Source organism: Gallinula chloropus, assembly GCF_964237585.1.
Source record: "Gallinula chloropus genome assembly, chromosome: 16".
NCBI lineage: Eukaryota > Metazoa > Chordata > Aves > Gruiformes > Rallidae > Gallinula > Gallinula chloropus.
In genome coordinates, this window is record NC_140101.1 from 12,751,149 (window position 1) to 13,039,506 (window position 288,358).

General features: G+C 48.0%; 2 protein-coding genes across 3 annotated transcripts; one reads left to right on the forward strand and one right to left on the reverse strand.

Moving 5' to 3' along the window:
• The first annotated feature begins 73,769 nt into the window (after positions 1–73,769).
• EIF2S2 (eukaryotic translation initiation factor 2 subunit beta) lies at positions 73,770–86,201 on the forward strand. Its single transcript, XM_084271690.1, has 9 exons — positions 73,770–73,936; positions 78,186–78,366; positions 79,284–79,387; positions 80,698–80,833; positions 81,153–81,253; positions 81,635–81,783; positions 82,744–82,800; positions 83,764–83,849; positions 84,583–86,201. The coding sequence occupies exons 1-9, from the start codon at positions 73,922–73,924 to the stop codon at positions 84,756–84,758; spliced, it is 1,005 nt and encodes a 334-aa protein (XP_084127816.1). The 5' UTR covers positions 73,770–73,921; the 3' UTR covers positions 84,759–86,201.
• A 7,704-nt stretch (positions 86,202–93,905) lies between these two features.
• Positions 93,906–228,708, reverse strand: RALY (RALY heterogeneous nuclear ribonucleoprotein). Of its 2 annotated transcripts, none has more exons than XM_084271771.1 (10): positions 228,618–228,708; positions 174,110–174,200; positions 113,640–113,904; positions 108,846–108,918; positions 102,325–102,372; positions 101,890–102,050; positions 101,210–101,323; positions 100,103–100,248; positions 95,980–96,028; positions 93,906–95,741 (listed from the first exon to the last, which is right to left on the reverse strand). In XM_084271771.1, exons 3-9 carry the CDS (start codon positions 113,893–113,895, stop codon positions 95,984–95,986), a joined length of 843 nt encoding a protein of 280 aa, XP_084127897.1. In that variant the 5' UTR covers positions 113,896–113,904; positions 174,110–174,200; positions 228,618–228,708; the 3' UTR covers positions 93,906–95,741; positions 95,980–95,983. The 2 variants fall into 2 exon arrangements, with proteins under 2 accessions (XP_084127897.1, XP_084127896.1); XM_084271770.1 differs by having other exon boundaries at positions 100,103–100,278.
• Positions 228,709–288,358: the final 59,650 nt, after the last annotated feature.

Below are 288,358 nucleotides of genomic sequence, written 5' to 3' on the forward strand. Positions count from 1 at the left end.
GTTGGCTCCATCAGAGATTGCTGCAGTTGATGGGGACCACAGCACTGCGAGGTGGATGAAATAGTTGCATTTTTGAAAGGGACAGTGTGTGAAGCACTGGAAAATAGTTGTGTAACTGTAAATTATTATGGGCAGAGAGGGCTACGCACCCCAGGGACCTCTCCTGCAGCTTGTAGCATGTTCTCTTCCCATTGTGGAAAATAAGATGCAGTGCCTACAGCTCTTTTCTCTTTACATACCAATCTCCTTTGCTTTACCCAGGGAGATATTTTTTTTAAACTTTCCAATCAGTAATTCTGTTTACATCAATTTTCTCTCAATAATAAAATGACCCATTTCCTTAGTCTATGAACTGCTCTTCCACTACTACAGCCTAAGTGGCTAAGAAACATATTTCTTTTTTTTTTTAATACCCCCTGTTGCATCAGTTTTAAAGCCCTGGGATAATTTCATAATGTCAGGGTGCTGAGGTCAACCCAGCAGCCCTGGGCAGTGTCCCCATGGCTGCTGGGGCCCAAGGGCTGGGTTGGAGATACTTGTGACAGATCTGTCCTACCTCTTTCCCCACCTGAGGTGCTGTGGAGATGTGGGAATGGTGGAGACTCTGAAGACAGAAGTAGAAGCAAGAGTGATATAGCTTGGGGGAGCCCCACTCCAGCGTGTCCGTGAGGCTGGTGGGTTTTGTGCATGGCTGTGGTGGTGCTTGCAGAGTGTGGCCTGAACGTGCTGGCACAGTGCTGATACACTGAAGGAATCACCTTTTACCTCTGCAGAACATCAAATAGATGTGTCTCCCAGAAGGAGCAAGCACAAAGTGCTTTCCTGAGGCATTTCCACATGTCTATTCTCTATTTGTCATCGACCTCTTCTGAAAACCAAAAAGTGTTCCCACAGGGGCCCTTTGAATGTGATGTGCTTCTCTGGGCTTCCTGGTTATTCCTGGGGTTCTAGGTCTTATTTAGAAATTGTGTCATCTGTAAAATAAAATCTCATTTAATCGAAAAGTTTTAAGTAGGAGAAATGTAGGCTCAGTTCCTTTTGTGACTATGGAAAGCATGTTAGCCATTGCCAAGAAATTATGATGCTTATATGGCTGGTGGCATGTCCTCCCTTAGTGCTTGGTTGGAAACTGGGAAGAACAAAAGTCTCACACGAGGCTTGTACGTGCCAGTTTGGGTGCTCACACCAGTCTGCAAGGAAGCACGTGGTTTCCCTCTCTGTAAATGAATAGAAACCATAAAATTACTATGAAAGATTTCATCCAAGGATGGGTTCTCAGTTTTGCTGAGTGGATGAGTTAAAGCTACTGTTCTCTTTATGTTTAGGACTGGGTGGCTGTATTCCTGTCTGGAATGCCCTTGACAGAAATCTGGGAGTAATGCATAGGGAGTAGAGAGCTTTGAGTGGGAAAAGGCAGGTTTGCATGGCACAGATCTTCCCCGCGTGTCAGGAGGTCCCAGCGGAGATGCTGCTCCCGCTCCATCTGTGCTGCCTGATGCCTGGGACATGTTGGTCCTGCCAGTGCTCCACCACAAACCCATCTGTGAACAATAAGACACCATTTTCTTCTTGCTGTCCATAAATGGTCCATGCACAGCCATTTCCCTTGCTGCAGGCAGTCCCACTGGAAATACTGCTGCTGCACTGAGTGGACTGCCAGCTCTAGGAAATCCACGGCACTTTCCTAATATCTCCAACCCATTTTCCCTTTTTTTTTCCTCACCTGAACTCAAATTGCAGTAGAAAAACAAGGTATGCATCCCCACAGATCTGGAAAAAATAGATAACTGAGCAAAATTTTCACTGGATCTGGTATTTTCACCAAAAGCTCTGATTTTATCTAGGTGGAGTTTTAGAGCAAAAACTTGTGCAAAGTATTTTCAGCTGAAATGCTATCTGCATTTTGACCCTGCACTGTGATTTACCTGCATAGGGTTTGATAGACTGAGTTAATTTTGGTCATCCCTTCCTGCTCAGAGAATATTTTCTGCTCTTCCTATTATATCATTTATGTTTAGTATTATATTGTATTCAAACATTTTGCTAAACATTGAAGCAGAAAAAAAAAGCAACAGAAAAGCCTAAATAACTTCTTAGAAACAGAACTTGTATCATAGAGTTCTTTTTTCTTACTTTTTGTCCTTATGAAAATTTTCCCATTTCTTGTGAAAATCACTAGTAATCAAGAAGACACGATGGCAGTGCTGAAGAGAAATACCTTTTTATTTTTGTTAGAACTTGTTTCATCTTCATAGTATCTGTGTTTGAGTGTGAATATGGAAGTCCAAAAGAGATTGATTTCCCCTATAAAGCAGTTGCAGGTGGAGTATATGAAGGAAGTGCTGCTTTAAAATGGGAAAAAATATAATTTCTGTTTATTTTTGATTTTTGGTTAGCTTACAAACATGACCTCACATGGGACACATGCAGCTTTGTTAATGTCTGATTAAATACAGATGAGACACATATAGAAGATTATGTATAGCCCAGCTAATATTCCTCACAGGTAAGGGATTTGCTCAATAGTTGAGTTTCTTTGTTCTCCTTTGCTGTCTGCTTGTTTCACATATAGACTGTTGGGTGTCCCACAGCCCCTAAGCCTCCTGCATAGGAAATTTCATCTCCTGCCTCGATAGCATGGTTTGATGCTCTGCATTGTGCTTACCCTTGCCAAGTCATGCTGTAAACTCGTTGGTGAGAAGTTTATAATTCTGGAGACATGAGATCAACCTCAGAATTTCCAGGTGTATTTCCCTTGCTTTGAACACAGCGCCCACAGCTGAGTCGCAGGTAGTAAGTACCTGCTTTATGGGGAGCTTTTAAAGCAGTATTTAGTACTCAGAAGCTGAAGTCCTTATGGGTAAATTCATGTAGCTAAATGTAGATGTCAACAGCTAAGCTAGTCAGTCCATGATTCTTCTACCGTTGAAAGACAGAAAACTTAGAGTATTTTTTCCTAAAAGGAACATCTGATATAGGTTGGGTGACTCACACCATGGAAATGTCTGTTTTTCTCCACTGGATAAAACTGCATTTACAGTTGTCTAGACTGGTATGCAAATAAAACATAATATTGCACAGACTACTTGCAGTGAATAATTCAGGCAATTCAGCTAATGCAGAAAGCTTTGTTTCAGCAGAAAACATTTTGGAAAGCTTGTGTAAATGTATGTTCATTATTGAAGCAGCAAAGACTAAGACTAACATGAATTTTCTGTTAGACAGATGTTGAGCAGTAAGTAGTATTATAATATCTCCTTCTTTAAGACAATGTCCAGCAAATGATTCATAGTGTACGTGGGTATCTGTACTTATAGTCTTTCTGTGAGAATTATGAGATTTATAATAACTCAAAATTTGGCTGTCTGACAATGTAAACAGTGAATGAAGAGCAGAAAACCTTTAAAGATAGAGTCTCCAGACAGAGGACTACTAGGTTTGTTGGAACACATTAGTAAGCACTCAGAAAGTGGGATTTCCATGTTAATTTCTCGATGCTGTGGTCTCTCTAGGATCCAGAACAATGTTTGCCTTATTTTTTTTTAATTCTTGAAATGAAAACAATAGTCATGTCTTTGGACCAAGTTTTGAAAGGCTTAATTGATCCAGGTTTATTAAAGATCTAAGTGTTTGAAATTTACAGTGGAAGGAAAATACTATCACCGTTTTAAGCTCTCTATCCGTAGCAGCATCTGGCCTTGATATCCGCTTAGATCTAGGATGGATGGATTCTGGTATTTGAAACCCTGCTTTAGAAAGGTCACATTCCCCTCCAGATGTTACATAAAGTTCTTCTTTCACTTGACTTATAGATGGGAGATGGCATCTCCCTGTAACTTGTCAGTTTGAAATGGTGCAGTCTTTGAGTCTGAGGGGAGGGTGTCACGGCAAAAAGTCTGGTGAGTCCTTGAGAAATAATTCTTAAGCTAAGAATGCTCTTTGGTTTTGTATTTTGTTTCTTTGCAAAGTCAATGCTTTATTGTTTTTCTCTTAATAACTGACATATTTTTTTTCTTGTTTATCCTTCCTTAAGGGCTTGATTTCATTAAATGTTGCAGTGCTTTGTCTAGGTTGCCTCTCTTGCCCCATGCGGGTCTGAGTTTTCTTAAGGGTGGGCAAATTAACTAAAGCAAATACCAACTTACCATAAAAGGCATATGGAGCCTGGTACCATTTTTCTCTTCAGACTAAAGATCACTTCATTATTTTTATCTTCTTTAGAAGGAGCAGCTCTAGAGGCTGACTAGAAAGACATACAGGTCATGGGCATTGCTTTTCTTTTGAGAGCAACTCCACTGCTTGAACTGCACGTAGAGCTCCTAGGTAGGTAAATTCTCACTGTCTGGAAACTCAGAATAATCAGAAATGCAGTCTGAGCAAGCAAATTATAATATTCGTTGTCTGGCAGATAGAGACAGCTTAGCCCAGATGGTATGACCGTAAGTACAGGAGGCAAACTGGGCAGATTTGGGTCATTACATGTGGAGCAGAGAACCAAGACATCCAAATGTAGAGTTGTAGTGCAAGATCTGAGCAGGAGGTGGCGGACAGAAGCAGAAATTATCACACCAGCAGCTGGGTGAGAAATGGGAGAGAAGTCCAGGATGGACAATAATCCTCAGTGTTTGAAGTATTATCTGTTCCTGGTCGTGTTTTAAATCCATGACAAAAGGGAGAATAAACAGGGTTGGATCTTCATCTGCAGTCAGTAATGTCTCTTCTACGCAGAAGTAGGTGATGTATTTTTTCTGAATAGAGTCTTAATAAAACAAACCTCACTTTGATTCATGGTTGCAAAGCAGTTACAGTTGATTATTACTAGACTAGAGGTCTTTCTAGCTTATTGTTCTCCTTTCTAATTACAATTATAATTATTTCTGCTCAGTCAGCCATCCAAATTAACAAATCAGTCCTCTAGTGACAGATAGCACTGAAGACAGCATTTGTTTTCACCAGGAAAATAATGGAAGAGTCTGCAGTGGTTTTGAGAAATATTTTTCCTGGAAAAAATGCTGTGGTGTTTTTTTTCTTTTAAGTGAGACATTTTACAGAAATACAGAAATTATGATAAAATTTCTTTTTGAAGAACAAGAGTTTAATTAAATTGAAGTGGTCTATTTTTTAACTTTGCTCAGATAAAACACTGCTTTTGCATTTCAATATGGCATTTAATTTCAAATTGTACATTTCAATTTTGTCCAACCAAAGGATTTTTTTTCTTACAGAACAGTATTTCTGTGAGATGGGAAAATTGGTTCCTCCCTAGCTACAAAAACTTTTTCTTGGATATCCTATTATTGGGTGTCATGATGAATAAAACTTGTGTCGTGTTTAAGATATGTTGGGTTGTAATAGTTAGATCTAAGGCTGGACTGAGCTGGCCTTAGCTTTTAGCTTGGCTCATTTCAGTGTATTGAATTCATTTAGTGCTTTAAAACACCCAACTTCCAACCCCCCACTTTTACCCTCTCAGACTAATATTTGACTCCTTTTCCCATGGTACTACAATTACTTTAGAAATCTGCAAACTACAATTTGGGATATATTTGGTTTTTGTCAGCATGCTCAGGATGCACTAAATTGTTCTGCATTTGCCTTTTATGGGACTAGACTTATGAGCTGCAGTAATTGACCTTCTGCACATCCACCTGAGAATACACTGATTTTATTCTGCTCGCCTTGGGCTCTGGGGACCAAAATCTTCTCTCTTCTGCTTCCACCCGCCCCCCCCCCCCCCCATGTTGGTGACAGAGCCTACCATCTCCTTTATAGAGTCTCACTGGGTACTATGTCAAAAACGAAATTGGAGTCCTTGCTACCAGTCTCTTTTACTGGTAAATTCCAGGCCAAAATGTGACCCGTGCTTCATTACTGCTTCTGCAATGGTCTTGGAAGCCCAAAGGCTTCAGTGTATATATGATCTTCAGACCATTGTTTCCTCACATCAAGTAGACTCCACAGCCTTGTACTGACAAGCAAATACCTACTCAGTGATCACATATGCTGTTCCCAGTCTTGTTTTCCAAAGTCTTTAGTAGTTCAGCAGAAGAAACCGCTGTAGGAGACTGCTGTTTGTTTTCTAAGGGCAGTGTGTGTTGTTCTGGCCCTTCAGGATTAGGGTTAGTATTTGAATGCCTCATCCTCCAGTTCTGTGAGCACTTCTGGTCTTGAGAAGGATCTACCTCCTTCTGCTTTTGGCCAGACCTGAAGCAAAAACTTGCCCAGCACATTTAATCAGGGAGGTAGAGAGCCTGTGTGTCTCCTCTGCGTCCTGCTGGTGAGGAGTGCATGCCCTTTCTTTTTTTGTGTACATAGAGGGCTGTCACATGAATGTGCAGTTCTGATGTCCAGATTAGGGCCAAGCCTGTAGGTTCAGCCATTAATAAAAGACTGGTATGGAGCCATGAGATTTGTAGACTGTGTAAAATCTGTGTATCTCTTGAGGTCTTGAAAGGACTGCTGTGATAACAAGCTGTGATAAGTGCTTTGATAACCTTGGCAGTGCTGGGTTAACAGTTGGAATTCATGATCTTAAAGGCCTTTTCCAAGCAAAGTGATTCAATGATTCTATAACAAAGAGCATTATTGTGATAAATGAGGGAATGAGAAAACACCAAGTGTCAGATGTACTGTCTGCACTGTTCCAGTGTCAGATCTAGTCCTTTGAAAGGTCTCATTGGATCTTTCTTTGAAGCTAGGAGGAATGCCTTGATTATACACCACAGCTTGCAAGCCACTTGCAAGCTCAGGGTCTCAGGGAGAGCAAGGTCCCCATTTACTCTGTCCTGAGTGGCACTGTGACTCGGACCAAGCACAAAACCAGGAAAGCAATGGAGGAAAACCTCCAGCTATTGAAGGCTCAGAATAAAAAGTGTCTCTGTGCTGATCATGCTGGCAGTGATGGCTGTGGTACCAACTTCGTGTGTTCCTTCAGGAGTTCATTTGAAAAGGTAACCCTCTGGAACTAGACTGCGGTTCAATGTGTTGTAGAGATGGGTGCATTTGATTTAAATTTGTAACTTATGGTTTGCTCAGCTGAAGTTGGTTTCAAGGTGGGGTTTTTTGTTTGTTGGTTGGTTTGGGTTGTTTTGGTTGTTGATTGGGGTGTTTTTCCTCTAGAATAATCTTATCGTCTTTAACAAGTTTAGCTGCTGGTTGATTCAGTTGTACCTGACAGACTAAGGGTGCCTCAACTTTAATGAAAATAAATACTCTAAAAAAGCAAAGATAAAGACAAATACTCAAAACCAGCGGAAGGTACTTAAATGTCTGGATATATGACTTGTTTCGTAGCTTGGGGTCTGATATTGTCAATTGACAAGAGAGAGCCTTTGCTGTAGATCTTAACTGACATCCCTTTGAAGAGCTGGTCCACAATTTGTAGTTATTCTGTACAGTTTCAGTCCTGCTTCACTCCCTCTTTTCAACTGTGTCATAATAGCAGATATTTAAGTCTTTAACATAACTTCATACCATAACTCTACTTCCCAACCCTTAGTGTGGAAGCAGCCCCAGCTTTAGAGGGTTCATGGGATGCTCCCAGCTGCTTACAGGTATTTCTATTCTTTTCTCAAAAATCAGCCAATAGTTGAGCAGGCAGAAAACACTATTATATTGAAAATGCTTGAATGCATCTGCAGGTTTGTAGGCTTGAACCCATTTTAATACATTTCAGGTGCAGACTAGAACTGAACTTCTGAAACTGTACTGAAGATTGGATGCATTTCTTCCACTGGTTACCTTCAGCTGATGGAGAGTGTATGCTGATCACTTGCTGAGCTAGCACTGCAGAAAGTTAGGAAAAAACATTAAACAATCTGCATACACTTGACAGGGAATAATTGGAGGGTAATAACTTGGAACACTCCTAAAATGAGTTGACAGAAAATGCATGTATTCTTGCTCAAAGTCCTGTTTCTGATGGCTTTGTTTGTTTCTCAGTGAACTGAATCAGACTCACATGCCCCACAACCTTGTTTGTGTAATTTGATTTCGTCTTGATCTGTGGTGTTTAGAATAAAAAAATGTGTTTTTCAGAACTATGTAGCATAAAGGGGTGTAAAGGTCGTCTGGCTCAGAGTTCCACAAACAGGTTTCAGTAATGTCTAGTGCACCAAGAATGGGGGGTTGTGAACACCACTCAGCCTTGGATTGCCTTGAGGCCCCATCTTCCAGAGGCAACTCATGGGGAGCTGTGTAGATAGCTCAAACTTGAGTTGTCCTATAAACCAAGACTAAGCAGGGCAGTGCTGCATAATTCAAACCTGGACTGAGCCTTGAATTCCTTCAACAAAAAATATGAGTCCCAGTCAAGCCTAGCAGTAAGATAAAGGCAAACCAGAGGGTCCCGATTTGGCTTCAATGGGCCCAGGCAGCTATAAGATATGCAACAGACAGGGCACACTGCTAATGACAAACATGGAAGGTGGTATTGTCCACTCTACATAGTATTGCCCACTGCCACGTAGGTCAAAGAAATAAAACCAAACCAAAACAAACCCCTCAGATTCGGGCTGAGAGGGGAGAGCCGCTTCTCCAACTCTGAGAGGAGACCTTTCCCCCTTGACCAGGATGCTGGCTGAGGTGACGTATGGAGAACCCTTGCCTGGAGAGATGGATAAGTGAATATTTGGTATGCTTTAAGTTTGTAGTCTCAGGTGATTGACTAACACCCATGTAGTATTTAGTGCACTTGTGAGTTGTGAGAATGTGTTCCATGAATCTGCTGTGGTTGTGACATTGAACCTTGTGAATTGCCTGCGGGTGATAATAGCCAGGACTGTTGCAGGCTGTAAGACTGTGTTTCCTGGCTCTGCTGTGTTGGCAGCTGTGCATCTTGTGATTCTCTTGTGGTTATGATAAGTGCAGTTGTACTTCTAAACTGCAGTAATGCATTTCTGCTTTGTATCCATGCAACCTGCAATAGTGACGTACTGAATCTGCACGTGGGGTTTAAATAAATTATTATTTTTAAAAATTAAATAATAAAATGTAATAATTTTAATAATAAAAAAATATTATTTTTTAACCCCCACATGCAGATTCAGTACCTCACTATTGCAGGATTTATAATAATAATTTATTTAAAACCCTGCAGTCATAGAATCATAGAATTGTAGGGGTTGGAAAGGACCTCGAGAGATCATCGGGTCCAACCCCCCTGCCAAAGCAGCTCCCTAGGACATATCACTCAGATAGGCGCCCAGACGGGTCTTGAATATCCCCAGTGAAGGAGACTCCACCACCTCCCTGGGCAGCCTGTCCCAAGGCTCCCTCACCCTCACTGGGAAAAAGTTTTTCCGCATGTTGGTGTGGAACTTCCTGTGCTCCAACTTGCAGCCATTGCCCCTTGTCCTGTCCCCACAGACCACTGAAAAGGGGCTGGCTGATTCCCCCTGCATCCCCTGCTTCAGATAATTATGAACTTTAATTAGGTCCCCCCTTAGTCTTCTTTTCTCCAGGCTGAACAGTCCCAACTTACTCAGCCTTTTCTCATAGGGGAGATGCTCCAGGCCCTTAATCATCTTCGTAGCCTTCGAGTGTTTTTCCATCACAAGGTGGTGACAGTTGAGTGTTCAGCTTATTGGTAGGAGCTTCACAAATCTTCAATGGAGTCAGTTTTTACTGTGCAGGTTTCATACTAAGGAGAGAGGAGCTAATTCCTTTACTGTGGTCAGCTCTATTGTTCTGAAATGGCTATGGCTAAATCATGGTTCCAATTGGCTGAATCATGACTCTTGCTAGAGCACTGTGTACTAAATCATTTGCTTATTTGAATAAAGGATGCTTTTATGACATCTTTTAAAAATCTTTTAGATGGGTTCAGCTCTATATATTTTTCAGTCTTTCGTAATTGTCTTACAAAATAATGCTGGGAACACTAGTGATGAATGCAGTGTATGGAGAAACATGGTATTGCCAAAGAAGGTGTCACCAAATAAAAGATGATACCAGAAAGACAGAATGAGTTTTGGAATGGCTAAGTAACTTGTAATTCTGGGGATGGGGGTTGCATATTTAAACTATAAATGTCATGCATTCAGGGAGGAATATAACAATTATTTACTATGCCTGCCATTCTGTGGGAAGTGCTGAAACAGAAATACAGGTGGTATGTGGGGATCAGTGGCTTTTCTGCTTTCTTGGCATATTCCTTTATTTGTGGCAAAATATCCCACTAGCAAATTTTTTTCTTCCTTTTAGTTCTTTTCTTAGGTTAGATTTCAACACAAAGCCACCATAACCTGGTAAGGCTACTGCAAGAAGCAACTTCATCTTTATTCTATCCCCATGCAGCTTATTCCCCTTCATTGTGCCACTTGCTCATGACAGTCTTACCCGGCTGCACCAGTGCTTGTGCCAGAGCAAGGGAGGGCTGGCAGAGCAGAGGCAGAGTAGAGCTTGGGTGGGAAAAACTTATTCTTGTGGAAGTGTTCTTGTGTGTGGCTTCAAGTAATAGTGGGATTCCAGCCTCATGTTATTACATGAGAGAGAAAATATGGAGCAGGAGGTATCTGAGAAGTATGACGAGAAAAAGAGAAAATGGGGGAAAGGAAGGAGGAGAAGAAAAGGAATTATAAAGGGAACTCCTTTGTGGGGAAGGTAGTTGAAGTCATTTACCTTGTTGGACAACATTAGGACTTGCCTGTGCATGGGGTAGTTCAGGGGAAACCCTCAGCCCTCCGTTGGTAAGAGTGAGGACTAAAGATGCAGGTAGGAGCTTTGGTGGTTTGAGGAGAAGAAGGGAGTCACTGCATGTGGAGGCACTTTTGGGGCAGAAGACTAATTTGAGACTAAATTGATTTTCTAGTCTTGTTCTTCAGAGAGTGAGTGAGGATCTACTAATGACACCGTGGAGTTTACTAGGGTTGGGGTTAGAGCTGGTGTTGAAGTGAGTCACCATTTCAATTAATTTGTTCAGATAAAAAAAATTCATAGAGATACAGTGCCCCTTTCAACAAGAGTGCAGTTTTGCTAGCAAAATAGGAGATGTTCATGTATCCTAAAACAGTGTTTAATTTAGCAGGAAGGGCAGTTGTACATCAACAAAGATATCAGGTTGGGCACTGCCATCTTCATGTTGCACTTTCCACAAACATATTCTACTGTAGCAGTTAGTAAGGAATCCAATTCCTTGCTATTTAAATATGGACAGGCAGGACTCTATCTGGGTGCTCTGGGCTTTGGGCTGGGCATATGGGACGCCAACATCCAAGTCCAGGCTCAAAAACTGTTTATTTGTAAGATGAGCAGCCTGAATCTGCCTTTGTGCTGCAGTGGAACAGTCACCGTGTTGCTCTGCGCCGTGGTGCTGGGAGCTCCCTGTGGTGTAAAGTCTGTTTTGAATCGGGTAGAGTGAAGATGTGTGTATGGCTGTTTCCCCCCTCAGATGTGAGAGCAGGGGTCCTCTAAAGATCACAGAGTCACAGAATCGTAGGGGTGGGAAGGGACCTCAAGAGATCGAGTTCAACCCCCTGCCAAAGCAGGTTCCCTAGGACAGGTGGAACAGGTCAGCATCCAGATAGATCTTGAATATCTCCAGAGATGGAGACTCCATCACAGAAACTTTAATGGGATATTTGCTGTTTTCTGCAAAATACTAACCCTTAGGTGTCAAACCACCAACAGCTTGAGACCTGTTTTTTCGAATAACAGAAACTTCCAATTTGGTAAACCTGTAATATTTTGTGTGAAGTTTATTTCTTATATAATTTTTTTCCAGGGTCAAAATAAAGCTCCATATAGTGCATTTACTTGCTTTTTTCAGATAAGATAATATCTTATTTGGCAGTTTAGTTTCTTTCAAGATGCTTAGATATTCTGCATATGTTCTAATAACACATTGTGTCTTCCAATGAACCTTTTCTGACCCCTTTGAAAAAGATTAGGGAAGAATTTAGTTAATATATTAAAGTGATTTATTAGAGTCTGCATTCACTTAAGTATTAGTTGATATAAAACTAATCTAGATCAGAAGTCCTCTTTGACATCATTGCTAAGCAAGTTACCACAATAATCACAGTGTATGTAAAATCAGGAAAAATTTTGGCTTTGAGGGTTATTTGATATGGCTCAAATCAGGACTCTATTAGTGTGTCACATTTTTATAGCACTTGGCACTAAAATTATCATCTGCTTTCAAAGTTTTATGGGAGTTTCTCAATTTAATAGATTCTAGAATTTCAGGAAAGCAGAACTTCAAGGAAACAGTGCTCTTTTAACAGTTAAAAAATCAGCATGCATTGATACATGATAATCAGCAGTTCGTAAAGTAGGCGTTAATGAAAGCCTGATTGCAGAAGTAATGCACAAATAGTTTGGGTGAATCGCTGTATGAAATACATCTATTGTGTTTGCAGACCCTTATGCACTGAACACATGAAAGACAGTGAGAATAAACTAATGACCAGAAAGTAAAAAATCACAACTCCATGTTCTAATGGGAAACCATTCTGTGTTACCCTCTTCCTGATTTGGAGGGAAAACACTGAAAAGTTTCATTTTGTGTCTTGTGAATCCTTAATATCATAGTTTTGTGTCTGTGGGCTGAGAAGGCTGTGATTGATTTCAATTCCACTGAGCATCCATCCAGGTCTTGCTGAGAGCTCGAGCAAAAATTAAATTAAAAAAAAACTTCCAGGATGGGTAGCTAGAAGCCCACCTCTTCATCTTCCCTGAAAAGAGCTTAGCTGGCAGGTTGGGAGGTAAAGGAGAAGAACACAGATGTTTTTCCTATAGAAAACTTTGGGTTTATTGAAGGTGTATTTTTCTTCTTCCTTCCTGCAAATCAGTGTGAGTGAACTTTCTCATCACCTCTGGCTGTGCCTGCCTTCTCTGGTTCTCTTGCAAGTAGGTGGGAGTTGTGTTTCTTGTGTTATTATTTCTGTAGTGGTATTAGGTATATATATTATTTTGAATTCCTCTGCTGCGAGCTGACCTGTAGATTGCACTGTGCATTTCAAATTTACACTTTAGTAGCAATGAGATTCTGTTCTGTTTAACAAGCCTGTGGAGTCTCTGATAGTCACAGAGAAATTTCAGTCACTGAATTAATAATTTCAGTGTGACTATCAGAAATTAATCCAACCATGTTAGTATGCAATAGGTCACAATACTCCTGTGGTCTGGTGACATCAGGTAGAAATAAGAGTGAATGCCCTGGGCAGATAACCCTTTCTGCTCCTGCAGACTTTGGCTATTTAAAGGCATCAGCAGTGGTGCATATGCTCACTGAGTTTTGCAGCTTTGCTCTCTGTCTGATGCTCAAACTTGTCTGGAGACTCTAGACAACGTTACTGACATGCAGGTCTCAGTATAACTTGCTAGTGTAACCTTATGCAGGGAGGGAAAGCAGCTTGCAGGTTCCTCTTCTGGCTTAAGTGTATTGACACACCAAGAACACAGTTCTTTTTCAGAAACAAGACCTTTATTTTAGACAAGGAAAGGGAAGAAAAGGAAAGGGAAGGGAGAGGTCAGTCATGCTAAGCAGTGAGGTTGTCAGCGTAGACCCGAGCAAGATGACTAAGCAGTGCAGGCTGCATAATGCTTCAATTCAAAGCAGCAGAGCTTAAAGAAAGCCCCCCAAAGTAAAGTTAGAGCAGCATCCTAATTAATTATATGTTTCTATACTAGTGCATTTGTTCTATGGACCTCTCTTTAAGTTCTCTGTCTAGGTGAAGCATGCTGGAAAAAGGTCCAGGATTCTGATAAAAATGTTTTCAGTTTGTTTTGGTCATAGTTGTTCTGATTATGAAATTTAATTTAGATTCATGTTGTCCAAGACTTCATTCCTTTAAAATTGCTGAGGTTTGTAACTTTGATGTCAAGGAGACCAACCTGTACCAAAGACCCTTGGAGGAAAGAAGAGAAATAAATTCTCTCTTGTCCAGCCCTGCGTAAAGTGAAGCCTGCAGAGCTCCGCAGGGGCACGTGCACAGTGCAGCACTGCCCTCAGGCATGTGTACAGACCAGGATGGAGGGTTGCCCTGTCCTGCCTACCTCCTCATGAGGCAGGTGCCTTCTGCCATCCCCTTTGTGCTTGAAAAAGTATCATGATCTTGTGATCCAAAGAGGATGAAGTTTCCAAGAGCTGTCCTGGCTTTCTCCCTATTTGCCCTGTATATTCCCTCCTACTTCAAAGCAAACTGGACATATTCAGGCCGAGTGTAATAAAGAATTTGGGAAGTGGGAAGCATAACCAAAATGCATAAGGATAGCTGTCAGGTAGTGAGAGCAGAAACCTGCTGCCCCGCTCTGATCTCTTGAACAAACTTCACTGAGACCTCTAGAGAACGAGCAGCACTTGGTGCAGGGGGAAGCACATCCTCACAAAGCTTGGAAATGTGGAGTTCACAGGAGGTAACTCTCAGAATGATGCTTGGAAAGAGATGAAAATGTCCAGAGGGGGATAGGGGCCAAAGAAGACCTGAGCTCTGGTGTGGGATTCAAGTTGGTGTGGATTTAAGGGCAAAAAGAGAGAACTAGAAGTTAGGCTCTGGTAAATTTTTAGAAGGTACCATTTTATAAGCTAAGGGATTCCACGATGGTGTGTGTAAAAGCCAGCGTGTAGTTTAATGACAGGGTCCAGTTGGTAACGCTTCTTTTTTAAAGGGTCTGCAAACTGATTATGATTTCCTCAGTTGAGTCAGGTAAGTGTTTTGCTGGACACATGTTTTGGTGCAATGCATGTGTCTGTTAGATATTTAAAACATTATTTTAGAAGGAAACATGCCTGTGACTTACCATCTCTCTGACTGTACGAAACCAAATCTTTTAGATCCCAAAACAAATGCAGTGACATCAAAAGTGAATATCTGGAGATATTTTCCTGTGTTTAATTCAAAGAAGCTGTCCATGGGGACTCTGGTAGTCGTACCTCTCTGCAGGGACTGGAACCCCAGATGAGCAGACTCTCAGTATTGGCAGAATTTTCTTTTCCTTGTTTGCATAAACACAACGTTCATTATATGAAATAATGACTCGTTTTTAAGCCTAAACTTTCAGAATTACCATTTTGCAAAAACGACAGTTGAAAAGGTTGCAGTATTTTCCCAAATATAGAACCTCTCTCCGAATATTTAAGAACAGTAAACATTGTCATTTACAAATAACAGCAAATTAACTCTATCACAGCTCTTCTGTAAAATATTTCTCATGCAGATTTGTCTGAGAAATAACAACATGCATAAAAGGAAAAAAATGTTTCATAACATACAAAACAAAACCATTGTTTTCTGAGAAAATTCTTGCTGAATTCAAGGTGTTAGACTAACATTAATTTCAGAAATAATAGGAATAGTGTTTGTGTGGAGAGGAATAAATAAACTAAAATAAATACCTAAAATAAAGCAAGACTTGTTATTAATCAAATTTTGAAATAAATTATTTTTCATGGAGACTGGATTATATGTGGGATGAAGATAGTCACATACAGAGAATAAAATTATTCCAGTATTCCTTAGCTGAGCTTGCGTTCATGTAACATTCTTCTACTGGTTTGTGTGCTTATTCAGTGAAAGAGAAGGGGTTTTTGAACATGCATTTTTAAACTTGACCATTGATTGCAATCTTAGGGTGAAAATTTAACCTCTCAGTTTTGTAGTAAAATTCCACAATGTCCCAGGACGTAAATAAGGGATTGTGAAGCATGAATCTAAGGAGAAAGAAATTTTGATTCTCTGCTTCTTCTCAAAGATAGAAACACACAAAGCTGAAAAAGAAATAAAGAAGTTCTTTGAACTTCAAAAATATTGCTTAAATAGATTTCTGCTGAAGGCAAAATGTTTACAGACTATAGCATGAAAAGAAACATCTGCTTGTGGATGGCAGCTGAGAACTGAACATGTACCACAGTAGGGCAACATCTGGAAGTGACACAGTGCAGGGTTTCCCTGTGGAAAAAAAGAGATGTTATATTATCTGTGCAAGGAATGTATCATTGGAAATCTGTATTCCATAGTGTGACAGCTGGGAAACCAGTGTTGCTTTTGTTGTCCCATCTTCACTGGCACATGTGTATGTAAATAAGCAAACCCTGAAAGCTTTTGATGTTTTCCAGTAGCTTCTCCACTGCAAATTCTCAATTAATGGGGATGAGCAAAATTCATGTAATTCATGAAGCCTTCTATCTTAAAAACAAAACAGCAGAAAGAGTCTTATTAGTGTGTGTGTGTGTCTGTCTGTCTGTTTGTCTTGGGTTTTGAGAAGTATAGATGAATGAGGTTCATCAAACAGATTGAAAACACTGGCACCTGAAATGCTGGGGCTTGCATCAGCAGCACGGACTCTGTGAGCCATGCTGCAGCAGATGGGCACTCTCTGCTCAAGACTAACAAAGAGCTGTCATTAACCTGCCATTGGAAGAGCTGTTCCTCTTCCTAAAGCCAAGTTATACAGGTACTAAGCTTCAGTTCAGGTCTGTGTGAAGCTAATTTCACTTTGACTCCAGCAGTGCAGAGGGAGTGAGTAGCAAATATCTTAGTCACCTAGAGCAGTGAGAGGTATGGGAACAGAGTATGGTTTAGGAATGGGAGCAGAGAGATGCCCTGTCTGACTTTCTCACTCCAGCCCATGTTTGTTACTCTCTCAAGAAAATCAGATTTGATTTCAGAAAGAGAATTTAGCTATCAGTAAGTGCTGACTGTTCCTTAGTCCCAGCTTCACAGATGCTCTGCTGCCACCAGCCCAGTTGTTGTTTGTCAGGATAAAGTGGTTTAAACCACAGTGTGGTGGGGATCTTTGGGCTGGTTTGTTTTTATGAGGTTGGGTGTGTTTTCTTTCCTCTCTTAAGTCGGAGTATGAAATATATTTTTTCTGGAATAAGAATAGTCATTTACATAAATATGCTTGCTGGGAGGAAAATGGTTCTCTGCTCCACATAGATACCCCTCTGGTGCTGACTGGTATGTGCATTTATTTCACTGGTTGGATTGGGGTTTTAACAGAAAGAAAAAAAAAAAGGATTCTAATTGAATTTTTTCATGTAAATCAAGTGTAATGTAAAGAAGATACCATACCTGCAAACAAACACAGCTGCTCAATACAGTGTACAGCTCATTTGTATCTAAGAGAGTGGGTCTGGTGGCTCCTTTCCAAAAAGATATGCCCCTATTTTTTGTTTTTACTTGGTAGTCCAGTTTCAACCTGCAGTCAGGTATCATCCTGCTTCTGCAAAACTGGAAAAGCTTTTACTCTTCCCTAAGTTTTTCTTTTGGATTGTAGGGAAGTTGGGTCTTGATTTTTGAAGCTTGTTTATTGCTGTAGGGATAGCACTGAGCTCATAAAGGCGGAGGCACACGTTGGGGTGCTCTCGCAGGGTTAGGCTCACCCACCTTCTCTGAGGGATGTAGTTATGAGCATTAGGTTCATGGCACCTGTCATTTGTAGCATCTTAAGTAGTTTTGCAGAAACCTTTCACATTGTTTGAACATGTAAGTAGGTAAAAGAAAGTCAGGGGTGAGAATTCAATCATCTAGCTAAAAAATTAAAGGGAAAACTTTAGGTCTGGAAGCAGGATGTCTAGAATTATTTCATGTGCTTTTGACTGTAAAATCTTGTGTGATGTGATCTGTGCATAAGGTTTAGTTCTGAATGAACCCTTTTTCAAATATACTAAATATTTCATCATTCAGGAGGTCTCCCTGTTGCAGCAGAGATTACATCCAGCTGTATGGAAATCAGTCCCTGACTTCTGTGTTCTGGCTGTACTTTTGACCTGATGATTTCTGTTTTCTCTCAGTCTTATCTGTACTAATATAGAGAGACAAGAAAATCTGCCCTGATATCCGACTTTTGGCACTAAAATGTCCATAGTTTCAAGATTAAAGCCAGACAACTCGGGGTGATGGTGAGGGAAAAGCTGTGGTTACTGCTATGGAGAGAGGAAAAGTTACAGGAATAAGAACATACATCTGTAGTGATGATCTTAATGTAATTATCCATCTGCAAAGGCCAATACTCTAAGAGAAAAGCAGCTCAAATATAACATTGAAATCGTAGGTTTTTGAGTGTTGTTTCAGCAGCAAAGATATTTTTGAAACAGCTCTTACTCCTGAAGGCTCTGAAATCCACATCACAGTAATTTGAAGGTGATGGTCATCAGTCTCTTCTCCAAAGTAACAAGCAATAGGACAAGAGGAAATGGTGTCAAGTTGTGCCAGGGGAGGTTTAGATTAAGTATTAGGAAAGATTTCTTCCCCTAAAGTGTTGTCAAACATTGGCACAGGTTGCCCAGGGCAGTGGTTGAGTCACCAGTCCTGGAGGGATTTAAAGGTGCAGATGTGGTGCTTAGGGACAAGGTTTAGTTTTTGGACTTGGCAGTGCTGGGTTAGCAGCTGGACTTGATTTGAAAGGTCTTTTCCAAACTAAGTTGTTCTGTGATTCTATGAAGGCAAATGAGCATCTTAACAGAAGTCATTAAGAAAGTAAAACCTCTATTTTGTCTGGGAGTGATATGAAGTGCAGGCAGGGCAGGCATGGGCTGTGGTGGATTGCCATCCAAGGGAGATTCTGAAGTGGATATATGTGATCTGGATCTACCACAGGCCAAGGTATAATGCTGCAAGATGATTGTTTTAAAGTGGTGCTCTCTAACTGCCTCTCTGAAATGCTGCAGGGGTGGAGTGCCACATCGAACCTGCTGCTAGAAATCCAGGGGCTCCCACACAAGCTTGCAATGCTGAGAGTAATTCAGCTACCCAATTTGAGGACTGTGAAGTCTGTAAGTGCAATAGTCTCTTTGTCATAATTGTGCCAATAGTTGTGTGTGTGTATCTGCATAACTGTTAATCAGTTATGGTTGTAGCGTTCCTTGGGTCTATGAAGTCAAAGGCTCATAAAGGAAAGCAATTGCAAGTGAAAGGTTTGTGTAAGTGTGATGTAGCATTGATTTATTTTATTTCACTTCTGGCTAGGAAGGTGCATGATTTTAATTTTTAAAAAATATTTATTTAACAAAAAAAACCGGGAGGGGGGATGCACAAAGTTTACCTTTTCCTCATGAAAATCGAAAATGTGAACTTTGTTCTGTCACAGGTAATAAAATGTTCCACTTGACTTGACCCTGATGTTCATAAATGTTTTGTTTCAAGTACTCTAGGAGAAGCAAGGGAAGAAAAACTTTCTTCATTAACTTGCTGGGGCAGGAATAGAAGGAGGAAGGGACAGTGATTGTATTCACTCTCATGCAAAAAGGGAGCCCAAGCAGAATTTTGTCATTACAAGGCAATTTTTTTAAAAAGAACTACCCAGACTAGGTTATTTTAGGATATGTTCTTGAATTTAAAGATAATTTAAATTTATAGAGAATAGGTGTTTTCGTTAAGGCATCTATCACACTTTGATTCAGAGTGCTTCCTGAAAAGAAAACCTGCAGGAAAGCCAATGTTGAGGCTGTTGCTGTGGCTGTTACTGCTGCCTTGCTAAAAATAAATAAATTTTAAAAACCTCACTTTGCTGGCTTATTCCAGGCACTTTAAACAGCTCTTTTTGGCTACTACCTTACCAGTATTATGATACTACATGGGGATCATTATTTCCAGTTATCCCATGTTAAAATATTTTTGTATGTGTTTATGACTCTTCAGGCTCGTTAAAAATAAATAAATAAGCCTGCAATTGTCATTACTTTCCACTCCCAATCTTAAGACACTTTTCTCTTGTGTGTTTACAAGCACATCTTTTTCTATTCTGATATAGCTCTGTATTCTTTTTCATTCTGCTTTAAAGACCAAGGATGGAGTTGTTATATCATGCAGTAATATAAAGAGATTTATGTTACGATTTCTGTAATGAGGAATTTTGAAGCACAGAGTTTCCAAGAACTTGGCTTTTCACTGGCAATGAGGAAAAGAAAAAGACTGTGTCAATGATGCATAGATCAGAAAACGCTACCTTGATAAAGTCAAAGTGTTTTGCAGAAATATATTACTTGCAATGAACTGCCTCCAAGTTACTGACAGGTTTGGATGGCTTCTTGCCTGCTTTTTTGATGACTTCTTACCCTGGCTTTGAGCTCTTTATGGAATAGTGACCCTAAATGTCTGGCTGTTTTCCCGTTGTTGGGGGTTTTGTGGAGATTTTTCCTCCCCCTCCAAAAGGAGGCTTTCAGGAAAAATGCCTTTTTCCTCGAATTCATCCTTCTCTCTGTGTAGAAAACAACTTCCCAGTGTGAAGTGGTGCAGTACTCTATTCTTAGCAGGTGTCAATAGCAGCTCAGATGTATTTCAAATTAATCGCTGCAACTAACATGCTTAAGCTAACAAAAGCTGGCAAGGAAGAAGATGGGTTTGACTTTGAACTTCAGATTCAAGTAACTATTTCTTGTGATACGGCTCATCAGATCTCAAATGCCACATTAGAATCACAGAATCACAGAATCTCCCGATCTGGAGGGACCCACAAGGACCATCGAGTCCCACTCCTGGCTCCACACCAGCCCAGCCCAGTCAGAGATGGCACTGAGCACATCATCCTGATGCTTCTTGCCCTCAGCCCAGCTGGGGCTGTGACCCCTTCTCTGAGGAGCCTGTGGCAGCACCCGACCCCCCTCTCAGCACAGAACCTCTTCCTGACACCCAGCCTAAACCTCCCCTGGTGCAGCTTCACGCCGTTCCCTGGGGTTCTGTCCCTGGTCCCCAAAGAGAGGAGAGAGATCGGCGCTGCCCCTTCGCTCCCCTCATCAGGAAGCCACAGACCCCATGAGGTCTCCCCTCAGCCTCCTCTTCTCCAGGCTGAACAAACCCAGGGACTTCAGCCTCTCCTCCTAAGCCTTCCCCTCCAGACCCTTCTCCATCCTCAGTGCCTCCTCTGGACACTCTCCAATAGTTTTGTGTCCCTCTTGTCCTGTGGCACCCAAACCTGCCCCCAAATCTCAAGGTGAGGCGGTCCCAGTGCGGGGCAGAGCAGGACAATCCCCTCCCTGGACCAGCTGGCCATGCTGTGCTGGATGCACCCCAGGATGTGGTTGGCTTCCTGGCTGCCCGGGCACACTGCTGCCTCTCTTCTTGACCTCAGACAAGCTTTTATTACTTAATTGTATTGTTTGGCCTGAAGATCAGGCATTGAAATCTAACCTCTGTTAAATAGGGAGTGGAAGATACTTGAGCTCAGAGAAGAAGCAGAGGAGAAGAGACAATCCCAACCGCATTCTTTCTTGGTTAACAGTCAGAAAAAGTAGTGAATAAATACTGGGAAAAGAAAGGGAAAAAAATCCACCTTGAACAAAAGGAAGAAAATAATCTCAGGGCTTCTGCTTCAGGAGCTGAGATTGGTCTTTCTTCTCAAGCTCCTTGCATTTATCTTTTGAGATTCTCCTCCAAGAATCAGAGCTGGGATGGGAATTCCTGATAACTGCATTTCTTTCTCAGTGTCTGCTGCTCTGATGTGCCTTCAGACATTAAGGGACACTGAGCAAAGTGTTGTTGACCTATTGATTCTTTAGGTTGCATTCAGTTTATTCACTCTTCTAGTACCATTTAGGTTTTTGTAATTAAGGACTAATCTATCTCTGCATGTTGTTTCCCAGGGCAGGGTTCAACATAGTTTCAGTCAAGGTCATACATGTTTATCCTCACAGTAAGCACAGAGGAGAAGTCATGGTTAAACCATCTCTTCTCACTTTCTTGCTGCTTCTCAAGCTGTCCAGTGAAATACCCGAATATGCTTTTTCATGTTATCCCTCTACCTAATCCTTAGGGCAGGTGTATGTAAATTAGTAGCTCATCTCTACATCACTTGTAATGTCTGCAAACAGACTATTTAAACATGCTTTAAATATTTTAATCTTGAAGCAATACCACAATAAGTAATAATAAGTTACCATAATTCTGAATAATAAGTTACCATAATTCTGAAACTGAATAGGCTATTGGTAGAGCTGTGTATGATGTGAATGTTATTCATGGTCATGTCGAATTTAAATCCAAGGAAGTTTTGCTGTTGCTTGTTGCTTGTTCCCTGGAAACAATTGTAATTAAATAAAAATTCCTCTTATATATTTTTCCCTTATTTCTTTCAACACTTGCGTTAAAAGCTTGTCTAACTCTTTCAATCTGTCCCTAAGTTCTTGGAAGAGTGATGTATTCTTCTGCATATTGCTGTGTTTTGTTTTATTTATGGAATCTTTCCATGTTATTTTCATTTGCTTTAGAATCACAGAATCATTTAGATTGAAAAAGACCTTTAGGATCATCCAGTCCGACTGTTAACCTAACACTGCCAAGTTCAACCACGAAACCATGTCTCCAAGCACCACATCTGCACGTCTTAAATCTCTCCAGGGCTGGTGACTCCACCACTTCCTTGGACAGTCTGCTCCAGTGCTTGACAACCCTTTCAGTGACAACAATCTGAACTTCCTCTGCTACAACTTGAGCCCATTTCCTATCATCCTTTAGTTCCTTACTTCAGAGAAGAGACCAACCGTCACCTGATTACACCCTCTTTCCAGGGTGAGATTGGGTCTTCCCTCAGCCTCCTCTTCCCCAGTCTAACCCCCTCAGTTCCCTCAGCCACTCCCCATCAGACTTGTGCTCCAGACCCTTCCCCACTTCACTGCCCTTCTCTGGATATGCTCCAGCACCTCCAGTCAGCAGCCAGATGCAGCCCCACTCACTACAAGCCTTTGGGCTCTGCCCTTCAGCCAGTTCTCCATTTAAGGCACCATGAACCTGCTCATCCCACAGTCAGACAACTTGTCCAAAGGATGCTGTGAAGGACAATCTCAAAACTTTTACTAAAATCCAGAAAAAGCTACATCCACTGCCTTGCCTTCACACATTGGGTTAAACAGGACTTTCCCTTGTGAACCCATTGGCTATGCCTGGTTATTGAATTATTCTTTAAATGCCTAGTATTGTTTTCTCCATAATTTTTCTAGGACTGAGGTTAGACCAACAGGTCTATAGTTTCCTGTGTCTTCCCTCACTCCCTTGTAAAATGGAATAATGCTGGCTAGCTTCCAGTCAGCAGGGACCTCTCTGGACTCCCAAGAACTCTGTTAGATCAAGAGAGGTCCTGCTGTGACATCTGCCAGTACATGCAGTACTCTGACCTGAATTCATCAGGCCCCCTGGACTTGTAAAAGTTCACCTGATACAGCTCATTCCTGACAATTTCAGTGGCCACAAATGAAAAGTCACTGTTCCCACCACTTGTGGTCTTCTGACTCAGGGAATGGGAAGCCAAGTTCTATCAGTATTATTAAATAGTGAGGGGGGTGTGGGGGGAAAGCATTGCATGTCTCCACTTTTCCTTCACTTCCATTAGCCAGATGACCATCTTCATCAAGTACTCCCTTGGCTGTACTCACCAGGCATTTCTGTTCTGCACATGATGTTTCAGTCGTGAGAACTTCTGCACGACAGAGCAAAGCGAGTGTGTGCTGCCCAGGAGGCCTTTTCCCCTGAATCTAGCTCTCCCTCCTGAGCAGCTCACAGTAACAAGTGTTGGGGGGGTTCTTCTGAGAGGCTCTTTTGTGTCTTGCACATGCATGGACCTGATACAAAGGGATTTATGTGACTTTGATTATCCTTTGTTCCAGAAATAGAGGGTTCTGATTTGAGGAATGGCTGTGGATTTGTAAGTTTTAAAGTTCTCTGAATGAAGTGTTTATCCACTCTCTCTTGCATTTTACTTTTTTGTTGTGGGTTTTTTTTTTTTTTTTTCTTATAATGTGGGTACTGTTCCTTTTGAGTGAAGGAGCAACCCCATTTCTACTTTGGAGAGTCCAACTCTTTCCTGACTCTCTGATTAGCAGAGATTTTTGCCTTTTGTGAGGGTCACAGCTTGTGGATTTTCCATATACTTGTCAGCTTGGGAACATCCTGAGCAGCAATACATGAAACATCTACGTTGGTCTTAAGCTACCATGTGTTAAATCAACGAAGAAATCCTCACCAGCAGGTGAGATCTGGAACAGTAACTTTACCTGGCAGGAACTTTTCACATGTAAATCAGAGGGTCTATTGCACCAGTGTGATTGTTAGCTTTGTCTTGATGTTTCCTTGAAAATTCTAGATCCTCTGCCCTTGAAAAGGAGAATGTAAAAATAAAATAGGTTCGGAGTCCACTCCAAGAAACTGTTTTAAAGAGCACAGCACTCCATAACTTGATAAACGCTGCTGCAACAAGCCCAGTTCAAATCTGTAACCAGCTTTAGCTGGTGCACAAGAAGACAGAGGTGGTGTGAGGAGGGACATTGCCTGCTGTGGAGTTCACCCCTTTGTAGGCACGTTGGCAGTCTCTGAAATGAGCTAGCATGTGCCCTTCCTGGGGCGTGTTAAGCTGTAGTGGCAGAAGGAAGGAGTAACACAACTGTTTTATTCTGGTGTGGGAATATCAGACTGACTGCTTTGGTGGCTGTACATCCTCTGGTAGAGGAGGAGTTTAGAATAACAAGCAACTGGGGAGAAAACAGTAAGAGTGGATATGTTGGAGGAAATAATGCCACTATGGCTTTTCACTCACTGCCCATGACAGGCTCAGGGGAGGGTTAGGGAAAAGTACACTCTGCAAGCAATGGATTCTCACTCTGTGAGAATCAAAATGTCATTGGTTATTTGCCAGCTGAACTTCTACATGAGCAAAATGTGATCAAGCGATGTTCTTTCTCCAGACTGGTCCTGGTTTTCTATCCTACTCTAAGTCCCCTCTGAGGAACACCACAGCTACAGACTGAGTGCTGGTACAGAGTAACTGAAGGACCATATCTCACAACCCTGGACCCAAATTTTAAGAAGGTAAAATGCTTTTGTATACAGGTGGAATGTGGTTTACAGCACTTTCCCCATCTTGAGAGCAAGCCTAGCTGACATGTTGCTATATGCAGAACTTCTTACAATTCTCCTGGCGGTACATGCAACCTTTGTGACAATGGGATCATGTGAAGAGCTCCTGGTAAGCTGAGTAGCCACTGTGACTCTGCTGTCTCCTCTTCTTTCCTCTCACTGAACTCCTGCCTGAGGTTTCTTTTCCAGAGCACCCTTGGATAACCCTTGTCCTTTGCTCCTACCTGCATCCCTTCACTGTTGCTGCACTGCTGGTCATGCTGTTTGTTTGTGCACAGCTTTCTAAGGCCAATTTGGCTGGATCTTACTAAGATGCATCTTGTCTTGTGTCAATTCTTTCTCCTCTGTCCCTTTCCACCTATCCCAGTTTACTCATTTAAAAATAAGACAAACCAAACCCCAACATATATGGCCAGTCTTAGAATTCTCCATTTCTACTGCTCTTGATTCTAATGCCATTATTGGTAATTTTAAACTTATTTAGTATGCTGGGTTTGTATGGTTGCAGTCCTCAGAACACTGACTGTATTACAGTGGCACTATTGCATTAATCACAATCTCTTATAGGTGTGTAATATACTTCTACTAGATTGCAAAATTCTTCACAAAGAGAAGGCAGCACCATGAGAAATGGGGAAAAGGAGACAGAGAGTGGTGAGGTGACACAGATGTGGAAATACAGTGATAGAAACAGGTGAGATCTGCTGATTCCCAACCATTTTCTGTGCAGTAACATGTTTGAACTATGAGTCTCATGAACAGAAACTCTGTAAAACTAAGTATAACTAGTTAGTATGAATCTTGAAGTTGCCTGAATGTTCTGGTTTTCCTCTAGAAGAGAATATTGGTTTCAATCTGTTTGTGTGAGATAGAAATGTCTGAGAAGCAAGAAAACAAGTAATTCTGACTCCGTTTATCTTGGAATCCAGTGTGATTGTGAGATTTTCCTTTTGACATGTATGGTTGCTGTGCTGGGTGACTGTAACAATGCTGCAGTTTGAAACAGACAGGAAAGCCAAAAATGCATCAATATATCTAAAGAATGGCTACAATTTGCAGCTGTGTAGTCTTTCTGCTGGCCAATTTCAAATTAAAAGGAATGAAGACTCTGCATGGCACAGTCCCCTCCATGCAAGTACAAAACTGAACGAATCCATCTGTTTCTAGGAGATCTTTTGCTCTAAACCTCAGAATACAGCAAGGACCAGAGTATGGACTTACTGTTGGGTTTCAGCTGAAAGTAGGCAGGATCAAATAAATCATCTGGAGTAAGGATGGAAATGTAGAATACTGCTGTAATTTTAGATATATGTTCTTATTTCAACCTTTTTAAAAATTATTATTATTTTTGTATGGTTTTAAGTAGCTCAGGGAAAGATTTTAATTTATTTCTCTTTCCCTTGGGCAAGGAGAAATACAAAGAAATTTACTGAACTTCAGTGCCATTCTATAACCTCTCCAGTGCCTCCAGGGCTAGCAGTCAGAAATGCAGTGATAAAAAACTTAATTAATTTAGACTGTCTATGTATATAGACATTTTCAGTAACTAATTGCACAGGTGGGTGATCAGAAATCTATATGGCAGTGACAGAACAGAATAGTCCATTTTAACTACAAATCAGGATCCTAGTGGCAGTCCAGTTTCTATTTAAAACAAAAATAAAATTGAGTTCCATTCTCATTGGGTTTGACAGGAAAAAATATTCCTCCAGCTCACAAATTGTGTTTGTCAGCATGTTTTTAAGAACCTGAGAATTTCCATGGTGTTTACTCACCTCACCTGAAATGTAACTGCCTCTGTGATGAAATCACAAATCTCTTACTACTCTGGTAGTCTGGAGGCTCTTGCAGGAATGGTGGGCACCACAATTTCCTCCTCTAATTGTTTTAACAAAGGAAATGTAGCAGCTCCTTGCATCTGTATCTTCTGAGTCGATGCAGTGTGGTAAGTGGAACCAATCTGATCTTTCAAATTTGATTAGTGCTAATTTAGACATTTCATTTCTACTGTGTAGAAGCATGTGCTGCTTTTAAATGTATTTTCTTTGTACCTTCAGAAAGGGAAAGAAATTCATCGAGGAAATGAGATTATGACCGACTTGCTACAAAGAAAGAGAAGGCTTCTGGAATAAATTTTCTGGGAAAGCAGATACTTCCTTAATGTATGTGTTTGATAGAAATAGTATTAAGTGTTGAAAAAAAAGGGTATGTGTTCAGGAAACTTCCTTCCTAAATATGCTCATCAGGCTGTCAATCTACCTCAATTAAATAACAGATTGTTATTGAAAAGATTCTTTAAGAAAAACCTGCTGAATTAAATTAGATCATCTTTACTGGTGGAGAGGTGGAGAACAGAGCCTTGGCTTTACTCACTACTTTCTCTGTCCCATTTCCCTGTTTCTATTCACCCATTACTTATGTCAAGAGACCTTAGATACAGTGTACTTATTTCATCCACTTTGTCTAACTTAATTCTCAAATATCAGTTGTGAAATTGCTTCATTTATGCACTGATTGCTCTTTTTGAGTATTTTGGAATCTCCTTAACCACAAACTTGAAAGTAAATGCTGTAACAAAATCCTTTCTGAAGGAGGTGAGACAGGTCTTTCTGAATTTGACAGTTCTGTTGACTCACGGGCTGTTTACTGTTCCTTTATAGAGAACAAGACTTTTGAAAGACTAAACATTCAAGGTTAGGGACATTTTGGTTACTGAGAACCTGAAAATATGCTCCCCTAAAAACTGAAAAAACAGGAAGCGGATGAGGTGTCTAAGTCATTACTTTAATCATACATATGATATGTGCTTTGGGTTCTGCAACACGTGAACAAGCCCATTCTGTCATTTCCTTTTCTGCCCAGGCTTGGTCTTGTGACTTTAATGTTCCTTTTATACAGGTTTTCCTTCATCTTACTTGTGGAGTCAAAATCCACACTGTTTCCATACTTCAGTCATAACATTTACTGGATATATTATTATCAAGACTGGAGGTATGTGGACCTGGAAAGCAGCTTCGAAGCAACCAGAGGTGCAATGAGTTCTCAGCACCCCTGCACAAGGACTGTGCTTGCCCACCTCTGAGCAGACAGAGTTGACAACAAATCACCTTTCAAAAAAAGTGCCACCACCAACTGGAAAGAGCTGGGTGCCTGCAGAGCCCAGGCTGCTCCTGGAGCAGGAGGCAGGGCTGACACGCTGCCCACAGGCAGCAGCTGTCCAGTTCAGCACCGTTTCGACACGCCTGTCACCAGGGCAGTTGCCCTAAGGCATCACTAGGGTGGTACAAAAAATATAGGGGTATAAGGCATCAATAAGAGGATGGATTTTAAAATAATTTCCTAAGGAAAAAAACCCAGTGTGTTTAGTCCTAATGGTTCTGGAGATGCAAGGATAGGATTTAATGCAGACTGCTAATGCAAGCAGTTACTCGTTTGCTCAAGAATTCAGTTACTTGATGGTTAGACTTGATGATCTGATGATTGGACTTGATGATCTTATAGATCTTTTCCAACCTTAAATATTCTCTGATTCTCTGACATGGCCACAGTGATGATCTACAGACAGGTCACGGAATGTCAGTGAAGAACACAACGCCTTATCCCTTAATGGATTTAATCTTATTTTTGGGAAGAGTTAGGAAAGAGGGACAAATGCACAAAGAAAATGTTCTTCCTGGCCTCGAAGCCAGCATACCACATCCTTGAGTTTGGATTGGTGAGGTGTGAGTTTGGAGTGGTTGGGAGCATTCATCCCTGTGCAAAGCACTGCAACTTCAGCAGCTGTGAGTCTGCTGTAGCAGAAAACAGATCATATCCTCTTAAATAAAAAGGTGTGCAAATATCTGATGTAGTTGCTGTCTGTAGGTAGATAAAACTGGTAGTGACTATTTCAACTAAATCTTCTGGAAGAAAGTGCTAATAATGAAAGTATTTGAGCTTTTAAATTAATGGTTTCCCCCTTTGTGTCTTAAGAATTAACAAACCCATTTTCCATCAAGAAAGGAGAGAAACTCAACAACTTTGTTATTCAAAGTGATATGGGCTGGAACAGGTTTTAAGGTAACTGGAAAAATGATGTATGATGTCCTGACTGGGGATTGATGTCACTACCCAAGGAGGCACTCCTCTGTCGTGGTGGGGAATGAAAAAGCTGGCAGGTGACAGCTGGTCTGGCAAGGTGGGTACATCTCTAAAAGAACTAGTAAGAGGAAAATCATAAAAGTTTTGTTGACAATAACACTGAGTCTTGAAACTAATAGTGCTGGTACCACTACTGAAGTGTAGATCCTAAATACAAAATTACTGTGCTTCACTAGGTCAAGCAAACATGGTACTGCTGAACCCAAGCGTTATGTACCTGAAATTGCAGGTGTTACCCTTTAAACTCCTGTCTATGTACTCAAACAAGTCATGGGTTCATTGCTGTGCTGTTAGCATTTCCACTGCATTAGGCCAGTATTGGCTCAACAGCTTCTACATGGCTTGGGACTACACAATTGTATTGCTTTATTAATTTACTGAATTCAGTTCTGTTTAGTGAAGCAAACTAAGCACTTGTGCTTGAAAGTCTGTATTAAGATGTGACCTCCATTACGTGCCATGGATCTGCAGAACTCTGTTCTACTCCTGTGGAGTGGAAGTCTGTTTACTGTCAAAACAAATGCTGGATGCAGGGCGTCATACCAAACACTACATCAACAGAGACTTCAGCACAGCAAGAGCGTTATGGAAATAGTTGGCTATAAAACCCCCTTTTGTTCTTAGAATTAAAACGTGATGGACATAGGATAGAAACGTCTGCATTTGGTAAGACTTTGTAGTCGTAACAATTTAAAGTAACCGTGAAATATACTGAAGAGAGACAGTGTTGCTACTGTGCCAAGACTTTCTGGAAGAGAGTACCTTAGTCCTCTTTGTGAGGACATGCAGGGGGGTGAGCAGAGTCCTGTCTGTGAGTTTAAGATTTTGAAGCTGCACCAATACCGCAAATCTCTTTTTGTCTTGACTTACAGACAATCATTAGCAAGTGCTGCCTGAGGACAGAGTTGGTAGTGTTTCTTACATTGAACAGATTTTTGTCTATCAAAAACTATAGCATATGACACTTCACCAGCATTATTTTAATAATAACCAACCTACAATAGACTGATGTCTGGACCGTGTTAGGATTTTTGGAACATTTCTAAATTTGGGAGAATCTAGAGGTTGTGTCCTGCTCAGACTGAACCTGAAATGTATGTAAACACAGTGTCAACCTGACATCTATCTATTTCCTGGAAGGTGATGTCTCCAACAGCCCCAGACCATGCTGTAACTACAGCAACAGGCAGAGCTCAAAGATTAGAGCAAATTTTCTTTTCAGCTGTACCTTGGGTGCAGGATCAATACTTTAGGATTGTCAGGGGAAAAGCACTGTATGTTCATGCATCCAAACAGAATAATCTCTGTTGCAAATGGCCTGAACGTTTGCACTGTTCTATATTACAGTTTTATTTACATTTATTACCATCAGTTATGTTGGCCAATGCCCTGGCACACAAAATATCAGTTTACCCAAGACACACCGTAGGGAAGGCTATAGCAGGGCATGAAAGACGCTTACAAAGAAGCCCTGAAAAAATTGTGATGGGACTACAGAAAAGTGAAGAACTGACTTCTGGAGCTTCAGAGATAAACAGGGCACAGATAAAACCAAAAAAAAAAAGACTCTGCCCAGTAAGAACATTCATTTTTAAAGGACATGAAGCACAGAGCAGGAGCTGAACATTTCATGGCTGACTACAGCTCTTGCTTGGTGCTATCTCTGCTGGTCATGCCAGAAGATGATGAGTGCACAATTCCTTGTGCATTCTACAACTCGATCTACTGCAGCTAATGGGAACAATTTTCAGGGGGTCTACTTGTAGGTATGTGACGTACATACAACACTTGATTCAAATATTCACACCCTACTGTCATGGCACAGACTGGTATTTCTAGGTACAGTAAACACTTGTATGGGGAATATGTGACTAATGTTTTTGTCACAGCAATTTGCTATTCTTCCAGACTAGAAAGACAGTATTTCCATACAAGACATTCTGGACCTAAGGACATTAGATGAAAGCCTTTTCTTAATAACTGCCATAATGGGTCAAACTGGATTGCCATCAAGTAAAGAAAATAAATTATTTTCTACATTGGAACTCAATAATGTTCTGTGCCAAGGAGATCAACAACTCATTTACATATTTTGAGTATCTTTTACTAAATCAGTTGTCTGAAAATGGAGTTGAATTCAATGGATATTCCACAGTAATTTTCTCTGTTGTTGGCTGTTTTTTTGATAATCATTGTGATAACTACTCTGGAAAATGCTCATGGCATCATCAAGGATTCAGGCTTCACCTTCCATGTCTGTTTCTTCTCATTGTTGAAATTTTATTGATCAAGCTGTGTTGCAAGACCTCCTGATGCTTTATGCATGGCTATTTGAAATAACTGTGTCAACAAACGTCATCTTAAATAACCTAGAGAAGGACTAGATGTCACTTGGTATCTAGGAGCATCCTGTAAGCCCCTTTGGACTTCTCTTTTTCCTTTCTGAAAAGCGACCATTCCTTCCCACCCTTTAAGCATCTAACAGTACAAAACTAGCATCACTTTTTTACTTAAGTCTTGTCCCATATCACCTTAGTTTAAGTGCCTTCATAATGGCACTCTTGAAACATACATTAAAAAACTTGATATATCAGCAGCTGGTCTTTATCTCTGCCTCAACATTTTTAGGTTTCTGGACCAAGATGTCTCTCTGCAAACCTATGTTGGCTTTTAACTGAATATTTTATCTATTTAAGGCTGTCATAATTCAGTTTAGAGCATTACTGTGATGGGATTTTTTGCTCCATAATCATATCCTCTTCATTTTTCTCTGCAGGAAGCCTGAGCTAAGTCACATATACAGCCTGCTGCAATATACTGGCTCTTCAGAACTGACAGTCTGACCAGCTGCTATGCACAGCTTGGGGCAAAATCCAGAGCTGCATCTTCTCTACTCTTTTGCTGCCTATTAGAGTCAACACGCAGCTGTTTATGATATCTAAAAATGGTGCTTCTGCATGATGTCTCACTCTGTGCACGAGAGGTAGGTGACATCAGTTCTTATGGTGAATGGGAAGAGAGAAATCTGGAGTCCCATCCTTAGGAAATGGGACTGTGGCTTTTTTTCACTGAAAGGTTTGTTTTTAAAAATGCTCAGAATTGGTTTGTCATGAGCTGTGAAACAGTTTGTCGTGTTACATTGACCCTTTTTTTTTTGTTTTGTCTCACTAACAAAAAATTGGGGGTGATTTCTTTTGTGCTGCCTAAGGATGCCTCTCACTGCGTTTGTTTTCCATGCTTAACAGTCAGATTATATGCAAAATAGACAGTATTCTTCACTGCATCTAGAAGGAATACCAGCTTCTTAGCAGCTCATGGCCTATTTAGACCAATCTCTTCTTTGCAGTGACTGGCTTGTTACATACTAGAGGTATGTAGGGAAAAAAATCAAGGTTGCAGACACACTAGCAAAACTTCATGTGTATTGAGATTATGTGTTGCATCTCCATATGCCCTTCTCCTGGTGCAATACATATACATTTCCAGGAAAAAGAAGCTCTAATGGTAAACTGCAACTGCTCTGCACTTTGCTGTTTGGCACATTTCTGTACCTGGGCTTGTTAAAGCAAGCAGCACTAGCACAGACCTAGCTATGGATCTGAGCCATCAGCTAAAATCTGTTTGTGATTCTGAATCTTTGCCTAGACCACAGAATTCAGTTAGAACAGAAAAGGGACTCACAAACAGGTCTGGTTAGCATGAAATAGATAATCAGATCTTTTCCCTGGCTTGGTTGGAGGTAATTGAAATTACCATGGTTGATCCTTAGTTTCATAACTGTCAATCTGGATCAACTTAATTAAGGTAAAAGATGTCAGTCTGCAGATGTCAATCTAACCTAAGGGCCAGGAGCTGTTAATATGATTTTACTATTCAGTGCAGATAATGTATCAGCATTTACTACTGAGAGGACTTCTTGTAGAAAAGCAAAGCACGTGAGGTGCTCAGGGTGTGGATGGAACTTTTTGAATTTCTCTGCTGGGCTAAACTGGGGAGAACCAGAGCAACAAGTGACAATGTGCATGAAGATTACAGGAAACCTCTAAAGGTCATGTGCAAGAAAATTAAGCCGAGATCTGCTAATGTAACTGTCTGGGGGCTCTTCAAACACCACAGATGTCAATGTGCTCAATATCTGCTTTGAAATTGGCTGAGAGCAAAGTTGGGGACCAGTGCAGATATATTGAACTATATCTCTTGGCTACCTGTTCTTTGTTATGCATAACATTCCTGTCATACCACTGGTCACAGGAATTAGTCTTGGGTGCTTTATTCGTAGACAAAACTTGGATTATATTAGGCCCCATGATAGCTCTGAAGTTGCCTTTCCTTGCCAACAGGAGACACAAGGCAGACCCTGTAACTTCAGTTACCATCAGGAGCAAGGCTTTGAAACCAGCCTTGTTACAAACCCTTATTGCAAGAATGCTTATTTAAAATTACAGGGAAATTATATTGCAGTAGATTTGAGATAAATTTGTAATTCCTGTTTAACATCAAAACAGAAAACTAAAACCTTTGAGTGTGTTTGAAAAGGTTCCTAGAATCCTGTGAAATATAAATTTCACTTGTCTCTGCCAAAGAAGGGGAAACAAAATCAACAAGCGATAGGGCAAATCACAAAAGGAATTTTAGCTAAAAGAATGCATCTAGGCATTCATTTCTATTGCCTAAACTCCTCAGGACTTTTATTTAAGGTACACACACTGTGAAAGAGTGAGTGCATTTCATTAAGGAAGTGTTGAAAGGCAACATTTTCTTGTAGCAGCATGATATTTTGACTTTGCCATTTTCTTTTTGCCAAGTCTAACAGTGAATTTTGTCTCAATGGAATATAGATTTCAGTGAATTTGAATAATTTGTGAAAAATCTTGCCACAATGTTCCCCTCTAGTTCCACCCCAGAAGGTTTTAGAATAGAAAGTTTTCATGTCATATTAAAATGGAAGCATATTTATAAATTTCCACTGGGTTTGCAGATTCTTAGCTCTCACAATTATTTCCCTTAATAAATTTATTTTTTTTTGTCTTTCATTTTCACAGTAGGCACAGTTTTCAAACTTATTTGGCAGTTCCAAAAAAAAAAAAAAAAAAGAGAGAAAAATCATCTTTCTCCTGTTTTCAATTAATACCATAATGGATACTTGGGTAAAATAGTACTAAAATAGTGTCCAGTATTGATTTGAATAGTGTTTCCTCATTGAGCTTGGAGTTTTACTGGCACAGCCCACTGCCCTAAAACCACGACAGAAACCCAACCCTAAGGCCAAACGTTTGCTCAGACTGATGGGCTGGGGGACGGGGACAGGGATGGGGGAAGGTGGGGGGGCAGAGGGGAGTCAGGATGGGCTTCTGCCTACAATCAGACTGGAAAGGCGTTTGATTTTGGTTGTAAGGCAGACAAGCCTAGATCCTGAAAATATTATTTTACTTGTTTAAACAATGAAATAATGAAAGTATTATTTACACAATTTAAAAATTATAATATAGATTACATAATCATAATTATTACTAATTGTCTAAAGGCTGTATAACATATTAGTGAAGCCGATTATCCCATCTGGAGCGTGTAAAGTCAAGCACAAGTTTTTGCACTTGGATTGCTGGAGCTGTGCTCCCACATGGAAAACACCGTCGAGAAGTCCTTCACACCACAAACCCACCAGGGAGGATTCTCCATGTTTCACTGAGAAGTCAAGTGAGTTTTGGGTTTCAGTCTCTTAGAAAAGGGGATTTATAGTTTCCAAATACGATAACAAGCCGCTACTCTACGCAGGCAGTCAAAATATAAACCCGTGACTGTAACAAAGATGACTATGGTACAGGTGTAAGGTTTTAATTTTCAGGTTATTAAAACCCCCAATGTTTATTTAAGGTCCTTTCCAAATTAGATATGCTAGAAATTCCCATTTTTGACAGGGAAGTGAGAATTCCATTGCTGCCAGTACGTAATTCTGTGTCAGAGACTGACGAGGTCTGCAACGTGGATAAAATCTGGAAGTCTATGAATCTAGACTGTTTAAAAAGTGTTCTATTTCTTTTTGGTCTAGGAGCTGAAACAGCTTTCTCTATCAGCAAGGGCTTTTTTCCTTCAGCTTCATGGAAAATCTAGAAAAGCCAAGGTGCTCATCAGGCAAGCACCGTTTTAACAGAGTTCTTTTGTTGCTGGGTGCATTATTCATTATTTTATTTCTTTCATGATCCAATTTAATGTTTCAAACTTTGACTAGATTAAAAAAAAAGAAACCCAAGAAAAATCACAAGAATTACAAGGTACTTTCAGTCACATAATACTTTGCTTTTATGCACAGAAAATGTAGAAGGAGTGTAAGACATCTGCTGCTGCCACGCTGAGAAAAAACACACACTTTAACTGTAGCCTGCACTGCTTTAGAATGAAGAACGTTGAAATGTGCTGTGTGAAACCAATGTCATATATTGAAGGGAAATACAACATTTGAAATTCTAAGCTAATCACATAAAACTTGCTTTCATTTTCCAAAATGCAAAACAAGAATAAGAAAAAAAAAAATCTGTTAAGTATATGGGAGTCAGGAAAAAAAAACTCTATTCTTATTCAGAGACTTGAAAACAACTCTGTAGCCTTCCCCTGAAATAGAAAATCACACACTTTAATTCTTTTTTAAAAGCTTTCAGAAAAAAATTTAAATCAGAACAAAGTGGTAGAGTAGGTTCAACATTGTTTGCCATTTTAATAGCTCAAAACTTTCTGTAAATAGATAGCTAGTGTGTATCTGCCACTGTTCATTAAGAACTTTATGCATTAAGATTGCTATAAATATACATTTAAATTCAAATTTATATATATATATTTTATTTGTGGATTTTAAGACTTTTAAGGATAAAGAGATTCATAATGACAACCTGCCTTAAGATGGTATTTGTTGAGTTTGAATTTTTTACAGTTATATTCTGGAATTAGACCCTTTGATCACTAAATAACATCAGCACAGAACTGCATGCCATTGCAATGCAAGAAGTAGAAATGGAATAGGTAGGCTTTGCATCAGACATCCCTGGCATTTATAGAAAAATACAGTTACCAAAACACTCATAAGACACATTTGGTGTCTTTTTCCCCAAAACATCTGTGGTTATGGACACGTACTTTTGTCTCCAAAGTCATCACGCAGGGATTTCTGAAGAGCACACAATGTCATTGCTCCAGTTATCTTCCCAGGAGAAGCAAAACATTTATTAGCAGAGGGTTTGAAGGAAGTTCAGCTTGTAAAGCCTAGTAACTTTTTAAAATGAGCTGTATTATAGCTTGACACATTCTTAATTCACACTAATTGAGAAAATAAGGAAAAAAGCAAGCAAAAGAAAAGCAAACCATGGAAACAGTTTTTTTAAATTAGAGCTCCAAAGAGGAGCTTTTTGTGCTTCGGGGTTGCTTTGACACAGCTAATATCAATCAGTGGTTTGTATTACAGCTAGACTTTATTACCATCTAAATATAACATGAAACAGATAAAACTGGTGCTCCATATATATTGTGTACTGGAAACACTTGAATCTCGGTGGTCACTGAGATAAAACAGTATATGGTGATTCTGTCAAACCACTTCCCTTAGCATCCTAACAAAACTGTAGTTCAAGAGTGACTGTAAAAATCAGTAGAAAACCACTTTTTTCCTTTTTTCCTCTACTTTGTTAGTTTAAGCAATTCCATAACTCCAAGAATCTTGAAAATTATCTCATTGACTTCTAAAGATGTAAAAAAATTAGTGAATATTTTTTACCTCTTTGGAACGCAAGGAGCTAATTAAAGTTTTACTATCCAATTTAAAAAATTCTCACTAGAGAATTTAAATTAAAATTTTAATATATATATATATTATTTGTGGATTTTAAAACTTTTAAGGATAAAGAGATCCATAATCACAACCTTCCTGAAGATGGTACTTGCTGAGTTTGAATTTTTAAAAATATCTGCTGGAATTAGACCCATTCAAATTCACTAGAGAATTTTTTAATCGAATAATAAAACCTTAATTGAGAATGATTCAAAGGTTAAAAAAAGGTACCACAAAGAAAGGAAATAAACTACAAAAAAGCAGCATTTCTTTTAAATTAAAAGCTATTGAGCATTAGTGCACCATCGGTCTGAGTTTTGTGTAGCTTTGTATGCATATCAGAGAGATTTATTTCTCCTCTGACTTATGTTACTGATAACAATCCGTATGTTACTGATAACAGTCACACACATATTTGACATATTAATAATCTAAACCAACTTGTGCTACTTGGAAAATAGTTCCTACAAAATATAAATCCTTTGCACACAGGAAATGTACCATTGAGGTCTGTAGGTACATACCTCCATATCTGAAGATCAGGACTTTTAAATAGACTTTTTAAAAAAATTTGCAATATTCTTTATTTACAAAGTGATTCCCAGGTATTGCAAGGAAAAACCCTTCATGTTTTCAGCTCTGATTTAAGATATAAAATGATTTCTAGCACCTTTCTTTATAGATGTGTCTGTACTATAAAGCCTGCCTTTTTCCATCTGAAAAGAAGCTTGTGGCAGTAAGTGAATGACAGATAGCATCAGCAACTCGTTTGAAAGATCAGTTAGCCATCATAATAGCCAGTTTTAACTTACAATGTAGCCTTCAGAAACATGACACACACGACTCAGGTATCTACTAATTGCACAGTAACCACGAGCCTCCCCGAAAGCCTTGTGTACTTCTGCAGTTGAAATGGAAAACATAAAACCCAGCATAAACCAATTTCCTGAATAACTAAGAGATGACATCTTCCTCTACAACATGTAGTGTCACTAAAGGAGTTTGAGAGAAAGAGGAACTGGATAGGAAAGGGATAAGATTTGTTACACGCTCAAGGTGGTGAGCTCTGTCCTACCTGATCAGAGAGCAGCTCAAATCTTTCATCCCAAGGGCTCCGATTTCTCTCTAGTGCAACTGGAATAGACATTTCCTTTAAGATATAGCTTCTCAGGCAAGAAGAAACAAAACACACACGTGTGTACATAAAAGGAGGTTAAAAAACCAAAAAATCAACCCCAAAATAGTCAATAAAGGACAAAAACATACTGCCTCCACCAAAACTCCGTGAGTTTTCCCATCCCCTGTCTAGGAAGCTTTTATTGCTACCTTCAAAATGGGACTCATCTGAAAAGGAAACACACCAGTATATAATCATCTTAAAATTTTTCCTTCTCCAGATGTAGCCATTGATTGCAGTGTAGTTTAGGATCTCTTTCCTGGTTCTAATTTGTGGTGAAATTCATAGACCATCTTGATTCATTTCCAGTCCCTTGAAAATGAAGGTACAGACTGTCCTGGTTTCAGCTGGGATAGAGTTAATTCTCTTCCTAGTAGCTGGTATAGTGCTGTGTTTTGGATTTAGGATGTGAATAATGTTAATAACACATGGATGCTTTATTTGTTGCTGGGCAATGTTTACATGGACTTACAGGTTATTTTATTTGAAAAGCAATCTTTTTCCCAAACAGAAACTACTTACCTGAAATACTCCTAACTACCTGCATATCAATTAATGTAATAATGTGAATGCCAGCAGTCTTTGGGGTGGGAATGTAGCCATTGCTGACTTTTCTGGAGGCAGCACAAAGCCTTGAGGGCTGGATTAATACAGACATGCAACCCATGGCACTGCTCCTAGGGCATTGCAGCAAACTGCCCTCCTTGGCTTCAGTGGATACCAACAGGATGAGGCTGGGGGTGTTGGCCAGCCCGCTGCAGCATGACTAGCACATACATGTGTGCAGTATTTTGATATATACATTTATAATACTTCATTTGGGGGTGGTGGTTGACAGCTGGCTGAAGATGAGCCAGCAGTGTGCCCAGGTGGCCAAGGTGGCCAATGGCATCCTGGCCTGTATCAGCAATGGTGTGGCCAGCAGGACCAGGGCAGTGACCATCCCCTGTCCTGGGCACTGGTGAGGCTGCAACTGGAGTGCTGGGTTCAGGTTTGGGCCCCTCACTCCAGGAGGGACATTGAGGTGCTGGAGCGGGTCCAGAGAAGGGCCATGGAGTGGAGAAGTGTCTGGAGCACCCTTGGTCCTCCAAAACAAGATGTTTGCACTCCAATTGCAAGTTAAAGGTGGAGACTTGGGTATGAAAGGCCTGCCAGGAGCCTTTGCTTCCCACTCACCTGCCAATCTGACAGGTCATGCTTGACATGCTTTCCTTCTGTCAGTCCCATACATCACAAATCATCACAAGGCCCATCGTGTAAGCTGGGCCTTGCAACTCTTGCAGTCAGTTTGACAATCACCGCTGAGCAATCACTGTTGGCTCTGCTCCTACAAAACAGTGCTCTACTCCAGCATGTCTCTCCTACCACTGAGTAGGTTGGGCCAGCCTCTGTTTTTTACTGCCTGATGTTCAGGTTGTGCCCAGAGGTGTCTGAGTGGAGTTCTGAGATCATGGGAACTGGGTGGGCTCAAACTGTGGTGGGAGACTGCAGGAGAACTGTTCCCAAAGAAGAGGGCTTCAACTGCACATCCTCACCCACACCAGTAAGTAAGAAATGTCCCTGGGATATTTTGACTTCAAAACATGATCTGGACTTGTTTGGCAGCACCTATTATCATGTGCCAAAATGACACCAGGCTCCATTTAAGACTTTAACAACTGAGTCACTCTTAAGGCCTGGAGACATCCCAGTGCAGGGTTTTTATATCCTGGCTTGTCTTGTGATAACTCCTGAAGAAGCCTCTTTCAGAGGATGGTTAGAAAAAAGACCATATATTATATCTGATAAAATGCTTTAGAGTACAAACAAAACGTAACAGTTGGAGGAAGTGTATAGGAAGTGAGTCTGCACGAAGAAGACAACTGAACAGGAAATCCCTGTGATCATCTTGACTAATGAGAGGTCTCTTGCTCACTGAAGATGAGCAATGGCTGTTGCTCTCAGGATTCTCTCTCTCTAGAGGAAGATCCATTCTCATTTCTTGCATGTTCTTGAACTAGATAGGATCATTGCTGCTGTGCACAGTGCTGAGACTCTACACCTCCCTGGTCAGAAGTTTCTTCCCTTTGGAAGCCAATGTGAAAAATAACAGAAATAATGATTTCTGCTCTCTGCTCAATCAATATTAAAATGTTTTTTCATAAAATGGAAGAGGTTCAAACATTTCTGTATGAGAGCAGAATGACAGAACACAAACACCATTAACAAAACTACATCAGAAGTTCCAGACTTCTCCCTGTGAGCATAATATCCTCTGTGAGGCCATAGCTGTTAGCATCTGCTGAAATGTTACAGACCTGGAAATCTGTAAAATATATAAGCTGGCAATATGTTCATTATATCCTCAGAAGTACTTGCCAAAAGCTTATTTCAGATCCATACCAAGTCTGTTTCAAGCATTTTTAAAAATAATTCACCTTTTGAGCATAGCCCACGTAAAAATTTCCTCTACAATTTTTCAGTGCCATATTGATTCAGATACATGTTGCAGTTCTAGCCTTTCAATTTAATTCTCATTTTATTCATATTTTATTCCCCATCCATTCCTTGGTTACCTTATCATAGAGATTTTGTTTGTGTTTGTTCAAGTGGGTGTTTTCCTTTGCCAGATGTCTGATGGATAGGTATGGCACTTTCATCTTTGTTTCCTTCAGGAAGATATCTGGAGCTTCTGCACTTGCACTCAGCACATTCTGCAATCAATAGTCCTTCTGCTGGGATTGCCTCCCTGGACTTGTCTTGGACCACCAAGATATGAACTTCCTCTGATTTTCATTAATGAGCAGGTTTGTCCAGTGGCTGACATAAGTTCTGTATTTCTGGAAAGCAGCTTTCTTTAGGAATCACTTTTTTTTAAAAGGAATTACCTTTTTCTTTCTCAAACATTTCTTGTGTTATGCTTCTGTTAATCAGCAAACTTCATTTGCAAGTTCACAATATTGTACAAAACAATATGTATTTTCTTTCATCTTTTGTGAGGTTGTATTATGGCATAAGCAACATCCAGTTTCACCAGTTATAGGAATTCCAGATGACTTAATTACAAAAACAACCCAGGGAGCATGTCATTGATAAAGCATGTGGAAATGCAATTGTTAAATACCGTCTTGGGAAGTTTTCTAGGAGCAGTGGAAATAGCTGGCTTTATTAACCGATAGAAAGAGAAGAATTAGTTTGCTTAAACCCATAAGGATGTAGTTATCTAGCCTTTCCTCCCTCCTTCATCATTGTTTCCTAGCAAAATGGATCCCATTTTACACAAAAGCCCACCTAAAAGTACCTTCTGGTCCTCCCCACCTTGAGAACAGCTGGGTATTGTTAGAGCCCTGAGTCCTTAAAGGGTTTAATGGTCCTAACCAGGCTCACCTGGGGCTTCCACTCACAGGCCCTGCACAAGGATGCTGGTGCCCTTTTGAAGCTCAAGCACTCCTGCCTTGAGGTGTGCTGGTTTCCTGGATTGATATCAGATGTATGTTGTAGGCAGCTGGTCTCCTGGATGGATTCCCTAGGAGGTAGGTCCTATTTTCTGGATTTGTTTTAGGGATGTGTTGTGGTACTGTTTACTTTTGCTCCTTGCTGGTGTCCCTGGATGGACCCTAGCCCTGGTACTTTGCTCTCCTTGTCCTGAACTGTTGATGGATCCTGTTAGCCATTACCAGCCCTGGCTACCCCATTAAGCCATGCAGGACTGTGCCTTGCTGGTGAGGGCATGGCAGGCACTGGGGCCACCCGTGGTTTCTGTCTCTTCCTCCTCCCGGAGAAGCCCCTTTTTTATTGTTCCTTGATATATCCTGTAGCAAAATCCTCATTTCTGAGTTCCAGTTAATCACTGTGGGCTCCCATGGTCTTACAAGCTGTCTTCTGGCTTGTGTTGAGTGGAGCACGAGCCCATAATAGCTGTATTGGGATAGGAAATAGAAAAGCAAGGATAATATAGATGTGTTAAGAATGGTCACTCGCTCTAGCCTTGTCAGAGAGTTGTTGTGACAGGGAGCTAAATTGCAGCATGGCAGCCATAGCAGAAGACAGCTCAGATGTTTTGCATTTCAGTTGTTCTGAAGCACTTTCTCCCTAAGGCATGTTGGTTCATCTTCACTTCATGCTGCTACTGTAAGTGGAGCAGGGATTCAAACTCAGTGTCTCCTCAAATCTTATAGCAGAGTTCAGAAGTAGAATTTGCTCAGACTGTCACATGAACATCGTGCCTCTGTGTGTCTGTGTGCAGTGCACACTGGCAGTGTTTGCCTGAAGTAAAACTTAGGAAGATTTTTTTTCCAAATAATGAATGATATCTTTGATTACGTCAGCAGAAAGAGGTGAAGGGAAGAAAGGAATGATCTTAAAGAAAGATGGAATGGATATTGGATGTGGCTGGAGAACTGAATGGGTACTTTGAGTTTCTGGTGTTGTTGATAAGCAAAGGCATGTATGATAGAGGGATTAAAGAATGGAAAAGGTTTAAAAGCCCTACCTACAACAAAACCCCAAAAATCAGAAGAAATCACAGCTAAATGGTAATAGAAGAAATACTCAGACCCAGAGTAACCAGTAGAATCGCAGGCAAGCCAGAAAGCATCCTAAATAGAGGCAATAAATTCTCCAGGCAGATAATGGTTGATTAGTCTGACTTAAAAATTATGAAGGTAAAGAATTGTGAAAATTGAAGACAAGTAGAATAAAATTCAGTCTCAATATTAAAAAATTGAAATCTGAACTCTTTTGACAGGGAAATGATTGATTAAGCTCAGTTCTACCCAGTTACATTTATAGTCTGAGAACATTCTCTTGCTATGATATGTAGGAGTTGTTTGCCATGTAATTAGGAGTGCACACGTTCTTCAGCTCAGCTCTTTCAGCTAGAATATAATTTAAATTTTGATGTGTTCTACAACTCAAACCAAATTTAGAGGAAATCAATGTAATATTTAATTAAATTAAGATGGTATTCAACACGTTGCCTGTCTACTAGTGACAGAAGCAGCAGATGCCTCAGATTCATTTTCAGTGACCAGGAAAGCAATATTCATAGCATAGAATGGCATCCTGTGGGAGAGTTGCAGCAGGAGCAGTGGTAGCTTTCTGATACTATGAACGTGAATTAGCAGCCTCAAAGCCTCTCTGATGGCTGTGGTGCCCCTCAAAGAGCATGCAACATTTGGAAGTTGCTAATATTTGCTATCCTGCGTGCCAGGAACTCAAAACCATATTAGAGCTGATGTCTTCGTGAAGCTTTGCATTCCCACTGCAATGTAAGGGAGGACAGCATAAAGTCTCTTTTTTTAAATGTTTATTATTTTCCTCAGTTTGGCAAATCTTAAAAGCAATAGAGGTTTTCTGGGAGAAAGCCAATGAGAATCTGTCTCTACTTAACTCATTGCAAATGTTATTTTAAATAACCTTGACTGTACACAAACAACTCCTTTGTGTGCAATGCAAATCCCAGATTGTCAGTTCTCATCTTTGGCCTTTCAGTGGTGTAGCTGAAAAAAAGCAGAGGGCTCATATGACAGGGTCTGTCTCCTTTACTAGGAAATCTTGTGAAAACATGAGACTCGTCCAGATTGTTTTTTAATCTTCTGCATTTTGGAGATTGTGAGCGTGCCAACACAGTAGTGCTGTTTTCTTTTCAAAACTCATCTGGTCCTACTTTGTTTTGCTTATACTGTGGGGTGTGTAGGAGAAATTTAGAGTTTCAGTTAAGGAAGAAGGCTTAAATGACCTGTGGTTGCCTGTGAATGCTTGTAGTTGATGCAGGAATGAGTAAGGTGCCTGATGCACACAAGTCAATCGCAAGCTCTGCCTGAAGGATACTTTTCTATGGTCTGTATGACTGGAAGGTTTGGTAAGATTATGTGCCCAAGTTGCAGTCTAAAGTTATTAAAAAGAGAGAATAGCTAATGAAAAATTCCTATGTTGACTTCCAGCTGCTGCAGAATGAGGAGTTAAATATCTTAATACTGAGGAAGAATGGTGAAAGCAATATAAAAGCATTTAGTAGAAGAGAACCTGAGTTTGATTCCTACTTAGTTCCTTCTAGTTTGCTTTTCTGAATCAGAGTGCTAATGGAGGGAAATGTACTCATCAGAAACTGTTACCTAATAGAATTTTATTGAATCTCCTGAATGATGTTTGAAAAAAAAAAAATTCTGTGTTTTACTTCAGCATAACAACAACACTTTAAGGTTGTTCAATTTATTATTTTTTTAATTGTTGCTTTGGAGTGTTCCTACCTGTGCTCTTGGCAGCAGGATGAGTGGAAGGGCAGTCAACATGCCTGGGGGCGGGGGGGAGGGGAGCAGCCCTACCTCAGAACTAACGTAACTTTTCTTGGTTCTCACTTGAAATATCTTTGTAACTGGAGCAAAATGTCAGTTTATGACAAACTATTGAACTGCCTGGGCAGTAATAGCAAGGTGAGCAGGTTTCCAGAGTGTTTCATAACTGAGGCTGTGTCTGTATTAAACAGGAAAAAATGGGATAAAGTACAGAAAGCATCTTCTGGAAAAGGTGGCAAGTCTTTCCTACTTTAGTAGGGCTAGGATTTCATTCTGACCCTGACTTTGTGCATATATCTAATTGCCTCTTGCTGTAGCATAAAAGCATGCTAACCTTAAAAAACACACCAAATGCCTTGTATAATTAAAGCCTTGTGCATTCACTCTGTTTTTCCAAGCAGCAGAAGAGCATTGCCCATTGCCCTTGTACTCTGTTCTCCAAGGGTTCAAGACACCACAAACAGGCAGGGAAATCAGAACTGGCTGGTCTTCAGACACAGCCCTCCTCTGTGCCTCTGCCTGTTCTAGCTGTGATACTCAGTTGAACAGAGAGTTCTCTTTTTACATGTGTCTGTTTCCAGGGTCATAATGCCATAATGCTTTTGGTACCATCTCAGATTGATGAGCTACAGCGCCTTGTGCTCTTGTTGTGTCACAGAGCTGGACAGCTCTGAACTACACGCAACTAGGAATGTGGCCTGGACATTTCCCCAGTCTCTGCCAAAAGTAAAAGGCAAGACTTCTGCCAAAAGAAAAAAGGCGTGACAGGGTCTAGATGTACCCACACTTTTACTAAAGCCAAATACAAAACAGGTTCAGAGCTCAGTTCTATGTGCTGTCCAAATGATTTCTTCCTCATTGGCTAGACCTTTGCTTTGCTTGACTAATTTCCTGATGGGAATGAAGCCACCCACCCACTCTGGAAAATCAGCTCTTGGGAGCAAGACCCTTAGCCATATGAAACATCTCAGCTGATATAAACAACCTTGGCATCCTGACAAGGATGGCTTTTTGACTTGAGTGCTGGAACAGAAAACCTACTCTTGGGTCATAACTTTGCATCAAGACTACAAAAGATGATGGGTATATTGGGGTGTGTGACAATGGAGGGGGAAATGAAGTTGAGAAAACCAATGTGCTTCACCCATCCTTGTATTGTTGTCTCCAGGGAATATTCAGGGAATGTGTTCCCACTGGGGACTGGCAGGACAGCAAGTGGCAACTTGAATGGACGTGGTGAGGGAGTGCTTAAATCCAGTGGTATAGTCCAGCATGGCAGCCTGGGGCTTCTTGGCAGAGTGTTGTATTTTCTTCTCAAACTGGGTGTTCTTCAGCGGTGGATGGTCTGATGTGTCCCTTGGGTTACACTGACATTTCCCTAGGCATTGGGGTTAGCTCTGCCTGGAAGCTCCATGCAGCTCAACCAGCCCTCCTGCAAAGACAAAAGCTGAAGGAAACAGAAGCATGTCACGAATCAGATTTGCTTGGTAACCTGTGCCCCCTAATGAATAAATCTGACTTATAAAAACCAAGCAAAACCGCATGTCTGAAAAGAAAGCAGGCAGGCTGTACCTAAAGAATGGGCAACTGGGAAGCAGCAATGAGACAAAGGCTATATAGTTAGGTGCTAGAGCACCTAAACAGGAAGCAATAGGCAGTGTCCTAGAGCCTTCAGTTCAGTTAGCAAGGTGACTTACGTAATGCTTGTGAATGGCCTCTAGAATTGCATCAGATACAAAAGTTGTATTATGTTTGCCAAAGGGAACACTTTTCTCTGCATGGTTTGGACTTCTAGAGGCTGCAGAAGCCTGGATTGTCCTGAACAGTAGAAGAGCAGCTCTACACAGAGCTGACTGCTACTGGAAACTGGTGCACAGCACCTGCATTTGTCAGTAACAAGTCTTGTACTTGTGTGCTCTGAGTCTCTCCCTGGAGAAGCTGCTCTCAGCTGCCTGCACAGGGAGCCTGCCCTTGGCATGGTGCAAGCGTCTATGGTGGAATACTGCTGTTGCATCTATGATAGTTGACTGTCAGGTAGGCTGAAGTACAGTGAATTCTTACCTCCTTTGTCTCCTTTTTTGAGAACTTAAAAAAAACCCCATCCACCAAACAAGAACAAAAGAACAAACAATAACAAAAGAACAAACAAACCCAACAAACTCATAGGGTGTAGCTGTTTTAGAACAGCATGGCATGGAGCCACTCGGTATCTGTATGTTCAGAGGACTAGTCCTACTGATTATTTTAGATCCATGCAGGTCTGTTAGTGCTAATATTGTCTGCCCTGTTCTTAGAAAGAAGCTGTTTCAACTATAAGGTGCAAATGACGTTTTTGTAAGGCTGACTTTGAACTAGGGAGGCCTGAGAGCTCCAGCTGTAAGTGTAGACACAGCTATTTCCAGTTGCATGCCAGATGGGGACAAAAGGATACCAGAGGTTGACCTGCTATCTTGAAACCTCAAGATTATTTGCACCAGCTGCATTCACCAGTCGTGGATTTAGGTGTCCCTGCTTAGGATTTGTATCCACCATAGAAGAAAATGTTGGCTTTCACTGAGTGGATATAGCCCACCTTGGGCTGGAACTGGTATGAAATTAGGCCCTGCTTTTGTTATAATTCATGCTGTACTTGCTGATTCTTGGTTGTTCCATACATTCAGCCACAGTGTATTGTGGAATGACTTGGCTGGCCTTTCTCAGCTGCTGTGGGAATGTATTCTTAATTCCCATCTTGGTTAAATTAATTGCCAGCAATGTGGCCTGTCAGGTGTTGCACATACTGCAGTACAGAGAAAGGGGAGAGATTCAGGTTATGAGGCAGAGTGGAAAAAGTGCTGACAGTAGTATGGCTTGCTGGTGGGGCAAGGCTGAATGCATGTGTGGCAGAGGTGAGAATTCAGATTTCAGTTGTTGGGTGCTGGTTCTGGAGTGCTGAGTGCAGAGATTGCATGATAATGCAAATATAGCATGGCCAGCGTGTCTTCTCTTGTGGCTTCAGAAGTCTTGTGTCCTGGTTTTGGGGATAAGCCACAACATCTCACTGGGAAACACAACCTGTATGGGGTTCTACCTTAGATCTTCAGCAATACTGGTGGCTAAGCCTGGACAGGCAAACTTCTTGGGGCTGGGATGGTGATGCAATTACATGCTAATGTTTGAGAGAATTGTGGTGTTTTAAGTGGGGAAGGTTGCTGTTATTCTGGGGGCTTGTCAAAGGACTCCTGAAATGTATGGGGGTTTTCAGAGGCTCATCTAAGCCGAGGACTTCCATCCTCTGCTGAAGCACACAAACGTGTACAAGGGATCTTGATATTAAAACATGCCTGACAGCCTGCATTTCTATATGATGTTGACAAGAGCACATCTGGTAATGTTTTGTGAATTTTTCCATTGTTTTGAACACTGTTCCCCAATTCTCTGGTCCAAGAAGCTCTCCCTAAAGCTGGAAGCAGGGGCGGAAAAAAGGTTAATGTTGTACTGGGTGATTACAGAATGGCAATGGAAAGAGTATTTGGCTGTCATGAAGTCCTGTGCATATGCAGTCAAATTCATGATCCTTGGAATAGAAGGTGGAAGAACATGATGAGGGGGAAAACCACCTAGTAAGCCTTCAAGACCTTGAGGGATGGAGAGCTATGGCTTCAGGGAGGCAAAGGGAAGAGAATGCAACATAAACTTACCACTTCTTAAAAAGCAGTATTAAAGACAGAAACTAAAAATAGTTCAATGCCCAGGCAAGTGTAGTAAGAAGTCTGATTTGCAGTCCTCTGCCTCAGAGGAAGGGATATTAGGACAACTTACAAAAGACATTCTGAAAGACTAGCATGGCTATACACAGAGAAAATTGGAAAGACCGAAGTGTGTTATAGCTAATAAGGGACAAAACCTGCAACAAGAAAATATGTCCAAGAACATTGCAATTAAGACCAAGTCCAAGGAAGAATGCTGATTTCTGTCTTAAAAGAAAAATGCTAAATTGAAGAGTTAGTGACTGTATTGCTTCAGTTCTCAGTGTTCTCCGTGAACATGCCCAGTTGTAATTAGGCATCTTACAATATAACGATGTTCAACATTGTGGACTAGGATATGAAATGAATAGACCAGAGGAAACTTAACCCCATTCAAGATTTCACATCAGGTGGGCATGATGGCTTTGAGAAGATGGGTGTGACCAGCCACTAACCAGCCCTAGTTCTCAATGAGTGGGGAGAGGATAGCCAGGGGAGTCATGTTTATACCAGTTTTCCCCAAAATGTTGCCAAACAAGCTGCTGGCAAGATAAAGTCTTGTGGCCATGGCTAAGCAGCACTCGCGTGCCTTGACTTAGTAAAACTTCACATATGTGGCACCCCATGATTATGGAGAAACATGTCCTGAATGAAGCTTTTGTGACAGCTGTAAAACTGCTGAAAAAGCACGGAAGCTCTGTCAACAACCCCTGTCAAAGGGGAAAGATGCCTGGAGGCAACCTAATGTGGAGCAGCAATAATAAATTTTCAAAATATGGATGAGGGAAATGATGGCCATGTAACATTTCTGCAGGAAAAATTAGTCAGCAGAGCCCACAGATGCTGTGGGTTCAGATGCAGCTTATGAGCCATCGTGGTGGCTGTTCACATGCTGTCTCTGAGCACACGGTGTCATGCTCCACCAGAAAGAGCGAGCAGCTTCCACGCAGTGCTCGGGGCTTTGCTGTAGTGGTATGTCCAATGCTGGACACCAAAAGGAGAAAAGCCAGATGTATGGCAGGGTGCAGGAGAGACTTGTAAGTTGTTTTAAAAATGGGGAACTGGAAGCTAAAGAGCTGCTCTCCTGTCTTTGGGGAGCATTTGAGTGAATGAATCCTGGCTCGCTGATTATTATTGGGATACTATAAAAGCAGAAAGTGGAAGAACAATCAGAAGTGTGAATATACAACCTGAAGCCAGTATTTTCAAACATGTCAAATTGCCAGATATTCAGCTTTCCAGAGAAGAGGCAAGTTATGCTGTGCTGATCCCAAACCAATTAAAAGCTTTGTCTCAGCAGTTAAGTCCTTTAAACAAAAATGAATGTCTTGTATCTTCTGTTAGATGATGAGGCAGCTTAACTGAGCGAGCCAAGGCAATGCTATTGCTTCTGACCTAGAGTCATAAAAACTGAACTAAAGGCAGCTCCTATGGTAGCAAGTAGCTAGTGTGCTGTGTGAGCTTCAAAAGCAAGAGCAAAAATAGAAGAAAGAAAAGAATAGTCTATAGAAGAACAAGTTCAACAAAGCACAGAAAAATATTTGGGGTTGTTTGTGGTCTTTTAAAGTAAGAGCTGGAGAGGCTCCAAATTATAACTAGGCTGCATTTAAACCAGCTTGAGTAGATGGCCTGATCCCAGGAATGTGTCTGTGTGTACAACCCTAAGGCGAGTACATATGGGAACAGCAGCTCTGGAGTAGGGATGCCCATCATCTGCTTTACCTGTGCCTGTGGACTAGAGCAGGTACCCTGCAGGTACAGTGAATTTTCAAGGTGACAGGGCAATAGAGAGCCCAGGATGCTGCTGGGTACTGGTGGTCGATCAGCATAGTGCTGGCTGCCAGCCTCCAATAAGTGGGGGTACAAGAACTATTAAGCTTGAATCTGTTACTGGATCCATAGCCCAAAGAGATGGGTCCTCTTGAAGGGCATACTGGCTTCAGGAGAAGAACTGGGACAGTTTGTGCACAGCCTAGTGCTAATGGCCTAACAGAAGTGCAAGAGTGAGACCTTCTGCCTTTTTTGTGAGACAAGGAATTGATACTGGATTTAGCAAATCAACATCCTCTGTCACTGAGAAAGTCAAAATACCTTTGGCCACAGCAGAAATTTGGGAGCCCACCCACAGCAGCGTATTAGCACAAGCAGTATTTGTACAATGCCACGTGCCTGTAGGGATCCCATTTGGCATGTCCTGAAAGCAGATGGCAAGCCTCATCAGCTGAAAGCTCTTTATTTGCTTATTAATAATTTCAACTTGATATCTAATGTAGGAATTTGTATCAGCAATATTTTTATTAGCATTTTGTAGAACTAAATGCACCAAACAACACCAGATACAGCCGAAAGGAAATGCTGGTGGCCCTGACTGTCATAGCAGCCAGGGCAAAGTGGTTCAGGGTAACAAACTTAGCAGATGCATTCCTTGCCCTACTGTTAAGTGATGGTACAAGTTTGTCTTTGTAATCAAAGGACAGCAGTAGTGCCTTATTGAAGTTCCCCAAGGGTTTTGCAGTACTCAGCTATATTATCCTGGCATCATCTAAATGCAGGAAAGAAATATCCTAAGCCAATAACACTTACCACGTGTAGATGTAGTGTTTAATGGTCACCTAAGCAGAAGTTAAAAAGTGAATTAAACATGTGCTAGCTGTAGGTATGGAAAAAGCATTCAGAGAAGCTGGGAAAAGGCCTACCTGCTACAGAGTGAAATAAAATGTCTGGGAGCAGGTCTGGGTGGGAAAGCTGTCTCTGCTGGGGCTCTTCAGGAGCATGCTCACCGCTTCAGGCAGCAATGGTGCCTGAGGTTGGTCTGTCCTGCACAAACCTTTGAACTTCCAAACTTGGAGTTCTTTGCAGAAAAATCCCCACTGGTGCTTCAGCAATGACTGTGATGCCTCCTCCCAGCTGAGAGGCAGCACTGGCCGTGCTGGTGCAGACAGTGCTCATGCTGACATGGTAAATATGGGTGTAAGGATCTTGTGTCAGCAGGAACAATGTGAATGAGGTTAGTTATTGGCTCTACAGGCATACTTGTTGGGAAGGGCAGTGTTAGCAGAAATAATTTATTGTGGATGTGCTTTGCTCTGTTTGTTAACCCCCTCCCCTCATAGAAGGATGAAATTCAAGACTCTTGCCCTCGACCCTTGCAGCACGAATAAGAAGGATGGGGGAGTATCCATGTGTAGGTTATTGTGTCATACCTTAAGTTTTTAGTATGTTTCCTCTTCTGCTATTTGTCAGTTTCTCCTTTTTAAAAAAATTAATGAAACCTCCAAATCCCAACAAAACCACAGTCCCAGGCTGGCAAATAAAAGGCCTGCCTGCTTCCAGGCACAGTTCAAGCTGTTGTCATTCACTCCTATCTCAGAAGGCCTCCCCTCACCTTGCCCGACCCCCCCCGCCAACCTTCCTCCTCAGGGTAACTGATCCTTGTTTTGTTTGTTAGCTGCAAAATTAAAATTGCATTGGTGGAAAGGAATTGAGAATATGAAATTTAAGCTTTCACTTTTAAACTGCACAGTAAGATCCTCAAAAGAACAAATAGTCCTGCCAGTCTTGGGAGTCACCTGAGAAAGACCTAAAGTCATTGTTACAAAACAGGGCAGCTAAACTACATTAGACCCTGCTTAGACCTTAATTTAAATGGCTTAAATTCAGTTTAGCTTGATGAATTCCTACAGGCTGAACTATAAAGATATGTACATAACTTTCTTATTTCCTTCCTCTTTTCAACTTCAAATACATAGAATTAGAGACACATTTGCTAGATTTAAAAAAAAAAAAAAATTGTCTTTCTGTCCTCAGGCAAGAAATTCTTAGATAGAATCTCAAGAAAAGCTGGCAAAAATTTTCCCCAGCTAGTATCTTGTTTCTGATCTAAGCAAAACTGTTAAAGACAGAGCATGTAAGTCATATTGGGCAGACCCATAACTTCTGGGGCTGCAGCACCTTATGGAGTCCTTGAGCAATGACCTGTGGTTCCTCTCCTGCCACCCACTAATGCTGCCCCAGGGCATCCTGACACTGTCTTGCCTATCAAAGTCTGTTCTTAGTCTAAATCTGTGTTAAAATGTGAGGAGGAAGGGGGTCATTTTTATTACAGTCCTTTAGGCAGAGCGGGCAGTTTCTGAGGAGATTTGAATCTGCCTTGGTGCTGTCCTGGATGAAGCACATGGGAAGCAGAACCACTGTTGAACTACAGTGCTGAAACACTTCTATTAAACCTTAATGAGCAAAGAGTGAGCTGGTCCAGTTTTAGATGTTGCTTTTTTAGGTTTGTAATAGGACCACAAATCAGGCAGGAAGTAATTTAAATTGGAAACAGAAACGTCATTTTCATTCACATCTCTCTCATATGAAGTGGCTGAGGCAGAGAAGGACCAGATGGCAGGCTTTGAAAATTAGGTGTGGAGATGGGAAAACCAGCAGGGGACTAGGGGAGAAGAGAAACCTCTGCAGCTGGAGTTCTTTTCCTCTGTCTTTGTTTCTCAGGTCCCAAAAATTTTCTTTCTCTCTTCCCCTTCCTGGCCAAGAATGCATTAGATTCCCTAATCTGCTGGGCTTTATGTTCATTACAAAAAAATGTACCTGATCTTTCCCTGTTTTCTCTCTCCTCCCTCTCCTTCCATTTCCCTTTGTTTCTGCTTCCATTCCCACCCACTAGTTCTCTTGTCTGTTTTTCTTTTCTGTGCAGATATGGATCTCAAAAATCTATACCCACACAGTGTATCAGTACAGCTTGTTGTAGGCTCTGCCTTCCCCAGAGCTTCTTGTGATTCATTGTGAGACAACAATCTGAATGACTGGGGTCATTTGCTCTAGATGACTTAGCAAGATGAGTTATTTTTAGATATGGTTGTTGTGATTGCTGAACGTTTTGCTGTTGTCCCATTCTGTACTACAGGTATAGATGTGTTTCAAGGTGCTGTGTTTCAGCAAATAAAAATGAGCTGTATGGCTGGTCAGTTCATATTGATGTTTTGACCCCTTCCAGTATCTTACCCCACACACTGCAGGAACAAAAATGCAAATGTTCTGGGTTCAGCCTTATTCACTTGGTTCAGCCTTATTCAATCCATGCCAATTGCATTTAAAACAAAAAAAATAACTAGGAGGGATATTACATCATAAAACATTTTATAAACGTGATGGTAAGGTTGCTACATCCTTTGTAGGTAATGTGCAAAGTATATAATATGCTGACTTAGCTCCTTGCTTAAGGTATAAACCCACTTTCTTCATTCTTTTGGAATGCAAAATGTAAAGGTTGCAATGTGGACAAACACATTTGCTTTTAGGAATGAGCAGGCAGTTGACAGCAAACATCTCCCATGTTATGTTTGGGGTCAGCTTGGATGGTTTGTTGTTGTAGAGTAAGTTAGTTGAAACTTAGAGCTAGCAGCTTACACATTAATAGCTTGAGTAGACAAAGGCTGTAGATTGTTGTGTATGTTCTATGATTTGGTATGTTGTCCCAGTCACATGACAACATGGCAAATACCTAACTATAAAATTGGCCAAAACTCACCTGAGAGGATGTGATATTGGGTAAGATAATGACCACTTGGTGACTGATTAACACCTAAACAGCAAACAAATCAAACCAATAAAAAGCAAGACCCCAGGCCCTAATTACTATTGGCCTGAACTATCAAGTGAGGGGAAGGGAACTTAGATTGTAAGGGTCTAATTACTCAGAGATTGCTTTGTTTGGGGTCCCTCTGTGGAGGCACCCAGCTTCAGCTGTAGTGCTATAAATCAAAAACACTTCCATAAAGGAGTCTCTCTTTCAGCTTATGCAGAAACCTGGCATGAGACCCTGTTGTGCTGGCTGGTGTGTGGGATTTTGGTAACTGGCGACCCAGATGGAACTCCAGACAGCCACCAGTAGCCGCTGGACTCTATTCTCCACATCTCATTGGCAGCATTGGGTGAGTTCACCTGGGAACTTTGGAGATAGGAGGTGCCAAGTGTTAAAATGCAGCTCTTAAATCCTCAGCACTGGTGCATGCAAGATTTCCACTCTCTTATTCCAGATACTGTTGTGGAGGCTGGCCTGTGGGATTTCCCCAACGCTGTGTAGCTGCTGGGTTTGTTTCATGCTGCTTTTATACATCATCCGTTTTGCTTTGAAGAACCTGACTGGACCTGAGCGCGCCCAGTGAAGCACACAGCTAAAACACCTCTGTTTTTGAAACCTCTAGCCTATGCTTTAACACTTGTGCAACTGTGAAGTGAGTCACCCAGGAGATTCTACAGACAGTATGGTGCTGCCCTGGGCTAACGACTCACCCAGTTCTGGGACCCGTCACCCAGTCAGAGAAGCTTCATGCTGACAGTGAGAGGGCTTGGTTCATGGAACGGGAGAGCTCAGTCCCCTTCTGTCTTTATGTCCTCTTTCTGGCAAATGTGAATCATCTTGTTAGTCTTGAGTAATGCTTTTCCTGATCCTGTTAAGCTCTTGACTGCAGTTTTATTACACCACTATGAATTTCAAGTTTATTTCATAGAGGTAATAAAATGCTCTTTATCAATTTCAAACCCATTGCCTTTCGCTTTCTTGTGTTTTCCCTTGCTCTTCCATTCAACAGATACCCACAATTGTGCCTATTGTTGTGAAAACTTGGGTAAGTCTCTCATATTTTCACCTTTTCTTTTACTTAGTTTCATACTAGAATTCACTAATTGACTGTATCTGTATCTTTACAGTTTATGTAACAAACATTTGAAAGACATTTCAACACTAAGTAGTTCTGCAAGCTGCTATTTTCATCTTTGTCATGATTTTTTGGACTAAATGTTTACATTTTCTTTGAACACAAAGAATGTATTTTTAGTCAAATATTTTTTTGGCTCCATTTCCCTGAAATCTTAGTAAATAAAGCTTTGTTTAGGATTGTATTGAAGGAAATAGCATGGCTGAAATTGCAGAGAATAGAATGCAATTAAAGGAGGAATGAAAATTGAAGCTGCTTAACTTTGGCTCAACTTGAAAATCAAGTTTCCTATTATGGATCATTCTGTCAATAAATCAGAATTCTTTCATTGTTATAGAAACCTCATGCAGACTTTTCCATACCCTTATAAAGTCTATCCACTAGAATAAAAGATGTCACTGTCTGAAGAACCATTTGCTTTTGAAATCTTTCATTACAAAGCCATGAAATATTTCTTCAAATCCAAAAGAATGATTCAAGCATAGTTTTGATCATTAAAGAAAAATTGTCCAGAAACAAGAGTTTTCTTTGATTTTTTTTTATTTTTTTTTTTTTAACAGAGAAGACACTGAAACTTTATAGCTCCTAATGGCACATGAAACTCTGGGAAGGGCAGATGCTTTCTGTTATAAAATGTGATCAGTGATACTATTTCATTTGCTTACGTGAATGTTGGGAGAGAATATCTATTGCACTGTTGATTCACATTTGTTTCTTTCCTCCTTGATAGTTAGAAACATTTGATTGAATTGTTTTCAGCCTGGAGTGTCAGACGGTGGTTTCTTAGCCCTTTCCTTTGGAGGGCTATTGGCAAGCATGCAAGAAGCAGCACAGAGCAATTAGTAGGATAAAATAAGGTAAAACTCCCAGAATGGAGTTTTGCATGGGCTTACAGATGCGATAAATTACATCAAACACCTTCAAGAGAGAAGGGCTGTCTGCCCACCAACTCCTTGTGTTCTCCAAAATGCTGTTATTTCTGTTTCCGGCTTCCTCTTGCTATATTTAGTTTCCTTAGGCATGTTACTTTCTTTCTCCAAGATCTCTCTTCTGAAGTCTTGCTTTTGAAGGTCACATTTTTGGCAAGGAAAACCAATGCTGTTTGTCCAGGGCAGGCATGTTGTCTTGTTCTATTCTCTACTCTGTAAGGAGGAGGTGTCACCCTCATCCCTGTCCTTTAACACAATGCTAGGGCATCTCTGTGGGGTCGGATGTACTTGATTTTTCTTCAGTCATGCAGATTATCATAACCATTATTTATATAATTTCCAATTATGCAGAAGTTATTGGAGAAGCAGGAATGTTCAAAGAACAAACCATGAAGCAAAAAGATACAAATGAAGGAACATGGTAAAGGAAGTCAGGAATATGAAAAATGGCTGAGGAAGGCACCACCTAAATGCAGTAGAAAAACTCCTTGTTGAGTGAGAAGAGATATTTTTCCTAAATTGTGCCATCTTTTTATATTTTCAAGTCCTGATAGCATCGAAGCATCACACAGTTCTCTGCTATCACGAGAAAGGTTTCTATTTTCCCTACCACCAAAGCAATGGCAAGATTTCCTATTCTGCTGGGGAATAGAGAAGAAATCTCCTAAAGCTAGGTAGGGCACAGTGCTTGATTCTCAAACACAGAATAGAGTTATTAATACTATTTTTTCTAATCCATTTTTTCACAGTGAGGGTGAGGGAGCCCTGGGACAGGCTGCCCAGGGGTTGTGGAGTCTCCTTCTCTGGAGATATTCCAGCCCTGTCTGGACACCGACCTGTGTGACCTGTCCTAGGGACCCTGCTTTGGCAAGGGGGGTTGGACTTGATCTCTGGAGGTCCCTTCCAACCCCCACAACTCTTTGATTCTGTGAATTGTAGTGGTCCTCTTTATGAAGATACAGGTTTAATTGGGCTATAATAGAATTACAAAAATGAGTAAGTTCTAAAAGTTGTGCGTTACTTTGTTAAATTAAATGCTTATGACAGCAGAGATCCTATGATAAATAAGATGCTTTTTTCCACAGGGGACACAGTCTGCCTGGGAGAGGTGAGGTGGCCACATCAACCTGAGAAATATTTGCTAGAGAGCAAAGCTCATTAGGCAAAAAAGGTGAGTTCTGCTTCTTGGTCCATTTTGGCTTTCTCCTTTCGAGCTTAAAATCTGCACAGGCCCCCAAGAGTGGAATAGTTTCATCTCTTTTCCTTTAGGAAGTGCAAACACTGAAGCTGATTGTAGCAGACTACCAGGAAAGGATGGTTTCTGAGTCTGCTGGTCTGCAGCCAGGCAAGAGACCAGCCTGACTGCCTCCATGGAGGACACATACTATGATGACTGACTCAACTGTTGAACTACTCTGACTAATCTATAAGGCACCAACTACTCTTAGCTCACTTGTTAAGTGGGTAAATAATATAATCCCTTTAAATCTCAAAAAGCTGCTTTTGGTTCCCCTTTACTGTCCTGCAGACCAGAAGCCTCATGGGAAAGGAGAGATTGAGAGATCAACCCGCTCAGGCTTTGGTTTTGATTTGCTTTGAGGTTAAGATTAAAGCTGACATCCTGTGACAGTTTCTTTGCTTAGTGAGTGTTGAAAGGTATTGTTCTGCACTCAGATGCCTTTCTGGAAAAAGTATTGCTATTGTTTGTTTTGCTGCCTTAATTGTCCCTTGGTAAAAATCAAACCAGAGAAAAAGTGGTGCTGAGGATTGTATTGGGTTTGGGTAATGGAGGGGCTACAGGGGTGGCTTCTGTGAGAAGCTACCCCATGTCTGCAAAGGCCAGTGCCAGCCAGCTCTGACACAGACACAGCACAGGCCAAGGCTGAGCCCATCAGCCATGGTGCTAATGCCACTGAGAGAATGTGATTAAGGGGGCAGAAAAACTGCTACATGACAGCAGCTGAAGACAGGAGCGAATATGTGAGAGGAACAGCTCTGCAGACACCAAGACCAGTGAAGAAGGAGCCAGGTGCTAGAGCACAGATTCCCCTCCAGCCATGAAGAAGACCATGGTGAGGCAGGCTGCCTCCCTGCAGCCCATGGAGGTTAATGGTGGATCAAGTATCCACCTGCAGCATGTGGAGGACCTCATGCCAGAGCAGTGTGGTGCTGATGTGGTCCTGTTATTGATAGAAATACTGCTCTGGAAATAGTCCAAGTCTCTGCCTGTTGGATAGTGTCAGAAGTCCCAGAATATTCACAGAGTTGTAGGGGTTGGAAGGGACCTCCAGAGATCATCAAGTCCAACCCCATATGGACAGTGTAAATTATCTCCAATTTTTCTTAAACAGTTATGGCTTTTTCTTTCTCTAAGGGCTCTGAGTTGCACATAAGCCTCATTAAAATTACGTAATGCATGTACTGAAGATATAGTAAAGAGTTATTTTGTGAGGCCGATGATAACAAAAGGAAGTAAAAACTGTTCCTCTGGAAAAAAGAGTACTGATTTCATTATCACATGATGAATACCACTTGCTGGGAATTCTCAGATCTCCTGTACCACCACACTGAGATGCAATTTTTCATACTGAGGTTTAAAAGTTAATATAGGTGGCAAGTGTGTGGGAAGGAATTACGTTTTTAAGAGAATGTGGTATCGGTTTAAATTGTAGAAAGCATTTGTTTTCTGCTGCAAGTTCTCCAGGAAAGCACGTGATGAGGATGTTATTCCTATTTTCAGTTCAGGTTTCTTGCAACAAGATGTCTTCAATTATCTCTGTAAAAGAGGATTTTCATTTTCTTATGTTAGAAGACTTTGGTTTAGGTTCTCTGGGAAGGATCTTTCTGTTGTTGCCTGTTCAGAAAGGCGCTCTTGATCTAGATTTTTCTTGGCTTCAGTTACAAAAGCATGGCAGTCACCTGAGCTCTTCCTTTTGATGGCACCTTGGTGGGTCACAGGGCTGTACCCAGGCTGGGCAGAGTGAATTAGTGCACTGGGAGGCCTGAGGGCTGTTGGCTTTGCAGAAACCAAGCCTGTTGCTCTGCTATGTTAATCTGAGCTCTGGCCAATGCCCGCCACGTGCCCATCGCTTTGGGTGCGATGCAACTGCTGCGCTCCAGGACTTACACCCGTGGGTCAGACCTGAGCAGAACATGTGGCTGAAGGCACAGAAGGCATCCCCAAGGAGAAAACAGTCAGAATGACTCTACAGCTTTGCTCTTGCATTGCTCAGGGCAGGAAGCATGTTCCTATGTGTTTGCAGAGACCATGCTGTGAAAAAGCCACGCATATGAGTGAATCAAGCTAATTAATTACCCCATGGGTCGCTGCAGTCTTGGGTACTTGTTGAGTGGCGTGGTGGGCACCTTGCATCCAGGGTCAACCCACCACAGGCTTGTGCATCTCTGCAGATGGGGAAACAAACTCCACATCATGTTTTAAAAGCGTGAGAGGTGTAGGGGAAAGGCAGGAGTCAGAGACAAAAGAAACACACTTCTCAGAAATTACCAGTGATCTGATGAGCTAAACGTGACTTTTGTGGGTGGGCTGTGTTTATCACTGTCACTGGTTACTAATCCTTCCTGCTTAACTGTGGTTTGGTTTGTTCACTGCTGTGACAATAAGAGAATTTGGTTGTGAAACAGAGAAGAGCCTATTTCTTCTAAAAATATGGAGTGACAGCAACAGACAGTGAACTGAATTTTCTCCCCTCCTGGCAAGTTAAGGAACTTTGGGACAGCAGACTGCCTGCTGCAAGAGACTTGAGTGAATTTATTGCTGAACTCTTTCAACAAATCAGAGATTCCCAGCTCCTCCTGTACAGAATGGACACTGGGAGATCCTCTCCCTCTCGGATACCTCTTACAAAAAGACTCCCTGCTGTGTGCTTGCTCTGCTGCGTTGTCTGTTATCTTCTGCTCTGTGTCTGAGCCCTGCGGTGTTAACCTCATCTGCTTGAACTGTGGCATCTTAGGAAATCATGGGGGTTGTGTCCTGAAGCGGGGCAGGACTCACTCTGGGTTGGAGGCTCTAAGGGAGTGTCTGCAAGCAGCAGGGAAGTGTCAAACATCAGGATCTCGGGGCTCTCCAGCCTGTGGTTTGGGAGCAATGTGTAATCCAGAGCAGGACAAAAGCCACAAAACCTGCTTCAGTGGTGGTGAAGCTGTGGAGTGTGTGTTCTGAAAGGCAAGGGAGCTGAGGGGAAATGGTCTGAGACGCTGTAGTGCAGGGGGTTCCCAATGCTTGGCAAGCTTTTCAGGGGAAAGGGGAATGTGGAAAGTGATTTTATTCCTCCTCCAGTGCTGCAGGCAAAGATGCTCACAGGTCAGGGAGAAAACAGCTAAAACAGTAACACGGACACATCTGCTGGAACTCCTGAAGGCCAGGCTCTCCCCCAAGGGCTTTGCAGAAAGGGTTTCACCACAAACAGCCTCTCTGCAAAGCCAAAACCTGTCCCTTCAACAGGGGATGTTTCAAGCCAGCCTCCTGGACTGATGTTGCTTGTATCAAAAATAGTGTGGCCAGTAGGTCTGGGGAGGGGATTGTGCCCCCGTACTCAGCACTGGTGAGGCTGCACCTTGAGTACTGTGTCCAGTTCTGGGCTCCTCACCATAAGAAGGACATTGAGGTCCTGGAGTGAGTCCAGAGAAGGGCAACCAGGCTGGGGAAGGGACTGGAGGGAAAATCTTATGAGGAGCAGCTAAGGGAGCTGGGGGTGTTCAGCCTGGAGAAGAGGAAGCTGAGGGGAGACCTTATCACCACCTACAACTACCTGTGAAAGGAGGTTATAGTGAGGTGGACGATGGTCTCTTTGGCCAAGTGACAGGAGATGGGACAAGGGGAAATGGCACAAAGCTGTGCCAGGGCAGGGTCAGATCAGATGTTAGGAGAAAAATATTCACTGAAAGAGTTGTCAGGGCCTGGAACAGGCTGCCCAGGGAAGGGGTTGAGTCGCCGACCCTGGATGTGTTTAAAAAAAGGGTAGATCAGGTACTTAGGGATATGGTTTAGCTTAGGATGGGAATGGTTGGACTTGATGATCTTGAAGGTCTTTTCTAACCTGGTGATTCTGTGATTAATTTCACAGATCTCAAACAAACGACCTCTCTCTGAAGGGCTTTGGTCTTGGCCACGACTGCTGTGCTGTAGCCTGGGCAATCCACAGAAAGAGCTTACAGAGTGTGTGAGGAGTATGGAGGCTGCAGAGTGCCTGCTGGCACTGCAAACCTCACAGCCTCTTAGAGCATGTTCCACTAGCTAAAACACCTGATTGTGATGGAGATGGGTGAGCCTTCCTGATGCTCAAATTCTTATACTAACACCCAACTGAAGGTTAAAATCAATTGTGGGGAGTGGAAAATACAACAAAATGAGTGTGCTAGTGTGGCGTGCAACAAAGCAGTTGGGTGTGAGTCAGCTTCATAAAGCTCCAAGCATGTTTCAGCTGCTCTGTCTGTGCCTTCAGATGACAACAGATCAAGATCAGGGTGTTCAGAGAAAAGAATGTGTTTTTCTCTCCTGAAACTTGGGCTCCTGATTTTTGTTTTCTTTCTCACTTAGCTAAGCACAAACAGAAGCATTCAATACCCAGGCAGATGCTTACTTGTTCAGAATTGCATGGCTTTTTTTCCCATGAAAGAAACACTTGTGGGAAACCTCAAACTACTCTTTAGGAGTCGAGGGGTTTCCAGACAGCTGCAGTGTGAAGACTGCTGTGCTACTGACAGCTGCAGGAAAAGGGGTGCCTGATTCCCCTTTCCACCTAACGTGTTTCTTTTCAGGACCTGCATCTTTATGTTCGCACCCCGACAGAGCTGGAAACTAATTTGTATTTAGCTTTGTGTTTGCAGTTCAAAGACAAAAACCATTAGATGGGTGGTCAGAAACCCTAGGCTATTGAAAGCTTTTAGCCTTTCCCTTCACAGGGTACCCCATAGCTGCTAAGAATACTATCTCCTCCTCTTGGTCAGTTCCCACAAGCATGTTGCTAATTATTTTTTTTAATTTTTAAAAATATTTAAGTGGTCTCATTTGTGCCGTCTAAAATGTTTTTTCTTGGTGACTGGTAATCTATTTTCTGTTTGGCTTATTGCTGTAATACAGAGTATTTTCTCAGCAACTCAATTAGGCTTCCTTTGCTGGAAGGGGATATTAGTTTCTGCAGTTAAATAGAATTAGTTTTGGACTTACATACATACCACATAATATAGATGAGTGGAAGGGAACAGTGATGCTTGCTCTGTATGGATTTGGGCATCCTTGAAATGCTGAGCTGGGAAATAATTTTGGTCTCTCCCTTCTGTAAAACCACCAGCCCCTGAACTGACTGCACAGAACCTGCTGCTGTGAGGGCAGGTGGAGATGAGCCAGGTGCGAGGTTGCCTTCAGCATTCCCTATTCCAGCAAGGATCGTACCTACAATTAGTGCTACCAGGATCAGAGAATCGTTAAGGTTGGTAAAGACCTCCAAGACCACCTAGTCCAACCGTCCCCTTACCACCTATATTGCTCACTAAGCCATGTCCCTCAGTACCTCATCTGACCTCTCCTTGAACACCCCAAGGGACAGTGACTCCACCACCTCCCTGGGCAGCCTGTTCTGATGCCCAAACACTCCTTCTGAGAAGAAATTTCTCTGACTTTCTAACCTGAACCTCCCCTGGTGCAACTTGCAGCCATTCCCTCTTGTCCTGTGGCTGGTTATCTGTGAGAAGAGGCTGACCCCAGCTCACCACAACCTCCTCTCAGGTAGCTGGAGTGAGCAATAAGGTCTCCCCTGAGCCTCTGCTTCTCCAGACTAAACAGTCCCAGTTCCCTCAGATGTTCCTTATCAGATTTGTGTTCCAGAGCCTTCTCCAGCTTTCTTGCCCTTCTCTGGACACACTCCAGGGTCACAATGTCCTTCTTGTAGTGAGGGGTCCAAAACCGCACGCAGTACTAGAGGATGACACAATTACAGCTGCAGGAGTGGCCCACCACGTGATGGTTGGAGATCCACTACTCCCCAGTCCAGCCAAATCCACATGTGTTTAAGCAGCCTGAACACTCACTCCCCAGGGGGAAGCTCAGCTACTTCACAGACATGCGTGGTGCTGAAATTTGGTTCTGCCAGATGTGTGCTAAGCAAAGCAAACAGCCACAGTTGTCCATTCTGAGAGTGTTCTTGGAAAGCTTTCTTTGCTTGGATGGAAAAGTATCAGCTCACATATAAATCCTGAGATATTCAGCTCCCTGTTCATCTTCCCTATGAGGAAAGGCTGAGTGAGCTGGGGCTGTTCAGCCAGGCTTGAGAAAAGACTGAGAGGGGATCTGATCAATATTTATCAATATCTCAAGTGTGGGACACAGGGGACATGGGCAGCTTCTTCTCAGTGTCTGTGGGGACAGGACAAGGGGCGATGGCCTCAAGTTGGACCACAGGGAGTTCCACACCAATATGGGGAAAAACTTCTTCCCAGTGAGGGTGAGGGAGCCCCGGGATAGGCTGCCCAGGGGGTGTGGAGTCCCCTTCTCTGGAGAGATTCCAGACCCATCTGGATGCCGACCTGTGCAATATGAGCTGGGGAGCTGCTTTGGCAGGGGGTTGGACCCGATGATCTCTGGAGGTCCCTTCCAACCCCTATGATTCTGTGGATCTCCCGCAGACTTTTGTCTCTCTGGTGATAATAGGCAGTGAAGTCACTGTCGGTTCCCACAGATCAGTGCATTGTTAAAACACTTGGTTTAGCAAGTCTGCCATGTCTGGATCAAATCAAGAGTTATTTCTCTTACACCAGATTTTAACCATGGCTGTGCCCTGCACACTTGAGCTGTGAACAATCTCTGTGCGTTTCTTCCCATGCTGCTTGGAAGAAACAGAAACAGTGTTCTGGTACCAACACGCTTTCTAATTTCTTTAGTATCTTGAAGACAGGTTGGCCTGAATTTAGGGCTCTTAAGGCAATTTCATGTAGCTAACAATCTAAAAATGTTACTGGTTTTTTTTTTTAAGGAAAGCCGTGTCTCGAAGACACATTCATCCTGTTTCACTGCATAGTTGAATCATCTGGCTGTTCTACAAAGCTATTCTCACATTTTCAACACCTTTTCTCCCTCAGAGAAATTCTGAATTCTTGGACAACTCAGAAAAAGCTGCTCTTTTGTCAGAGTTTGTTCTCCAGGAAGGCTGACCACTTCGCTGCAGGGGCTGTACCGCACCAGCAGGTCCTACAGCAAGAAGCACAACCTACACACATGCTAGGAACAGGCTCTCTTCCAACACGTTCATAACTCCTACAGACAGAAGAGGTGGTAAGGAAAAAGCACAGAAACAAAGTCCTGAGCTACTGACAATACTCAAGTGTCTGAAATTGGGTGCTTAATATCTTCCTAAAATGAAATGTCAGTGGTCCTGAAATCCTTCAAACCTTGCTTAAGCCAGGTTTCCACCAGTCAACTTCCCCATGTCACACATATTGCTGCAACAGGTATACACATGACTGCAGAGGGTCCCAGCACTTGCTGAGACAGAGGGAATGAGAGAGATGGCCAGTAGTAAAAGCATTTTTCATGGAGATCTGAGTACAATCACCTCTGCTTGGGTGGTTTCAGTGATGTACCCAATGCTTACTGAAGACATGGGTGATGAGAGTTCAACTCTGTACACTGGAGACATGAAATAGAGACTGTTTTCCTTCCCACAGCCTGAGTGCTCTGGCTCTATATCTGTGGGAGACAGAGCTGCTGCCTTCTGGTTGTATCATGTTGGCTGGGTTGCAAGGCTCCTGCTCTGCTTGTGCACTGTGTTGGAAGAATGTTCATGTAACTAGGGGCTGAGGGTCCCACCACATCCAGCCTGAGGTCATTTTCTTCATGTTGCAGTTGGAGACCTGGCAAGTTGGGATATGAGACCCGGAAAGCCACGTGCTGCTTCCTCTTCTGCAAGGTGTCTGGAGGCCTTTAAAGTTGGCATTAATGCCACTGACACCTCAGAGCCCAAGTGTTTCCTCCTGGCTCTGTTTCTAAAGGCCAAAGAGCAACGTGAGGAAAGATTTAGATCCTGGAACTGAAATGCCAGTTGTGCAGCCCCATCAAAAAGCACTGATGTCATCTGTCCTTGTGTCACATGGGCACCAGCAGCCTGGCAGTGGCAGCATTATTGCTTCCAGGACCAGGTAAGTTATAACGTGAAGAAAAGAGTCTGTATTACTCTCTGTTGAGGTGGTAGATGCTGTGTGCAGTCACGCATGGAGTCCTAAGTGTCTGTTTTTATGGTCTGTGACAGTGACTGCCAAAGCAAAGCACTGGGATCTATAAAAACACGTGACTGATGAAGCCACGTTACCCAAATCAGCTCCTTTGTAATTTACTGAGTGGCTCTGATCCCCACTGTGGATTTGCTGCCATCATTCAACAGAGGCATTTGCTTTCAGATGAATGCCTGTCAGCCTTCCAGATAAACGGGTCTTTATCGATCGAATGGTCCTTCTCACCTTGTGAAGGAGGGGTATGTGCAGCTTCCTTCTGTTACATTACATTTGAAAATAAGATCAAGGAATTAAATATTATTTTGAACTTTTCAATTCTTAAATATTTCGCAGAATCTAATCAGATCCATACCACCAAACTGATGGAAATTAAATGCAAATTAAGGCCAGCAACTAAACTTCAGGATATTGGAGGCAACAGCAACTTTCTAACCTTTCTGTTAGCAATTCCATGGTATGCCTGGAATAGCACTTTGGTTTTGTGTGTGTGTGTACTGAGAATCAGAGAACAATGGAAACCACGGCCCCTCCATTTTCCAGCCATGCCTATGCAGAAATCCCATTTCAGAATGTGGATGAGTTGCACGGTGTAACTTAACCCAGATGACCACTCCAGTGTTTGAAAACCTCTCCTAGCTTGTACAATAATGTGCTAATTTTAAAAAAGATAAACCAGCACTTTTACTAATCCCTCCAATTTCTCTGCCCCTGCACACTTCTGTTTGTACTGCTCATGCTGGTACCAGTTACCTCATCTGACTGGTGCATTTGTCCCGGCAAAACTTCTGCTGTGGGTGCAGTTATCATGGCAAGACCACACATTTAACAGAGTACCTTCGGTCGGTGTGAGAGGGTGGATTGCTGGAAATGGGCTTTTAGAACTCACTCAACATTTGTCTTTTGCTTTATGAGAGATTTGTTGTGACTGAGCTTAAGTCAATCACAAATTTAGGAATAGAAAGATAAGATGGGCCTTAAGTGAAATACATGCATTCACAAGATCTGTGCCTATGTGACAGTTTAGAAATGGATCTAATTGCTTTTGATTTTTCCCAAGACTTGGTTTGAATTCCTGAACTGAGATGCAATTTGGTTCTGTCAACGCTTAAAAAAACCTGTGTTGATTCATATTGTCATTATCACTAATAGGTACGTGTCAACTTCCAGTTGAGGGGCTATGATGAGAAAATAATCTCAAGCATATGCTCCTGTGTATCCATTTTCTCCATTATTTGCAGGATCAAAACCTGTTACAGAAGGTGGCATTTCCGTCAAATCTGGAGAAGGTTGTTTATGGCCATGGATCATTCCTAGACAGATCTCTGACATTTTTATCTACATGCAACTTTTTGAGATACAGACATGGAGCAGAGTAGTTTCTGGCAACTAAATCAGGACTTCCTCCTGGCTTAAATGGAGGCAATTAAAATCTTGCACACACGCAGCGGTGTCCTTGATCAAACCCACTGACAGTTCTTCCTGAGTGAGATGCTGCTCAAGAATAGCAATGGTGTTTTAAATGCTTTGGAACTCAATTAACCTTTAAGTGCAGGAAAGCCTTAGATGAAAAGAGTGACACCTCTGCAAATGTGACTCTCTTGCCAGGGGTTCTGCACCTCTGTAAAGGAATAAAAGGCTGATGGAGACAGGTAATGTTGATGCAATTTTGCTCATGAAAAAAAAATAGGCTCCAAGTCCTCTGTTCCTATATGTACAGGAGGAATTGAACATGAACTGTGTTCTTGGTTTTCAGGACCAAGCCTTGCTTCACCTGATCCTTCTCAACCATATTTAGAGCTGTTTAGAGGCTTCTTTAATGGCCAAAAGTGTTTCCTTCTTTCTTCTCTTTTTTTTCCCCCCCAACTATATATATATATATAGTACTTAGCAAAACCTCTGTCTGTGTATTACTTCATTCCCAAATGCACTTGTCTGTGTTTTTTGTCATGCAAAGCAACAGGTGGGATGGCAACAGCCCGTGCTTTCCAGGGAGCTCCGAGACAGGCCTTAGACTACAGGTACTCCAGCGACCAAGTCAGGTAAGCAGAAATCCGACTAGAAAAGCCACGTTACAAGGGTGATGGTTCCCAACCTGAGGATTTCTCACACACTGAACAAAAGGTTTACCTTAAAGGATGCTCTCTGCAGTTACCCAGGCAGAATGTTTAGAACACTAAGCTGTGACACAGGAGAGTTAGGCTCTCTACATCCACGGGTTTCAGTGGATTTTGAGCACCCGTTTTTTTTAAGTGCTGGTTGAAAACGTCTGCAAACACCATCTTCAGAATAGCAAAGGCTTGGAGACAGGCAGGAGACGAACCGAGTCCTGCCTTGCCCGCCTCTACAATAGCGGATGATGTGTTTAAATTCCCTTTGCAAGCAGTGTGCAAGCGGTTTTGTGTGTAGACCTCTGCCGGAGGTGTTCCTGGCAGCTTCGAACTGGGAGCTGGCTCATCCGCCAGTGATCTGGAAAAATGCTCTGAGCTCTACCCTGAGCCGCCCTGCTCCCCTCTTGCCCACTCTCCTGGGAGAGGCGCAGGACGAAGGGAGTGGGGCTCCTGGGTGACACCGCAGCATCCTGCTGCCCAGGGGCTGCAGCTGGCACCATCAAACGAGCCACTGGACCCGCCAGAGGCTCCCAGGCTGGTTCAGACCCGTGGGCCCCGGCTGGAAGCGCAGCGGGCGGGTGATGGCCGCTCTCAGGGCGCACTACGTGCGGCCCTTTCGCCGGGTCGCGCCCGGTCGCCTTTGCACCGGCGCCCCCTGGCGGCGGAGGGCGGGCGGGTCCCCTCAGGGCCGGGGGCGCCGGGCCGTGTGCCGGCAGCGCGCAGACGCGGGCACACGCCTGGCTCTTCCGCGGGGATAAAAGGTGAAGGGGCTCGGGGGGAACGTGCGCGCCGCCAGCGACTCTCCACACCCGCTCGCACCGGTAGGGAACGGGCTCTTCCAGCGCCTGCCCGTGCCGAGCGAGGGGCGCCCAGCAGGAGCCTCCCGCGCAGACGCCGTGCGGGGCGCAGCCCTGCTGCGGGGACTGGCGGGGGGACGGGCTGGCAGCCGCACGGCGCTCCCCCCGCCCCGCAGGAGATGCGTTTTGTGGGACAAGGGCTGGGGCTTGGGCTCCGATTCCTTCAGGGAGGAAAGGAAGGGAGGTGGCGGAGTCGCTGCCCCCGGGGGTGTTCACAGGACAGGGAGGCGTGTCGCTGTGGGAGATGGTTTAGTGGTTACAGTGGTCTAGAGCCGGTGGTTGGACTTGATGGTCTTGCAAGTCCTTTCCAACCTCGATGATGCTCTGATTCAGAGCACCCAGCCTTGCCTATCTCGTGATAAATCTCCATTCAACCCATCGTTTTATTAATCTCCTCAGATCATTGCAGAGCTTGATTTCTCGGCTCACACAAGCAGGGAGCAGCTGTCTGAAAAGCTCAGCCCCACACAGAGAGAAGGCTGATGCCTCCTGGACATTCAGCTCTCCATGTGCAGGAGGATTTCCCAGTCCTCGGGCATGAAGCAGAGGAAAGAAAACAACCCGTTGTATTTCCTGACTCAGAGGTCATTTGGGACTGGATGTTAGAAAAGGTTCAGAGAATAAGCCAGTCCAGGAAGAACATGTTGCAAGTGGGAGTGATGATCACCTTGCTCTCTATTACTCTTCCCTGCAGAGACAGCCCATCACCCCAAGGAACACCACCATGGAGGACTGGCAAACCACCTGTCAGGTGCGAGAAGGTCCTGTGTACCGGGGTTAGACCCTGCTGAGGAACAGGGCCTTTTCCTCAGTAAACACACCCAATAACCATGAGGCTACAGTCTGTAGGACCAAGACCCTTCGGGACTATACTTGGGAGGAACGTGAGGAGACATTTCTTAGAGGGTGATGGCCATCAGTGCCTGCGAGGTGATTGCTCCAGGCAGAAGAGGGAGTCAGTCTGTGCGGTGGGCCTGGGAGCGTGGCTCTTGGGAAAGAGATGTCATACGGAACTGTAGAGTGGCAGGCTTTGGAAAATACTCTCTGGTCATGAGAAGACGTGGAGTTCTCCTCCAGACCTGAGAAAGCATTTGGACAGAAATGCTTTGTGTACAGAAAACAAAAGAAAACGGGAATTAAAAGGTTTTGAGAGGAAAAAGCAAGGCAAGGATGGAGTGGCAGGAGGACTGTAGCTTGACTACCTCCTGGATTCCCGAGAGCAGGCACAGTGTGTTCCTGCAATTAGAACTGTGCTGGAGATAATTAACTGTAACCAGTTTGCCAGCCTTCTACTTATTGCTCTGCAAAGTCTGCCAGTTACCATAAAGTTCAACTTTGGACAATAACTTTCACCTTTTTCTGTGTGTGCTGCTTGTGTCTCTGCTCTTCTCAAGCAGCCCAAAAGTGACTATTCAATTAAAACCCACTTCTTAAAATTTTGCCAAGATGTTCAAGCCTCTGACTTTGTGTGCAACTGCAGTCCAGTGTAATAGGCCCTTAATTGTTTTAAGTTGTTTGAGAATGATTTAACTCATGGCTCCCGTTGGCAACAAAGCAGGATCGTTTTTGGAGAGGAAAATTGATTTTAATATGGTTAATTATGGCCCATTCCACTTCCTCATAAACAATTTAACAGTGCTCTGGAAGTTATTTTCCATTTTTCTTTCAAAATGCTGGTGAATAATCTGGCTCAAAAGCAAGCAAACATAGAACCCATTTCATTATAATTATTTAATAACTGAGATAAAGAAAAAGAAAAGGAACAGCAGAGGGTCGGGGAAGAAGATAAGGGCAGTGAGTGTGGCACACCAGCAGCAGAAGCATGGCTGTGCCTTACTGACACAGTGACAAAGAGGAGTAAGGATGGATGTGGGAGTTGAAGTGACTGAAGATTTTGCATACTGAGTGGATAAAAGCATGGTGAAAGACAGAAAGGAGAGAACTTGCACTCGGCCTGAACGATGCCAGACTGTGGGCTGGGAGAAGCCTCAGAAATAGGTATTCTGACCAAGTGCTGGATCCTTTGGGAAGGTCTTTCACCACTGTGTGAAGGCACCGATTAAAATGCAAAGAGGGCTTTTCAAAAACGTGTTAGAGGAGCAAGCCCACAGGAAGGGTTTGAGATCCCCACCTCCCCTTTCACCTGTTCCCTTTCTGTACAGCCAGAACCATACCTATACGGGTATCCTGGGCTCCATCAGGAGAGAGGTGGCAGCAGGGACAGGGAGGGGATTGTCCCTCTCTACTCTGCGCTCGATTCCTGTGTCCAGATCTGGGGCCCCAATACAAGAAAGATGGGGAACTATTGGAGAGGGTTCAGAGGAGCCACAAAGATGATTAGAGGGCTGGAGCAGCTCCCCTACGGAGAGAGGCTGAGGGAGCTGGGCTGGTTCAGCCTAGAGAAGAGAAGGCTGTGGGGGGACCTCACTGCAGCCTTCCAGTCCCTGAAGGGAGCAGAGAAACAGGAGGGGAATCAGCTTTTTAAAAGGGTAGAGAATGGCAGGACAAGGGGGAATGGAGTGAACAGAGTGGAAGTGAAGTTCACCCTGTATAGGAAGATTTTTTGGCCACCACCTGACAGTGTCAGCATGAAATTCCTCCTTTTGCTCCCCAGGAAACCACATAAGCACATCTCAGTTTAGGTGTGTAATAGTGACTTAAAAGAGATGTCTGATGTCATCAGATCTTATGGCTTCAGGATCCCAGGGAGCTTTAGGGCAGGGCTCAGGATTCAGTAAGGCAAATGCACAAGGTCTTCTCCTGGCTGGCTGGGCACTACTCCAAGGGAAGCCATGCTCATAGCCTCCCCAAGCCTATTTCACCCCATTTTTCCTGTGCCATCCCCCCAGTTCAGAGTTGCATTTGGAGTTTTTTCATCCCAGCCTTTCAGACTAAAACTTGGGCAACTGGATATTATTTCCAGTGCACTCAATTTCTGAGCTTTAAGTATCTAAATCTTGGCAAAGTTAGATTTCTACTTGACAGGCTGCTTCATGTGTCTCTTTCTTAATATGTCATAACTGCTGCTCATCAATGAACTAAAGAAAAAAAACCCCAAACCCCACAACCTTTTTATCCATGTGTTTCTGCAAACTCTTTAACCCAGACTATGCTTCATTACCAAAAATCATGTAGGATTTTTTTCCCCAAGGATCAGATCAAAGACACTAGTTCCAGCTGTTCGTAGCAAACTGTTGTAATTGGTACCAACTAATTAACAAGTAATGTAGCAGCACTCTTAAGTTTCTGGAACTTATTTTAGTCACAGGGAAAGCAAAGAAGAAAATAGAACAGGGAACTCCTACATCCTGAATAGCCTGTCAGCGGAGGAGGTGAACAAATCAATATAAGGTGATCTCCCAGGCATGCCTTTGATGTTGCAGTGTCTGCAGCCAAGAACTTCAAAGACAGAGTTTTGGTTTCTATCTGGAGATCAGGTCATAACTCCAGCCCAGCCCTTCTAGCAACTCCCATTAGCTTTTCCTCTGCCATGGCCTAAATGCTGCATTGTGCATGTGCACAACATTGTGTTGTGTGTTCTCCATCAGGCAGCCTGACCGGAGGAAACCTCAGGAGTTCTGAGCAGCGAATATCTCAGGGTATTTGTCACCAGGAACACTTGGTGCCCCAGCATTACTGACAAAGAAAATGGAGAATCTTATTCTAAAGTGTCCTGACCGACACGGTATGGATGAGACATCGGAGGGAATTACGCTGCTCTGTTTGGTACTGCTGAGGCAGCCGAGGAAAGTGCTGTGCCCAGTCTTGGGTGCTGCACTGAAGAAATAGGTACATGAGTAGGTGAGGTGCAGAAGACAGCAAGGAAAAGGATGAGAGAACCAAAAAAGCATCATGTTGTGATAAAGGTTGGAGGGGCTGGATTTGCGTGTTCTGAAAGCGATGATTGTGGGGGTGAGACAAGAAAGGGCACACCCCTTCCAAAGGCCCACGAGTTGTTACACAAAGAACAGAGAATTTCTGCATCCTCAGGGGACATTACAACAGATATTGGATTAAGTCACAGCAGGGAGATGAAATTTTTTTTGTCAGCCACTTCACAGAATCACAGACCATTAGGGGTTGGAAGGGACCTTGAGAGATCATCTAGTCTAACTCCCCTGCCAGAGCAGGGTCACCCAGACTAAATCACACAGGGAACACTTGAACAGGCTGCAGAATCTCTGTCCATGGTGTTTTTTTAAGAACAGCTTAGACAAATGTAATTGGGGTGATATAAAAGTATTGTGTCCCCCTCTCAGGAGAGGAGGTTGGTCCAGGTGAGGGCTGGGAAGTGAGGAGGGTGTTGGGCTGTGGGTAGGCCAGTGCAGGCACAGTCAGGAGCAACCCACACCCTCTGCCTTCAGGTCAAAGTGTTTCACTGTGATCACTGTGATGTGATGGGGATGTTGAAGTGAACGGCCTGCAATGAAATAAGGAAGAAGGGCTTGGTGGGAGACCATCTTCAGTGTTACAGCAACACAGAGTGTGTCTGCTCAGCTCATCAAGAGCATTAAACAGCAGCTGCCTGCAGTACCTGGAAGTCCCTGTGACATAATGGCAAGTGACAGGCACACAAATTCTGCAAATACATGTGGGACTTGTGGCAGTATTAAGGCAAGAAAGGGTATTTTGAAGTTGGATTTCGGAGGTTGGAAGGAAAAATGTTTTAACCATACTGGGAAAAGCTAAAACTGATTCCGTCCTGGTGCTTACTGTCCCCAACCTGATGGGGACACAGGGTGTGCTGGCTGTCCTCATTTTCAACTGGGACAAGCAGCAAAGGTAGAGGAGAGGGAGGCCAAGGGTAGAAAAGATAGGCTGTCTTTTCTTGTAGGTGATTAAAAAGTTAAATGATACAGTGTGCGTAATCTCCTGCTGGCGTAAGAAGAGTAGTACAGGCTTACATCCCATAGTGGGACTGCAAAAATGGAAACAGTCTAGGAATAGCAAAACGTAAAACACCCTGTGGCACTGTTTGGGCTGAGAGCTGTGTCTGCTTTAACACTCCATCTTGCATGAAACGGGGTGGTTGGGACGCAGAATTTTAATGTGTGATTCTGTTGTGCATTGGTGCCATGTTCTTTTATGAGGGAAACAGAATGAGGAAGGACTAAGTCTTTGGAGCACCTGACATAGGAGGAGAAGCTGAGAGCCTGGCTTGTTAAATCTATGAAACAAAGGGCTCAGGGGATCTTACCGATGTGTACAGAGGGGGTAAGCAAGACAGAGCCAGACCCTTCTGGGTGAAGGACATGGGGCAGCAGTCACAGGCTGTAATACAAGGAAATTCTACTTAAACATAAAAGAAAACCTTTCTATTGTGAAGATCGTGGAACGGGCTGCCCAGAGAGGTTGTGGAGTCCCCATCCTTGGAGGTACAAAGTCCTGAGCAACCCACTCTAGCAGACTGTGTGAGCAAGCGGGTTGGACCCCATGCTCTCCAGGCCTTTCCTGCACCAGGCAGCTGCCCTGGGGCAGGGGACAAGGGCTGCTTTCCCAGGCCTACCTCCGGAGCAGTACGGCGTTTCTCCCCCCCTCCCCTGAGCCTCGGCCCCACCATCGCCTGCGATGGATTCCGCCTACTCACATCCCGCCTGTGCGAGCTCCAACTAAACCCGGGACGGAAACGCAACTCCCCTGGTGCCCACAGCCCCGGGAAGAGGCGCCCTGGGCCCCTCGGGGCACACGGCCGGCTCGAGGGGTCCCGCCGCCGCTCCCCCCGCCTCACGCCAGCAGCACCTTCTACCCGACTCCCGCACAGGCCCTTCCGCGGACGGAGGCGCCCGCTGGAGCCGCCTGGGGCCTCCGGAATGCCAAGGGGACGCCACCCCGAGTGACGGGCCCACAGAGCAGCGCGGGAAGAGGCCTGGCGAGGCCGGGCCACACCTGCCTCCGGGCTCAACGGCGCAGGCGCGGCTCCGGGAACGACAACTCCCGCGAGGCGCCGCGGCGGGACGCGCATGCGCGGCGGGACCGCGCAGGCGCAGGGGAGCGCGGCGGCGCGGGGGAGGGGAGCGCTGATGCAAGAGGCGAGCGCGGCGGTCCCGGGTCCCGGCTGAGCGCGTCCCTGAGCACCCGCCTGCTCCGCCCGCCTCCCGTTCCGCGCCCGCCTCCCGCTCCGTTCCGTGCCCGGCCGCAGCCATGTCGGGCGACGAGGTGAGACCCGGCGGCCGCCGCCCTCGGGGAAGCCGGGTTCGAGGCCTGCGCCGGGGCCGCCGCCATGTGGGAGACCGGGCCCGAGGCCTGCGCCGGGCAGCGGGCGCGGCCTCCGCCCTGGGCCGGAGCCGGCGCCTTGGGGCTCGGGCGGGCGGTGGCGCGGGGGTCTTGCTGCCCCGCCGGGCGGCACCGGCCGCTGCCGCACTCGCCCTGAGCCCGGGGAGGCCCACGGCCGCCTCTCGGACCGGTGGGCGGAGGCCTGACCGGGCGCTGGCGCCTTTCCTCGGAGCCTTCCCGGCCTGTGAGCGCCGCGGGGTCCCGCCTGGCCCGGGGCTGCGGTCTGGCTCCGCGTACGGCGGGAAGGCCTCGAACTCGGCTGGAGCTACCCGAGCTCTGCTGACGCCCGTCTCTGGCAGGGGGAGGGCCGGGGAGGAAGGCGAATTTCCCCATCGCCCCCTTCTCCATCATGTCTCGTGCTTTCGTTTAGCCAGTTTACTTACTGAAGCTCCGGAATGAGGCAGAGGTATCTTGTTTTGTAGCCTTGAGACCTGGGGTATATCTTAACAAATGAGAACTTTGCTTAGGTACACATCAGGGGGAAGTCATACATCTGCCTTGGGTAAATTCTTTTGGTGGTGTAGATGCCAGGTATTGGCATCTCTAGTATCCTTATTTCAGTCGCTCTCTTGGGGAAAAGGAAAGTGCTACCTGTATGAGGTTATAAGCACCTTGGTGGATGACTCCCATAGCCCATGGGAAACTGCACTGCCTCTATCCAGACTTCTGGTCTTGTGTCTTTTTCTGGTAGTGTTTAAAATACCTGTGTGCCTGGTTTCCTTCTGAGCAAGTGGTTGCTGTGGCCTTGGAGACAGGCAAGTCATAGTGTCCTATGTAATAAAGGAGAACTAATGTAATTACTAATTATTTTAATGGAAGCCAAGACGGACTTATTTGGTTACTTTATCATCCAGAATGAGTGTACTGGATTTTTATGCCTAATTGTGTCCTTGGAACTGCAGTTCTGCTGCCTAGGTTGTACTCTGGCTCAGAAATGAGGACCCAGAAATCCTTGCATCAGGTGTGCTCAGTCTCAGGTGATCACAGGGCCATAGAGTGGTTCATCTGGAGCTTTCCAGTGTGTATTTAGTTCAGGTGTCAGTAAAATGACTTTCCTTACATACCATGCTTGTTCTTACAAGTGATACCAGGAATATCCTGGGTAGTCAAGTTGCATCTCTGGATTGCTTTATGTAGCAGATTGACAGAGAATAAAAATGGTAGCAGCTATCACTGCTGAGCTGTCACTGTTAGAGCTCCTGGCCAGTGTATTTGTGTGTGAGTGAGTGCACATGCCTTCCAGAACTCCTGCATACCTGGCTGTTTGGAGCCAAATAGCTTGTTGCTGATTTCCATTTGGTGAAACTTCTTAAAGCCAATAGTCCTGTAAAGTTAAGAAGACTCTGGAAGGCCAGTTTGCACTTTAAACTGGTATGGATGTTACTGTAGCTTAACATTTTCAGAGCTGTATACAAAATGTAGCAGCTGTCTGAGCGCTGCCCGGAATGTGGCACAGCAGAGGCAATGCAGGTCCTGTTTGCAAGGGCAAGCAGGCCATTATCTATTTCTTCATTAAAAATCCTACTGTATATGTAATCCTACTAGATATCCAAGAGTTCTGCTGGCCCTGTAGTTTTATGAAGCTTCAGGAAATAATAGAGAATTCAGCCAGAGGGTTTAGGTGCAGATTGGTCTCAATAATTTTGCACTTCATTGTAAACATCAACTCAGTTCAGGTGTCCTTACACTAAATTAACTTTATCAGTTGCTATGCACTTTCTGGTTGTGTATGTTTATTCAGACTAATGAGCCACTGCCACAGCAGTTTAAGTAGTGCTGGCTTCTGTCTTGAGAGTTGTGTTTGGACTAAGAAGCTTTGATTTACTTTTAATTCCCTTGCTCATTTCCTGTAAATTGGGATTTTGACTGTGTAGGCATTTGAAATAAGGAGTAGGTATATGGAGCTGGACGTGAGAATGAACTGTGATCAACAAAAGAGAACCCCCTGCATGGGAATTTGGCTCTGAAAGGAGAAACAGGATGGAGATTTCTAACAGTTTCTACACAGGAAAAGCATATTTGTGCTGGGGGCTGTGGTCCCTTCAGTAGAGGGCCTGCAACTTTGTAGAGTCCTTCAGTGCTTAAAGGGTATAACAATGCTCTGAGTAATCAAACATACTGAATAGAGGAAAGGAATGAAGAAACTCCTGAAATGTCTAGCTCAGAAAGGCAAAATGCAGATCGGCATGGTTATCAGGCTGGTGAGCTTATATCGTGATTTATTTGTTCAAGTGTTTGTGCCAAGTCCATGAACAAAATATTTCAGGCACTCTGAAGTTAGTTTTCTGAGAGCACTCAGCATGTTATGACTAGGCCTCAGGTTTGCAGAAGCTTGGTGTGACCTGCCTGGATGGAGTGGACCTTCAGCAGTGCCTTGGTCAGGGCCAGCTGTGTTGTATTTCCAGCAGTAAAACAACCTCCTGCATCCAGAAGTTGTCCTTGTGTGTTAACTTCAGTTTAGTGTGGTGGTGGTAGTGAAGACACGTTCTGTGTCCTGAAGACACAAGACGTGCTTCTTGGCTGTTGGGTGTGAGAGATGTCTTTTTACTTGCAGAGAGCAATGTGGAGAGGATGGGCTGGTTCCTTCTTAGAAATTATTACACCCAATCTAAGTGATCTTACATTTGCTTAATCACTTGAGAAGAAATAAAACTCCCCAGAGTCTTGCAGAGCTTCCTCATCGGACTGAGTCGTGATCTCGAACGCGCTGTCCCCGTGCTTGTTCCTGAAGCTCTTGCCGATGCAGGCAGCTTTCCTCCTGCTTCAGCAGACTCAGGAGGTTGCAAGAGGAAGCCAGCAGACAGCATAACTGGTTGTGCACATTCTTTGGTTGCTGTGCATTGCAGGAGTATGATTCATACATGCGTGTGTCTCCATGAGGAGGAAGCCCTCTGGCAGAACTTTGGAAGTCGTTCTAGCGTAGTGTGTGCAGTTGAAGAGACTCACCAGCCATTTGAAAGCCTTGAGCTTCAGTGTCCCATGTATGTGGACACTTTTTTCCTGACACTTGCTTCAAACACTGCCTTTAATTAGAGGCTTTGTGAAACTTGTAAGTTCCAGAAATTCAGAAGAAATTTTGAAGTGGCATTTTCCTAGTGAGGGTATTGCTGATGCTGAATTTTAACTCTGTGTGAGAACATGCTCCCATTGCTAGATAAGAAAACCAGAGGAACGAGTCTTGTTGTCTAAAGTTGTTGTATTAAATGTATATTGTGGGGTGAGATGTATGTAACAAGCTGATCAGCAGCTATGATGCCAAACTTGCATCTTAAGTGAAAAAAGTAAGAAGCATTCCTATGTTGGAAAGCAAGAGCTTGTGTATTATTTCAGGTCTGCAGGTGAAGAATAGGTTAAAAGTGAGTCAGGGGTCGTGCCTTCCTTACAGTTTGACTAGGTGAATTAAGCTGTTTCTCTGGCTAAAGAACTCATTAACAACTTTTAATCACTTGGTCTTTCAGGTTCATTTCTCATCTGTGGGAGAAAAGGACAAAACCTTTGCTACTTCAGTGTTGAGAGCTGTATCAGGAGGCCCTTCCAGGTTTCTCACTAGTCCAGAGCATTCTTGTCAAGAGAATCTTGCCCTTTAATATCTGTGGAAGTTAATGCATCTCACAAACAGCAGTACAAAGCATAACTGACCTGTAATCAGGCTCTGTGGTATAGGTGTGATTAATGTTTTTCTGATAATGAGTGATAAAGTGATGGCCTCACATAGATTTACTTCAAAGTCTGAGTCTGTGATGATGGTTAAAATGGAGAAGTAGCTGGTAGCTAGTCTGTTAGAGGTTCACAGCCTTAATATATTTTCATAGGAACTAATACATAGATGGCAGGAAATCTGGACTATTGTAGGAAAAATAGCAGAAACTCAGCTTTTAAGCAGCATTCTAGTGCAATTGGTCATGTCAGTTATGCCTTGGGACAAGATCTGTGATGTTTTTAAGGAAGCCTATGTAATCACTCTTTAGAGTCAGCCAACTTGTATTACATTCTGAGAGATCTAGAAAAATCCCTGGTTGAGATTGATGGCAAAGAACAGTTTGGGTAACCATTCAGAGAAACTTAAAGGTGTGACAAATATTCAGTGGTAGGTGATTATTATGCTGCTAAGGAACTCTTGATTTTTTTACAGATGATTTTCGATCCCACTATGAGCAAGAAGAAGAAGAAAAAGAAGAAGCCCTTTATGTTGGATGAGGAAGGAGGGGATACACAAGCAGAAGAGACTCAGCAGTCAGAAACAAAAGAAGTTGAACCAGAGCCAACAGAAGACAAAGATGTTGAAGCAGATGAAGAAGACACCAGGAAGAAAGGTAAAGCGAATCCCTGTAGATAAACTCCCACCAGTAGCCCCTCTGTATTTTGAGACTACAAGCCCCATTTCAAGAATTTGGCATTGCAGGGTGTAGTGCAGGGGGCCCTGGTTTTAGAGGCTTTGAGTAATACCCTGCTGCCTGTTTGCCTTCTGTTTGAAATCTTGTTCACAAACATGCAGCAAGCTACCAGTGGCTTATGCAAATTCCTCTTTCCTGACTCAGAGTCTTTTGTGTGAGGCAATGAAAAGAGAATCCCTAAAACAGTTAGCAAGAAGTTTTACATTTTCCATATGCAGTTCTTGAAATAATTCCAAAATTATGGCTGGTTTTCATTTGAACAATTAAGCAATAGTGTGAATAGCAAATATTGTTAAAAGGGTTTCTAGTTTTTGGGCAACTGTGGGTGTGATAACTAGAGTGTTCTTTGGAATCTTTCAGGAAATAAGCCTGCAGTTGAATATATAACCTTACTTTTTAAGTTGAGGCCCATGTCGTTTCAAGATGACCTGATTCACAGAATGCTGTTAACTTAAATCCAGCTTGTTGATAGAGTTGGCTCCTGTATTTGACCAAAGAAAGTATATCTTCCTCCCTTCAGTTTTCTTTTGCTTCTTCCCAAGCATCTCTACTATAATGACAGAAGTGGCTAGTTCCTCCTGTACAGCAGAAAGAAAGATTAAGGACTTTTAAAAAAAAAAAAAGAAAGAAAGAAAAAAAGAAAATGCAGCTAGAACATGCAGAAACTGTAAAATAGTACTGAGGTATTTGAGGTAGAGGAGAATGATCTCTTCAAAATCTGAAGGATATTTGTAGGGGCATCAGATCATTGCTTCTATCTTTGAAGGTGTGGATGTAGTCTAGAAAACTGTACTGCTCTGTAGTTACACTTCTTTTGGCAATCCTTTGGTTTTTAGATACAACAGATGACCTGGATGACTTAAACTTCTTCAATCAAAAGAAAAAGAAGAAAAAAACAAAAAAGATATTTGATATAGATGAAGCAGAAGAAGGTGTAAAGGTTTGTTTCTGTAACTCTGGCAGATAACTTCCTTGCTGTGTTTCCTGGGGATTGGCAGTCTGAGGAGTTCCTTCGAGTCTGTTGCTGTGTCCTAGTGCAGTTAAGAATGAAAGCTGAGCTGTGTTGTCTCTTTCATACATATAGTAGGTTCTGCTGAACGTGCTTGTCCCAAAAAGCAGGGCTTTTTGCCCAGAAGTGAAAAAATCTGATCTGCACAATGAGCAAGAAATTCTGTAGTAAAGGGTGACAGAAGTAAATGAATGTCAGAAGCCCCACAGAGAATAGTCCTCTAAAGGCCAGCCCTTCAAATGGTATAAATCTGTAAAGAAATCTGGTTTTACTCTGGTGTTTTCTTTAGAAAGGATTGGGGTTTTGTTAGTTTCTTTTAAAATTTATTATTTTATTCCAAGCTGTGTTTCTGTATCATGTCAGTGTAACTTGTACGGCCAGGAAGCAAGAGGACAGAGAAATGTTGTGTCCTGTGTAAATCTCCTTAGGTTCTGCCTTTAGGGGAAGAAAATGGCCCTCTGATCTACCCCTGGCAGGGAAAATGCTTGCTGTGTGTTCTCCACATGTGCAGAATTGTGATAACAAATTGGACTGGCTAGGGGTAGCTCAGCTTTGCCTTACCTTACTGTCTGGTATGTAGGGTGTTCCGTTTCTTTGTGCCCTAAAATGACTGATGCCTTTAGTTGAATGTAGAAGGCCCTTTTCTTGACCAGACAGAAGATAAAACTCCAGCCCTACTTCCTGGGAGAAGTGCTTTTCATGAGTCTATCTCAGCCTGTCTTTATGAAGATGAGTCTTCTTTTTGAAGACAGGCTGAGAGAGTTGGGCTTGTTCATCTTGGAGAAGACTCTGGGGGCACCTTATATTGGCCTTCCAGTACCTGAACAATGCCTTTAAGAAAGCTGGGGAAAAACTGTTTCCAAGGGCAATAGGACAAGGGGTGATGGTTTTAAACTAGGAAAGGGGAGATTTAGGTTGAATATTAGGAAATAATTCTTCAATATGAGGGTGGTGGATCACTGGCACAGGTTGCCCAGAGAGGTGGTGGAGGTCCCATCCCTGGAGCCATTCAAGGTCAGGCTTGATGGGGCTCTGAGCAACCTGATCTAGTGAAGATGTCCCTGCTCACTGCAGGGGGTTGGACTAGAGATGACCTTTGAAGGTCCCTTCCAGCCTAACACATTCTATGATTCTGTGATTCAATATACTTTTCATAGTGTGCTACTAGTATTATTTCCAATTCTGTGCAATGGAGATTCTTGTTTAATACTGTAAACTGTGGTCTTTTTATTTCTTTGCAGGACTTGAAAATTGAAGGAGATGTGCCAGAGGCAGTAGAACCTGAAGATGACCTTGATATCATGCTGGGCAATAAAAAGAAGAAAAAGAAGAATGTGAAGTTTCCAGATGAAGATGAGATAATGGAGAAGGATGAAGGTAAAAGTATAGGGTAGCTCAGTGAGATGTTGAAAGCAAAATGTAGTCCATGTTGTAGGTGAATAAGTTCTGTTCAAGTGTCTGTCTTGTTTTGAAAACCATTTTCTTAAAATTATTGCTATACTATTTATCAGAAAAGTGTTCTATAAGAGCACAAAGTTTGTCAGAAGTGTTGGTGTTCCTTACAGGCAGACAAACACAGAAGACTCATGTCCACATCTTTGTTCTGTTTTCTTTGATGTACCTTTTAGAAGCGGAATAAGTATGAGGTTAGAGAATGTTTATTTTCTTAATGAATTGCAAACAACTTTCTTTACAGCTTTTGAAGATGAAGATAGCAAAAAAGATGATGGAATTTCTTTTAGCCTTCAGTCAGGACCTGCGTGGGCAGGCTCAGAAAGGGACTACACATATGATGAGGTAATAATGTTCAAAAGGCTTCCTAAGAAGTATTTTCCATGTTGATGTGCATGGGTAGAGCAGGGCCTTATGCTTCCTTCTGACTGAAAATTAAAGGACTTGTAGTCAGAAGCTCCTGAACAGAGAATTAACAAAGCATGTCAATCACAGTTAATTTTCATACAAATAGGCTGAGGCACTTGCAGGTTATGAAGTGTCAATCCCTTGGGGAAACAGCTTCTGTATTTTGCATTTATCAGAACATTTAAGTGTGTGTTCAAAAGCATGTGGGGAAAATGCTGGTGGGCAAAGGCAGTGAGTGCTGTTTCAGGTTTTTAGAAGTGATGTCCTTCCTTTGAGAAACACAGGAGCTCACTGATGTGAATCCTTCTGTCTTTGCAGCTGCTCAACAGAGTATTTAACATCATGCGGGAAAAAAACCCTGATATGGTGGCTGGAGAGAAACGGAAATTTGTCATGAAGCCTCCCCAGGTTGTAAGAGTAGGGACCAAGAAAACATCTTTTGTCAACTTTACAGATATCTGCAAATTGTAAGTTTTTCTCTGGAGATTTCCCAGGAATAGCTGCTGAGTGCACTCTTCTGTGCTGTTGGTCTCTGTGTTGAATGTGTGTGTGCTGACAAAATTGAGTGGCAAACCAGAAGAGTTTACTTCCAGATTAGGAAGCTTATTTCCTCTGCTCATTCCCTCTGCATTTCTCTGTGAGCAGACATTTATGAAGAGGATATATTGAGATAATATCTTACTTTATACTTAAACTATGACAATGGTAGGCTTGCTACATGGGCCTCATGGACTGAAAGTAAACCTATTGCTTTTGTGGGTTCACAGGCTTCTATGAGTCTGTCATGGTGTCACCAGTGATACTTACTTGCAAGTCTTGGGCTGGGGGTGTGGTGTGAGGAAAGTTCTTTCTAATTTGAGCAGAGTACAGATACTATTCCCTTGGTAAGTGGTATGGAGTGCAGTAATTTTTTTCTGCTGTTTTCTGCAGTGCTGTCTATGTCTTAATTATTTCATGTGAAGGCAGTGCTGTTCTTTGTGGGCACTTCTGGGAATGCATATCTGATGTGTTTCATAAGTGGGCCAGATGAAATAGTGCTGAGGATCTGGATAGTGTATTAAAGCAAACTTTTAATGGTAGCTAGTAGTGGGCTGCTTTGGGTTTGTTTTTTGGTTGTTTTTTTTTTTTTTTTTTTAGGGAATGGCAGGGGAATGAGAGAATAAGAATGGAAAATCTCAAATAGAAAACATATTTTCAGTAGTTACTGTAATTGTGGGTTTGGTTGGGGGGGTGGGGTGGAGTATTTTTGTGGACAGAGGCTTTCTTGTGTCCTTGGTCATTGTCTGCCTGTAATCTTTGGTGGAGACTCTCTGGCACTGCCTCCTTTGAAACTTGGTAATTGAAGCTTGTTTTAGCCTGCTGGTCCTGTATAAATATCACATTTCCCTGAAAGGGAAAGGTTAAACATACCCTTATTTTATTTTTAGATTACATCGTCAGCCAAAACACCTCCTGGCATTTTTGTTGGCAGAATTGGGTACAAGGTAAGGCTGTGTGTGTGTGCTCATGTGTGTGGGAAGCAATGGCAGTACAGCTGACACTGATAAAAAATAAAATCCTTGGGTTGGGGTTTGTATATGTGTGTCTGAAGATCATTTCTTCCCTGCACCAAAGTTCTGTGCTGGGTGATTGAGGAGATACTGTCTTAGGGAAGAGGTCTAGAGGCAAACTGAGTCCCTGGGAAATGTCTGGTTAAGGGGTTGAATTCCCTATTTGGGACCTTTCTCAGAGATGCTCTGGTAGCAGAGCTGTTTGCTACAGTCGGTGAGGATGGCTCTGTGGCTCGTGTCAACCTGTGGCTGGGGAAGGGAGAAGGCCTGATGGCTGCCTGTAGCCATCACTCTGTCCAGTGGGGCAGGTAGATCCACCTGTCTTACATGCCTCCTGTCAAAGATCTCATGCTGTGTTGGTATACTTTCTGGTTGTCCTTTTCTCTGCTGTAGACTGCAGTGTTGTTACATACACAGAGAATCAAGTAGTCTAATTGCAATATGTGTTGCAATCAAGATGCCTGTTTGACTGGACTTCTGGAGTCTCCTCAGCTCCAGATGACTTAAACTTAGAAATGTGGAAAAAACATTCAACTTGCTACATCAGAATGGCTAGAAAAGGATCTTATTACTAATATTACACCTTCCTAGGGAGTTGTCTCAGTCACCTCTGTGAGATAAGCAGGTGCTAGCTAATTCTCAGTTCTGTGAAATTCTTATGATGATGTAGCTTAAGTGTGGGGCTGATCTGATCTCTGCTGGAGCTTGCTGCTACTGCAGTGATGGTCCTGCTTGGGCAGAACTTCCTGGAGGCTTTAAGTGCCTTCAGAATTTTGCCCTTTTCCCCACAAAGTAATTCTGGCTTATTCTTACCTTGCTGCTTCATGTTCCTGACTTGTTTCAACACTTGACATCTTCTGCAAATCAAATCCTTAATCAGTTTTTCTTTTAAATTAGTGGCTCAATAGATGGTAACAACCAGCTTGTAATCAAAGGACGATTCCAGCAAAAACAGATAGAAAATGTCTTGAGAAGATATATCAGTAAGTATAGCTCCCTCTTCCACTACAGAGTTCTCTGAGCCCTGTTGATGACCAGTGGCCTGTGTGTGGGTGAGGGGGGGTGTGTGTGTGTGTGTGCTGTGGAGAGTCTGTGCTAAGAAGCTACAGCTGTGCTGCAGCTTTATAATGGGGTAATGCAAATACAGGTGGTTCCTCTGGGGTTGTGAGAACATAGGTTGTACTCTGTCCTGGCACTAGAACACACCAAGGTAAACAGTAAGAGCACTTGAGAATCTTTCGTTTTCAGCTGATACTCACTCCTTGGCTTTGAGAACTATGACAATTCTCAGTAATTATTAATTCTAAAGCCTGTTTTACATGTTAAATACAGTGTGTGTGTCACTGGTCAAAGGATTCATGGGTTACATGTGGCAAACAGTGTGTCAGTGCCATGTTTATACAAGAGCTGCTGAGACCTGGCAGTGCTCTTTCAGCAGAGGAAGTTGGGAAACAGCAGTGGGAAATGTGAACCCACTGTTGTTATTGCTAAAATATCAATGTTGGTGCCTAATGTACCACATGAACTCAAGTCTGAATTAACCTGGGGACTGGGGGGGGTCTTCTGGGTTTCCTCAACCTCTGCTTTTTGTAGGAAGCCACTTTTATGTTGAGATGCATTTGAGCAGCTTTTCAGAGAACTAAAGGCTGTAGCAGTGGTGTCTTGCCTGCTGATCATGCATTGTCTTTTAACTGCAACTTCATTCCTTCCCTGCAGAGGAGTATGTCACCTGTCACACGTGTCGGTCACCAGACACGATCCTACAGAAGGACACCAGGTTATATTTCTTGCAGTGTGAGACCTGCCACTCCCGCTGCTCCGTCGCCAGCATCAAAACCGGTTTCCAGGCTGTCACAGGCAAGAGAGCACAGCTCCGTGCCAAAGCTAATTAGTTTGCTAATCAACACTGGATTTTGCAAAGTGTTCTGGGGAGATGTGACTGGACAGGTTTACGATCGGGATGGAGTTACCGTTGTATTAAAACAAGATTGTAAAAACTACAAGAAATTTGGCTTTTTGATTGATTGGTCTGTGAAATCCTTGCAAGATGCAGGTCCTCAAGCTGTTCACATACATTTGCTCATTGATTATATTTTACCAACTGTAAGGAAGGTGATGGCAAAGGAGGTGCTTTTTAATCCGTTCAGACTTCTGTAAAACACGAGATAAATTAAAGATCCTATAACAGTGAGTGTCTTCCATTTGGATTTTTCCTTCAGTTTCCTCTTTATAAACAATTCATGGGAATGGTTGGTGTGTAGTTCTGCTGATCATGTCACTGAACTATGTCCAAGACCCAGAATAAAGGTGAGGATAAAAGTTATTTTGCTTTTACATAACAAGCTCCTTTTTAGCTAGGCTATTGTTAAACAGAGGAACCAGTCACACAGTCATGGGGATGACCCACCAACGTGAGAACTGCTCGTGCTCTTACCACATGAATATGGGGACATATTTTGCACAGAGTGACATTGGGACGTGTTGATAACTGCTCAGTTAGGCAGAATGTAGCTCTGAGATTGTTCAGATGCCATATTGATGCTGAATTTAACATAGAATTGATTACTGTAAGCTTTCATAGTGTCATAGTACTAAATTTTGCAATTTCTAATAGAGAAATATTTATATTTCTAAAGTCCTGCACTCTTCACCACTTTAAAAAGAATAACTAAATGCAGAAAAAAATACTTAACATCATTATATGGTGGCTGCAACACACTGTCTTATATGAATCTTGAATTTACAGAAGATACTGCCAAGTATTTGAGTTCCAAATTAACACATTATGCTTCCTGATTTTAACATGCACTTCTCCCTGCTAGCAGTCAGTATTGGTGATCCCTAGGGGAGATGCACAGTGCTGTCCTAAAGAGGTTTTCTGGTGCTGTGGCAGTTTTGTTACAGCAGCCAAGGACAAGGTGCAACAGGGGAGTGAAGTCCCTCTCCAGTACTTGAGGAGGCTGGTCTTCATTTACTGGCCAAAATGGCACAGGGTCATTATTGAGTATAGTAGCTCAGGACCCTGGGCACCCAGCCCTGTGGGTAAGCAGAGTAGCCTCCTCCCCAGAGTAAACAGTGGTTGTTCTGAATTCATCAAATACCAGAAACTGAAGGGTTTCTACCAAGTTTTAATCTTTGTATGTATGTTAATACAAAACACAGTCTTGCTGGGAAGTCACTTACTTGCTATTTGAAAAATTGACAGCACTGTAAGGCAAAAATCAAGGGTTTATGGTTGGTTTCTTAAAAGCATTTTGAACTTCAAGTGAGCTATAACAAGTGTTGGATGTATCTTTAAGTGAATAAAGCCAGGATCAGTGCCTCTTGTAACATGATTGTTGTATGCTTGTTTGTTTTTTCCCCCCCTTAGCAAATAGGCATTCTCCTGTTGGAAGTAACACTTTTTGGAGAGGTGCTGGCTGCCTTTTTGTTTTGGTGATGTCCTGTTGGGACATGCTGAAATAGCTGGAGAGCAATGACACTTTCTGGTTTTTAAGAGCTTGCTTTTTCCTGGGTCAGATACCTATAGTGTGGGTGTTTGAGCCTTGAGCTGGTGCTGCATTTTAGAGTGCTAAATACAAAGCCTGGCTTCAGTGTATTTGGATCAAAAGCGTATTTATTCAAAAGAGTAAATAATTGTTCCAACCCATCATCTGTGAGCTCTCCTGGCTCACAGCTCTATAGGTACATTATATAGATGTATTTTGAAGGCATTGATTTTGGTGACTAACACTTGAGTGAAACATCTTGAGCTGTAGACTCCTAATTTACCTGTGGAGTAACCACTGACACATGGAAAGTGTGTCTAGGAGCAGACACCAGTTGATTTTCTAAAATTTAGTTTCAAAACCCAGACATCTTCAGTGTGCATTCCCCAAGTCTACCACAAGTGCATGAACACAGGTGCCTCTTGCTGCTTGTAAAGCCACTGAAAGTTTGAAGTGCAGTTCAGAGGCAGGAGAGTGGAGTTGGGAGCTGAGTGTGAGTGAGCAGCTTAGGGATGGTGTTTGGCACACACCAAGGCAGCAGCTTGTCCCTTGTATCTGGTGGCAGGCAGAGCTGGGTTTTGCCATGCTTGGGTGGTTTGGGGGTTTTGGTTTGGTTTGGTTTTTTTCTCTCCCTCCAGGCACAAGCTCTTCCCTGCACAGCCTGTTTCTGGCCCCTGGCAGGGGCAGGACACAGGGGTCTGGATGGACTGTGCTGTAACTCTGGATGATGAGTCTGGGTTCACTTTATCCTGCTTCTGAGCTGTCCTGGTAGCTGTGGTCTCTCTCCAGCTGCTAAGCTCACTGTTCCCTAGAAATGTGAAGGACTCAAATGATGGAGAAATGGGTGGTTTGGGGTCCTTGGAAGAAAACTGCCAGGAACATCCACTTAGAGGTAGTTGGGTGTTTTGATGAGCCTGTCCTGTTGAAAGCCTTTCCTGGGCTTTTCCAGCAGTGAAGAGGGGGCCCCACAGCTAAAGTCTGCAGATGTTTGTATTCCCATATTATTCCTGGGGATCAGCTGGGGTTAGGTTGGACCTAAGTTACCTTACCTAAGTTACAGCTTGCTCTAGGCCCAGGTGTCTGCCAGCCTTGGAGAAACTCTTCTTGAATTTGGGCTAATGGATAAAAGGAGTTTGGATAAACAGTGAAGTGCTGTGGTAGAGAACAGAGTGCAGCTCTGTGTGTTTTCTCCCTTAGAGCTCCCTCAAATGCAGAGAGCTGATGAAGAAAGGTTGCTCTGATCCTGATCAGTTACTTAAATAACCTCATGCCAGGAGGAGGGAAAAGGCTTTTGAAGGAAGATGCTCCTTGAAAGTTGTGAAAGCATAAACTGAAGCAGGTTCAGGGGCTCTTGCTGATCTTCAACACGTGCTGTCTTGCCTCTAAAAGCTTTAAGGGGCCTCACCTGGCTCTGGCCCCTTGGTGAAGAAATCCAGTGTTTCCTCTGTAGTCACTGATGAAAATGGGGAGGTGCCTCCAGAGGCCATTCAGCTGGTCTCTTAGTTTTTAGCAAGAGCTTAGGGAGAATGTGCTCTTACAGGTAAGACATGGCTACATATTCACACAGGTATCATATACACACACCCTGCATATTCTGTAGGTAAGAATATGGCTGAACCTGTGCTGTTAGTCTGTGTCACAAGCCCAAGGGAGCTGCCCAAGGGAGATGCTGCAAGCAGAGAGGAGAGGCCGGAATCAGGTGATGGGGTGCTTGGGCATGTGTGGATATGAAGGGGATCTTCTGAGCAGTGAGGAGGAGGCCAAGCTGGGGCACAGGGTGAAGATTAGGAGTGAATGTCCTAGCTGCGCTGTACCCCTCCTCCCTGGGTGGCTCAGGACTGCCCAGAAGGAAACTCCAAGCAAACACAGGGAATGTTTGCACCATTATGGCTCTGAGCACCCCCTGCCTGGACTGAACTCCCTCTGTAGCCCCAGCCCCCCCGGGGTTGCAGCGGTCCCACTGATGCCATTTTACCAGTGATGGAGCTGCCCTCATCCCTGGGTGGCAGAGAGCAGTTTTGCTGTGAGGAAATACGCAGGTCACAGAGCTAAGAGTAAGCTCAATGCACAGAAGCAACAAAGGGTGAGTGTGTGGAGAGAAAAGCCAGCGCCATGTGATCAGAAAGGTACCAGCCTGTGCGTGGGGAGGCACGGCTGCGGGGTCAGCAGGCTTGCGCCTGGTGTGCAGGACTGCTGCTGTTAAAGGGGATCCTGGCTATTGGATTTGCCTTTTGAAGTTGGACAGCAGTGCCCACTGTGCCACGCTCTGACTGCAGTGCCTGCTGTGTCCCACTGACTGCAGTGTCCGCTGTATCCCACTCTGACTCCAGTGCCTGCTGTGTCCCACTGACCGCAGTGCCCGTTGTGCCATGCTCTGACTGCAGTGCCCACTGTGCCCAGCACACTCTGCAGTGCCCACTGTGTCCCACTCTGACTGCAGTGCCCACTGTGCCCAGCACACTCTGACTGCAGTGCCCACTGTGTCCCACTCTGACTGCAGTGCCCACTGTGCCCAGCACACTCTGACTGCAGTGCCCACTGTGTCCCACTCTGACTGCAGTGCCCACTGTGCCCAGCACACTCTGACTGCAGTGCCCACTGTGCCCTACTCTGGCTGCAGTGCCCGCTGTGCCCAGCACGCTCTGCCCCATGCACACTGGCTGCTTTCTGGAAGAGTGTGACCCTCACAGTGGGTCTTGCACGTCCACAGCCTGATGGGTCAAAATGGTGTTTAGAAGGAGCCAAGAAACTGGAGGAGAGGGAGGGGTGAGTGCTGTGGGGAGCAGAGCTGGTAGGGAGGAGGCGGAGGGAGGAACTGATGCAGCGACAGCCTGTCCCTCTGTGTTCCCACCGAGTGCTCCACCGAGCCAGCGCTACAGCCAGTCCTCATCTTCTGAAGTGCAGGGGGGACTCAGCTGTATATTATCTCTTCTCACTGGTGCTGTCTGTACGTTTTATATCACCACATATGAATTAGGGTCCAAGCAGGGTTTTTCCATCTCTAAGTTGTGTCTCTCTCTGCACATCCTCTTCCCAGTCACGTTCTGTTTCTTTGCTGGCTCAGGTTGATTTGATCCCTGTTATGTGTTTGCAGTTTTCCAAGGCAGACATGCTCCGTGCCCAACCAGTGGTGATGGGTAGCAAAGGTGCTAAGTTGGATATCTAACTGCACATCCCCATCCTGTTAGGATCATTCCAGGCTTGGGTGGATGCAGGATTCTGTCATGTGTCTGGTTTGGTGGCTGGATGGGCAGGGAGCCTGCTACTCCTTCCCCAGTGCAATTATTTGTTCTTTGATATGAAAAGAGTGGAGATCTGCCTTGGATTGTAAAATGATCTCACAGTAAGAAATATACTGTGGGAAATGATCTCTACTATGGGCTTGTACAAAGATAGTATCTTAGTGACTGTTTTCAAGAGGTGGTGAGGAGCAGTTGCAAATGCAGCACTTGATGTTTCTGTGTCTTTATTTTAAATTTTGTGTCCTTATTTTAAACGGGTGCAGTGACAGATTGTGATCTGGGTGATGGAAAGCGTTGCATTGTGTCATACAGGAACAGAAAAGCTGTGCTTGTGTGTTGCCTGTTGGTGCACCACCATACACCCATTGTCTTCCTTGGCTTCTCTCTTCCCTGCCCAACCAGCCCAGTCAGGATGGGTGGGTGAGTGTTGTTCTGTCCCAGTGCAAAATCATTCTTCAAATGCATTATTAGGTTTTCTGCAGACAGGACCTATTCCCAAAGAACTGTTGGTTTTGATTCCTTTAGGACCAGATTTCTCAAAAGCTTTTTGTTGCCCAGCTCCAAATGTCAACGTCCACAGCTGCAACACATCTCTCAGAGGAGCTCAACAGGCAGTTTGGAAAGCCAGACCTGGAGTGAATGAGAGAAGCCAAATACATCTGCTGTCCTTATTTTTGTTATTAAGTTTCTAAAGCATTTGACTCTTAGTGTTGGCCTTGCAGTGTCAGCATTGTTGTCTCAGACATGGTTTGGGCCACTTTCCCACCAGTGTCCCTGTCCTGGTGAAGGCAGCACCACTCTGATCCCTGTGCTTCTGCCAGCAGCACTGTACTGGCCAGGGCTGAGCTCCACGATGTGGGGAACGCTCCCAGTGTTGCACGGAAAGAAACTCTGAAGGTGGAGAGAGTTCTTTGTTGTGAGAACTAGGTCCCATGTGCAGGTATCTGACAGGTAATGGTGAAGATGGAGCAAGGGTGCACTGTTCAATCAACTTTTTGGGAGAAGAGAACAAGACCAGGAGAAGCATCTGGTGAAAGACCAGCCAGTTGCATGCCCCAGAGATGCAGCCGTTGTTGACCTGCCCCCATCCCATGCCCTCCATTTGCCTCTGGGCAGGAAGAAATGCCACCCAGCCTGAATTTCCCAGGGATGCAGGGCCTCTCTTTGCCATATCCTTGGGATCTCTGCTCTGCGAGGGGATGCCAGTCCATGGCTGTTTGGTTGGATCCAGGTTGCTTCCTCCAGTGCCAGACAAGTGCAAGTGTGAGTGGCCATGACTGGTAAGATTTAAAGCCAGGCTGTTTGGTAATAGTCTGAGAGCAAATGGCTATGAGTAAAACTGATAGGAATTGCATTTCCCTTCAGTGTAATCCCTGGATACCTTCTGAGTTGCTGTGCTGGTTCTTCCTAGGGTGTCCCACGTGTCTGTGGTCAGTGCAGGAAGGGCTGCTCGGGCCCCTCTGCCAGCCACCTGCAGATAGGAATACACAGTTGCATTTCGAATACGAATCCTACAATCTTTAGGGTTGGAAAAGACCTCTAAGATCATCAAGTCCAACTGTCTGTCCAACTCCACCATGTCAACTGAAAGTCCTTTGGGCACTGGATTGCCCCTGTCCCGGGCTTGGGTTTGTTTCCCTGGCAGAGGATGGACAGACCCCACTGGGAGCCCTTTCCTTTCTTGACCACATCTCCAAATGTTTCCACAATCTTTTGGAGAAGAAGAAAAACATGGAATTAAAACTCCTGCAGATAATGAGAAGACAATGTCGGAGGGATATGACAACTCACAGAGGCAGCAACTGGCTTTTACAAAGTCCCCAAAGAATGAGTCCCGGCGCAGCGGCAGCAGCCGAAGTATTTCCAGAGCTCTGCATGGACTCTGTGACACTCATTAAAGTTAATAGGATTTATTAAAGTCAGTGGGGACTCTTGTAGCATCTCCTGACCCAAACTGAATTCAAGCTTATGTGTGTTTTGGCCTGAGACTCTTTCCATGTGCAGAAGCACGACAAAGGAGGCTTTGGGCCTGGCATAACCCTGCTCTGTTGCTCTGACGCCTCCCGAGCGCAGCATGTAACACAGCTGGGCACCAGAACATCGTCTGCTGCCCATCCAGAGCAGCGGGTTTGAGCCCAAAGCATCAGCAGCCCCACGTGTTTCGTGCTTCCTTAGCAGAGGTGCAGCCCAGGCAGGGTAGCTCCAGACCTCTGGCTCTGTTTCCAACAACTGTGCTGCTGTCACCACTGAATGCAGATGAGGTGGCAACAGAGCAGAGAAGGTCAGAAGCCAAGTGAGGTCCAGGGCACTTGGTAAGGAGCCTTTGTGGCTGGTGGGGAAAGGCTTTAAGAAAAGCGGTTTTGTTTTCCAGCCCATGAGATGGGGGCTGCATGGATGTTCAGTTGTCGCCCAGTTTATGCTGGTTGATTTTCTTTAGATTATGTAAATGCCCATTAACTGTTGCCCTGAGGGAAATGCTGGGGAGAACAGAGTGGCCAAACCCTCTTCTTGCCACATCCCAGCAGGGCAGAGCCAAGTCCCGAAAACAACGCTATGGTGACACTGGATCATGGAGAAGGAGGTTGGGTGCATGGAGGGTGGGGACCCCTTTATGTTCATTCAAGAGCTAATGAGATCTGATGGATCTTTCTGTGTCATAGATATTGAGTGCCCTGGGGAGGACCACACATCTTCCCACTAACTAGGGCAAGCCCAGTAACGGGGCTTCTGCTCTTCACTGCGGTCTGTTCCCATGACACCAGAGCGTGCTTGGGACTGGATGAGGATGGGTGGGTCATGGTTCAAGTGCTGAGTTGTGCTCTGAGCACGCAGCACCCCACACCGTAGCTCTTGTATGTGTTTACCCTTGAAAGGTGACTTTCTCCACAGCTCTGCTGCTGTGCCTCGTGCCCCTGCAGTAGGCATCTACCTCTCCCCACGCCCTCTCTCTCTCTCTCCATCTCTTGGACAGTGGTGCTCAGTGTGGTGACAACACTCTGTCTCTGCTCCTCTCTGGATGGACCCAGTGAAACCAGCAGGAAGCTTTGCAGCTGCTTTATTGGCTGAAAGGGGCAGTGTGAGGTGTGCGTTCCCTTTCCCACCCCCACTGCTCTGCCCTCACCTTTCTTTGTGCACAGGTTTTTTGGACAGCCATGTACACAACTCCATGAACATTAAAATCCCAAGCTCATGTTGTTGGGGCCCTATCTACAGCCAATAGCAAAGTTAATTGCCATACGGGGGCCTGCATAAGAGCTCCTAAAGTCCCTCACGCTTCCCCCAAAACAATTAACAAAATCTAAGTTATTTGCTAGGAGACCTTGACCATGCTCCAATGGCCTGAATCTGAAAAGCTGCACCATGCTGCAGTTACCCAGTCCCACCCTGGTGCCAGGCTCAGCATTTGGCCAGTGAGGGATGAGCTTGGGATGGAGCAGGGAAGTGCTCTGACCTCCTTCAAGGTACTGAGCCACAGTCACTCTCAGAGCCCAGGTACACAGCTCAGCAGCCCTCAGCTTCAACTGGTTCTGATTTTCTTGACAGCCAGAAGTTTTATTATTCCCCCACCTTCCCTCCTCCTTCCCAGCCACAAAGATACCCATCCATTAGTCTAAGCATGCTGCTTTCCTCACCTTGAAGCGAACTGGTGATGGACAGATGGATGTTCAAACATCTGCAGACTCACCATGCATGTGAAGGGATACAGGAGGCAGCTTTCCCCTCCAGTGCTGGGTGATGGCTCAGCAACCAGCTCTGTGGGACTGGAAACTTAAGGCAGGCAACATGTGGTAGCAGCACGTGGTCGCTGGTGCACTCCAGGCACAGCTCAGGTGCCAAACGTGCCATGGCTTGGGTGGTTACTCCATTGAGTATGTGCACAGTGACTGCAATGGTGTGAGCTTTGCTCTGCTGAGGAGGGACTGAGGAGGTGGCCAGAAGACAAAGTGCGTAAGGAGTATTTACTGGCACCAGTGACTTGTGCAAGCTGGCACAGCAGCCTCATTTTTCCAGTCTGCTATGAGATGGACCCAGTGCAAAGTTCAGAGATGAGAGGTCTGCATTTCTCCCCCGCTCTCCTGTACCAAATGAGTTTCCAGTCCCAGGGCCCTGGGGAAGCCCCAGGTGCTTTGCTCAGCCCAGTGGGATACACTTTGTGTAAGGGAAAGCTAATGCTGTGGGCAGAGCTGAAGCTTAGAAAGGGAAAGACGACCTACTTGTCTGAAACAGAGAGGGGAAAAAGTGTGTGTGTATATCTCTGTGTCTGACAGAGAGATGAGAGCGAAAGCAAATTAGATTTTTCTTCCTTTTATTATACAGGATTGTATGTACAAGGTCACCTTTCTCCCAAACATCAGCATCACAGTTCATAGCAAAAACTGCAGCTCATCTCTCAAAGCCTAGAGAACAGCTCTACAGCGGCTCAGTACAACACAGTGGGTACATTGTACAGGAACCGGGACAGGTCGGGGAAAGCACGGTTATCCCTTTAATCCCTCATGAATTAGTCGAAACTAAGAAATGCAAATAAAACATTGTGCTTCAAGAGCCATGCTTGCTCTGGGATGGCCCTCAGGGGAGGGGATCGTGGCCCCCGGCACCTGTTTTCCCCTAACCCTTCACAGAGGGATGCCGTAGGTGAGGTCTGGCTCTGAGCACGGGGGCAGAAAGCAGAGTGCCCTTGGGGAGCACTGGGTACGACCTGGGAAGCCACGCGTTTCGTGGGAGGGTTTGACCAAGGAGAAGCTGTGGACACCGGTCCGGATTCAAAGCACTAAAGAGTGTGTGTGTGTGTGTGTTTTGGAGGAGAATAGGGGCAGGATGCATCTGATCTGAATAAAGTGCTGCATGAGGTCCAGTCCCGTCTACCCCTGAACTCAGAAAAACTGGAACAAGCCGACGACGGAGGAACGAACGGGAAGAGAAAGGCTGAGAGACCCCTTGGGTGTTGTGACGTACGGGGGGGCGGGTCCCAGGACAAGCTGCGTGCTGGCTGCTGCAGCTCTCTGTTCCAGGACATGGCATGGGTCAACAGCAGCTTGAACGTGGGTAGGCAGGGGAGGTGCTTGCACGCCCACATGCATCGTGCTCGGGGTATTTGCCAGGATCAGTCTCGTCACGCTGAGGCGAGGTGTCGCTGCGCAGCCCCGTCGGGCTGGTGATGGGGCACAGTGGGCAGCAGGAGCTGCGGTGTGGCTCTCCTGGTCTGCTGGGTTGGTGTGAAGACCCAGCCAGGCTGGGGCAAGAGGAGATAGGAGCACTCTGGGGAAAGGACTGATGGAGGTGGATTGCATCCCTCAGGCACTGGGCTGGAGGAGGTGGGTTGCATCCCTTCCAGGGAGCAGCTGGCCCAAGAAAAGGGTCTCATCCACCTATGCTCACACCCCCTCACTCTGCAGAGTCTCGCTCGGCCTGTACATAGTGTCTTCCCAGTGGAGAACAAGGGAGGCCACCTTTGAAGATGACTGCTTTGTTTCTTCTGCTTGGGATCACTTGCTTTCCTGCAGGCAACTTCCTCGCCCCTTCCTCCCGTCACGCAGCTGAAGAGCACAGCATGTGCACCAGCCCTGACTCCGTTCCACTGGGACGTGACAGTGTCCCTGCGACACACCATGGGGCAGGAGAGACTCAGCAGGAGGTGACCATTCTGGGAGCTCAGCTCACCCCACACCTTCTTCCTCAACATGACCTGTGGCGTGGGAACACACATTGTCCAAGCTGCAACAGTACTTCTCCCCCAGTCAGCAAATGCTCTCACCCAGCATGGGAAACGCCGTCTGTACCGGCTGAGGGCTCAGTTCTCCCTCCTCTCCTACAAAAAGCTCCAGAACATCTGACTCGCTGGGTGACACAACCGTTCTCGTTATCCAGTCAGTGATGGTTAAAGATTGTGCAGGGTCTGGTCCTGCCTCTGATGGCTGCAGAGCTCTGAATCCATTGCCCGGGGTAGTGGGGATTCACTGGGATGATGAGTTGTCTTTGTCTTTGCTTTACAGATGGATGGAAGATGTTGGGCCGTGTTTCTCCTTTTGAATGCCAGGTAGAGATGACAGCAGCACTTCCATTCAGCTTGTCTTGCTCAACGTGCCAAGACAGGGTTTAGCCTCGTGCTTTCCTCCCGTGGTTGCTCACTGCTGTTCTGGAGGGGCTGCAAGGAGAGCAGGGAGAGAAAAGGTACATCATGTTCCTTAAACCTTGTGGATTCGTGATTTGGGAAAGGGTGTGGGGAGGCTACCAGTGACCCATCTGAGCAGCCAGGCTCAGTGCTCAGGAAACACAGAGGATCAGTGGAAAAGAGCATCTTGTGAAGCGGCATCCCCACCCCAACATGTGTGACAGGAGTTTTTGCCCAGAATCAGCCTCTGAAAGCAGCATGTGAGCTGTACCTGGTTACTGTAATCTGGCATCCTCCACGTCTGTGTAATGGCTGTTCTCCTGCAGGGAAAGGGAGCCAGAAACAGTAAATCACCACATGTCCCTCCTGCCCTGTCCCCTCTGTGGCGCCTCACATGCGGTGACCAGCTGGTTCCAGGGTGTGGGAGAGCTCTGGTGCTGCGAGCAGCGTCAGGTCGCTCAGTGCACTGGAGGAGCTACAAAGCACCCCTTGGGGGGGACACTGGGTGCTGTGTCTGGGGTGTGTGTGGGGGAACAGTCCCAAGCAAACCCAAAAATTTCCTTAGGCTCCTTTGTCTGGAAGGGCTCTGCCAAACAGGCCTGGGGGGTGCAACACCCTCTAACATGCTGAAGCTTGGCTCCTGCTGAACCTCAGAAAGACTGGGATGAAAGTAAGCCCCATCCCTTGTGCAAAGGCAGGTGTCTGATCTGGGCTCCACCAGAGCCTGCACGTCCCAGGGAAGGTCCTGAGCCTGTGGCATGAGTTACCATGCTGGGGCTGGAGGCTTGATGCCAGGTTAAGTCCATGCTCAGCACTTCCACAAAGTTTAGCACATCTGCTTCCACAGCTCACGCCTTAATCTGGGACTTGGAAACAGCCTGCACGAGGCAACAGGCATCCCAGTGTTACTGAACTGCCCAGCGATGCCAGCCAGGGTGTGTCAGTCTGCTATGGCAAATCGCACATGATGTAACGACCCCCTGTCAAGCACAGAAACTGCTCTGGGTTGGCAGCAGAATGGAAATGCTCACAGCATTCAGCACTCCAAGGGCCACAGTGCCAGCAGCTGAACCACTCCCTGTGGTTTCCAAAGCACTGTCTCCCCTCCTGGAGCCACCCTGCAGTGCAGCACCCTTAAAAGACTCGTGCTCAGCAGCAGGGTTTTGTCTCCTGCATGGGCTCAGTTTTGTGGTGAGCATTTCAGAGGTGGGAATGGATGCAGGAGATGCGAGCAGAGGGGATGCTAGGTGACCTGAATGGAGAGGTGAGGGAGCCCAGACCCACAGGGTTTTTGCAGGGACCCTTCAGGACAGAAGCCCCAGGACTGCATGTGTGAGGAAGGACAGTGGGAGCCTTTGCGCAAAGGAGCTGTGGATGGAGATTCCCAAAAGAGGGAAGTCTGGAGGCTTATGACTTCTGGCAGAAGAACAAAGGCTCCTTCTCCGCAATTACAGCTCAGAGAGCACCCTGGGAACAGGCTCATCAGGAAAGCCAGATGAGGTGGCATGTGGTCTGGGCAAAGGAATTGCCCATATGCACGTTGAGCAGGCAATGAGTCAGCTGAAAGCTTGTGGGTGAGGATCAAAGGACAGACCAATGCGGGTGACATCATGACATGTGTCTGCTACAGGCCACCTGATACAAAGCACTGCAATGAAACAAAGAAAAACCAAACCCAAATGGTTTGATGGAGACTGGGCTGGTAAGCAACTAAAACTGCATGAACACAGCAGAAACTCTGCATACAAATCATCCACTTCATGAGTGATTGTCTGCACGGTCAGGACCTGCTGAGCATCCCCCCCCAGCAGCTGGCTGGGCTGGGGGATCCCTCCGTGAGTTACCCCCAGGGCTGGGGGATCCCTTGCCTGACACCAGGCATCCGCTCCCTGTGATGTGGCATTTTTTGCATGCAGGTAACACTTCAGATACACACACTAAACTCACATGGTAACCTTTGTGTCCCATAATAACTTTAAATACAGAAAATAGCAGAGAACTGGCAGCCAATCCGACTGTACCTGGTATTTCACATACTGAATTTAACTGATCAGAACTCAATGAACTAGCTCCTAGATGGATCCTACTGACCTCTGACTCTTCTCCTGTGACACCACTGACCCTCAGAGCCAAAGGCAGTTTTTAGGGACTGATGTGGGCACCATGTCCATGGGCAGTGGGCGGTAAGGGCTACGCTAACGTGCATAAGCCAAAGCGATGTGGGTTAAATCAGTCACTCCCTGGGAGCTGGAAGGGCTTCAAAGCTGTAAAGTGTTGTGAGGTCAGGAGCAGAATATAAAGGACAGCTTCTGTGAGTCACCTTGCAGTGCTTAAGAGAACATCCCTGCAGATGAGCGGCGCACATCAACCTGCCTCATGCTGAGCACATGTGAGCCCATCTGATGTTGGCAGGAAAACATTTCTGATCTCAGTGCCACCTGAGGACCAGAGAGTTACAGAAAACAGAGGTGGAAGGGAGCTGGAACAGTCATCTTGTTCACCTACGCTTAATGACCACCAGCTCTTCTGAGATCACTGCCTGCAGATGGCTGCCCACTCTGTTTTCCTATCCCACACACAGCAGGGAACCCCATGTGTTTTTGTTGACAGGCTGTGTGCTGCTTTATCATCATTAGCATCAGCAAGTGTCCCCCTAATTTCTGCCATCTCTTTTCCCTGATGCAATTCAAACCTGACCTTCCATGGCCTAACTGACACAGAGCTGGAGGCCACCTTCTGCCTGTCTTCTCTATAGCACCTTGTGTCTCCCCTTAATCACCTCTTCTTAGGTTTAGCAGGAGCCTCAGACTTCAGCTACGAGGCCCCAGAAATTGAAACAGCTGAAAGAGTTGTACTCTGCCCTGGTCAGGCCCCACCCTGGAGTGTTGTGTCCAGTTCTGGGGTCCCTGGTATAAAAAAGACAGTGATCTCCTTGGAGAGTCCAGGGGAGGCTACAAAGATGATTAAGGGCCTGGAGCATCTCCCCTACAAGGAAAGGCTGAGTGAGCTGGGGCTGTTCAGCCTGGAGAAAATAAGACTGAGAGGGGATCTGATCAGTGTTTATCAATATCTAAGTGTGGGACACAGGGGGACATGGCCAGCCTCTTCTCAGTGTCTGTGGGGACAGGACAAGGGGCAATGGCTGCAAGTTGGAGCACAGGGAGTTCCATACCAATATGCAGAAGAACTTCTTCCCAGTGAGGGTAAACAGAGCCCTGGGACAGGCTGCCCAGGCAGGTGTGGAGTCTTCTTTGGAGATATTCCAGCCCCATCTGGATGCCAACCTGTGTGACCTGTCCTAGGGACCCTGCTTCGGCAGGGGGTTGGACTCAATGGGCTCTGGAGGGCCCTTCCAACGCCTACGATTCTGTGAAAGACCCTGTCCAGATTCCTCATCCCTCAGGACTAGTGGCACAGAGCAGAAGAGTACAACAAGCTGGGAAGTGTTTTGCTCTAGAGGAGCTTTTTGGCCATAGGAAGCGTGCTGTACGTGGGCAGTGGGATGCAGCCACCCCAGCAGTGATGGAGTGAGGAAGAAGAAAGGGATGCTGAGCTTTACCCTCATATCTGCTGCTGAAGGTGCTGGGGTGGACAAGGAGCAGAACTGTTGCAGGGGGGGGACAGTACAGTTTCGGAGGCTGCCCCAACATGCTCCAAGCCTGTGTGCCAGCCAGCCTGGCTTCCCGGGCTGTGCTCCTGTGCAAGAGGCAGCAAGCAGGGTTGTTGTCCTTCCACCCCGGGACCCTGTTACCCTTCGCCTGGAGCTTATCCTGTTCTCAGAGGAGTCTTAACTTGGGGTAACCAGCAGTGTCACCAGCAGTAATGCAGTGCCCTGTGTTGCCCTTACTGTGAGAGTGCCCAAGAACAGGGCTCCCGCATTCTAGGCACAACATTTGCTCACTGGTTTTACCAGCTGTGTCCTTATTCAGGGTGGGACCAGCCCCAGTGGGGCTGATGTGTGTGTGACACCCGGCCAGCCAGGCTCCAGCACCGCGCTTGTGGCCTGCTCAGGCCTTGTCCCGAGGCCCGTGCCACCTGGGGCCTGTGCTTAGGGAAGCACAGTCATGGTAAGACACAGCCCGTCTCTGCCACATGCTGCAGGGTATCTGGGGATTACTTGGCAGTCTTCACCGTTAATTAATTGTGAAATCAAGGATACATGTGGTCCAAATTTCAAGAGCCAACCGTGTTTCTTTGGTGTCTCCACATACATGGGGGGGTCAGTGCTTTTGCAAGCAGCAGGACAGTGGCAAAGAACGAGCTGTGAACAACTGTGGGATTTAAATGCAGCAATTTCTTTGGAGGAAGGAAAGGCTATTTTTCTGGGGATCTAGTAACGTCCAGTAAAACTGTGCTCCATTACTGAACTGCTTTGGCTGGGGGGACTCTCTTACCAGTTCATCTTCACACTCATCCCGTGCGAGACCCTCTTCCTCACCCTCGTCCCCGTTCAGCGGCTCCTCTGTGTTGGCCTCTGCCTCTGATGCGGTGTCTTCCTGCGAGACTTCGCTTTTGTTGCCATCCACCTTCTTCCGTACATCTGCGGGAGCGAGAGCCGGGCCGTCAGGGGCTGGAGGAGGCAATGTTTGGAGCCCGATGACACTAACCCAGTGGGACCCCAAATTCAGCTGGTAGGTAAATCATGGATCTGGTTGTTGGGTTGGGGTTTTTTTTCTGGAATGGGAAGCTGCCTGAAAGCAACCCTGGAAAGTGCTGAGCAGGTCACCACTGCATTTCTCTGGAGGGAGTGTGGGAGGCAGATAAAGTAATAGAATAATTGAACAGAAAAACAAATAAAAAAAAAAAAGACAAGCTGTATCACAGAAGAAGAAAAGAGTCTCATAATCTCAAAAGCCAATTCCATAGCTGAGTTATAATTCCACAGTCTGTGACTTCTGCTAATGGACCTTTTGAGTGAGTCCAGAGGAGGCCACGAGGATGATCCGAGCACCTCTGCTACAAAGACCGGCTGAGAGAGTTGGGTTTGTTCAGCCTGGAGAAAAGAAGGCTCCGGGCAGACCTCAGGGCCCCTTCCCATCCCTAGAGGGACCTACAGGAAAGCTGGGAAGGGCTGTTTGTAAGGACATGGATCTCTGGGACAAGGGGTGATGGGTTTAAACTACAGCAGGGCAGGTTTAGATTAGGCATGAGGAAGAAGTTCTTCACTCTGAGATCCTGGCACAGGTTGCCTAGAGAGGTGGTGGAAGACCCATTCCTGGAGACATTCAAGGTCAGACTTGATGGGGCTCTCAGCGACCTGATCTAGTTAAAGGTGTCCCTGCTCACTGCAGGGAGTTGAACTAGATGGGTTTGCACATCCCTTCCAACCCAACACATCCTGCAATTCTGTTCTATGAGGAATTTCAGCAATTTTGGTATGTGATGTTGGCCTGTGACACTCAGGAGTCAGAGCCCAGTGGTTTCAAGGCCAGCTCTGCAGCGTGCATCCCTGCACTCTGTTCTCAGCCCAGTCAAGAGGCATCCACACACACCCCACTGACCTGCAGACAGCTTCTGTTCCTCAGCAATCTGCTCCAGTCGGCCCAGGAGGGCATCAATGTTGGATTTGATCTGTGTCAGCTCTGTTTTGATTGTTTGCAGCTCGCTGCACTTCACTTGGAGGAAGGAACGGGAAAAAAGAAAAGATACTTAGTGCCCTGCAGAGAACCCGAGGCCCTGGCCTCACCCCTCTGCCTGGCCCAAGTCACCTTGGTAAAAAAACAACTCGAAACGTACTGCTCATGTCCCTGGGGTCAACATGTGGCGATGCTCTCGCCCCACTGCAGAAGGAGCCATGGTGAATGGCACGCAGGGCATCCTGTGCTGGTAGGAGGGGCTTGGTTACAGCAAGCTGCCCATTACAGCATCCGTAGGGAAAGCTGGGGGGGCTGTGGGTGGTCATAGTCACCCAAAAAAGCCTGTGTGTCTGTTGTCCAGGTACGTTGTGGAGGCTGACAGCAGGTTTGGGCAGGCTGAGGTTGTACTTGAGCCTTCCCTGCTGTGTTTGCAGCCTGCAGGATGCCGACAGGCCCTGGGGATGCCGACAGGCCCTGGGTTGGGCTGCTGTTTATGGGTGAGTTGGTTTTATAAGGGTTTTTTTTTCCCTGGGAGCACCTGGCCCTGTGGATGGGAGGTCCACACGTCTCCACACCGTCCCACTGCACCCCCTGCACAGACTCACACTTCAACTTGGCCGAACTGTTGGCGATGGCGGCCGATCTGGCGAAGAGCTTGACGGGGAGCGTCGCCTTCACGCGCCGGACGAGGGGGATGGTGACCCGTGGCCGCTTCACAGGAACCACCCTGGGCACCGGAGAGACTCGGCCCCGGTACTCAAAGAGCCTGGAGCAGAGAGGAATGGTGGGGGTGGCTGAGCAGCCCTGCAGCACCCCCAACCCTGCAGCACCCCCAGCCCTGCCGTGCTGGTGATTGGGTGCCACAACGGGAGCCCAAGCAGCACGGGTGGTGAGCTGGGGTGCAGCCAGGCCAGTGGAGCCCCATGCACTGAGCTGGGAGGGACTGTACTGCACCACCCATCGCTCCCCACAGCAGGAGCTGCGCTGCAGGGAAGGTCTTACCCCATGGAAACCCCTTTGGCTGATGCTCCACTGCTCACCTGTCGTAGAAGTCGTCTCTGTAATAGTCGTAGTCGAAGTCATAGCCGCTGCAAAGACAGAGTCAGGACGCACGTGTTAACAGTGCTGGGGGGGTTCTTACTCTTTATTGTCACTGTCCCTGCCTGCTGAGCCTCCCATGTTCATTCCTTATGCCCCCTCCACAGGGCCGCCTGCCCTTCCGCCCAGCTGCATGTTCACGATCATTCTCCTGGCTGCACGTGGCTGTGGGGATGGGGCTGAGCCCTGCAGGAAGGGCTGGAGGGGCTGAACACACTGGACAGGGTGATATTGGCAGCAGGGTGTTACCCTGGTTGGCTCAAGGTGGAGAAGGATGATGTGCAGGTGGCTTAAAACCTAAACTGGAATGGGGAGAAATGTCTGCAGACACCTGGTGGGGATGTCCCCTTTGAAAGCGATGTCTGAATCTGGGAGCGGGGACCAGCCCTCCGTCCCCAGCCATGAGGAGAAGTTCAAAGCTGTGTCTGTAAAGCTGATGTCTGTCTGTCCTGCCTTTCAGACAGCCGGGCTGTGCCTGTGTCAGGAGGGTGCTGTCTGCCACCACCCTCCTACCAGGGTTCTATTCTTACCTTATGTAATTGCTGGGGGAGAAGCCAGGAGAAGGGGATATGTATTAACCTAACGTCTTTGCTATCAAAGATGTCCAAAGCTCTCCTGCCAGCCAGTCCCTGTGCATGCCTGGCTTGCTTTGGCTGGAACCCGGAGTTGGAGCATTTCCCACTCCCTACAGACCCAGTAACACACATTCTCTCTTGCTGCAGCTGGTTTCTCACAGCACAACACAGTGAGTGATTACAGCCCTTCGGAGACAAGACCCCCTCTGGTGCTGACCAATGCCCAGCACACCCTGAGAGGTGGGGAGAACTGCCCAAGCTGAACACAGCAACTGGGTCCCCTTGTGTGCTGCTGGCCAAGTTAATGCTAGTTAAAGTGGGACTTAGGCTGACATTCCCTCCTTTCTGCTCTGAACAAGGAGAATGGAGATTGCAGCCCTTGAGAGCAGAGCCTGTCCTGCACTGTGAAACCATTCCAAGCAGCTCATAAACAAAGGGAAGTTCTAGTGAGATGGGGAGAGGGAAGGGCTCAGTCAGAAGGAACCAGGGCTTGGGGAGAGGGAAGCATGAGTGCTCATGAGTGTAGCTGGGAGCAAAGTGGCTGTCCTGCCTATGCTGGCACTGGGCTTCCCACCCAATGGCTCACTTCAGGAACTGACTGGTTTCTTTATTTTTTTTCCCCATGCTCCTTGGATGCTCCTTGGGTTCCTCTGAAGCCCGTGGCAAGCGTGGCAGACTCAGCCTATGCCTCAGGAGGGACCCACAGTCCCCACTGGATGGTTGGAGACACCAGGGTTCCTTTGGGACCAGAGACATTTGGTGCTTGGATGCCAAGACATCATTTTCATCTCCTGCCTCCTTTGGGGTTTGCTGGTGAGGAGGTGCTTTATAAAGCTGGACCTTATTTCTGAGCAGCTACTGACCACAGCACCAGCAGCTGGTGAGGACCCAGGGCCTGCTGAGTGTGACTGTGGAGGTGTTCTCCTCACAGACCCCCTGCGTTCCACGATTCAAACCAGCCTCCTTGCTGACAGCCTCACCGAACTCCCAGATCGATGGGACATCATTTCAGCCTCAGTGTCCTCCCCTTCTGACCCAACTTGTAGACAACATTCTTGTCAACAGCTTTCTGCCTTCAGCACCAGGCTGCCTGCACTGTCCCCCAAGATGCTTTCCTGAATTGAAAGGCAAAGGCAATCCCTGCTGTGCCAGCTCTCGCTGCAGTATAACCAGCCTGCTTGTATGGCTGAGGAGGTGGGACAGGGAAATGTATTTTCATGGAGATTTTCATGACTGGTAACTTGATTTTAGTTCTGACCTGGGATGTAACCTGGAAACACAGAAGATCTCCAATAGCTGCCCTCAGCCCACCCACCTGCTCTGATCAGTGAGGATGTTTGAGTCCTGTTCCCTCTGAAGCCAGTAAACCCAGAATACAATCAGAATAGGAAGCAATTTGAAAGGAAAATCAAACTAGGCTGCTTCTATGCTCTCGGACTCCCCCTCTTAATTTTTCCTCCCCTTTGTTTTCCTTAGATGCAGCTTCGATGAAATTGCTGTGGTTTTGTAGCATTCATCAATCCCAACAGGCTCTGGTGACCCGTGCTGGCTACTGCCAGCAATGCCCTGGGGCCAATGTTCTCTGCAGTCCCAGGCAAGGGAGGTCAGCGGCATCTCCCTGTGGCTCCAGGACTCCAAATGGGATGAACCAGTGTCTGTTCATGGCAAAAACTCCCTCCATGGGCTGTTGCTCTTTCTGGGAAGCTCATTGTGGCTTGGAGACCATGGAGCAGCTTCAGACCATTTGCTTGTAAACAGCACAAAGCGTGGGGGCATTTGGCAAAGCTTTGAAACACCCCCACTCCTCTCTTCTGGCCCTAGTCACACTCCTGCTCCGAGCCAGCTTTTCTTCCAAGCCTTCACTCCCTGGTGGGAAGCCCGTTGGTAAAGCTGTCGACACCATGGGCTCCACACACAGCCAGGTCCCTGGAGAGATGGGGATGGAGAGGAGCTGCCAGCTCTGTCCTGAGCAAAGCCAGGAGTGAAGGAGTCTAGGAGTGAAGCCCTGAACAGGGTCGCACCCTTCATCTCCACCACCAACCCTGCCCTGGGGTGCTTGGGCACCTCCCTCACTCCAGGGCTCTGCTAAAGCACCAAGAGGGTGAAGCCTGGCCTCAAGCATTGAGCAGAAGGCAAGTCTGCCAACAGGAACGCAGGAAAACAGCTACTCAAAAGCCAGTGCTACAGCACATGTGATGTGTCTGGACATCTGCATGTAGGATAAAGCTTCCTGAGGCTGATGGATCATTTTTCAATGACCTGGCAGGGCTCCCTTTGTGTACAGGAGTAATTTTTGCCATTTTTTCAATTAGTTGGTGACATCTCCTCCTTCAGAAACCCAGCAGGACAGGCGGTGAGAGGTGGCAGAGGGCTGTAAGGCTGTGTGGAGTGACACAGCGCTTCCCCCTCCCGATGCATTTCTTCTGCTTCGCTTTTCCTCAGTCATTAAATAACTCTTATTAATGACTCACAAAGGGTCAAACCCCAAATATTTATAATTGAAAGGCAATCATTTGCATGTGCTGCCTTTACATGATGTGTGTGGTGCCATTTCTAAGCATGTACCTGAGCAGCAAATGCAGATTTGAGTGGCTGTGCTGGTAATTCCTGGCTCACAGCCCTGCACCAATAGTCACAAGTGACACGTGGTGTTCAGCTCATGTCCTTCTAATGGCTGCACAGCCTTAATTATTCCAGCAGAAGTAACACCCTCTGGGAAGCTACTTGGAAAAACAGTGAGCTTTCAAGATCTTGTGCATCTGGTATGAGATTCCTTCCTCCTGCAGATAGAAGCTGGGAGAGATACGTGGGAAGGGAGCCTGGCATTTCTGAGATGCTTTGGCTGCAGAGAGGCCACTGTAGGATGCCACATGTGCATCCTTATTGCCAGTGTTTGGTCTGCTGGGTTTGGGTACCACAGCTCACCTCCTCCTCTGCCCTGTGCCTGTTTCTCAGTCCAGTCTGTGAGGATTTGCTGGGGTGTCACTGCTCCCAGCACTGCTGCTGAGGATCAGGAGGAGTGGTTCTGCTTGGAGGGGGGCTGATACCAGCTCTCTGCAGGGGCTGCAATGGGTAGAACGAGGGATGGGAATGCCAGCTGAGCTGGAAGGACATTGTCCACCTGCATCTCTAGACTGTGAAACTAAGTCAGCAGCCATTTGTTTCTGTCACCATTTCAGAGACAGTTCCTTGACCCTGAGCTGCCAGACACTGGGTTGCTCTTGTGGATTTTGTTTAGGTTGTCCTCACTGTCCTGGCTATGATCAACATGGGCATCAGCATTACAGGGAAGGGCAGAGATTGGTGCCTCCAAAGGTCAAGTGCAGCAGTGACAGACCTGCTGCCCTGGGGCAGAGCCACCTTCCCAGCCCATCACAACAAGCAGCTACCTCACAACACAGCAGGATCACTGGAACTGACCAGGAGATGCCCCAAGTGCCCAAGGAACTCCTGTCCACACATTTGCTCTGCAGGCACAAAAAGTACTGCCAGAAGGCAAAACATTTTGAGACAGGTGTGAAAATCTGGGGGGATGGGTCAAAATACCAATTCATTTTCCAGCTGTCTTCCCCAACTCATTTGCAGTACCTGCAGGCACGACTGGTGGCCAGGGTACCAGGCAGAAGCACCCAAGGGACTTCCCACGTCCAAAGGGATGCTCTGGCAAAAGCCAGTGGGAGGGAGGGAGGCCAGAGAATGAGGGACAGCAGTGATGCCAGCCGGGTTTTACAGACACTGAAGGTCCCTCTTGTGGAGAGACCTCAGAAGAGCTGCGATGGCATGAACCCCAGTGTGCGTTTTACCTGCTGGAGGTAGATGAGAGGTTACAGCCCAAAGGGTTTCTATTCAACACCCAGATACTCCCCTGGGCTGGTGGATCCAGTGAGACTGTCAAGGCTGTTGCTTCCTCTATGTCCAAAATGAGATTTGCCTTCCCCTTCCCTTCCCCTTGACCCTCTCACACAGAGTTGGAGCGAGGCAAAGTAAAACCCACCCTGTGAAACAGCTCTCCTGTGTTTAATACAGCATTTCTATAAATTACAGTGCTGTGATTCCTGAAGTCTAACATTTAGAGAGATTTATGATGCTTGGGGAAGCTATACCCAGGGCTCACCACAGCCCTGGATTCCCTGCTTTCTCTGAGATACCGTAATTCCTGCTGGTCCAGATGGCAAAGTTTAAATCTGTCACCAGTCTGGGATGAAATACTGCTGCAGCTCACGGCAGTGGAGTGTTCTCCAGCTCACATTTTAGCATATCCATATTCGTAGGAGGAAGCAAACATCTCTCATTCACTCTCTCTTCATCTACATGGCAGCCTGGAAGTCTGAACCCCTGGTCATTTCCAAAGGAATGGAGTAGTGGGCAAGGCATGGATGAGGAGAGAGTGAAATGCTCTTTATTGCAAGACTCAATTAGGGTTAGAGCCACCAGCACCACCTAAGTACTGTATGTGCAGCTAAAGAGATCTGTGTCATCTCTGTTTCCATACATCGGTGTGGGTAATGCACAGAGTCCAGTTCTCAGCTGGTGGCCCCTGTGAATCCAGAGGGCCAAGTTCTGGTGAAGGGGCAAAGTGTCCCAAAATTCCCTGGTGAAGGCTGCAAAGGAAGCGCTCAGCTGAGAGACTTGGGCAAAATGTCCACGGATGCCTTGGGAGTGAGGGTGGGAGGGTTGCTGAAGCTCTGCTGGGTTTGCTGATGCCAGGAGAGCGCTGCCACCACTGAGGTTTGCCACTTCGTACCACACTGGGGTAGGACTGCAGGCCTGGGTCTGAATCATAGGGCTCTTTCATGTCTCTTCACCCCTCTTATCAGCTTTTCATTGGGTTTGGGGTTTTTTTTTGTAGAAAGATCTGCAGTTCTGCTGTGATGTCCTTTTTTTATCACACCCACCTATAACCCCAATATTGACCATAGTCTTTTCTTCCCAACACCACACCTTCTACATCCTCATTCTGCCCCAGCCTCCATACCAGGAGACTGACATGAAAATAATGAGAATTTATAAATAAAACACACTTTGGGATCTTGTTATTTGTTTGGGGGTTCTTGAAACCTGCAGGGTAGTCTCCAAACACCTTTTCAAGTTTTCCCCTCTGCAACCTCAGGAGCAAGATCTTAATGAGTTTCTCCCACATTCCCAGGACTCCAGACTCTGGGGCTTAAATTAAAATCTTCACTTCTGGTGAAAATCTTTCAATGGAGTCTCTACAGCTGGCAACAACGACATCTGTAACATCTTACATCTCCCACAGACCTACTCCATGTCCCTTCTGTTCCCTTGATCCCTCAGTCACTGCTCTGCCCACAAGCTCCCTTGGGCCTCTCCTCCTCGGTTCACCACCAAGGGCTTCCCACTTTCTGCCTTTCTTCTCTCCCTCTCCCCATTATTTTTCTCTTACCCTTTTCTCCAGTGTTTTTCCCCTAAATTATCCCTGTTCCCTATTCTCCCCCAGCACATGCCACTGTGCCCCACTCCTGCTCCCTAGCTGGAGGAATGGGGGCTGGAGGGGAGCGCTCTTCTTGTTACACCTTGGTCAAGACCTCTGCTGTGGTTAAAGCAAGTTACTGCCTGCTTCTCTCCATCTCCAGGTCCAACACCACTCACAGGTAGGACCATGCCCGGGCAGAGTCCCACAGTGGCACAGGCACTGGCCAACCTTGGGTCTGCTGCTGACACCTCTTGCTGGCGCTCCTTCGTGCAGCCCAGCACTGAGGGGCATTGAGAAGGCCAAGGAGTCCATGGGAGGAGAAGATCTGAATGCTCAGCAGGGTCCCAGGGCTGCCTGGGGTAGGGGCTGGGGAGCTCGGTGCAGTAGCCTCAGATGGAAGGCAAACACCAGCCCTGAGACCTCATCACAGGGAGGTGGTGAGATGCAGACCTACCTGTACAACGCAGAGGCTGCTCTCTTCAGCCCTTTAGGTCTGTTGGGTTTAGGTTCCCCGGCCATGTTGATATCTGCAATGAACAGACACACAGCTGTGACACGGCAGATCCACCCTCACCGACAGCCATACCCGGCCGTGGAGCCAGGAGCAGCCCTGCCATCACCAGAAGCTAACCCCTCCCTGCCTCCCACCGCATTTCCACCTGCTTTCAGCACGTCTGGGGCCCCTCTGGACCTCCAGAAGAAGGCAAAGACATTTTTGCAATTGGCAAGCCTCTTCTTTTACAAAGCCACTAACCACTTTGGAGTCAGGTCCCTGCATGTGATCTAACCCCCACCCCCAGAGGCAGGAGAGGCTCCTCAGGAGAACTCGGTGCTGTTATGGTGGGGCACAGACAGCACATACACCCTCTGTGTGTTCCCACCTGCTAACAACTTGCTCCTTTCTCCTTCTCCAGTGATGATGAACATGAGGCACGAGCCAGCCAGGCACCACCACGGACCAGGCTGCGTTAGAAGCTGCACAGGGGGCAGGCACACACCTGCAGCCACCCCAGCAGATCTTGGAGGAGCATCATCTACCAGGGCAGGTAAGAATGAGCTCTTCTGTCCTTGGCCTTGGTACCAAATGTGGTTTTGATGTGAGAATAAAATGATACAGCCAATTTCATGGAGGCTGCTGAGAACCTGGCAATCTAACTCTGAGTGTGGCCCCAGAACTCTAGGAGGTGAGCTACTGGGAGCACAAGGCTTCACCTCCTCTTTGTTTCTTGGCCCAGGAGTGAGAGAATTTCCCTGCTGGCTTCTACAATCAGCCCTAAACTTCTTCTGTTCCTCTGGTCCTTTCTGTCTATGCAGGGGTCAGTCCTCTGGGTATGCCAGATCTAAGCCAAACAAGACAGGATTGCCTTACGTAGACCACAAGCATGCACTGGTTGCACAGGGCTGGACATGGGCTGCCCCACAGGACTGGGACAGGCCTGTGTGCTGAGATGGTGGCACGAGTTACACAGGTAGACTTGAAGGATCTTCATCTGGGGCTCAGGGTTCATGGGTGTGTGGCTGTGAACTGGGGCATTTAAGTTCTCACCTCTCCAGGACCTGCAAGATGTGCCATGAAACTCAGCAGGTTTAAGCTTACTAGTTATGGGCTTTTTCATGCTGCATGAAGGGACTTTATGGAGAAATGGGGACAGGCTCATCCTGCTCACCATCAAAATAAAGATCTTGCAAAGTGATCCAAATTGAGCTCTCTGCTGACTTCATTATTAACCAAGAAAATCATCTTCAGGAGCTCAAGAAAGCTGCAGCACTGCTGAAAGGCCCTGAGCAGGAGGAGTACAGGCAGCACACAGCTCCAGAGGAGCACAGACATGATCCCACTGCCAAAATGTCTTGCTGTGCCATTCCTCAGGCTGCCTTTTAGGGTTTAGCAAGAGGCATGATTCCTACTAGAGCTGGAGCTTGGCTTGTTTAGAAGCTTGTGTAACGAGTGCAGTATTACAGCTGCTCATCCACTACACTGAATGTTCTCTGGAGGCACGTTCAGACCAGAGCCTGTGTGTTCTTTGTTGCCTTTCACCCTCCATCCTCCCATATGCAGCTGCAAAGGGGATGCAGAAGTCTGTTGAGCCTGAATGTGAGCCAGGATGTGTGCAGTTGTTGGACAGGTGGGTGGACATGATGCCAGTGTAAACATCATGTGTGCCTTTCTGAGCCTGCTGAGCCATGCAAGGCTTCTGGCAATGCTCTCTGCTGTAAAGGGTAAGAGGCACGAGTGCTTCCTCGGTGCATCCCAGAACACACCCCTGCTCAGCGCCAGTTCCCTTGCTGTGAACCCTTTTTGCTGTCAGGGCACATCCTGCTGGCTGGCAGTCAGCCTTCTTGGGAAATGGAGAGCTAATGACAGCATCATGCTGATTAACACCCTTCAAGGGAGATGCAATGAAAGCCCAACGGTGGATAATGAGAACAATTAGCTCCACTTGCTGGATGCACTGCTAGAAACAGCGCTGCAGAACCTTCACCAGTGCATGCACACAGACCAGGACATTCATACATTCAACCTAGAGCGGTGATGGACAGTCAGATCCCTCAGGATTCCCTTGACTGTGAACGTGGAGAGACAAGAGCTCAGCATACACAGCTTCTGCATCTCATTCCCATTCTTGTTCCTTCCTCCACATCGCTGAATCCGTGTGCCCACCTCACAGCAGCGTCTCTCCCTCCTGCTCACACCCAGGCCCCTTTGCCTGCACTATGGGTGCTGTGCTGTGTCTAGCCATGGTGTCATGGTGTGGATCCAGCTCCCAGCGCAGAGCTCCCTCCCTGGCATGGTTACTGCCCCCTGCAATAACTGGGGTGCCTGGGAGCCTCTGGAGAAAGCACAGAGGTTGCCAGGAGGTCCCTGGCAGAGCAGTCCATGGATTGTGGGGGAGATAGGAGGCACCACGCCCGCTCAGGCAAGCGAGGCACACATGGCTGTGCTGCTTTCCAGTGACATTCCTCAAACGTGGGTGCAGATTCTCTTTCCCACCTGCAGAGCTGCTGGCAGGGACAGGCAGCTTCACTCCGACTGCGCCGGGCAGGGCTGCTGCAAACCTCAGTACAGCGAGCGCTTCATGCACAGGGGCAGCTCCGGGGTGGGACAGGGACACTGTCCTGCTGAGTGACCTCCTGGCTACAAGGTACGCTGGGTACAAGCTGCTGTCCCTCAGCAGGCTGGGGGTACCTTGCCCCTACCCCGGGCCCTGCCTTGAGCCATAGGGGTGGCAATTGCCCATCAGCTGCGGCCACGCCAGACCCCGTCACTGCCTGCAGCTCTGCCCCCGATGGCGTGGCTGCACCCCGCTGAACTTACCAGCTGCAGCTGCCAGGGCAGAAAGCAGCCTGTGTCCTGCTGCTATCCGGGGAGGGAGGTTTTATCACCCCTCAGAGGACCCCTCTAGTCCCTGGCCCATGCACAGATGTGGGGACAGTCTCTTCAGTAATGTGTCTGCCATGTCCCCTGCCTGTCCCACCCTGTCCTGCCCCACTCCACGCTGCTATCATCTCCTCTTTTTTGGGAGGATGACTTTCTACTGTGTTTTGCACAGAGACATTTTCTAACCACATTGTTCAGCTTTTCTTCTCTGCTGGAGTCTCCTGGAAGACAAACACCCTCATGTTCATACTGGTCCATGAACAGCAAAGGAAAGTCTGCTGAGCTCTCCTGTGGTAGGACTGGCCCATGAAGGGAAGGCAGATGAGAGACGTGAATTTGCACCTTGCTCAGTATGAGCATGGGACTCCCAGCTATGATACAGTGTTGTTGTCTTCCTGGCATGCCAGACCACTGAGACCAGCACTGGGAGGAGAGAAAGAGGTTCCTTTTTCAAGGGGAAATGGCACAAAGCTGTGCCAGGGCAGGGTCAGATCAGATGTCAGGAAAGCATTTTCACTGAAAGAGTTGTCAGGGCCTGGAACAGGCTGCCCAGGGAGGGGGTTGAGTCACCGACCCTGGATGTGCTTAAAAAAAGGGTTGATGAGGTACTTAGGGATATGGTTTAGCATAGGATGGGAATGGTTGGACTTGATGGTCTTCAAAGGTCTCTTCCAACCTTGTGATTCTGTGATTCCTATGATGGCAAACCTCTCTTCAGCTAAGTGGCTACATGTTGCCTGTCTCTCAGCTGCATCTCCTGTATCCTACATCTGTGCTCCCCAAGGCCCTTTTCATTCTACCTACGGCCTCTGCACACATGGGCAATGCTTGGGTGGCAGCATCCCTGGCACACGGTGCTTCACCTCGGTCTGCAGCTCTGCTCTACAGACCATAACAGAAGTGAAAAGAAGTTTCTGGTATTTGAATAAATCTCAGGTGGAAACAGCACACTGCCTGAAAGATCTGATCTAGCACACAACTTCTTATTTCAGGCTGCTGGGCCAGAAGCAGGGTGTGAATGGGCTGCAAATCACTTTCCTGGGTGCCCAGTGACCACCACCTGTAACAGGCTTGGAAATAACAATTTTTCATTAAAAATACTGTCTCCAGTTCCAATTCTCAGCTTAGATCTGGTGACAAGAGCTTCTCAGCATGTGGCACTTCAGAGCAATCTGAAAAATAAGGATGCAGCTGGGAGCAGCTGGGGGGTTTTGTTTGTTATTTCTTATCACACAGCAGTGCAGATGAGAGACTTTCCTGTATCTAGGGGGGAAGTTGTCTCATTTAGCATCAGCTGGCTGAAGTTAGTCTGAGCTAGTCCAAGTTAGACTGTCACCTCTCTTGGCAGACAAAGGGTAAGGCCTGCTCCACAGAGAGAACTGGGCAATGGCTTTTCCCACCCTTTTCTTCCCCAGCCGAGTGGGACACAGATGTGGGATGATTCAGAACTGGGTTTTAGTTTTTACAATCACAGCCCATGACATGAGTTTTTTGGGCTGCACTGTCACAAGACTGAGCGTGCTAATATGCCTGAGCACCTCCTTCCTGACCACATGAGACCTGGCTGCCTTCAGCCCCTACCTGAGCTGTGCTGCAGGACTGCTAGTCTCCAGTTCTGCCACAGCCATGGCTGTGCTGGGCTGTGGACCCAGCAGAGCTGACTTCCCAGCATGGCCACAGACCTTCCTTGTCACTATGGACCTGATCATCACTGGGTTGTGCCTGACCCTTGCACATTGGACCTGACCCTAATCTGCAGATCAACACCCCAGTGTGACCTTGGGACGGGCTGTTCTTTGACTCCCCCCCCAGGGAGCGATCCACCTGTGTTGCACCCAGACACCCGTAACAGCTGAAGAAACAACTTACCCAGGGTCTGGCCAGCGAGCACACGGCCGTTCTCGCCCAGCACGGCGGCGCGCGCGTGCCGCTCGTTGGAGTACTGGACGAAGGCGTAGCCCTTGTGCACCGAGCAGCCCACCACTCGCCCGTACTTGGAGAAGATGGTCTCCACATCCGACTTCTTCACCACGGCTGTGTTGAGGTTGCCGATGAAGACTCTGGAGTTGATGGACTTGGGGTCATTCTTGTTCGTGATGTTGCTGGTCTGCACCTTCAGTGACATCTTGGACGCCTGAAGGAACAAATGGGGAATTGGGAAAAGGTGCCAAGGAACTGCCAGAGGGGTGGGGGATAAGTCTCCCAGCAAGTCTGGAGAGAGGGAACCAACTCCCCAACTTCACCTAGTCACAGCAGGGGGAATCCCACCTCCAGAGACCCCATGTGCTGGGGAGGTGACTCCCAGACCTCGCAAAACTCTGGCTGGAAACCCATTTACCAGCCCTGGTACCACCCTGTGTGTGAGCTGGCTGCTTTTAGGAGACAAAACAAGATTTAAATACATTTTACCTCTGAGTAAGAGCTTTCATGCTGTTACACAAAAGCTTTCAGCTCTCCATACTTCATCACAATCCAAGGGGCTGCTTTTTTCAGAGCAGATGGCATCCAGCACCTTTGCTCAAGCCCACCTTTCTGGACTGGTCCCCGCTGAGCACCCCTCAGCACAGGCCAGCTCTCACCATCAGCTCTCAACATCCCCACAGATCTGCACCTGGAAGAGAAGGTGAGGCTCTTCTGGATGCAAATGAAGCTGTGGAAGTGGTGAAGCAGCCCAGCCCATGTGCTCCTGTCTGTGTATTTCCACACCGGGCTTTGAGCTGAATCCTGAGCTAACAGGAGGTGTCACTGTTAGCTTGGGAATCACTAAGGCATCAGCCACAGCAGCTGGAAGCCACTCCAGCAAGCTTCCCAGAGCTAAAAGGAGTGATCCTCCAAGTTTCCTCTCTGGGGTATTTCATGAGCAGCGCTGAGAACTGGCTCCACCTCTGAGGAATAAGAGGACCAAGGGACAGGGCTGGAAATTGTGTGGAATTAAAGCTCCTCTGGCTGCCTCTCAGGCTGCCTGCTCACATTTCTGCAGCAAACCCTACAGCTGTCCAGGGACACCAGTTTGATTTTCCTCTTCCAGCAACAGAGGGGATGCTCTGGGATTGCTATTTCACTGCATACACAGAGTGTGGCTTCACTGGGAAGAGTCAGCTCAGAGCAGTGGATGGTGGCTTATGAGGCACTGCTCTCCCCCAGGCCCTTCCAGCAGCACCCACAGGTATTCCCAGCACGTGGGGCGATGCCACTGCAGCGGCCACCAGCCCAGGTGGCCACTGAGCCTTCTGCCTGGCACAGGGGGACGCACTGCTACCACAGGTCCGTGGCGTCCCCAGCATCTGCCTTGGCATTGGGCAGAGCTGAAGTACCGCCTGGCTCTGGGGCTCTGGGCTCAAAGCCCGGGTTTGTCTGAGCAGCCTGGCCCAAGAGGACATGGTGGCAGCTGCCTGGGTGCAGCTCCTGTGGACCTGGTCACCTTGATCCCTGAGCCCTGGCAGGATCCGCATGCCCACAGCCCAGACTGCCTGAGGGTCTGATGCTTCACTGAGCCCCAAGACCGAGTTCATCATTCCTCCACCCCTCCCTAGACAGGCAGAGGCCTGGAAAAAAGCTGCAGCATTTCCTGACATGCTCTTTGGAGTTGCACCCAAGATTTTCAAAGAACCCAAGTACTCCTTCTTCCCTGTCTTCTCCCAAACAGAGCATCCACACAGGACACGTAACCTCTGATTGCTCCTACCTCCCCCTAAACCTCTTAGAGGGATAACTTCATTATACCTATCTGACCCCTTTGGCATATGAGCCCCATTTTGGCTTCTTGGGTGAGGGATGTTCTTCTGATGGAGGCTGCTCAGCTACCAGCCCCTCAGGACCCCTGGGGTGGGGCTGCTTCTTTCTGTTAGTCGCATTTTGCCTGAGAGCACTCCCACCCACACAGCCACATCAGCTCTGTGTTGCCAGGACATGAAACATCAGTCCTGCATGGAGGTGAAGAGCCAACAGAGCCATGTCCAGCCCCACAAACAGATGGTGCCTGCAGCCTGACCTGGGGACACACAAGGTGTTTTAACCACTGATCCCAGGCAATGAGCTCTGATCAGACAAGCTGTGATGCCCAGACCTCTGCTGCCTTAATGTTCAGAGCACAAAGGACTGGACACTCCATTTCTTTCATCATCTAAAGCCAGACCCTACAGAGCACTGGAGATACATGGCAAGGCTGATGCTCTGTGTAGAGGGGAGGATGCAATGGCACAATAAATCTCATCTGGCTCAAACCCCTGTGACTCTATTAACCCACCATCCAGGCTGGAAACAATCTCTCTGATAAAGCCAATCAAAGAAAAAAATAGTTGGGACTTTGAGTCTGGCTGGTTGTATTTTCTCTCTCACCCTCTGGATTAAAAGAGCAAGAGAATTCTATTATTTTAAAAACAATTCCTGGCAGACATGGTGTTCCTAGAAACACTGGGGGAAAATAACCAAAGGACAGGACTTTCAAAGACAGCCAAGTGAGTTAAATCCTTGCATCTCTGGCCAGTGGTGCCCACCCTCTTCAGGTTGCTCAAAGTTCCAACCCATATTTAACACGTCTTTACCACTATCTATTTTAATATATTTTTGCAGTGCAGTCTGGAAGATGTTCACTGAGGAAACTGTCCCCATTCCTGGTGCAGAAGTGGAGAAAAAGAGGAAGAGCCAAGACTATTTCCAGCCCATGGAGTCACTCTGGTAACCCAGCTTGAGCCTCAAGGACTCAGTTCTCAGAAACCACGAGTATCTGCAGAATGCCTGGCTGGGGGCTGCTCCAGGATGACCAGTCCCCAGGAAATCTCCCTCCTAAACCCCCCAGGATCAGCTGAGGCTGTGTGGGATCTTCAGAGAGTCTGCACACAAGTAGGGCACCTGTATCCAGGTAGCCCTGGATGGTCTTGCTACCCCTTGTGACCCCACGGCTTCCCCTGCCCTGGGCCTCCAGCAGTGTTGCAGGACAGAGACTTCAGCATGTGGCTTTACATTCAGTGACTCCTGGAGTTTCTAGTTCCTGGTGCCCAGAATTTTTATTTCAGAGCAAATCTGCCCTGGCACCTCTCCTGTTCACACCAGATCTCACTACATGGACATCCCTGGATGCTCCATGCTGCTTCCCCTCTAGATGATGCACTTCCACTTTTCCACCCTTGCTTATCTGCCAGAATTGATGCAAGTCTCCAACCCATTTTGCTACCTAGGGTCCTCACTTCCCCCATCCCAAACCCTCAGAGGATCTCCTCTATCAACTGGCCTCCAGGCAGAGCATGAGCCTTTTGAGCCCCAGCCTGCACCACTCTTGGAGGTCAACCATCTAGACTGAGCAGTTTAGATGCCAGGATGACACAGGAAATCACGTCAAAAGCCTTCCTAAAATCAAAGCTCACATCACTCATCACCTCATCCACAGCCTCCACCACAAAGAGCAAGCAGGTTTGTCAAATTTGGCCATACCATTTCCAGGTCTGTCCTGGCCACAGGCAGGAGGAATGCTCCCTTCCTCTACATAAATACAGACTAGAAATAAAATACACCCCTGGCTTTGTTTTCCCACCCCATCTCTGAAGAGTTTTACTGCTGCTACCCCAAGCCCCAGCTGAGGGAATCACCAGGTCACTGTTTGCCCAAACCCTCCCAAGATCTAACGAGCCCAGCAGTGTCCTTTTTTCAATTGAACCTCTGACCAGCTGGCTGCAGCTGCAAACACAAATTACATCAGGCACTGAGCTCCTTAAGCCTCTGTAGGAGGGATGTGGGTTAAGCTGCCTCTGTGCATGGGAATAGAAGGAGGATTTAGGTAGGATGGGGGTGTGTGGTGGCATAAAACATGTGTTTTCCCCCAAATCTAGTGGGCTGACTCCTCTCAGTGGGTGCAACCTGAGAGAGCTCTGCTGCTGTCAATGGGTCCTCCACTCTGTGTGTGTGCTTTGCAAACAGAAATGCTGGATGAAGATGAGGTATTTCTCAGGTGAGCACTAGGGCACCAGATGGATCATCAGCTGGAGAAGGACATCTATCTCCTAAGGCACCTCCTTGACCTTGGCCACCATGGAGGTGGAGATGTGGAGGGGAACCTGCACCTCTCCCTGGTCCCTGCTCCCCCAAACCCACATTGCACCCTCCTTGTCTGGCTCCTGTGACCTTCCTCCACAGTCCCTGCAGCAGAGTGTGCTTGTGCCCTGCCCTGTCTCCTCTCCTCCCCACCCAGGGTGCTTGTTGGTCCTCCCAGCCTGATAAAGCTACAGCTGTAAGAGCTGGAGGTGGCAGAACTCACTTTCCCCACCCACTGCAAGGGCCAGCGGTGGAGGAGGGAGCTCAGCTCATACCTCCCTCAGCAGAGCCTGGCCCTTGCTCCCTGCTGCAAGCCCCAGCAGCTCTGCACACCAGGGACTCTGCAGGTCTGTGCAGGAGATGGGCTGGTGGTGGCTGACAAGAGATGGGACAGGGCCAGCAGGTGGCAAACTAAAGGTCAGGCAAAGTGATGGCCACAGAGCTGGGAAAGACTTGGGAAGAAGTCAATGAGGACCTGACCTTTCCATGCATGGAATGATGGGAGGGAAGGGAAGGGAAGGGAAGGGAAGGGAAGGGAAGGGAAGGGAAGGGAAGGGAAGGGAAGGGAAGGGAAGGGAAGGGAAGGGAAGGGAAGGGAAGGGAAGGGAAGGGAAGGGAAGGGAAGGGAAGGGAAGGGAAGGGAAGGGATGCTCTCCCAGTGCCATCTGCCCACTGACTGCTGTCCCTGCCCCAGAAGCAGCAGGGCTTTGGCAGAGAGCATTGTCCAAGGCTGGGGAGCTGGAACTCTGGGCTTCTAGCTCAGCATCGCTCTAACATTTCAGGCACCATCAGTGATGTCCTTCATTTAACAAGCAGCCTGTGTGGGTCCCAGCAGCTTATAAAAGAGTCAGCACTGGGTGTTAAAAACCCCTGTGCAAAGTGCTCTTCTGCTGACCCCACACAAGCCCAGCATCCCCTGGAGAGAAGAGCCTCCCTGGCTTCCATGTCCCATTCATTAAGGGTTTCTTCTTGCACACAATACTCATTTTGCATCATTTATTGGCCCCTCACTGCAACAACTGGAAAGGACATTTTAATCACTGAATATGAGTATTTTGTGCTCCACCTAGTTGAACTCCAGCAGAGCACTTTGCAGTGTGCCCAGACTGAGTCCAGCACAGCATCAGCCCAGTGTCCCCTGAAGCAACACAGCCCCCATCACTGCAGTGCTACGAAGTGCAGGGTCTTCTCAAGCCACCATCTCCTTGATATGAGACAGAGCAGAGCAACTCCCTGATAGGTCTGGTTAGAAAAATATACACAGCAGAGACATATATTACTGGCTATACGTTAATATTCTAATAACTACTGCTGCCTTCAGCAGTGGCATTTTCATACCTACTGTTTTACCTTTCATCCCCCAACCCCATGTGGCAGCAAGACAGGCTTGAGTTGGAAAAGGGAACAAAACAAAATGCAACTAGAAATGACATGAGGACAGGGACAAATGTATAAAGGGGTGCTTCATCTGTAGGGGAGGGAACACCAAAAGATTGGTATGAATATCCATGTTTTCTGCAAGGGAAACTGAGGCATAGACAGGTGAGGTGGAGGGGTGTGTGCCACTGATCTCATCAAAGCTTACAGGAACACAGTAACAACACCTCATGCTCCCAAATGCTTCCTTCTCCCTCCCTCCCTTTCCTTCCTTCCTTTCCTTCCTCCCTCCCTGCCTTCCTTCCTCCCTCTCTCCCTTCCTTCCTCCCTCCCTCTCTCCCTTCCCTCCCTCCCTCCCTGGTGATGAGGACAGCCTGAGGCTTCACAAAGCTCCTAGGTGCGAGCAGAGGCTGTGCGTGCCTGCCCGTGCCCACAGTCCCAGCCCTGTGCCATCTGGAGGTGCATGGACGTGCCCCCCCAAAAAGTCCTCTTCCCACCAGCGCTTCCCCTCCCCTCCTAGGACAGCAGGGCTGGACACACCGCCCCAGCCCCGGCTGCCACCAACAGCCAGGACTCCCTTACACATATTGATATTCAATGCAGTAACAGCCCAAGGCCAGAGCTGGTTTCCTTGATAAGCTATTTTTCCTCCCTGCTTTAAGTGTCTTCCTTCACAGCTTAGCTGTTTAATTGAGAGCCAGGTGTCCGGAAACCCCAGGGGCTCAGTCGTAGTGACGATCTGTCACAGGAGAAGGCGGCAAAGAAACACCACTGAGCCCCACCACTCTCTTTATTCCAGCATGACGGCAGCACCCAGCCAGGCTGTTACTCTCTTACCGTCCTTGTTCACAGAAGAGGTGCAGGTTTTTCATCCTGTCCCCATCTCCACCCAGGAAGAAGTTTTCCCAACTTGGTGGAAGGCAGATGACAAATTCAGATGTCCTGTGGGGACCTCCAGCATGGGGCGAAGGGTTAGATCTGCTCCCTGACAAGTTTGGGGGAAATCTGGCATTTGGGGTGCCAAAAAAAGCACCAGCAAGTCTGTGTCTTGCCTGCAGACGTGATCCTGCTCTACTTGGTGGGAGCTGGGTGTTCCCCCCAGCTCCGACACCAGAGCTGGTGCTTCCTGCTCACACACTGGAGGAAGCCTGGACGATGCAGCCACGTTCAGATCTTCTTTACCCATCTCACACCCTCCTGCACAGGACAAACCCCAGTTCTCCACCACCTCATGGCCTTTTGGAGGCTGCCCCTCCCTGCTGTCACCCCAAACCTTTAATACCCACACATCTTTCTTGCCACTTTCTTGCAAGAAAGGTGATTTTTAGTGACAAACAGGGCAGTTAACATGTCCCAGCACAAACAAATTGGCATGGCTGTCACACGGCGAGCATCTCGCTTCGGACAGTGATTAACCTGGATGCTTGGCTCTGAGGGTTTCTGACTAAACCAGTCCTTCCTTTAGCCAAAAAAAAAGCAGTTTTAAAAAGAAATATGGCCAGCTACAAGACAGAGGGACCCACAGACTGCACTGCCACAGCACCACTGATAGCACAGAAACACACACTCATTTAGAAGCGAAGCCCCTACTACCCCTGATGCCAATCATTCCTCCCCCAAGAGCTGCGAGTAATTTGCTGCTGAGTCCCCGAACACCAGAGCCAAGCTGCACAGCATTAGTTTAATAACCAACACAAACCCCACAATCTTTTTAATAACTACTGAGTCCCCACAAAGTCCTGCACAGAAACCCAGAGGGGCTCAGTCCTCCTCGCAGAGAGCGGAAAGACCCTGTTCGCTGTTGGGTGGTTCAATAAACAGAACAAGCTGGAAGGAAACCAGTCCTGGGGTTTTCTATGGAGAACAGCTTCCATTCTCCCCAGTGCTACTGTTAGGGGACCAAAAAGTTATTAAAAAAGGGGGATAGACAAAGATGTCCCCATTATTAGACTGGTTCTGCAGGACCAGGGTTGTCTTTTGGGGAAATTTCTGCTGTGCTGAGTGAGCTGGAAGGGCAGGAAAACGGGCGAGTGGCTCAGCAGGAGCCAGACTAGCTTGTTGTGAAGCAAATGTTTCTTCCCCACACCTTGCAGACTCAGCCCATGGGTCAGCCCAGACCCATCCAGGCTCAGGCTTGGTGTCACTCTCTTCCCACCCCAGTGCCAAGCCCCAGACTGGGACCCTCAATTACCACCCAGTCCCATCCACTCTTCACACCCAGAGAGATGGAGAAGGCACTGATGCTGCCTTGCACAGTCCTTCCCCTTGTACTCCCCTGCCTCCCCTCTCCCCCCCAGCTTTTTTACTGGGAGTCCACCTTCTCCCTGAGGACATGGTTCCCTCCTCCTGAGCATGCAGGCTCTGGGCCAGACCAGTTTCAGCACAGTTTCCACCCTAAACACTGCATGTTCCTTGCTAGAATACCGTTATGACCTGACATGTCAGGAGACAGGGCCACTCCAACAGCCCTGTATGGGGACTGCCCATGGTGACACGTGTGGTGACACGTCTGCACCCCCCCAGATTCATGACCTGACCCCACTGCCTGCTCCCCACCCAGCGCTCAGGCCTCAAGCTATGGGGTGGTGCCCACCCCATGTCTCCTGCACCCCTGTTTAGGTGGAGGCTGCACCCATCCTGCACATTTGGACTGGGCAGAGGCCAAAGCAAAGCTACAGAGCAGGAGGAAAGGAAAACATGGGCCAAGCCCGGCTCCTTAAAGCACATTTGCTCCAGGACATAAGCAGCTAATCCCGCCTGACACCAGGAGGCTGTGGCAGAGGCTGAGTTCTGCCTTTCGCAGGGCTCTGGCAGGAGGGGCTGACTCTGTCCCCTGGATCCAGCTGACTTCACACCACCCACTTTTACATCAGCAGGTCCCCTCCCAGAACCTCTCCGGGCTGGATGCAGCTGCAGCACCCTGTCACATACGTTTATGTCACTAAGGATGAAATGCTGGGACCCAAACATGGGGTATCTGCAGCCCCTCCACCCCAGGCTGTGCTGGAAGACGGTGTGTGAGGCTTCCCAAACCTCCCTGGTTTGGAGTCGTGTCTCCACGGATTTGGGGTTCGCTCCTGTTGGATGCAGGGTGCTGCAGCTCAGATGAGTGATGCTGAGCGCACAGCAGCGTGAGCAGAATCAGCTCCCTCATAATCTCCTTTCAACTGTTCATCTTGCTATGCAAATAGCCCCCTTTTTAAATTTTTCATTAAAACAACAAGTCATTTTGAACTGGAGAAATCCTGCCTCTGATTTGAATTTCAGCACAACTGGTAAATCCTTCATTAAAGAGCAATAATCAATCAATAGCTGTTTTAATAAGTGTTTTATCGGTCGTTAAAGGTACAGTGGCTATAAAGTCTATCAGGGCAGCATACACTTTATCACCGTGGCTCATAAGCATCTGCCCTGTATATTATTCATACCTTACAGGAAGCTTTAAAATCTATTAATTAGAGATTTAAATCCTTCCTAACGAGTGTGCTGAAGGGATGACTGATGGCTGGGAACCTGGATCCATCCAAGCAGCCCCTGTGGCAGCACTGCTGCTCACCCTGCCCATCTCCACAAATCTGGGGTTCACTCTGAATGCCGCACAGCTCATCACACACACGTGTGTGCCCATCCTGGAGCTCACTGGGCTCTCTCCTTGTGCCAAGATAGACACAAGCTGTCCCACCAGCAGCATGAGTGACAGCCAGGAGCATCCACAGGGCCCCTGACATTGCTGAGTGATGTCCAATCGGGATTTTTCAGGCAGGTGTCAACCTGGACAGGTTAAATTTGGGTTTCCACTCCCATGCTAACAACTTTGCATCTAAAACATGAAAAGAGTCCTGAGAGCATACAGGACCAAAAAGAAAAAATAAATCCCACCATTAGTCCTGTGCTAGGACAAGAATTAGGGCATCTTCTGGAGCCTACATGGATCATCTCCCCAGGTGTCACCCAGAAGGAGCTCCTCAGCAGTCTACTGTCTACTTGAATGTGGACTCCTCATTTGCATTCAACTTTCCTGGACTCTGCTTTTCCATTAATTTTTTTTTTTAAATTAGGCATTTTTCTCCCACAAAAAAATAAGCTAGGATCATCCTTTGGTAGCAGAGTAGGCAACAAGTAGACTTTTCAGGAGTCTCTGCTTCTAATCACCTTGGCAATCTCTTGTGAATAGACTAACATTCTTTTTGACAGTAGCAAAATAAATTTTAAAGGTCAATTGCATCAGATAAGCCCAGCCTGGCAGCACTTTAAGATGCAGAATTCCATGGATAACATTTAGGTTATGTTTGAGAACAGAAACAAAATCCTTTGGAGGAAAGAGTCTTTAAGAAAAAAAAAAAAAGAGAGAGAGAAAGAAAAGGAAAGAAAATGAAAATGAAACAGCAATTAAATAGAATGTCATCTGTAATCCCACTGGTGCAAAACCTGATGATTACCTACTGGGCTACGGACAATGCTACATGTATTAATCTAATTAAAGTCCTCTTCTACAGGCATCTGAAGCCAGCTCAGTGTGTTACAGAGATGCTCATTAATGGCTGGCCATGACTAATTTCTGGAGAATTACTCTTTAATTCTTTATCATTCACAGCCTAATAGGAAAGCACAATGTTTCCATCCCCCACTCTCCCACTTGTACGCAGAGGAGACAGGTTCTCATCAGCCACCTATTGACTTGATGTTCCTTAATGAACACCCCGTCCCCCCCCGCCCCAGTCCAAATGTTGTTTTAACAGCAAATGATTTATTTATGAGGACAAGCAAGTCAACTTTCTGGGAACTTTCTTAGCAGTTAATGAACTGGCATCTTGGCTGCTGCTCTTTGCATCTCCCTGTGTGCAGCAGAGAGGAAAGGGAGCGGTGGAAAAGCGTGACACCCAGTCACGCTGCAGAAGAGCCTCCTGCCCTGGTCCACAGATTGATGATCAGATCCTCATCCCAAACCCTTCTGGCCATGTCTAATGGGTGGTTTCAGGAGCATTGCCAAACTCCAACCTTGGGCCACGTCCCACCCTACACGTGGCACAATGTAGGTTCGGGTGGAAGGACCCCTTACCAAAGGGAACACTGAGGGAAAATCTGAGCTCCAGGAGGGACCCCAATTTATTCACCTGACAGGGCCACCCATCTCCCAAAGAGCTGCTGCAGAAGTCCCACTATAGGACTTCATGCCATGGGTCTCAGCAAAGCCAGCTGCTCACTCTGCAGAGCAGACAGTGCTAGTGGGGACGGGGGAGCAGGACATGGGATGAGGAACCTTGGGGAGAGCAGAGCAAGAGAAGCTGCTGGTGCTTGGAACACTAACCCTCAATTCTTTAACTGCTGAGATTTTTGACAGGATTCTTTCTTCGCTGAGTTAATTATTAGCTGATTGCCTTTCAAAATCATTTCAGACACTTTAAATGTGCAGAATGACATAAATGATTAAGATGCGTATTTCTGTACAGTCTCTGGGATGTGGGCTCCTGCTTCCCTTGCAGTGGAATCTGCTGAGATTTGGTTGTCTAAATGCCACCTCTGAGGCTCCACAGAGCTTGAGAGGCACCCTCACTGCAAGGAAAGTGTCTCAGGTGGGAGGGATGGATCTTCTGCAGCCTGTGGTGATGGGAGAGGGAGAACTGACAAGCAGCTGAGTTGCTCATGGCAATCTCTACAGCAAGACCTACCTTGGCAGCCACTCCCTTTGCTCCTGAAAAATACTAAGTCCTGCTCCCCATCCACTGGCCTTTGAGTCTCAGCTCCAGGCAGATGGAGGGACTAGAAGCAAGCTGGGTGTCACACTGGGTACACCCGCCCCTCTGTGCTGTGCTGCCCTCAACATCAGTTCCCCTGAACCCCAGAGGTGACCGATGCTCCAGTGATATTCCCACTGACATCAGTGGGCTGTGGGTGAAAGCTGGAGGTGAAGGTTTGCCATCCCCTGCTCTCCTTCTCCATCGGTACTGATGAGGCAGTCTTACACACTGTGGTCATGTGCAATGGTTCAGGACTGCGTGGGCTCTTGGGACTCCCCTGTGATGTTGCTTTCAACCCTTCACATGACGAAAGCCCTCCTCTGGGACAGCATCACCCTTCCCTCAGCAGCGTTAAGCTCCCACAGACAGGCCTAAAGCCACAGACCCCTGCTTCAATAATACAGAAAGATTAGTAACCCATCATTGTTTGTTGATTATGGTCATTCTTTTCTGTAAATGAAGTTTAAAAGTCATTAAAAGATTTGTCAGCTGTGACTTATGAGCCCTTCTTGCCGTAGGGGAGTGAAGCAATGACAAATCCCCTCCGACGCTGCATCATCTGTTCTGTGTTAGAAGTCGCCATGTTCCAATTACCAGGGACCCACCGAATCCGTAAACGAAAAGCAGCTCGAATACCCTCCACAGCTGCTGGGACCATTAGTCAGAGCTGGCGGGTTCCACGCTGCAGCATCAGGCTGAGAGGGAGTGAGGAATGAAGAGCAGTTTGCACACGTGCCGGGCATCGCTGGCTGCCGCACGCAGCTTTATCGACCTTAATTATGCCTTCAGCCCACCTCTGGGGAGGCAGAGCAACTGCTGGCTTCCCCAGCAGAGGCACTGCTGAGGGCTGCAGGAGGTGAGGGCTGGGGCCACCGGGACGTGACCAGCACCGGTGGTGGGTCAGGGCCAGAAAAGCTCTGTAGCCCAGTCAAAAACTGAATAAAAAGACCAGCTTGCTCGTTTTTCTTGCTTGCAGCACAGGAAACAGGCAGTGCCAAGCGCTGTGCTGCCCTGTCAGCCGCTTCCAACCAAAGCTCTCGCGCTGGTGCAGCCACACAGCCCTGAAGACGCAGGGGGCAAGGCACCAAGGGGTGACAAATACTGTTCCTCTAAGCAGCTGATGGCAAATTGAGCTAGTGAATATAGTACTAGCTGATCAGCAGTGAACAAGGAAGCTCACAGGACACAGCTGTCTCCTAAAGCTGGGGTGGCCACTCACATAAAGGGTTTGCCTATCTGGAAGGTACCAATGAAATCATGGCCATTATGGAAAGCAGCACCACATTTCCCAAATTACAGGAGCTATAGCCAGCACATTGGCATTCCAGACCTCACCACATCTCCAAGTCAGGAGACACCTTCTCTGAAGGAAGGCAGTGATCTGAAAGGGGTCCGGTTCACCAATGCATCATCTTACAGGCAAAACATTGAATGGAATTTTAAAGCTGTGGCACTGGAAGTGGCCATGGGAGAAAAGCTGAGTGAAACAGATGAAGGAAGTAGGAGAGCTTAGAGCAGTGCTGCTAGCCACCCAACATGGTGCCAACCACATCTGTACTGACTCATGTTTTAAAGGAACCACAGAGCAGATGGGTCACTGGGCAGCCAGTAAATAAAGTCCCAGACTGGCAAAGAGACAGTTGAAAACAGTCACTGGACATAGGAGAAGAAAGGATGCTGCATATCGGATGGGTAAGATCAAAATGATCCATCAGCTTCTAGCCATGTGCCAGCTCACCTTGCTTCACCTCGCACCCTGCCTAGGGAAGCTCCTCCTGATGGCACAAGAAGGAGGAATGTGAAGCATGGAGAGCCCATGGGCACTGGCTCTTGCCGTGGGGACCAGCCCCAGTGCATGGGTTGCATGCAGAGCTGATGCCTCCCAGCAACGCCCAGTGCTTGCCCAGTGCTGGGAAAGGGCACACACCGGGTGGTACCCAACTGCCTGGGTGATGTCGGGGGAAACACTGTAGGTTTTCTTGTTAACACAACAGCTTAAAAAATCAATTAGATCATTAAATGGCAGTTTGGCCCTCATCACATTTAACCTCCTCTGTGAGAGGGGTAATGGCCCATGGAAGTTTACTGTCTGGCTTTGATGTGTTGGGCGCGGCGGAGGGAGCATTCACAGTGGCAAACCTGGCTTTCCCAGGCAACAAAACCTACTGCTAAAAGCTCTGTGACCAGCTTCTCCCCCAGGTTTTCCTTAGCAGAGCCCATTACAGTGTCGTGGGGGAGCCACGCCAGAGCAGGGACACAGCGCTGCAGTCGTGACTCAGTTGTGGGGCTGTCAGGACAGACCAGACTGTGGTGTCAGGAGCCAACACCCAACTGCTTCCCCTAACACAGCAGAGAGGGCTGATGTGATGGTGCAAAGAACTGCCTCAAGGTCCCCCCAGGCCTGTGACTGACATCCTCACCCACAGAGCTTGATTCTCTTTCATTCTCCCTCCCTGACCACGCACAGCAGCAGGCAGGCATTTATCCTGTTAACCCTATTTTATCCTATTTAACTCTATCAAACCCGATAGGTTTGATATCAGACTGGCTGCCCAGGGCTGTGCCTACCATCACCAATCCACAGGCCTTGGGAGACTCGCTCCAGCCAGCATGGCTTCCAGCTGCTGTTTGCTTTCCTTGCTGCACAGGGCATCTTTGACTACCACCAAGAGCCGTGAGCAGAAAGAATGCTGTCTGGACACGGCTGCTCCACAATTACTCATTTTAACAGTAGCAGTCATTGGTAAAGCAAAAGAAGAAGAATGATTTCATTTTCATAACCTTGAGTTCCCCCTGCCCTGCTCAGATGAGTGTGCCTGCATTGCTTTCATCCCCCAGGAACGCAGGCACCACACTGCTCCTGCCACAGAGCACACAGTGCATCTGCCACGTGCCCAGGGCTTGTTCCAGTCCAACGGGGGATGAGCCCCCCACCCTGAGAACCTGCTGTTGACCCTGACAGATAAACCCTGGGCAACCAACCCACGCCTGGTTCCTCTGGGCTGTGCTCATCCACGAATGCTGAACGAGCTGGGTGCAAATTGTGCTGCTCTGCTCCACCAGCACCTCCTAACTAAGGAGGGAGCTCATGCCGACAGCCTGGAGCCCATGAACTGAAGCTGATGAAGTTAAATGGGGAATTCAAGTTGGTTTCTGGTTTGCTGTGGTGGACTGTCAGCCACTCCATCTTCAGCTTTGTGAGGGTGCTGGTTGTGCACTAACACACACACACACACTGATACACCCACAGCCATGACACAGCCATGATACACCAAATGGTCTTGTGAGAGGCTGACTCTGGGGAAGGCAAGGGGGAGGCTTCATAATGTTACACATTTACATTTCATAGAGGAGCCTGAAACATGCCAACACCTCTCCCCAGCACGCAGGCTTTGTTTGGGATTCGCTGCTGCAGGGTATCACCACCAGAGCCATCACGGAAAATCTGGCTGAAGTGTTTTCCTAACCCCATCCATCCACACAACTTTAATTTCATGAGGTCTAAGTGATACCTGTTTTGTTCACTGAAGGTGCTGTATGTAACAGCAACAGAGCAGCACTTGGCACTCATTTCACGACGGTACTGGGAACCCACCAGTAACCAGCATTGTCTCCTGGCACCAGGTGATACTGTGAACTTGGCAAAACACAACTCCCACCCCGCCTTTGCAGTGGAGAACAGCAAATGTGTCCTAAACGCTTTGGCAGGAATAAGGAGAAGAGTGTTTACTTAAAATGATCATATTTTAAAAACCAAACTAAGGAAGAGGGGGAAGGAGGGAAAGATCAGCTGCTGAGCCCATGGCGTTGGCAAAGAACGCTCTTCATCAGCTGGTGTGAGGCTGGTGATCTGCAGGAGCTTGTGGGTTCCTGGCAGAGGCTGGGTGGGTTCAGGAGACCCTTCAGCAAGGATCAGCAGCTGAGCATGTGTTCCTCTGAGGGAACTGGTTCCCACACAGAGAACCACTGGCTGGGGATGGCCTACTCATGGATCTGTTCTGCAGCTCTGTGAGACCCCACGGGAGTGTTTGGGATGGACCAGAGATGCAATGGGAAATAAAGATGGTTTGCTTTCTGATACCTGCAGCTTATGGGCCATCAAGTCATCTTTTATCACATCAGACTATTTAAAAGGGAAGAATTCATAAACAGTCACGTTTATCTTTCTGGCTTTGCAGAGGTCTTTTTCCACACTGCTACCTGGCCAGCTGACCTCTCACTCCTGAGGAGAGAAGTAAATATCATTGCAGTCACTCCCTCCAAAGTTATTCAGTTGCAGTGTCTGCAACTGGGTGCCAGTTTGGGAGGACAGCTGAAATTGGGAAGGGTCTGCATTCAGGGTGCTGACCACCCTTTATGTAAGGAGGTGAAAACCTCACCCTTTGGAGGTGGTCACCCATGGGAACATCTTACATGGGAAAGCTGGGAGAAGTCCTGCTTTGGCAGGGGGGTTGGACTCAATGATCTTTTGAGGTTCTTTCCAACCCCAACAGTTCTGTGATTCTGTGATCCTCTTTCTTCCACTCCAATTTTTACCCTCCCTGTGCTGTAGCCCACATGAGCATAATGGGGTTGCTTTTTGGGTTCAATATAAAGTAAAGAACATTTGTTCATGGCTGCAAATCACCTTGATGAAAAGCAACTTGTAAATGCAAATGATGACAGTGATAGCTCCTATATATAGTGTCTGTAAGGCCATCAATGCCAATCAACTCCCATATATGGGATATACATCTTGTCAAAGCAAAGCAAGATCATTTTACAGTAAGATCCCAAGCTGGGTTTATTGAGGTAATAATGGCATCAATAAACTTAGACTCCTTGAAGGTGTTTGACCTGGGGCACATGTTTTCATTAGGAAATCTGAGCAGTAAAACATCACCTTGGTTTAAGACCCGGCTAAACAGGGAAGTCCCCAGCCATCAGTACAGAGATGCTCCCAGCATACCACTCTGGCTGGTTTTTGCACCCATGTTGTCTTCTGGCACTACCAGTGACCCAGAAGAAGGCATTAAACCACCACTGCTGCTGTCTAAAGGTGAGAGAAGGTTGGGGGAGCAGAGACTAACAAAGAGCGTGCGTCGCAGCCAAACGCATGGTGCTGGAACAGAGCATCAGGGGTTCACAAGGTGAGGCACCCTCTTATGGAAAGCAGAAATGCTGGGAAGTCCTTGAGCTTATTACAGAAAACTAACTTGCCCCCAAATGGCCTATGACATCCTGGGGTGAGCAGACCAGGCAACGGTTTGAGGAGGCATCAATAATTTTGCTTTTGGCTCCAGCAGAAGTAGGAAGAATCCAAGGAAAACACAGACAGTGGGGAGGCAGCTTGGTCCAAAGAGCTCTTCAGGGTTGGAAAACATTTTTTACAAAATCTTTTTTGCTGGACAAAGAGGAATTTACCTGGTGCCTTGGTCAGGAAAAGAGAATTTATCAACCTGCTGGACCCAGCCACAACAGCATCCAGCGACTGGAAGGTGAAGCCAGACAAACTCAGACCATAAACTAGGTACAAATGCTGGGAGATTCCTGGTTTTGATAGATTCCATTTATTTTTTTTAAGTAAGGCTGCCTACTCTCCTAAAAAACCTGCTAGTGTTTACATGTTAGTACAATATGGATTTCAGGGCAGTCCCAGGGCCTGATTTATATAGATGGTCAGATTAAGGGATAATTTGCCTTAATAAATTTATTCAGTGCCTTATCACACACATGACTGCTCATGCACATGCCACATTTGTTTCCCTCCAGTTTCACTGCCAGAGGAGTTCTCCCCCTGCACCACCACCTGGCCACGCTGTCAGAAGCAGGAGGTGATCTGGTTGCCTTGCTAAAGCCAATGTTACTTATAACATTTTATCCAGACCCCTAAAATCTAGCAGAACGTGCCTTTGGCTGTTACATTGCAAGCTTCCCCACTGAAAGGACATTCAGGCCCTAATTTCATGTGTTCATTCATTTTTTGACAGTCACTATTACCAGATGCTGTTGGCATCACTAAAACTGAGCAGGAAGAGGCGCTCTGGGGTTTTGTTCGGGGTTCAATTCTCATTCAGTGTGAACAAAAATGGGTTAATTTGAACGCACGTAGAGATGGACACCTTGATTCGCTCCTCTCCTGACTCATGAACTATCACCCTTCTGCCTGCCCACATGGAGACTGGCTCCTGATGCAGTAAAGCATCTCTGCCCTATTTGGATCACTAGTGAAAAGACAGTACAAACATGTGAATTTACATTTGGACAACATGTTGGCTGTGGGTTTTTTCCCCTTGCCTGATGTCATTTCTTTCTGGCCTCTACAGTCCTGCATTGAGATCAATTCAGCTGTGGTTTCTGCTGGCTCTTCTCAAGCTGCAGAGCAGGAGAAGATGAAATGCTGAGCGTGCAGGGACATCAGGAGGCAGCCTGTGGAGCACATGCACTCCTCTGAGACACTGTCTTTGGAAGAGAAATGGGTTGCAACCAATGACATGGGTCTCTCGTGCTCCACATGAGCAGGAGCAGACAGTGCCTTCTCCAGCTGCACATCTGCATTATAGACCTGGTGCAGAGCCCTGGAAGCAGGTAAGGAGAAGCAAGACAAGAGGAAAGTCTGAACCAACCACTGGCATCAGGAGGAGGAGATGGGCAACAGTCCCTGCAGACACCCTTCTAGAGAAAAGAGGTGCCCATTGGCCAACACGACGTGGTATCTCCACGGGTCTGTGCTGCTTGCCTGGGAACACGGATCAGAGATGTTGTGCAGAGACTCATCTGCCAGAAATGGGAGATGTGCTGCTGGATTCATGGATAGGGAAGAATGGAACAAAGACCTGAAAGTTGAAAGACATCTTGGTTGCCTTGACTGTGAGACTGTGAAGTTGAACATCCCAGGTAAACTGAGCAAGAAAAATAGCAGATCCTGGACTTACAAGAATGGATTTTGGTTTTTCAGGGATCTGCTTGGAAGAATCCCATGGCAGTCTGTTCTGTAGGCTCAAGGATCCCAGAGCAACTGGGTCATCTTCAAGGACACCTGTCTCAAAGCACAAGGATGTTCCATTCTGATGACAGTCAGGCAGGTGTGGCAAGATGCCAGCATGGATGACTGGCTGACTCCTATCTGAGCTTCTTCCTACCCAGAAAGGCAGTACCCAGAAGCTGGAAGCAGGGCTGGACACCCAGGAGGATTATGGAAACAGTGTCCTGTTGCTACCATTTCACCCCCATTTTACTTCCCTTTGGTGAATCATTATATGGGCAGTCAGGGAAAATGATGCTGCTGAAGGACATCAAGCTATGAGGAACAGGAGACTTTGCAGCACAGGGGTGTTACTCAAAGAACAGAGAAATAAGTTGAGAGGAGGGTCTCTTGAGCTAGCATGACTAACCTCAGGAGTAGCTGTATGTGGAATGAGTTGTACCTAAGTGAGATAGTGAAAGCATGGTGCACCTACTCACTGCCAGCATCCCCCCTGCCAGAGACATCCCAAAACTCCCAATAAAGATCCTACAGGATAACAGGACCTTACTGGCCCTCCTGCTCAGCTGAGAGGGCATGAAGGATGGTCTCCAGGTCAAGGAGGTATGAAAGGGAGGTGGCAACTTGTTATATGCTCAGTAGCTTACTAAGAGATGACAATGTCCACATCAAGACACCCATTCCTCATCCGCCCACTGTCACTCTTGTGCTTCCTTGTCATGCATGTCGTTGACATGTCACCTGCAAGCTGCCACAGCACAGGCATTCAGGATTGGCTTGGTGCAAGAGACCTCCCAAGCCAACCTACTTGACAAGCTCTCAAAAGTGCTGCTGGGAATCAGGCTGCCAAATCTATGATCATTTCTCAGGAAAATATCCTTAAAATTTGGGACTGAGCTTTGTTAAAACAATGATCTACCTCTGCCAAGCCAAAGGGCTGAGGGGACTTCTGTAGAAGCTGTACATACATGTGCTGATACCTTCAGCACATTTCAGGTCTAGTCTGTTGAATTCGTTGTCCTTCTGGGCAACAAAACACCTCGGGAAATGCCATTTGCTCCATTTAATTCACCAGTTTAAGACTCTGGAAAGCAGTGTGGCTGAGTGAGGAGGAGATGGGACATTACCTAGGCACAGATGTGAAAATTACACCCAAGCCCAAATTTGGTCACCTGGACCCTCTGTGTAGATTCTGCCTTGAGCTTGCCACACGTTATCTGCCATCTACCAAAGGCAGAGCAGCAGTACTGTCCCCAGGCCCTCTTGGTGCTCTACAGTGAAGGATGTGGAGGGACCACCTTGCACGTGCTGTGATGGAGGTGGGCCAAACTGCCACAAGGTGGGAAAGGGACTCACAGCAGGTCCAGAAAGAGAACCCTTTCTTCTTAAGTGGCTTTCAACTCAGGAGACCATTATTCCACACGCTTAGCATTGCCCTTCCTCAATCTGCCTTCAGCAGTTGGGCAGTGTGTCACTGCAGAGCTACCTGGGGCATGGAGCAGGAGGGCATTACACAGGAATTCAGAGAGATTTCCACACCTTTACAAAGCTCCCTGCTGCCTGGACTTTCCTGACTAGAAAGATTAAAGGGATTAGAAGCTTACAAATGATGAGGCAGGAAAGTGAAGGGCTTTAGAAAATACCAAGGTCTTAATTTATAAGGAATGTTTAAAACATGAATGGAGTTGAGGATTTTCTCCCACTGGAAAAGTGGGAAAATTCATTCTGAAGCAAGGTTACTTGACCAGTAAAATGGCTGGCTCATCCCATTGAGACTGCACATGGAATATGTCCATTTCTGGGCTCCTCAGCTCAAGAAGGACATAGAACTCCTTGAAAGAGTCCAGCACAGGGCCACCGAGATGATGGAGTGGAACACCTTCCTTATGAGGAGAGCTGAGGGGGCTGGGTCTCTTTAGCCTGGAGAAGAGGAGCCTGAGGGGTGATATCTGTAATGTTTATAAACATGTGAAGGGTGAGAGTCAGGAGGAGGGAGCCAGGCTCTTCTCAGGGATGGCACCAATAGGACAAGGGGCAGCGGGTGTGAGCTGGAGCAGAGGAAGCTCCATGTGGGTATAAGGAGGAACTTTGTCACTGTGAGGGTGATGGAGCCCTGGGACAGGCTGCCCAGAGAGGCTGGGGAGTCTCCTTCTCTGGAGACATTCAAACCTGCCTGGATGTGTTCCTGTGGGATTCAGTCTGGGTGATCTTGCTCTGGCAGGGGGTTGGACTAGGTGATCTTTCAAGGTCCCTTCCAACTCCTAACGTTCTGTGATGCTGTGATCCCATGTGAAAGTACTAATGTACATTTGATGGGGTGCAGAGACAAAGGCACCTCTCATTTGCTCCTCTACAAAGCAGGATGGGTAGAGAATACACTTTATGAACACAATGAACAAAGCACTGCTGGAGTAAAGCAGGGAAGCCTGTTTCCAGATGAGTAGTTCATTGACTAGAAATTGTATTTTGGAGTAGGCAGAACACTACTCCCAAAGCATGCCCAGCGTCCCACTGGAGCACTTGCAGGAGGAACGAAGTGCAGGTATCTTATTTTCCACAGACACATGGGCAGAATTTAGAGCAGCTCTGGCAACAACCTGCTGAGCTCTCTCCTTTCTTTCACTCCCCTGATCCTCCCCATTCAGAGGGCTGTGCTATTTCCTACACTAACCACCCTACTCCCCACAGAGCAGAGCAGAGCTGGAGTTACACACCACTTCTGCTAATAAAAGCCACCCAAAGTCCAGATAGTCTGGTGCAGAGTAAACAGTAAATATGACATCAGAGGGATTTTAACATGTGAAAAGGATTTGGATCTCCATAATTAACTGTGTGACAGTCCCGAATGACATTCTGTCAATGCAGACACAGCCTCAGCCTCTACATCCTCAACCTGGTTGATTCCATCTTCTACCTGTATGGCTAACATGGCATTAACTCTCTTCCTAAGGCAAATCCTAACCCAGCTACCGATGGTAGCACCCAGCACCCACACAGCAAGCGGGAGCTGAGCTAAAGGTCCCCCAGCACTTCAAAGGCCAGGCTGGCAGCAAGCCCTCCCGGGCTCGCAGCCGTGTACCAACATAACCACTGCAAACAGATCTTTCAGGGCTTGTTTTAAAGCTGCAGAGAGGTATAAGTGGTGATATAAAAAGAAATGTCTCCATGATTTTAGGCTTGTGGCTCATATTTGTCTGCAGCACAGCCTCCCCTGCAGTGTCATAAACCTTAACAAAAATAGGTCCATGCCAAAGGGTATGAATAGGAGTATTAAACCTGTTAACCTACTTATGCTTCAAAAAAACCTGTAAGAAGTTAAAAGAAATTCAGACAGATTAGGTCTGTTAACATAATACAATGTTTTCAGTTGTTCCAGTTAAATGATGAAATCCTGGCTGTAATGCCCAAAATGTGGGCAGCAGGGATGCTCCTTTGGGGTTTCCAGTTCCCAAGAGCCTGATTATGGCCATAAGGTCTCTGGAGTCAGGTTGTCCCCTGGTTCAGCTGCACTATCCTTACACAAAGAGGTTATATCTCTTAACCTGACCTGGAGTTCACTCCTGCAGGAAGCCCACCAGTCACTGCAGTCACACAGAGCAGAGCTGCTCCTCTGGCTCACTCTCACACCCAGATTTGGAGGTGGTGTGGCTGCTTTCTGGGACTTGCTCCTGATTTGTTCCTAGGTTTGTTGCCTACTGCTCTCCAAACAGCCTCTGGCTGTCACAGAGGACTTGCTGGTGGGTCATGGGGAGCGTGGCAGCGTGAAGGTGGTGGTCTTCCCCACTGGGCACTCTGCCTTCAGAGGGGTGGCCGCCCCCACCACACTGCTAGACATCCACGGGGGTCCCCATCTCAAGTGCCCGGTGGCACCGACCATCACTGGCCGAGCGCAGAGTCCCCTTCTCCCTTGGGGTGGGTGGCTCTGGTGCCTCTGATTCTGCATGACCTGTGTGTGGGCACAGACCCCTCTGGCTGCCAGCAGTGCCAGAGCCCTGCCCCACGCAGCCAGCCAGCCCCAGACAGAGCAGAGAAATGCCACCGACTCAGGCAGGAGGCTGAGCCGCTCCCGCCGAGGGCAGCTGCCTCTAACAGCAACAGCAACGTGACTTGACAGAGAGCTCTTAAAAACTTCCCAGGCTTCAGGTGAGATTTACAGAGCCCTGGGTGCAGGGAAGTATTTATTGCAAAGCAGAGGCGACAGTGAACCCGGCGAGTGCGGGACAGGGGAAGGAGGCAGCGTGATTCATCAGCGGGGAAGAGCAAGACAACTTATCTGCTTTCTGCAATTCCACTTACGGCCAAGAAAAATGAGCCATCCCAACAGAAATTATGTGTGACAGGGAAGGACAAACCGCTCTAATCAAAACAACAACGGTTCAGATAACTCCTGGAAGAACCCTGCCACCGGCACCCCACTCCATCTGCAGGGTGATATTGGGCCGGGAGGATGCTCCTGGCAGGACAAGGAAGCACAGACACCCACACCCTCTCCTCCTCCAGGATGGATAAATAAGTACTCAGAAATGAAGCCATGCACCTCCAGAATACTGATTCCCTGTTGCTACTGTTTTCTGTCTCTCTGCTACAAAGCCAAGGTGATTTGATTTAAGCCAAAGCATCATAAATAAATGAGAACTTCTCAACTGGAGGGTGAGGGAGAAGAGGAGGGTGAGGAGGAAATAAGATAATAATGCAAGCCACTGAGAATGACTGGCTCCCAGAAATGCCTCAAATGGCTCCCAAAGGCACAGCTTTCATCTGGGTCTGCAACTCACTGTTGATTTTCCTTAAGTGAAACGTGTAACTCAGGGTCAACAGCATCACCTTGAAGGTCCTCTCAAGTTAGACGGTGCCTGAGCACAGTGCCACTGTGTTGGCAGAGATCAAACCCCAGGTCCAGAGGGTTTTATTTTCTTGTGGTAGGAGAGGATAGGTTATCAGCCTGAACTACATTTGCAGTTAGGCAACTCCCCCTAGTTGGAGAGCAGTTAGTAGCCCCTGCTTAAGACTTGACTGGGGGAACATCCAGGATCCAGAAGATGACTATTTAACTAGAGATGTAGATCTCCATCCAGATCATACAACAAACTCAGACACCACCTGAGTCTAAATCAGACCATTTGGAAAGGTCACAGTGATTTGGATGCTGAAATTTATCCTTATGTTTTGAGTCTGTTTAACATCAGCTATTCCAGAAACCAGTTGGGTCTTAAGTCTGTTTGATTTCTCCTGGAGAAGGTGAAGAACCAAAGAGACCATGCTTTGTGGGGAGAGATTGTCTTCAACAAAGCCAAGTGCCTTATAGGGATACTGAAGATTTAAGAAATTAAGACATGAGACCTGTGGTAAAACCACAAGGGCTGGCAAACCCCCAGGAGACTCAGGCTGCAGCACCAACTTCCCTTCCCTTTGGGTAATTTATTCTAGAACTGAAATAATTTATCCATAAAACAAACGTTGCTTCTAGTAGAACTCTGTTATTACAATGTCCCCCTCCAAAAAGCACGATTCTCATGACTATAATTCTGATAAACTTATGAAAATATTAATGAAGATACAAGAAATAGAAACATACTGGCAACCCAAGCAGCAAGACCTGGGGAGCAGATGCTTTATTGACACAAACAGATGGATTCCTGGTGACTTTAGCAGTGTGACAGCAGTTCACACTGGCAGAAGATCTGTCCACAGCTGATGAGATGGGTAATACCAGAACTAGACTAACAAGCAGATTTCCAGTGGTGTAAGGTGAAGTTGACATCAGTCAAGAGGCACGCTGCCTTCCAAAGAAGTGGAGTCACACTGGTGGAGCTTTATCCTGGGGAATTCATTTCCAGTTAGAAGAAAAAGAGATCACTTGGACTTCACTGCAGAGGTGAGGCAAGCTTTGGGTCCTGCAGCCACACACCTCCAAATTTACTGGACCCATTGTGTGTGAACACACACCCTGGGGCACACACTGCACCTCTGCACCTCCCAGGCAGTTGTGGCTGTACCTGCTGAGTGCTCACCATTTGCAGGTCCTCCTCGGGTCTCCAGGCTGGGGCCAGGAGGTAAGACAGTGTGTTTCTGGTATGAAAAGATGTTAAGTAGGTAAGACAGAGGAAGGAATCCTTTTGTTAGGAAACAGCAGGGAAACCTTGTGTCCTAAAATTTTGGGCAACTGCTGTTGTCCTGTGCTGTTAAGGAGGGAAAAAGCAGGCAGGAGAGTTGTGCTGTAAAGAAGAAATAAACCAGTGAATAGTGGAAGGTTAAGAGTTCAAAAAGAGTTCATGTATGAAGCTTCCATGCAGGAGTGCCCACGTGGCATTCTCCAGGGAGATGGCAGAGAAAGACTCTGTGTGAGCAACAGGGTGAAGGCAGAGGAGGCTTTCACTGCTCTCCTTGCAAGATGCTGGAAGCAGCAGGTTGGAAACAGGGCAGTGCCATGGTGTGGGGGTGCCTGGATGTCTCAGGGGTCCCAAGAACAGAAAACTGAAAGAGGAAACTTGTGGTTCACCATTAAAACAGGCTATGGACACACTCCTCCCATGGGGTAAAAGCACAGTGCCACCCCATCCATCTGGGAGCCCTAACTCCAGCCTGGGACAAGGTACAGCAGAGGTCAAGATGCTGCTTCACAGGGCAGGGGAAGCTGGGCTCACGTGCTGTGGCCACCAGTCTCACATGCAGGCTCACCACCACCTCACCACTCACTGCACCAGGGTTTGCTACCTCATTTGCTGCAGTCTTACTTCACCTCTTAACAAAACATGCTTTATTTTCTACACAGATCCAGTGCTCTGGAGAGTAAAGTCATGGCTTTTGACTCTTCCTTAGCCTCTAGAAAAGCATCTGCATCACTATTCATCTGGAGAAGGACTCCAAGGCTTTTAAACCCCAGCTCAGAAGTCAATTATGCCCAAATTACAACCTCCCCCCAGTCACTGAATGCTACTGGGGGGCAGTCCGGGTCCAAAGCATGGTGAAACACAGGAGCTATGTCCACGGATGCTAGAGACCTTCAGGCCCTCCAGAAGACTGGTGATAAACCCAGTGCCCCACAGCAAATCACTGCAGAAACAGACAGCTTGTGCCTCCTGTCTCATGGTCTCCAAATCCTTGTACCCAAGTCCAAGCGGAGCTTCCTCATCAAACAGCCCCATGTGAGCCCAGAAGGTTGTCCTGTCTGTTAGACACTAGACTGTCCACCTAACGCTCTCCCTCTCTCTCTTTTTCTCTTTAATAGTTGGGGTTTGCTGCTTTCTGTTGTCTCAGCCCTTATTCAAGGCTCACCCTTTGCCTGAAGTATGAGGGAGCAACCTGCCACAAGCTGGCAATCACGCTCAGCAGGCAGGAAGGATCTCCCTGACACACATGCCCTGCATAAGGAGATATCTGGGTATCTTCTGGACAGGGAGCTCAAAGGGGACATTAGGAACCAGACCCACACAGGCAAAGGATGACAAGAGAAAAGGAGCATGAGAGAAAAGTCATTCCTGAGCTGATGCCAAAGGCCAGCAGGATCTGAAGGCAATGACAGCAATCGAAGGCACCCCTCTTGTCTCCAGCCTGCAGTGCAGATCTCCTTTCCTGCTCTCGCTGGTTGTACCTGGAATTTCCAAAGTGCATCCTGAGGTCTCTGCCAAATGCTCTATGAGAGAAAACAGTCCCGAGGGGCAGCGCTGGTGGTGACAGCACACGTCAGTGTGGGGGGCACACACTGGTGGTGTCCCCTCAGAGCCCTCCTGCTCCTCACACAGTGCAAGCTCAGCCAGTGCCCAACAAGGGAAAAACAAGAGAAGAAATCTCCTTGCTTCAGGAGAAGCAGGGCCATCAGGATTTGAGAGTTCTGAGCAAGCACCTCACTGTCAGACTTTGATGTGGGCTTCAGGTCCTGCCAAAGGCAACAGCAAGCCTTGCCTTCCCTCCCCACAGATCCCCAGGGGGTTTGCAGACCATTCCCTTCTGAGCCAGGCAGCACTGGCTCTCCTTCCAGCTCTCCCCGTGATGTATGACATGTGGGAACTCTCATATATCCACTGGGCAGGCTCATTTATACAGCGTTTGAAAAATAGATGGTGTATGAAGTGCAATTTGGTGATGTAGCAGAGTTCTGTCCCCCTTGGGGTGTCAGGGCATTTGATTAAAACCCTTTTATGGGAAATCAATATTTTGCTCATTATAACTTTCATTCTCAGACCTAAAAACTACCGAGATGGACTTGTAAGATGCTGCACTACATGCATGCACACACGGGTCTGTCCATTAGGGGAGAAATCCCTTAGCATTTATTTTTCTTTCATAAGCACACACAGTGGCAAATAAGCAGTGAGAAGGTGTCTTTCCAATGGGAGAGCAACAGGCTGCAGCAGGGGTGCACCTTTTACTGCCTGATTAAAGGCTCCCTATTAGAAACACTAGCTCAGATCATCCCAAGATCCTGGCCAAGGCAAGAGGAGACAATCTTGCACAAAGCAACCTGAAGCTTTGAATGATGCCCAAAGGCAGTGGCTGAGACAGGAGACTAGAGAGATGCTCAGCTGAATGAAATGAGCAAAGCCCTCATTTGAGATCTGTGAGACCTAGAGCTTCTGACTTCTGCTTCTGCCCCTGCCTCCCTGGGGACCCTAGTGAGTCCCTTTGCAGCTCTGTGCTTTGGTTTTGCCATCTGTACAATGGGCTGAAGACGCTGTTCTGCAGGGCAACACCTGCAGACGGACTCGCCTAAGCTGCTGGAGAAGGCATGGGGTTGTTGCTGGGATTTTGGCACTGAGACTGCCAGTCAGCCAGTCCTGGGCTCTCCCCATGAGTGGTGACAGGGGCCAGGGGCAGGACCAGAGGCTGCCTGGCACACTCTGCCTGTACAGCACACCAGGCTGCTGTTACATACTGTCCCCAAAGCCACCCAACAGCTACAAAAATGAAACAAGCAGCAATAATAACAACAAAATAATATTTAATAAACTCTCCCCAAAGCAGCACTGATTTATTTCTCTAAGGAGTTGCTTTGCCTCTTACAGCCTGATCTGTTAGTGCTGAAACCATAGCAACAGCCCAATGGTGGCACTACACTAAGGATGCACAGCCGCTGTCATCCGCACCCGCACCCGCACCAGCACCCTGCCCTGATTTTACAGAGATGAAAGATGTTCAGGTCCTAACCCTCAGCTTGCACTGCATCTCACATGCATATGGACTGCATGGGCTCCTTGGCATGGGCTCCCTAGGCAGCCACCCCAGCAGCACAGAGCTCAGGGTGCTGGGATGTGTTTGCTGTGGCCGGTGTTCTGACACCAACTACAGAAGGAAAAAGGCAAAGCTGTCAGTGACAGCATTTTCCAGTACAAACTGGGGTCAGAAGAGACCCTCTCTTACCAGAGAACTGGAGCAGGTGTGAATCTAACTCTAGGAAAACCAATATTCTTCCCACCCAACACTGAGGAGACGGATGGATGTGTCCAGAACTGCTGCTTTTTTTTTTTTTAATTAAAAGTACCACATTCCAGTTTCTGGTTGGTAATTATTTATAGAGCTTTTACTCTTGGGAGCCTGAAGAAGGGATGCAAGGGCAACGTGGCAAATGATGCATATGGAGAGGACGAGTCCTATCTTACGGGGCTGAGTGGTCCCCCCAGTCTGACCCAGACCTGTCCCCTTGCTCCACACCACTCCTCCCTCATGAATCTCCACTATGGACTGACTGACCTACAAAGACTGGAGTCAGCTTTATTACCTCCTGTTTAAAGCAGTTCAGCTACTCAACCCACCAGCAGGAACAGCAACATGTGACAAAAGGACGAACTTCTCAACGAGATGAAAGGAACAACAGTGACAGGAGATGGCAGAAGGAAGGGACAGCGTTATTTCAGGGGTAGTTTTCTCTTTTTTGTTCTTTCAAGATACAAAATTTCATTAACATTTAAAAGCACTGAGTATTTTCTGCTTGCTCCCTGGAGGTTAGGCAGTGGGAAGGGAAAGTTTGCCAACATTTCACAGCTATCCTATTGTTTATTCTTGGGAAATGTCAGCTGTTCAAAATACGTTTGAAGGTTTTCTGCACAGCTTGCATGTAGAGAGTTATGGTGGGATGACTGTATATGAGGAATGCCTCTGGTTAGAGAACGTGGAAGTGGGTTGGTGTTGCTACAGGATGAGTGGGATCAGGCAAAGGGATGTCTGAAGGGGACTCAGTTGGCTATCTGGGGACCATCTCAGGAGTCAGAAGCAGGCTGGCAGAGCCCAGATCAGTATCAGCTTCTGTAGACAGTCAGCATCAGCCTGAATCTGATCTGATGTTCATCTGTGCTGGGCTATCTTCCACGGCTCCTGTGCTGAATCAGTCACACTCTTGCAAAGCCAAAAGATGAATTAATTTGCCTGGGTAAAGACACTCAAACAAGAAATCAAAACAAACCCAGGCCTCAGGGTTCCAAGGGAGAGCAGTTGACTCTGCCAAAGACATTCCTCAGGTCAGTCTTATTTCTGTGACTGCATCCATGAAGAGATCTCTTTCTAACATCGGGATGACAAGGGAGCAGCTCTGCCCTTCCCCATGTTTCAGCGTATGGCTCACTGGTGCAACTGGCTCATTTTGGGTGTCAGGCATTTTATGGCCCACATGGCTGACAACTTGCATTTTCACTGATGCTCAGGAGGAGGTATGTCCATCTATCTAAAGTCCTGCTTGCTGGACAGAATAAATCCCCAGTGCCTCCTGACTCTGCCTATGACAATACGGATCTGATCAGCCGTTCACGCTCCTCCTGCCCAAGTAATTTTAGGATTTGCCACTGAGGGATTTTTGTCATTTTGAGAAGCTTGGAAACCAGAGGGGAGGCCTGCTGCTTCCCAGCACAGGCAGGATTTACTGGCACGGGTAGGGGAAGGACACCTTATGAGATTTATACCCTTTTTTATAAAAAAAAGTGTCATTTCTATTTACTGACCTGGTTTCCAGCCTCACATCTGCACATGCACTCGCAGCCACCCAGGCTGAGGATTAACAGTAAGGAGTCAGTGTGCTTTTTACTTTATTTTACTTTAAAGCCACTAAGGGTAAAACCCAACCTCTCTCCTGTGCTCCCCAGTGAAACCTGTCTGTTGGGGTCCTCATGGTATTTGGGGCCAGAAACACTATGGTGACTCATGCAGCGTGGAGCCAAAAGCACCTCTCACAACAGGGCACCTCTCCCAAGAGATACTGGGAGACAAGGAACTTGGAGAAGCAAGTTCCTTGCCTGCGGCCACAGTCTGAATATCAAGATTTAATCACAGAATCATAGAATGGTCTGGGTTGGAAGGGACCCCAAGGATCACAGAGCTCCAATCCCCTGCCACAGGCAGGGACACCAACCTCCAGGCCTGGATCTACACAAGGTTGCCCAGGGCCCCATCCAACCTGGCCTTGAACACCCCCAGGGATGGGACATCCACCACTTCTCTAGACAGCCTGTTCCAGCCCCTCACCATTCTCTCTGTAAAGAACTTCCCCCTAATATCTCATCTAAACCTTCCCTCCTTCAGCTTCAATCCATCCTCCTTGTCCTGTGATTATCTACCCTTTTAAAAAACTGATGCCCCTCCTGATCCTCCGCTCCTTTCAGGTACTGGAAGGCTGCAATGAGGTACCCCCACAGTCTTCTCTTCTCCAGGCTGAACCAGCCCAGCTCCCTCAGCCTCTCTTCATAGGGGAGCTGCTCCAGCCCTCTAATCATCTTTGTGGCTCCTCTGACCCCTCTCCAACAGTCCCACATCTTTCTTGTATTGGGGGCCCCAGCTCTGGACACAGGACTCCAGCTGGCGCCTCACAGGGCAGAGTAGGGAGGGACAATATGAGGAGGAAAACCAGTACCCCACCCTACCCTGGAGGGATGCTGCCAAGACCCAGCACACATACACACGTCTACACCAGAGTTCTGGGCACAGGACTGATGTGTCTAGCGAGTCCATGACACCCGCGCTGCTTCTGACTGGGCCGAGGGGCACCCAGACCGGGCAGGACACTGTAGTTTCAAGACCTGAAGCCAATGAAACTGCAGCAGTTCTTCAGGAGAAACGACCCCCCTCCCTTTAAGCTGGCTATGTAAGAACATGCCTTCTTGAATAGAGATGCTTTCCTACACAGGGGATTTATGAGTGTTTGCTGGCTGAAGCCACGTTCTGCTGGTCTGCGAACATCCCATAATTTAATGTATGTGCACTCAAATGCTGAGTTAAAGAAATCTCTTCTAAAGATTTCTTAATCTGGGGTTTACTGCTATATGTTACAATTTCCTTGCAGAAAAGAAGGTTTTAAAGCTATGAAATTCCACAAAAGATGGAATTCGGCTAATTCACAAGAACTGTGATTAAAAGAAGATGCCAAATGATTGTTCTTAATTGTGGAAACTTCTGAAACTCCTGAGAGGTGCTTAGCAGCTGCAAAAAAAGGAGCTAATAAACACCTTCCACTCCTACAATCAGTGCCATGTACTTTGGAGTAGATACATTCCCAGCAACGTTAAATTACGTTCGTTAGAAAGATCATTAAATTTCTTTTGATTAAGTGTCAGGAATAAACTGCAGATGAGTGATGGAGTTTTTTTAATGAGTTCAAAGTCCATGAAATAATTTTCTTCCCTGGGTCAATTATAATTTCAGAGCAATATTCCTATGGGACCAATTTATTGGGAGTGCAAAAAGGCTTTTGTTCTGCAGATCCCAGATGCTCCACACGCTGCCTGACCCTGCCTGTGTTTGCCTAGCTGTGATTTTTGCTTACTCAGATAAGATGCTGAATGCCCCAGCAAAAAGCTCTGGGGAGCAGCTTTCTCTTTCTGGTTTACAATACGTACCTTGTGCTCTTACTTAGAAAAGAAAAAAGATAAATGTCCTGCACAATGAACATTTCCCACTGACTCTTGAAAAATACCTAGGGATTTTTGCAGGCATATTATGACAGAGATGTTCGATGTAGTCTGGGTAAAAAGAGCTCTTCCCCATAGAGAGGGAAGGTATGAGATCACTGCTGGAATGCCTACAGAAAGAGGTCTTACCCACACAGGTCACAAAACATACCTGTCACAGTGTGACAGGGTATTGAATGGCATGAAGGAAGCCCTTGGCCCAAAGTATGGAGAATATGCCTTTGATTTGTTCCCAGATGTGTCTGTGCAAGCCAGCTATTCACAGTAAGGATGATTGGAATAGGCCCCAGGGACAGAATACATGTGTACATCCATCTCATTAGGTTTCAATGGGAACTTGAAGTTGCTGTCATGAGACAGCCTTCAGTCTCCCCAAACCCCAGCAGAAAGTCATCAGCCACCTTCAAAAGTACGTAGAGAAACATGACAACCCTGGCTTGCATTGACAACCACAAGAACATCCAAACTGCTGACCTGGATCAAACCAAAGGCAGACCCATCCAACCCACCTCAATGGGGTGCTTGGAGAAGAGGACGTGGTGAAGTGTGTGTGCAGGGTGACACTGAATATACCCATTCATTCAATGGGGGAACTGAAGAAACATGGCAGAGAAGGCAGAAGAGGTGAGTGCTGTCCTACAGAGGTGGTGGAGGCCATGACAGAGAAGAGGCAATACCAGAAATGAAGTAAACCCTACCCCCAGCTCGGGTGTGGGAGCCAGGCTGGCACGCAGTGAGCATGCACAAGGCATGGCGGCCAGGCCCTCACCAGCGCATCCTGTGAGCTCACCGCGGTTCCCTGGAGGCTCAGCAGTCTGTCCTGACCAGCACAACCCTGGCACTGCAACAACGCTCTTCTCCCATGAGAAGGTCCTGAGAGAGCAGAATTACTACAGACTGTTCCTTCTCCAGAAAGATTCCAGCCTGTCTCCCTCCCAGAAGAGTTTCCTGACACTTTACTCACTGCCAGCCCTTTGTTTTGCCCTCTTGTTACTCTCACTGCTGTCTGACATAAGCCCCAACCTCCCTTTCTGCTGTTCTTCCTGAGCACGACATCGACTGCCATCCACAGAGAGGCAGGGAAAGCCTGAGAGCTGATGGCACCAAGTATTTTGAGGGGTCTGGGCATCAGACAGCAGAGACTCCGCACCATGGACCTCGTCTTTGAATTAACGCTCCACAGGACCGGGTGCCACTCTGGCATAAACACATCAGATCCCAAGTAACATGGCATCATTTCTGCTAAATCCACTCCTTGCTAAGTAAGATGCACTAAAAACTAGGACCTCCATTCTTCAAACACTTCCCAGCATGTCAGCTTCTGCAACGTCTACTATAAAATACAGCACCAGAATCAACGATAAAATCAGCCATGAGCTCCAGTGCTGCTTGGCCCAAACCTCTCCTTGGAGTGAATCCCCAGATTCCTGATTCTCAAAGGCAGCTTTATCTCCTCCCCCAGCATACCAGCATGGCTGTGCCACTGGATGAAGACTGAAACCTCCCAAGTGGAGAACAAGGTGGCCAACACCTTCCCAGCTGCCTTTCACAGCACGAGCGTTCAGTTAAACTGCCATCCATCTCCACAGCCATTAGCAGGTGGTGCTGCCATCAGATCGGGCTGTGGCTTAATTCTGGTCTCAGAATACTCTGATTAAGCATCTTCCCAGCTGTCTAAATGGCCAGTTTGAGAGGTGCTCAGTGCCCTGGTGCTGAGCCAGGAAATCAGTTAACTATGTGCTTAAATCTAAGCACAGGAGCAGCCTAATTACATGCAACAGGTCACGGCCCCAGCGTAAGCGTTGTGCTGGACCGGCTGCCTGGTATAAAGCGTAAAGCCAGGGGCTCTGGTGCAGAATACAGAGGGATTTTGATTAAATTCTTCTGACAGGCAAGGGGGGAGGGAGAAGCACAGCCTTTATTCACTGCCCTCCTCAGTTTACAATTTATATTAGAGAAAGCTGCGAGCTATGGTCTTAAGTAAGGGAGGAGGAGATTTGCATCGCCCACGGTGTCCTTACCCCTCTGCCCACCACGCTGCCTTGACAGGAAATCTAAAGAGGAATCAACCTTGTCTCATCCTTTCAGTGGAAAAGAAAAACAGCTGAAGGATTGTGCTTCCTCAAAGGAGGGGTGGGAGTGTGTGAGCGAGGTGTTCCCACTGATTTCGGGTGCCCCGAGGACCCCTGCAGAGAGCTGGGCCTGGGGTTGCTGAAGACCAGGAGCAAACCCTGCAGCCCCACTGAGCACGGCCAGCTGAGCACAGCCACCATGGCAGAGCACACCCAGAGCTCTGCAAAGCACATGGGAAAGATGTTTAGATCTAAATATGGAAGGTTTAGATTAGATTATTAGGGGGAAGTTCTTTACAGAGAGAGTGGTGAGGGGCTGGAACAGGCTGCCCAGAGAGGGGGTGGATGCCCCATCCCTGGAGATGTTCAAGGCCAGGTTGGATGGGGCCCTGGGCAACCTTGTGTAGATCCAGGCCTGGAGGTTGGTGGCCCTGCCTGTGGCAGGGGGGTTGGAGCTCTGTGATCCTTGGGGTCCCTTCCAACCCAGACCAGTCTGTGATTCTATGTTGCATGTGTAAATATGGGGTTTGTGCACAACTTGGAGGTGTTGAATTTGCCCAGCAGGCAGGATGGTAAAGGGGAGTTGTCTCAATCTACCAGCAACCCCCCAGCTCTCTCCTCCTCAACCCTCCCGATATGACTCAACACCCCAAAAATCTTTGACAGCCAGACCTGACTTCCCAGCTGCATGCTTGTAATGGCCAAACTGACCATTTATCTTACCCTCAGCCTGCAAAACAGCAACGATCTCATCTATGGCAGTGACCTGGTCATCACCAGCCATTAGCACGCTTGCAAGCATGGCACAAACCCAGCAGGGACAGCCCCAACACTCTGGGCTTTGCTGAGAGACCAAAGAAGCTCCATGTCCAAAAGAACAGTAAATCTTTCAAAGACCAAGCTGTGCAGATTAGTACTTGAAAATACTCCAAACCAAGAGAGGACATGGCATCCCAAAGGCCAGCAAAGGCAGTGGGTGCAGTATGGCACAGCGCTGATGGCTTCCTCTGTGTCACTGGGGTGGTGGGACAGAGATTGCCATGTCCCCAGGCTCTCAGCTGGGCTGGCAGCTCCTGGTGGTTCAGCTTCCACAAGATGCCAACTTCCTCCTGCCTGTTTCCACCAGCACCTTCATCATTTTTTTTCTATGAGCAGCTGGTTTAGAGGTCACTGCTGCTGCCTCCTTTCAACACATCGCTGCAAGTGCTCTGCACTCAGTTGGAAACCAAGCTTTGGCACATAAGTACCATAATGTTTCACCAAATTTTGCTGCTCTGAATTCCTCTGTCTCCCAGTACTTCATACACCCCAAGCCACTTCCTGCATCACTTCACCTCCACTAGCCCATCCCTAAGTGCTAGACCAGCATGAGTCCCTGTGACACTGTGGCACAGGGCTGTGGCCCCACAGAAGATGATGCATTCACATACAGTACTTACACTGTTCACTTCCAAATCAATTTCTGAGCCTTTCTGCCTCTGCACACGTGCACAAGGCTGCTCAGAGAGGGAGCTGTGTGGTCTCAGCAATCCTCTGCCTACAGACAGGTCAGAAATACTGAACAGAGCAAAGGCAGTGAGATGCTGATTAGACCAAGAAACCCCTTTCACAAGTGACTGAGGCCATTAGCTGTAACTCAGAGGCAAGACTAAGCTTTAGGATTATCCCACTTAGAGTTTCAGAAGAAAAATCAATTAAATTACAGACTACCTTGATTGCTACCTTTGTCAGAACAAAACAGGAAAGCCCATCAGGGTCACGGACTTGAGGCAAGCTGGGATGAGCTGGGGGGAGGAGAAGAGGGGGCAGGAGAGAGGCTGTGCACGGAGGCAGCAGGGACAGATGCAGAGCCCAGAGCAGATACTGACACACTTGGCACACAGCAGCTGTGGGACAGAATTTAAGGAAAGGAATGATGAGACAGCCTAAACCAACAAAAGCCACAAACTCCTTTCCACTGTGAGCGTGAGGCTTGGCAGCAGAACCAGTCCCAGCAGAACCAGCCTGGCCCAGCAATCCGCAGGGGGATCACTGCTCGATGTGAGCAGCACTGGAAGGCAGGAAGCTGGAGAGACAGTGGTGACAGCTGTCCCTGAAATGGCACCTGCCCAGGGATGTGGCCACCCACACCGATGCTGGGGATGTTGCAGTGTGCTGCTGGCATGTGGCTGGTGGAAATGGAGGGACACACGCAAAACCAAACGACTGACCCACCTGCAAATAACTCACCAAGACTCACTGCCTTGGAGGGTCTCCCATCACCTTGCCTTGTCCTCTCCTGGGAGTTCTGCACCATCCACGTCTAACCCAGCATCTGCTTCTCTCCAGCCCAAGCTGTGCAGCCAGGAAAGCTCATTTAGGCAGTATTCCTCAGCTTCCTTCTTCCACCCTGGCAGTGCAGGCTCAGTGGAGACCATGGACCTCTCAGATCTCCTGCTCTTTGCTCCCCTCCATCTGCTTTCCTGGCTTGGCTGGTTTCTCTCTGTGGTTGATGTGAAAGCAATGCAGGGTGGAGGAGTGGTATGTGCCAGAAGGACAGGCTGTTTGCTTTTGTGTGCTACACACCCCATAACTGCTTGGACAAAGGAACGCTAGTGTGTGACCTACCTGGTCAGGTCCATCATGAGGTACCTGAGCCCTACTCATAGAGGTACCTAGAGTCCTACCTAGCTGGAGACCAGCTTTACATATCTCCCTGTCCAGCAGGTAAAAATACTGAAGCCTAAATTGCAGATTAAGAAAAGCCAAAAGCATGTTGGCATCTGACAGTGGGCTCCTTGTTTGTAATGAAAATACATAAAATACCCTACAGTACTTAGAAAAACCCACAACCCCCAACCAAAAGAGGCTACTCCAGCATTCAAGACGAATTCTTGCTGGTCATTAATTGCTGCCTGTTAAATGCCCAGGCAGCCTTACTAACTATCAACCACAGCAAAAAACTCCAGTGACAACGGAGCTCAAGAGCAAAAATAAATCTTGGAGACTCTCTCTGTAGAAAGACAAGTGTTTTCCAGCAATCTGGGATGCCCGTTTAATAGCAGGGTGAAGGACGTTAAGGGAAGAAATTGGCTGGGCAAGCTTTAACTACACTGAACAGATCACCTCAGGTTAGCAAAGCTGTAGTCAATACCCAAGCCTTCAGATTTAGACTTTCAATCAAGTGCCTAATTAACAGAGCTAGGAAAGCAGGGTTCTGAAATTTAATGAGACACTCAACACAGAGCTAAGTGCTTCAGATATCTAAGCTTTCAAAAATCATGAGAGAGTGATAAAAAAAGGTGAAGATTATGCAAATATAACCCCTCTTTGGGTCCATGGTAAGGTTTGCTGAAGAGAAATGAGGATGCACCACTGCTGGAACAGCTCTGAGACTGGGTGTGTTGGTGGACAAGAAGCTCAGCATGACCCAGCAATGTGTGCTGGCAGCCCAGAAAGCCACGTGTCCTGCCTGCATCCCCAGCAGTGGGGCCAGCAGGTCGAGGGACAGGATTCTGCCCCTCTGCTCTGGGGACACCCCCCCTGCAGTGCTGCATCCAGCTTGGGATCCCCAGGACAACAAGGACAGGGAAATGTTGGAGCAAGTCCAGAGGAGGCCATGGAGATGATCCGAGGGCTGGAGCCCCTCTGGGCTGGAGCCAGGCTGGGAGAGCAGGGCTGGCTCAGCCTGGAGGGGAGAAGGCTGCTTTTGAGGAGAGCTCTTAGCCCCTTCCCCCTGGAGGGGCTCCAGGAGAGCTGGAGAGGGGCTGGTGCCAAGGGCAGGGAGGGCAGGCCCAGGGGAATGGCCTTCAGCTGCAGGAGGGTGATGGAGAAGGGCTGGGAGGCAGAAATCCTTCCTGGGGAGGGGAAGGCCCTGGCCCAGGGTGCCCAGAGAAGTTGGGGCTGCCCCTGGATCCCTGGCAGGGTTCAAGGCCGGGTTGGAAGGGGATTTGTGCACCCTGGGCTGGGGTGGGGGGATGTCCCTGCCCATGGCAGGGTCTGTGATTCCCAACCCAAAGCTTTCTGTGGTTCCACCCCTCTGCAGTAAAAACAGAACAGCAACAAATTCCCACATGCTGAAGCCCAACCAATTCAAACGAGATAAAGGGCACAAATTTTAACAGGGAGGTGATTACTGGCACATGTGTCAAGGGTGGCAGGGGGGTCTTTGACTGTTGACATCTTTCTCTGCTTTTCTTTCTGAAAGAGATACTCTAACTACACAGAGATTCCCAAGCTCAGTCCTGGCCACAGCTGGGTTAGATCATGAGCAAACACCAGGGGTAGAAGCAACAGTGGAGTGATGGTGATGAGCTGGTGACAACAACCTAGAGATCCCTCTGGGCTTCTTCTTAATGAAATCCACCCCCTGGCCATTGCTTGGAGGCAGCAGGTAAGCACTGCCCTCATGGGAGATGCCAGCCTGCTGCAGGATGCGAGCTGGCACCCCAGATTCAGGAACCCCCAGCCAGACACCATCCATCTCCTCTGTGGCTGAGCCCTACCACACGCTTCACAGAAGAAGCTGTAAGCACTTGACTGTCTGTGTAAAATCACAGCACCAGGTGAAATGGTTTATTTCCTTCCTTAAATCACAGCCCTGCTTTTTCACGCTGCTCCACACACGGGTGTCTCGCCCTCAGCTCCATTATTCTCAGCATTTCACACCCAGAGAATAAATTCTGGCAATTTCTCTTGGTTTTAGTTTTTAAGTACAGGGAACAATTACACTCAACTGCATTCATAAGCCAACATTAATGAGGCTCGTCGACACACTTTACTGAGAGCAGCTGCTGCGCATCAGATTATTGATCTGCGTGCTCCAGAGACGCTGCAAACCCTCTCACTAGGATCCAAGCTTTCCTCTTGACGTGACTGCTACAGAGCAAGACGTGTGCGAGCCCTTCCTGCTGCCTCTCCTTGCCCTGCCACCCAACGAGCTGCCTGGCTGGGGGTCTGAGCTGGGACAGGCACCCCCAGGTCGGTGCACAGTCACTCTGGCTCTCCGCATGCACCGTCCACCATTCCACCCCTGGCAAAGCTGCTGCACAGGGGTGACAGCCTCTGCCCCAGTGATGTACTGGGCAAGCCATGGACCGATATAGGTGAGTGGCTCTGCATACTCTGCAGAGTCAGGGTCTCTGCTTTGGGGTGTTATATCCTCTACAGACCACTTCCAGGGGCAGGGGTTATTTCTCCAGGGGCTGAAGAAGCAAGGAAGATGCATGTTCTCTGACCCCCAAGGACTTATCACCCACCACGGGGCTGTGGGTGGCTCTGTGGGGAGCCTGACCCTCAGGTGGCACAGGCACTGCTCTGCTCAGCCCAGGACTTATTCACGTGCCAGAGGATGTGCCTGTGTAGCTGGGACTGTATAATAGAGTCACTGCTACTCACCGCTCTGATAATATTTACTCACAGGCTGCCAAGTGCTTCTTGACAGAGCAAATATTTGTGTGTTACACCCGGACTGTCCCACTAACTGCAAGCAGCATCACCAGGAGGCGGATCGATAGGCAGCTGCACATCTGAGGCAGCTCCTCAACAGCAGGAGGCCAACGGGACTTTTTCTGCAGGGTGACAGGGAAGGACATGCCTGGGGATGCTTCACAGTATCCTCCTGAGGGCATGCTGGGGCTGCTCCTTGCTGTTACAGGGCTGATCTTGAATGGAAGGTCGCTGCTGGGATTCCCCCAGCTCCAGCCCTGAGCAGAGAGGACACAACTGGCATCTGGTAACTGCCTTCTGGAAACACCCAGTGCAGAGTGTGAGGCTTAAAAAGTCTTTCTGTAGGCACAGTCCCTGATACCTCCTGGGAAGGGCTCCTTGTGGCTCTCTGAGCCAGAGGATGACAGGTTTTGGCGAGGACTCCACTGAAGCCAGCTGTTCCCACCCCTGTGAAATGTTGGAGGTCACTGCTGGCAGTAACGGGATCTGCCCGAGCACTGCTGCCCACTCCTGCTGACCCTCGCCCCGGGGATGGCAGCTGCCAGAGATGCCAGACCCAAGCACTGCAGGCTGCCTCGCATCAGGCTCCTGCCTATGTCCAAGTCCATGCTTGGACCCAGAGAGAACTCCAGATCAGAGATGAAGCAATTACTGCTAATTAGGAGGTGGATAAATAGGAACCAGTTGAGGAGAACGGCTGCGGGGGCACAGACTGGCACATAGGATGGGGGGGACAGGGTGAACCGTCTTGTCAGGGAAACAAGGCAAATGTTTTCAGCATCTTAAGGAGGGTATTTAGTAATAATAATAAGTTAATAAGCTGTGATCAGCGAAAGTGCTGTGCCCCTTTTTGTGTTCCATCCAAGGAAAGCCAGGTACGGCGACAGCGTTCAAGGACCCGAGTTTATTCCCCACGTGCCAACCTGTCACTCTTCTCTTCGCCAGCCCACGCTGTCCTGGCGGGGCTTGAAAGCAAATTTTGCCCTTGAAGAGCAAGTGTGTGGCTGTGAAAAGAGATCCCTCCAAATGAGATGCACAAGTGTTCGCTGGAATGAAAGCAGCAGTCTCTGGGGAGCGAGACACACCACCCCGGGCGGGACAAACGGCTGGTGCAGGGAGCGTGGCCTTGCAGAGGAGTCCTCTCAAATCTATTAGGAAATTACCCCTGCTTGACAGTGCTGGAGAGCAGCTGGTCAGGAGGTGGAAAGGGTTTTCTGTGGAATGGGTGAAATGGAATCACAGAGCTTGTAGGAAAAATACCCTTTTTCCTAGATTAAAAGTTACAATTTACTTCTTCTCAGTAAGTGTTACAGCTTTCATCTGTCTTAAAAACGTGTCAATTTGAAGCAAAGTACTTTCTGTGACTGAAAACTCGATTTTTAACCTTAAAAACTTGAATTAAAATTCACACTTTTAATATTTGTTCTGTAGAACAACACCCCCACCCCCAATGTTACTGCTGCGGTGCTACGTCATCTATGGAAGGTGGACTTGCCATCAGATCCTGCAATCACTGTGTTATCCATGTATTGCAGTCTGCAGGACTCCCCTGCAAAGAGACTGAGAAACACTGATTATCTGTAGTGTTGGTCAGCAAACTGCGAAGGGATGGACTGCTCACTGCACTGCTCCCCTGACAGAGAAATAATACTCCTGCTTTGCCCTTTCCAGCATTGATTAGAGCTGCTTAAAACAAATATGAGGGGGGGAAAAAAAATCACAGGAGGAACTTAACAGTTTGCTCGTCAACTAAATCTCAGCCTGAGGCAGGAGGTATCACTGTTAATTGTATTGTTTCAAGGCAGCTGCAGCAGGAGGGGAAGGTTTGAACACTCTCCAGCCACAGCTCGTCACAACACATGCTGAAGTCGCTGGCAAAGCCCTCTTTGACTTTTGGGGCCCAGGATCAGAGGTTAAATGTTCCTGCAGGCCCCTGGGCTGGAGGCAGTGGTACACAGGCGATGCGCTGCCCCAGCACCCAGAGCTGCGGAGATGGCCTGAAGGACCATGGAAATGGAGCCTGGAGAGGAACAACACTCTGCGAGCTTGCAAAGCCCCTCGGTGAGCAAAGGGATTGCTGGAGAGTACACTGTCTGAGCAAGCCCTCCTTCCACCTCTTTGGAAAGTGGCTGGTGGCCTCTCCCAGTATCAGCCATGGCACAGCACCACACTGGGTGCAGCTTTGGCCTGTCTTATCTTGCCCCCACTCCACCATTCCTTTGGCAGTTACAGGAGACTTTCTGGCCAGGGGACACTGCAGGGACCCCAGGAGAGCTGCAGGAGTTTAGATGGGCTAGACCTGTCTTGCAAGACCTGCAGCAGCTTGAAACCAGCTGACGATGAGGCCCTTCCACCTCAGCATCACCCAGATTTTCACCGGGAGGGGAGATGGCTGGGTGACAAGGGGCAGACACCCAACTTCCCCTTGTGTTCAGCAGAGCCCCAGTACTGTTCAAGGAGAGAACACTGGCACAGCAGTGAGCCTCAGCACAGGCAGGGGATGCAGGCAGGACCCTGCCATACCCACGTGGCATGTGGAAACACCCTTGGCACGGAGACACAAGGAGGCACCGTGCAGCAGAGCAGGGAGCAGCCAGGAGACCCAGTTTCCATTCACATAATGCCTCTTCCTTGGCTCTCCCTGCCCACACCCCCTCAGCCCACTGCCACGCTCTTATGTCCATCCCTTGCAATGACCTTACACCCATCCCTCAGCACCATCCTTCTCCTCACTGACGGAACATGATTACACCAGACAGCCCTTCTCTGCAAAGAAATCCTGTGCCAAACATTGTGATTCATCCAATGAGTAAGAGTGGAGCCTCTTCTGAGTCTAAATGTTGATCTTTAATCTCCAGAGGCTTCTGCCACCTGGAGTATAAGCTTCACTTCTAATTAATGGTGTTAACAAATCTTTCTGCACTAGCAAGCTTTCAGCAGTGTTTTTCCAAGGGCTTTGTGGGAAAGACACCAGCATCACAGTCACCTCCTGGGCAAAGAAGCTATTTCAGAGAGCAGAGACACCACAGATCTGCTCTGGAGAACTCACCTTCCTCCAGTGCTTTCAGCATCTGTCACAGCTTCACTCCATGTGCCAGCTTCCACCTTCCCCCATGGGTGCAGGACACATGAGATGCTTTAGGCAAAGCCAGTTTAGATTTCCCTCTTCTTGGGAAATCCATACAAGTCGGGAGGAATCTCTGCTCTCGCCTACAGACCAGGTCAGCCTTGGACGCCTGTTTATTCTGAGGGATGAATCCCAAATTGCTGTCTGCAGCCAGAAACTCCTCCCGACCCAGGGGCTCACCCACATCTCACAAGGTGATGCAAAGTCAGGTCAGGCCACCTCAGCTAGGAGACACTCTACTTCTTTTTGTGGTCTGAACCCCCAAACTCTCCCTCTTCCTCTCCCTGTCCATCCCACCACAGCCCACCCCAGTCAACGCATCTCTCCCTCTGCCAAGAGCAGTATCTTGGACCCAGCTACTTGTTAGTTTGAAATTTTATAGAATATAGATCTGTTTCCTTCCCAGCTCTGAACTTTGCTGACTCAAAGGAAAGTGATCTTTAACGATCCCCTAGATAGCTGTATTTTTCTTACCTAAGTGCACACAAATTGCACCCTACAACCAATTAAACAGACGCTTTCTCATTTTTTCCCAACAAACATAATTTGTAATTCCAAAATGTCAATAAAGAGTCCTTCAGTTTTATATCCCACAGCATTTGCAATGCAGCTCGGTAATTTCGGAGTCGATAATTAAAAAAAAAAAGGCAATTAGGGTATTAATTGAGAATCACCAAGTTACTTCATATAACATCTTGCATATTTATCCACTTGCATGCCCTGCCCTAACAGCTCCTAGCACAGTGAAGGCTGTTGCATTGCTGCAGCAGTTCTGAGAGCAGCGTGGCTATCCCTGCCCAGCCCTTCATCCCAGCTGTGCTCCTGGCTCTGAACACTGGGACAAGTGATGGAGCTGGTACAGGCTGAGGGAGTGATGAATCAAGGAGGGATGAGCAGGATTTACCTTGAGCTGAGCTGTGGTTGCTGGTCAGAAGAGGGTGGGGAAAAGCAGCCTGCTCGCTGGGGAGGACACCAGTGAGGAAAGAAGAGTTTTCTACAAACGTTATTGTCCACAATAGCCACAACAGTTTCCTTTTATAAATTATACATTTTGTTTCCTGCCTACTGCTCTGGGTTATTTTTAGAACCGAACAACAGACGTGGCCCAACAGAAGGTGGGTTCTGGGTACTAAAAAACCACCAGTCTAGTTACCAGCTCAGATCTCACCGCGGATGTCCACACATCCCTTCCACTGGAAGAGGGTCTGGATACGGGACCGCTGGGCCCAGTAGGGTGCCCAAACTCTGGGGAGGATTGGGAGCCCAAACACACTACAGCCACATTTAATCCCAGAATCACCAGGTTGGAAAAGACCTTTAAGATCATCAAGTCCAATCGTTCCTGTCCTGTGCTAAACCATATCCCTGAGCACCTCATCTACCCTTTTTAAAACACACCCAGGGGTGGTGACTCAGCCCCTCCCTGGGCAGCCTGTGCCAGGCCCTGACAAATCTTTCAGTAAAATTTTTTTTTCCTAATATCTGCTCTGCCCCTGCCCTGGCCCAGCTTGAGCCCATTTCCCCTTGTCCCATCTCCTGTCCCCTGGCTGAAGAGACCATCGCCCACCTCTCTGCACCCTCCTGTCAGGTAGTTGTAGGTGGTGATAAGGTCATTTAGCATGGTCTTGTCTCATATCAGGAAGGGGAGGAGATGAGTATGGAAGAAGGTAAAGGACAAAGGAGCAAGCATCTTCATCAGATGGACCTCGTAGTTACTGAGTGACCCCCAGTTCTGCAGACACAACCCCATGGGACAGGTGTGAAAAGCCACCTCAGCCACGTCCCCTCCTCAGGCCTCAGCAGCTGCCTTGCAACCTGCCATTTCTGGGCATGGGATGTTATTCTTTCCTTTTTCACACTCATATCCACACTCATAGGAGGCAGTATTGATGTGGCAGACTCTTTGCAAATTCAGCCTTGAAGCCAGCAGAGCAGAGTGCACACACACACCCAGGCATAAAGGCAAAGCACTCTGCTTTCCAAAGCTCTCTGTCGGAGGGATAGTTCTGATACCAGGACGGGTATTCTGATATCAGAGTGCTAATACTGCTCAGCTTGAGATGGATTGGCAGCATACCACCTGCAGCATTAAGAATTCCCTCAGCTGTCTCATGACACAAAGAGCAGTGTCTCCATAAAAACCTAATACCTTGCAATTTTGCAAGTTGGGATATTAATTCCAAGTCTTAAGAAGGAAATACAAGTCAGCTGAATACAGGCAGATGTTGTTCCAGTTTGGTGATGCTGCTGCCCAAGAATGAGCTTCAGCACACCAATGAGGCAGCTCCAGCTCTGCGGGAGTGGACACGGATGCTGAGAAAGATGAAGACAAAGAAACCCCAAACACGCCCCAGGGACTGACATGCTGTTGCAGACACTACAAAAATGCTTCTGTAGGCACAAAGAGGTAGGCAGACCATGGGGACTGAGGCACAGACACACAGTGTACGTGAAAAGGTCTCTCACGACATCTGAACCTGTTCTGTGGTGCAGCAGGATGCACCCTGGTTTGGCAGCATGAGGTGATGTCAGGTCATGACCATGGACTTCATGTGCTTCTTCAGCTCCACTGCCACCTCTGAGGCTGCCAAAGCAGCAGCCCCCATGAAGGCTTTGGGGCAGTGGGCCTTTGGGGTTAAACATCAGGGCATTCCCTGCTCCCCTACGGCTCTGCGGACGGGGCTCACAGGAAGGGCCACAGGCAAGAGGCCCATCTCTACTCCCTGTCTTGCCTTCACAAGATGTTTCCAGGGCAGACACCACAATGCTGCCCATTACACCTTGCATGTGAGGTGCTGTGCTGCTCTGCCACATCTCCAGGAGCCACTCTGCCATGTAGAGCTGGCAGTGGCCAGGTCCTTGCCTGCAACAGGTGTGACACCTCTCTCTGGATGCCTCCAGCAGGACTTTAAAAGGCAGGGCTGAAAGGACAGACAACAGGCAAACAGGACTGCAGTTGGGCTGGCAGAGCCCCTCCTGCAGCTTGGTTTTCTCTTGCAATTGAACGTGATGCTGATAAGAGAAGGTGAAGGATTTTCATGCCACATGTGGCTCTGCGATGGGGCTTCTGATCTATGGATTGCAGTTTACCACGGAGAAAGCTCTGTGGAAAAATGCTTATGAGGAAGAAATGCCACTGTTGTAAAGGAAAACTTCAGGAACTGTTTTCTGGGGTCATTTCTCTTAGAAAAACAGCCCTATAAAGACACAGACAACCTCCTAACCGAGCACCAGGGGCTTGGCAGGTGGCTCTGAGCAGCACAACTCCAATGTGCTCATCCTGCAAAGCTCGTCCTAATTCTGCTCACAGCATCTTCACCAGCACTTGCTTTGAGGCAAACAGGACTGAGCTTGCTTTCAATTATTTATCCAAAGAAATAAAACCAGTGCTGCATGGTTTTACTTCTGAGGTGTGCCACAACTAAGCAGATGGCCCCAGTATTTGGGGCTGTACCACGAATTAATCCAAGACCTTCTGAACAGTCAGGCATCTCCTGACCTTCAGCTTTTGAACTAATACTCATTGGAACAGATGCCAGACACCAAGACTGACAGGCAGCCAGCCTCCCTCTCTGATTAAAGCATTTACCATTGACTTATCCAGAGCTGTATGTACCTCTGACTGGAGTGCCAAGTGAGCAGCACTCCCAAAAAGTTAAGGAGGTCACTGCAAAGTAGCCAGCGACATTGTCTGAGTCTGATTTGGAAAATCCCAGTAGAGCAGCTCCAGGTTAAAAGTTAAAATAGGGGTTTTTTTACACAAAATTAGGCACTTTTTCACTTTCCACAGCCAGTAAAGGCAACCCCAGCTTCCTCCAGTCCCTCGGGCCAGCAAACAGTGGCAGCTTTCACCCTGCACTATGTGCATCCCTTCTGCCAGCCCATCAAGCCTTGAACCTCCAGGACCATTACCCACCATCATTTCTACTCTGCCTGTGGGCACAAGACAGAACAAAGCTCCCTGAGAGGCTCAGCAGGTCCTTCTTAGAAACTCTCCATGTCCTCACACGTGTTTTCCTCAAAGGGCACAATAACACCCCACGCTTTTCCAACACTGCATCTCACATGGCACGATGCAGCATCTGTGTGTGTTCCTGGACCAGTACCCGTACTGGTACCTGTACTGGAGTTAACTTTCCCCACAGCAGCCCTTGTGGTGCTGCATGTTGGTGGCCAGCAAGGTGCTAGTAACACCCCTGGGTTTTAGCTGATGCTGAGCAGCACTGGCTCAGCATCAAAGCTGCCTCTCCAGCAGTCCTCCCTCCCCAGAAAGCCGGGGGTGGGCAAGATCTTGGGAGGGGACACTGACCCAGACTGACCAAGGGGATATCCCAGACCATATGGCATCAGCTCAGCAATAAAAGCTGAGAGAAAAGAGGAGGAAACAGGGGGCATTCATTATTTACAGTGTTTATCTTCTGGAGCAACTGCTGTGTGTGCTGAAGCCCCTCAGTCAGTGGCCAGACAGCACCTGCTGATGGGTGGTAGAGGATAAATATTTTGGGGTTTTTCCCTTTGTTTCCACACACAACCTTTTGCTTCATTAAACTGCCTTTATCCTGACCCACAAGGGGTTTTCCCATCTGATTTTTCTCCCCTCCCTGTCCTGGTGAGGAGGGCAGGGACAGAGTGGCCTCCAGCCAGGGTCAACCCACCACAGCTCCCCATTTCTGTGTGGCTTCGACTCACAGTGTCCCTTAATCGTCCCTTTGTGTTCACAACATGCAAAGGAAAAGCCCTGGTGCAGCCTGCCACCCCCTGCAAATACAGATACTGTTTATTTATGGCTCCTTATTTGCAGAGAGCCTATGGAGACAAGAAGAGCTGTCATTCACAGGGGAAGGCAGATGTATTGAATCAATCACCACGCGGAGGGGCCTGGAGTATTTCACAAAACAACCACAATTCACAACAGAAGATAAATTATCCAAACCTTTACGCATCCCTGCCTGTCAGTTACCATCTCCATACAAACTTGGCAGAAAATGAAACAAAAGCCACTTCCCTCCAGGTCTAACAGGAAAATACACATCTCTCTTCTCCAGTTTTTAAGCGTGACCAAGTTGCAATGAGAGAGCTGCCTCCGTTTATCTTTCTCCAGCTGTTTAGAATCATTGAATATCTCAAGTTGGAAGAGATCCATAAGGGTCATCAAATCCAAGACACAGAATCACAGCATCACAGAATGTTAAGAGACCTAACAAAGGGACCTCGAAAGCTCACCTAGTCCAACCCCCTGCCAGAGCAGGGTCAACCAGACTAAATCCCACAGGAACACATCCAGGCAGGTTTGAATGTCTCCAGAGAAGGAGACTCCCCAGCCTCTCTGGGCAGCCTGTCCCAGGGCTCCATCACCCTCACAGTGAAAAAGTTCCTCCTTATATCCACATGGAGCTTCCTCTGCTCCAGCTCACACCCGCTGCCCCTCGTCCTATCGGTGCCATCCCTGAGCAGAGCCTGGCTCTGTCCTCCTGACTCTCACCCTTTACATGTTGATAAACATTAATAAGGTCCCTACAGGGCTTAATTAAAAAATTAATAATTAATACTTAATTAGTAAGTAATTAATAAAGTCTCTACAGAGCTTTGCAACATTAAACCATATTTAAGCACATCTAGGTTTCCATCTCAAGTCTCTTCTAATGGTCTTAATTATTTAAAACTTTTAAAGACTATTAAGATTTTTTTTCCCATCCTTTTATAGGATGGGGAAAAAAATGCCTTACCCCAAAGTGCTGTAAACTGCTGTGTGGGTAGGCTGAGGGGCCCTGCCCACATTAAAAAGGGATATTTATGAGTCTGTAGATACAGATCAACAGAGGCAACAGGAACCTGGTCTACTTTTCCCATGTAATGATGAAAATTGTCAGAGATAGGCAAAGGAGAGATTCTGAATTTGGAAAAGGGGACAGTACTTCACAGAAACCTACAGATTTCCCTGAAATCACCAGGATAATGGTCTCCCTGTGGAGTTTACAGGATGATCCTATCTATGATATGAAACTCTAGTGAAGAACAGAGAATGGAAAATAGGAAGAACTAAAAAAAGAAAAGAAGCAGTAAAAGAGAATTAGTAGAATAAAATCAGTGGAATAAACTAGTCCAACAAAGGGCAGTGGCATTTAACCTCAGACCAGACTGAAGGGAGGAAGCTTTGCCAAATTCCCACTTCTTGGGGCCCATCCTACAAACCTCAGCTGACTGCAGCCAGTAGCTCCATCTGGGGCAGACAGATGCTTTCAGTGATGTAGTTCCACAGCCAAACACAGCCATGTCAATACCTCACTCTGGAGTCACAAGTGTTTATAACCAACCCATCAACTAAACCAAGAACATTCAATTAGTTTGGTGGGGACAGACCTTCACCAGGGTGCTGCTCTTGCCAAGCTGGGCAGATGAGTTCAAACCACACACACCTTGTCCTGGGGCTCTGTTGCCTTCACCGCTGCCTATCGGAGATCTGCTGAGCTCCCCATGGCCCAGGCACTGCCCTTCGTGTGTCCCTGCCTCCCATACATGCCAGGGCTGATACACTCAAAGGCTTACCAAAGGGATGACGTGGGAGGTCATGTATGCAAACGTCCTTCACTAGACAGCCTCAAACGTCCTTCGTGCACTCCAGTCCTTCACCAGACACCACCAGCTTAGTTACATGACGTTCCACCAACATATGAGAGTACAGATCTGACCAGAGCATGTTGTAGCTCAGGGACCTGTATGTAGACAACCAGAATTTTGAGGCACAGCATGCTGATGTCCTGTGCCTGTTCTTCTTCCTCAACATCTTGCCTTGCTGCATGTTTTTTAAACTTACGGTTCCCACCTCTGATCCTCTCCCAATTTAGGGCTCAGTTTGCAAATCACACCGTTACTCATGATAAAATCCCCCCTGTATCTCCAGTAATTTATTTTCCAGACCCACTGTGGTAATGGCAGGAACTGGTCCTTATGTAAACAGACCATTTATTTATGGATTGTAAATAGACACACTCAGTTCTTCAAAACCACAGAGCAAAGCTGAAGGTTCCCTCTTTGAGCCTGTGGACACTCAGCCCCTGAAAGCTGGGCAGTGGTGGGCAGGGGGCAGGTAAAAGGCAGAAGAAAAGTAATTTATTCCCTCCAGGATAATGGGAGGAATGAAGAGCTGCTGAGGGCACAAACTTCTCCCCTTGGTCAGAACTGAAAGCTGATAGAGCCTGATCCAATGAGTCCACCCCTGCTACTGAGAGCAGCTGCCTCCAGGCAGCCCAGTGGAGAAGCCATGACAGGTTACAGCCACTGAACCTCCTTGAATTGGAAGAGGCTTTTTGGAAAAGGACCATTTCCTTAGCAACTTGGGCTGGAATTACTGAGAGCTGATTTGGAGACACTTGGAGGTGGGAGTGGAAACTAAGCACAAGCAAGGTATGGACCCAGCAAACAATATGACAAGAAGAAATGGTTTCAGGTTGCATCAGGAGAGGTTTAGACTGGATATTAGGAAACATTTCTTCACTCAAAGAGTGGTCAGGCATTGGACCAGGATGGTGGAGACACCATTCCTGGAGGGATTCAAAAACCATGTAGATGTGGCACTCCAGGGCATGGTTTAGTGGATGTGGCTGTGTTGGACAGACTTGATGATCTTAGAGGTCTTTTCCAACCTTAAAGATTCTCTGGTTCTCTGATTCTAAGCAGCAATGTCAGCCCCATTGGGGCAGGAATTACAAGGCAGCAAGGTCACCGATGGAGGGGGAAATTCGGCCGAGCAATTTTGAGGGGGAGAGAAGAGTAGGAAATGATGCTGGCAAGCACAGGGTGAAATCAAACTGGAGAAATCAATAAAGGGAAAGGACAGAGGGGGGCAATGGGACATGGGAAAAGATAAATTAAAGGCTTGCCCAGGGGTTATGATGGCTAGTGAGCAATAAATTAAAGAAAAGAGGGCAACAGGGACGAGCATGGTAGTGTGAAAAATTAATTAAAAGGAAGGGAGGCATAACCAAGGCATAAAACATGGGTGCTGGTGGAAAGATTAGAGGACCCAGGCAATGAAGTGAGTTTGAAGTGTGTTAGGGGAGCCAAGGCAGAGGCTGTAAGAGCTGCAACTGCATGTGAGGCTCAGGTGAACAATGCAGATGCCTTTTCAAGAGTACAAGCAGCAGGAATCCATTGAGGAACGCAGGAAGCATCTTGCAGGAGGAGGCAGTGTGGCTAGTGCTGAGGAGCTGGCACACCAAGCTTCACTCCTGGGCTTCTGCACCAAAGGTGATGGGGTATTGACTCCCCTCATCCGCCTATGAATGGTCTCCTTCCACCTACCGTCTGCCCCAAAGGAGAGGGCATGGGGGCTGCTGGCAGCACGAGGCGGTGCTAGATGGGTTGTTTCAGCTGGGGGTCTGAAATGCCTGTCTGAGACACAGGGAAAGGTGTTAACAGGTCTGACTGTAGCTAGCTGCCTCCTTCAGTTCTCCAAAATGAAACCACAGCCCAATGCCTGCAACCATTTCTGGAAGCATCCCCTGGCTCCTGAGCAAAATTCACCCACATCTCAGCTGCTGCAGTTCAGTTTAGCCCATGACATGGTCTCGATGTGCCCTGGTGACTCGCCCATGCTCGTGGGACAGGTGGAATTCGGATGGTGGGCAGAGGACCCAGGATCACAGGATTTCCATGGCAAGAGCAGACGTACGTCCAAGTCCCCGCTGAGTCCGTTCGGTACTGGGGACTTGAGTGCTGGGTGTCAGACTGCACAGGGGAGCACCCCTCCTGCCTCCTGGGCTATCCAGGGCTGAGTCCTCTTCACCTTTCTATGCAGAAACCATTCCACTTTGAACAAAACAACCACACGTGCTGGGAGAGCTGGAGACGTGCTGGGAGAGCTGGAGACAGGGAAGGGGCGGATGCAGAGAGCAGAGTTCTGCAGCCTGGGCACTGTGCTCCTCACTTCAGCACTGAGGAGCCTGGACTGTCTCAACCTCTGTGAGACCAGGACCAAAGCAGCTCTCTGGTGGGTCCTGGGCTCAAGGCATCAAATCTCAGTGGGTTTGGTGCTGCTGAACCAGGCCCTGGCAAGCAGCTGTGTGGGGTCAGTCCAAAGCCCCGTGGCTCCATCGCCTGCATCCCAGCACCGGGGGCATCACCAGGGAGGCAGCCATCAGTCATGGGCTGGGGGTGTGGGGGATTTCAAAGGGCTTACAGCTGTGTGCAGGCCACTGGCTCTGTGCAGAGCAGGATGGAGTGTCCCAGCACCACTGTTTTTGCACTGACAGGTTTTCTGTTTCTAGGTCAGGTCTCATTCTTGTCTCTCTGGTGGTCAGGACTCAGGCAGCCTGGATGGGAGCAGCTGGCAGTCCTGTCTCTGTCTGTCTTTCTATCCCAGGATGCTGGTGTACTTATAGGGCTGCCCAAAAGCTGCCTCTGGTTTTCACATCCAGCGATGAGCTTCATGAGCTGCTACTGCCCATCTCTGCAAAGCTCCCTAGGCCAGTATTTCCTTAGCGGGCTGTTAACTGCTGCTATAGTGCACAGGGTGCTTTTGGAGGATTTCTCATTAAGAAGAGATGCAGTTTGCAGAAGAAGAGCCAAAGAGTGTTTGGGGCATGTGTGTGGGAAATGATGACACGAATATTTTCAGGCCCTTCAAATCAGAAGGGAAAAGAAAGAATCGGACATGTCTGGATCACACCTGCCTTCAGAGCAGCACTCTTTGAAATGAACAGCCTGCCTCGGCGCTCAGAGACAGCTAAGAGGATTATAAGCAAAAGGTACCTATGCCAGAGGAGGAAAGAAGAAATACTAAAGGCACTCAAAGCTCTGACAAGCAAATGAAAAAAAAAAAAACCCAAACCCAAAAAAGGAAAAAAGCAGAACTTTTTAGACATACCAGGAGGGGTACAAGCAAGACTGACAGTGGCAGCCAAAGGTGGGCAGGGAGTAGAGTCAGAGCATCACCAGGGGCTGAGCCGGCTGGCCCAGAAGACAAGTCAAGGACTTTAGTAGGTGTCAGTGGCCACTGAGCAGGCACTCCAGGGAAGGCTTGTGAGGGAAGTGGATAAGAAGTCACAGGTGATTAACACCACCAGAGAAAGGTAAATGGGCTCCCTAACCCCTCTCTGCCCTAACAAACTGTCCTCTGACTTCTCTCAGATCCAGACTGTAGGCAGCGAAGTGACAGTTCATCATACCCTACCCAACAGGAAGCAGAGGATGTGTCAGGGAAGTTGTAATACAAACTGACAAGGAAAAGGGTGTATTTCCACTCCTCTTTAACATGCCAGACCTGGGACACCTGAGGCAATAGGGCTCTGCCCAACAAAATATCAGTTTGAGTTCAGCACGGTGCAGAGCTGGGTGCTGCAGGGATCTGGTCACAGGGAGCCTGCGCTGGATCCAGAGCTGAGACCCTGCTCTGCATCTCCACTGTGGTGTCCTTATTTTGTATCATTATGTAATATTGTGTGACATATTATTTGTATTATTATGTACTATTTTGTATTGTTTCTTCAAATTCACAAACTCATCTGGCACACACAGGCCCTGGGGTCATTTCCCACCTCTTGTAGCTCTCCCTCCAGCTTTGCTGCTAAGATTCAAAGGGAATCTCATTGCACACAAGGATAAAAGCTGCCTTATTCTTTTATACAAAGGCAGGGGGAGCTGACTGAGAGCCCTCGGGTTACTGCAGGGTGATGTTCACCACACCAGGGTGTCGCTTACAGCCCATCAGCCGGCAACCGATTTCACGGTGGTTTAAATCATCCCCATGGTGTGCACAGCCAGCGCAGGCTGGGGGTCAGCACACGCTGCAGCTTACCCAGTAAGCCTTAACTAGTTTGGCTGTTGTAAGACAGGCTCTTCAGGCTCTTCCACCACCTCAAGTGCTTCTCCTAAATCTGTATTACAGGAGGTTTCATGCCCCCAAAGTCATGAAGGAGGCTGATCAGCCAAGCAGGACAACATTCCCTTCTCCAGTTACTCCTCTAGATACAACCACATTTGAAGCTTTTCCTTAAAACCACTAATTCCTGTAATTACTAAACCTCCTAACTACAAAGAGTCATTGTTGAATAGTAAGGCATTAAGGACACCCTCAATTCATCCAGCTTCAGAGAGCCCCGAGGCTGCTGCTGACAGCACACAGCCCCAGTGGAGCCAGAGTCTCTCTTTCAAGAGGTTTCATCCCAAATCTTTGGCATTTCCTGGCTTGAGCTGTACTGGACAAAATTCCACTAAAAGACATATGCCCACTCCATGGCCACCACCAACCCTCTGTCACCCAAGCTCTCCTGATGCTGTGTGGCTCCTGGCTATGACATGGAGACAAGCCCAGTTCAGTTCTGTGCTTGATGCAACCCACACACTTGTTCATTCTGCAATCACAGCCCATGGGCAAAATGGGACACAGCAAGGCAAGGGAGATGAGGTGGAGGAGCAGGAGATAACCCACAGGAGGTCACCAGGGCATAGGTACCACGACCTGGCTCCTCGATGAAGCTTTTAGGGAAAGATGCAGAGGCACAACGCAGGGTTTGCAAGGCTCTCTCTTAGCATGCAGGAAAGGATGGGCAAGCAGAAGACCAAGGCACAGACCCTGTTTGTGCTTCTCCTGTGAAGGGGTGGGACAGTCCCTGCAGAGCTGTCTACCACAGGACAGCCAAGGACCCAAATCAGTCCTCCAGGCTTGCCCAGCACATCCCAAGGTCACCCTTGCTGACCATCTCATCCTGTTCTTTTCAGTTGAATCTCCACCCTCAGGAAGAAAACAAAAAAGCCAGGACTTTAGAAGGGAAAAAAATAAATCTATGATTCTATGATTTTAGAAGAAACCCCATACCTCACAGAATCACAGAGTCACCAGGTTGGAAAAGACCTCTAAGATCATCAAGTCCAACCGTTCCTGTCCTGTGCTAAACCATATCCCATCTGTTAAACACACCCAGGGATGGTGACTCAACCCCTTCCAAGACTTGACAACACTTTCAGAACTTTTCTCTGACATCTGACCTGACCCTGGCCTGGCACAGCTTAGTACCATTTCCCCTTGTCCCATCTCCTGTCCCCTGGCTGAAGAGACCATCACCCACCTCTCTGCACCCTCCCTTCAGGTAGTTGTAGGCAGTGATAAGGTCTCCCCTCAGCCTCCTCTTCTCCAGGCTGAACACCCCCAGCTCCCTCAGCCTCTCCTCATAGGATTTGCCCTCCAGCCCCTCCCAGAGCTCAGTGCAAACACAGGGCACGTGGCATCCCACATCCTCTGGATGTCACAGCACCCAGGGAAAGAGACCCAGCCCAAATTCTCCAGGCATCACAAGGTCCCTTACGTTAGTGCTGTCTCTTTGGGTCGAGCTGCAGCCTGCAAAAGGTCAGTGCCTCCCAGGAGAAACACATATGATAATGAAATGCTACAGAAGGGGTGCAGTAAAATAAACCACTTTTTTGGCTCATTTCCTGTAATCATCAATTCAAGCCAAGCTGGAAATCAATCTCAGGTCTGGTGTTTTATTGATGAAGGAATGCGGCCATCTGTCTGTTTGTCTTTTCTCTATTTCTTGCTAGCCCTTATTTCTCTCCTTAAAAAAAAAAATATCCATGCTCACATGTCATATTTGATGCATCTGACAAGGTCAGAGCCATCACATCCCATCAAGCACGCGCCGGTACAGCCTTGCAAAGGGAAGCTGAGAAAAGATGTGTTAAGAGAGTTCTATTTTCGTATTTTCACTCTGAGACATCTCCTTGACTTCTGCCTTCTGACTTACTTTCCAGCTCCAGTACTCACCAGAAAGCTGCCTCTGGTTAGGAGAGGACACAATGAGCGAGCAGCACTGAGGTGTCTCCTGTCCTCAGTGTCTGAACGTCTCATGGAGTAATGTTTTCATGGTCATAACACCAGTTCAAGCTGGAGCAGAAGGACTATTCCCTTTTGGAGGCTAAGAATTGAGAAATTCATGCCCAGGTTCTCAACACTGACAAGACAACTCTGATGGCTGAAGCCCAGCTCACTGGCCAGGAACCGGAGAAAATTATGGAGAACTTGAACCCTGAGGCAGACCCTTTAACCTGGTTTCATCTATCACTAAACCCTGTCCCTGGCCTTTCTCTCCATAATGTGCAATAATCCTCCAGTGGGCAGCAACTGGTTCCTGACAAGAGAGGCAGGGAACACCTTGCAGGTGATGGGTAAAAACAAGCCAAGATGATGAGGACCTGGTGGTTCAGAAACAAGCGTGAAGAGCCCATCCACAGTCCTTCTGGCCATCAGCTTGTTTCTCCAAGGCATTAAGGTGTCAACAAGTACAAGCCACCCCACTCCCAGTCTGTGATCACCCTCTGGGTTCCTCACAGATTGTCTCCAGCTGGGATCCCATTCCATGAAGACAGACATACAGCTAGGGGATGCCTTTGGTAGACCACTAGCACCTGGGGCAGCTCTGGTGTTCCCTCTGGAGCAAGGTTTCATTCTGCAAAAGTTTTCACCCAAAGTTTGAGCACAGGCATTATCTTCAACCACAGCAGAAGCAGTGACTCATGTGATCTGTCAGCTGGTGCTTACACAAGGAATTATTTGGGCAAAGATTTTATATTTTCCATTCATGCACTATATTAATCTGAATTAACCTTCAAGTCTTGAGGAGCTCTGAGAATTCAGAAAGCAAAGGAGGATTTCAGAAATTTCTGAGGATTTCAGAAAGCAAATCCAGAAATTAAAAAAAAAAGCCAACCAAAACCACCCAAATCAGGTCCTTTAAACTGACATGTTACTTTGGTAAGATCAAGATTTCTCAGACACAGTATTCACTGTAAATTGCTTGCTCAGCTCTTACAAGAATCAAAATGGTTGGTTGATCACAGGAAGCCAGCTCAGCTCTAGAGATTACCTGTTGACTCGGGCAGGCATTATTAACCCATGGCTTCCTTTGAGTGACAGACTTCTGACTGAATTTATAGGTTTAAAATGAGACATATGCTTGAGGGGTTATTTTGGTTTATCAAGGTTTAAAATCTCAAACTAGACACCATACAATCCACTGGATCATGTCTGCCTGTAAATAACACCAGATGACCTGCTCTTCTGGCATACCAAGAAATGACCGAGCTACATAACCTTCTGCTTGCAGACTGCACCCCTGGCTGGAAGGTCCAGAGCCCAAAGGTCCCCCCAGGTAGAGCTGCAGGCTATGGCCATTCATGAGGTCCCCACCCAGCATCTGGAACCACCACAGAGCTTCCCTGCGGCCCTGGCAGCACAGTTGAGAGCTTCACACAACTAATTCACTTATTTAAAAGCATAGGTAACCCCAGGGACAGAGCAATGAGGCTGCTTATAAAGGGTTAATTAAGATCTCATCTTCCATGCAAGTCTGGCATGGGCAGAAATGAGGAAACAGCTTCTCAAAGAACCTCTGTGAGGCTCCAGCGTGAAGAGAGGCAGCTCAGCGTGTCAGCACTTGGCTCTCGCTGGATAACCTGATCCGACATTGGAGCTGCTTGGGATCCCACTCAGTGCCAGCCCAGCCCAGCTCCGCATAGGCAGGATGCGTGTGGGGGCAAGGGGAGGGCACGGCGCCATCACCGAGAACTCTGGAACTGGCCAACACCAGGATCCGAGCCTGCAGACTGCTCTCCTTGTGCTCTCAACTGCTACGTGACTCCTGATCACCTTCAATCCAAACAACCCCTGAAATGCTGTTTTCACCCCAAACAGCAGTGCCAAAAGCACGGCTTTGCCAGCCCTGAGCTCATCCTCTTCCCTGCAGAGAGCAGTCATGGACTAGGGCTTCCTCTCACCCAGCATTCCCTAGATGGGCTCTGCCTATTTCCTCAGGGATCTGACCACACTGAGTCCACAGCAAAAGAAAAAGAGGCACCATGAGTCCCAGGACTTTGGCAGAAAGGGTCAAGAAAGATTTGTCCTCTCTGGGTGGTCTCAAGGGTCCCATTGCAGGAGCATGTTGGGAGCATGTGTATCTTCTTATCCTCATGGTGGTCTTTCATTTTCTGGGTCTACAAGGAGACAGCATGGATATGATAGACCCTGGGTCCACTTTCTGGGCAGCTATTTAACCAGTTCTCCCTTCCTCCAGTTCTTAGTTTGCCTACAAGGGGTCTCTTTCCTCCCGCATTTTACACAGGACTATTTTGACTCAACATTTTGCATCGTAACCGATGGCCAAAGCGGGCTGAAAGCAACAGCACCCGTGTCCAATGCTCCATCTGCAGAGGTGATGGTATGAGTGGGCATCATCCCGCAGCTTCAGTCACTGTCAGTCACCGTCACTGCTAGGACCATGCTCTGAAGGAGACAGGGAGACAGGTCTGAAGCTTCTTCTCCCTTTTATCACTAAACAAAGTCACTCGTGTTTTGTGCTACCCTGTGGGAACTGTCTGAGTATACCAATTCTTTGGGTTCCTTCTCCTTTCCTGAGAGGTTTTCAAAAGCACATGAGTCACTGGGGACAACTGACCTTTACTGCATGATGGTCAGGGCTGGTAGCAGGGCTCAGAACGTGGAGTGCCCAGCACCCTGCTCCAAACCCCTCAGCACCTGCAGCAATCCCTGCGCTGGGGAAGGATGTTGCTGCTGAGATGGGCTTCCCAGCACACCCTCACCAAATATGGAAGAGGAATAAAGAACTGCAGAGAATTGACACTGCAGAAATCCTGCCCTCTGACTGCCCACAAATTAAAGAGAAAACTAAAACAAGCCCGAAAGGGCGAAGCCTGATCGTGCCAGGCACCTACAGCTGCACCCTCCTGCCAAAACGCTGCAGTGGCAAAGCGAGCCTTGAGAGTGCAGAGCCAGCAGCCACCAGGAGCTGATCCCTGCTCCTCACATGGCTTTACACACCAGTGCTGCTCCTGCAAGTTGTTTTCTGATGGTTCCTGACATCTTTAGAGCCCCTGGGACGAGACACAACTTCGTGGTGAGGTACATCCGTGATCCCACTGCCCATTCATTTCCCTGACAAAGGTATCTTGGTCACAGCAGTGACACTGTCCTCCCATTAGGTTTTTTTAGACTTGATCACCAACCTTGTGGAGGCTCCATTCTCATCCCACCACCTCCTCTGCACCGGACACTGCAGCCCTTAAGCAGAGCCCGCACCTACCGGCATCCGCGCTGGGCACCGATACCTGCGACCTCCTCCTGACCCACATCGCCTTTTCTAAATTAAGAAGCCTGTTACATCGCTTCCTTCCTTGGCCCACGGGGTGCTAAGAAGGTCACTACCAGATCGTAGCTTAAAGGGCTACCAAGTGCCATCCTAATCCTGGAGGGACAGGAACTGCCGGAGCTGATAAATGACCTGAGCAAGTGATTACGGTCTGGATTTATCTGTGATTAGACACTGTGATGGCTCTTCCATGCTGGTTTCTTTCCTAAATGAGAGACAGAAAATTTCATCCATCCAGTTTTTATTGAGCTACCTCAGGGTGGTCTGTGTCCTCTCCCTACCGGACACTTCCAACCCTGCAGTGGACTCAATGACAGGTATTTCTGCAACCCTCCCTGCACTGCCAGAGTAAGGGGCATTCTCATCCTTGCTCTCCAGAGTTACTCTCAATGCTCTTCTCCAATTGCCTGAATGACAGATATTTTCACAGCTTTTTTCTGCATTCCCCCCCTCAGAAATAGGTAGTTTCACAGCTCCCTCTGGAATCAACCTTGATTCTGTGCACTCCCAATAACTGGAGGGAGAAGTGAGAAATGAGAAAGGCGAATAATCAGCCAGCAGTTTTCAGGAGTTCAAGAAGTCCCGTGAAGGCGAAGAACTGGTGGATGGAAGGAGGTGCTGCAGTTCAAGCCCTGCAGTCTCAGTGTCCAGGATAAAAGACACTTTCCTTCCCTTACAGTAACTACTCTGCACAAAAAGAAGGCTCCCTGCTTTAGTATGGCCAATAGCCAAAACAAAACTTCCAAAAACTTTCCAGCAGTGTTTTCTTTTAAAAGCCTTGAATATTTTAATAAATAAATAAATAAATAAATAAGGTATTTCTTCAATGCTGCTGAATCCCCTAATTTCATTTGCTGAGTTAAATCCTGGTCTATGGAATTAGGGCACAGTAGTTCTCTTATTCATGCAGAAAAGGGTTTTTAGCCAGCTCATTTGTTTAACATATCTGCATGTCAGAATTTTTTAGTCCTACTTTGTGTCTGGATATTCTCACTAGCACCAAGCAAAGGTATATTCAGCTAGAAGCAGAAAATGGTTTTAGGCAAATCAGAAGCAAACCCATATTCCCTTTCTCCTCCAACTGCCTGGTTTTGGTTTGAAAAAGTGCAGGTGGATCTTTGCTCCTCTGCTACTTAAGAGTTTCCTGGATTAGATTTCCAGATAAAGGAAGAAGCATAAAACTCTTGGATCCTTATTTACCCTACGTGGCATCTCCTGGGGTCCACCAAGCAAGAGCAGAGCTCCTGCATGTATGGTAAGAGTTGGTATTGTCTCTCTCCCACGTAAATTCCAAGGAAAAACCCAACCACAGCACCAGTTAAAACAAATGAGTTAAACCAGGGCTGCAGACCTTGCTGAACTGGCAACTGAGGACCTGCTTTTTATCCACCTGTCTGGCGGCTGGAGGGGAAAGTCCACTGTGGGAAATACCACACTCCATCCTTGTGAACTGTGCACAGTATGACTACATCCTGAAATCTTCACTCACCCTCTGCTGAAGCAAACTCCAGGATTTATTCACTGAGCATCCCATTTCTCTGCTCTGACCCCCGCCCAAAGCCAGGAAGAGACCTCACAGCTCAGGTCTGCCTTCACTTTCCTGCTCAGGGACCACAGCAAGTTTCTAATAGCCACAGTGCTTTCCTGGACCAGCATTTCCCAGTCATGCTGTCATGCTGTCACTGGTTCTGATCCCTAAACCCTCTCCCATCCCTCCACACAACTTCAAAGAGGTGCTTTCAGCTCAGCCTAGCCTGGCTAAGGTGGGTCTGGGGGACACTGCAGCTCATGTTCTGACAATCCTGTCTCTGTTGGGACTTTGGAGTTGGCTGTTTTTCCGAACTGTGGCCTGAGGAGACTGCTGTACCTCTGGGGGATGAGGGGACTCCTCTGCCCTGATTTGCTGCTGCTGAAATACCAAGCACACGCTTTCTCCAAGCCCATTTTCAGGAGGATGCTCTGCTTGCCTTGTGCAGGAGCAGTGCCAGGGTTTGATCAAACTCTGAGCACCGTTCTTCACCCCAACACCAGCTCTGCAAGACACGTGCCTGTCCCAAGCACAATGATCCCATGTTCAGCACTTCTCCCCAGCTTCTGTTTGCTCTGGGGTGTGCACCAGGAAAGTCAAGAACAGCATCCACCTCGACACTACCCAGAAGTCATGCTTATAGTCACTTCCCTCACAAGGAACCACAAACATAACTTTCAGAAGACACATGAGCAATCCATCAGAAATTCCAATGTTCCACAAGGCCCCTGTGTCCGAAACCATCCCACCCTGACCCCAGGGTGTCATTAAAGCAATCCTGCTTCTATCCCCAGCAGCACAAGAGGGAATGGCAGATTCTCAGCACATCCACCAACCTCTGACTCCCCGAATGCTTGCACAGGCAAGGGGGAGGACAAAGAGAAAACCTTCAGCCCAGACACAGAATGAAGCCCGTTCATACAACCAAGCATCTGAGGCCAGGTCAGATCTCAGTTCCGAGTCCTGCCCAGCCCAGTCCAGCCACTGGAAACTGCAGGGATCCCTCCCACCACTCCTCAGGACCCAGTTACTTACCGGAACTGGTGTGGGCACTTGGGGTTTGTCAGTCCTTCCCGTCACTGGTCTGGGAGCAGGCACAACACCCCTCTATGGTCTCAGCTTCACCCTGCAAGAATCAGGACACAGGGTTTTTTGCTTAGCTGTGGTAAGCAGATAATGGAGTACTTTCTAACCCTCAGCAGAGAAGGGTATGCTGCACTGGAAAGAAAAGCCGCTGGCTGGTTGTCTGCAAGGATCAGACCCAGGACTTTCTGAGCTGAGACTCTGAGCTGCTTAGCAAGGAGCTCAAATGGGAGCAGAGTCAGGTGTGTTTGCAGGGTGGAATATTTGGGATAGCTGCTGGGAGGTGGTTCGGACTGTCTCGGGCAGGAGAAGTCCCTCAAGGACTGCTACATTGCCCTAATGCTTACAGAGAACAAGGCAACCAGCTGATAGAGGCAGGCAGGAAATTTTGGTCAGGATGGTGAGGATTTGTTAAGGGGAAACAGTGTTTCCTCAACCTGAAACACCCTACAGTAACACAGAAAGCTTTGCATGGGTTTAAATTGCATTTGTGTTTTGAAAATGTGTTTTGAAACAAAAGATTTTGCTTTGGGTCAGGCTGACTTCACCTGAAACGTTTTGCTGATGGAACTGAAATGTTCTACTTCAAGTCAGGGACTCTGCACACACACCCTCCCTGACCCCCAAGCTTTCCCTTCCCTGGTGTGGGCTGAGACACCTGTTTGGACTGTGCACAGCATCTCCTGGAGGGACCTGCTCAGGTATAAATGCAGCCAAGATATTACAGTTTGAAGTGGGAGCTACAGGACTTTCTATGGCATTTTTCCTGCCCACTGAGCAGGCTCCTGGTGCAGCTCTGCCCACAGCCAGGCTGGCACTCGATCCTCCTCCCAGGGAAAGCTGCTGAGCACAGCTGTACATCCCTTAAGAACTGGGCTAATGCACAGAGGTGGTCCCTTGGTCCCTGTAAATCCTCCCCTCTCTGCAACTAAATGCAGCTTGAATCTTCCCCTGGTCCCAGCACTCTGGGCACGGACCTGGGAGCTGTGGTTGAAGGGATGGGATGTAACTCTGTGCTTTGTGCTCTCCAGCACCAGGCTCCAGGACAAGGACTCAGAAAGTCCTTCCAAGCTCTCAGAGCTGATGGGAACTGGATCCAAGCCTTCACACTCCCAATCCCAGTGCCGAAGCAGTTAACAAGATCTGGTGATTTAAACCTGTTCCTTCAGATCAGCCTTCTTGGGCTGTACCTACAACAGAGGCAATAGATCATCCTGAGATTCCTGCTCTGCTTTCTCCACCCTCCCCAAACCAGGGATGGATTCTCACCTCCTGCCTTCCTAGCAATGTTTCCTTAGTAATCATGGCTTTTATAGAAAGACCAAAACATTTTCCACCCTGCTCTGTGAAGCACTCAGACACGTGGGTTGCTCGATCCCCTGGGGAGGGCAGGAGGAGCAGACAAAGCTCCTGCCAGTCATCAAACTTTGGGGTGAGTGGGACCCACCAAGCCTGCCTGCAATTGGAGACTCAATCCAGCCTCAGTTACACCACAAGGTCAAACTGGAATGAAGTTTTCAATTGAAACTGAGAAAGCACCAAAGAGGCAGAGAAATGAAGCACTGGGCTCCAGCCCACAATGAGGACACAGGCATCTAATGAGCTGATCAGAGATGACAGGAGTCTCTGCACGCTCTGGCAGCATCCCAAAGGGATAATCCCTCTGCACAGGGGTTCAGCTCTCTGCATGAAAAGGCCACCACAGTGACAAGGGCTAAAAGCAGAGGCTGCTGCCACCTGGCCACGCTTCCCATCATCTGAGAACCCAACAAAGCATTCAAGATGCTGAACTTCCCAGTGATGTTTCTTCAGCCTCCATCCATATCAGTAGACTCATCATTCAAGTTTATTGAGCCTTTACAGAGATCTGGGAGCACTCACAGAAGTTTAACTGAATCTGTGAAGTGCTGGAATCAACAGTGACTGTAGCTATGCCATGGGGACTTCAAGCAGGAGATGCACAAGAGGGGAGAGAGTAAGAGAAACTCAGACCTCAAACCAGGTCTGAGCAGGGCCCAGAACATCAAAAACCACCTGAGATATTAAAGATGCGGACAAGCAAATGGCTCCTGGTCTCCTCTGATTGTACCTGCCAGAGCCCTGAAGGTCCCTACACTTGGACAGAACAGGGCAGGCAGAGAATTACAGAGTCAAACTGCAGTGAGGAAGAAGCAACAAAAGTTTTACTCGAGACCTGTAGGAAGTTCTGAATACCTTCCCTATCCTCCTCCCAAACTCGCTCAGATGCTTCAACTGTGGCAAAAGTGCTTGTCTTTTCTTCACTACAGGGGTAGTTCTTCACCATGAGCGTAGGGACGCCCTGGCCCAGGGTGCTCAGAGAAGCTGGGGCTGCCCCTGGATCCCTGGCAGGGTTCAAGGCCAGGTTGGATGGGGCTTTGTGCACCCTGGGCTGGTGGGTGGTGTCCCTGCCCATAGCAGGAGTGGCACTGCGGGGGCTGTGAGGGCCCTTCCATTCCAAATAATTCCATGGTTCTATGAACAGTAAAGCCTTCTGTTGATAAGAACAACTCAAAAGAGTGTGAGGGGAAGGGAAGCGTAAGAGGCAGAGGGACAGGGTGTGCCAGAGAGTGTCAGAAGCTCTGAGTTCTGGTCTTGTCTCCACTGTACACTGATGCATCTCTGAGACCGAGGGCCAAATTACTGCATCTCCTTGTGTCCCTTAGGATTTTAACTTACACCCAGATGAGGTCTACAAAGCTGACTGAAAGCCTGAAGTTGGAAGCTGTATGGAAGGTGGCAGAGAAAAAACTCACCACCAGCAAGATCAAGGGATCTAAGAGAAGGAACTCCACATTTGCTGCTCCATAATCTCTTTTCCCACCCATACAGCTACATGAAAGACCTGCCCTTATACCAAGTCCTAATGAATTCAGTGCAGCAGGACTCAGGCTGGAGTCAATCAGTCGAGTGCACCATCCGGTGATTCTTCTAGAATTACTCCAACCCACAAAGCAGAAGTGAAGGAGGAAGGAGGCAGGTACCCTGCCAAAACACACCACCACCTTTCAAACAAAGTAACTGCACTAAAACTGGTTTATTTTCACTCAGGGCTCCCAAAACATTTCCCTTCTCTCCCTGAATGATAACGGGCATAAAAATTAAATATAAATTCTCCCACAAAAAGCGAAGCACGTTGAAGGGTAATAAATCACGGGGGCTGGATGGCATTCAGAGCAAGTCGGGGGAAGGGAAAAAGGATGAAATAGTGTAGATACTGACTAAGATATATCATAGACCCTTAAAAACCCAAGACTTGTCCTCAGGGCAGGGGACTCAACACAATGGGCTGAATTTTGATGAAGCAGCGAAGGAACTTGACCAGCGAAGCAGAGGGGTTGGTACGTGGTGCTCGCAGTCCCGCAGGGCTCAGAGTAGGCTGAACGTCAGCCCAGCACCACCCCTGCACCCCCACCTCATGCAGGGACAGGGACCCCGATGAAAACACCTTCTAATTTCCCCAAAGCCACAGTTCTGTACCCCTCACTAACTGCCGATGTCTGAGGGGGGTTTCTAACACATTTTGTAGAAATCACAGAATCACAAAACTGTAGGGGTTGGAAGGGACCTCCAGAGCTCATCAGTTCCAACCCCCTGCCAAAGCAGGGTCCCTAGGACAGGTCACACAGGTCGGTGTCCAGACAGGGCTGGAATCTCTCCAGAGATGGAGACCCCACACCCCCCTGGTCAGCCTGTCCCAGGGCTCCCTCACCCTCACAGGGAAGAAGTTCTTCCCCAGATTGGTGTGGAACTCCCTGTGCTCCAACTTGAGGCCATCTCCCCTTGTCCTGTCCCCACAGACCATAGAAAAGAAGCTGCCCATTACCCCTAGAAAGCACGAGGCGTGCCCTTCTTGCTTGCCCAGCAGCCCACAGGGATGTCCCAGCACCACTGGTGCCATTCTCCCACGTGCCAAACAGGAGCCATCGTGCTGGCAGTGGGATCTGCCGAGGTCTCAGAGGAGGAGTGCAGTGGGGTTACACACATTTCCCAACAGCAGCTATCATGGACTGGCTGCTCTCTCATCTGATGACCTCAGATTCTTACATTGGCATTTGCTGTAACCTGAAACACTCCCCAGGGCACCCCACAGCAGCCCAGCGTTCTGCAAACACTGTATGTCAGCACCGATTTTCTTCTAATAAACAAGATCACCTTTAATTTTGCAGGCACCTCCTCCTTCATTAAACTTCAAGCTCTCACTCTCCAGGGGTTTCCCCCTCAACTGAGGCAGGAGATGAAAAGCCAGAAAATGCAATTTAATTGGGGATGAAACTTCCTCTTTAGGCTGCCTATCAGAATTAGGTGGCATTTCAAAACAAGCACGGAGCAGGTGTGAAACGGCACCAGCGCTGGATGAGTGTAAAGGAAGGTTGACACCAGTAGCATGTCTCAGCAAGAATCAGATGGTGCAACGTGAGAACTCCTTTTCTCTTTGGTTTTTTACTTCCTTTGTTCCCTCAAACTTCTCAGGAAAAAAAATTCCTTTTGAATCGGGAGAGAAGAAACAGCATCTGTGCAAAGGCAAGTGGTGTGAAAGGAAGAGAAGGTAATTTCAGCATCATGTGCTGGGAAGGGGGGGTGGCCACAGCAGGAGTCCCTGCAAAATGGGGAGCAGGGATGCTGCTGGCATTGAGGATGGGCAAGTGGAAGAGCATCAGCTGCTCCTGCTTCTTCCTCTCTTTGCTATCGTAAGACATCGAGCTGGGTGTGATGCTTGCGGGTGAGACGGGAAGGCATCAGTATGGAGGTGACCTCACCGTGCTGAGGTTTGCCCTGGGAGTTGTTGAGTGGGAGGTGGTTTCTGCTTTCCTTTAGGTCACCCAGCCCCTTTCCCAGCACCCATGCTCCAGCACGAGGATGAACAAAGCAACGGAACGCTTTTGTCAAGTTAATATTTGGGTGTCTGCTGTCCTGCACAGAGCAGACCCAAGCGCTCTGTGGATGGGTTATACTGCATGTTACAAGGAAGAGCAGACCTGGGGTTCATCTTTGGAGCTGCTGGGAGCCTTCACAGGATTTAGGACAGCTCAGTTGGCTCAAGCCTTCCCAAAACAGCTTCCATCACTGAGACTTTTCCACCTGAGGAAGCCCAAAATCAGACCCATCACATGCATCCCTCCATGCTGAGACCTTCTCTGGCATGGCCTTCCCACGTGGCCTGTTTCAGCACATGTCCAGGCCCTTCCAAACTCTGTTTGGGTGAGTGCCACCACAGATGGCACTGTGTGGCATCTAGGAGGGACTGGCAGGGAACCTGGAGACACCACACAGTTTGACTTCAAAACAAACACAGAGCAGCTCAGTTCCTGCCAGCTCCTGCTTTGTCTGACATGACTGTACATTCCTCCTGAAAAAAAGACCCGTGACACATCAGCCAGTGCAGAGGTCCCTACCCTTTGTGCCTTGCTGGGTGCTATCAGTAACACCCTGGATTTAAACAGTGCCTGTTTTTCTGACAAGTGCCTTTTCTGCCCTTCCCATGAGAGAGGAACTCGGTTTAACTGATACACTTACACTTAATTAGCTGCCTGACGTTGTATATTCTGATGCAAATTCACAGCCTTTCATTTTAAGCAATATTCAGCTTGGATTTAGTCTTCCAGGGATCCTCTCACATCCATTTCATGAGTTTTCTCCCCAGTGAATCAACATTCAGACCCTCTAATAGGAGCTTATCTGCCCATCCAACCCCAGCTGGGTTTGTTCAGCAGCTGAGTGGATCAGACACTTCCAGGGACTGAACCAGCAGAGCCCAACTCTGCACAGCAGCTCTCCAGAAGAGATGCTGCCTACAGTGTGTGGGCACCAGTTCTGCTCACCCCCATCTCCATGCTCCCCCCACAGCCCTGCACCCCCTGAGCTGTGGGTGGCTGGAGGCAAGACACACCTTGCCCGAGGTGAGACAACCAGAGTAGTTTCTGTACTGGAGATATAAACCCCTAAACCACATCCCAGCCCAGGCCAGGATCAGGGACAGGTCAGCTTCCCTGTTCCTCTTCAAGGGCTAAAAGATTGAGCTCTCCATCGCTTCTAATTTTAAATCACGATGTCTCCATGCCCTGCCTGTAAATTCTCTCCTGCCGTCAAAAGGTCACCAGGCCAGTTGGAAAGCCATTTTTCACAACCTTGCTAATCCAGAGGCACCTTGCTGCCTCCTCCCACCAGGAAAATGCTGACAACAAAACTAATTAGTGGCCAGCGGGACCGCGGGCTGGGGAAGGCGCAGCAGACAGGACTGGCCTTTATGGCTCCAGCCAGAAATTTGAGAGATTCAGGAGCCATTTCTCTCCCTTCGTGACCTTGAGCTCCAGCCCTGGGCCTCAACCTCACCTCTGCTAACTGAGGCTAATAACACTTCCCACAGTTGTCATGCAGACAAATTAATTTCTGGTTAGGGAATAATCTGTCACAGTGGGTACAGGGGCCCTTTCACAACAGAACTAGGTGGTTTTTTCCCTTGCTGCACCGCTGGCTTTAGGGGAATGAAGCCAAGAGTGACTGCAATGCCCTGTGTCCAGGGCTGGGCTTTGTACTCGAGATGTCTGTTTGCTGAATAACCCCCTGAAGTCCAACTGCTTGAGCTGAAATTTGAGGGGGGCTGTGAAGCTGCTGGGTGGGCACCGACCAGTCTCTTGGCTGGCAGGCAGCAGTGTAGCCTGTGTCAGAGGACAGGTGACACCTTGATGAGTTCAGCATCTGCAGACATCAACAAAGAACCTGCAGCAAGGTGATGATCCCATGCTCAGCTCCAGCATCTCCTCCCATCACTCGCTAGCAGTTGTTGGCAAGAAGTATTTCTAAGGAACAGCACCTGCCCAGCACCCTCCCCGAAACAACCAGGGCTTTCCCAGGCTTGGCCCACAGGGTTTCCCCTTGAAGCAAGGGACTGCTTGGGCATCATCCCTCCTGCCCCAGGACTTCACCAGGCTCCACACCAAGCTGTCTGATGAAGTCTTCAAGCCAGCGTGTTGCACTACACACCTGGCCTGCTACAAGTGTCAGGTGTATGCACTTCCCAAGCCCTGGTGTGTTCTGCACCGTGGCTGAGGTCGGCAGCTACTCCAGGGCAGTGGGGTGCAAACTGCTCCAACAAATGTCCACCCATGCCCAACACTGCAGGTTCAGGGGATGTCCACAGCAGGAGACAGGGCAGGAGGGGGTTAACTCCTCCTCGCTCAGCTGGTTTTGTCATCTGGACTAATGAAATCCACCGCTGGTGAATGGATGTCCATGGACCATCATTCTGGTTTCAATTCAATTAGGGACTACAGGCTGCCCTCTTGGTCTGCAACATGAACATGAGTATCTGCCGAGCCCGAGCCACTCTGCTCTCCATTACCTGCCCAGCACTGGCAGGGCCCGTGCCCAGAGCAAGCAGATGCCCATGCCAGCCTCGTGACATCCCAGAGCACCCCAGCTCAGCTCCCTTCTGCACAACCCCCAGGAGGCTGGCACAACCCCAGCTTGGAAACAGAATGAAAAACATTTCAACATCCCCATCCACGACAGTTCCTCCTGTCTGTAAAACATTAACCAGGGCTCAGCCCCCAGGTCAAGAGGTGTCTGCTGGAGCACAGCACACCAGGACCCCCACAGCCAGGAGGGAGAGGGACACCCGAAGCTGCCTGTCAGAGCTTCAGCAGCGGAGATAATTGGTTTATACACATTTCTCCCCGCACCCAATTATCAGCTCAGTTCAGTGTCTGATTTTACACGACTCTGGTCCAGCAGACCCGCTGTCGTTCTGTTTGATTCTGCCTCCCTCGCTCATTTGTGTGTGTATCATCCAGTCCCTAAATCACTTTTAATGGCTCCTTTACTCGCGTGCCCTCCCGCCTAATTCCAGCCCCATCAGCACAAGGCAGGCTGCAGACAGGAAGAAGCTGACATTTCTCTTTTGAGTAATTTGCAGTGGATTTCTTGCCTGTTTGATGTACTCATTTTGTTCCCCGCACTGATGTGACATTAATTATTGTTAAATATTCTTATCTGTTACATACAGTTCTGTTTAGATAAAGGTCAGTGCATGAACCCCTGACAGTGCTCGTCGCTGCCGTGCTGTAAAGCCAATTTGTCATTCCCTCCCTTCAATTCCCTCACTCATCTGAGCCTCAGCCCGTCTCTTCCATTAATCCAGGCACAGCAGAGAGCCATTAAAAAATGCAAAACGCCTCAGCTGTTCAGATCAGCACTCGGATAGGGAGGTATTAGCTTGGGTAGCACCAGTTGCACAGGGAGGTCAGGTAATAGTGACCATACAAATCCAGCAGCAGCCCCTTGGTAAAGAGCTGTGTGCCTGCCCCCCAAAATACAAACATATTTCTGCTTTAACTGAGAATCAGCAGCACCTTGAGCAGCACACAATCATGCAATACCTTCTCCTGGCCTAGGCTGCAGTGGGATAACAGCATAATCCCACACCACCCTCTCTTGGCAGAGGACAAGAAGGGCGAGCTCAAGCCGTTGGCACCAAATTTGCCCGAACAGAAGCATGTGGCAGCACAATTCCTCTTCCCTGGGACCTGGGGAGCAGCAGGACTCACAGCAACCTGCTCACTCTGAGTAAATCCTACCCCTGCATCTGCTCCATCTTGCCTTTTATCTCTCTGACCAAATAATTTCCCCCTGCATGTCCTTTCCCACAATGGCACCCGAGATGCAAGGATGCAGGGGGGACTCTGGCTCTCCTGTACCCCACCAGCCTCGGGACACCTCAGCAGGCTGAAGCAGCACCTCTGCAGCACACTATGAATGCAGGCGATGCAGGCTTGCTAGCTGCTGGAAAGCAGCCTGTGACCTTGAGTGGCTCTCCCAGGGGACAAGGTGGTCATACAATCTTACAGGGACACACGTCAGCGCGGCACAAACAACAGACCTCAGACATTTAGTCTGCAACAGTGCAGGGCAGGGAGCCTCACCAATTCACAGGTCATCTTACACCAGCAGCCACTGGGATGGCGAGCGGGGCCAGCATCCCCAGTACCTTATAAAACCTATTTTACTGCTCAATTGATGCTCGTGCACTTTTATGCCTCCCTACAGCAAAGTGCTTCAGCTCCTACTTAACTCCAAGCACACAAATAGCCTTAATTACATCAAGGGAGCTGTTCAGATGCTTAAATTGAAGCCCATGCCTAAACGAGCCTTTGAGTGAAGACTTCTGCATGGGAAGAGGGAGAAAGGAGGATGGGAAAGAGCTGAGCCTGCGGCATTGTGAAGCTGGCAACAAGACCAGAGTAGAGATGCTCAGACAGGACAGGGGACACCAAAAGCAGGACTAGGGAAAGACAAGGTCTCAGCTCGCTCAACAGGTGGATTCTCCTGCATGAGTGCAAAAAGGATGCAAAGGTGGATTTGGTAGGACCAAAAGTACCACGTAATAAAAGCCATGCTTGTTTCAGCACTTCCCAGATGGGAATACTGGGAAAATACTTCCCAGTATTTTTCCTCCACTGTTTTATCTATGCACCAGATAAAGAAGAGAACAACATACCGACCCCTCAGTTACAGACCCAAAGGAGAAAAGCGTGGTTCACTCCACACTGAACCTGCCCCAGCCCAAGGGAATTAAGACTTCTGCAACCAGTGCAGTGCAGTGCAGTGCAGTGCAGTCCTGGGCAAGCACACACGCTGTGGTTCCTGCTCCATGGAGACCTATGGATGCCAAGAAATGATGGAGATGAGGTGCAGGGCAGAAGCCCCAGCACTGACCAGTTTCAGTCTGTACCTGACTCTCAGCATCTGCAGGTTCCTGCCTTGTAACCATGGAGCTGGTCAGCATGGAGGGCTCCTCTTCGCTTACACAGCTGCATCTTACAGAGAACACATCCTTCCCAAGCCTTCCTCGAAGGTCCTGGTTTAGTCCAGCCATCAACAAACTCCTGGGCAAACAAATATCTGTGGCTTGGGTCCTTGGCTTGGCTTACCTGTGTGAGTGGGAAGAAACTGCACTGCCACCCTCCCTGTCTCTAAATCAGGACAGGGAGCATGGCAGGAACTGGCTTCATTTGCTTAGAAAGGTATGAGAAAACCCAGGTCCTCTCTGGGTTTGAGGACAGGGTGTCCTGTGGCTAAAAATACAGAGGCAAACCAAAAGTCAAGGCTAGCAAGGAGGGTGACTGAAGACAAAAACAGAGCTTGTTTATTTGTGCAGCCAGTGACCACCCAGCAAGAGACTGAGGCGTCTGCAACACATGCTGCCGGCGTGACGGACAGGCTCCTGCCAGCTGTAGGAGTCCAATTTCTCATGCAGACACACTGGGGTTCCCCCTCCCCTTCCCTGGTCCCAGGCTCACACCTTTTTATCTGCTGCACCAAGCAGGGTCATGTGCAGAACAGAGGAAAAGAGCAAGGGATGGAAATCACTGCTCTGGTCAAGGGTCTCCTGCCCTTGGCCACCATGATGAGGTCAGCAGCCAAACCTCATCAGGGTCCATGCTCAAACCAGTCTGAGTTTGTGGGATCTCTCCCTGAGGTACTATCATCACCCCAAGATGGGTGGGAGATGTCCTGTGCCGGGGGCAGGACTGGGCTGCTCTGTGCTGCCCAAAGCAACCCCGCTGCATCCTTCTTGAGGGTCCTGGTGCCAGACCTGGGCATCTGCTGCAGCTGCACTGTGGTTCTTCCTCAGCCCAAATGCTGATGCTCCAGGAAAAGGCCCACTGCCAAAAGCAGCAGGATATGACCTCAAGGTGGCTGGCTGGTGGCAGTCCTAAGGGACAGGGATGGTCCTTGAGCATGGTTGGAAGTGGCCACATCCCAGGTAGCTCCATCAGCCTGTGGATGGTCCGTGGCTGCTGAGGCACAAGTGTCAGTCACACAGGAATTAAATGTCCCTGAGACCTGGGCAAGGGGAACAGCTTTCCCAGCCAGACAAATTTTGTCTTCACCAAAGATCCTCAACTGTGAAAGGGCAGAAAAACCTAACTATGCCTGAGGGACTGTTCTGCTGCTTTTGGGACAGCATCTCCCCCTGACCAGTTTCTCTGCAGCTGCTGCACGTGTACCTGCATACCAGTGCAAACCCAGGCTAGCAGGGCTGACCTTCCAAACTGAACTGGGATGGACGTAGTGGTCTGTAAAGCCACCTTTTTCTGTTCTTCACAAAGATCTCCAAGGCTTTGAGAAAAGCATTGCAAAAGGCTGTAAGATTAGGGGTTTTGCAGCCTCATCTTGCTCTTAGAGGAGTCTGGGCAACCACAGAGAAAGACTGAAGACAGAAGTATGTATGAGACCCAGGGGAGAGCGGCTTGGCAGAGTCCTTTCCTCCAGTAACACCTGCAGAGTTTCCCTTACCAAGGTTAAGCAGTTCTGTGCCAGAGCCTGGCAGGGGTCAGCATGCAGCAGCTGCTGGGCAGCAGGGAAGCTGAGGCATTCTGCTCACTCTCAGCATTGGTTAGAAAAGCAAACCTTGAGCTCAGTAGACCCAAGAAGCTCTCAGAAGTCTGGGCACGAGCAGCAAGAGGTCTTGCTGAATTAGCTGTACAGAGCAATGCATCAACAGCACGGGGATGGACGGGGTACGATCTATTACCCATGACAGACACGATTTAACAACAGCCAGGCATAACTGATGCAAAGGACAGGTGACCTTCTGCTGGCGACTGAACCCTCAGACCCATCTGTGCAATGACACACGTGTCCTTCCCACAAGCTTTGAAGCCAGTGGGAAAGAAACCTGGGAAGCCCCTCTATGGCCTGAGATGATGTCGGGTCAACCTGTTCTCTTGGGTCACCTCTTTGGGAGACCAGGCACAGGCAGGACTTCGTACCCCCACAGTAGATGTCCTCTGTAGGGTGCCATGGGTGGCAGGGCACACAAGGAGCCAGGGCAATGCTCAGCAGGGATGCAAGGTGTACTGGAGTGGGAGTCTGAGGGAGCTCTGGCCCAAGAGGTCACAGCTCACATCAGGGCCAGCATTCCAGCTCCTGGGGCCAGGCTCCCTGCCTGCCTGGACAAGAGGTATGGCAAGACACAAACCCAGCACCACTGAGCTTGGGCATCAGCCATTACAGTAGGGAGAGCATCTCCTCCGCCCCTCTGGCTACGGCTCCATCTTCCAGCCCTAGCAAACCCACCCCGTACCTCCCACCTCTGTACTAAACCCAAACCCTGAGGAGCTCCTTATTCCAGAGACTGCCTGTTCCCTGTTCTCCCCCCTTCCCACCTGAGGGGCATGGCTGCCATCAGCCCACATCCGCACCTGCTCCTGCTGGGAAGTCAAACACCCCCCAGTTCAACTCAGGGGAGGGCTGGCAGGATAGAATGATCCTCATCAGAATTTAATTCAGGTTCCAGAGCTAATGCTTGCCAAAATGCCACGAGTGCTTACGAGGCAAATATTTGACGCCTCATCCAACAGATTCTCCTTGCGGCGATGCCTTGGAGGGCTTCCCAGGGAGCTGCAGGAACGTGGGGCCGAGCTCAGACCTGAGCAGCCTTCAGCCCATAGGCCTCTGCAACGCCACCAGAGAAAGCAGTTGGGAGGTATGCAGAACAACTGCAGGCCCACCAGAAACAACCCCAACCAACACACGTACCCAGATATTTAAGTAAAGAAACAAGACGGGACATTTGCTTTCTTGGTTACAAGCGAAGCCGGTTGCAGCTGTCAGACTGGCTCATCTCAGGCGGGTAAACGAGGAATCCACAGATACCAAGACACAGCAATTAAAACCACAGAGGGAGCACCAAGAGGAGCCTCTGGAACCGGCTCTGTGCCAGGCTCTGCTTCCCATACAGGGCTGTTCAATTCAATTTGCCTTACTTCATTAACCTCAATGGATTTACACCCGAGACCAGCACTGAAAAAAATCAATTATCTGTCTATTTAACCTCACTGCCCTGACATTATTCCCTGTGTCCTGTATTCGCCTCTGCTCTGATGTCTGAATTCTTTCAGGCTGCCAGAAACTTGGGCACAGTCTCCATGCTGCAGGACAAATGGAGAATCAGAGAACCCCAGACTGCTTTGGGTGAGCAGAGACCTTAGAGCCCCACCAGTGTCCCTCCCCGCTATGGGCAGGGACACCCCCCACCAGCCCAGGGTGCACAAAGCCCCATCCAACTTGGCCTTGAACCCTGCCAGGGATCCAGGGCAGCCCCAGCTTCTCTGGCCACCCTGAGCCAGGGCCTCCTCCCTCCCCAGGAAGGATTTCTGCCTCCCAGCTCCTCTCCAGCTGCCCTCCTGCAGCTGAAAGCCATTCCCCTGGGCCTGGCCCTCCCTGCCCTTGGCATTAGTCCCTCTCCAGCTCTCCTGGAGCCCCTTGAGGGACTGGAAGGGGCTCGGGGCTCTCCCCAAAAGCAGCCTTCTCTTCTCTGGAGTGAACCACCCCAGCTCTCCCAGTCTGGCTCCAGAGCAGAGGGGCTCCAGCCCTCGGATCATCTCTGTGGCCTCCTCTGGACTTGCTCCAACATCTCCGTGTCCTTCTTGTCCTGGGGACCCTGAGCTGGATGCAGCACTGCAGGGGGGTCTCCCCAGAACAGAGGGGCAGAATCTGAGCTTGTTGTCCACCAATGCTTCCAGGTCCTTCTCCTCAGGGCTGCTTTCAATCCCTTCACCTCCCAGCCTGATTACCCTGACCCATGTGCAGGACCTTGCACTTGGCCATGTTGAACTTCATGCAGTTCACAGAGTCCCACCTCTCCAGCCTGTCCAGGTCCCCCTGGATAACATCCCTTCGCTCCAGTGTTTCGGTCCATCACATAGCTTAGTGCCCTCAGCAGACTTGCTGAGGGTGCATTCAATCCCACTGTCCATGTTTCCAACAAAGATGTTGAACCGCACCAGTCCCAGTACCAACCCCTGAAGAACACCCCTCCCTTGGCAACTTCACTTCAAAGCCCTTTTCACCAGCATGGCAAGCCTATGACCAAAGATGCTCTTCCCCTTCTCCAACAGATGGACCCCACCAGCCCAAGTTTCTCAAAGCGAGTCCCATGGCTGTGGCACCAATCCTGTAACCTTTTGTTGACTCACCAGATAGGACCAGCCCTTTCAACCCCCTCCTTTTGACTGGGAGAATTGATTAAAAACATATCCCAATCTCTTCACCACAGTAAGGGAAGGGTAAAGCCACAGTTCCTTGTGCAAGAGCAATTTCAGCACTGAACTACTGCTAAAACATTAATAGCACTGCTGCCAGGTCAGCAGTTCCTTCTCCAGCTTGTGCCCAGTTGCATGAACTAGGGTTCATGACTTGCCATAAGAAACTCTTCCCAAGAGGAATGCTGCTGGAGCCCTTGTAAAAGCAGGCACTGCCTTAGGGCTGAAAGGAAGAGTCAGTAGAGCACTGCATCACTCACAGAGGTCTGACAAGCTGCCCGGCACGTGGACAGCACAGCCAGCGTTAGCTTTCTGCCCACTGCAGCAGTCACACGCTTTCACCCTGCTGCTCATGGCAGATCACCCTTTCCCTGTGGGTGGTTTACAAAACAGGCTTTCATCAGGCAGGTACCACCCAGCCCAGACACACCAAAAACCCTGGGAAAAAAAGATCTCCAGTAAGACATGAATAATCTTTTATGCCTTGGTCTCAGAGCAGAGCAGATCATCCAGGAGAGGTAACATGAAAATGAAGCAAAGGCACCTCCCTGCTCTACCACCACTGAGCTTCAGACACAAAATCCACTCAATCCCAGCTCAGTGGCTGCCTGGACACCTGGTCACGGTGCACAGGCCACAGTCCCTCAAAGCTCTGACCAGTTTAGAAGGTCCTTTCTCACCCCTACCTTAAAGAGAACCTGCTTGCAGAAGAGCCAGCGCTTCACACACAAGATTCAGCTTGGCTGCTGGGACCTCCCAGGGATGCCCAGGGCAGCTGGTGCCTGCACAGCTCCAGCCAGAGAGGAGGACATTAATTCTGTACCAAATTGGGAGGTTTGCTCTACACAAGCAATTTATTCTTTTTAATGAAATGGGTGTATCATTATGATTAGGCATAGTTGTTACATTCAGCCTTTAATTAGATTTGTGTAATTAGAAATTCACTGAGTTATTTCACACAGTGGAAAAAATATTGCTTGGCTGGGGTACATAAGACAGCAGCAGATCTCCCTGCAGCTCCCAGGGCTGGCTGCTAATCTGAAACAAATGACATCCTCCACGTCAAGACCTTCACAAGGTGTGCTTCATTCTCAAGTTCTGGCAGATTCCGTACGGCCAAGAGCAGAAATCAGAGGCAAGAGCAAGTGACAAGTTCTTAGAGGTATTTTTTTCTCCTGGGAGGACATTCACCTGCCCCAACAAGCAGGAATGTGATGCTGCAACCCCAACCACCAGTCTCACGGCGATGGGCTGGGCCATGCCATGGGAGGGCACATCCCCGTGTCACCACTGGCACTTGGACACACAAATGGGACATTCATATATCAAAATGGAAAGTGGAGAAGACCTAATGGATCAGAAGGCTTCTGCAAAAGACCAGACAGGCAGATGAGGGCGCAGCCACAGGCAATTCGAATCCAACTCCATCACTGCACCAGTGGGAAGTACTGGGCAAGGCAGTTGCGTGGTTTTGGCTTGTTTAGCCTCACGAACAGAAGATGTGAGGTGATACAGCTGCTTGCCACAGGACAAACATCAGGCTAGCTGGAAAATTATTTGAGCTGAAGGAAAGACTCCCACATGGAGAAATGGTCACAAGCTGGCTGTGAACTAACTTGAGCAATCAAGCCCTCAGCAACCAGCACAGAGGGGCAGCACTGGCTCTCCATCTCTTCTCCCAAGACAAAGCTGCTTGTAAGAAAAACAAACCCAACTGTTGTTTATATCTGGGGTTATTCGTGAGTGGTTATGGGACAGAAAGACCAGGCCCCCCAAGCTGAGTGCTCCCCTGCAGTCCTTCAAGCCAGAATATGAGGGGCTGATCCAGCCACACTTGCTTTGGGTAGTTTTTGGGGGTAATTTCCAGCTCCTCCTGACTGTCATGGTGAACACCCAGCTGGAAAGGAAACCTTCAGGGCTTTTAAGTGCCAGCACGCTTGTCCCACCCATATAATACAACAGGCACGAGGCTGTTGTGTAAGAAATGTTTTCAACTTTTTCTTTAGGTTTGACTTAAGGAGGGTCCTGGAATAGATCAAGCTCAAAACAAGCACCCACTGGCACTGCTGCTGACAGAGAAGCAAGTGAGCCTGGCCAGCCAGAGGCTTCAAATAGATGGAAAAAATATGGGGGGTTTGGTGGGTCTTTTTGTCTGTTTTTTACTGTCTTACAGCATTAGCAACCAAAAAATAACTCCCACACACATTTTCTCCAAGGCCAACTGCATGTAGCACTTTTGTCCTCACATCAAATCCCATCATGATGATGGAATAAAGACAAAATTTCGTTTTCAACACGTGGCATTTGCTTAGGGTCCAGTTACAGTGTGATCAGTGACATTTATTTATACATAAAAGCACATCTCGGAGCCTGTGTGTATGTGTGCACATGAGGGTGAGCTCCCTCATGGCCTCCTGTCAGAAGCATCTTACCACAGCACATCTCAGCACTGCCCTTTCTGAAACAACCACTTCTTCAGAGCAATATCCACCTCCTCCTCCTCCTCTTGTGGATCCCCAGGTACCACAGGCTTTGTAGATGTGTTCATTAATACCAAGATGCTTCCTCCTGCCCCTAAAAATCTGTTACCATAAACCCATTATAAAATAAGACTTTCTTCTCCGGACATACCTGAACTCAGAGCTTTTCCCTAAAGCCATTTTTTCTTGAAGGAATATATTTTCAGTTTGGAGAAGGCTTCACCTAGCCTTGTACTGACAGCAGCTCAAACATATTTTGGCTCTGTCTTCTCCTCCACAGATGTGGACAGAGTGCCCCTGCAGGAGAAAAGCCAGATGATGCTATAAGTCATCTTCTGCATGACCACCAAGAGCCCCTATCTCCTGCTACCAAACAAACAATGTTTCACTGTAAACATCCACTGTGCAGGGCCAAAAATATGGAGGTAAATCCACAGTGGTATCACCCACTGCTTTGTTCATCCCCTGTTGATCTGATGAGCAAAGTTAGGGACCCTTTGGCAGACATATCTTTTGCACCATCATCCACCCACTAAAAATGTCCCACTGACTCTCAAACAGGCTTAACCAGGTCACCACCGGTGCACTGCACAAGCTAAGGGAGCAAACAGGAGTAGCAGGGACAGCATCAGCCAGGAGATACAGGAAAACATAAATCAAATGGAGTTTTTTCCTCCATTTTAATGTGCTTTGTGAACAGTGACAGAGTGAGCAACACCACCCCATCTGTCTCCACATATATTTGGAAGGGATCTTACCCCCTGTTTACTGCTGACTCCAAAGCATTCACCAAGGCTCTGGATGCCATCAGTTTCATCACTCCCCAACAAATGACATCTCCAAGCCAGGAGCTGCAGGACTCCTACCCCACCTGGGTGTCACCTGCTGCTTCCCAGGAGTATCCCAGTTCTGAGGGCACACATCCATATCAAAGGGCAGCAACTGGGCCAGCAACTGGTAAACACTGGCATCAGCCCTTCCCACACATGTGGCACCACTGCCAGACATTCAGGTACCAGTTCACACTGGGAGTCAAGCGCCACATCACGAGTCACACCACGCTTACTCCTCCTGGGTATTTCCACTCACTCTCTAACACAGATGCTTTTAGCACCCCAGCCAGGTGGGGACACTGAAACCCAAAGTCCTTTTAATTCACTCTGAGGCAGAAAAGCATCTTGTGGCACAGCCAGCAGCAGAACCTGGACTCACCCCACAGCATCTCAGCTCAGAAAAGCTCCTTGTGCTCTTTTTTCCATGATAGCTGTTGGCACATCACTGCACGAGGCACCTGTAGCAGGCTGAGTGCTCTCTGTACCCCAGAGGAAAACACCAGAAGCATGGAGCACTCAGGAAAGCAACAGGAAAATGCTCTCCTGCGAGAGAGGTTTTCCCTGAGGACTATTTTTACAGCTGGGGAAACGAAGCAGAGACAAGAAATGGCCCTCAGCCATGGAGTTAGCTTCTGGCAAGAGTACCGCCAGCTTTACTATCAGATTTACACACAGCTATCTTACTACGCTGAGTAGTATTTGCACTGCAAGTTACTTCTCCCACTTAAGCAGGGGCAGTGCAGCACAGCCAATGCAGTGAGGATTTGCTTTGTGATGAGGTGACCAACCTTCCAGTGGTTGGGCAACAGAGGGCCAGACAGCCCAGCGTTCCTGAGGAGGTAACAGCACAATGGCTGTGACAAGTTATCACAGCACTGGAATAAAGCTGGAAGACAGAGAGAAGCAGCTCTAGCCCTTGGAGATGATGAAACTCCTAAAAATCACAGCCTCTCCCTTAGAGTTTTTCGATGAAATTGGTTCTCAAGCAGAAGTGCTGGCAGGTTGGGAAAGGGGACACCAATTACACAAACAACTCACGATACACGGTAAGAGCATTTGATTAAGGAGCATTTTAAGGAAGTCCTTACCAAACATCTGAAGGACCTCTCATATATGTTTGCAGTTATGTCTAGAGCTAATTTAAACAAAATGTTTATTTGCACAACCAGGTGAGAGTCAAATTATGAAGCTGTCTTGTTTTCCTCCTTTTCCAAAGCCTTCCCTCAGATACACAGTCCTTGCTAAACTTCTCCCAGTCCTGTCTGTAGGAATCAAACTCTTCCTCCCCACCTGCAAGCTGTCGGGCTTGAAGTGTTCCTCTTGCTCCTCGCAATCACACCACCGAGTGACTCTTAGAAACCCTCCAACTTCTCAGGCCAATCACAAATGAGCAGCACAGCTTGAATTTCAAACATGGTTGTGGGTTTTTTTGAAGCTCAACAGCTCAGAGTTGTTAATCAAAACCACTCGATGAAGAAGCTCAGGAGAAACCTCATGCCTGGAGCAGTGGTTGGTGCAGAGGAAGCAGCCGCATCCAGTGGGACCTACAGCTGCTGAGTACACAGGGTATCACGTGTGCCTCCTGAAAAGGGTGGCAGGACCACGGAAAACCAGTGCTCACTGAGCTTTAGAGGAGTACCAAAGATCTGGGCAGCCATCAATGAGATGAGCTGTTTCAAATCTGTCTTTTTCCAAGTAACAACAGCTACACCTTGTTCAGGATGTTTCACAAAGCAAAACTCCCAAACAGGTGACAAACACCTTGTTTCTGTGGACCTGCTGGGTGCCCGAGCATCCCCTGGGAGAGCCAGCTCCTCCCAGGTACCAGCAGCTGGGAGAGGACCCCCTCTCCTTGGCTCTAAGGTGCTGACCTTTGCAGCACTGAGGACAAGTGACAACAGCATGAGTAGAAGATGTGAGGAGGAGCCGTATCCTCTGGTGGGGACAGCACTTGCACTGTTTGCATTGAGCAGCAGATGACAGGGCACCCAGCACAGAAATAACGTCGCAAACAAAGCACAGGCACAGGGTAAACTGCAGCTTACAGCAGAAGCTCATTTAAGCTTTACTCAAAAGCAGGAATCTCTCAGCTGAAGCTCTAAACTACTCATCAGAACGTGAGGTGACTGACTTCAGAAGGAGGAAAATGGAAATGAGTTTGGAAAGAACAAATCACTGCTGAGTAATGGGTCCCAGCAGAAACCGGATCTGCACACCCGAGACAGACCTTGAACTTAGGCATCTGCTACACCTAGGAATGAATACTGAATATTTAAACACTCCCAACGTCCAAGACTCCATGTGTCTCTGGTGTTCAGCTCATCTTCTGCTTCCCCTCTGGGATAAAGCCTGGGTTTTATCTGAGCAGGACTGAAATAAAGGGTCACTGACACCAATTGCTTGGATTCACCATGATGTCTTAATAACAAACAAGCACTAAAGACTTAATCATAAGCTGAAATTTGCAGCCAAGAACTTGAATTGTTAAAAAAAAACCCATAAACCCAAAACTTTCAAGTGGAACAATGTTTCTGTTCAACATTTTTCTTGGAAAAACTGGATTTTTTCCAACATTTCAAATTTAATGATAAAAGTTTATTTTCTGGAAGACATCTCCTCGCTCGGGATCTCTGCTTGGCTGATTGCATGAAGAGAGATCTTACCAGGATGAGCAAGTATTGGTTTACCTAAAGGTGGGAGTGGTGATTAGAGGAGGACAGCCTTATACACTCGCTGGGAGAAATCCATGCTCCCACTGCACATCCCTGCGTGGCACATGATGACAGTGCCACAGGGCCAGAGAGAATAGGTCTCTCCTTGCCTGTATCCCTGCCAGAAATCCTTCCCCGGTAAATCCATCTTCTATTTGCTGTTTCAGGGCACTCAGAAATTTATAATTTTGTTTTTCAACTAGTTTTTGTCTTTTTTGTCACTGTGCTGGAAATACACCGTCACCTGCCACGGCGGCTGGGGGAGGCTCACTACTCTAAGGTGATGCAAACCAGATTCACCTCGCTGAGATTTGTCTGTGCCTTTTTCTGATCACAAGATCTAGCTTGTGTGAAAGCCAAAGGCAGCCTCCCTCTGTCCTGCAGCACGAGCAGGGTGTGCTGGCAACAGCTCCGGAACGATGGAGCTGCTGGACGTGGTCCAAACAGGACAAGCAAACTGAGCATTGCTTTGTGAAATTATGTGCAGCAGGGTGGATGAAAAGTCTCGGAGCTTTGAGCATGTGATGCCTGCCTGGAGGGATGTTTATAGAGGGGTCGCTACACCCTAAAGGGTGGAAAGGAGAGGAGGCTCAGTGTGAGGCCTGGGGAGAGATCCTTGGGAAAAGACTGGTGGGATAAGGAGAGAGGAACCCCATGCATCAAGCATCCCTCTGCTAGTATGGTGTGAAACACCCATCTGTCCAAGCTAAGAAGACCAACCTACACCACCATGCCCAGATCTCCCCTCATGCATGCCCCCCCGAACACATCTCCTCTAGCCTCTGCAACAGCTCCAAGACTGGACTAGGGACCTCCAAAGGTCTCTTCCTACACAATTTCACGTTAGGAGAACCATACTGGGGTGGCATGACTTCCCTCTTGGCCATGAGTTGCCTGAGTAGCAACAGTCCTTAGACAGTGGAACAGGCAAACAAGTAGTTCAACTGTTTGGAGAGAAGTGCGAATGGCTTCTCTGGAGGGCAATAACATGTCCCCTGCGACCTGAGGAGCCTTCTGCAGAAAGCACTCAGGGGATGAGAGACCTTTGAAGGAGTCAGCCCCTTTCAGCACCCCACAGGTGCTCTGTGTCGCACAAGCCCTGCTGTACAAGTCACTGCAGCCCTCCCACCCTGGTTTCACAGTGCATGGCCCATGAAGCAACTCAAAGCTCTCAGGAAGTCCAAGACAGGAGCTGCTTACAAAGCCCATCCCACAGCAGCCCGTGCAGATGGGTGGTGTTCAGGGCCCCAGTGCAAATCCTCCATCCTGCAGTGGCAGCAAAAGCACCTCCGTGGCTCCGAGACCCGTCCCGCGGGTGAAGCCCTTTCCACTGCAAGGAGACCAGACAGTTCAGCTGGGGTCGGCAGAGCAGGAGGCCACTGAACCATCCTCTGCTTGCTCAGCAGCTCTCGGCTGGGCTCACATTACCCACATATATGGTTTCTCCTTGCCAAGACAGATGGAGGCAGCTGTGTGCACAGAGGGGACAGCCTGAGGCACGCACTCAAATATTTTGGAGAGGGTCCTGCTTGGGCAGCTCCCTAACACAAGCTTTTCTCCCTACTGTCTTGGAAAGGTAAGTCCACCACTTAGATCTAACTCAGGTCTTGAGCTCTTCCCTCTGCCAAAGCAGCTCCTAGCATCATACCAGTCCCAGTGTATCCCTCCCTGCTCTTCCAACACCCCAGTTCCCCCCTGCTCCCGACTTTGGACACCCCTGCTTTGTGGGCTCCTCAGCACATAGCAAGGACAAGCTAACACTGTTGACCGGGGTACTTCAGACAGGGCTGCACAGCCCCATGCATGGACAAGAGCTTAGATCCTGGAAATACTAATTCAAGAGGGGTAAGGAAGAGACACTCACGCTGTCCACTATGTAGTGACAGTCTTGCTATGTCCTTGCACAAAGGTGGAGCTGCTCAGGATGAATGGGAACATGTCACCATTGCCTGTTTCTGCACCCAGATGTGGAAAAGCTGCTCTGTAAGGATCTTAACATGATTGCCTCCTGCTCCTCACCCTCTCCCGAGGAGACTGACTGTCCATCACTGTTTTGTCTTCAAGAAATGCAAAGGATGCTAAACCTGTGCACACACAGGAAGAGTCATGGCAAGATGGGGAGGTGTGGTAATTAAAGGAGAAATCATGTTCTGCACCCATGGCTGGCCATGGTAATGGTTACTGCTGGTTACCCCTGCCAGCTACCGCTACAAACCTGAGCCTTTCACAGACGTTCTCCTGGCTAGATCTGTCCCAAGAGAGAAACTGTGCTGATATCTACTTCTGAGGGTCATGCTCATCTTCAACCAGAAGCAGTAAGTGCCTTCAGCTCCCCCAGACACCAGTGGGAGTTGTAGCATTATCCAAAAAGGGCTTGGCACACACTGACCCACTGCACAAATCCCCAGCCCACCAGCTGTTTAAGGATCTTGGTGCCAAGATGCCAGGAGAGGAGATACAAGGACCCAGCATCTCATGCACTATGTCACTTCACAACAGCCACGCTGGTGAGAGGTCACAGCAAGAACACAGAGGTAAAGGATGGGCAGGTACACTCACACCAGGCACAGCCTTGTCCAGAAGTGGAAACAAGGCACATCAGAGTAAAACCACTGCTCTGCATCATGTGGGGATGCGCAGAGCCAGGGCCAGGTCATTTGTCACCCTAAGACTACAAGGCCCTTCCAGCCAGGCCTTAGCAGGTGCTCTATTTGCAGATGCAGCTCACCCAGCTCATACTCCTGCAGTGCCACATCCATGCTCCAATGTGGAAACCTGGCTTATATAGGATGAGGAAGCAAATGCACCTGGGTGAGCTTCCACACCCCAACTGCTGGTGCAGTTTCCTGCATCAAATGATCCTGTTACGCTAGAAAGTGGTTGTAAGGACCCCTCTCTTGCAGACAAAACAAACTGACTGACTGCTGGGACATAAGAGCCGCATCTGGGGCAGCAATTTACATCAGAAGACAAACTCCTGTCTTCCCAGATCTGATCAACGCTGCTTTTGTTCACCCTAAAGGTGTGGGAACCCAAACCCCGACACAGGGAAGGGAGAGCAGGAGAACCCAGCTCCTCTGGTATCACTATCGTCCTGATCCCCCACAGCAGCTCCCCCATTCCAAAACCTTGTTGGAGGTGACATACACTGCACATTTCCACTTGCTGCCCGGGCAGAGGCAGGGGACATGGAGAGACACGCTGGCCTCACACCAAGAGCTCACTAGCAGAGGCTTATTGCCCTGCAGACTGGACTAGCTTGTGTCTGGCTTGGAGTGTGGCCATACCCAGAAAAACCCAGCTGCCCTGCCTAGATCCTTCTGGAGATGCCTACAAAAGCAGTAACACCTCCCTGCTGCCCCAAAAGGTGGAACAGCAATGTGCTGCTCCTTCTTGAGCAAAGTTCTTGCAAAGAGGCACCCTCAAACCACCCACCACGCACTGGTCCTGTGAGTTTTTTCCAGAATCTTCAACCAAACAGTTTAAATAAGCATTTCCCTGATTTCAATAAGCATCATCCCAGTTTGATTCAGCCCAATTTGTCCTAAATTAGTTGCCTGTTCCCACTGGCTTAGAGGAAGAGGACAACAGACTGGAAGGGTGGTTCTGATTCACGCAGCTAAGCAGACCCTTGGCATTTAGAAACTGTAAAGGTCTTGTTGAGGCAGGAATACCAACCTGGGATTCCTACCTCTGCATACAGGAGAGGATGGTTTTCTCTAGTGTCCCTGTGCAGGACCACAGCCCTGGTTTGACAATGAGCTCCGGGCCAGGCCAGGCCATCACTATTCAGCAAAGAGCAGGTTCCTGCTATGTTTGTCTTCCTGTCCATTTTCCCAGAATCCCATCTAAAACAACTGTACTGATACTAAAGCTAGATCATACAATAGAGGAGAGGTAGAACCACCTATCTTTTTATGGTAAATCCCCATATATAGGGCTCAGTACCGATCTTTATTGCTGGCATGACACACAGCTCATCCTTCTGCATTCCCTCCCGCTGTCAGGCTTGGCTTCGCAGAGCCACCAAGGGAAGGCAGGTGATCAGATACCCTTGGAACTCCTTAAGATGCGAGTCAATAAGATACCCGGGCTCCACTGAGTTCTGCCATCAGACAGGGACAGTAAATACAGTCTTCCCTTCTGTGGTGGTTTGGCCCTGGCTGGAGGCCAGATGCCCACCAAAGCTGCTCTATCGCTCCCCTTTTTAGTTGGGCAGGGGAGAAAAAGTATCTATTGAGAGGTTCAGGAGCTGAGATAAAGACAGGGAGAGATCATTCCACAATGAGTGTCACGAGCCAACAGACTCAACATAGAAAAAAGGACAGAAAACTCTCTAAGTGATGACACTGCCCTGCACCCCCAGTGACACCAGAGTTGGGTAATGAGAAGTGAAACCAGATCTTAAAGCACCTTCCCCCCACCCCTCCCTCCTTAGCAGACTGCACTCCAGTCATGATTTCGCTTTCTTCTCCCCCCAACCACCCCCCCCCCCTCCCCCAGTGGTGCAGAAAGGGGCAGGGAATGGGGGAATCAGGTTTCACTCAGTTCCTCCCACATTGTTTTCCTTCTTAGCTGGGGTGGGCATTCTGCATACCCTTCCCCTGCTGCACCCTGGGCTCCCACCCACGGGAGCTGGTGCTCCACAAACTTCTCCAACGTGAATCCTTTCTGTCCGGGCGTCATCTCCTCGCCCATTGCCTCAGCTTGACTCCCTTCCTTGGGGTGCTGACCTTCAGGCCCAGACTGCTCCAGCCTGACTTCTGCTGCACAGGTTACTCTGCTGTGCCTTGCCGGCCTTCTTACAGCCAGACCCCAGCAGATGCATGGGCTGGGAAGTGAGAGCTGATGGCAGCAGCAGACACAAGGGCAGTGGAGACTGGGAAGGGGGCAGAGAGGTGTTTGGGCTGAAGGGGAGCCTGAGCAAAGGGGAGAGGTTTCCTTTGGCCCGTGTTTGTCATCTGTGTTTCTTGGAATAAGATGCTGAGAGCCACAGCCCCAAAATGCAGTTCAGTGCAAGTGCTGGAGTTGAGGCTGCCTTTGCCATGAGCAGGAAGAGCTGTGAACAGGAACAGGGGTCAAGCCAAGCCAAAGCCCAGCATCTTTGGTGTGGCAGTTCCTTGCATTTCTTCCCGCTTGGCAAGGATGCCTGCTTCACTGCACAGAGGCTCACAGGAGTTGAGGTGGGATGGGGCCTGCGGAGACGAACCCCCAAAGCCGGGCCAGCAAGAACGGGTGGTCCGTAGGCCCATCCAAAGGGGCCTCCAGGCGGGGCCCTCACATGGACCCGTGGGCAGCAGCTGGGCGTTTGTCCAGTGCAGGGATACAACAGTACGTAGCCAGGGCAACGTGGTGATGTTGTACGTAGCCAGGGGAACATGGTGATGTTGTACGTAGCCAGGGGAACATGGTGATGTAACAATGAGGCAACGTGATGAGTGGGGGCTCTCTAGCTGCCGGCTGTGTCTGGTACCCCAGATGTGTTCCTCTGGAGCAAGAGGAGTGAGCGCGGTGTCGCAGCTCCTGGACAGCTCTTGGAGGGAACCTTGGAGTGAACCTTGGAGTACTGTTGGCGCCCAACAGGCACTGAGGAGCACAATGGAAAAAAGGAGAGGGGTGAGCAGCAGGCTGATGGAGAGGGCCCAGCTCTGGGACCTCGGGACCTGCTGTTTCTTACCCCCGGCTACTGAGCTGGGATCTGAGCGTCTCTGTCTTCCCAGGTCAGGCACAACAGCGAGCACCTGGGAGAATGGCTGCTGGGCCTTCCACTCGGTGCCAAGCTCCCTGTGCCACCTCACACCAAGCAGGTCTTCACTAGGGGAAACCTGGGGAAAAAGGTAAGGGAAGTAGAAAGGGGCAGAGAAGCTCTCTTCTTTTACGGGGTCCCCATCATTCAGGGACGTCCTTGTGGCCATCTGCTGTGCACTGGGAGCTGCAGCCCCTCCACCACACAGGGCTGGGGAGTTGAGGGGGCCTCTTGGCTCTGCGGTGCCAAGAGAAAGGAGGCCTTGCCCATAGCAGTGCTCCAGGCTGGGCAGAGCTGCATGGAGTACAAAAGTGTTGGTCTTCCAACTAGCTCCACCTTTCCCCGAGGACAGCTTGGCACCTCTGGGGAGCCCAATCCCCTTTTGCAGGCAGGGCGAATCGCCAGAGGGAAAGAGGGGGCTGTGGGCAGCATTTCAGCTGAGCTCCTTACAGGGGCAGCTCTGGGCACAACCCGCACAGCCCGGCAGTGCACAGCTCCCTGGATTCCTACAGCAACAGTCCATGGCCACCAGATAGAGGATGTGGGCAGAGGTTTCTTCTCCGCTGGAGAGCCTCCGGGGTGCTGATCTTTCCTCTGGGTGGGACATAAGCCGGCAATGAGTCTAGACCTGGGAGGTTTGGGAATGGCATCCCATGTGCGTGACGACCTGGGAAGTGTGTTGGTTGCTACTGCTCTGCCTGCCCCGTTCATACTCAGGAACACCCCTCTTCCAGCTTCACCAGCCATCTGGCTATTTTAACCTGGGAGATCCCTGCTGTCGCCAGTTGAGCACAGAGTACAACAGCCTGCATGACCCACACCTGAAGAGCTACTTCCACCGCAAAGACAACTTCCAAAGGCTGAAGAGGGCCGGCCTCATCACCAGCGACGGCAGAGTAGGCTTGGGTGTCACTGGGCTGGTAAAAAGAGTTCCCTCCGAGGAGGGTTCTCTGAGCCAGAGGCAGCGTACGCAGAGGAGCAGCTCCCCTCCCGCTGCTTTGGTTCGGGCTGCTTTGGGGAAGGCAGTCTGCGTAGCTGGCTTGACGGTGCTTGGGTGATTTCTCCCCTCATCTCTCCACAGGTGGTCTGCAGTCTGAAGGAGTACAATGAGTACAGGAACTACCTGACCAGACTCAGGCTGGACACAGAGGAAGTGGCCAGGCGAGAAGAGGTAAGCGGAGTCTGTGCAGTTACGTGTCAGCAGCACGGTGCCTGGGCTTGACCTGCTGCATCTCGGGGAGGCGGCCAGTGCAGAGGAGGGGAGGGCTGTCATGGTGGCCTGGGCATTCTGGCAGCGAGAGGACTAGTCCTCGGGGAGCTGAGCTAGCTCAGGGTGCTAGGGTGGGCACGGGCAGGAAGGTGGCGTGCAGGCACACGGGGTGCTCTGCGTAGCCCTTCTCTTATGCCCTCATTAAGCGGGGCTGAAGCAGAGCGCTGGCCTGGGCCTGTGCCATGCCTCCAACGCGTGGCTGTGAGGGCTTCTGCAGGCAACAGCGAGCCACAACCTGCTGTCACCTTTCAGGAAAGGCTTCGGACACGCCTGGCCACATCTAAGGATGCCTCCAAACCAACAGACACTTCTTGCCCAGTACTGCGGCTGCAGCAGGCTCAAAACCAACTCTACCCATCTCCACCCAAGCAGAGAACAAGCTCCTTCAAAGGCGAGGGAAGGAGAAGAGGGAAAGGGGCTCGGGACGAAGAGCACACCAAGTCCCAGCCTGAGATGTGGGAAGAAGTTGTCAAGCTGCCTGGGAGCGTCAGGAGGTTCTCTCAGTATGGGCCTGTGCTGACTCCTGAACTGAGCCGTGAAAGGCCAGTTGCAAAACCACCTGCACAGCAAGGCAGAATGGGCAGCTATCTTGCTGAGGATTACCTCCTCTCCACCGGCCCACACTTCACCAGGCAGCCCGTCCCTCCTGCCTATCCAAAGCCCTCTGGCCCCACAGGAGCACAGCGCAGAGGACTGTGCTTCAAGCCTCTCTATGTGGAGACCTATACAACCACATCAGAAGCGAGGGCCTTCTCTGGGAGGTTTGTGGACACTCTCCTGGACAGAGACATGTAGAGCCTCTGCGCAGTTTCACCAGGCAGCTGTGGGAAATGGAAAAGCATCCCTGGAAAAGAGACAGTTATGCTTGTTAGAGAGAAGCTGCAAGAACTAGATGAAAAGCAGGAAAGAGGGTTTTGTGTGTAGGTTAAAATTTGTGCGTCTTTTAGCATGGAGGTGGCATGGTGTGTTTTGTTAGGAGTTGTCCCCCCAAGCCGGGACAACCTTTCGTATAAGAAAGTTGTGGTTTTAGTATTCAGTGTTGAAACCTGACTCGAGGCTGCTGCGTCAGCCATCGAGCGGGTATAAAAGTTTGTTTAGTTGTTATTAAAGTTGTCTTTGATCCATACAATCGGAGTCCGTGCCTTTCAATACACCACATTTGAGAGGCTCAGGAGTCGAGATAAGGACAGGGAGAGATCATTCCACAGTGTGTGTCATGGTCAAAACAGACACAACACAGAATAAAGGAAAGAAAACTCTAAGTTATGACACTGCACACTCAGTGACACCAGAGTCGGGTAAGGAGAAGAGTGATCAGATCTCAAAGCACCTCCCCCCACCCCTCCCTTCTTAGCAGACTTCACTCTAGTCATGATTTCGCTTCCTTCTTTCCTCTCCCCATTCACTGTGACATGGGGAGGGTCAGGGACTGGGGGAATGGGGTTTTCGGTCAGTTCCTCACAAGCTGTTTTCATTCTCCAGATCTTAAAGCGCCTTTATCTCTCCCCTAACCCATCCCTTCTTAGCAGACTAAACTATTCATGATTCTACTCTCTTCTTCCCCCCCCCTTGTGGTGCAGGGAGGGGCAGGGAATGGGGGAATGGGGTTTCGCTCAGTTCCTCCCACATTGTTTTCCTTCTTAGCTGGGGGGCCATTCTGTACACCCTTCCCCTGCTGCACTCTGGGCTCCCAGCCATGGGAGACGATCCTCCACAAACTTCAATGTGAATACTTTCTGTCAGGGCATCATCTCCTCCTCAGCACAACTCCCTTCCACGTGGTGCTGACCTTCAGGCCCAGACTGCTCCAGCCTGGTCCCCCCCAGTGTCAGAAGCCCCCCAGCAAGCCCGCTGCAGCATGGGTCAGAGTCTCCACAGGAATCTCTGCTCCCTGTCATCATCCATGGGCTGTGGAGGGACACCTGTTCCACCATGGGTTTCTCAGGCATCATTCTCTCTGGCATCTGATGTGCTTCCTTCCCTACCCTTCACCGGGCCTTGGTGCCTGCACAGCTCCCTGTACCTTTTCACTCCCTTCTCTGGGGGAAAAATGCAGATGCTTATGAGTTTTTCTCCTAAATGTGATTCCCAGAGGCACCATGACCATTGCTGATGAGCTTGGCCTTGGTCAACAATGACTCCAGCCTTGAGCCCAGCTGGTGTTTTCTCTCTGGGGCCTGCAGAAAGCTTCTGGCTGCTGCTTGGAGAAGCCAGCCCTACAGACCCTGTTCTGCACCAGAACCCAGCCATGCAAAACTACAACAACTTCATTATATGTGCCTCATTTCTGGGCATCCCAGAACACTTAGCAAGCATGACATATGCTACCCTATCTTTACCTGCTGATCTGGACTGAGAAAGTGGCTGCTGTTCAACAGCCCCCACAACAGTTCAGCCATGGCCTTCCCCAGTCACAGAAGAGGTGCCACCATAGCAGCATCCCTGGCACCCACCTCATGTCCTCCTGTCTCCACTGCCCCTCCCCTTGAAATGCAACCATCATCTTTCAAAGAAAGAAAGTTTCCATGAGACATTATGCCCAGCCAAGGCTCTCAACCCATCTGTTCACAGGGCACAAAGTCTCTCCTACATGCAGCCACCACTGCAGCTTGAGGCTGGCTTCCTTTCTGCAGCAGGAGGAACAACAAGCACAAACATGCAGCTACTTCCTACTCTAATAAAACCCAAACAAGATAAAACCTAAACCCTATGGTGTTTCTAGTACGTGTATCAGGTTTGTTTCATTTAAAGACAAAGCGCTGGGACAATGGAAGTATTTAAAATCACTAGAGCTGCTTCCCTCTTTTCTGGTTGAAATACCATGTTACTGGTCACACTGAAGTCTCACAATACAAATGTGGCAGTTCTTTGGCATCAGTATCCATCCTTGCATTTGGACCTGACAGATTTTTCTCTCTCATACTACAAAAGACCCTTAACCATAAAGAGAGGGCAGTGGGAGGCAGAGCAAATCCATGGGCTGACTCACCACAGCCATCTCAGCTCCTTGCCCTGCAGACAGGGCATATGCAGCATCCCATGGGACTGCTTCTTTTTATCAGCAGCCCTCCAAAGCAACCATGTTGTGTGGTCATGGCAAAATGTGATGAGAGGTTTTGTCCGAGAGGTCCAGACTTGTCCAAGAGGATGGCTCTGCATGCAGAAAGATGTGATGGAGACCTTCCTTTCTCCTTAGAAGAGCACAGGCAGCAGCTCTTCGTTTTTCCCCTCTCAGCTCAGCAACACACAGAGACCTGAGCATCCCTGCGAGGTCCTGGAGTCACTGCCCTTAATCCACCTCAAACTGTAAGCAAAACTGCCCAGCCAAAGACAGAATTCAGCCCCTATGCCTGCAACCTTGCCATGCTCTTCAGCTTTGGGCAGTTTTTATACGCAGCTCAGCATGTTGGATCACTTAAATATAACTGTATGGAGCCTTATCAAGGGGTCAAAGCACATCAGTGAAGGAACATTGCATCCCCTCCCCAAGATGCTGGGTACAGAGCATTCACCCAGGCACATCTCCTGGAACACACTGCTGTCCCATTTCATCAAATGGTGAAGAAATCCAATTCAAACCTTGTGCCCAGCAGCACACTATCCTGCCTTGGTCCAACACAGACACAAACCCCCCCAAACACAGAGCAGAAAACAAAGCAATCCTGGGATACAATGCCTGAGCATATTGCTACCCACTTACTCTGCTCTATATAGCAGGGTGCAGCCACAGGAGGAAAGGGTTTGGAGGCACATGGCTCACAGGGCTTGAGGGGGCACTGGGAAGGCACATGGCTTGGCTGGGCCTCAGCTGCAGAAGTCAAGGCACACTGTGGTGACTCAAAGCAAGGGACTGCACCCAAGCACCTTGATTTCCAGGAGCAGCCAGGGACTGGCACTGACAAGCACTGATCCTCACAAACGTGAACCTGCCTGCAGAGATGGGGCTGTTTCTCTGTACAGTTTCTTTTTGCAGCAACTTTCTAAGCCAAAAAATTTGGAATAGCTCAAGTCAGTACTTGGGGCAGTGCTGTGCTCACCCCATTCCCAGATCTGAGAGGGAGGATCCAGTCTGAGCAAGCATCTGATAAGAGTGCCAAGATCCAAGATAGCCACCGACATCTCACCTCCCATCAAACAGCCTGTTTCATATAGTTCCTTTACAGCCCTGGGCAGCTGTCTGTGTCCAGCCAGCACTCACTCCAGTCCTAAAGTCCCTGCTGAACATCTGCCTGCTTTTCCACAACCAGATGCTGGGCTGTGCCCTGTGCTGGAGATGCACAGCAACACACAGCCCTCCCGCGGGTTCCTCAGAGCACAGCGAATTAATTGGGGTATTGAATTAGGGAGGTTAGATCCAATTAGCTCCATTTGACCCAGATGCTTTAAGCAACATTTTTCTAATACACTGCAGCTTGTTATCATACAAGTGGATCTTGGCAGCAGGTAAAAAGCTATCTGTCTCAGAGCAGCTTTTCCAGGTGTGCCTCCTGGGCCCTCTGGGATGCAGCTTCATCCTTTATGTGGGTGACAATGTGCAGAGCTGCCAACACCCAAGAAGGACAGCCCAGCCTTGTGTTTACAGCCCATGATGCAGGAGATCCCACAGCCAGGAACACCCTCTGGGTCTGTTCCACCTACTCCAAGTGTAACTTCCTCAGGACACAGCCTGGGTTTAATAACACCCTTGGCATGCTGAGACCCTGACCCGAGCAGGGGGCAGCCACAGAGCTACCACTGCCCACATAACCCAGCATCGTCCCTGGATTGACTCAAATTCCCTTCCTGGACACATTTCACTTGCAAAAAGAAATAGTCCCACTCTGTCCATTTTCACTGAAAGAGCAGAGGGAAAGAGAAACAAGTACTACTACACAGCAAAAAGGGTACAAAAATGCTGATAAAGCTGAAATTTTTTCCATCTCAAGGAGTAAGGGCTTGGAAAGGATGAGAGCACCTACAACAAGGAGCAGTGCACCTCACCCCACTCCTCCTGTTCCCCACAGCTCTAATATGAGTCACCAGGAACAGCCAAAAAGTTTTTACATTAGGTACAGATGTATCCTCTTACGGACAAAGCTCTTAAAGATTAAGCATGTCTCAGAAGTAAATAAATAAATACATAAATGAATAGACAAGGAGGAAACTGCAAGAACAGTGGAGCAGTTTCCTCTGCCAGAGCTGTGAAGCAAAGCAAGTTCTGTCAAACAAGAGGTCACAACTGCAGCCAAAAGGCACGGCTCAGAGAAAGACCAAGGCACACCACCCAGGCACACAGCAACCCTCACTACTGCGGCTTTAACAAGAACCAAAGCATCCTCAACAAACATGTCTCCATTTTCCTGAAAGAAAATGTGCAATTATGTGGTTTTGGGGTTTTTTAAACCAGTATTTCTAAACATCAAAATAACCTCCCTTTGATACGTGATTTTTATTGATGTTCCCAGCACTTAAGCAGAAAACCCCAAATCCTCCAAATTTGTTTTAATTCTGCGATTCCTACATTCAGTATGTTGGAGTCTTGTCAAAATGCAAGATGATGAAGCATCAGCATCTCTCACAGACAAATTCCCACTTCCAGGCACATGCTGTGGGCAGTGGGGAGCGCCCAGCATCAGATCTTTTGCCAGGGCATAGCAGCGGGTGGTGGTGGTGGGGAGACACTGGGGAAGAACTGTCCATGAGGGCATGGAGCAGTAGGACAAGGGGTAACGGTTTTAAACTAGAAAAGGGGAGATTTAGGTTGCATATTAGGAAAAAAATCTTCAATATCAGGGTGATAGATCATTGGAACAGGTTGCCCAGAGACGCAGTGGAGGCCCCATCCCTGGAGCCATTCAAGGTCAGGCTTGATGGGGCTCTGAGCAACCTGACCTAGCGAAGATGTCCCTGCTCGCTGCAGGAGGGTTGGACTAGATGACCCAAAGGTTCCTTCCAACCTAACACATTCTGTGATTCTATGACACCCCTGCAGAGGGATCCAAAAAAGACGTGAAAGAAGATCTTCCTCTACCTTAGAGGACACTCAGCCTTCAAATCCCTCGCTGCAGCCCCAGATTATTCTATAACTGCACTTCTGACTCACAAAAAGCCAGCCTGAACCCCTGACTGCAACAGGGAGCTGGCCCCACAGGGTGTCACTTCACCCCTCCATGCTCACCAGCACCGGGGCAGAGCGATGCCCTCTAATCACAGGTCTGTGGTGCTCAAGGTCCCCTCTTAGAGCTTCCCTGACCACCACATGGCTAGAGGGACACCACCCTGCCCCCCTTCCCCACCCCAGGACCACACTGGGGTAACCTCTTGCCAAGTAGGGCAGCCCCCAGCTCCCCACACCAACAGGACCATGCTTCTCACCAGCCACAGGACAATGCCAGAAGGTCCAACTCTTGCAGGGCTGCAGCAGCTTTTTCTTCTCTTTCAATACAGAGTAAAGATAGCACAATATACTCAGTGAGTAAGCGCTTGCTACTGTGAAGAAGCATTCTGTAACCCAACTATGAACCCCTCCTGCCTACCTTTGATTGAAATCATGGCTTTTTTTATTCTTCTTTCCCTGACATTCCCTTATTATCCACTGCCAAGCCTAACGAATGCAATTAAAGCTAAAAGTCAATTTCTTTCCCTTCTTCTGAGCAGGTTCCGTTATATATAAAAAAACCCTCCAAACCAAAAAAACCCCACAAACCAACCCAAACCAGTGCCCTGAAAGGGAACAGCAACTGAAGTCACGACTTCAACAAAGGCAGGAACAAACCCCAACCCATGGGGCTGTTCCACCAGCATTCCCAAACTCGCAGCCCAGTCCAGCAGGGCAATGGAGGGTGTCGGTACACACAGCTACAGACCAAAAATTCACTGTTGTGTTGGGCCAAGAAGAAAGTGAACTAACAAAGGGATATTTCCTTCTGTCTGTACCAGATTCAGCTGGCTGCATTACCTCCTGCAAGCCACTAATGCGGGCTAATTGGGAGGGGAGGCATGCAGCGCAGCAGTTGCTTAGCAAACTTTATCATTATTTCTCACAAGGTCCCAATTTTCCCTACTGAAGTGGGTTCACTCTGCCTCCGTGTATTTTACTGTCCTCTGCTTCATTTTCTTTCCTTCTTTCCTTTACCTCATCTCCCTCTCTGCTTGTTTTATCATAACAACCAGGTCTGGTTACCAAGAAAATCCCTCCAAAGCCCAGTGTGTCTGGGAAGCAGCAAGTCCATGGCTCTGTCCTCATGTCCCTCTTTTCAGTTGGGATGGAGTTCCTTCTCACAGGAAGCTGTTGGGGACCTGGCCAGAACAGCCAACCCAGACTAGCCACAGGGGTATTGCACACATATGACATCATACTCAATATATGAGGGGGGTTGGTGGGGAAGGACAAATCACTGCTGGGGACAGGCTTGTGTCAGGTGATGAGCAAATTGTATACCACCTGCTTCATGTATTCTAAGTAGTGTCATCATTATTTTCCTCTTCCTTCACCATCCCATAAAACTCCTTACCCCATCCCATGGGGTTTATCTTGTTCTTCCAGTTCTCTCCCCCATCCTGCTAGGGAGGGGCCACTGCATCCATTGAGGAGGCATGGCATGAGGTGAAGCAGCCCTCACTCCCTGCTCCAGGAAGGGCAGGGCAGTATGTCTATCCCACCCTGGCCACCTACTGAAGGTAGCCAGCAGAAGACAACTCCTGCTAGCCCTAGGAAAGAAAAGCCATGCTGAGAAAGGGGAAGCCAAGCTGAGTCAGTGGTCCTAGTTCTGGAGCCCCTGAAGATCCACCCTGCGCACAGGTGAAACTAACCCTGCATCATCATGGATACCTGTCCTTCTCCCACCAGCTATAGACAAGGTTACTTTGGCTTTTGCTGGCTGGCTGGGAATCACCCAAGTCTGGCTCACCTGGCAGAATGATCTTCCCAGGTTTCACTGTGGGCTGTGGAACAGCCGGACGGTGATTTTTCCCTTTCACTCCCCAGCCAGGAGAAAGAAGGGACCCAAGCTCAGCATCCATCCCTCCACACCTCCTGCCCAGCCCCTGCTACAGCCCAGCCTGGCACAAAGCCAGTATCAATCACCTCCTAATTACACACCACAAGGTCCAACACTGACCACACACGGATGGTGGTTGTTCAGAGCAAACCCCGGGCGGCTGGGCGCCAGTCTCCATGCGTGTCTGCGGACAGCGCGAAGGATTTACACACTTCATCTTCTGTCATTTTCTACCCTGAAGGAAGCAAGCCTCTAAATTGAATTATCACAAAGAAATCAATTCCAGATCAAACCTCTGTGAAATTATAATTGCTTTAATGATCTGCAGGCTGGAATAGACGGGGCCCAGGGAAAGCGTCATATACTTCTCCTCTTCAATTCATAAAGCTCCTATAGGAATCAGCCTTTGTTCACAGGGAGCATTAGTGTTTTCTAATTATGTATTAATTTAATCTACTATTAATTTTCAATTATTGTTATTACACAGGCACTTCCTTGTTTCCCCAATGCGACTGCCATGAAAGAAGCTGAATTCCAAACAGCTCCGTGGCGAGCTGACAGGCAGCAGCTTAGCCTTTAAAAAGGGGAAAAAAACAACCCCACACAACAACTTCAACAACCAATTTTGCTGAAGACATTCCAACCAAACAAAAATATATTAAAAAAAAAAAAGAGAGACACACAAACCTGTCTGACTCATCTGAAAATGCTATCAGCAGCCTGCTTAGCCTAAAGGCTTAAATCACTTAGGTGCAGCATGCCTGCGGAGACTTTCATTAGAATTGACATTTTGACAACTGCAAAAAGCCTGACAACAACCAACCTCACAACATCATGGGCAGTTTAACAAATAATTATCAGCCACAGGACAAAGCCACCCAGGGAAATGAAGTTCCACTCGCCCCTCTCCTCCCATAGGATGCAGGTGAATATTATATTAAAAAATGATTAAGTGTTTTTCCTTGATTAATTGTAGTTACAAAAATAGCTCAGGATTTTCAGTGTTATACATTCGGAGGAGCAGAAGCAACACAGCTGTGAGCAGAGCTGGCCTGGGTGGACAGCAGGAGGTTCTGTGATCTTGGAGGGATTTAATTCTTGGATTTCACATTCCAGAGATTCTACTCATCACAAAGCCACTGGTGTGATGAGCAGACCCTCTTCACCAAGGAAAACATCCATCACACCAAAGGGAAGGGGAAGCACCTGGAGGACACAGCACATTTCCAGCTCCATCAGCTTGGTTCATCATCCTGCCTTCTTCACAGGTGCTCAGGGAAGAGGCTCACAAGGGGTGAGGGAGAACGCCTGCTCCAGGACTTGGAGCCAACCTGTGCCACCTTGGCAGCTCGCTCTTGGATTTTCTATATACAGCTAGAATCACATCCAAGAACTAGTGAGAGACTTCCCAAAGGCTTCAATAGCTTTGGATCAGAGAGACTCACACATTTCCAGTGCCTCCAAAACAAGGAATTAAGTAATGCTGGGAAATAAAGGGCTGGGATGTGCCATTGCCTTTGCTGGTACAGCATCACGCAGGGTGAGTCCATCTGAGCAGAGACCAAGTGTCATTACAGCTCCTGCAACAGCACATGCACGCAAGTCCTGCTGGGGCTGGGCTGCATGAAACCCATGGGAGGTCCCACCTGCAGCCCTGCCTTCCAAGCTTGGATGTCCACCTTGATAGATCACTGCTAAGATCACTTACATTGCTACAAGGTGGGATTGGGCTCTCACAGTTAAGTGAGGTGACAAAGCTAACTTCCCTACAAACTTGGGGCACACAGGTCACCTCAGAAGATTTTAGCTATCCTGCCCCCTGAAATACAAGGTCTGACTTGCATACAGCAAAGAGCAGGGAAACCTCTGGCCAAGACACCAGAAGAAAAATAACGTCATATACTTTCTTCTTTTAATCTTATTTTTGCAGTACTAATAATAAAGTAGTAAGGCCACCTCATGAGGTCAGAAGAATTACTCCTGATTCATGCAAGAATCACAGGCTGTTTTGGGTTGGAAGGGACCTGAAAGCCCCCCCTACCATGGGCAGGGACACCCCCCACCAGCCCAGCGTGCCCAGAGTCACATCCAACTTGGCCTTGAACCCTGCCAGGGATCCAGGGGCAGCCCCAGCTTCTCTGGACACCCTGGGCCAGGGCCTTCCCCCTCCCCAGGAAGGATTTCTGCCTCCCAGCTCCTCTCCAGCTGCCCTCCTGCAGCTGAAGGCCATTCCCCTGCACCTGGCCCTCCCTGCCCTTGGCATTAGTCCCTCTCCAGCTCTCCTGGAGCCCCTTGAGGGACAGGAAGGGGCTCAGAGCTCTCCCCAGAAGCAGCCTTCTCTTCTCTGGAGTGAACCAGCCCTGCTCTCCCTGCCTGGCTCCAGAGCAGAGGGGCTCCAGCCCTTGGATCATCTCGTGGCCTCCTCTGGACTTGCTCCAACATTTCCACATCCTTGTTGTCCTGGGGACCCTGAGCTGGATGCAGCACTGCAGGGGGGTCTCCCCAGAGCAGAGGGGGAGAATCCCCTCCCTCAACCTGCTGGTCCTGCTGCTGGGGATGCAGCCCAGGACACGGGTTGTATCAGCAATCGATTCCCTCCAGGACAGCACTCAGCCCCACTGAACAGGACACAGGGACGTAAGGAGTACCTGCAATGTGTGAAGAGCCAGTTCCTGCTGAAGTGCAGCTGTGCATCGGTACTACAGCGAGCGAGGCTGATGCACCCCCCCAGCACAGCTCTCCAAACCATGCTTCTGAAACTTTTTAGTATCTCCCATAATGATTTTCCCACACTGCCTTTCCAGCCCATTGCTGCTACTGACTTTACAGCTGGTGTAACAGCAAATGAGCACACAGACATCAGAATCCACTCGGAACAGAGGAGCCATAAGGAACCTCCAGGATTTCATTGGCTTTTGAGGCCTAAAGCAGAACACCACTTTTGAGAGAACAAGCAAAAAGACACCCAACCCCCTTGCCTGGCTCACACCCCAAGGTGCAGCACAGCCTTTTAAAGACCCCAGCAGACACCGCTGCAGCAGGAACCCAGAGGTGCAGCACATGTCTCTCCACACACAGGGTTCCCACCCCCAGCACCTCCTGAGATCTGGTGGTGCTTATTATTGGATCTTTGACACTTGGGGCTCCTGGAGTCAAGCAGTGTGAAACTGGGAGGATGTTTCTCCCCTGCCCCAAGTGTGCTGCTAGCCACATCTAAATCAGCTGCAAGAATACATCTTGCAGAATACATTCTGTAAAAGGGATCCCTGGAGAAGTGGAGGCAGCAAGAGGCAAAGAAAAGCACAATGCTCAGAAAGAACAATACAGAACTTGAAATCCTGAGACCACTCGTTATTTCTGAAGAATTTATCTTGACACAGAAAAGGGCAAAGCCATCAAGAGGTAAGGTGTGTCTATGGAGAAGAAAAGGTTAAGATTTTACTCTGGGAATACTACATGTAGGAAGAATGGGTTTATGATTCAACTTTTTAGCGGGCTGTGCCAGATTGTTGCCTTGAAATGTATGAAACTCCACCCAAGGGAGAACAGGCAGTTGCAAGAGGACAGTATGGACATGCAGGGCTCTGGCTGCACTTTCACACATGACTCTCCTGAGCCCCCCCACCAGCTCACATCACCCAGAGCCTCTTATCCTTCCCACAGCATAAGTTACTTCTCCCATCTCCTCGGTCCCTTTCCAAGGGGGACAGGGTGACACACACAAGCACCAGCACTTGAAAGCTTCAGCCTAGGCTGGGGGAGCTCCTTGCTGTTCTACAGATAACAATACAGCTTTGGTCTGGCTTTTCTTTTTTGCTTTTGGGGTTTTTTTCCCCCCTTCCTCAAACCATGTAACTCATGTTAATCTGCAGCTAAATCCCACAGTATAGACAGCGCTGCTGAAACCTGTAAGGAAATAATTCCTGTTCCAAGTGACAAATAAGATCTCATCAACAACATCCACTGTCTGAAGGAGGCTTGGGCTCTGGGAAATGCACAGGAGACACCTTGTTTTGAACACTATTTCAAGGATGGCCAGAACTACAAGTTGCCTGCAGAGGAACGGGCTGGTTTTCACAGGGTCATGTTTTATACATGACACAGCACAGCAGCTTCTGGAGCATGCTGCTTTGAAGAGTTATTGTTTATGAATGTCTTATTTTAATAAACTGGAGCAAACAGGGGACACTGTATTCCCAGCTCTTGCAGCGTTCTCACATGATTTAAGATCAAAATAACCCACGGGTGCACAGAGGCAAATCAAAGCCCACCCCTGGTCACACCTTGGTCCGGCAGTGGAACAGGACAGGACTCCTGAACCCAGCACCACATCTCAACTCTTCCTTTCCTTTCCCACTACACACTAACAGGAACATCATCAACACAGTGCTGGAACTGCAAAAGCACCTCTTGAACTCAACTGGGGCCGTTCGCTCCTGAAGCAGCAACAGGGATGTGCTCAAGCCCAGCGAGGCTCAGCGTGCCAAGGCTCTACAGCCCTGGGCAGGAGCAGTTTCACCCCAACTCCAATACAGCCTTGCACTGCCTTGGCTGCTGTGGCCAGACAGTAACTGCAGACGGCAAATAAACTCTTCTCAGAGAAGGACTGAAGGCAGATAGCATGGCTGGGTACACCAGAGAGCAGGGGAAGACTTTAGACAGACCTAGGACCTCTGTGGCCCTTGCTGTTCTACCTGGGATGCTGTGCTTGGTTTTCAAGGAAATTATTCCAATATTTAAACTACAGGACTACTATTTCTTTCTAATTAAGAGGAGCAAGAGAATGAATGGTCCTGGAGGCCAAGCCACTCAGTAATGACAAGTATGCTCGATGCAGAGCTCCCTGACTCAACCCTGTTTTCCTGGCACTGCAGCACTGGCTGCCTTGACTGGTCATGCCCAGTCTCTGGGCTGGGAAAGGCTCTCTGGTTAATGGGTTCCTTGGAATGAGATGGTGCCCACCACCCCAAGGGCATCTACAGCCTGTGTACCCCACTGCAGGACTGGCAACAGCACAGAGCTGGGCTTCACTCACTCACCTGGATCCAGGGCAGTGACAAACAGGCAGCCACAAGCACAACAGCAGCAACAGCCAGTGCCTTGACCTTACTTTTAGATGTCTTCAAAGCATCCATACACCAAAAGCCATGTTTTCCAACACCTGAGCTTTACTACCTCTGAGAACTGAGGCCTTCATGCCAAAGGTCTTTGCTAGGGGAAAACTAGCCCCACGCTCTGAAAAGCAAGCCATTTTCTCACAAAGCAGGTAAGGCAGTGGTCGTGATTAGAGGTCCCAATGAATGCAGAAGCCAATCAAAATGCTCTTATCCTCTGAACTTTGAGGTTATTAGCAGTGACTGAACTCAGCCTTAGTCCATCCTCTCCCATCTAACTGACTTTATGAATTTATAAAGGCTTTGTCAAGCTCCTGGAAGGCTCAGCCAAGCCCCCTCCTCTCAAAGCACAACCTCCATCCAGACCCTTCTCAAAAGGGCTTATTGCAATGAAAATGTTCACGATCACTTGTCTGACCAAAACAGTCATTTAACCTCCTATGTAAGTACAGGGCAGGGAACAGCGTTTCTCTTCCCTCCATTTTTTATTCTATAAAATAAGGAGTTAACACCCTGCTTTTAAAATCAAGTCAGGAGAAAACTGCAATACACTTGTGGTTCTGTTTACTTCCTCACCAGAAGCACCCAACAGCTCTGGGGACTTGTGGTTTAACGCTGCAGGCAGCTAAAACCCCCACACCACAGTTGGCTCACCCCCCTGCTGGGGTGGGGGAGAGAATCCAAACACACAAAACTTGTGGGCTGAGATAAAAACAGTTTAATAGGACAGAAAAGGAAGAGAGCAATGATAATGGTGATGAAAGAATACACAAAACAAATGATGCACAGCATAATTGCTCACCACCCACTGACCAATGCCCTTCTAATTCCCAAGCAGTGCCCCAGATCACAGAATTGTAGGGGTTGGAAGGGACCTCCAGAGATCATCGGGTCCAACCCCTGGCCAAAGCAGGGCCCCTAGGACAGGTCACACAGGTCGGCGTCCAGATGGGGCTGGAATCTCTCCAGAGAAGGAGACTCCACACCCCCTGGGCAGCCTGTCCCAGGGCTCCCTCACCCTCACTGGGGAAAAGTTCTTCCCCAGATTGGTGTGGAACTCCCTGTGCTCCAACTTGAGGCCATCACCCCTTGTCCTGTCCCCACAGACAGTGAAAAGGGGCTGCCCATTTCCCCCTGCATCCCATACCTAAGATATTGATAAACATTAATAAGGTCCCCCCTTAGTCTTCTTCTGTCCAGGCTGAACAGCCCCAGCTCACTCAGCCTTTCCTCACAGGGGAGATGCTCCAGGCCCTTAATCATCTTCATAGCCACCTTTGGGGCTCATTAAGTGTGACATGTGTATCATTCGGGTATCACTTCAACCAGTTGGGGTGAGCTGTCCAAACCACATCCCTGCTTCTCACACACCTCCTGCAGAAAGCTCATGGCTCCTCGCTGGCCGCACCCAGGAAGCCGGAGTCCTTAGCTGTAAGCACAGCTTAGCAACAGCTACAACATCAGGGTGTTATCAACGTTAGATTCACCTTGGATGTGAAACACCAGCCAGGACCAGGACAGGACTCCACTTCTGTGCTCACACACAGATCAAAGACGACAGCACAGCAGATCCATACACCAGTCTGATCTCTGCCTTTACCTGAAACCACTGGCTCATCCTCTGCCTGAAACGAACTGAATGGATTTTCCAGGGAGGCTCTGGACTCACCAGCACATTTTCTTTTCAAAGGTCAGAAAAATATGTTGTGACAATAGGGATTTCATTAGTTCCCTCTTAGTTTCAGTTGATCACCAGGGACTGAGAGATCAGTCACACTCAGGAGCTTCCCTAACAACACACCATTCATCTTACTTAGGCAGAAGGAAAGAGCAGTCATGGGAAACATCTCACCCCTTGATTTCCTGCTGAGCTCAGCAAGAAAGCAATTAGCAAGGTGGTCTTTCCAGCAGAGACAGTCCTGAAATGTCCCCACACACTCCAGCTAAAGTTCTTGAGGAATAGGACAGACGAAGCCTGCTTCAGCCCATATCCACTTTCCAAGGCCAGTGCCCCTAAATCCACACAATCAATCAGAGCCAAGTCTGCTCTGAGTACACCACCTACAACAGTTTACTCGTCCAGTCACTGGGATCCTCTTGTGACTGGTATGTTCTAAAGCACTGGGATTAATCCAGCTGCTCCAGAGTACAGAACTTCACATCCAAGCTTACAGCTCTCAGGAGGCTGGTTCTGCTAGGAGGTAGTCATTCATTTGCTGAAGGACGAGCTGTAGATAATGTTCATTTGCTTGCAGATGCTAGTCATTAGCCGAAGGACAAGGTGACAGGTGCAGCCCTTCTTTCATTTCAAATGTTTCTTAATAAGTCTTGCAGAGCAGGCAGAGGAGCTTTAAGACTAAAATATCTTCCACACTGCATGGGATTGCATAAGGACATTCATATATTCATCTCCCATCTACTCTGATCCTCCTCTGCTGCTGTTTCAATCATGGTTGCTTACAAGGTCATCTTAGCTGGGGAGAAAATCATTTCAGTAGCAGAGACAGTTCCCTCTTCAGCTTTAAAATATTATTTAAAATTTATCCGGGTTTAATGGATGTTTAGGGTCCCGTGGGGTCACATTTTCAAGTTCTCCCTCCTGCTGTGAGAAACAAAGATCCTAAATCATCACATAACTGCAGGACTGAAGACAAAGAAACTCCCCAAGGTGTAGAAACCAGCCAGATCAGTTTTGATCACGTACTCCATGGACTGGAGTCAACCCAAGGAGATGAGAGAACAATGTTCAAGTGAGGAAGTAATAGGAACTGTATCCTTGATCCCCACTGATCTCACCCTAGGAGAGCATCTTCCCCAAGACCAAACACATCTGGACCTGAAGCCATGACCACCAACACAAAAAGCAAGCCTCTCAACCATTTCCCAATCTCTTAGACCAGGCTCCTACCTAACAAGCTTCTGGGCAAGTCAGGTTGGTTGTTTTCAATTCATTTTATCCTCCACCACAGCCTGAGCAAGCACAGGTCATGAAGTATCAGAACAGGATTGGCTGGAGGGGTGGGAGGGAGAAAGAGGAGGAGGGAGGGCGATTTGCATTTTAATAAATACAGCAGCAGAAACACAGGCTTCAGAGATTAGGAAACAGGCATTTTATTGAGAGCAAAGCAAGAGGCATCTGCTGGAAGCATGGCACAGAAACATTTAGTGTTTTGAACTGTCAGGCTAATCTGACATGACACACCCTCAGCCCCAGAATAAGCTTAGATAAAGCCTCCATCGATAAAGCTCATCACCATCATAAACTTGAAGCACACGGTGAAGCTAACACACTCCCCCCACACATGTGTCCCCTTTGGGGGTCTTCCCTTAAGGACATTCCTTACACAGCCAGCAAGGGAATCTGGTGATTCTCCCTCCTTGGCTGCGGAAAGGCAGCGCTGTCAAGTTTAGTCTTCATAAAGAAGTGAACACACATCTGACCTACATAGAGCACACAGATGCGAGGAGCCACACAGAAGCACTCCAGAGATTTATTTTTTATTTAATTGCAAAAAAAAAAGCCCACCACCTGCTTTGCCTGGAACCATGGAGGAAAGAGCTGGCTGCACACGGCAGCGCTGCACCGGGCGGGAGCTCCCTATCACCACAGCCCTGTGTTGGGTGGTTTTTAACTACACCTTTCAACAGATGATTTTCAAATGTGCTTAAGACCCAGTTTTCATTACTGAGACTGAGAGCACCAGGTGCTGTGGGTAGGAGTCTGAAGGATCCGTGTCCATCCCACAGGGCCCTTTGCAGCGGCTCAGGGCAGAAACACGGGAGCAGAGCATGGGATCTGTGAATCGGGCCAGCACTGCATCACCCCAGCACTAGTAAAATAAAGATGTCCTTTGCACATGTGCTGCACGCTTCTGCAGCATCCACATGACCTATTAAAACCCCAAGTGCACTAGGTGTTGGTTGCTCATAAGAGTCCCAGAGCTTTGAGACAAAAGAAGAGGAAAATAAGTAGGTGCAGCAAGGTTAAACAAAATTAAGACACCCCAGCCAGATCTGCTGAGTGAGGAAGGTGGCTAGCAGAAGGTTACTGCCTTGTGAGCCAGCGTTCAGCCTGGCACAAACAGCTGCTATGCTCCTGCACCGAGCTAAATATCACATGCCATGCATGGCCCAGAGTCCAGTCCTCCCTGCAAGAAAATCAGCTGCGGCAGGGTAAAGCCCCTTGGAATGGGAATTGGGGAAAGGCAGCAGGCTGGGAGGGCTGGGCACGTGAGACACCCCAGCTACGTCCTAGGCAGGGCTTTGCAGGCAGGTTTTGGGGGCAGGAGAGGCAACAGAGCAGGGTAACTTACATCCAAGAGCACAAATCAGGAGCAAGGAGACCTGTCTGTGCTCCCAGCTCTGCTCCAACCCAAGATCAGGCCAAGGCACTTGCCCTCCTACCTTTTATATATTTAGAGCAAAAACTACAGAGCCACAACTGTTTCTCACCAGCTCTATGGCCAGAGCTTCAGGCACTATTGTACTGTAAGGAAATACATCAGAGACTCACCAGCAAGTCCTCTGTGTTTTGTGTATTTGTTAAAAAAATTAGTATTTCCCCCCCACTCCGTGGGGACAAGCCCCAGGATGGTGGTGACTCTTGAGGGTGAGAAGCCTTATCAATACCTCCTGCTCTCCTTTATTCTTACTAGAAAACTGCAAACAAACAAAATTCAAGGAACAAACAAGAACAAAGCAAATTAATCAGTTCACATCTCTTATCAGACAGATTTTAGTGTACTTGCTAGAGATCCCCCTCACTCGTGACTGAGGCTCTGGAGGAGAAGAGAGTTGATAAAACTTCAGGAAAAAATTTCTTGCCTCAAACTCAGTGATCTAAAGGCTGTTCTCCATCACTGCACAAAGCTCTCTCACTTGCATCACTGCAGGTCATGGAAACACCCAAGAAAAGGAATAAAAAGGTTCCTGTACTTGTAAGTGCAGGGCTGCCTTGTCCAGCTGCGTTTTGCCCCAAGCCATGGCAACTCTTGAGCCCAAGCAGCCTGTTGAAGCACAGAATTCATCCTCTGCAGGCTCTGTGTAAACAGGCACTACTTACTCCCCATGCACCCTACAGATTGACAGCCCAGCTGGGAAGACTTGGGGCAAGCTGCCACTCACACCCCCCACATAACGGGTAAAAGCCTCTGACTTGCTGTGCCAGTCTCCCATGCACCAGCACCTCACAACAAACTCTAAAGCGAAGTGCTTACACTGCATACACAGCTAAAATATATTAATTCTGAGGTCACAAGCCCTGTGTTCTCCCCCCTCTTGGAGAAATCAGTATTCTCACATCACCTGTGAGAAGCAGCCAACACTGGATGGTGATACAACACCTGCAAATTGAGCTGCAGAAGGCAGCAATGCTAAAAGCAGTGAATGCAGCAACAGCCTGGATCACACACAGCCTCTTCCTCCACCACCCATCCCTTAGCACCCCCTCCACATGCCAAGCCCCCCAGGTGCTCCTCTCACCCAGATTTTGGAACATCTACAGGAACAAAGGCCATCACACATCTAAATAACCAGCCAGCAACATGCTCCTTTGGGTTAACTCAGGGAGAGGGTGGTATGAGCTGTCACCACTTAAGTGCCAACTAAAAAACCAGGATCTGCATACATAAAGTAGCCACCAGAAGCATGTGACAATGATTTATTAAGTCTTGCTTCCTGTTCAGCTATAGCTTCGGGGGTTTTCCACACTGAATTAGCCACCTCCACCATCTCCTGCCTGCTTTATACAGGGTAAATGTTCTGTTGTGAGAGCAGGCAGGTCTCAGTGCTCAAAGGGGACAGGAAGGAAGGGATTCAAAGTCACTGCTGTGATGCTGCCATACCCAAGGACCTGAGAGGAGGTTGTGGTGAGCTGGGATCAGCCTCTTCTCACAGTTAAAGTAGCAATAGGACAAGAGGGGATGTCTGCAAGTTGCACCAGAGGAGGTCCAGGTTAGAAATTAGAAGAAACTTCTTCTCAGGAGTCACTGAACATGGGAAGGGGCTGCCCAGGGAGGCGCTGGAGTCACCATCCCTCAGGGTGTTCAAGGAAAGGCTGGATGAGGCACTGAGGGACATGGCTTAGTGAGCAATAAAGGTGGTAAGGGGACAGTTGGACTGGATGGTCCTGGAGATCTTTTCCAACCTTAAGGATTCTGTGATCCTGCCAGCAGCTACCAGTGCCAGCCATCACATCACTTCTCTGCTGCATCCCACCAGCCACCCAGCCAAGCCCTCCCATCCCTTCCTCACTGGGCAGAAAGAGCCCCAGCACAAGGGAAACAAGTCCTTCTTCAGCAGGACCCCCCCCCCTCGCTGGGCAGAGCACTGGCAGCCTTTAAATTAAGTAGCTTTTGCCTTTAAATTAAACAGCATTTTGGCTTTTTCCTTTCCTGGACCACTGCTGCTTTCCAGGCAGGGCTGGATTGCTGACCCAGGAAAACTGGGAGCAAAGGGTGGGGACAGAGGCATCAGCTTATTTATACATCAGCTGAACGAGCCTTATTCTTCTGGACCATACACACAGCCTGCTCATTTGGGGAAAAAAGAGGCAATTTAAGATACCTTTTGTAATGATTGCTGGCAGAACAAAGATGAAGGACCGCAAGAGATGATCAATGTTTAAGCCCATCTTCAAAGTGATTTGGGGAGCTGCTGAAAATAAACAAGCGATGGGGGCCCAGGAGCCAGGGAAAAGCTGAGAAAGAAATTGCTTTTTTTTTCCTAGGCAAACAGAAGGCAGCTAATAGCTCAGTTCAGAGAGGCCGAGCTCTCTCCCCTCGCAATACGAGGGGGGCAAGAGACCAAATTTCATTTCTTCCTCACAACAACTTTAATTAAAATCATCTAAGCCCTTCCTGCCTCTCTCCTGCCATGAGGTGTGGTTCTGCTCACAGGAGGCATTAGCAAACTCCAGCTTATTAACCCCTGGAAGTGGTGTTTACACCACAGTCAGGCTGCTGGGGAACACATGTGCAGGGAAGTGTTCTGCTCCTAATTAAGAGAAAAAACCACCCACAAAGCCCACCTTTGATGTGTGCCAGTGGCTCACCAAGCTGCTCAACAGCATCCACACAACAGCCTTGTCTCTAATTTGAAGAGCCATGGATTTGATGGCTAGACCACTCAGGGAATAGGGAACTGGCTGGTTGGTCACACTCAAAGAGCTGTGGTCAACAGGGCTTGATGTCCAAGTGGAGACCAGTGACGAGTGGCATTCCTCAGGGACCAGTACTGGGACCAGCACTTAACATCTTTGGACAGTGGGACTGAGTGCACCCTCAGCAGCTCTGCCAGTGACACCAAGCTGGTGTCAACACACTGGAGGGAAAGGATGTCATCCAGAGGGACCAGGGCAGGCTGAAGAGGTGGGACTGTGGAAACAGCCAAGTGCCAGGAGACTACACATGGCTTGGGATAATCCCAAACACAGCTACAGGCTGGGCAGAAAATAGATAAAGAGCAGCTCTGAAAAGGACTTGGGGGTGTTGGAGACAAGAAGCTGGGGGATAGTGAGCCAACAGTGTGAGCTGGCAGCCCAGAAAGCCACTCGTGCCCTGAGCAAGTGATTCAGTGCTAGGGAGACTCCCTGTGCAGTGCTGCATCCAGCTGGAAAGGGCACCCAGTACAAAGAGGGACATGGAGCTGTTGGAGCAACTCCAGAGGCAGCCATGGAGATGATCCAAGGGCTGGAGCCCCTCTGCTCTGGAGCCAGGCTGGGAGAGCTGGGCTGGCTCAGCCTGCAGAAGGGAAGGCTGCTTCTGGGCAGAGCTATGAACCCCTTCACATCCCTTGAGGGGCTCCAGGAGAGCGGAGAGGGGCTGGTGCCAAGGGTAGGGAGGGCCAGGCCCAGGGGAATGGCCTTCAGCTGAAGGAGGGCAGCTGGAGAGGAGCTGGGAGGCAGAAATCCTTCCTGGGGAGGGGGGAGGCCCTGGCCCAGGGTGCCCAGAGAAGTTGGGGCTGCCCCTGGATCCCTGGCAGGGTTCAAGGCCAGGCCAGATGGGGCTTGGGGCACCCTGGGCTGGTGGGGATGTCCCTGTGCCTGCACAGAGGTGCACTGCCTGTAGTGATGTGGATGGGTTTCTCCATGGCCTTGGGTACCGTGCTGGGGGATACTGTATGTGGCCTCTCAAACCCATCACAGATGGGGGCAGTTTGTGTTCAAGCCAAAGTTTTACTGGCCTGTTGAAATGTGTGAGCATGGAGAAGAGGTGTACACAAGGTGGAGTTTTGGAAGAAACGCTAAAATAGAGAAATAAAAAAAGGTCTAAGCTACTAGAGGGGCTCAGAGGATTTCTGCAGCTCTTCCAGCTCTTCCCAACCCCCCAAAGCAGCCCTACAGAGCTGGTAAGAGCTGTAAGCACAGCATGCTGCTGCAGAACCACCAGTCACAAGCACATACATGTTTTACAAGCAGACACTGCCCCAGGGACAGAGACCAGCTGTTGAACCAGTAAACCACCACCACACCACCCTTACACAGGGACACGCTCAGTCGGGTCACACAGCCCCATCAGCTCTACGTTATGTCCCAGAGCAATCAGAACATTACATCAGAGGCTCCAGGGAGCCTTGCTCCTAAATGAAACCATATGCCCAGTACCAGCCACCTCTGATTTCTACCCAGGGGCCGCATCTCAGGCCACGAGAGTCACCTTGAAGCCCTGACAAATCCAGGATGCAACTGAGAGAGAGCCAAGGCCAGGAGAAAGGGGTAACACGAACACAGCCAGCACTGCCTGCCAGCTGCCTGTCACACGATAGCCATGGAAGCAGTTACTGTCATGCCACCCCCCATAGGGTTGAGATCCAACCCTCTTCATTTCAGCACCAGGTTACCCTTACTTCTCCAAGGCAGTGGGCTTCAATCCCAAGTTCATTTCACACAGACCTCCCATGTGCAGTCAGAGGTGTTTGCTCCCTGACACAACTGGTGCTCCCCACGTCCTTGCAAAGGAAGGACTTTTCCTCACAGATGCTCCTAAGGCAGTTTCTCAAACCAGGTTTGCTAAAGGCAGAAAGCAAGTGCGTGATCAAGACATCAGGACATCAAGAGCCTAGCTGGGGAGCATCTGCAGCTACCTCTTCTGTCCACTTTGCCAGTCTAGTTCTCAGCTCAGGAATTCATTCATTAACATAAATAATAGCATTGACCTATTCCCAGCTTCCAGACACTCCACTGCCATCATTTCCACATCATCTTCTCTAGCAGAACCTGTCACTCTTATTTCCATGCTTAAGTACCCACATGGAAGGACATTCTGCCTCCAAGGAAAGCAGGATGCAGCAGGAGCCACTTAATCCAGAAACAGCAGGAGCTGGAATTGCACAGCCTCAATTACCACTCCTGCTTATTCACTTTGCCTGTCCATTCTAACACTGCTTGTAGGAGCAGTCAGAAGACAAGTTCACATTCAATCCCACTGTGACTGTTTGTTGAAATATGAGCTGCTTGCAAAAGCATCAGCTGAAGCCACACTGCTTTTCAGTGCCTGCCTTAGGTACCACCACACACCACAGCCAGACAATGCTACAGGCTTCACCTGGGAACCACTGAATTCAGGCAGATGTAGTTCAGATGTGCCCACCTTGTTCTCTTAGGAAAAAACACAAAATAAAACCCCACCAAATCCTGGAATTACGTTTTTCTATTTTAAAACCAGACTTTTTGCGACAAAAAAACCAAAACACATTTGGGCAACATCACTGGCAAAGTCTAGAAATGGACATTCAGTAAAGGAAATTCTCTGCTGCAGGTGCAGAAATGCTTCTGAAAGCAAGTCTGGCATCCTGCTGTTCAGCTCCAGCATCAGGTAGAAGCAAAAGCTCAGAAGCCCTTAAATCAATGGGGGGCCTTCCCTGCAAAGGCAAGGCCAAGTCTTGCCTCAGGAGCATCTCCATGGCACACGTCACTCTCAGATTTAAGATTTAAAATAAATATATATATATTTAGGTGCCAGATGCAGGGTTCACCCACCTCCAGAACAGCCCTAGCAGCTCACCAGGCCCCCCGGGAGAGGGCACCTCTACTCCCAGGTCCCTTTGTGCTTGGAAATCCAGAGAGACCTCAGTGAGCAGCGCAAACAAGGCTGTTGCATTACGCAAGAGCCAGAGGGATGACTCACAGCTCCCTCCAGGCCCTTCCCTGGATGCCCAGGGCAGAGCCAAGCACAGCAGCAGTAGGGAGCTGACTCCAGGAACACCTCCCGCCCTGGCCAAGCAGCTCTGGGCGCTTCACAAGGCCAACACAGCTTTAAGATGGTCAGATTTTAAGAGGAAAACTGTTCTCATTTTAATTAAGAACAATAAGTCATTACAGTACTCCCACTATTCCACCTTTCTCAAAGAAGGATCTCACCAGGAGTTTATAAAAGCCAGAGATGATGGAGCAGATGTGGAAAAGTGCATCGCTCAATCAGGTGTCCCATCCTTCACACTCTCCCCATTTCTGGCTCCACAGAAGTAGCTTCTCATCCCCCCACAGCCTGGCAACAACAGGACACTATTTCTGACTGTTTTAAGCTGCAAGACACCTGAAGAAGCCGCAAGCAAGCTTTAGGTTCACTATTTGCACGCGTACTTCTCACCCTCACGCAGGCTGAGGATTTCCTGCCAAAGCAAACACTCTTCACTCCCTGTTAGAGCCTTGGCTTTGATAGTTCCAGCATCCTAAATGCAAAGCCAGATGTTACCATCAGATGGTAATTCTGCACAGCACTGGTTCTGAGCCAATCCCTGCCCTGGTGCCACCTCAATCCTGCCTTTTGTAAAGCACAGATAATTCATTGTATATCCAAGCCAGAGCTAGCAGACACCTGACCTTCTAATTAAATATACACTTCAAGGTGAGACCCACATGTAACATCACCCACTTGAATCAAATGGGTACACTAGAACTGGGGGTGAAAACAACGCCAGACGCAGCCCGCGCTGCAGAAGGCAGCAGCGTTCCTGTGCACAACAGCAAGATCAACTTAATCACAAATGACAACTTCTGAAAGCCTTTACTTTGGATTCATCCTTGGCATTTTTCTAGGCCAGCTGGAAAACAAAAGCTTTGTCTTCTTAAAATGCAATTGCCTGAGGCACCTCTTAAAAAAAAAAAAAAAGGACTGAAGTGACATAGCTCAGGTCTGAAAAATGCCTCCGGGTTTCAGATTCTCCTAAGAGGCTCTTTGCTATTCAGCTTGATTCAGATTACCCAGATCAGCATGACTTCTGCAGATTTAGCCTCGGCTACCAGCACAGGTATAAAAAGCACCCGGTTAGGATTATTTTTTAAAACGATTCAATTAAAGCTCTGCAGTTATAAAGAGAGAACTTGGTATTGATCCAAACAGTTCCTCCCTCCCCTTTCTCTGGTAGGTTTATAAACACTCTCCAATGACAGTTTATTCTGGATTTCACTCCATGCTGCTTCTTTCAGATATATTTTTTCCCCCAGCATGTTTTTCAACCTTCCCATCACAAACACCAAGCTGTGAAAAGAACCAGCAACTTGTTTTGGAATCAAAACTCTGGCCCAGAATTGGATTCCTTGTTTCTTCCCCCCCCCCCCCCCCCCCCCCCCCATCACCCTTTGCAAACCCACTTCATTTGAGCAGCCCTGCAAGCGATGCCTCTGTACTTCCTCAGAGGCAGGACACAACCCCACACCAGGCAAGGGGTAATGAAGCAGGAAGGGGGAGGAAGGAAAGACTGCAATTCTCTTCAAGATAGTCACAGCTGTTTCTAATACCTGTAAATAACATCTTGGATAACTCTCCAGCACCTCTAGCGCATCTGAGAATTTTATATCCATGGGCAGTTTTCTCTGAGTAGGTGCAAGTTTACTTCTAGGTGTGAAACTCCTTATGCAGCCATCAGCAAAGAACTCAAGGAAACCCCGTTGCTTTTATTGAATGATTAGGAACAAGGAGAGCCGAAAGCTCTGTTGGCACTGGGAACACGTTAGTCTTGTTTTTCCAAATGATCAAGTCCCATCACTCATTCCACATAAATCACTTTCTGTCAAGAGCTTTAACCTTCTCTTTGCAATCCCTAAATAAAACATCCTTCCAAAATTCACTGCCTGTTATCTGCATTTTTCTGAAGAAAGTTGTTCTTCAGGGACCCACCTTCAGCTCTGCCATTCCCCTGAAACCCACCGACAACATGAGCCTGTGGAAGGAAGCGTGGGCAGCGCTTCACAGGCACCGCACGGCAAACTGAAGGAGCATCCGTCCTGGCTATGGGGGGTGTGTTATCACACACAGCCAAGCCCAACGCTCCTCGCTGAAAACAAGAGTCATAAAACGGCTTATGTGAGCAATAAACCTTGTGACAAGCTGTCACTGAGAGCAGACAGCCTGTAAAAGATGTTACAGAGCCGCAGTGTAAGAACTGAGGCTTTGCTTGGACACGGGGTCCGTGCCGCCGTGGTCACCCAGGAGGATGAAGAGGCAGCAGCTCTTCTCTTTACATCAGGTCAGCACAGGCTCATCTGGGAACCGGTGGCTTTGCTTACCAAACACATTCCTTCCCTGCCCTTTACCTTAGGAGAAAATAACACAAAGAGCCCAAATCAGAGCAAGCCCTGGAATAACAGACAGGACATGACACAAGGGAAAGCACCACCTCCACCTCGCCCAACCGAGAGGCACCTGTGGAAGAGACCTGGCTCCCTCTCTGCAACAGAGACCGTGCAGAGGTCCCGCCACACAGCCCACACCTTCCACCTCGCTGACTGTGCGCCCAAGGGGACAGCCAGGCTGCTCAAAGCCAAAGGAAACGGGCTCAGCATGGACTGAGGTCCACAGCAAATACCGGTCTGAAAGCTGGCACCGGCCCTGCCGGCTCCGGGGAGCAGCCAGCAGCGGCAGACACACGCTGCCCACACGGCTCCCTCGCCAGCCCGGCGAACACAGACCATCGAGGGGGTGTGTATGTATATATATATATATATATATGTGTGTGTGTGTATACACACATACGTACACACCCCCCCTTACAGTATTTATTAGCAGGGGAAAGGCAACAATCACTTCCTCAGTATGAAATAAGGGGGGAAGGTGTCTTCTTTTCTAGCCTCGAAAGTAAGCTCAAGCCGATCGCGATGCTTTCGGCTCCAGTCTCCACTGGAGTGGGACCAGATGAGCTCCCGGAGACCGAGCGGCTGCGGGAACGCAGGGAAGCCCCAGGAGCCCGCAGCCGGGCACAAGCTCCTTCCCTGGCTTCCCCTGGCAGCCCAGCTCGCCTGGAGCCCAGAAGCCGATCAGAGAACCGTACTCAGGAAGGTAAAGGCGCACATCCACACCGTCCCCTGCCAGGGGATGTAGACCTCGGCCGCCTGGGCTCTCCCGCCGTATGGGACTGGCCGCAGGACCACCCTCCGGAACGCAAAGCCACAGCCCAGCCTGCCTGTCCGGCGCACGGGTGACCGAAGCCGAGGGTAGGAGCTGTTCGGCCACCTCGCTCGGCACCTGCCGAGATCACCAGCCCGAACGTAATCGCGACAGGGAGCACCAGCCGCGACAGACAGCCGCCCTCCGGGAGATGCCCACCGCCGCTCAGGATGAAGCCCCCAGGCTACGGGGACGAGCCGCTGGGCCGGGGCGGTGTCCCCCTCCGCTCGGTTTTACGGGCACGGAGCCTCTGGAGCAGCCCTCAGCACGCCCGGAGCAGCTTCCAGCCCGCCCGGAGCTCGCTCTCCGAGCCGAGCCGCTCACCACCGGACACCCAGCAACTCGAGATCGTTCCGCTCACTTCGCCGACACCCCCCGCGACCGAGCCCCCGCCCTTGTAACGCTTGTAACAGCGTTATAACAGCGTTACAAGTGTCCCGAGCACCGGGGGGGAGAGGGGGCGTCAACGGCCGCCGCAGCCCCACGGCGGAGCGGGGGAGAGGGAGGGGGTCAGCCCCCGGAGCCAAACCCCGGCCCCGCGGCTGGGGCGGGACCCAGCACCCGCTGTTAAACCCGGAAAGTTTCCCGTCCCGCAGGTGCCGGCACCTCCGAGCTCTTCCCCCCGCGCCATTAAAATGGGGGACGCGGATCGGGGCGGGAGGGGAAGGGAGGAAAAAAAACCCCAAACAAGAAAAACTGCGACTAGCGGGTAAAGGGGGAGACCGAAGGGGAGAAAACCCCAGCCCCCACCCCCCCCCACCCCGTGAGGAGGCAGTAACCGACTCGCAGCCGCACGCCCGCTGCCCGCGGAGCCCAGGACACGCTCCATCCCGTCCCGCTGCGGGGCACGGCCGGGAAGGAAAGGGCAGGAGCACTCACCGAGCAGACGGCGCCGGAGGACGGCGATGAGGACGGAGGGACGAGGCGCGGAGCAGCGGCCCCTGCCCGCCCTCGCCCCGCGGGAGCCGCCGGCACAGTGCCGCGCAGCGCCCCGCCGCTCCGGCTCCTTACCGCCGACCGTACCACGGGGCCGCGCCGAGAGGGGAGGGGGGGGACACACGGGGCTGGGGGGGGTCCGCGCCGGCAGTGGCTGGTCGCCCTCGGTGCTGCCGCGGTGCCGGCTGAGCGGCTTCGGCCTGCGGGGCTGAGCGGTGCCGAACCGCCGGGCCTCGGCCGGGGCAGCGTCGCTTCACCCGCACTCCCCGGCTCCCCTCCCGCTCTGCAGCCGGCGCGGTGGAAGAGTCCGGCGCTGGGCGGGGAGGGGAGGGGGGTGGGGGGGGGAGTGGAGCGGGCGGGGCGGTGCTGGGCGGGAGCGCGGGGATGCTCCGGGCGGTGGGTCGGGGTCCGGGTCCCGCAGGTTGAACCGCGTCGCAGCCGGTCCCACTGAACTCCTGAGCACCGCTCGCTCGTTGTTTAAATCTGGCTCGGATCAATCGCAGCCGCGGCGCGTACCTACAGACCCTCCCCACCCCGGGGAGCGCGGCCCCGGAGTCTGGACCGAGCCAGGATCCGCGGCGGGGTCCGGGGCTGACCCTCCCGCTCCGCCTCCCGGCCCCGCTCGGGGGGTGCCTGGAGCAGCCCGGTTCTCAGCTCGGCTCCTCTACTCGATTCCCGAGCGCTCCTCGCGCTCGCGGGCAGGAAACCATCTCTCTCGGGAACGCGATGCTTTCCCACCGAAACTCGTGTCCAGCGTTCCATCCATCGCTCAGCAGGCGCGAGGGAAGTCCAGGCGAGGAGCCCTGCTGCCGAGGGACAGACACACGCAGAGACGCGTGTGAGACGGGGCGGACAGTGCCGGACACTGCGCGGGCTGACGCTGTGCCCACGGGTTACCCACGCTGGGGCTCGGTGCGGTCCTGGCTCAGGGGAAGCGCGCTCAGGCCACCGGGACATTTACTGCGCTTAATGGTGGGGAACAGCCCCCCGCAGCGCGGTGCCGGAGGGCGAGGGTTCCCCTGGGTCACCACCCATCGCAGTCGTCATGTGGCACATTCGCCTTCAGATGTCCCTGCGACGGTGATGAGGATTAAGTGGCAACTGAGGCAGAGACAATTCCCCGTGAAGATGAGCAGAGTGTTGGGTGGATAAGGAATTGGTTGGATGGTCCCATCCAGATAGTAGGTGGCAATGGCTCGATGTCCAGATGGAGACCTGTGACAAGTGGTGTCCCTCAGGGGTCCGTGCTGGGACCAGTCTTATTTACTATTTTCGTCAATGACATTGATGGGGAGGTTGAGCACACCCTCAGCAGGTCTGCAGATGACACCGAGCTGAGAGGTGCAGTTGATGCGCCAGAAGGATGAGGTGTCATCCAGAGGGACCTGGAGAAGCTGGAGAAGTGGGCCAATGTGAACCTCATGAGGTCCCCCCAGGCTGGGAGATGAAGTTATAGCAGCCCTGCAGAGAAGGACTTGGGGGTGATGGTGGAAGAGAAGCTTGACATGAGACAACAACGCATGCTCACAGCCCAGAAAGCCAATTGTATCCTGGGCTGCATCAGAAGGAGCGTGGGCAGCAAATTGAGGGAGGTGATTCTCCCCCTCTCCTCTGCTTTCATGAGACCCCTCCTGGAGTCCTGTGTCCAGTTCTGGAGGCCCCAGCACAAGAAGGACATGGAACAGTTGAAACAGGTCCGGAGGAGGCCACAAAGATAATTAGAGGGCTGGAGCATTTCTCCTGTGAAGTCAGGCTGAGAGAGTTGGGCTTGTTCAGCCTGGAGAAGAGAAGGATCCAGGGAGATCTTACTGTGGCCTTCCAGTATCTGAAGGGACCTACAGAAAAGTTGGGGAGGGCCTGGAGTGATAGGACAAGGGGGAATGGTCTTAAATTGGAAGGGGGTATATTTAGATTATATATTAGGAAGAAATTCTTCCTATAATGTTGCCTCATCCACTACGAGGGTGGTGAGGCACAGGGACAGGTTGCCCAGGGAGACGGTGGATGCCCCCTCCCTGGAGGTGTTCAAGGCCAGGTTGGAGTAGCCTGGTCTAGTGAGAGGTGCCCCTGCCCATGGCAGGGGGGTTGGAACTTGATGATCTTTAAGGTCCCTTCCAGCCCAGACCACTCTATGATTCTATAAGTATTCTCCATTGATCCCAATACAACTACAGTGGTGTTTAAGCGCTCAGATACACAGACCTGCCCAGGGCAACAGTGTCCCCTGCTGAGGCTGGTGGGAGTGATGAGGTGCTCAGAAGAAATCTCTGAAGGATGGGCTGTGCAGAAGGAGGAGACCCCTTAAAGTAAATGCTTTTGCCAGCATTAAGACCTGACCGACTGTGGTCTGGAGGCAAGAAACACCTGAAATCCAAATACCCTGCCCTGAGCTCCCTCCCTTCTCCAAAAGCTATCTCTTCCATGGTTTCACTTCCCATGAGGAATCACCTCAGGGTGGGCTGTGACAGTCACAGCAGTCCTGCTCTCGGTGTGTCCTGGGCAAGGTGGTCTCCGGGTTTCCTTCCAGAAGGAGGAGGATCAAGGGGCCCCAAGTTACAAATATCTATGGAGATACACAACAGCATTTCAGAATAATTCAGTGACATTTTCCCAGCATTGGGGCATTCAGCTTTCTGATCAAAAGCCACCACAAAGGCCCCAATAACACCTGTAAACTTCTGCACAAGCAGATGCTTCTCATATTAGCCCAGAATTAAGTTTTCATCAAATCCCAATTTTCCTTAAAGTCCTATTTATTATTGCTTAACCATCACTTTGGAGTCTATGGGCGGGAAGCAGTACAAAAGCCTCTTCCATTATTCATTAAGGACAAATGATGCAGGGGTTTTGTGAGGGAAGAGACAGTACATCCACTCTTCTGCACTTAGAACAAATATTCCTTATTAACAGCTCTGCAGAAAGGTGCCCCATGGAGAGCAGCAGCTCAGATGCTTTTAAAGTTAAGTCTCTTCATCACAAAAAGACTTATTCCTGAGCAGAGATCCTGGGAAATGTTTTGGTTTGCCCTTTTTGTTTTTTAAAACTGTTTAGATGATTGGGTTTTGGGGATGTCCCCTTCGTGGGATGGGAAAGTAAGGTAGTGGTAACCCTGGGGACTAAGATTCTGGCATGAGAATAAAAAGCTGCAGCTGCAGAGCAAACCTGCAGCAGGTTTGAGGAGAGGATTGAGGAGAGCTCCAGCTGGACATGTTCCTGGAGGTCTCATCCACCCTCCTGTCACTCTGTGCAGCTTACTCCAGTTTCACACTACTTTTCTTGTCCCAGAGTGTTTCTTGGACCAACTGTATGTGCCATTCTGGGAGGGGTTGACTCATGCCAAGGAGAGGGAGCAGGCATCATCCCCTCTCCACTGATCACACAGCCCCATCACCATCCTCATCCTCACTGCCCAGCTGCTCTGCTCCCTGAGGTTCGCTCACTCCCAGTGGCAGCAGACCTGATCTCCATTCTGTGTTCAGGGCTTTGCATTCATCCTTGCTGGATAGCCTGAGGTCCCTGTGGCCCTTTCCACCTGCTTGTGCAGCCCAAGCACACAGACTGCATGTCTGGGGCCATCTGCAAACCTGAGGGTGCGTCTTGTCTCCTCCTCAGCTCATTGCTACTAGGACAGGTCAGAGGGGTCTTTCCCTTTGTAAGGAGAGGTACTGCCCCCTGTAACTGGGCTCCAGGTTGCACATGACCAACCCCTCACCTCCTTGGAGCCCAGCCATCCAACCAGACATTCACAGCTTTCCAAAGCCACCCCACAGGCTGTGATGTCCCGACTTGGATGCCAGGATGCTGTGGGAGACATGTCCAACTCTTTGCCAGCCCCAAGATAAATGGGGTGGTGTGGGATCCCATGTAGGGAACCACAGATGATGCTTCCTATCTGTCACTGCCCCTCAGGTGGGCAGGAAAAGGTGTCTGGGGGAACTCAGACCTCAAAGCTGGGGATCTGCTGTTCCCCATCCATTGGTCTGTCCATTGTGTCACACTCTGGTCCTAAGGCTGAAGGACTTACACAGTTTTGCTGTGTCCTGCTGGTGAGGAGGGGCCCTGGGTACAGCACAGCTCCTCTGGCTGTGCCTGGTGACAGAGTTTGTCCCTCCAGTCCCTGAAAGGTGTCCTTGAAGGTTTAGGCTCTGAAATTCAGCCCTAGAAGACAACATGGGGCTGTGCACGGCTGCCTGCAGAGTCCCTGATTACTGACACCATTGCCAGAAAAGCAGGTGCTGGGAGCCCATGAGTGTCTGTGGGGGGCAGATCTAGTCCTGGGGTCTGACAGCCAGCAGAGCCTGCCCATGCCTCAGTTTCCCAAACCTCCTTGGCCTGTCCTCTCCCTGTTACCTCCTGCCCCTCCTGCCCAACTTGGAAAAACAGGGCAGAGCAGAAGTGATGTCCTTGGGAACTGGGGGCCATGTGGGGATGGTGGGTGCCAGCCTGGCTGGAGGGGAGGGTGAGTGGGGACCCACAAAGCTTAGAGATGGGCTGCAAACAGAGCATGCTGCTTGGGGAGCTCCCTGGGTCACAGTGCAGCTCCCAGAGCTCTTCTGAGGGGTCACTGACTGCCAAAATGTCCTGAGGAAACAAGTCGTGCTGTGAGACCCCTCTCTGACTCCTGATGCGATAGTGGAACCTGGAAAGGTGACAGGTCCTTTTCATCGAGGTGTTTGTCCAGGATGCTCTGTGTGTGGCTGCGAACGTTCAGGTGTTTAACCCTCTCACCCCTTTGTCCCTGTCTCCCTGATTTCAATCTTCTATGTTTGATTTTTGTGCTGGGAGATGGAGAAATGCCAGTGGTTTTCTTTCTTTTCCCTTTTCCTCTGTTTTTAATGAATTTTTCATTCTGTTCCACTGGTACAGAAGGAATAACAATGAAGCAACAGTGTCAACACAGAGAGAATTTTTCTCCAAAGTCACACTGTGGCCAATCTGCAGCAACAATAACAGATTTTATGAATCCCACTGAAGAGAATTGTGGTGGAGGGGGGCAGGGGGGTTGCATCTCAAAGGCTCCTAAGTTATTTGTGCTTTCCACATCGTGAGGCCGTGTTAGAAGCAGCTATTTAAGGAACAAAAGGGGGGGGGAAAAGGGATCCCTTTGCACAAGCAGATTTCTAATAGCAGAGGAACAAAAGATGTATGGGAGCTTTATGATGTTTTAATAAAATGAGTTGCCTAAAACGGCAGCTCCCTCCTGCTTGCTCCGGGAGGCGGGAGGGATGCTGCTGGGGCTGGGGACCGCAGCTGGAATGAACTCCGGCCCTGCAGTGGCTGCCCCAGTTCTGGGTATGCTTCCACGTCCCAGTGAGGGTCTCTTTGTGTTTGTGTCGGATTTTCCAGGAGGTGTTAACACCAATTTATGAGCTCAGCGGGGTGACAGAGGCGGCTGAGCGGTGCTGACCTCAGAACTTCCCGCTGCTGGGTCTCTTTTTCCATCCCATCTCAGAATCAGCCTAAAAGCAATGAAAGGTTGTGGGAAGGGGGGGTGCCAGCACGTGTCTGACTTCATGTGAAAAGAGAGTAATTCAGTGAACACCATCTGAAAAGGCTGATGCCTCTAAGGTGGCCGTGCTGGATCCACACAGCCGTTGTCTTGGGGAAGGGCTGCCTGGTTCATGCTGGGCTCCTGCACACGGCTGCTGCCATGAGAGCAGGAATTCCTGCACGAGGGGAAATTGATGCTGGCAGTAGGATTTTGTTCCTGTCTATACACTGTGTATAGCCAAGTGCCTTTTCTTCCAGGAACTACACTACTACATGTAGCTGAGGAAGGTCTGAAAACAAAACCTGTGCTTATTTTCACATGTTTTCTTACTGCTGTCAAAGTGAGGAAATCAAAGATATGGCCTTAAGCACTCACACCACCTCACCCAGGATCCACAGCACCTCGTGAGCTGCCAACACAGGAGAGCACAGGCAGGACTGCCTCTAGAAAGAAAGAAAAACAATGACCATGACAGGGAAGGGGGAGTGAATAAAGAATATTACTTCCAAGGGTCATTCAAAATGAACAGCTTTGCAGGGGGTTACACCATCCAGCTGACTACATTTGCTTCCTGAAAACAACACACCCTCTGTCAAGGTGCTTTTCAGCCCAGAAACGTTGCCCAGCTCCAATGGTGATACTATTTATGAGCTATCAGGTGAAGGTGACTGCTCTGAATGACTGTTCTGAGGGAAGGGTGCAGAAGTGCCTGTGACACGTGGCCAGCACCTGCCCAAGTAGCACTCCTCCTCCCTTGGGCACAAGCTCCAGTAAATCTGCTGCCATATGGGTATCAGCAGCATTTCCCAGATCGACGTTTCCTCTGGGTGGTTTGAGTGCCTGACAAATGATGGAAGCACGAGAACAATAAAGACTAAATCTTATCTTAATAGTCTTTCATTATTAACTGTCTCCAGATTTATTCATCACTCAAGGAGGAAGAGAGTGAGCCCGACACTGCTGGTGCGAACCCAGGCTGAGTTCCTGACTCTACCAGAGCTGCCTGAATTCTGTCAGTGAGGTCTGACCCTGAGGTTTGTTTCTCTTTCATCGCCCACGCTGACTCCAGAGGAACACCGGCCCCATGCTGCTCTCACCGTCTGCTGGCTCCTGGCTCTCAGATCCTTCTCCTGCCCTTGGACCCACATGGGACAGCAGCCACATGGCAAAGCAGAGGCAGGGACCAGCTCCATCCCTCCTTCCCTCCATGCTGCCCCTGGGGAGAAGTGGGTGCACTGGTGGCAGTAGCTGGAAGAGCATTGAGAGGCTGGATAATCCAACTCCCCCTATGTATGCTTCCCTCTGGCATTTCCATGCTCTAGGAATGGGAACTTGCTCCCACAATGCTGTATTTTCCAGTGCTTTATGTATTGCCCTCCTGTATCACCAGCCACTTGCCCAGCAGCCCTCACCCAATTGGAATGACACAAAAGAGAAAGCTAGCAAGGTCCTTCTCACCTACCACAGGTTCCCGTGGGTAGATGGATCCAGTGGGTGCTGCCTGGGGGTGTCATGGTTTTGCCCCAGCCGAGAGCCGGGCACCACACAGCTGCCTGCTTGCTAAGGGGGGTGGGGAGGGGGGGAATTGGGGGTGGGAGGAAGGGAGGGAAAAGGAAACCAGACAAACCAAAACCTTGTGGGTTGGGATAAGAAGAGTTTACTGGGGTAGCAGAAATAGATACACTAATAACAGGACTTTATAGCAAAAGATATGAAACTGGTGATAAATGATGCAGTTTCTCACTGAACCACACAGCTCAGGCTGTACAGATCAGAGCCATCCTGAAACTGGACCGTGCCCAAAACATTCACAGTGGCTCAGGGAATCACAGATCAATCCCTTTGCACAGCCCAGCGCCCCTGGCCAGCATCTGCCCAACCATGCAGTACTTCTGCCTGCTGTAAGTGTGGGATCATTTTTCTAGAAAGATCTTAATTTGCGTTTCCTTTAGCACTTTTTCTGCTGGCATTCCCACCCCAGAGCTCCCCTTCATCGCTGGACCATGTCTGCCTCTCAGAGACCTGTCATTAGATGCCCAGCTGAAATCCCCCTGAAATGCTTTAATTAAAATGGACATTAAGAGCTCACTCGTTCAAGCCACAGAACATTAGGAAGAATTTAAATGAAGAGGTTTTTAAATCTGTGACATTTGTTCTAATGAGAAAACACTTTCTAATCCTGAGTGTCTCCTAATTCAAAACAGATTGGAAAGGCTGCAAGTGAAAACAATCTTTTTTTTTCTCTCCTCCAAACAACACGTCCTGTAATTAGTAGACCTAACTGGCAACTAACATTCATCTTCTCCCTACAGCTTCCACATCAGCTTGGAAGCAGGCAGTGCAAAGTGGTGCGTGGGTGTACCCACACATGTACACAGTTTTTGTTAGGACAGGTAACAGAACTCACAGAAATTGCCATCTCATCAAGCCCAACATCTGAGGAGGAACCATTCCGGAGGGCGCAGAGAGCTCCTGGTCCACTTAATGAAAGGCATATTGCTGCCGTGGTGTGCTGAAGGCTGAGGAAGAGCTGAGAAACAATCTGTTTGCAACAGAGGAAAAAACACACTTCCAGTAATTTGTTGGAGTGGGACTATTTTTGTCTGAAACGCTGAGATAATGAAATGTAAAATAACAGTGGAAAGGAAAGTGTGAAGCCTCAAATGAGAGTGACTTGGGGACCAAGCAAACCATTTCAGGGGTGTTTTAGACATGCCAGAGAGATGAAAAACAGTCTCTCTCTTTATGGTCTTTTTCACCATGGCCATTTTCTCTTTCCCTTATACCTCTCTAATAGGGTTTTTTTGCAATCCCCTGTATTTGTTGATCTTCTGGGGACCGGGTCTGTCTTCTTCATGTCCATTTCAGTGCTTAGCACAATGCTCAGTGGGTTTTGATGGAGCCAGACTACCAAGAATAAACAAAAGAAGTGAACTGTTTTTTGTTAATCCAGCACATTTGAAGAGGGGAAGAGAAGGCAAGCAAGCAAACTGCATGTGAACACTGATAGCTCCTAAATGTTCTGTGCATTTCACAAATGAGAGTCCCACACAGTGGAAAGTGCTTCTCCCTTGGTCATCTTTTATTTGGGAATATTAACCCCAGCACAAGACAGCAAGGCAGAAAACTTGCTGGGTACTACTCCTACTTACCAGGAATCCCAGTCATCCGTGGTCCTTCAGGACTTTATCCTTTTCCCTTGCTAAAAGGACTTGACTGCACCAGCAGAAACCCTTAAAACATCAGCAGTCCAGCAGTTCTCCCAGTTCTTCCATCCTGGGACAGTGACCTCCTGCCATGACAGCGTGTCCTGTTCTCTTTTCCATGAACACAGCAGTGGAGACCAGCCCTTGCTGGGCTGTGAGCAGCCCCTGCTCTGCCTCTCTGGCTCCAGGTTTTAAGGTCTGAATGTCCCGTGACCAGAGGCAATGCAGGACCATTTCACAAGCAGAGCATCTTCTCTGAGCTGTAATCTGGGGATTTCTGAATGAGGGCACAGTGTTCTGGTGTGTTCAGAAAAGCAGCCAGACACCAGCCTGAATCCAACTTCCCACCTCCTTCAGATCTTGCAGAAGCTGGCTCCAGCACTAACATTCACTGGCAATCTTATTTCTCTAATGGGACAGTCAAAAAAGAAATCTGGATATGAAGACCTGCATTCTGAAGTCTGGATCAGGACGTTTGTGGCACAGATCTGTCTTTAGTCCAACGCAGAGCACTACCTTCATTAGCAAAGCAAGCAGTTACCTTATTTAAGCATCCAGATCTGGCTGGTTGCTATTATCAAACGGGTGCTGGTGCCAGTGGTTCCAGATGGACTGCATTTGCATTGCTTCTTGCTGGCTTTGCTGTAAATACACCAGCATAGATGACAGCAATATTTCTAGAAACACCTACTTTTAAAGTGTATCAGTAACTTTGTGGAAGTCTCTTTGAATTCATCCTACTGAGTATTCACTTTGGAAACATGAAACGCTTCACCTGTGAGTCCAATTAAAACAACTTAGGCTTTAAAGCTTCACTCCTCATAGCCACCTTCTTGAAAGAATAATCCTGTGTTGGCATAAATGGATATAAATCAATGAAGATCAAGGGACTGACACTCGTTTATGCTCACTGACAACCCAACTTAGATCTCACTCAGTAAATCACCTCGAATGCTGTGGAAAAACTCAGAACTGTTCTGAAACACCTGCACAGAGAGTCAGAAAATGCATCCCTTATTTCAGTGGGAATTGATTCATTGGAAATATGGGGCTCCTTGATTTCTGGACGAGGGATCTGTAAACATAAAGCATCTGCAGTCACTCACCAGTTCTGAAAATGGGCATATTGATTCTGACTGTCCCTTCTGAGATCCCGTCTGCACCTCCAGGCAGCTTTGCTGCTGTCCTCCTAATCTTTCCTCCTCCTCTGACTCTTCATCACCATGGATGACCCACCATGAATAAAAGATTTGAGTGTACCAGATTCAAACACAGCCTTTGCTTCTGGGGTCAGTGCTCTAGCTCCTGAGCTCCTGGACAGGAAGGCTGTGGAGCCCAAAGGGTTCAGCTCAGGTCTCCATTGCATAGAAGCACCTCCAGTCACATCCTGCTCCAAGTTAAGAAGGTAACTCTTCATCTCTGAGACCTAATGGGGCCAAGGCAATGCTGTGGAGGCTGTCAACTTTATCAAACAGATAATGGTATGTCACCAACGAACCCATAGGAGGATAGATGGGGTGAAGGAACAAACAGTGGCCAAAGGAAAAAATGAAGAATCTAAATGTAGATTCTTGTCCCGGTCTGTTGCAGCCCTGGAGAAAGGAAGGGGTCAGTTTGTGCCAGAGCAGCGCTGGACTGGGGGATGCAGACCTGGCTTTCCTTCCACAAGTTTGTCCAGCACTAGTTTGCAGCCATATGTCACGATGCAAGGTTGGATTTGAGCTTGAGTCCATGCTGTTGATGCAGAGGGAGCTGTGTACGAGGTGTGAGCAGCATCCAGTGAGAGGAGTGAGCAGGAGCCTTTGGTTTGTCCCTGCCCTCGACTCAGTGGAGAACCTGCCCTCACAGCATGACCTGATTTACTGAAGTCAGTCAGATGTTTTGAAAACAGAAGAGGCCCCACATTACCACATTGGATGTCTCACACGTTGCTGTATTGAGAACTGTGTAGGGTTAAACTTACTGCCCTGAAAACCACCTGGCTGAGAAATTTGCCTGGAGGAGAAGGTATCGAGAGAAGGTCTTTAGGCCACCGGTTTGGTCACCCCTGAGGGTCAGTCTCACTTTTAAAACACATCCTGTTTCCTGCAGCGATTGTTCAGCTTACCTCTTACCTCAGTCAGACACGTCATGAGCCCCAACACACCCCAAGCCAACGGACCATTCCAGCCCCCACCACCCAGCACTTCTCCCATCTTCAAGCCATTTCAGTGGCTCTTCTCCGTGCACACTCCCACCTCTAACAGCCTTTTAAAGCCCTGGGCATGGTGCTGTGCTTAGTGCTGGGTTTCCTGGGAGCTGCACACAACGTAAACCAGCCTGACTGTTCCCACTCGACTCCCGGTTGAAACACCCGGTGATCACATTGTGAGCAGATAAGAACTGATTTTGAACAAACTGATTTCCTGGCAGTTTGTGCTCCAATTCAACACCCGTGCTGTTGACTGATACTTTTTTTTTTTCTGGAAGCAGCCTCACAGAAACTGCTGGGACAGCTTACGGGCTGTGGTGGCACTCAAAACAAACAAGGATGGCAGAACTAGGTCTGCTGAAAGGAAGACATAAATGAAATTCACCTTCCAGCATTCACTGCGAGTGAGGCTGATCTGCATTTCCTATACCAAGTGAAAGCTACAGCTCAGATGCTAATTTTATCTTGTTGGCTTTGTAGCGTCCTTGATCTTCAAGAGAATTCAAAATAACACGTAGCAAATGTATAACGAAGCCGGTTTAGAGAAGAAACTGCAAAGTGCATAACACTGCTCAGGGGAAAGAGCTTCTCTGCTCAGCACAGAGTATGAAATCAGATCACGCTGAACCAATGGACTCTCCCACGCCTTGTCCTCACAACAGGGCTGCTGGGGAGGCCAGGGCAGATGGGTCTTCATCCACCCTACAAACACATCCCTGGTGACAGTGTATAGGAAAGCCTTCATCACCTGAAGTCATGTAACAACAGGAGCCCTTTTCTGAGCAGACATGGGTACTGCTTGTCAGGGACATCAGAGCTACTTCATGCTAAACCTTGGACACACCTATTGCCAGAGACTCTCTCCACCCTGAGCGTGAGTAGGCAGTGCCACATGTTGGGGCAGGGAAAGGCTGCTCCTCTCTGAGACAGTCACCCCTGCCATAGTCCCAGCAAACCCAGGGAAAGCAGACAGTCCCATCCCTGCTGTGTGCTTGCCTAGCTGGGGGCATTTCCACCAGGGAGGGAAGCACAAGCCCGAGAGAGATGGGTCTGGAGTGCTTTAAGCCCTGCCAACAGCTTGTCAGTACAGCTCCTCTCCCTCTGCAGAGCTCCAGGTGAGGCAGGGGTTTAGCATCAGCTGCAGGGCCTGATGCTCTGGTCCCAGGAGCAGGATCAAACCTGCGCTGGACTGACTGTATAGATACATCTGCTGCAGTGGTCTTCAAGGCTTTTTAGTACAGCTGAACCCAGCTGTAGCATGGGCAGAGGCCAGGTAATGGCAGGGGACTTCCTTGTCCCCAGTGCACAAAGAAATGAGGGGTCAGTCAGACAGTAGCACTCTCACTCGGATGTCGCCTCCCAGGCAACAATTACTGAGTTATTCCCCATGGAAAGCAAGTCCTTGCTTTGAGGTGGCTCTTCAGGTGTGGGGCCTGATTGTCATCACCCCAAATGTCCGGTGAGGCTGGTGAAGAGACCGGTCAGCAGTTTCAAACCCCTTCCCAGGAGCAGCCGTAGCTGGAGTGACAGCTGAGGTATCTTCTTGCTCTGTACCAAGCAGAGCTCGCTGGCAAGGAATAAAAAGGAGATCTCCTGATGTAACAGGGAAACATGCTTGTCTTTCATTGAAGCCAAACTCAAGAGAAGCCTGTCTCTTCCAGGTGACAGGTACAGGGGTGCTGGGAGCAGCTGCAGAGCTATCACACCCCCCACAGTGCATGGCAGTTGCTCGCTGGCTCCGGCAGCAGGGATGACATGGTGCTGCCAGGAGGATTTCTGCATGTTTTTTCCAACCTCTACTAAGCAGAAGAGGAAAAAAAAAATGAATAATCAGCTGTGTCTGGGAAGGAGAGAGGTAGATGGCTGGCACTGGCTGTAACAAAGTGCACCTCGGGGTGGGTTAGCTATCCCATACCAAGTAACACCCATTGCCATTCCTCCTTGCTCTGGTACAACAGATCTGGTCCTGGGAAACACCTTTGTGTGTGTGCAACCAGGAACAATGCAGTGCAGCTCACCAGGGTCCAGGCCAAGCGAGCTGGGGTCTGTCACCACCCCAGAGAGCAGGATGCACAACGACAGGGTGGTGGGCAGGTTCCAGAGATCTCTGGAGGGCGGTTAGGAGAGGGAGACAGCTGTCCTTTCTTGCTACCCTCCATACTCACCTCCACACTTTTTTTCAAGATTATTTGACCATCTTCTCCTCCGTCTTAGCAAGCACTGAGGTGTCACAGCCTTGTCACACCTATCTGCCTCCTTAAAGAGGAGTCACATATATGTCCAAAGAACTGAGTCCTCCTAAAAATGAAGACAAGGAAGGATTTAACCTGACAGCAGCAGAGCCTAATCCCCTGGACCTGCAAGAGCTGAGGGGCAGCCAGAGACATCTGCTCTGCAAGTGGAACCAGGATGTTTGCCAGGGAGTTTGGACTTTGCTCCCTGTATTTTTTCTCTAGTTGGGGATGAGTAAAATGAAAAGAAGGAACTGGAGAAGCTACAGAACTGAGAATGAGAAAGGAACTGATGGGTTTGGGGTGGGGGTATTTTGCTTGGGTTTAACAGTGGTTGGAATAAAAGTACTGGGGACCAGACACCCCCTTCCTGAGCTACTTCTGCCGTCCTCACTGATCTGTGCTGGCACCTGCTTCCCTGAGCCTCTGCCCACAGCCAAACACTGAAGGTGAACGATGAGAGGTGCTGAACTTCTCTCTTCTCGAGCACACCTGTACTCAAATCACTTTCTCTAGTCTTTCCATGCTTTCCTTAAGTATCTTCCTTATTTCCAGAGCAGGTACTTGTTCCCATTCTTAACGAAACAAACAAGACCTTTATTAACTCCACAAGCATGTAAGTTTTTTCTATTTATACCTTTTCCATATCAATATTTGAAAGCACACTACCCTGTGCTGAATTCTTTCTCCATGCCCTTTGCCATCCCTACTGCTTCCTTCCCACCTCTTCTTTCCCTTCCCTGTCTGTTCACAGTTTGCACACTCCCAGGTTTATCCATGCTGATAAAAATCAACCCTAGATTTTACATGTCCTTTGTTGGCCTGAATTAAACAATTGTGAACTTCCTTTCTGAATGGTATTAATTCAAAGGGGATCTTCACATCCCCATAGAGGTATCGTCCTTTACCTGCATTAGCAACTGGTGGAAACTGAACATCAGAATCATAGAATCACAGAACCTCAAACCGGTTTGGGTTGGAAGGGACCCTAAAGCCCCCCCCTAGTGCCACCTCTGCCATGGGCAGGGACACCCCCACCAGGCCAAGGTGCCCAAAGCCCCATCCAGCCTGGCCTTGAACCCTGCCAGGGATGCAGGGACAGCCCCAGCTTCTCTGGGCACCCTGGGCCAGGACCACCCCGGGCCAGGGCCACCACACCCTCCCTGAGAAGGGTTTCTTCCTAATATCTCATCTAAGTCTCCCCTCTTGTAGTTTAAACCCATTCCCCTTGTCCTGTCAGTACAGCCCTTCATAAACAGTCTCCCTCCAGATATCCTGTTGCCCCCTTGAGGTACTGGAAGGCTGAAATCCTCCAGGCAGATGGCTAAAGGTTTACTGCCCACCATGCTCTGGAGAAAGCTACACACAATTGGATGCTTCTGCATCTTGTATTTTAAATTCTGTTTCTCTCAGTATTGGGAAATAGTGTTCTGGGGTCGAAACATGTGAGAACAGGGTGCTGCTTCCCCTCTCCCACCGGCTGTATCCAGGGACAAGCCTTGGTTTCATTACCACAAGTGCTAGGAATAGCTTTGTAATGTAAATAGGCACTTACGGTATTTTTAACGAGCACCTGCTTTATCACGCTGCCTAATGAGAGCCTGGACAGAAATGCAGTGAAAGCAAAGGAAGGTAAGACTACTATTTAAGCTAATTAACAGCAAATTAAATTAAACTGACACACACATATATTTTAGGCTTCTGCATCCGAGGGGGAGAGAGTGCTGCAGAGATTTCATTATTCACATTTCCCATCGTCTGTTTTTTCCCAGCACCTACCTACCCAATTACCTGGGGAAGGAAGAAGGAAAAAGATACTAAAGCCAATAAGATAATTCTCATTTACATAATAATTTTTCTGCATTGTGTTTAATAGTCTGCAAGTAACTGCAGAAGAATATATAGTCCATTCTTTCAAAAGCTCCAATGCGCTAATTGAAATTAAATTACAGGGAACTCGGTCTCTGTCTTCTGTTCATTGGGAGATAATATGCAAGCCACAGTTTTATCTGTTATTATTAATATTGATAGATGAACCACTGTCCTCGCCACAGAACCACTTCCCAGATGTGTTTCCCCTTCCTTCAGCTGTAGGTGAGCCTAAACCGATGCTTTTCCCCATTAAAAGGGCTCGTTTGGTGCTCTCAGGACTGGGATCCGTTAGCATTCAGGACAGTCAGCACTGCAGGTAGCGGCGCCTATTTGCGGCATTAGCACTGGGTAAGGCAACTGCATTCCTCTTCCTCCTTACTTTGCATATGCTATAGCTCAATTAATCTGTCAGGGTGACATTTCCATCACAAACAGAATTTCAGAGAATTTAGTGCTAAGTTGGCAGGCCCAGAAAGCCGAGTCCAACGTCAGCTCCCTCGGCAGAGGTAGAACGTGAGGACACACGTCCCCACCTCCCAGCCCTCACACCAGCTGCTGGGCAGGAGCCTGGGTCTTGCTGGTGCTTGTGGGAGAGTCCAGCCAGGAGGCAGCTTGCTCCTTGGCCTCTCCCTGCTAACAAGGGAGCCAATTAGTGCCAGTTGTGATGCAAGAGCTTCTTCCATCAGGAGCTGGGTTGAAGCCTTTAATTCATTTTGCACAGGCAGAAGCACACGAGATGCTTGAGCATGGAAAGAAATGCACAAGTTCTGAGAGTTGGGCATATCCCTGCAGATTTTATTCTTTGCTTCAGACTTTTGGGTAAAGGAAAGGAAAGGAACAGAAAAGAAAAGATAAAAGAAAAGATAAAAGAAAAGAAAAAAGAAAAAAGAGAGAAGGAAAGGAAAGGAAAGGAAAGGAAAGGAAAGGAAAGGAAAGGAAAGGAAAGGAAAGGAAAGGAAAGGAAAGGAAAGGAAAGGAAAGGAAAGGAAAGGAAAGGAAAGGAAAGGAAAGGAAAGGAAAGGAAAGGAAAGGAAAGGAAAGGAAAGGAAAGGAAAGGAAAGGAAAGGAAAGGAAAGGAAAGGAAAGGGAAAGGTTTCCTGCCCTTCTGACAGCAAAACTATTTTTTTTTTCATCTAAACTAATACCAAACCTCCCTGAGCTACTTGTGCTGAAGTGGGCTTTCTCTCCTTGGTGATTCTGGGACCTTGGAATAACAAGTTGCCCAGGCTGGATGTCAGTCCTTGCTGTTGAGCAGAGCAGAGGCAGCTGGCCAACGCTCCGGCTGCCTCGCGACACTTCCCAGCACAAAGCAGAGTAGCTAAGGAGCTCTGGGCTCCTTATGATCTGGGGTGAACACAACAGGGATGATGGAGGAGCCCCTCCATCACTGTGTCTGTCCCAGGTGGCCCAACTGCACCCCAAGCTCTCAGCACGTTCTGCTGGGGAGTGCCTATTCCTTACTTCCATCATATCCCAATGTGGGAAGGACATTGGGCTTCTCTCCATCAGTGCTGCCTTCTGCTTGGACCTTGGCAGGATTAAAGACAAGATAAACTGTCTTCTCCCACAGGGCTCCTAGAGGACCTGGCTTCTCTCCTGCAGATAGACTTCTCCTCTTAGAGGATGCAGAAGGAGGTCTCCTGAAACTGTGCAGAACAGTCCCAGAGGGCAGGTTGTACCAGGCAGCTGTCGGTCCAAGCCTGAGGAGTCCTGCCAGGGGTCTGGCATCACAGAGCAGATCAGCAGAGGGTCCAGCGTGTGGAGCACAAGCCACCCGGACTGGGGTGTTACAAATGCACGAGGTGCTGTGCCCAGGTCCCATCAGCAGGGCTTTTGGGAGCATTGTCACAGACTCAGGGAAGGAGGGACCTCGTTTAGATCACCAAGTCCTGCCCTGAAGACCCTAAGATCTTCTAGAAGGGTGACATTTCCTTTCAAAGAAACTGATCAAACGCTGCTCACACACTAACAGGAGGGTATCATTTGCCATCACAGTAAACAGGAATGCAGGCTCCCCTCTGTGCTTCAGATGAGTCATCAGGCAAACATTCCTGAAAACCTCCTGTCAAATAGACTTTACATGAAAGGCAGCATCAGAAAGCAGAAAGTGTTTGTCTCAGGACATGTATTAAGTCCTGCAGCTAATTAATCCATGCATTTACAAAAGGAATGCTTGACAATACACACAGTTCAACTGAGTTCAAGAAATGAAAGAAAAAAATCAGAACAGGAACCTACACATCTCCTTTGGTCCGTAACATATCTCCTTAGCAGCAAATCCCAGAAAGAAACTTTCTTTCTTTTCCTCCCCTCAAGTGAAATCCTCTGTGTCAAACCCTGATTTTACTCAGCCCACTGAGCTTGTGAGAGTGAAAACCCCGTGTGAGGATACTGGGCTCTGCACCACCGACTTTAACAGGGGGAAAGACCTTCACCCCAGTGCAGTTCTTGGTGGTGATGTAGAATAGTTGAGTGCAGAGGAAGCAGTGGAGAACTTCTTCCTCGCACACACAGTGGGCATGCTGGGTACCTGGCTGATGGAAGCATAAGGAGGATCCAGCTGGTGAAGGGTAGAGAGACTGACAGCTGGTTCACTGAGGTCCAGCTCTTGACTTGGGTGTTCACACCAGTATCTCATGACTTCTGTGGCAATAGCACAGGATTCGTGTGTGGCTGAGTCCCTTATCTTTGGGAGGTACTCCTAGGGGAACAGGTAGGCTGAAGAGACCTTCTAGTCACTGGAGATGATGGCTTTCCAAAGAGAAGATAGATCTTATGGAAGTGGCTCTGTTAACTACCCTGATCTCCAAGAAAAGTCAGACCCATAGCAAAGAGTTGGGTTGCAAACTATGGTGTGACATGAAACTGAAGGCTTCTGCTTGTTACAGCAGGTGCTACAGCCACAAGACATCTCTGATAGCATGGCCAGTTCAGCCAACACTCATACTGATGATCTCTACATTCAGTAAAGCCTCCCACTGTATAGGCATCTCTAGGGATAGGTGCATGGGTGGGAGGTCTTGTGGTCTTATACAGACCAAGCTAAGGATCACAATGTGCCAGCAGCATATCAACACTTGGCCTGGAGGATAAAGAAGAAAGAGAGGTTGTAACAGGCTGGAGATGAAGGAAATGTCAGCGGTCACAGGCACAATCCCAGAGCTTGGACTCGATGGGATGAACAGCACTGCCCCATGCTTTCTGTACCAAGCAGGATTGTGCCCTGCCTAATTCTTTTCTGGAGTGGAACTGGGAGTCAAATGATGCCAATTGCTCGATCACTGGGTTTATGGGGCTTCTGTAGGGTCAATAATTCAGTGTATAGCTGTGTAGTGCAACTCTATTGCTCATTTCTTTTGTCAACAAATGAGGCCGTTCATAGAGTTCTGGCTTGACTGTGTGGAGCTTAAAAGCTGACCAGGCATGAGGACAGTGGGAGGGCTACACAGACCAGTGACAGTGTGGCTTCTTCTCTGCCATCAATAAATGAGTTCCCTGGCACACTTTCACCTCCTAGCACCCACTTCTAAGCCACAGAGAGCACAGCCCTAGGCTCAGTCCCAGTGGGATGCCCAGGGAAATGAAGTCCTGGGCCATCAGGCAGCATGGGAAAGGACACGTGCTGTCCCAGGGCTGGAAGCCACCCCTGTGCCACATACACCAGTGCTGGCTGGGAGCAAAGGCTGAATAAGGGGTGTAAGTCTGACCCTGCCACGTCCTCCTCCATGCAAGCTGGGGTATTATTGCAGGGAACAGATGATATAGTCAGTGGGAGTGAAAAAATCCCACATATTACTATGCATGTGGCTATTTCCATTCTTGGACATCCAATGCTTAGCATCCATCCAAGACCCAGCTCTCAGGGCAGTCTTCCTACTGCAGGACACAGCTCCTGCATTGCTGCCTGCAGCCACTCACGCCCTACGCAGCACTGATGGAGTGGCTCTGGACCAGCCTGTGCCACTCCAGACAGACACGAGCAGTGGGTGTCCATGCAGCATGGAGGAAGGGAAAAGAAAAATGAAAGCCCTTACTCTCAGAAATACCTCGGGTCCAGCACGACACCACTGTGGGCTTTCAAGCTACTGAATCTTTCATTTTTTAGCTTCCCAGAAACACACAATCACATACAATATTTTTCCTTGAAAAAACACTGCTAGTTCTCAGCAGGGCAAATATGGAAAAAAGGAATAGGAGAGGATACCAATCAGCTGCTGAATGGAATTAAGGGTGAATTTGTCCAGTCTTGTTATTTTTGTGTTCAGCAAAGCTCAGTCTGCCCTAAAGCCCCCTTCCCTTCAGAAGCACAGAGATGCTGGCCACCATGTATGCTTGTGTGCCTCCAATGTTGTGTGCACAACATGACTTCCTTGTGCAAGGGAAAGCAGCTCTGACATATCTGGAGGTCATAGACAGGTCCTGAGGTCAGGAATCCATGCTCTCAGGGCTCTGTCTGCGCAGGCCTGGACCTGAGGGTGATGCTATTAACACACAGAGCTCACCTCACCTGGTTTTGGCAGGGCAGTGTGTGCTGGAGACAGTTGGTGCAGGGTGGCAGGGAGCCAGGAACATCCTTATAGTTTGAGGGCTGCTAAGACCTGCTGCATTGCTTCTACATAAAGACCTCAACAGACGGGGAGGTAGGAGACAGAGTGGATCTCAAGTTATTCCATGTAGCTTAATTATTTCATAATAACATGTTTAATGCATCTTGGAAGCTTGGAAGGCCTCCTTTCATGCCTAATGGCAAGGCTTTCTGAGAAACCAATCACTGCTCGGAAGCATTTTCCAAGGATTCTTCTGTCTTTTGCCTTTGTAACATCAGTCAAGCAAACCACTATTCAGCAGCCTCTGTAGCCTGGCTCCCTTTTTAACCTCTCCCTCAAAACCTTTGGATATTATTATCCTTTCCCCATTTGTTCATGTCTTACGAGCACAGATGCTTATTTGGAGCTTGCATTAGTGCTCTCGCCAAACAAAGAGAAGACATGAAAGGAGCAAAGAGAGCAGTTAAGTTGAAAGTCTCTTGGACGGGCTTGGAAGTTATTTGTTACCAAATGAGAAGCGATCTTTCATCTGCTTTCGCTGCGGTGGGGAGTGGAGGAGGAGGGCAGGTGAGGAGGCTCTGCAGAGGACCCCAGCTCGTGTCAGATGGGAGAAGGCTCCCCCGGCGTCTGTGTTTGAACACTTTATCCCTGGGCTGCGGCACTACAAAGGCTCACGCTGAGCAGAGGCATTTTCACCATGTCACAGTCCCTCCTCCTGGCTTGCAGAACAGTAGAGTTGAGCTGAATACCCTCGTGATGGTGGGTGCACACCCAGTGCTGGCAGCAGCTGCGCGCCAGGCCGCCCGGCACGGTTGGCATGCAGAGTGGCTACAGCACCAAGAGGAGCCTGAGCCACCATGGCCACTCACCACAGAATAGGCGAGCCATGGGAAGAGCAGAGCTTCCCCTCGTGCTCGGGTCACCCCAGCACAAGGTGGGAGGGACAGGCAGAGCTGGGTGAAGAGATGAAGCAAGATGAGCCTGGTGCAGGCTGTGGGAGCCGTTCCCCAATGAGCAAGGTCATGTTGTTCCCCATCCCTCATACCAGAGTGGCTTCACAAACCTCCTGGGAGTAAACACACAGCAACTGTGACCTTTTGAAGCTATCTTCCACTGAGTAATAGTTCTCTCTAATCATACAACCATTAATTGTTTCTTAATAAACACATTCCCTCAGCAGCCAGTGGGAGTTGGACACAACGGCTCCACAGCTCATGAAGTTTGCTTTGCTCCAGCTGTTCCTGTGCTACTGATCCTGGAGACACCCTTTGCGTGGGGCCCAGGCCCACTCGAAACAGAAGGTCTAAAGGGGACAGGGCTACTATAGCTCATGTTGTGCTGGGGACATTAATTCCCCTCCCAACCAGCCTAACTTGTCTGCATTTTGTATGGAAAGCCAGCTGGAGGCTCCTCAAAGTATTTTGTGATTACACCTCAAGTATTTCAGGGTATTTGACTCCTCAAAGTGTTTCAAAACACTGCTCCAGCTGAGTCAGAAATACCTGAAGAGCTTCTCTTACTACCTGACCTATCTGTTCACACCTCTCACCTCTGCAGAGTAAGCTGGAGACTACTTTCAGTTGTGTACATCACATATGTCACTTCTTACTATAAGCAAGCTGCAAACACATGAGCCATGGTTTCACAGCTGGAAGGTGGAGAGCAGAGAGTCAGCATGTCCAGCAAGCCCCATAACCACAGAGCATGACACTGCTTTTGATTTGGTCCTCATGTGGGTGCCTGGAGAAGGAAGAGGCTCTTGGTGGTTGTACCCAGGCCTGTGTTCTTCTCATCTGGAGAGGTGATGTTGGGACTTTATTTCTGAAGAGGTGGGGAGGAATCCTGGACACCCTCTGGTCACCCTTGTTGTACATTTAAAACCCAACTTTGCAGTAAAGAGTGAGGCATCACTTTTCTAGCTGCATTTTGTTCTATCAGTTTCTAGAAGGATAAGCAGCAAAGGGAAAGGCAGGAATCATAAGAATGGCAAACCCATGCTGGAAATGGCCCTTGCACAAAACCCAGGGAAGTTCCATCTCTTATAAGACAGCATCAACCTGCTGTGCTGCTATGGGACACAGAGCGACTCAGCCCTTCAGATTTGCGTTTGATCTGGTAAAGGCATACCAGATCTTCTGCATAAGGTGTCTGTGCACACGTCTGCCACACAGAAATGGCAACCAGCAGCTGAACACCTGCTAAAGCTCACACAGAAGATGCATTGCCAGCCAAGACCCCTGAGAAGTGTCCTCATGAGAATAAACACTGGTCTACCCATGTGTTACTGGTTTAGATCTGACAAGGACCTTCCCATTCTCCATCACCACCTAACTAGGCTTTCTGACCATAAGATCACAAAGTAGGTCCAGAAGGAGCATCCCTAGAGACAACCATCACTCAGCTGCTTCTCCAAGCTGCTCATTAACTGGGCTCTCTGAGTGCTGCTGTCTGCCTTGATGCTGCTTGAAAACCCAGAAAGAAGCTTTTATTTCTGCTCAAGATTTTTCATCTCTTGTTTACTGTGTTCATTTTAGTCTGGGAAGGAGACAGGTCCTTTTCATTGGTGCTGTGAATAGAAAGCAAGCCAAGGTTTCCCCAGCCTGCATCTCACGAGGAATGGCAGCAGTGCCAGCCTCCCAGCTCCATCAGCACAGCAGCAGCCAAGAGCACTCGAACATACTAGGAATACTAACCCCATACCTCCTGCATGACACCAGCACCACACCAGCCCACTGGCCCTAAAGCAGGAGGGAAGAATTGTTGCCATGCTTTGAGCTTTTAGCCAAGGCCAGGTCTCGAGACCTCTCAGTTGTTCAGGAGAAGCTGCCCACGTTTGCACAGACCACTCATCTGATGTGCTTTTGTTGGCTTTGCCAGAGTCACCCTGATACTCACACATTGTAGATCTTGCCCAGAAGCTGAAGTAACACTAGGCAGCAGAATTACATATGAAGGAAAGAACAGAGTACTCTTATGTGCTAAATCAAAGCATCCAGTCATGAGGCCAGAAACAATTCCAACAGAGGGAGCTCAGAATAGAAGTGGAGCATCAAGAATTTTGGCCACAGGAGTACCACAAAGACCAAACCACCCTTGTGTTTTCACAGCCGATTTTAATAGCCAGGTCTCCATATCTTTGTTGTAATTCAGTAGTCAAAGCACGTTACAAAGACCCTCTTTCTTAAAGTGCATCAGCAGCTTCACCTGGCCCAGCTCCAGGTCAGGAGGCCTCACCAGATCTAGCAGAGCTGGTTTTGGAGAACACATAGTTGAATGAGATCTGCGGGAAGCTCTCCACTTAGATTAGTGTCATCCTTCACCTTGATGATAACTAAAAATAAAGTGCTGCAATAATCAACTAGATTGACTAAGACAGATGCTGCTTTTAACATGTGTACTGTAATTAACTTACACAAGGCTAGAAAGCTCCATCTCAGCTTCTTCCCACAGTGGAGGAAGTTTGGCTTTCTAATAATAGGAGCTGGTAACACATGTTGAATTATAAAGTAATCAAAGTTGGTTTTGGCAGGAACAATCCAGATTTGTCGTGCTTCCATTTAATCTCCAAGTCTGACAGGCATTCATCTCCCAATGGACCGGCTGCTTTTCTCTTCGCTCCTTCTGAATTTCTTTCCTCTGGCATAAGGTAGGGCACAAATTCTTCGCAGGGGGAGGGGGAGGATTGCTTACTCTGAGTGTCCTCTTGACAGTGCATGTGCTGACTTGCTCTCACATGCCATATGGTTTGCACACACTAGTTAGCGCCCGTGCACACCCATGGCAGCTCATCTGGCCGCGCGTTGTGCGCGCACACCCACACACAACCTGGCGCAGCTCTAAGCTGTGCGCTTCAGTCGGAGTGGCCTCATCCTGAACTGCCACATATGGGATTGCACAGCACTGTCTGAGCAGCAGATAAAAGATGCTTCACTGCCCTCTTCCATTTTCCAGCCCGCACGCATGCAGGCTGTGCAGTGCCCCTTCACTGCCTTTTGCCACTGGTGACATAGATGTCCACTGTTATTTTGGGACACAGTAAATATTCGCACTGTCTGGGCTATTCACTTCCCTCTCCTAGCCCTGATTTTCAGATTCTGATTCCAAACAGCCTTAGCATCCTTCCAGGCACCCCACCTAGCTTGGAACCTTCACTGGTCTCACCAGTCCCCCCTGCATGCCTGACCTTCTCTCTGCCTCCACAGCTCCTCAGTCGCACTCTCCTTTCTGACTTGCTCAGCCCTTGCTGTGCCAGATCACAACTTTAGGCAGCAGTGTAGCAGGAATGCAGCTCAGGCAGCCAGTCCCTTGCTGGCTTTGATCTCATCAGCTCAGCCAACATCCCCAGTAACTAAGTGAGAGCGAGGGCTTCTGTGTGTTCTAGCTCCCAGGATTCATACTGAACTCTTCATTTCGCTTGCTAGACCACGTCCCCTGGCTTTTTGCTAGTGTTTCTTGCCAGGTTAAGAAGCCCATAATGCCCTCATCTCTCTTGCTTGCCTTGTCAAGATGCCCTCCTCCACACATCCCAGTACACACAGAGCATCCTGGACTGACACTGTCCCTCTCCATCCCACCACTTCAGGTCAGCTTGACCAACACCTGACCCTCATTCTGCTTTTACACTTACTGCCTGCATTTCCCCACGCTCTCAGATTTACAGAACAATTTATCCTAGTGTGACTCCTACTAAACACCCACACACACTAATGCTTGTGCCCTCTGTGTGCAGCAGACACCTGCTACCAATCCTCGTTCCTGAGGGGCCATGGCCAAGGCAGAGAAGCGTGGTGGCAATGGGCCAGGACCACGCTTGTGCAGACAGCCCCTGCACCTCCCAAAGCCCACACTCAAGCAACACATGCAAAATCTTCAGCACTCTTGGGGCACTGGGCACACAAATGGGTCCCCTCCCAAGCTGTGGCACCTCCGTGGCTTTCTGGCTTTGAGCTTGTGCCACTGCAGCCTTGCTGGGGAGGGTCAGTGCCTGAAAACCTCTTCTTAGAGAAGTGAGCAATGGGGAGATTACTCTGGTGCAGTTCAACAGGCAGTTTTGAATTCCACACCCCCCCACATCCCCCTTCAGTTTTAAGATGCCAGACAGAAGATTTTGGGGTATGTCCACACTGCCTAGCATTGACCTGGCTTCCACAAGCACCATCTGCCTCCTCTGACTTCTGGGAAGGTAGGGAGAGCTCAGGACCCACCAGGCATCCAACACCCAGGGTGGATAAAGACACAGATGATAATTCCTGGCTGCCTGCTCCAATGCAGAGTCAACAAATTCAGCTTTGAACGTGCTCTGGCATAAGACCTAGCCTATCTCTTGTTATTTATTTGTTGTGCTTGGCTGTTTTATTTATTTGTTGTGTTTGGCTACTATGCAAAGCAGCGGTCACTCACAGTACAGCACAAGTACGGTGCTGGGAGGAGTGAGAGAGGATTACATCTTGTAAATCAGTCTGGCTTTCCTTCTGATGTATTAAACAAGGCAAAGGCACCAAGCAGGAAAGCATTCTTGTAACAGGAGAGAAGGACATGCACGGAGAAGATGGAGAGGCAGGCTGTAACCATGCTAACTAAACAAGCCCTGCAGAGTTTACTGTCCCTCATGACTTTCATCCCTTATCTGTTGAGCTTCCTAATGAGGACACGTGACTTGGACTTCGCTTTGCTCTCACGTCACTTCAGCTGATGCAAATCAGGTTTGCTCCTGCCTGCTTTGTACGTTAACATCCGCAACAGGGAGGTCACGTCCCTGATGCCCTCATTAGAGGCAGCGCCGGTAGCCCTGGGCGATCCGGGCGCCTGCTTCCCTGCACTCAGACACATCTAAGGAGCAAGGGCTCTGCGACTGGTCCTGAGCACCGGGGGTGGGGATGTGAGCACCACGAGCAGGTGGAATTTTTTTCAGCTCACCCTGAAACTCCATAGCTCCCTTCACCTCAGCAGCCCTCACGTGGGGGTAACGCCTCAGAGGTAGTCTGCTGCAGGTCAGAGGGGCTCTGTGGGGTGTCCACACCACAGCTGCCTTTTCTCTGTAGGTGAAAGGAATCGTGCAGGGACCCCATCAGAGCTGGAGGACTCTGTTTCAGGATCCAGTCTACTGCCATGCTTCCCCAGGGCTTTATTTACAGCTGTGCTCTTCACCAGAGATGGGGCCCTCAGCTGTGCCATCATGCACTGCAGCTTTGTTGAGACAAGGAGCAACGGCCTCTGGTGGGATGAGTGGTCAGACAGTTGGATAGAAGGGCAAAGAAGGAACAAACCATGTCCTCACAGCACTATGGTACCAGAGAGGTGCCTTTTTAGTTCACATTTGAAACCTGATGCTGCATTTCAAAACATGGTGCTTTGATTCAAGCTAAGCACACCCCTAATTAAAACCAAGTACTGTGCTTTGCCTGGGGAAGATAAGGAGATCTTGACCAGGGTCAAGTTTCGTGGCATATAAGTTTCATGTTCCAGAAAGCCCAACATGCTGGACAGATCCACCATCCCTCAGGGCATCATCCCTCAGCACCACTTGTCCCCAGCAGCACTGCACCATGTGCTGTATCACGTTACAGACATGATTTTCCAAGGCTCACATTTTAGTTGAATCAGAAGTTTGCATCCAAATATGCACAGGCTTCTCAGGTAAGACATATGTAACGTGAATGTAACTTACAGCTCCCTTCCAACCCAGAAGAGACAAATGACATCTCCATTTCCTCAGGTTTGTGCCTTTGGGTCACAGGTTGACCAAAACCAAGCTCCAGCTTTTCCAAAGGGAACAGAGTTCCATCAGTTAAGAAGGCGGAATGGAAATGTGTAGCAGAGGCTCTGGCTGCTGTGACTTCCAGACTGATGAGCAGCGGGTGCCTGTGCAAGCTGGAGGTTTAGTATTCATCCATCTAGCCCAGCCCTTTGCCATAAGCTTCTGCTTTTCCCCCGTGCATCTTGTTGCTGGTTAGCAAAGGGGGCCTGAGAGCGGAGCTTGAGCAGCACAATGCTGTGGTTGGAGCACTGTGTGTTCAGTGAGAGATCCCCCTTGCCCTCCAGTGACAGGAGGAGCAGGGAACACCTGCTCTGGCTGCTCCAAACTGCTCTGGGATGAGCAGGGTCACAAGCAGTGCTGGCTGCCAGTCCAGGAAGGGGCTTTGCTGAGCAAGAGCACAGCCCTGTACACGCAGCAAGAGGTCACAGCTCACGGGCCATGGGACAGTGGCTACACCAGACCCAGAGAGCTGGCCCAGAAGTTAGTAATGAGGGAAGGGAGCGTGCAGTAGGTGATGCTTTGAGTGACTAAACCATCATAAATTATAAAGACCAGCTGGAGAGTGAGTGCCAGGACGAGGACAGGCTGGACTCTGGGAATCCATGTTCCTCAGGGGACACACGAGACCTCATGATGTGTTAAGTGCAGCCTCCCAGGTGACCTAACACCAAACTTCTTGGCCCCTGGAAATCCCCATCCCAAGGGGACAACAAGAGCATAGGACAGCCAAGTCAGTATTCCCTGCCACCTCCTCTCCCAGGTACAACCACCACCCTGACCACCAGCAGAATTACACTGTACGGCAAGATGACAGCGTGCAGCAGCTGGAAACACAGCAAAATTTGGCTGGCTGCTTTTTTCTATGGCACTAAGTTCTCAAAATGCAGTGGAAGCCACTCTCAGCTAGTTTCACTTGAAAAAAGTCTAGCAAACCCGCAGGTTTCACACAAAACGCCAGCCATAAACCATCAAAGGTTCTGTTAGAGGGTTGGTGAACTTTAGCAATGCCTTTGATGAAAATGGCCTGAGTTTCAAGTGTGTAATGAAACCCCAAATCATTCAAGTTTCACATGGTTGCAAATATTTCTCACAGTTCTGATCAAAGGTGTATTCAGCAGGGAAGAAGCTTTGATTTTGCAGTACAGGGGACGTGCTGAAATTTTCAAAGCCAGGCCCTGGGATTTAGATGAGCAGTTCTTGGAAGCGATACAGCTAAACTTAGCAACGCTTAGGGGGAAATAACGTGAAGATGGCATATTTGGATTCCTCCTGTTACCCCTAACTCCCTTCCCAGGGGGAAGTTTTAATCCCCCCCACTGATGTTCTGGCGGCTGCATGCCCCTGCAGCGTGTTTGGGGTCAGTGACCATCCTCCTGACATATCCATTTCCAATACTTCCCCCCTGCTTCTCTCTGCTGGCTGCTGACATCGCTGCTCTGCAGCACAGTGCTTCAGAGGAAATGCTCAAGTGTGTTTCCAGGAGCCAGCATTGATGCTGTGGGGCTGGTTGCCGCCCCACATCCCAGCAGACAGATGTGAAGGGCAGCCAGCACAGCTGGAGAGGTTTCCTGGCTGTCTCTACAGGGTTCTTCCACCACCCTGTGTCCCCCCCCAGCCAGCACCACCTTGGGTGGAACAGGAAAGCAGCCACATCTTTCACTGTGCTCAATGATGAGACCAAATCCTCCTGGAGCCAGAGGCATATGTAAATGTCTGGTTTTAATACCACTGCCTTGCTGTGAAGTCTTCATTTGTGACAAAGATTTCCATAGCAACAGACTGATCTGGCTGGCAGGACTGTGGTCCCCTTGGAGGAGCAGGTGGAAGGAGGGAACAGAGGAAGCACGATGCCACACACAACGCTGGGCTCTATGAAACCAGAGTGCCAGGCTTGTGTGTGTCAAAGCTCCCAAGGATGGGGACTTCACCAGGAAACCTGTGCAGAGGATGCTGTGAAGGGGGCTGAGGAGGCACAGACTCTGCACAAATCATGTCTCCCCACCTGGACTTGCCCCGCATGCACAGCACAGGGTTCCTGGCGCTGCTCTCTGACGTGACATCCTGCCTGTCTAAAGGGATGCCTCACAGCCACCTCAGAGGCAGAGAAGCACCTTCATGGGTGGCAGCCCTCCAGCCAGAGGTGTGTGGGGCAGAGACAGGTCGGTACCACAGCAGGTGTACGCTCTTATCGCAGCCCTGCCAGACATTTACTCTGTCCCCACATCACCTCACCAGCCTATTTCGGGCCTCCGAAGGCAGCAGCTAGTAACACTGACCTACCAGGCTGCTCCAGAATTAGCCACAGACTAATCCATGTTTAGATACTGCCTTTAAATCCTTGGTTGCTTGGCACTGCAGAAATATAAAGCTTTGTCATGCTGATAGATACAACCCTGTTACACCAGACATACGTTGCAGATGCTGTTTTCCTACGGACAGCCCGTTTTATGGGCAGCCTAGCATGGTACTGAGACTCATTCCCACACCCCCTCTCCAACCAGCACAAAGATGCATTGTGGAGCCATCCACTGCTGCCTCAGTGGCAGGAACAGCATTCGGTCAGCTTGGGCTGGGGCAGCCAAGGACCTTCTTAGGCAACAGCAAGAATTTCTCTCTCATGTGCTTTGCTTCTTGATAATTCTGGTTTTGCTGGGATATTACAGTAAGTAGCTTGGTAGCACCTTGCAAATCTGACAAATAAACCATAGTGCAGGAGTTTAACCACAGAGGTAGCACCTCTGGCCAACGTATTTCACTCTAACGTGTCTAGAGGCACTTCTGTGGAAAGCCCTGTAAGAAAGGCAAAGCTGTTTCTTCCCCTCCAGTCTGTGTAACTCCCTATTTAGTTGTTCTGATTGTTCATATAAGAGGCTGCTACCATAACAGGTTCAAAGACTGGAAGCTGCAAGTGGGAGAGAACAAGAACCATCTACACTGAAAACTTGAGTATCTTTAGCATTAACTGACCTAACACTTCACCCAGCAACACCAAAGCACGGTGCTCCTGAAATTCAAGGCTAGTAAAGGTCTTGGTGCTTTCTGAGATGCTGATAAATATGTCAAGCAGCTTTTCTTACACAGATTTCTCTGAAGTCCTGATGCTTTCATTGCTGAAGGCACCATCTTTGCAAGAACTGTAAATATTTGCTCTACTAAAGCCTGTAAAGGATGCCCCCAAAAGACACATCCAGTTCTGGGGGTCTAGGATAACTGTATGGATTCACATATTTGTAATTAATTCCAATATACATTCAGCTTTCTTCTTACTACCACTAGCTTCCTTCCACTCAACAGAAGCATCACCGTGCTGCTCACATCTCCTACCCCATCACTCCCAAAGGAGAAAGTTAATTGGTGCCAGGAAAAAAAAACAACAAAAAAGCACCCAAACCAAAGCAAATCAAAACCCCCCTAACAGAAAACCTTAAGTACAGCAAAAACATTACTTCCAACCCCTTGCAAAGCTTAAACATAAAGAGGTACTTACTAACTAGCTCAAAACAATCTTGATTCCCCATTTCAGGAGAAAAATGTAAAAACAACCCCCCCTAACACCAGCAAACCCACCAGAACTTTAGGAGCCAACCTTTCATTCCTCCTGAGAGTAAACAATCAGCTTCCTGCCTGATTTCCTGAATTGGGTACTTTCTCCCCCTTCATGCAAACGAGCAATTAATTATTTACAAGCCTGTCTGTAATGCTCTAGTTTACATGCTGGAATTTACATGATTTATTAAACAAAATAGCATTTAAAAAGAAATCCTGTCATAGATCTGCCATCCTTAAAGGAGATGGACCATTTTTTCTTCAGAAGTAAGTAAATTAAGGAATTGCTGAAGATGCCTTCTTTTGTTTGCAGCCATTTACCTGCCTAAATAAATCATCTCCCCCCCTCCCTTTCATTCGTGGGTATTGTGGTGAAGTCTCATTAGTTGACTAACCTTTGTGAGTATGTTGGCGTTGCAGCAGGAACTGCTTCACCAAGAAGATTATGAATTAATCATCAATTCCTAAAGGACTGTCGTAAAAATATGGGAAGGTCAGCTGGTACCTCTGTGTTGATTAGTGGCCCAGAGAACACAACAGTGAGGAATTAAAAGGGTATTTAACCCTTGCTAGGTGATTTTTTAAAAAATTGTTTCATTTTTTTCCCTCCCCTGCTGTGAAAAATCAGCTCTGGTCTGACAGAACATTTGATAGTGATTGTGGTGGATTGTTTGGATAACAAGCCTTACAAAGGTAGGAAAAGAGATTTCATTTTTCTATTTCCATTTTTTTTTCATGAAACAATAGCCTGTTTAGAAGGAAACTGCTGCTGCATGTCCCTGAATATTATGCATTACAGAAACAGACTGTGATGCTGTAAAGCCTGACTGAATTCCTTCCTGGGAAGCATTCCATACTTCCCAGAGCTGGACCTTCTCTAAATTCAGCGTCAGAGCCTACAGCCTCCAAATGCAATTAGCCGAGCAGCATCTCCCTTAAGTGGAAATAAAGCCTAATGCATTTAAGGCTGAGTCAAAAGGGTTGAAACTAAACTTCAAATAATAAACATATCAATCATTTTCCCTTCATTGGATTACACCTGTATCAATCACGAGCTTCACGACAGCCACTGTTCCTGCACTTTCCACTGCTTTAAGCATCCGTGTCCTTGCACTTGGCGTGGGTGACCTGCAATCTCTAACTCATCTTTTGTTAGGTAAAATGCCTTCTAATGTCCTTGTTTGACAAGCAGGTATGATCCATAACTGCTAAAACAGTAGGTTCATTTGTTATTGTGGGAAATGATGTAACTTAATAAAAGTTACCCGCTGAAATCTGTAAATAACAGGAATTTGGCTGTGGGTAAAAGCCAGATACAGTCAAATCAAAGTAAAGTTCACATGTGGGCAGTGGCAGTGCTTGAATCACCGAGTCGGGTTACTGAGAGATGGATACGGAGCCTTTTGAACTGAGGTCCAGCACCCTTTCCAAGCGCCCAGCTCTGCTGCCAGGCGCTGGCTTTGATGTGGAAACCCTGGTGCGAACTCTGCTCGCCCGGGTTATTGGGCAGGCCAGGCTAGATAATCACACTGCTCCGGGCCGGCCTCAAGATCCCTGGCAAGCTGATGGGGTGAGTCTGAGCATGAACTTTTCAACAGGGACACTAATGCCTCTTCTCGTGCAGAGCTGTGACTGTGGAGTCACCTCACAGGGAGGGGATTGTGCCCCTGGACTGGGCACTGGTGAGGCTGCACCTCAAGTGCTGGGTCCAGTTCTGGGCTCGTCACCATAAGAAGGACATTGAGGTCCTGGAGCGAGTCCAGAGAAGGGGAACCAGGCTGGGGAAGGGGCTGGAGGGCAAATCCTATGAGGAACAGCTGAGGGAGCTGGGGGTGTTCAGCCTGGAGAAGAGGAGGCTGAGGGGAGACCTTATCACCACCTACACTGACCTGCCAGGAGGGTGCAGAGAGGTGGGCAATGGTCTCTTCAGCCAGGGGACAGGAGGTGGGACAAGGGGAAATGGCCTCAAGCTGCCCCAGGGCAGGTTTAGATTAGATATTAGAAAAAAATTTTTTACTGAAAGAATTGTCAGGGCCTGGAACAGGCTGCCCAGGGAGGGGCTGAGTCACCAACCCTGGATGTGTTTAAAAAAGGCGTAGATGAGGTACTTAGGGACGTGGTTTAGCACAGGACAGGAATGGTTGGATTTGATGATCTTAAAGGTCTTTTCCAACCTGTGTTTCTGTGATTCTGTGAGCTGAGCCATGGAAATAGTTGACAGCAGCTGAGTGGCAGGGCAGCTCGCCCCAGAGTGTCTGTGGAAAACACTTGGCGCAAGATTCTTGTGAGATATTGGTCTGTGTCCTGTTAGGGATGTAATCAATGGCATTGGGTGTTTTCTTTCTCTCCAATTGTTGATGGGAGAGGTTTGCTCCCAGCACACTTGGTGCCTGACTCCCCTCTGATTTTGGGCAGGCTGGAACTACTCTGATTAATGGAGTGACTCTCAGCTTTTGTGAGTCTGAGTGGAGTGAAACTCCAGCCTCAGGGGATACAAAAAATGAGCCATGCTTTGCTCCAGCCTGAAAACACCAGAGAAAGATGTGTGCATAATCACAGGCAAGGACATCCACCTAATGTGAGACCTGAGTACTCCCCAGATGGACAAGATGAAGCTGTGACTAAACCTACTCTTAGCTGGCTGTTGAAGGCTGTTAGTGATGGGCCCGAGAGCTCCTACGGCGCTAGAGGACAAAGGGACACAATGCAACTGATATGACATGGTAAAGACAAACCTTACTGAGCTAAGAAATGAGTCCCCTCTGGATTGCAGCATGTGTCAAGCTAGAGAGCTGCCACCTGCTTCTGCTCCTGATTTAATGAATATTCTCTGAATGAAGGAAAAGGATGAGCAAATCATCATTAGATGAGACAGGAAAATATCTCAAGACACAGTGATCTCCTCCTCCTGCCTGCAAGGCCAGAGTTACACCTTTTGGTTAATGGGGTAGAAGCAGCATGAGCTTCTCCTCTGTGTGCCTGAGCTGATACCTTAACACATCATCTCCTAAAAAGGGGAGTCTGCCACCTTGGGATCAGTCAGTTCTTAGCCTGGCCATCAGGTGTGCCAGACACATCACCATAGCTTTTGTAACATAGGGTGACTTCAGTGCATGGCTGCCTGTGGTCAGCAAACACCCTGGAGAGTAGCTGGAAGCTTTTCCACCAACCCCAGTGAGCACTGGATTAGATTTTCAGGGTCTTATCTCAGATGCATCCTGTAATATTCTTCAGTATGACCTGGGGGCCCTCAGCCATGGTCAGGAGGAGCTTGGTAGGCTCAAACCCTTCTAACCAAGCAGAGATAAGAAAGCTGAGAAGTGCCTATCTCAGTCCTAGTGCTCTGATCAGCCACTGCTACAGGTGTGCTCACTCCCTGAACATGTGATTTGTGTTAATAAGGTGGCAGCATCCCTTGTTTGCAGCCATTTATCCTTGATTGGCAGTCAAGGGATCTCTCTCAGAGAGGCTTGATATGGGGTTTTCTTGTCAGACCCTGTCTGCAGCACCTTGGAGGGAAAACTCTTGGGTAGGTGAGTGGGAAAGTGTTACCTTACTCCAGGACCCTTGTGAGACCAGTGGAGTCCCCAAGACACACAGTGCCAGGTAGGTGGTTTTATGAGCAGCTCTTCCAGAACACATGTTATTCCAGCATGTTGTGCTCCTCAAACAAGCCTGCCCTGCTTTGTACACCTGGATGGAGCAGCTCTCACTTCAGAGAGAGCGTGGAGCTAGTAGAGGGAGAGGTAAAACCTAGTAGTTGCTTTGGGATCCAGCTTCTAATGCTGCCTTTGGAGCTGAATGCTCCTTGCCTGTGCAGTCTTGGCTTGGCTTTACAGTGTCTCCTGGTTCTTCCTCTCATCTGCCTCAAATGTGGGATTAGGCAAAGCATTCAAAACTAGGAACAACCACCCAAAAAACCCCTTAGCCATGGAATAAACAAGCACAGGCTTTCACCTCCTCAGGGTGAAATCAATTCCTGTTAGTATTCTGTGCCATACAATAGGAGCAGTTCTACTCAGCTTTGCCTTAAATGCCAGGGTATGTCATGCTTGGCAGAAACTGATAGCTCCATTTTCAGTGTATTGATCGCCAATTAAATCAATGGTTTTGAGCAGGTTCACCTGCCCAATCCACAGAGCAACCTCAAGATACCTGATCTGCAGCAAGGGTGTACAGAACGGTCCACAAATGTAATTGGAGTTGTAGGAGATTGCATTACACTGCACACACGTGTAGCATCACCCAGCCCCAGGACAAAAGGGAGGTTCCACTTTGTTCATTAGGCAGCTCAATTCTGCCAGAGGACCCAGGGGTCCTGTTCAGCAGGAACTTAGACACAAACAAGGGAATCTGTTTGGTGACAAATATGTGTGCAGGATGTGGCCAGCAACCTCCTGGTGGCATTTTTGGAAAACAGATTTTTGGAAAACAGATGAAGGAAAAAAAGCTACTGAAGTGCATAAACATGGCAAAGAATGCAAAAAAGGGTAGATAATGGTAGGACAAGGGGGATGGACTAAAGCTAAAGGAGGGAAGGGTTAGATGAGATACTAGGGGGAAGTTCTTTCCAGAGAGAGTGGTGAGGGGCTGGAACAGGCTGTCCAGAGACAGGGTGGATGCCCCATCCCCGGGGGTGTTCAAGGCCAGGTTGGATGGGGCCCTGGGCAACCTTGTGTAGCTCCAGGCCTGGAGGTTGGTGGCCCTGCCTGTGGCAGGGGGTTGGAACTCTGTGATCCTTTGGGTCCCTTCCAAACCAGACCATTCTATGATTCTATGAAAACTATTTGGGATTTCTTTCTAAGACGGTCTCACCATAAACCATGTAGTAGCAAATGGCACTTGGTGCATGGTTAGGAATGGAGAGGAAAAGCTCATACAGAGAGAACTAAAACATGCTTTCACCTCTGGCATCACTACAACCAAACAGATGTATATGGCATGCATGTCCCTATTTACATACAAAAGAGCAGTAATAGTGCATGCCCTACTCTGCCGTTGCTGAAAATACTAAATCCTAAAGGAAAATGAGATTTTATTTTTCCAGGGTTTTAGATAAGACCTGAACATCTTACCAAAAACTGAGGTAGGCAGTTTTTCCTTCCTCTGCAGGACCCCTTGTCAGAGCTCCTCCAGTCCATTTTGGCTAGGTGCCTGCTGCTTGTGCCCTGCATCCATGGGGGGAAGGATGGAACCTTTCCTTACCCTAGGGCAAAGAACCTGCTGGTCCTCACAGCACACAGGAGTGTTACATCAGCACGAAAGGCAGACAGAGCATCTCCTGCTGAAGTGTGAATGCCTTCTGCAAAGCCCAGATCTCCCACAGAAAGTGCACTGGCCAGATAAGTCTGCAAGGTCTGGGGACAGCGTGGTCAGGAGTGCAGCAGTGAATGCACCCCTGGGGCAAAGACTGACCTTTCTTCCTTTCTGAGGAGTCCTTCCAGAAATGCTGGGTGCTGTGGCCTCTCTGCAGAACGCTGCCTGAACACACACACACACACACACCTCACAGCTTGCACAGGATGTGCTAATGTAAAGCAGTGCTGGGCTGGAGCACTGGGATAAATTAATCACCAGTGTGACTCTGACCCCACGTTCCCTGCCAGTTACTGAGAACCTGGCTGAATATGGGCACTCAGCACAGCAGGCAGCAGCAATCCCAGAGCCCTGGGCTGGAACATTTCTGTTCCTGCTTGGGTTTTTTTTTTTAAATGAATGTAGCAAAAAATACCAAAGGCTCCTAATGGCTGAGGCTGCATTTTATTGGAACACAGAAATAAACCAGAGCAAGACTAGCAGGAGTAATTCACCACCTAAAAATATAATTGTCTTTCAGACTCAACCTGACTTCCTGGATTGAAACAGGTTCCCTGTGGGTCTTTTGCTGTCATCTGGTCTATGAGTTTTTGCCTGCTTCAGGACAGGAACCTTCCCAAGTATCTCCCAGCCACTCTGATGGCATCTCCTTCCCCTGCCCTCTTCTCCTCAGCACCATCTGCAAGCCACCACGATATCAGAGAATAAGCTGTTTCCAGTCTGGGTGCTGGCAGCAAGGGCAATGCCATCAAACAAGTGTCCTCTTCCTGCCTGGCTACACTATTGCTTTGGCAGGAAGGTTTTGTCCAAGGACTTTGAACAAGGAGTTTTGTCTGCTCCCTGCAGACACATGCAGACCCTCTTCCAACTGGGACCTTCTCGGGGTATGTAGAGGTGACAGCTGGAGAGCATTGCCATGCAGGGCATGGTTAGTTAGTGGGGTTAGCTGAGATTAATGATAATATTTAACTGGAGTGGGCAATTGCTGAGGACCATTTTGGGCACAGGGAACCTTCCCCATTGAGCCTGTTGGTGGGACAACAGAAACACGAGCAGCAAAAGAAAAATTGTCCATCTTGCTCCTTAGACAGAGCAAGGAAGCAGATGATGCTTGAAGAGGAACTTGTGCAGATAAGTGAGACATCTGATGAGGAACCTGCTTTGCCTCCTCCACTGGGCAAACTGGGAAGCAGAACAGGTGGAAAAGAGAGTACAGGAGTTGCATAAAGTTCTCTGGCTGCATTCAAGATGTCTGAGTCTAAGACAACGTGCTTCTATGTCCTTCATTCATGTGCCCCTGATGGGCTACATTTATCAAGCTCCTTTGACAGTCTCCTCTGGACTTTGACCATCAATTCATCTTCTTTCACTGGCTTTGAGTTGCCTCCAATTTTTAAGAGCAGAGAGGAATGTGTTCTGCAGAAACTTGTCACTTCTTTGCACCTGCACGCACGCCCCTCTGAAGGCAAGCCATGTGGCTCTGCTCTTCACTGCATCTTTAATCTGTATGAGACTCCTTGGTACAAATCAGCATCCTGGAGAGGACCCCAGTCTGCTGTATCCTACCCTTGTCTCCATTATGGCATGTATGGGGCAAGGAGGTTTGTATGTGCTTAGGGATGCATGCAGGTGGGTGTGCTGTGTGTGTCAGTGTGCTGATGTGAGGTATGCTGGGAAGCAGGCAGCCTGAGCAGGGAACCTTAGAGCAGACATTTGTTCACAGGGTCAGGACCAGTCCAGCTCTTGTGCCCAGGAAAACAAAGCAAGGAGCGAATGGTGGGCTTCCAACACCCACGTGAAGCTTTGCAGACCAGGCTGCAGCCCATAAGGGCTTGTTGGATCAGATGCAGTCTGGAAACGTCTGCTCTGCTGACGTGGTCTGAACTGATGCTGTTGTGAAGGTACAGAATGACATCTGACCTGTCAAATCTTTTCAGGTCTGGAAGACTTTGCATTGTACCAGCTCTGGCAGTGCTGCCCTGCTTGGCACAGTTTTGTTCCATAGGCACCTTCTTATCCCTGCATCCCACCTCTGAGTCCTCTATGCACTAACATCACTTGCATGGTGGTAAAGAATTGTCTGAGAGGCACAGGGGTTTTTTTGAGCAAATATGTATGGAAGGTATCTCTGATAGGTTTGATATGTTCTTACACACCTGCATTCAGCAGTGTCCCACCCTGGCAAACCCAGTTTCTCTCCATATTTTGAGAAGCTTCAGCGCAAACAGCGTGTTTCCTAGTAAATAAAGAAGTACAACTTGTTCAGTGGGGATTAGACCTACGAACTTTAATCTTTCCATTCTGCTTCCTGGGCCCACGATGGGTACAGCCCTGTCTCCCTCAGTGGCTGCTTTGTCCTCTTTCTTTCCGTGCTCTTGGAATCTGTGGGGAGCCTCCTCTGAAGGCAGGTGTGAGCTCTGTGCCTGGACACTTGCTGGTGTAGCTGACAAGCCTGAGCAGCTCATGAGCTGAGTCCAGGGCTGAAAGCCCAGAGGGTACTCAGAGCAACAAATGAAAATATTATGGAATAGGAGCTGAAAGTTATTTCCTCTTTTTCTGACCGAGTTGTAGGGGAAATGGCAAACTCCACTGCTCTGATCTTTGCTTGTAACAAGCTCTCCAGCACCCCTGCAAGGAATTTTATTTTAGCTTGATGGGGTTTAGAATTTAATTTTCAGTGGTTCAGAATTTGTGACCCTCCAGTGCACCTGAGCTCGCAGAGCACAAAAGCATTTGCTGCTTCTCCTCACCACACAGAAAGATACTTGGCTGGATTTCACTTGTAAGTTTTAGAGCTGGAGAGCTGAGGTATAAAGAAAATAAAGTACTCATGAATATTCTTTTGAGCCAAGTCTGCATGTTTCTAGAGCTAGTCTTCAGAGCTTTGTAATATTTTGTGGAAGATGGGGGTTTTGTCTGCAGCAGAGGTTGGCCAAAGCAAAACTGTCCTGGCTGCTCAGAGCCTGATGCATCCCTGTGGTAGCAGCTCACCGTGCTGGGTCCCGTGGCAAGCAATGGTTTGCTGCCAAACCAGCTGGGGGCAAGTGTTTTCCATCTTGGTGGTGGATAATCTACAGTTGGTAGAAGTGATTAGGTGGAGTCTCTGGAGGTGAGGGTTGGTAACTCGGATTTTACTGGTTTTAGGAGGAGTGGTTTTCCCTGTCCTACCCTGCACCTGTGGCACTAAGCTTGCTGTCCTGTCATCCTGACATGGCTGCAGCCCAGGGCCCCAGCATGGGAGGATGGGGGAGCTACCTGACAGAGGCCCTGCTGCCATCGTCACCATGCTCCATAGGGACAGTTTCATTCACAGATCCTTTATTTCCTTTCCATCCCCTGCTAGTTTTGCCTGCTTCATGGATCCCAGCTGCTTTGGACTGAAATGTGGCTCTGGTGCTGACAAAACTCTCTGGCAGTGTGGTTCTGGGAAGGAGGAGGAGGAAGAGGAGGTGATGGCCATGTGGGTCCATGTCCAGCCCTGCAATGATGTCTACTGCATCCACTCTGGCCCATAGCAGTGGCAGGAGAGGGCAAGGAAAGTCTTTTCCAGGTGGGAGCTGAGCTCAGGGAGACCTGAGGCAAGAACCTGGCTTGTAACACTGCCCTGGGGCTGTTGGGAAACACGTATGGAGAGAAGCAGATGCTGCTTTAAATGGCAGGATCCTCTATGCCATCCCCTTTAACAAGAAACTGGCTTTATTTAGGTGTTGAATGTTTTTAAATGTTTGCTTTTAATCCTCCAGTTGTCTGCATCTTAAGTGGCTAGCGGGTGTCATTTCTAGAGCTGGACATGTTTTCCCTGCCTGGGGAAGGCAAGAAGCAGTGTCCAGAACAGAGGTCACTGAGCACTTTGTTAAATCTCTTCCATTAACCTGACAAACAGACTGGAGAAGCCTGAGAGCGGTGACAAAACCACAACTGCACTGGCATCGAGGGGCTGCGGTGGGATGTGCTGTGGGATGAGCCATTAGTGTTTGGCTGAAGTGATGCTAATCCAGGCCTGAAAAAATCTGCAGCCCAATCACTGCAGCTAAACCATGGAAGTGATGGGCAGCTTGGGAGTGGGACTGATGAGCAGCTTCATAACAGGCTAATGAGCAGCCTGGCTGCTCTCCATCAAAGGCCATGGGAAGTTGGTACAGGACCCCTGGGGTGGTACAGGAGGAGAATGTGCAGACTGGGAGATGTCCAAATACAGCATTAAATGCAGCATGAACTGAGCAGAAGCTTGTGCTTAGCACGTGGATAAAGCAACTAAAACGTGGTGGGTGTGTGAGAACCAGCACACTCTCAAAAGGTGCTGGGTTTGCCTTGTACAAAACCCAAGGGATAAATTAAATGTATATTTAGGAGAGCTGGGTTAAACTGGGAGCTTCCGGGTGGCTGGAAACACCTTTTGTTCCAGAAGCTGCCCAAAAATATCAGCCTCTTGGGGTCTGATTATTAAGGGAGAACAGGTAAGAGATGTGGGGAAAAAAGCATTTGCTAGAGGTGGGAGCTGGTTTGGGAGGATCAGAGCTGCTGGGGATGACAGAGGAGATCAATGGGAGCTGTACAGGACTGGGGATGGCAGGAAGTATCTGATGCACGTGGAGCTGGAGTTGTTAATCATGCATTTATATCTCTGTATATCAGTTACTGTAAACAAGAGAAAATTGGCATCTCCATTGCTCTGTACTGGAGGTCCCTGAGAATAACAGCATTCTGCAGCTCCTCATTCCAGGTTAACTGAAGGGTTTGCTGAGGGTGTGAACATCCAAATCCTGCTGATTAAATCTGTGAGAAATCAGTACTGCTGGACTGTAAGATTATTTTTTTTTCCTTCTCAACTTTTCTCATGAGCTGTGGGCATTGGGAAGTTGGCACAGTCAGGCTCTCAAAAGTTAGGTGCTGGCTGTACACAGTAAATTTGCCTCTGATTATGGGTGATGCTATCCACTTTAATGAACCATTCATGTGCAAGAGCTGACCTGCACCTGCTTTTACTGCCTGGTTGTGCTCCTGGCAGCACGGCCATGCAGGTGTTTGGTCAGCATCTGCTTTCTTTGTGCCTGCGTGACAGGAGGTTACATGGCTGATTAACTGGGATTCAGGATACCTTTCATTGACTAGTGACTGTTTCAGCATGTGGGAAATGTCTTTGGGGATGATGTCCCAAGGTAGGTCAGACCTGGAGCTGCAGAGGGTGGAACTCCACCCTCCCCAGGGTGTGTGACATAGCTGATATGAGCTATTCGAGAGATGATTGAAAAGCATCTGTGACAACAGCACACACAGGTGAGGTCCCAGCCCAGAAGTGCTGCTGATCTTTCTTAATCAGCCTCCAATTTCTTCCTTGCCGTTTCTTGCAGTGTAACAGTCCTGCTGCTCAGGCTCTTCTATTCCTGAGTGATCTCTCAGAAGTCTTTGATGGTGTGTTAGCAACCTGAGAGGAGCGACTTGCTTCCAAGCGCCTGGGTGATGATCTCAGAGGGACGTAGAACAGGGCAAGATATTTTGCTGTGTATCATCACTTGCTACTGAAGTGCTAACACAAATCCCTTGCCAGCCATAGGCTGCAAGCAGCAATCACATCCTGCCTGTTATGCTTTTGATGAGGGAAGTTGCAGTGTCTTGGAAGTACAATGATCTGTGACTGACATATTTTGCTTCAGCTGCCAGGGTAATAAGTTATTCCTGTGCAAAAACTGAGATGTAATTATTCCAAATGGTGTCATGTTGACTTGCTTCTTGTTCTGCTAGGTAAAAAGGGAGTTTCTGTAAATACAGGAAAGTAAAACCAATTAATAGTGAAAAGGATGAGTTCTGCATATGTGTGTGTGTGCCTGGATGAGATGTGTGTGAACACTTATTCCAATCAAAATAACAAATTTTCCAGCAAGCTACTTCTGCTGCTTTCTGTCCATTCCTCATCAGCATTCACAGAAGGAGATATTGTTTGTGAGAACTTCCGTGAGAAAAGGAGCGTATGAATATTAATGTGAATTACAAGACATGACATGAAGCTGCTGCACAGAGCACTTGGGTGCCCATCAGGTGATCTTGGCAGGTTTTTGCACAGTTTTGCAACATCTCTAGTAGCAAATGTGGGTGCAAATGTAGCATCAGGTGACTGACCAGGCCCTACAGTCAAATAGAATCATAGTTTCACAGACTGGTCTGGCTTGGAGGGGACCCCAAGGATCACAGAGCTCCAACCCCCTGCCACAGGCAGGGACACCAACCTCCAGACCTGGAGCTACACAAAGTTGCCCAGGGCCCCATCCAACCTGGCCCTGAACACCCCCAGGGATGAGGCATCCACCCCCTCTCTGGGCAGCCTGTTCCAGCACCTCACCACTCTCTCTGTAAAGAACTTCCCCATAATATCTCATCTAAACCTTCCCTCCTTTAGCTTTAGTCCATTCCCCCTCGTCCTGCCATTATCTACTCTTTCAACAAGCTGATTCCCCTCCTGTTTCTCTGCTCCCTTCAGGGACTGGGAGGCTGCAATGAGGTCCCCCCACAGCCCTCTCTTCTCCAGGCTGAACCAGGCCATCTCCCTCAGCCTCTCTTCACAGGGGAGCTGCTCCAGCCCTCTAATCATCTTTGTGGCTCCTCTGACCCCTCTCCAACAGTTTCCCATTTTTCTTGTATTGGGGCTCCAGCTCTGGACACAGGACTCCAGCTGGGGCCTCACGAGGGCAGAGTAGAGGGACAATCCCCTCCCTGTCCCTGCTGCCACCCCTTTTTTGATGGAACCCAGGATCCCATTGGCCTTGTGAGCTGCAAGAGCAAGTATTCAAACTAAACAAATTCTATGGAAATCCTTGTCTTAGATCTCTTTTGCCTACAACATTTAGTTTAGAAATACAGGCATCTTTTACAAGGCTCTTAGAGTAGGTGGAGGAGAAAACATCTGACTTGAACAATGTCAGGTTTTCACCTTAAACTCTTCAAGCACAACTTGTGAACTCAATTTGTGAACAAAATAGAGCTGAATTTATTAGTTAATCCTGTGACTGAACAACTATGCAATTTCATCCTTGGGCCTGGGATTACTTCTACTGCTGCTTTCAAGTAGAAAATGAACCAACAACAAATAGGGCAAAGCAATGACTCTCTGAATGGAGAGATATGTATTTATTAAGTATAAAAATCAACTGGTTAGAATTCAGGATTGTTTTCCTGTCTTGCATGAACACGTATCTCTGATGGTCTGACACCAAGGCGTGACTGTTCCTGTTTCACCCCTCCCTCTCCCACACTGTCAGCGAGGTAATCATCATTAGTGCATGTACCATGCATCTCCATGCTATTAATCCTTTCACCCTGAGTTTCAGTATTGCACGTGGCTGCTCCTAGGTAAATCTGAATTTAGGATGAATTTTTTGAGATCTCTGCTTACCCAGCAGTCCTGAATCTCTGTGTGCTCCCAGTGGAGTGCATTTTTCAAAATAATTTCCTAAGGGTTTTTTTGTTTGTTTGTTTAAATTTTGCTTGTCCTTGACCTCTATTTCATATCAAATAGCAAAGTGTTTGAAACTGTTTAATTTCATTTTGCTTTGAAAGTGTGCTAGCTGCTTGTCTGCATTACTGTTTCTGCTCTTCTTTTGAGTGGTCTGCCCTTCTTGTACTCTCTGAACCTATGGGCTCCAGATTTGCTATCTGTGGATGTGATGTAACACCTGGTTAAGTAAGACTGCATGTGAAGTGGTTCTAGATAATAATAACAAGAATAACAATGGTCCCCATGCAACTGATGGCAGGGCAAAACTTGATTTAATGGGGTGTAAGTTGATGGGAACACTTGGAAAGACTTGCTTGACCCTGCGAGCTGTGGTTCCCAGGTCCTTTGCTCTACAGGTGCCTTGGGGAAACAGAAGCAGGAACAGGGACAATCAAATTTAAGGCGGTTAGAGTGCTGCCACCTCTTGGTACAAAATTAGGGAGAGCTCTTGCCAGTGCTGACTTGGGGAGAAGAGCCTTTTCAATGTCTACGTAGCAGTGACAAGGGGTTGCCACCACATCACCTGCTTGCCAAGAGTTGTCCCCCGTAGCTGCGTTTCTTTCTCCCTCCTTTGTGCAGTCCTTCCTTCTGCCAGTTCCCAGTTTGCCCGTTGTTTTCACTACCAGTTTTCCTGCTGTTGTTTGTCGTGTTTGTATCTATGATGAATGCACCACGAAGCCCCTTACAGCATCCCACAGCCCGGAGCAGGGGTGCTCTGATGCTTCCCTTCAGGAGGAGCGGCGGCTTAAATCAAAGACATGGAGCAGCTGAGCAGGTTGTAGAAAATTGCTTGACATGGGAAAATGACTTGTGTCTAAGTGCTGCTTGTCTTCTGGCACTCTAGAGCAAGGATGTGAGCTGAGCTGGTTTATCAGCCTGTCTACGAGTCAGCAGCAATACACAGGCAGGCTTGAAACGCCGCTTCCTTCTCCATGCAGCGTTCAGGGACAGAGGGAGATAAAGGGAACAGTGTGTCGCATCTGTGTGCAGTTTTACTTCCTGCCACTGTGTGTTTAAATGCTTCAGATGAAAATTTTATGCAGTTTAACCCATAGGAGAAGGCAGATGCTATAGAGGCAGGTGGCAGGGAATTTTTTGCAGTGCTGCTCTTTTGCACAATGGAAAGGCCACGGGACCAAGCCAGGCATGTCACTCTCTTTCAGAAGCAAGTTTCTTGGAGGGGATAAGAGGTGCCATCTAGAGCCAAGCTAATTAGTCACTTCCCAGGCTTTGGGATGTGAGGTTGGCATGCAAACATCTGTAGGGATCTCTAATCCCTCACCTCTGGATGTTGCGGGAATGGAGGTGGTACTGTCATCAGGAAATGGCTGATGTCCCCTCAAAGGACCCGTGCAGTGCTGGGCACTGATTTGTGCTGGGGTTGATCCCCTCTGAAGAATGCAGCACAGGTTGTGGGGGTGCACTGAGCTCTCCCTGGGTTGGAGGGGCTGTGAGCAGCAGGTGGCTAGCGGGTCCCTAAGGCTTTTAATAACAATTTGCAGGGTTGGTAATGACAGTAATATATTATTAAGTGAGAAAGCTACCCATTTCTTTACTCTGTAGGCTGCAGCTGATAACTGATAGTTAAATAGTACTATAATTTTACTTTAAAATACGTTCAAGACCCGTTTTTACAACTCTGAGTAGTACTTTCTCACAGGAGTAGGTTCCTTGATTTTAAAGACAACAGCCACAAAAGCAAAGATGTGGAAACATGTCTTGAGTCTGTATTGTACATACAGCAGGTACATCATTGGTTGGATGCTGTAATTACTGTTTCTATACATGTTATGATGTCAGTGTGATTGCTTCTGTCCCAGGGTAAGAGTATTGATAGTGAATAACTGTGAGAAAGCTACAAAGGAAGCTTAGTTGATATGCAAAATACAAGATGTCAAGATCTGACATTCTTTATCATTTATAAGAAGACATCTAATAACTCATAAGTGAATGTAAATGTCATATCACTCCTAAAACATTATGCATTCTCTATCAACCAGAATAATGAATGATTACAAATGTTCCAGTGCACAAAACACCAACAAAACAAAAGTGAAGCATGAAATTAAATTAAAGAAATAAAGCAGAAAATAATGATAATGCCACTATACCTTCCTTTATTAATACTTATCATCTGGAAGGATCTCAGGCTGGCTGCTTGCTGGCTCCAGACAAATCTGACCACACGTATATAAATACTCATACATCATTTATATATAGCTGTCGGCACAGAACATTTTTTTTTCTAATTCTTTGTGGACTTGCAATGAGGCAGACATAGTATTCTGGAGGAAAAAAAAAATAAGAAATGCTTTTTGAAGGTTTCTTTGCAGTTTCAGGCACTGGAAAATTAGTGTTGGCAGCAATACCATGTATAATCGCATGACTCCAGGAGCTGAGTCCTGTAATACCGCCTTAGAGTGACCCAACAGGGCATGTTCTCTTTTCCCAAGGTCCTACAGCTTTTCTGCAAGGGTAGATGAAACAGAGAACATTGCAATTTCTTAGTTTTTCTTATTTTTCTCTCTGTATATTCTGTGGCCAACCTTTAAACATCTCTGTCTCTGCTGTGCCTGGAACAACATCAGCCACACTCTGTGCTGAAGTGTCCATGCTATCATTTTCACCCTTTTTCTATTAGTCTCTAGTTTTATTTGGGGATTTGGGTGGAAGATACACACACTTACTGTTGTTATTAGTCATATTTGGGATTTTTTTACTCAAACAGTAAGTTGTCTTCCCTCCTTCCCCTCCCTGCCCCCCTCATAACTTTTGAAAAACCTTCATCTGCAAAGTGTGTTAATGTGCATCTGAAATCTATGGGGGGAAAAAGCTAGCTTTAAATTATTTTTTCTTCTGAAGCTTAGACGACAGAAAATATTTGGTCTATTCCCTTTCAAATGCTCCTGGTGACCTCTGCTCCTTTTAAAAAGTAACAAAGCCAAGTGGTACTTAGGAAAAAGTGTATGTTTTTAAAATCATGTAAAGGCAAATCCAAAGACTGCACAGAGGCATCACAGGCACATCTGCTGATGTGTTGTGGGGTTCTGGTACCTAACTGCAGGTTGCCTGTAAGAAGCTTCTCCCTTGCCATACATTCTACAGTGAGTATTTCTTTCAGGGCAGGAGGAACTGGGCTAAGCTGGCTTCTGGGACAGAGGAAGGTGATCATTATCCACATGTTTCAGCAGAACCCATCTAACGCTTTACACTGACCATATGCTTCTGAAACCTTGCTCCTAAGGGTCCTTTATTTAGAATAAGCACTCCTGGGCAGATATCCTCATAAAAGATGAACAAAGCCATTATCTGGTGTCAGCATTTACTACAGTGGCTGTTACTGTGTTCACATGTGCTTGTGTAATGTGGTCACCACACAATGGGTTGGGGACTGAGGAGGGCAGAATCATCCCTGTAGGTTTTAGACCAGATCCCAGTTCAGCTGCTCGTGGTGTGTTTGCTGGTGGGTGAACTATATGAGCCTGGTTTGGCTTGTGACCCCTCCCTGGTGCTGTTGTGTCAGAGGAAATTGCAGGGAAACTCCACAGGGCACAAATAAACCTGGTTCTTGGAGCAGCTTCCCCAAAATGCCGTTTGCTTCCAGCCCTGTAAGTTGCCTTTTACATGAGTGATAGGCCTGTCCCTTGGCTGGCTTTGTTGTCAAAGTTCTTCCCCTCCAGTGCTCTCCTCCTCGTTCTGCCTCTGCCACCATCAGAAGCCATCTCCTTCCATCTTGTCCTTGCCTTGCAGTGCACCTCTTCCTTCTTGGTGTTTTCCTTCCCCTGGATCCCTGACCCCCTCAGTCCTAAATCCCTTCTCCTTCAGGAGAGGAGGCTGCATTCTTCATTGCACTTTCATAACACAGTTGGCTGTAGTCTCTCACTCTGAGAGACCAGGAACGTTCACTAGGGGCTGGCTGTGCCAAGCTGTTTGCCTTCTTGTCCCAGGCAAGGGGTACAGCTGGTAGTTGAAGAGGGAAAGTGTTGCACAATTCCTGGTGGCAGGCCAGCATCCAGAGAAGCAGTGAAAGGAAAGGGCTGGAGATGAGAGCAGGCAGCAAACACCTAGGGCTTCGTGTCCTGTGATCACAAGAGTCTGTATTTTGGGATCCTGACCTGAGCTTTCTTAAGGAGACAATGACTAAGTGTGACACGATGTGGTAGAGAAACAAAAAAGGGTGGGAAATCTCTTTAGCAGCATCAGCCCTTGTGTTCTGTGCTCTTGTAAAGCCCATGCCCTCACCATCCAGGTTCCCTGTGGCAGTGTGGGGAGCAAGGTGTTATTTGTACATCTGTCAAAAATCTGTGCCCAGAACAGGGGTGATGGTTTGGCAAAGGGGCAATTTCTAGGAGCTTGTGTCCTTGTCATATGACCTGTATAGAGATATCCCTTTATCTACCATGAAATGCATAGAGACATCCCTGTATCTACCACAAAACCAATCTTTCAGAATCACCCCCCAAAACTGTATTGCTGTGTTTTGTTAAATCATGTGGGATTTTAATATAATTTGTGGAGAACACTACTAGTTTGTTATCAGTTAGTGTCTTATCTCTTTCTCAGCCAGGAGCTGAGAAGCCCACGATTAAACCCAGAGCATCCACATGACTCCAATCCTGCCTCCAGTTTGCTCATTTTCCCACTTCTATTTCAGTCCCTCTACATATGTTTACTCAATGGATTGATCAGAGGCAATAGGCACAATTTGTGTCACAGCCTCATGCAGTTGCCTGGTGACTCACATGGCCTGGTGACTGTTCAGGAATGAGTTATCAACAAAAATATTTGCAGGGTGAGATTTTTTTTCCCACCTCTGTCCCCAAAGTGGCCAGAGCTACTCTAAAGCTGATGAGCACAAATGTTTACTCACACAGTATTGAATTCATGGCAAGGGGCACTTTATTTTTACTCAAGAGCTGGTGCATCTGAAGAGCTGTGCTGGTAGAAGTTCACAGCATGGATTATGGCTTTAATAAACCAACATAATTTTTTCCAGAAGCCCTGCAAACGGCATCTTGACCTTGCTCCTTCTCCTTGCCTTACACAGGGAGCATCTCCAGACCCCCCTGTTCATACCTGCAGGTAACACATTATAACTATATGAACAAGCCTATCGTGGGAAGGGTGATGTTTATAAACAGAAATTACAATAGATGCTAAATCATTCAAAATGAAACAGCTAGCACACCAAATAAAGTAAATGCATTTTATTGTTGTCTCATTATAAATGCTTAATTGCTTCCAGCAAAGGACTGTATATGCAGATATAAATGTTAGATACCTATTTAAAAAGCCTTACGGGAAAATGGACAAACCTGCAAATTAAATATATGCTGTAAATTCCAGGGCAGTTCAACAGGGGTTGCCAGAGCAGTCACTGTGCACTAATATTTATTGAAGATGATGCCTTTCTCTTATAGAGAGTGAACTTGGTGAACTGACCTCAATTTCTCATTGTGATGCTGGTCAAGCCTTTCTGAAAGAAACAGAAAATTGTATTGATTATGCAAAATGTTCATAAAGCATCTTTTTTATGAGGGAGAACTGGGTGCACTAAAGCACTGTGCTGCTGGGATTTACTTGGAAACCAAAGCATGAGGAAGGATGGGGAAATGGTTTGGGGCCATGCCAGCACCAAACCATCAGCAGGGTGACCCTTAGGTCCTGTAGTTCGGGTCCTCCTCTTCTCCTGTGGGTCAATGTTCTCAAGCTGGTGTCTACCCCTGGTTGACCTGGGGCAGGGACTCTCCTGATGTGCTGTGATATTAGTGCTGCACTATGGCTGTCCTGTCATCCACCGTGGAGTAGTTCAGGGATGGTATCTCCCTCTCATGAGGTACCATGGTGGCATTCAAGAATGAAAATCTTATCTTTGAGAAAGAGCTTCTGTTCCTTTCCTCAGGAAAACAGACTGTCCACCACAGTGTATGTGGGTCCCACCGTGCAAGTGCCCAGGAAAGAGTAGAAGTGCCAGTCTGACCCTCTTAGTCTGGAGGGAAAGGGCAGGGGTCTGTTGGCTTTGCTATCCCCATTGAAGAGGCTTCCATCAGGAGCTGGGGAGCATGGAAATACTTCCTGATGATATGTGCAGATGTGGGGGAATGAAAAGACACATTTCTTGGGATGTGTCCTGGAATGACAGTCCTGCAGTGTGCTGGGCTGGTGACTATGGCAAGCCTATCCCTGGCTAGTTTATAGTAGTTTTGCCTCTAGTCTTTATGTTGCTGAACTTCAACAAGGACCTAATTTTCATGGGGAACCAGAGCAGATTTCCTCCAGCAATCTTCAAGGTGTAACACTAAGCCTAGGAGATCCTGTAGTAACTTCTCGTTACCAGTAGGGAAACTGAGGCACACAGAAGTGGCAAGAATTGTTCAGGGGTATTCAGTGGTACAGACACAGCTCCCACATGCTCAATGTCCCCTTTGCCAGGGCTCCATTCCTCCTGCACGCACTGTTTAGCAAATAGCTGGAGTGTGCTTGCAACCTCTTAGCTGTCAGTTCCAGCATGCTAAGGGACAGCCTTTAAGGACTAAGTAACAGAACGACTTGGTACCTAATGTATATCTATATCTTGATTTTTTGGAGGGGAATTTGATGGCCAGACTGTCAATCCTGCAAGCTGAAGTCTACCTGATGCTTCCCCTGTGCCCACACGCCTTGTGCCCTTTAACGAAGAGAACGCTTCTGAAGGTTAATTTCAGTGCTGTTAATCCGATGGCTCTTCTTCTGAAGCTGATGCAAAGGAGACCACTGTATTTTAAAATTATTTTTTAAAGGCCCAAAAGGAGGCAAACAAGTGCAGATAAGCAAATCCATTAGCCCCAGGCAGTGCTTGTCATTTGTCTTGGTGAGTCCTGCGATATCTGATGTTTCACAGGTCCTGGAGATAATGTGACTGTCTAAACCCTTGGGTTTATTAAAGAGGAGCCATACCATGGGACTGTAGAAACACTGAGGTTTATCAATCTTGGTTTTTACACCATTCTCCATACTATTCCACCCCCACTCAGTGTCCCTTACAACCGCCTCCTGACACTTCCAGCACTGACTGTAGCTATTAGCAAGCCAGGAAGCTGTATGCTGCTTCTGAGCAAGGTTTTGCTGGTCAACTGGTGAAATAAAAAGGACAGCAAGGATTAAAAGCATGCTTTTGTTTTATTGTGTTTTTTTTTTTTTCTGGTGGATGCTGGTTTAGGTCTCTCTCCTCAGTCCTGCTTGTGATTTTCAGGAGCCTGAGGAGATAATTACATACCTACAAAGCGTCTACTCCTCCTTTGTCACACTTTGTAAAAATTTTGCCAACCATTTCAGAAAAATTCTTTGGAAAATTGGACTGGGAGGACCAACATAGGCAGGTCTGCAGTGATGCACAGTGATTAACCTTTCTTAAAAACACCCAAAGAAGATTTTACTGTGTACGTTGGCAAAACACGAGTTGACAAAGTCTCCCTTGGTGAAGTATCACAGATGTAGGAACATACTGCTGACACCAGCATGTTTTCTTTCTACTCCCATCTCCCGATCTATAGTTCCTCTGATGCCAAGGCAGCTTTTTAAACATTAGATGTCAAGTTGGACACATAAAACACTGTTTTGGAGTAGGCAGGTTTTAAGTAAGATCTGTGCTGAGTGCTCCTCTTCACTTGACTACTAGATGAAGTGTTCAGAACAAAATCGAAAAGTAGCTTTAAAAATTAAAGAATTCAAAGTCCCTTTTTAATGATAAAGTGGAAAGTATTTCATTGGTCACTCCAGGGAAAAATGAAAAGCTACCATAAGATCATTCCCAACCATGAAGGATGAAGAAATCCATGAATTCCTGGTTGTAAGTGTCAAGATGTTGCTAAAACCTCCATTGAACTAGGAGGGAAGCATCCCAGGCTTTGCCTAAAGTGAAGCAGGACTGAGGTTTGTTGGCTTTTTCTTACTTGATCCAAGAGAATTGTGACTCTCAGTGGAAAACTCCCTGAGTTGAGAAGTGCAGCATAGTAAGGGCTGTGCTAAAGGTTAATACAGAAGCGTTAAGCTTTCTGTGCTTGGACTCAAGCCTGGAAATTGCCTCCTGGATATATAGATCCCTACCAAAGGAAGGTGCATTATGGAGATCTTCATGATTCTGTGGCATAAAAAGATAAGTGAGTTCCCATAAGGTTTGCTCTGCTCTCCAGGGCGGAGGTTTCCTTGCAGAATCACTTTCAGATGGTGCAGCAGCAGGAAAAACTAGGTTAAAATTAAAATAAAATAAAAAGTTAATTTAAAACTAAATTTCAGAAGCAGATACTTAGCTTTGTGAGTGATTCTAGTGAGCAGAATAACATAACATGACCATCCTGGGTGTAGCCCTTTTCAATGGCAGTGAGGAGTCTCACGTCAGATTTCTATGGTTACACCATACCCCTCGAGCCAGCGCTCACATAAGGTGGTTGTTGAGTACACACCTTTGCCCAAGGATGCACAAACCTCCCATATTTCTGACAGTCCCAGGGCTGCTGAAAGAACTCGAAATGTTCCAAAATACAAAGGTTTTATCTTTGGAGAAGTGGGTCTGAAACAGCACATCTGAGTATGCAAATCTGAGATAGCAGGTGGTGATCGTTGTTCATGTCCGTGTTGTGAAGAGGGGATCTCCTTTGCTTTTTTTTGCCACAGAAATCTCTGCTTGTTTCTGTGTGCTGGCCCTGGGAGGAAGCAGGATTCCAGCATGGGGCAGGAATCTGGTGTAGGGAACACCTGCCCTGTTTGTCTCACCTGTTTGCAGCTCTGAGAATGCAACTGTAATTGGGAGGATATGTATTTAATTGTGTTTCTGTGGAGCCCTTTGATATCAACAAATTAACTTTGATCTTCAGCTGCTAAATGAAAGGCTTTTCTCTGGCTCAGGTGGAAAAAGTGCCCTTGAATAACTAAGGGTGATGAGGGCTAGTAATGCTTCCAACATCAAAGGGGCAGAAACCCAGTGATTCCTCAACACAAGCTTAGGGGAAGGAGAGTGTTCTGAACATGGGGGTTGGGGGGGTCACACTGTGCCAGACTGAACCTCAGAGCAAAAGCTGAAATGATAATTGCAAAACCAATTGATAATTGCTTGAGTATAAACTGTGTAGCTGCTTTTACTATGAGATAATGCAAAATAATGTCAGAACAAGACAGGTGGATTGTCTCTCCTGGTGCTCTCTGTACGGTGGTTAATGGTTGTACCTCAGTTCCCTGGCCTGACTGTCTGTGCCATCAGCTTCTCCTCAGTTGCTGTTGTTCTTTTTCCTCATTTTTTTTAACTCAATGCCCCATAAATCCATCCAGCAAAGTGCATGTGTTGATGTTAGTGGTGTCTGTCTTTCTCCTGGTTGCCAGAAGGTATGTGGAACTGAGGCAAATATGTTGGGTCAGGCCAAACATGCAGCTGGGTTTAAGAAGAACTCAGAGGATGGTTGTGTGTTTATATATGAAACAGCTAAATAGATGGATGGTATAGATCAAGACATGAAATAGCATAGGGGAAAAGCAAGTTCATTTTTTGAGCTACTTGAGATGGTACAATTTGGATGGGCAATCTTGCAAGAGCTGCAGATTTTTAAAGGACTACTAGAGGTATTTGAAGAAGTGGCCCCTGAAGAGCTATTTCACTTTTCAGCATGCCTCGATGTAAGCAAAGCCCTGCTCTCACTACCATTGTCTTTGCAAGCAGAATTAAGTCAGATGAGTTTCTCATATGAAAATGAAATATGTACAAGGGAAGAGTCATCAGGCTGTGATCATGGAGGAATTTATAAAGAGAGCAGATGAAATTTGGCTTTAATAATGTTTTCTAGCCTTGGTTTTGCTTGACCAAAAGCAAGAGCTGCTTTCTACCCACTTTAGCATCAGATAGTATTTCTTTTCAGGAAAATGTTTCTAGTGGCAAAGAAGGGTGTTTCATGGCAGGAGGTTGTCTAATGAGTAGACTGTATATCAGCTACACAGATAAAAGTATTTTAAGGCCAAAAAATGTTTTGTTGTAGTTGAGAGATGCCTACTTAGTGATTTCACTTAGTGTAATACTAAATAGCAATTTCTGTGAAATAGCAGTAAGGGCATGTTTGTGAAAGACTTGGCTTCCATTCAGATCTGCAAATGAGCATGAGATCAGTGGAGCAGAAGATGTTATTTCTGCCAGCTTGGTCTGCTCACCCCTGCTAGCAGGTATGTTGTCCAGTTCACATCCCTTTGATTAAGATACTGTCCTGGTTTTGGCTAGGATAGAGTAAATTTTCTTTCTAGCAGCTGATGTGGTCCCTGTTTGGGAGTTGGGATGGGAGCAGTGCTGGTCACACACTGATGGTTTACTTGTTGCAGAGCAGTAAAGGGCTTTTCAGTTGTTCATGCTGCCCTGCTAAAGAGAAGCTGGGGGGGCATCCAGGGAGCTGGGAGGGGACACAGCCAGGACAGATGACCCTAAATGGGCAAAGATGGTATTCCACACCAATTACATCATGTTCAGCATAAAGGGGACTGGTGGGGGGAAGAGCACACAGCTCCAGGATGCACAGTTTTTGGGCATGGGCTGGTTTTGGGACAGCTCTTATCTACACAGCCTGAGTTGTGTGGTTTGATGAGAAACTGCATCATGCATCACCAGTTTCCTATATTTTGCTATAAAGGTCCTATTTTTGTTACCTCTCTCTCTCTGCTGTCCCAGTGAACTATCCTTATTCCAACCCACGAGGTTTGCCTTTGATTTTTCTCTTTCCCCCACTCTGCTCCCTGTGCCCAGCCAAGAGAGCAGCTTTGTAGTGCTCAGCTCTCAGCTGGGGGCAAAATCACAGCAGGTACTTGTGTTGTACTAAGGGAAGAGGGAGTTGTTTGCAGGACAGAAAGAATTGGAAAGAATTGATTAAGAACAAGAAAATCAAGTTACCAAGTCAGACAGGCTAATCAAAAGCTTTTATAGAACCCTCTGTACACTGGGATCAGGGATATAAATTAATCCAATCTTAACCTTCTCCTGGCTTTGTATTTCAAAAGCTAATGAGGTTTCAGTACAAGAGCTGGAAAGGGCAGGCACTTGGGGTCACGTTAGAGGTGAACTGATTCCAACTGGGGAACACGAGTCTTATTTGAAAAACTTCAATTCAGTGTTACCCTGATCACCCGGGGAGGAGTCCTCAGTTATCACGTCTTGTCTAGCTTGATTGCTGGAGTGATCTGCCTGGCAGGACAAAGGACATCAGCACAGACACGTGCCTTTGAAACACAGGACAAATAACCCTGTGCCATTCTTCTGGAGAAGCATGGCAACGTTTAAGCTTTGCTTGTAGTAAGCCCCGAACCAATTGAGCTAACATCAGGTTTTTAATTGCCTTGGTTAAGCTGGTGCAGACCTCAGTGTGCACACTCATCAATCAATTTAATGCAATTTAAATGGACCACCTTAGTGAAATTTGCATTAAAGCAGCACAATTCTTGCTGCTTCCTCCCCCTATAACTGGCTGGTTTGTTTTGCTGGAGCTGCTGATGCAGGTATGGAGTGTGAGCTGGGGGCTGGGATGTGCCTTGGGAAGGGTAGCTGTGTGGCACTGGGGTGTCCAGGCTTTGGCTGGTGTGGAGTTAATGCTCTTTCTTGCAGCCAGTGCCGTGCTGTGTTTGGGTAACTGCTCAGCAGTGAGGGATCCTGGTGTCTTACAGCACTGCAGGTTAATGTTATTTTTTGTCTCTCTGTTAATTCTAGTTACATAAATAGTCACTGAGGAAAAGGACATGAGTACACGGCAGTCCTGTGTCCTCTGAGATCTCTGGGGCTGGAATTCCTACAGCTGTGAGGCAGCTGCACCATCTCCTTAGTTTCTGTGCTGCTCAGCTGTGGGGCTGGATAATGATCACTTAGGAATGCACATAGGCCTCTCATACATGGCTGTGATGGTATGAGAACTTGTATCCCTGTGTGCTAGAGAGGACATCCTGGGTTTGTGCAGTTAACATGAAGCACAGAGTTACCATGAATGAAACAAGGTGTTGTAAGAGTCTGTGTAAGCTACGAGTATGTGTGAACTGGTTGTGGGTAGCACTGGCTGTGCACCATAACTTGTAACCTGCTTGAGTTAAGTGATTCTGGACCAAGTTTCCTTGAAACACCCATGTGAGCAAGGACAGACAGTATAACCCCTGTGAATGTGGTTCTCCACAGATCTGTGATGAAGAGACACTGCCTTGAGCACTGATTTGTGTTTCAGAACATACTGAGTGTTCTGGGGGTCCTAGATGATATCTCACAGGATTTGCTGGATTTCTTAGTTTGGGTTTCTGGGTGGTAGCTTGGTGAGTAAGGATGCACCAGAGGAGGGTGCCAGCCTCATCAGCTGTGTAACCACAGAAGCAGAAATGGATAGATAGAAACCCCAGATAGAAAATGCAGAGGATTAATAATTAATTACTGCTCCCTGACTGAGGTTTAAGCTTCTCTGAGACACCACTTCATTCTCCACCCATCCTTTCCCTTCCAAATCTTCTGCCAACTGCTTTCACAGGCAGCAGGTATTTTGAAGGTGGCAGCTGGAGGTTTACCTGCACTTTGTGGAGGAGGAAAAACACTGTTCATGTGAGGACAGCAAAGGTTTGCCAGGGCTGGGTGGGAGCATGATGTGTGCTGGTCCAGAAGGAAAGGAAGAAGAAGTGTCTTAAGGAAAACCAAATCTTTGAGGTCCTTCCTGTCCACACGAAACCTGTGTGAGAAGCCTGCAGATGAAAGTGGACAAGAATGTGCAGAGTTGTAGCTTAGGGACTTTATCACAAAGCCATCATGCAAGTGTCTTTTATATTGATATCATATTTGTGTATTTCTTCTTTCCTTCTCCTCCCTTTTTCTTAATTGGATGTCAGCCACATGGCAAGGTTATTCTGTTAGACAAGCTGGGAAATGACAATGACAGGATTATAATTAAGTGCCAGGACATGCAGCCAACACAATTACCATGCTGTTATTACACTGGATGATGTGCTAAAGAAGCTCATAAAAATGCTGTAAAGAATATAAATCATGGAACATGTATACAGGTGGGGAAGAAAATGTTTCCCCGTTTGCTGACACCTAACCAGTGCTGGGTAGCTCCAGTGAGAGAGATGTGTTTTGGCACTGACAGCTTTCCCACTGCCAAATGACTCTAGTAGCAACCAGTCCTTTTTGTCTTTTTGCTCCCCCCCCACTCCTCCCACCCCCAGTTTTATGCATAGTGCTCCAAATCTGAGTAATTTTTAAGCTGGTGTTTTCCTCTGTTCCCAGCCACTGCTTTTCCTTTGTACCTGCACCACTGTCATGTCTGGCCAAATCTTACCAGTTGCCAGGATTCTCTTGGCTTTGTGCAGACATCCCTCACTGATGGCAAAGATGTTATCCTGGTCTGCTGATGTTCTTGGTTGTTGTCTTGATAGAATAGTTAAACCAAAGCGACTCTGAATCTTATCACTGAAGGCAGAAGAGCCAGGGAACTTCTATGAACGATGCCCATTACACAAAGCACCAATTAATAACATCTACTTCCAAGCCCTATTTTTAGATTTTAGCTTTTCAGATGACCAGTGAATTTGAGGTTCCTGCTTGTCAAAATCTACTTTGAGTCCAAAAATGTTGACATTCAGTTAAAAAAGAGAAAGGGGGATCTGTCAGTCAGTTCCTTGCCCTCACAGAACTGGGGCTGGAGTTGAACATCTCTAAAAAAGCAAGCTCCCCAAAGCAGGGCTGATCAGAAGGAGCTCTGATGCTTTCTGTAGCCAAAGGCAGCTCTGCTGGAATTGTAATGCTTCACCACGTTGCTGTTTTGATAATATTTTTGTTTTGGATCATCTTCTCAGAAAGCCACCATTCTCATATCTTCAGCAAAACGACAAAACCCTTTTTCATCTTTTAATTGGCATGGCTTTCTGCACAAAGCTGAAGTTTCAAATGGTCACATTTTATCAGTTTGGAAAAAAACAGCACTTTGAAATGAAGTGTAAAAGGAGTTAAACGTTCTCCACTATCTGTTTTGATTTTTGATCTAAATGTTCTGGTAATTTGAATGATTTGAGGATATTTAAGACTTTGAATGCTAGAGCAATGTGTCCTTGAAGTGTTCATGGAATCTCAGATCTGCTCCCAGCACCTCCAATACCTTAATTCCTCTTTCAAGGCTACTCAAGGGCAACTTGAGCCTGACTGAATTGGTGTCCAAGCCCCAGACTGGTTCCCTAACTGCAAAACACCCCTTGCTCCTCTGGAGCAGCACTGCAGGATCAGGCCCCAAGGCCTTCTGGCTGGGCTATTCATCTCATTAAACGGAAATAAAAGCAAAGAAAGGGGGTTTCTGCCAAGTCTGTATTGGTACAAATTTTGAAATATGGAGCTGGTGAATTTGATTTACTGTCCCAGTAGTTGGTAATTAGCACGGCTATTTGTAAATGTTGTGCTGCCTAATCTCTGCTCCTGGGAGTTTCATCATTTAATCTGGCCCAGACATTAGCAGTTCCTTTTGCTCTGAAGTTACCTAACACAGGTTTCGGGAGCACAGCCTGAGCTGGCTCACACAGGCAGAGTGGCTTGTTGGACTCCAGCAAAATCTCCAAGCCCCCACGTGTGCTGGCCCCAGGGATGCAGCAGTGCTTCTCTGCCAGCTGCCCTGCGATAAGGGGCTGCCGAAGGGGTTTGGCAGGTCCCTTTGTGATAAAGGGTTTGCCAAAGGCCGTTGGTGAGGCTGCATCGTCTCCTGTTGGATTTTTCTTTCTGTAAATTCCTATCACATTCAGTCGTACATAATGGAGAGAACTGCAGAGATGACAGGGCTTTATTATTACTTATTATTATTTTAAACTTACTCTTTTATAAAAGGCAGGACAAGAGGCTGCTGCCTGACATTTCAGTCAATTCCTTTATTTCATATTTTAAAACATAATGAGGAGCCTGATGTACTGACTGGCAGCTGCAGGCGAGCATCTTACTCATCAAAAGATTTAAACGTAAGGGGAGTTGCTCATTCAGCACCGATCTCCTGCTGGGACACAGAAGTCTGGAAGGAACAAAATACATCCCTACGTGCTGGGAAGGATTTGCAGGTCTCTTCCGTAGGTGCCTGAAGGGAGAGCGCAGGGGTCGGTCATGTAAAAGCAGCTTCATCTGTGCCATGGCTGGCTGATGTGTGCAATGCGGTCCCTGCGTCCGACAGCGCTCCTATGGGCTATAAGGACTGTGGGATGTGTGTGGGTCTGGAGCAGTCGGTGTCCATGCTGCTGCTGCCCAATGGACACACCCAGATGCTCGTGCCTCAGTGAATGCCAGAATCGGCAAAGACAGCTCACGCAGTGGGCACGGATGCCTTCCCAACCTGGAGGAGTTTGCATTTGCCTCCACCGCTGCTGTGCCCCAAGCGCCTGCAGCAGCCACCATAAAGCTGTGGGCAGCTTTCTTACGTTCCCATACTGCCCTCCATACGTGGGGGGCAACAGGCAGCACCGAGGAGCCCGGGATCTCGAGAGCCCAGCGCTGCCCGGGTGCAGCCAGAGGTGCAGCAAGCAGGCGAGCGCTGCCTGCAGAGTCCTCTGCCCACACGCAGCCGCCGCAGCGGGCCCTCAGCATCCCGGCTCAGCAGCTGCTCTCTCTGGATCTCAGTAGCTTTGCTACCCCGCGGCCGCCTCCTGCTCCCATTCCCAGCGCTGCTCCTCTCACAGGGGCCTGTTCCCGCTGATCCTGGTCTTTCTGTTCCCGGTGTATCATTGCACTGACCGGATGAGTGGGCTGTTCCGCTGCTTGTGGCATCGGCACTACCTGTAAGGTGCTTGTGCAGGAGGGGCGTGGGATGCTCTGGGGCTGAGCCCTTTGGCTGTGGGGGACTCCTATGGATTTTCCCTGTTGCTTTCTCAGCTTCTGAAACAAACAGATTAGCATCCGGTCTTCCCCTCTGTGCTGGAGCAAGAATAATTATTCGTGGTATTTAAATGGGAAACTGAGGCAAATCTGCTATGTATCATCAAAGAGTGATGATGATCTACTTTGCAGTTGCTCCAATAGTACAAGTAACAGATGAGTGTGTGGTGGTGCTCGAGCTGTGCCCAGCTCGACCCCTCAGAGCTGGCTGTGGTGCAGCTGCAACACGGGGCAGATGTCCCTGCAAGCATTGGAAGGGTCCTGTGGATGGTCTCCTCCACAGAGCAGCACAGCAGATGCTGAGGCTTGGACTTGCTGGAGCAAGAAGCAGCTCCAAGCAGCTGGTGTGACCTGCAGTGTGTGCAAGCTGCAGCTGCTGCACGTTGTACTCAGCAACGGAGCCAGGAGGACTCCGGACAGCGGGCCTGGCCCTTCGTGCTCCTTGTTACGTTGGGTACAAAAAAACTCAGTCAAACCAGGAATGATTCATGTATGGAGCCAGATGGGATCCTCCTCCAGGATCCAGTGCAGAGTATTTACGAGTCTGCTGTTTTCCTCCAGTAGGAGAGTCGTACAGGGAAACAAGCCTGAGCTAAATCAGCAGCGGATGTGGGGCCAGAGGCTGGAACCGATGCACTGTTCTTCTGCTAACGTGCTAATGGTCCCTGCTGCTTGCTTAATCACTCCTCAACAGGCACACCACCAGTGTAGATACAACATGTTGCCAGTGGCCGTGCAAAACTCGTGCTAATGTGGCTGGAGGTCAACATGGCACGGCCAGAGCGAGCTCGGTGGTACCGGTGAGGCCTGGAGGGCTGACTCCCGTTGCCTCACCCCCGCCTCTCCACTCCTCTAAGAGCTTTTTATTTAGAAATCCAGCGAGCAGCAAACAGCCCAATTTGCCCAGTTGACTAGGAAACGGATATTCCCAGAGCCTGCTCTCAAATAAATGACCTACTAAAAATAGCTATGGTTAAGAGCAGGTGAACAATACTGTTGCAAAACCTGTCTGGCTGTTTTAATAACTGTGGGGTGCTGATCTTGCTGCTCAAAGCACTTGGGTGTGTTGCCTCTGCTGCAGAGCAGAGAGAAACAGGTACCATGTTGGCTTCCAAACGTAGGGCCTGCTACTCTTTAGCTTTTATTTGGATATATGGTTAACCTTATTTG

Coding starts and splice junctions, on each gene's coding strand:
- EIF2S2 (XM_084271690.1), top strand. Junction 79,388..80,697: donor AAGCAGAAGAAGGTGTAAAG/GTTTGTTTCTGT, acceptor ATTTCTTTGCAG/GACTTGAAAATTGAAGGAGA. Junction 81,784..82,743: donor TTTACAGATATCTGCAAATT/GTAAGTTTTTCT, acceptor TTTTATTTTTAG/ATTACATCGTCAGCCAAAAC.
- RALY (XM_084271770.1), bottom strand. CDS start 113,895: ATGTCACTGAAGGTGCAGACCAGCAACATCACGAACAAGAATGACCCC. Junction 102,051..102,324: donor AGAGACGACTTCTACGACAG/GTGAGCAGTGGA, acceptor TCTCTGCTCCAG/GCTCTTTGAGTACCGGGGCC. Junction 100,279..101,209: donor GGAACAGAAGCTGTCTGCAG/GTCAGTGGGGTG, acceptor TGCCTCCTCCAG/CCCCTGACGGCCCGGCTCTC.